Source organism: Canis lupus, chromosome 22 (assembly GCF_011100685.1).
Source record: "Canis lupus familiaris isolate Mischka breed German Shepherd chromosome 22, alternate assembly UU_Cfam_GSD_1.0, whole genome shotgun sequence".
Classification (NCBI taxonomy): Eukaryota; Metazoa; Chordata; class Mammalia; order Carnivora; family Canidae; genus Canis; species Canis lupus.
The window spans coordinates 11,777,539-12,020,457 of record NC_049243.1 but is presented as its reverse complement, the minus strand read 5'-3'; the positions used below and the strand labels follow the sequence as shown (position 1 = coordinate 12,020,457).

General features: G+C 34.3%; 2 long non-coding RNA genes across 6 annotated transcripts; one reads left to right on the top strand and one right to left on the bottom strand.

Annotated features, from left to right (window-relative positions):
- Positions 1 to 13,102: 13,102 nt before the first annotated feature.
- LOC111091832 lies at positions 13,103 to 144,571 on the bottom strand. Of its 5 annotated transcripts, XR_005376307.1 has the most exons (6): positions 144,450 to 144,571; positions 128,697 to 128,872; positions 124,239 to 124,436; positions 96,882 to 96,985; positions 18,623 to 18,654; positions 13,103 to 14,291 (listed from the first exon to the last, which is right to left on the bottom strand). It is a non-coding gene; the product is annotated as an uncharacterized LOC111091832 (long non-coding RNA). The 5 variants fall into 5 exon arrangements; XR_005376306.1 differs by lacking the exon at positions 18,623 to 18,654; XR_005376305.1 differs by lacking the exon at positions 124,239 to 124,436.
- LOC111091833 lies at positions 76,487 to 124,562 on the top strand. The gene is made up of 4 exons (XR_005376309.1): positions 76,487 to 76,618; positions 79,374 to 79,502; positions 115,075 to 115,202; positions 124,320 to 124,562. It is a non-coding gene; the product is annotated as an uncharacterized LOC111091833 (long non-coding RNA).
- Positions 144,572 to 242,919: the final 98,348 nt, after the last annotated feature.

Genomic DNA, 242,919 nt, shown 5'->3' with positions numbered 1-242,919 from the left:
AAAGAAACAATGTTCATGGAACACTTGCTTTTTTTTTTTTTAAGATTTTATTCCTTATTCATGAGAGACAAAGAGAGAGAGAGAGGCAGAGACATAGGCAGAGGGAGAAGCAGGCTCCCAGCAAGAAGCCCAATGTGGGACTCCATCCCAGATCCCTGGATCACGCCCTGGGGCAAAGGCAGATGCTCAACTGCTGAGCCACCCAGGCCTCCCAGAACATTTGTTTTAAACTTGAAAATCCTCAATGTCATTTACATGTAGTGATACAAAGACTATCCACAATAACTGTAAAAGGTAGAAACCATCATCATCTACCATTTACACATGAGTGCGACAAAACAATGTTAAATGACTTGTCCAAGGACATTAATCTAGGATAAAATAGACTGGGTTTCTTTCTTTCTTTTTAAAGATTTTATTTAGAGACAACTGGGTGGCCCAGCAGTTGAGTGCTTCCCTTTGGCCCAGGGCATGATCCTGGAGTCCCAGGATCGAGTCCCACATCAGGTTCCCTGCGGGTAGCCTGCTTCTCTTCATAGACCTCTCTATGTCTCTATGTCTCTCGTGAATATTTTATTTATTTATTCATGAGAGACAGAGAGAAAGAGGCAGAGATGGAGAAACAGGCTCCCCGCAGAGAGCCTGATGTGGGACTCAATCCTGGGACCCCAGGATCATGCCCTGGGCCAAAGTGAGGCGCTCAACCACTGAGCCACCCAGGGGTCATGTGTACCAGTTTTCATATCTGGAAAGCCTAACTCAAGGATAAGTTATTGTGTACTATACGCTTCTCATACCAGCCACTCTCTGTATGAATATATCCTGAGCCAACTGACTCCGAAATTTACATTTCCAATTGAGATATTGCACAAGAGCTCCAGATTCACATACCAAACTCCTTATAAAAAAAGTGCGTACTCATAAAAATAGTTGAAATTCAGCAGCTTGAACACTAAATTAATTTATTTCCCAACACCAAATGTCCCCTGTGATGTTCTCCATGTCAGAGAGACAAACCACTGACCTTCCAGTTGCCCTAGTCATAGATCTGACCTTGTTTCATTTATTGCTTCCAATTCAAAACCAAATCCTATCAATATGGTTTCCTAATTATACCTCAAATTATCCACATGTCTCTGTCTCCGTGGGCACCAACACTTTTTCAGAGATTTAAAATATCTTCATTTATCTATCTTAAGTCCATTCCATTTTCCATGATTTGACTAGAGAGATTTTTTTTTAAAACTCAAAACTGTGTCATTCCCTTGCTTAAAACCTTTCAACAGTCCCTCATTATTTATATAAGATCCCCAAGTCTTAACCTAGCATACAGCTTCTTCCTCAGATTTTCTCTTGTTAATCCCCAGCCCCTCAATGTCACAACACTGACCCATATTCTTGAGTTTCCTCTGCTGCACATTTTGTTTCCTCCTTTTGCTTTGCTTCCCTGTTCACTGAGCTGACTTGATAGTTCTTGGAAATTTAAACTATGCTTACTCTATGCTGTTCCATTTCTAGGTATGCACCTAAGAGAAAAGAAATATATGTCCATAAAAGACTTGTATAATAATCTTCCTAGCAGCTTGAACAGGAATAGGCAAAAACTGAAAACCCAAATATTCATCAACAATAGGGTGATGGGGTAGTTTGTTCCCAAAGATGACTGCCTAATTAAATACACTTCCTATTACTCATTCCCTTATGTTATCCTCTTCCTTGAATTTTGTGTTATTCTTGTAATTTGCTTTTGATTGATGGAATATATCAATGGAAGTTTCATGATTTCTAACGCTGGTTCATAAGAATACCTGAAGCTTCCTCTTGAGTCTCTTGGAACATTCTCTCTTGATCTGGCCTCTCATACAACCCAGTCATGATGCCATGAGAAATCCAAGCTACACGAAAAGCCATCTGTTGGCATGCTCACTAACAAGCCAGATAAAAACCTAGCCGATATCCAGCATCAACTTCCAAGCATGAGACTAAGCCATTCTGGGACATCCAGTCCCACTATCAATCTGACCATGAATTTAGGAAAAACCCTGAATTGATTATTGCTCAGTTAATCCCAGCCAATCATCAGAACTGTTAAAGGTAATAATTATTGTTTTGTGACAATTATATAGAAATAGACAACCATAACAAAATCATAAACAAAATATTGTATATTCCCCACATCTTCTTTATCCATTCATCAGTCGATGGACACCTGGGCTCTATCCATAGTTTGACTATTGTTGATAATGTTTCTAAAAACATTGGGGTGCATGTTCCCCTTTGAGTCTGTATTTTTGTATCCTTTGTACAATAGCTGGATCATAGGGATGCTCTATTTTTAACTTTTTAAGGAATCCCCACACTGCTATCTGGAGTGGCTCTACAGTTTGCATTCCCACCAACAGTGTAAAGGGTTCCCCTTTTTCCACATCCTCACAAACATCTGTTGTTTCCTGAGTTGTTGATTTTAGCCATTCTGACAGGTGTGAGGTGGTATTTCATTGTGGTTTTGATTTGTATTTCTCCTATGATGAGTGATGTTGAGCATCTTTTCATGCATGTTAACCATCTGGATGTCTTCTTTGGAAAGTGTCTATTCATACCTTCTGTCCATTTCTTAACTGGATTATTTGTTTTTTGGGTGTTGAGTTTGGTAAATTCTTTACAGATTGTGGATACTAACTAACCCTTTATCAGATATCTTTTGCAAGTATCTTCTCCCATTCTGTAGGCTTTTTAATGCTTCTTTCCCTCATTGTGCAGTAGCTTTTTTATCTTGATGAAGTCCCAGTAGTTCATTTCATTTTTGTTTCCCTTGCCTCTGGCAATGTGTAAGAAGTTGCTGGGACCAAGGTCAAAGAGGTTTCTGCCTGTGTTTTCCTCTAGGATATTTATGGTTCCTTGTCTCACATTTAGGTCTTTTATCCATTTTGAATTTATTTTTGAATATGGTGTAAGAAAGTGGCCCAGTTTCATTCTTCTGCATGTTGCTGCCCAGTTTTCTCAATACAATTTGTTGGAGATGGCCTTTTTTTTATTGGATCTTCTTTCTTGTCTTGTCAAAGATTAGTTGATCGTATGATAGTTTTAATGAAAACAACAACAACAACAACAACAACAACAACAAACTCCTCTATGGTGACAGAATCAGAGCAGTAGTTGTTATGGTAGGTAGGGATGGACTGAAAGTGGTCATGAAGTAATTTTCTGACACAATGAAAGTATTCTCTATCTTAACAAATGTGTTTGTTACCTGAGGTCTTATATTTGTCAAAACTCAAGTTGTGCATTAAAAGAATATGTGTTTCACACTCTGCAAATTGTACCTAAAAAACTTTCATTAAGCCAAAAGCAATCTTTCTATAACAATAGCCACTAGATGGTCCTAGGTAAGTTTTTAATAGCTACACATTTTTCCTATATCAATAAAAAAGCTATTTTAAAAAAACAGCTTTTGTAATGTATATTCTCAAACTTTGAGAATTTAGCATACCTTATTTCTTTAATTATTTCTCATATGAAATATTTTCAAGTCTTTTCAATACCTACATATTTTCCTCCATTTAAGCTGTCAATTGTCAATAAATATTACTTACTGTCCAAAGGCTCAATATACAATTCCAAAAGAAAGAACCATTGTGGAGAATCAAAGGATTATTATCTTATGTGTAGCTTGCTACATTATGTGTAGCAAAATGATTATACTGGTACAAACTATGGTTTGTTTCCATTTTGGCAAATTCGTAGTACCCATAATAAATTTTTTAAAAAATTGAGGGTCTTTGTCTATCTATATTAATTGTTCTCTCTGATAATTTTTTTAAAGATTTTATTTATTTATTCATGAGAGATACAGAAAGAGAGAGAGAGAGAGAGACACAGGAAGAGGGAGAAGCAGGTTCCATGCAGGGAGCCTGACGTGGGACTCGATCCTAGGTCTCCAGGATCAGGCCCTGGGCTGAAGGTGGCACTAAACCATTGAGTCATCCGGGCTTAATCTCATTCTTGAAATAAGTGACTCCTTCTACATAGCAGTTCTGAAATAATTTTTTTTCATGCCCACATTTTCTGAACTACAAAGCAGGTTTACAATATTTTTTTCATGCTCATATTTGCTTACCCAAACCATGTTACATGCTCTCGGGCCTGTACGTATCTCTGTGATTGAGCTTAACATGTTGTTATGAATTAATTCAGCAAAGGAGTACTGCATTGGCCATATTTTATCTCCAGCGTTCAACACCATCTTAAAATTCCCTTGTGACAAAAAATTGTTATTGTAATTTTAAATATTCACCTATGTTATTATGATCAAAATTATGCCAGAATGCATACTGACAGATTCTGTCCAATAAGTCAATATCAGATACATTAAATAATAACTATAAGCAACAACCACAGGCTGTGGAACATTTTAGGTTTTAGTTTTTAGAAATGTGTGATCTAAAAAACATGAAACATATGTACACTGGGATACTGGAATAATAAAAATATCATAACAACACAATTCAAATTTCTCCCAGTTCCTTAGGGGGATTTATTGGCATTATCTTCAAAAAGCCTTCAGATAACCATGAAGTCAGTGAAAGCCTTGTATTAAAAACATTGAAGAAAAATGCTTCCAGGAATTAAAACACATTTATCAGATTTAGATATTGCCTATTTACATTTCTATGAAATTTCATGGTAAATGACAGTTTACTGGTAAATACTTTTCTCTACATCTGATACGAATCAGGCACCATTTGGTTCATAGCAGAAGTTTTGAATAACCACTTTTACATCTGTAAATATTTGTTTTCTTTTTGTCTCAAGAAGCATTATTCACTTCATTGTTTTTAGGTAAATATCCACCTCTTACCTCCAACTGCATCATTTAAAATATTAATAAGAAGTAATATGATTGAAATATTTAGATAAAATAGGTTGAGAATATAAATTTTTTTTTTTTTTTTTTTTTTTTATGATAGGCACACAGTGAGAGAGAGAGAGGCAGAGACACAGGCAGAGGGAGAAGCAGGCTCCATGCACCGGGAGCCTGATGTGGGATTCGATCCCGGATCTCCAGGATCGCGCCCTGGGCCAAAGGCAGGCGCTAAACCACTGCGCCACCCAGGGATCCCGAGAATATAAATTTTTAACTAAGAATGAGAGAATCATAATTATCTCTCAAGATACCATTTGAAAGCACATAAATTTTTAAAATCCAGAAAATGAAGGAAATATGTATAATAAAAACAATAAAATTGCAAGATCTCTCAATCATCACAATTTGTATCACATCATAATATGTATGTTATGCCTAAGTAAATACAAGTTTAACCTATAAAAGACTTCCAAACAAAGAACTTGAAAAAATCACTTATTTTGGCAATATTTCCTTTTCCATGAAGTTCACTCAAAGCATTAGGGATCCACAGCTTCCAGAATCATGTCGCATAACAAAGTTTCGATGACATAATTTTTTTAAAGCTTTCTTAATTCTGATTCTGACATATAGAAAAAAGAAGAAAAGAGAAAGTAGAGAAAAGGAAGGAAAGAAGGAATAGAGGAAAAAAGCAAAGAAAAAGAAAGGACAGCCTGATGTCAATCTACACAGACATTTATTAAAGTCTCTACATATGTAAATAACATCTTAATAACAAATTATAAACTAGGCTAGTCTGCAATTGGGTTAATTATTTCTTCTGCTAAATTATGAGTATTTCTTGTAATCTTATATTAATTTTCTTTTGAAGCCAATTACATTTCCTCTTCAAATTACTAAGCCAGATGATTCAAAACCAGGATTTTTTAAGCTTTAGATTAACACATGCTCAAAAGCTCTTTTGAAATGAAATGTCAAATTAACTTCTTTCCAGGACCTTCCAAACCTATTTCTCTCATTGAATTGCCCATCCTATTTAATGGCATACAATATGGCATTCACCCCAGAAGAAAGCCTATAAATGTTCTTGACATCTTTTCTACTTTTTTCTTTATCCAATTTACAACAAATTACTCTGTATTTAATCTCCTAAATATCATTCAGCATCAATGGTTATAACTGAGACACTGCTTCTAATCTAATAATTTCATACATACAAATGTCTTCTGAAATTTATCCTCTAAAATGAAAATCAGACCTTTCCAAATGCCTGATGCCTCTATATTGTATTCATGACAAAAATGTAAGTTATTTTGTAGGATATAAAGTTTCCTTGAATTGCATCTTCTGCTTCTTTAGTCCACCTTGCAAACAAGTTATCACTGATCTAATTTGGTATCTCATCTTATAATTTCCTCTTAGATGAACTCCCATACATGAATTCTCCCTCACTTTATCTGACTAGCTCCTATTCATTCAACTATCAAGTCTAATTAACTCCTTAGGGAAGCATTCCTTAGCAGCCCCAGCTGATTTAGAATACTTTCCTAATTCTTCTTTAGTCCTCAGTGCCTTCATTTGCATAACACTTATCAAAATATATGGTAACTTTCTGTATAATTACTGTCTATGATAATAAACTCTAAAATTCTTGAGAAAGATGCTGCATTTTATTTCTGAATTCCTAGCATCTGTGTCAATGCTACATAAACACTAATACATGGAGAGATATTCTTGATTTAACAAAGAAATCCTCAAGTAAAAAGGAATTGCATAAGTAGAATTGTGCATTAAAAATAGATTAAGGAGGAATTCCATTTAGGAAAATGACAAATTGTATAAATTGGACCACCTCTCTGCTGAAGATTTACTAAAACAAGATAAAAGAAAGACAAACACTGACACTGTTAAGCCTGACATTTATAGCTACCAATATCTGAGACTGCCAATTCAAGTTGGGTAACCTAGATTCATGAAGGCTAAAAGAAACTTCTGACAGTCTTTGGGGGCTAGGGTGACAGAACTGGAATTTGAAAGCAAATAGGAGACTGTGAAGGACTATACCTTTGAAGTAATGAAAAAACAGATATATTTCAGATATTCATAAGGGATTATAGCTCATTTTTAATTCATACCAATCTCTAAAATTAGATACTAACAAATAAAAAAATAATACAATCCAAAAGAAGAAATCAGTAAATGTTTCTAATTACCTATTAGACAGAACGGAAAAGAGAATTAGTAGAGTGGAAGATGGGTTACAACAAAAATATCAAAATCAATCACAGAAAACCAACACAAAGGTAAACACATACAAGTATAAAAGGTTTAAGGAGACAAAAAGAAGGTCCAATATACATGCAACTCAGGCTCCAAGAGGAAAGGAGAACAAGTTAGCAAAAGTAATTGTTGAAGACACACCTGAGACTATTCCAAATGTGAGGAGATAGTTTCTTCAAGGAAGCAACAAGTAGATGGACAGTCATCTTTTCACAAGTAACAACAGAAGACAGAAAACCATGTTTAAAGAAAATATTTGCAAACTTAGAATTCAATACACAACAAAATATTCTTCAGGATCAAAAATAACATATACAATATCTTCTAAGAAACAATAACTGAGATAATTTGTCCAAAGTAGTCCTGAACAACAACAAAACTATAAAAGTAGTGCTTGTGCTTTAAGTGATGGGAATATAACAGTATATGGAAATAAAGAAATAAAGGGAAAATGAGAACCTTGAAAGATATATTTGGTAATGATGAACTTGGTTGTTCAGTCTAACTTTTCCATTGAAAACAACTAGAAAATCTTTATAAAGGGGCACTTGAGTGGCAGATGGTTAAGTGTGTGACTCTTGGTTTCTGCTCAGGTCATGATCTCAGAGTCCCAAGATTGAGCCCTGCATCAGGCTCTACACTCAGTGCAGAGTCTGCTTGAGATTCTCTCTCCCTCTCCCTTTGCTGCTCCCACTCATGCTCCCTCTCTATCAAATAAATCTTTAAAAAGAATAAAATATTTATAAAAATATAAATATATTGAAAGCTTCAGTGAGCCAACCAAGGAGTGAGGGTTGGTGGGGTTAAGATATGTAAAAAGAACAAAGCTTGAAAAAGTAGGCCTCACAAGAGGGACTGCTTTTCCATTAGCAGTATCTGACAGTTCCTGTCTATTTAGAGTACACTGAAAGAATCATAAATCTAGGGTAAAATTCTTGTGTCAGACCCCATGATTAGGTTCCTATAGCAATACATTGTGAGAATACAGGTGAACTAGAGGGGAGAAACTTTAAAATTATTCATATAGATTAAAGTTCAGGTTTGTTTCATTATTTTATTAAATTTCCAATTAAATTAAAATAATCTTCAACATCACTAGCCCACTGTCAAGCAAAAGCAAAGGTAAATCGTCTATAGGGGATTATAACAAAATATCCCACAGTTTCAAAATACTTATACAAATCACTAAAATAAAATGTATGGCTTTCAAAAACAATGCACCAAACAAAAAGAATCATACATATAATGGCAAAAGGAGTGACTAAAAATAAAAAAATAAATATCATTTGACACAAACATACAGGAGAGCCAATAGAATTATCAGACAAAGAAAGTGATTCTCAAATAAATTTTTTTAAAGATTTTATTTATTCATGAGAGACAGAGAGAGAAAGGTAAAGACATAGGCAGGGGAAGAAGCAGGCTCCCTGTGGGGAGCCTAATGTATGACTTGATCCCAGGACCCAGAGATCATGACCTGAGCCAAAGGCAGATGCCCAAACACTGAGCCACCCAGGTGCTTTTCAAAAAATATGACGACTTAAATGCATATATACAGGAAATTTGGAGGCAATATAAATTAATTAAATATCTATCCCATCCCAAGGATTCAGGGGAAAAAAAGAGAATACCAGATTTAATAAAAGTAGAAATAAGTAATAAAAATTACCTAAATTAATAAAAATAATTAATTATTTTTATCCATAAATTAATTAAAAGTAAAAATATAACAAAGTGATCATACTAAAAGTCTATTCTTTAAAATGATTAATAAATTTTATAGTCTCTTGCAGTAAGATCAATAATAAAGAGAACATATAAACAATATCAATATAAAAAAAAGAGGGCATCGCTACAGAGCCTACATACACGAAAAATACCAGAAGAGGCTTTATGAGCAACTTCCTTTCAAATAGATTTGAAAATTCAAATTTTTTTTTAAATTTATTTTTTTTAATTTCTTTAAAAAATCTGTAACAGCTGGAACTTACAAGGAAAAAAATAGAACACCTAGATATTAAAAAAGAACCCTACTAAATAAAATTGAATTTATAACTAAACTCCTCTTTATAATTGTTACAATTCCTACATGACTCTTCTATTCCAGGGATTGGGCATACCACTATAAGAGTCTCAGAGGAGGAGAGTGAAAAAGAAATGTCAAGAGTAAATACATATTCAATTTTTAATTTCAGTTTCAAAATGGGGATTTCAAAACTTGTGGCAAGAGGTAAGAGTTTGAGAAAAATGTTTTTGCATTTCCAAAGGCTGGAGTTTCAAAAGCCTAAATCTGAAGGTCCCAGGGCCTAATATATATATATATATATATATATATATATATATATACACTCTTATACGTATATATATACACATATATATACATATATATATTTAAGTTTATATATATATATAAACTTAAAAGGGGACAAGCTATAAGTTAAAAAAAAAACAGTTAAACAGTTTCACTGCAACAGGCAAAATAATATTAATTAAATTGGAATGATGAAGAAACCCAGAAGACCACAGACGTTAAGACAAATTTAAGGAGATCAAACCAATTTCCTAATATCCAGCCAAGAGTAGAACACTATAATTCTCCTGTGTGCTAACTTGCAAAGGCTGTCTCTCACTCCAGGAACTCTAGGCTATTTACTGCTCCTTTTTACAAAACCCTGGAATTTAGATCTAAAAATGGGAAGAAGGAAGATGGGAAACATTGCCAGAAGGAATACAAAATGACTTGGTTTCTCTTGACTACCTGGAAATGTAGGAAGTGAGCACACTGACACTTGAAATAGAAAGTAATAACCACTGGACAAAGTTACCTTTCAGGAACAGATGAATTTATAGTCTGTGAAACTTCTACTCTGTTAATAGCTAAAGAGATCTGATAACTACATTCAAAGAAATACACTGGGTAATGGAATGGAGAGTACTAGACAGATCTATGTTAACTGATTGGTTAGGCAGATTGTTACCTCAGGATTCTTAGGTGTAAGCAACAGAAGCTGACTTTGACTGAATAAATAGAAAAAGGATAGCTCAGAATTCTTGGTAGACTAAAGAACAAAGTTGAGGCTAAACTTCCAGAACCAGAACAAAACATCACAACAAAACAGGGGAAAAAATAAATAAATAAAAATAAAAAAGAGCTAAAGAAGAAACTGGTATTGCCAAGCAGTTCTAAGCCAGGAATGACACTTGACGGTTTCAACCGTGAGCAACAAAGCTATTGTGTTCAACGAGCAATACTAGAGCAACCTGCTATCTTAAGAAAATGAATACCTCACCTACAGGTTATGAAAAGCAAACAAGCAAAGAGTAAAACAAAACAATAAACAAATAATACCTAAGGAAATAAAAATTAAAAGATTCTAAGCAGCAGCTTTTCCATTCTCATATTCTCGTATCTGAACTCAAAAATATTAATTAGGGAACATGTATGAGCTGGCACAACAAAGATGTAAATATGAAAGTGGTTCATAAAAGAATGAAGTTTCTCTCAGGCATAGAAGTCTGAGTGCAAGTAGGCTTGAGCTGAAATGATAACTTCATTTCAAGAGACCAAATTCCTTTATCTTGCACTCTGGTCTTCTCAATATAGTGCTCCATTCTCATGTCTTGGGTTTAGAGAGACACAAAAGACAGGAAGGGGGGGGGTACATTCCTTTCCTTTAAATGCCACTTCTGCTCACATGCCATTTGCCAGAACCTAGTTACTCAATGTTACCACACAAGAGCTTGGACAACATGGACAGATAAGCTGTGCCATGTGCCCAGGTAACATCTGCTACTATAGAAGAAGAAGTGAGGATAATTGAGGGGAAAGCCTTAGCAATCTCAGGCATACGGAATCTCATGTAAACATTTTTTAACTGGCAGGATTGAATCATAGGTCTGTGACCCATCCTCAAGACAGCTAAGGAAAGTCTGTTTTCTGAATTCCATATTAGGGAAGTGGAAATCATGGTAAGAAATTCTAACAGGAAATGTGTTCAAATGGTGCTAAGCAGCCAGAAAGGATGGTAAATATTTGCTAGATGGGAGAAGACCTTAAGTAGGTGACATTTACAACGAGGCCTGGAGGAACAAAATGAAGCAGCTTTGAAGACTTGTAGGAAGATTATTCTAAGAAGAAAGTGCATCAAGAGCAAAAGAGGTAAGTCTTAGAAAAGGCTTGATATTTATAAGGAACATCATGTAAATCATGGTTGATAGAGGATAATTTCTAGAGTGATAGAAAACTAAGTTGAAGAAATAGGAGCCATTAGGCTGGGGCAAGAAATACAAATTTATTATGGATGAATTGCAAACCACTGAAGGTTTTTATAGATAGTAACAGAAGTATAATTTGTTCTTTAAACTAATCCCCTTCAAAAAGAAAGAAAATAATCCCTCTCATTTTGGGATAGAAATGGATTATTGACCAGCAAGAGAAGGGGACAGGGCACCTAGGTGGCTTAGTTAGGGTGAGTGTTGGACTCTTGATTTTGACTTGGGTCATGGTCTCAGGGATGTGGGATTGAGTCCCACAACAGACTCAGCGCATAGTCTGCTTCAGATTTTCTCTCCCTCTCCTCACCATCCCCCCTTTCAAATAAATAAACAAATAAAGCAACAGATAGATGATAGATGATAGATAGATAGATAGATGATAGATAGATGATAGATAGATAGATAGATAGATAGATGATAGATAGAAAAAAATAGAAGAAAAGAAGAAGAAAAGAAAGCAGAAGAAAGAAAGGAAAGAAAGAACGAAAGACAAAAGAAAGAAGAAGAAAGACGAAAAGAAGAAAAAAGAAGAAAAAAGACGACCCCGCCCGCCTCCTCCGCAAAGACAAAGCAAAAGCAGCCGAAAGAAGCAAGACAGAAAGAACCGACAGAAGAAAGAAAGAAAGAAAGAAAGAAACCAATCAGGTGGGAAAGTATTGCTGGAATCTTGGTGAGATGTGATAGTTTGGCAGATAGATTCGGGGTACATATTCTCTACAACTGCGCAGAGAACCTGTTTTTAAAATATAATACAAGTTCCCTTGTAATTTGTATTTATATTCTCATGTTAATGAAAATAGTCTTTGGGTTTTTTTTGTGTTTTTTTAATTTTTATTTATTTTTTTATTGGAGTTCAATTTGCCAACATATAGCATAACACCCAGTGTGAAAATAGTCTTTGATTCACAATGTTCAGGTCAAATGATTTTATTCTAAGCTCCTCACAAAACAAACAAAACCATATACTGAGTGTTTCCACTGAGTCAGAAGCTATAGCTCAAATGTTTAGGGAGAAGGAAGCAAAAAAATAAAAACTAATTATTCAAGGTCATTTAGCAAGACTATGGTTAATCAGCAGTTGACTGGTATGCAAGAGAGAGTTTAATATCAAACCAACTGTCTTCAAGTTCAAGATTTTTTCCAGGGAAACAAGCATATATCAATAAATTGTTATTTATCTATGTTGAAAGTATTTTTAGAAGTTAGTATCTCAATTCCCTCCCTGCCTATATTAGCAATAGTTTTATGATGAAGAAGATATACAAAATACATTATTATAATATAGAAACTATGAATGCATTTTAACTTTTCGTTTTTAATACATTTAAAAGTTTAATGTTAGATTAGCATACAATATACAATATAGGAATCCTTTTACTAAACAGCAGACAGACCAAAGGGTATGCACATAAAAGTCTAAAAGACATAGTTCAGGGAAGCCTGGGTGGCTCAGCGGTTTGGCGTCTTTTGCTCAGGGCCTGATCCCAGAGTCCCTGGATTGGGTCCCGTGTCGGGCTTCCTGCATGGAGCCTGCTTCTCCCTCTGCCTGTGTCTGCCCACCCCCCCCCCACTCTCATGAATAAATAAATAAAATCTTAAAAAAAAAAAGTTCAGAATCTGTCTCTTTTTCCTAAAACAAAATAATAAAATAAGTAAAACATATGGTTCATTCGTAGTATTCGATTAGAGTTCCTTTATTATATTAGAGTAGCATAATTAGGGGAAAAAAAGGCAAATATTTACCAGTTTTTGTAAAATGTCACATAATATACCATTATTCATTGTGTATCAATTCAATAAATATTTATTGGTTGTCCTATCCACTAAGAAAAATGGGAAAACAAATCCGTCAACTTCAGGGCTTGCAGAGGGCTAGATCACAGTGGGAGTCAAAGGAAGAGAAGAGCTTGAAGAATTAAGAGAACTAAGACCATACTGAAGAAAACATTTGAACTGTGTTTCTGTTTTATCAGAAATCCTTTGGCAAATCCTAAGCAGAAGAGTGACTGATGTATGTTTTTACATGCACACTTTGGTTGCTATATGGAGTGTGGAAGCAGAGCAACAATTTAGGAGGCTCTCCAGAATTGTCCCAGATTAAAGATGACAGCCAGAGGCTGGGACAATTATGGTAACTTCAAATGATTTAGGAAAGACTGGACAGGAATAGGTTTGGTCCTGAAGGGGGTCATAAGTGTGAGAAAAGTGAAGATGCAGTTCAAATTATCTATGGAAGCTGTTAAGGCTGAAAATCTTAATTAAATTATATGATTAACTATCATAAAATGACTGAAATAAAGTAACTTGTTTATGCCATTTTAAACACAAATTAGACACATATGTGTAGAACAAATTATATTAACATTTGAACTACAGTTTCAGTACAAACTATTTACAATAAATGAGCATTCACATTTTGCTCTTTGCACACATTACTCGAACTAAATGCAAAAAAGTGACAAAAATATAATCTGTAAAGGACTCTAATCCTTTGCCCCCTGTTATGTGAGGTATTAGCCTATTATCCTTGAGATCGAATTTTCATCAGTGCCAAAAGGCTGGCAGGTATATTCAGCATATCAATTCCACATAACTAAAAAAGGTCAGAGAAGGTGTTATTTTTTTAAGTATAATACAAATTCCCTTGTGTTTGTATTTATATTCTCTATGTTAATGTAAAATATATTTTGATTCACAATGTTCAGTTCAAATGAATTTATTCTGAGCCACTAAATTCAGAGTTGAGATTAAACCTAGGACTTGTCATCTACTGAAAACTACATATTTAATCTGTTATACAAAGAGAATTTACTCAGCCATCTTGATCTTAAAGGCTTTTGGCTTCACCATCATGTTTCTCCTCTTGAAATTACTGTAAATAGAATGGCACATAAAAAACATTAAGATCATTTTATTTTTTGAAATAGAAAAATTATTACTGTACACAAATGCAAAAGCAAATCTAAATCTATCTTAATATTTTTAACCCTTCTAATACTTCACAGATGTTTTAAATCATAGTATTTAAGCAAAACTATATTCTATTTTGTTTCTTGATTTCTGTACTTGGTAAATATTCCTGCTTTTACATTTTAGATAAAATTAAAGCCTCATTTGACTTCACACTTGAATTAATAAAAACCAACATTTAAGATCCCAAATATTCTTTCTTTTTTTAAAAGATTTTATTTATTTTTTGGAGACAGAGAAAGAGCACAAAAGCAGGGGGAGGGGAGAGAGAGAGAGAGAAGCAGATTCTGTGTGGAGTATGGAACCAATGGGAATTTGATCTCACAACCCCAAGATCATGACTTGAGCCAAAACCAAGAGTCTGAAGCATAACCGAATGAGCCGCCAAGCACCCCCCAAAATTTTTAAATTATATTGTGACCATTTGAGATAGTCTTACTGACACCAGTATAATAAATTCTATAATCTGCTGTTGGCATATGGGAGAATTTTTAAAAAGTAACGTAAGATAAATAACCCTTCAAACTGATCAAAATTTTTCAAGGTGATTATTAAAATGGTAGTTATTTTTCACTCAGAAATGTACATCTTCAGGTGTGAAATTTTACCAAATTCTTTGTTCCTTGTGTCTCCAATATCATTGATAATAGTTCTTCTGTTTATCATTCATTATATTTTACTTTTCAGGAATAACTTCACCTATCAATTTCTTATGAAATCTTTACTTCCTTGAGGTAAATTTGTCTACTTTCTCCCTTGTACTTCTATAGTAGCAAAAACAATTTCTATTTTAAAATCTGTAACATTGGGGGGAATCCCTGTGTGGCTCAGCAGTTTAGCTCCTGCCTTCAGCCTGGGGCGTGGTCCTGGAGAAGCGGGATCAAGTCCTGCGTCAGGGTCCCTGCATGGAACCTGCTTCTCCCTCTGCCTGTGTCTCTGCCTCTCTCTCTCTCTGTCTCTCATGAATAAATAAATAAAATCTTAAAAAAAAATTCATGATACCCCAAAAAATAAAATAATAAAATCTGTAACATCTAGCTAAATTTAAGAATTATGTAGTTATCTTTCCAATCAGACTGTAAACTCCTGGAGCGTGAGGCATCTAATTTATGTATCTCTCTACCTCTAAAAATAAACACCATTTCTGGCAAATGACCATTGAATTAACAAAAAATCTTATGTACCTTAGTCACTGTGTCTAGGCATAGAATATATATCAGAATGGTGGAAATTTTTTCAATTTGATAAGAAAAGTGTCAGTAAAAGACAAAAAACCTTGAGAAAATTTTTATGTGTGTGTTATTTAATATTTTTTAATTTTTCCTATCCATAACTACAACTATGCATTAAGGACAGAAGCTTTTGTTTTTTAGGAATTCAAGAAAAAAAAGCAATTCTTTGCTTGTCCAATGTGATCATGAATTCCCACTGTGATTCCTTGAGAGAACTGTAACCACTGTCATTAACATCTAGTACTACTGCATTTAAAAAACATTTGTATATTCAAGGATGTCGTGGAATATATGTACATTTTTGCTGATTTAACTGGGTTTTGCTTGTTTGTTTGCTTTGGGAACCACGATCATCAAACCATTGATCAGTTAAACAGACTAAGTGCAATATACAGTGGTTATATATGTATAGGGTGTATTGGGCACACAATTAAGCTATTAAAATAATTAGGTCTTTAAAATATTTAGTTCTTTAACACACTGGCCTTCATTCTGAAAATGCAACTTATTTCAATGCTACTGTTTAAATTTGACTAGAAATCACTGTCATTTCCTTAGCAATCACAGGCAGCTGTAGCTCAGGGCATCTTATTTACTAAATTAAATCCCTTAAGTACCAGGAAAACTCAATAGCATCATAGTGCTTATGATCATAATGAAATAACAGCTGTGGGAGGCACAGGGACTTCCAGAGAAAGTGGTCGTGTGTAGTATACAAACTGCCTCGTTTACTTTGTTCTAAGCTTTTAAAATTTTCTTTCTCTTTTATCTTCTTAATAGCAGAATGTTTTGACATTATGACTAATTGAACTATATGCTTCAAAAATTAATTTTATAAGCTGCATCATAATAATGCATTAATGAATTATTTTGATAAATTTTAAATTACCACCACAAAACAATTTTCACCAAATATTTATGTTCTATAATTATGGAAAGACGTTGCCTTTAAGAGGAAATAATATTTGGATTAGACAGTTTCATAAATAGCTTACTGTTGATTTAAGACTCTCATTAACGAAAAGCTTCATTCATTTTATTATTAATAATTAACATTTCCTAAGAACTTATCTTCTCAGTGGTTAAGCATCTGCCTTTGGCTCAGGTCATGATCCTGGGGTCCTGGAATCAAGTTCTGCAACAGGTTCCTCACAGGGTGCCTACTTCTCCCTCTGCCTGTCTCTCTGCCTCTCTCTCTGTGTCTCTCATGTATAAATAAATAAAATCTTAAAAAAAAAAAAAAAAAAACTTACCTTCTGCCAGAATCTCTTTTAGGTACTTTTACATACATCATTTCATTTAGACTCATTAGCCAAAAACAAAATCAAAACACCTATGAGCTGGGCCCTATTATTATCCCAATTTCACAAATAAAGAAATAGAAGTATAGAGAGGTTCAGTTCCTCTCTAATATTACAGAGGTACCTTATGTCACAGGATTTTAAGTGGGACAGTTTGACTTCAGAGACAACATTCTTAGTCACTATGTTGGAATACTCATGTCATGAATATCAAATTGCTTCTCAGTGGACTTCTGTATAAATTTGAACAATTGTGTCAGATATTTAAATAATTATAAAAGGAATGGTGGATCATTAATCCATTATTCAAATTTCTGACTGGCTGAAAAATATTTTTTCATATTTATATAAGAGATTCCAGATTGTCAAGTATTATACATTTATACACCTGGAAGCAGTCAACTTCTATGTTTCAACTACAAATATTCCTCTGTAGACCTTGCCTCTCTAGGATCATCCAAATGCAACATGAAAACAACAAACATCTACAGACTATCACCTTTAACAATTTAGCAGACCACACTTGATGGGATGAGCACTAGGTGTTATACTATATGTTGGCAAACTGAATTTAAATAAAACATTAAAATAACAGTTTAGCAGACCACATATGAACTTATATGAGGAAAGGCCACCAAATATTGCCAAATCATGTCAGTAGGGAGGGAACTCTGCTGTCTCCAGTTGACATGGCAGGAAGTACATGTGTCAAAGTGAGAGGCATCTCTCACTTTGGAGTACCACAGGTCCCCAAGACCATCTTCAGGATTGATAATTCATTAGAAGCATTCTTATAACTCCAAATAGCCAAGGTAAAAGACATATGGAATATAGTTAAGGAGTGAACAGGCACAAAGCTTCCATTCATACTCTCCCATTGGAGTGTATGAACTGTACTCAATTCTTCCAAAACTGATGTGTAATGACATTGCCTAGCAGGCAAGCCAAATGAGACTTGATGGTCAGGTTTTTCATTGAGATTTGGTCTCATAAGCATGAAGTGTCTTAGTGACTAACTTTAGTTACTCAGTCACCAGCCTCCTGCCCCTCGAGAGATAAAAATGGTACAGTGTGACCCAGGGCTCCTACCATAAATCACACTGCTATGATAAGGCCACAGGTATGCTAAGACACTCTTATTGGGCAGGTTATTTTAAGGATATTATAAATTCTTAGAAGTTATCTCCTAGGAATGGGTCAAGGAGCTATTTTCTCTTTGGATGGCATGTACAGGGTTTGGATATTTCTAGTTTTGAGTTAATAATTTACTGCACAGGAAAAAAAACACAATAATCTCTATTTTTGCAGAAGTTAAAATTTGGAGATTATAGGAAGCATTTTGATACCTATTTCTGACATAATAAAGGCCGGAGGAGGCTTGGCTAAACTAAGACAAATCTAGCAGATATAGTTACAGAAAATTCAGGCTGGAGAGGTGTTGAGGTAGAGGAGATACTGTGCATGAAGAAAAGTCAAATGTTGATGTCTGACAGTTTAAGAGAAGTGTATGAGGTGATATACGTAAACACACAGAAGTACATGAAAACATAAACCTGTCTGATATAAGATTTTTCTGCATGTCATAGTAAAGCCATATATAGCTAGAATACAGTTATACTCCTAGGATAGATTGTTGATAAGAAATGTTCCATAGAATTCTGCATAAAACTCAATTTAGAACTATTTAAGATTTCTGTTACCTTCAATCACTCTCCCAGGTCCTTCCTCATATCTAAAATATTCAAGAAGAAAAATTTAAAAATTTAAAAAATAAATAAAAAAATAAAATATTCAAGAAGATTTCCCTTTATTTAAAATAAACAAACAAAAAAGTAATATAACCATATACAATATTTAAAAAGGATAAGCAGGGGCATCTTGATCGCTCAATCAGTTAAGCCTCTGATTCTTAATTTTGGGTCAGGTCATGATCTCATAAATCTTGAGACTGAGCCCAAGCTGGGCCCCATGCTCAGTGACAAGTGTGCCTAAAGATACTTTCCCTCTGTCCCTCCCCCACTCTCCCTCTTTCAAATTAATAATATTTTTCTAAAAAAAGGGTAAGCAAGAAGGAAAAATTAAGCAATTGAAATGACACAAAAACAAAACACATTTATGCATGCACATGTGCAAGCACACACACATATACACCAGAAAGATTATGGCAGAAAGGAAGTAAAAACATAAAAATATTATTATAGAAAATTAAATATATTAACATAAAGATATCTTTGATATTATAAAACTGTAGAAATAAAAAAAATTTTTCTTTCTAAAAAATGATAACTCAGGGAAAGGAGGTAACAACTGAGCAGGCACAGACAAAGTAAGGAACAGAAATTAAGTTCATATTAGAAGAATGTGAAAGAAAAATAGACACAGATTTAACAAAAAAAATTGTTACATACTGAACAAACATGAAGAAACAGCAAATTATTAAAAAGAACAGGTTTCTGAAAACATCAGCAAGAAATTTACAGATACAAAAATAACACAAAATATTAATTTTAACATCTCTCCAAAAAAGAGAATAAATAAACAAAGCAGGCAAATACACAATTCAATATGATGTACCTAAAATGGAGAAAAACAAATCTTTTTTTTTTTTTTTTTTTTTTTTGAGAAAAACAAATCTTTGGATTAAAAGTTCAAGAGGAAAAAAAAAATGATGCAGTTAAAATGATGCAGTTAAAGCAATACTGACATACTGCCTGGGCAGTTAATTGACTTGAAAGATAAAGAATCCCAAACGTGGCCAGGTGAATCTTTCAGTCAGCTACAAGTAGGATAAACTAGGTTTAGTTCTAACTTGTTAATAACAACAATGTTGTTCATAACAACATTCTCCACAAGAGGACAACTAGAGCAAATATCAACAGGATTTTCAGAGAACAAAATGTGACTGAAATTTTAAAACTTGGTTTAATTGCTATTCAAGTATAAAGGCAATGGATAGATAATTTCAAAGAACATCAGACCCCAAACTCATAACATTTTTATAAGTAAATGATATCTTGAGAATATGGAATAATTAGATAAAATTCCACAAATGCAAAGCCTTCCTGATGTTTGCAGCAATGCAGCACAGGAGTAGCAACTGAAACTCTACTTGGATGAATATGACTTTAAAGTTACCTAAAAAGTTATAAAAACATCTTGCCTAACTCAAAAAGTTAATCAGGTACTACTGATAACTCAGCCATGAAACTCTTCATTCCTATGTATTACTCAAATTTGAATCCAGGATACCAGGCTAATAACAAGGATGACATCAGAAATTTGGTTTTCATTAAGATCCCATCTATTCCAAAACTGTCATGCTACAGTGAGGTATGTTGAGTATTTTTCTATGAACCATAAACTATGTTGAGTATTTTTCTTTAAATGAAGCAAAATTGCTATATACCATTATATAAGTTTCAGGTGTATGACATTATAATTCAACATCTGTATGCAGTTCAATGTGATCACCACCAAAAAGGTAGTTGCCATCTATCACCATACAATTGACCTTCATCTATTTTGCCCATCTTCCAAACCCTTCTCCTCTGGTAACCATCAATTTGTTCTCTGTTTTTGTATTGTTTTGCTTTTTATATTTCACATATGAGTGAAGTCATATGGTATTTGTCTTTCTCCCTCTGACTTACTTCTCTTAATGTAACACCCTCCTCAAGGTCCAAAATTGTCACAAGTAGCAAGATTTCATTCCTATTTTATGGCTGAATAGTATTCTATCATGTATATATATTCCATATCCTCTTTATTCCTTCATCTACTGATAGAAACTTAGGCTGTTTCTGTATCTTGGTTATTGTAGATAATGCTTCAATAAACACAGGAGGGCATATATCTTCTCAAATTACTGTTTTCATATTTGGATATTCAGAAATGGAATAGCTGGATAATATGGTAGATCTATTCTTAATTTTTTGAGGAATTTCCATATTATTATCCATATTGGTTGCACCAATTTACATTCCAGGCAACAGAGTATAAGCATTCCTTTTTCTCCACATCCTCTCCAACACTTGTTATTTCTTATCTTTTTAATAATAGCCATATTAAAAGGTATAAGGTGATATATCTCATTATGGTTTTGATTTGAATCTCCCTAATAATTCGTGATGTTGACCATCTTTTCAGATGTTGGCCATCTGTTGTTTCTTTTGGAAAATGCTCAGATCCTCTGCTCATTTTTTATTGGATTATTTTTTAATTACTGGATTACAGGAATTCTTTATATATTTTGAATATTAACCCCTTATTAGGTACATTTACAAATAACTTCTCCCATTTAGTAAGTTGTCTCTTCATTTGAATGCAAATCCTTTACTGTGCAGGTTTTTAGTTTGATATAGTCCCATTTGTTTATTTTTTGCCTTGTTATCCTTGCCTTTGGGGTCAGAGACACAAATACAACACTAAAACTAACAAGGATTTAATTTATTGTTCTCAAATCATAAAAACATAATAAAAAAGAAATAATAAAAACAAAACCTCCCTTTGGTCTGAATTATTTAAATGAATGATGCTTTGTGTCAATATCATTATCTTTTCTTTTTCACAAATATGACCCATGTCCAGAGAAACAAACATTTAAAGATGAAAATGAATTATTTTATAGCCAAGCAAATGCAATGAATAATTGCTCACAGAAATGTTCCAGTTATTTAAAAGTGATTAATATTCAAAAAAATAATAATATATTTTGGTAGTATAATTTATTGTCCAAATAACATTTTGAGAGTGAGTTAATATTTAGGTGTTATCTCAGATTTTCCAAAGAAAACTGGGACATATAGTTAGCCAGCTATAAACCAAGTTAGACGGTTTGAATTAATTCTCACAACAACCTTATGAATCTATTATTATCCCCATTAGTTACATAAAAATATTAAACCCTAGAGATGAAAGATTCACACAAGGTCTAAGACAGGAATTCCAATCAAGCATTTACTCTTATCTATGGGTCTTTTAGGCATTTACTCTTATTCTAGGGTCTCAGTCTTCAAAATAGTGTTATGCAGGTCAATAATTCATTCAAGATAATAGACGTATGTTTTAAATAAATATTTTAAATATCACAGTGATGACATATTTTTCATGCTTATTTTTAATTTCTCTCTAAGCCATAAACAGAAATGTGTATTTAAAAAAATCACCAAAAAAAACCTCACTTTTCAAAAGCAATGCAATAGATCAAAATAAATGTACAGACAGTCCCTGACTTATAATGCATAAATTTACATTTTTTAATTTATAATGGTGCAAAAGTGATACATATTCAGTAGAAACCATATTTTGAATTTTGAACTTTTCCCAGACTAACGCCTTTGGGGTCAGAGATGGTGGTAGCGACAGTGAGCCACAGCTCCCAGTCAGTCATGCAATCACATACACTTGACAATCATCTTCTATCCAATCATTGTTTTTTACTTTTAGTATGGTATTCAATAAATTGCATGACATATTCAATACTTTATTACAAAATAGGCTTTAGATGACTTTTAGATGCTTTTGCCCAACAGTAGGCTAATATAATAATATAAGTGTAGCACATTTAAAGTAGGTGCTACACTATGATGTTTGGCAGGTTAGGTGTATTTTTTTTTTTTTAATTTTTATTTATTTATGATAGTCACAGAGAGAGAGAGAGGCAGAGACATAGGCAGAGGGAGAAGCAGGCTCCATGCACCGGGAGCCTGACGTGGGATTCGATCCCGGGTCTCCAGGATCGCGCCCTGGGCCAAAGGCAGGCGCCAAACCGCTGCGCCACCCAGGGATCCCAGGTTAGGTGTATTAAATGAATTTTTTACTTACGAAATTTTCAACTTACCATGGGTTTATTGGTACATAACCCCATCATAAGTCTATAAATATCTGTATAGATGTATGTATCAGAGTCGCTGAAGTATCTATAGTTGTGTGGAGTATTGTCAGGGGAAAAAGTTAACAAGAAAACTTTCATGAAATATAAGCTATTTAGGTTTGTAGCATGATTACTTTAGGGGAAAGTCTATTACAACACAGGTTCTTGTTTGATTTGGCGACTATTTGTTTTATCATTTAAGTTTAAACAAGTCAAATCCCTGGTTGCTCCTAGAGTGGGGAAAGCTGCTCTATTTATTTAGCAGGTATTTCCCCTGCTTAATAGAACTCTCAAGGCCTGTCCTATAAAGGAAAAAAAAATAAAATTAAGTTCAATTTGGTTGAGAAGGAAAGTGGTACTTCATTAACGTGACTGACAATGAAATTCAAAATCAGTCAGAAATTACTGGCCTGTTTTTTTTTTTCAAGAAGATATAATTACGACTTTTGTTTTTTTGAGTGTCTTATTCATTTCAAGGATGTCCTTCAATTTCTGCAGTCTTTCTCTATTATTATCAGATCAACATCTCAGCTTATAATGCTATTTTAAATAACAATATCCATAAACGTCATCAGATCTACAAAATGTCTTAGAAAAGAATGGATGTAGTACTGGAAGTCCTAGCCTCAGCAATCAGACAACAAAAAGACATTAAAGGCATTCAAATTGGCAAAGAAGAAGTCAAACTCTCCCTCATATTTGCAAATGACATATCAGATAAAGGGCTAGTTTCCAAGATCTATAAAGAACTTATTAAACTCAACAGCAAAGAAACAAACAAGCCAATCATGAAATGGGCAAAAGACATGAACAGAAATCTCACAGAGGAAGACATAGACATGGCCAACATGCATATGAGAAAATGCTCTGCATCACTTGCCATCAGGGAAATACAAATCAAAACCACAATGAGATACCACCTCACACCAGTGAGAATGGGGAAAATTAACAAGGCAGGAAACAACAAATGTTGGAGAGGATGTGGAGAAAAGGGAACCCTCATACACTGTTGGTGGGAATGTGAACTGGTGCAGCCACTCTGGAAAACTGTGTGGAGGTTCCTCAAACAGTTAAAAATATACCTGCCCTACGACCCAGCAATTGCACTGCTGGGGATTTACCCCAAAGATACAGATGCAGTGAAACGCCGGGACACCTGCACCCCGATGTTTATAGCAGCAATGGCCATGATAGCCAAACTGTGGAAGGAGCCTCGGTGTCCAACGAAAGATGAATGGATAAAGAAGATGTGGTTTATGTATACAATGGAATATTACTCAGCTATTAGAAATGACAAATACCCACCATTTGCTTCAACGTGGATGGAACTGGAGGGTATTATGCTGAGTGAAGTAAGCCAGTCGGAGAAGGACAAACATTATATGTTCTCATTCCTTTGGGGAATATAAATAATAGTGTAAGGGAATATAAGGGAAGGGGGAAGAAATGTGTGGGAAATATCAGAAAGGGAGACAGAACGCAAAGACTGCTAACTCTGGGAAACGAACTAGGGGTGTTGGAAGGGGAGGAGGGCGGGGGGTGGGAGTGAATGGGTGACGGGCACTGGGGGTTATTCTGTATGTTAGTAAATTGAACTCCAATAAAAAAATATATATATATATATATATATATAAAAATAAAATAAAAAATGAAAAAAAAAAAAGAAAAGAATGGATGACATCAGCTTTATTTCTTGTTCAGATTATTCACAGAACTAGGTACCAGCTTGGAAAGTTATTGTACAGTAGCCTTTCTAGACAACCCCCCTCCCAATTTTCCTTCAAAAAATCAGAAAAGCACCAAGTAAGATTTCAAAGAGCTATGAAACCAAGGGGGTTGGGAGGGTGGGACAGAAAAGAGCTAGTATCAATGGCTTGCCTTGCATTAAAATATTTTTATCTCAAATCTAGCTCTTTGGACTATAACTGTATACTAAGTTCACATCTCCATACATACAAATTCTCTGCTCTGAACAAAGCACCAACAGACAAAACATAGAGATAACAAAAAAAAAAATCCATAAATTTCCTTTATAAGTTTCTCTCCTAGAAGGTTCACAGAAACACAAACAGTGAGTTTTTCTCACTGTGGGACTGCTGAGCTCTCAGTCCACAGAAAAATAAATGGTGAACGGAGTGCAAATATATTAATAGGTAGTAAATTTTCTCTAAGTCACCTGGGACACCAACTTCACTTCTTGAAGCCAGTATTTGGGAATCATGAAAGAACCTGGAGTATATCACTGACAACCCGCTGCCAGACTCACTGGTTCTTGGAGAGGTAAAGGTGAGGAGACAGAAGGAAACGGAGAGGCACGCAGCCAGTGTTTCTTCCAGTGGTAACTATACCTGGGGTAAGGGTTCAATAAAAACTCATAGAATCTGGAACCCACTGTATAAGTTTTTGAAAACTAAGAAAACAGAACATGAAAAAAATGGCTGCCATGGGAGAGAGAAAAAGGAAAACTGATACAAAACAAAAATTACCCCTCAAAACTGTCCTGCTTACAAAATGAGAAAACATATTTCTAAAAAGCTAATGTTAAGAAAGTTAACTAAGTGAGCAATCAGACCTATGAATGAAGTTGTCTTTATAAATTTAACAAGAACTTTGAAAATCATATGTTTAGTATGCTCAAAGAGATGAATATATAAATAAGGCTGTGCAATATAGTTGATTTACTACTTTGGGAATCCTATTCTCCTGTGAGATACCTTCCAATATTTCAGAGAAAGCAAAGATTTAAATATGACCTAGATCACTTTGTGGTTAAAGTTACAGATAAAAAAGTAGGTTTTGTTAATCAGATGCACTGGCACAGACTTGAGTCAGTTGTTGAAAGGAAGTGTCCCTCTCGATAATGTGGATCGTAGCAGGTACAGTATGGCCCTGGACTGTTCAGGCAGCAGTTACCTCATCCTTTAATTTAAAAAACCCATGGTGTTTATTCCTAGAGTTGAAGTTAGTTCTATTTCTTGATCCTTATCGTGGCTCAGTTGACATGCTAATGCCAACAGTTGGGAACGGTCTTCCTAATTTCCTGAATATTGTCCAAGTTGTAACTCTGTGAATCACTTTCTTCAGTCATTCATATTCTAAAATTTGTATAAAAGCAATCAAACACACATACCAGAAACATGTAATAGTAACAAAATAAAGTTTAAAAACATAAGAAAAAGAGGGGATAATCATTCTTGTAATTATAAGAGGTACAATTAAAAACCAAGAGGTATTAAAACATATAGAAATGGTTCATAAATATATAGATAAATCAACAGCATGGAACATAAGGACAGAAATAAATCCAAATAACTTAAATAACTTTAACACACATTGGCTTTTCAAAGTACGAGAGGTAATTACGGACTAATACATAAGAAAAGACTATATACCAGCTATCTGATAAAAAGAACAATAGAAAAAGGCAAGGGGTGGCTGAGTAGCTCATTCGGTTGAGTGACTGACTTGATATCAGCTCAGGTCATGATTTCTGGTTCCTGAGATCAAGCCCTGCATTGGGCTCCACACTCTAAAAGTAGCAAGGAGTCTACTTTTTCTTCTCCCTCCCTCTTTGACACTCCCTCATCTGATGATCCTCCTGTGCACAGGCATGTGCACTATTTCTCTAAAATAAATAAATAAAATTTTTTAAATTTTTAAAAAATAAACATTAAAAAAGGCAAATTAGGATAATTTCTCATACCATCGACCAGGATGTTATGAGAAACTGCAAAACATTATCAAACTAAAAGTATAAAATGAGCAATACATGTACTAGAAGAAACCATGAATCAACTCCCTTAAAACAGAAAAGAGAGATGCATTCTAATTATGAATAAAAATCGAGAAGCAATTAAAGGAAAATATGGTGTTTGTGTAAAAATAACACAAGAAAAATAATTCTGCTTATAAAGTATACTATGGTAATTCAAAAAAATAGAAAATTGACAAAAATATTTGCAACATCACAAATATATGGCTAATGTCCTTTTTTACATAAATATATCCCTAAACATGGAAGAAAGTAACAAACTTTATCAAAGACAAAACACATATAAACATGGTTCACATAGGGATAGAGGGTACATTCCTCAACATCTTAAAAGCCATCTATGAAAAGCCCACAGCAAATATCATTCTCAATGGGGAAGCATTGGGAGCCTTTCCCCTAAGATCACGAACAAGACAGGGATGTCCACTCTCACCATTGATATTCAACATAGTACTGGAAGTCCTAGCCTCAGCAATCAGACAACAAAAAGACATTAAAGGCATTCGAATTGGCAAAGAAGAAGTCAAACTCTCCCTCTTTGCCGATGACATGATACTCTACATAGAAAACCCAAAAGTCTCCACCCCAAGATTGCTACAACTCATACAGCAATTTGGTAGCGTGGCATGATACAAAATCAATGCCCAGAAGTCAGTGGCATTTCTATACACTAACAATGAGACTGAAGAAAGAGAAATTAAGGAGTCAATCCCATTTACAATTGCACCCAAAAGCGTAAGATACCTAGGAATAAACCTAACCAAAGAGGTAAAGGATCTATACCCTAAAAACTATAGAACACTTCTGAAAGAAATTGAGGAAGACACAAAGAGATGGAAAAATATTCCATGCTCATGGATTGGCAGAATTAATATTGTGAAAATGTCAATGTTACCCAGGACAATTTACACGTTTAATGCAATCCCTATCAAAATACCATGGACTTTCTTCAGAGAGTTAGAACAAATTATTTTAAGATTTGTGTGGAATCAGAAAAGACCCCGAATAGCCAGGAGAATTTTTAAAAAGACAACCATAGCTGAGGGCATCACAATGCCAGATTTCAGGTTGTACTACAAAGCTGTGGTCATCAAGACAGGGTGGTACTGGCACAAAAACAGACACATAGATCAATGGAACAGAGTAGAGAATCCAGAAGTGGACCCTCAACTTTATGGTCAACTAATATTCAATAAAGGAGGAAAGACTACCCATTGGAAGAAAGACAGTCTCTTCAATAAATGGTGCTGGGAAAATTGGACATCCACATGCAGAAGAATGAAACTAGACCACTCTCTTTCACCATACACAAAGATAAACTCAAAATGGATAAAAGATCTAAATGTGAGACAAGATTCCATCAAAATCCTAGAGGAGAACACAGGCAACACCCTTTTTGAACTCGGCCACAGTAACTTCTTGCAAGATACATCCACAAAGGCAAAGGAAACAAAAGCAAAAATGAACTATTGGGACTTCATCAAGATAAGAAGCTTCTGCACAGCAAAGGATACAGTCAACGAAACTAAATGACAACCTACAGAATGGGAGAAGATATTTGCAAATGACGTATCAGATAAAGCGCTAGTTTCCAAGATCTATAAAGAACTTATTAAACTCAACAGCAAAGAAACAAACAAGCCAATCATGAAATGGGCAAAAGACATGAACAGAAATCTCACAGAGGAAGACATAGACATGGCCAACAAGCACATGAGAAAATGCTCTGCATCACTTGCCATCAGGGAAATACAAATCAAAACCACAATGAGATACCACCTCACACCAGTGAGAATGGGGAAAATTAACAAGGCAGGAAACCACAAATGTTGGAGAGGATGCGGAGAAAAGGGAACCCTCTTACACTGTTGGTGGGAATGTGAACTGGTGCAGCCACTCTGGAAAACTGTGTGGAGGTTCCTCAAAGAGTTATAAATAGATCTGCCCTACGACCCAGCAATTGCACTGTTGGGGATTTACCCCAAAGATACAGATGCAATGAAACGTTGGGACACCTGCACCCTGATGTTTCTAGCAGCAATATCCACAATAGCCAAACTGTGGAAGGAGCCTCGGTGGCCATCGAAAGATGAATGGATAAAGAGGATGTGGTTTATGTATACAATGGAATATTACTCAGCTATTAGAAATGACAAATACCCACCATTTGCTTCAACGTGGATGGAACTGGAGGGTATTATGCTGAGTGAAATGAGTCAATTGGAGAAGGACAAACATTATATGTTCTAATTCATTTGGGGAATATAAATAATATTGAAAGGGAATAGAGGGGAAGGGAGAAGAAATGGGTAGGAAATAGCAGAAAGGGAGACAGAACATAAAGACTCCTAACTCTGGGAAATGAACTAGGGGTGGTGGAAGGAGAGGAGGGCGGGAGGTGGGGGGCGACTGGGTGAGGGGCACTGAGGGGGGCACTTGACGGGATGAGCACTGGGTGTTATTCTGTGTGTTGGCAAATTGAACACCAATAAAAAATAAATTTATTATTAAAAAAAAAACATGGTTCACAGAGAAATAAAATAAATGTGGTCCTTGATAGAAGATGCGTAACTTCTGTACAGTTTTACAATAAGGTACAATCTCCCTCTCCCTGCTAAGTATATGAACCTTTATACCTTTTTAAAACACGAAATTAGTCATGGAAAAAAAAAAAAACCTAGATAAATCGCTTACAATGGTAAAGCCATAGGGGCACTCTCATCTGTCATGGGAGAAATACAAAATACAATGGGGAAATGTGATCTGGTCATATTTACTAATACTGCAGAGTCTTTTACATTTTGCCTTAGCACTTACACTCATGAAATAAATCCTACATGTACTCCTGCCCATGACTAAGATACAATAAATAATAGTAATAATAATAATAATTTTCAAGTTTTGTTATAGCAATAGATTGGAAACAATCATATTACCATCAAATAAACTGCAATTATCTACACAATGGGATATTAATGCAACTTTACAGGAAAAAATAGATATATCTCTGTATCAGGAAACAATATATCCTAGGATATGTTTTTAAGTGAAAAAGCAAGGAGTAAAATAGTAGATATAAAACATTACCTTCTGTGTAAGTAAGAGGCAATTAAAAATATATTTCCAAAAATGTGTATGAAGAAATAATGGGAAAATATGCACAAAAATAATAAAAACAATAGATGGCAAGAAGATGAGGTAGATGGGGTAAAGTAAGATTTTTTTTGTATATACATTTTACGTACTTTTACATTTTAAAAGACATCATATACTGCTTTCCAAAAAAATGTCTTAAAGTTTAGTGAAAAAGAAAGTACTAAATTATATATATGTTTTCTTTCATATACAAAGAATAGTTTGAATGAACTGCAAATAAGTCCCATATCTCAAAATATTCTAAAACTGATAATACATTTCAAAGTAGCATTAACTTAGAGTAGTCAGGGATCCCTGGGTGGCGGCGGTTTGGCGCCTGCCTTTGGCCCAGGGTGCGATCCTGGAGACCCGGGATCGAATCCCACATCGGGCTCCCGGTGCATGGAGCCTGCTTCTCCCTCTGCCTGTGTCTCTGCCTCTCTCTCTCTCTCTCTCTCTCTCTCTCTCTGTGTGACTGTCATAAATAAATTAAAAAATTTAAAAAAAAGAAAAAAAATAAGTCAGGAAACCTCTATGCAAAAACGGTGACATGTGACCACCTAGAGGGAATAAAACCATAAAGATGTTTGGAGAAAAAAAAAAGATATCTGGAGAAGATTGTTTCAGGCAAGAGAAAATGCATATACCATGGCTCTGAAGCAGTAGTGTGCATGACTTTGATGTAGTAGGGCAGAGTTAGCGAAAGAATGAATGATGGGTATACTCAGGGTATGGATTATGCAAGATCTTGTACATTTTGGTGAATATCTGCATTTTATTCTAAATGAGATAGAAAATAATTGAAGGAGATTTAGCAGAAGACTGACCTAGACTTACTTGTTAAAAAAAAGAAATTACTATGGCTGCTACTGGAAAAAAGACAAAGAAATAGAATGACAAATTAGGAAGTCTTTGGATTAGTGCAGGAAACATAATGGTAACTTGGACTACAATGGTAGCAATAACTGTAAAGAAAAGTCGTAAGAAACAATTAACTGTAAGCTATGACTCAAAGTTAATTCATGGTGGGAAAATGATGGTAATGTGGAGAGCTAAATAAAGACTAGAATCAAGAATCACTCTTAGAGTTATTATTTTAAAAGTTGGGTGGATATAAAACCAGGAGTGGAAAGTGTTAGTGACAGGGTGAAAATTAAGCTTTCTGTTTTGATCATATTATGCTTGAGATTTTGAGATGGCTATTAGACTGCCAAAAGAAAAGTCATCTGAAGTATATTTACTTTTCAAATGATGACTTTCTGTTGCTAAGCATGAAGGTACTTAATAGATATAATATTCCATTCTGGCACTTAGTTAAAATGTCCAGGAAAAAAGCTACAATTTTGGGTTCATTGGCATATAGGTGATATTTATATCCACGAGACTGAATGAGGACACCGAATATGAAAAACTAGACAGAAAAAAAAAGGACCAGGTCTAAGCTCAATGTTTAGCTGATTTAGAAAAGATGAAATAAAGTGATGCTATATAATGGTGATGATGGTAATAATACAAACATTAGAAATAATATACATATTGCAGCAGAATGTTCTTCTTCCCTTTGTTTCCTTGACTCTCAGATTATCATACCTATATCAAAATTACATATTGAGAAGAAAGCAAAGTATCAGAACAAATGATTCTTTATATATATATATATATATTTCACTACAGAGCATCTGAAAAAACCCTAGAAGGAATCCTCAGCTATTAGGCTGTAATAATAGGTGTAGATTCAGAGAAAGACTGGACTGATAGATGACCTCATGTGAAAAGTTGTGTGTGTGTGTGTATGTGTGTGTACATTATTTAGTACCATTTTCTAGACTGTTTATGTGTTTTTTCACTAAGAATTTACTATATTTTATGACCCTCTACAAATGTCAGGACATAACATATTTAACAATAATATCAATAATAATAGCAGCTAACATTTATTGAGTCCTGAATGATGCTGCACTATTTGCTAAAAAGCTTTAAATGAATAAGCATATTTAATCTTCACAAAAATTTAGTTATAGTAATTTTTAACATTTTCAGTTAAAGAAAGTGAGATAAAAAGTAACAGAGATCAATCTGATTCCATAATTTTGTGCCCTGCTTTCATTATCTGTCAAAATAGAGGAAAACAGTATAGTTTTTAAATGCAATAACATTATGAGACAGGAAAATGGAATAGCAAAACCCTACATTTTTTGCAGTCAAGTTTACACCAGAAGCTTCAGTTGATTTTAACGATAACATTGATTCCATACCTTAAATCGAGTGCTTATTATATGCAGTAGGAGGTATCCTAAGTGTTTTACAATCATTGACTCTTTTAATCCTCATAATTACTTCACCTAGAAATGCGGGCTTTGAAATGATAGTACATTAGCCAAGATTATGTAATTTATGGACAGCAGGGTGGGGGAAGTAAAATCCAGACTTTGGTTTGAGTTCCTATGCCCTTAAACACTACCTCATATGGCCTAAGTAAGTCTGTTCTTTGTTTTGTTTTGCTTTATTTTATTTTAATAGGTAAGATAGCTCAAGTACAAAGATCCTAAGTAACTTGATCACACAAGTCTCATGTGCTAGTGTCCAATGCCTGACAGTGATTGCAGTGGATTTAGGTCTCCAGATTGCAAAAGAACACTAAATATCATCAGCACTCTCTGACTCTTCCATCTCAGCAGATAAACACAACAAAACAGTTGCTTCTTACACTGAATTGGTTAGACCAAGATATTAAAATGTGTAGAAAATAAATTTTACAATGCAAAGTTTCTAAATAAAATATTGAGCTTCCTTGAGAAGACCTTTGGCAAGAATAGAATTAGGACTATAAAATAGCAATTATTTCAGCTCCTGTTTTATCCATTAGGGACCATCCGTCTCTAATTAAAATCTACATTTTATCAAAATTCTTTGAACTATTTTACATTTGACAAAACTGCTGATAATATTCTGTGATTTTTTTTAAGATAGATACTGTGAAAGAAGAGATGGGAAAGTGTATGTCATCAGATATCACATCATCTGTTGGTTGTCCGTTGCCTAAGGCAACAGGCAAACTGTAATCCTGCTTCTGATTTTAGTTTATTTTATTTAACTTGACTTGTATTTTGGGGTTACTAATTAAGTTATGTGTTGTTATTAAATTAAAAAAATATCGTTATTTTATACTCTAGAAGGAAGGTAGAGGAGGATTTGAGCGATAGATCATTTGACTTACAATTTGTCACCTGAATATTGGTATTTCTTATGTAGAAATCAGAAAACAGTTCTAAAAATAATCTATGCTTACGTGGCTGTAAACTTTAATTTCTAGGGTAATCTCTTTTAATCAATGTTGTGCTGCTAAACTGAGCCCTTTTCCAGTACACTGTGATATGTAATGCCCACCCGTAATTACTGATTAAATAATGGGATTCAAAGTCAGTAGAGTGTTATATCAAAAACAACTAATTTGTTGCCCTTTACTAGCAAGTGTCTTGAATTCAACTTTTAATTTACGAATTTGTCTGTATATACATAAAACATTTGTGTCTTCTCAACATTTTATTTTTACTAAGTATACATAGCATATTAAAGGCAGCTATTACTCAAAGAGATAATCCACTGACTGATTAGAATATAACTTTTCTGTTCCTTAACACTTTCCTAAAAATTGGGATTCTATACATTAGAAACATTTATACAATATATCTTGCAGGAATTTTCCTCCCCTTTTTCCATTGGTAAGAGTTTGTTTTCATTTTTTTTTTTTTTTTTTTTTTTTTTTTTAGGATTTTACACGTTAAATGAGCAGGTGTTATGCTATTTTACACGTCATGAAGTAGTAACATTTTGATAAATGAGGTTAATAGATAATAATTGTTTTAAATTTTATTACGGTAAAATCTTCTTAGGTGTACTGTTCTGGAACATTTACAAACCAGTTCCATAAAAAAAAGAAGGAAGGTTATGCTTGCATTAAGAAGTGTCATATTAATTATGACACATGCTGGATGGAGAGACATAAAGATTCAGCTGAAACTCATATCTTTTCTGTGCACGTGTGTGTGTGTGTATGCATGTAAGTATGAGCATTTTTGTGTATGTGAACCAATCTTGTTTCTGAGTTCCTAAATTCTTCTAGAGCAAATGGTGTGTCTTAAATCCATCTACTTCAATCAGGCAGAGTGAGTAGCTCCAAATCAGAGTATTTTCCCAGGTACTGCACAGCATCTGTAGAACCCTTGTTTCTTGAACTTCTCATTTAGTTTGAAAGCCAGAAACTCAATGGAAGCAATCAGAAGGAGCATTTGTAAAGGTTAAATACTATAAACATTATGATGATTCTGTTGCAAATGACACAAAAACAAGGCTCCTGCATAAAAACAAACAAAAAAGCAAAGCGAAAATCCTACAATACATTAGATCATATAAATTAAAAGTACAAGGATAAGGCTTTCTTCTAGCACAGGTGAATTTTAGAACTCACTGATACCATTAGAATTTCATGTGTTTCAATTTTCAGCTTTTTTCTTCGAAGGTAACACAATTATTTCTAGGTCCTAAAACTACTCAGTCTTCACATGCAGAACAAAAGAACCAGAATTCATTTTTCTAATAGCCCAGGAAAAGTCTGCATTGTGTCTCCTTAGGATTAGGTCTCCTGATGTTCCCTCAACAAATCACTGTAGCCAGAAGAATAAAATACTTTGAAATACCAAGACTGACATACACATTTATCCCTGAGCCAAAAGGAACCAAAGTAATGATGTTGTTTATGCCCCAATTATAAAAATTATCTAGGAGCAATTTTTAAAGATATAGAAACCATATTTTCTAACCAATTGAGTACAATTAAACCAATATTAACTGAGAATCAATAATGCACCTAGCACTATGTCTGGTACTGCACTAGATACAAAGAAATAATTCATAAATTCCTCATTTAGTTTAGGAGACAATCACAGGACAGACCAGATGGACTATATTACAAAAATGGTACAAAATATGATGGGAGTTTAAGAAAGAGATAATTTATCCTATTAAAATTCATTATCAAATGGTGCATATTACTTTACACATAAGTACTTATGAGCACATAAGTACTCAAATATTTTACTTACAATATTGAGATTCTTTATTCCTCACACAAATGAGATCAAACCAAAAAAAAAAAAAAAAAAAAGACAATGTTTAGTGCAATGTCCAGATAAACATGAGTATTTAAATACCATTTGGTAAAACAATATTTTGTTAGGGTAATGAGCAAGCACCTACCTCACATGCACTACTGAATAGAAATTTTGCAAGTTAGGGAAGTGAATTCAATTCTTCAACTGTACCAATGTACTATTTCAACCATAGCCTTCTCTGAACACTTAACTTTAAACAAGTAAATTTAATAGCATGAAAAATAAAACCTCATGACTGAAAATACAGATGTCATGGAAAATGTAAGTGCCAGTCTAGCCAAAGGCAATCGAAGGACCCATTGTGGATAATGAAAAAAAGAAAAAAAAAATGAGGCAAATGGAAAAAATATAGTTACCACTGAAATGAGGGAGAGTTGCTTTCAAACACTATTACCTATCACCTCCCAAAGGATTATAGGTTACAGGAACTCAGAGTCAGAAATAAGTACCCCAATCCTGGCTCTACCAATACATAGCTATGGGACTTTAGAGCATTTATCTCTCTGATCTGCTTACCTATCATAAATAGGTATCAAAGGAATCCACATGAACCTTATGGTCACTATGCTGATTATCTAAAACTCAGGGCTTGTGAGAAAGTAGATAGGCCTGGTATTGACAGAAATATAGAAATGGTTGAGAAGAATGATTACCTGAAGAGGAAAATACTTTCTAATGAATCGAGTTAAAGTCCGAGAGACACAACTAAATGAAGTTCATACAAACCTACCTGTATTCCTTTTCTAAAAATGCCATTACACGTATCTTGTTTTGTATGCAATATCTCACAGCTTCTGTAATAGTCTCATTTCTATAAATGTTTTAAGAGTAACTGATAAGTGATATCATTTAGCTGGGAAAGCAACTTGAAAATCTAGGGTAAATGTAATGTGCAATCCTGAAGCATTCTAAATAGGAATGTAATTATATTTTGCTATTCTCTCTAACAGGACTATACTTGAGGACAATTCCAAAATTTCTTTAGGTGAATTTTTATTCAGAAGGGATAGAGGTGTATAAAAACCAAACCACACACTCTAAATTTAATTACTGGTGAATGTTAATTATTTTTTGTTTATTTGTTTTGTTTTTGGAGAAATCAATAGGATTTCTCAGAGGAATTTGTGAATTCATTCATTCAAACAGATCTTTAAAGGGCATACATAGTAAGCATAATATGCTTAAGAAGGTCAAAGATAGACTACAGAATAAGCTCAAATCATTGACTGTATTGGAAATATTTTTTCAAAAGCATTCCCTGCATTTATTTTTCCTAAGAAAAGAGTTGATCAAATTTGGAACAGGTTGCCAGATTCTTATGTCACCCAGATCAATATGAGCAATTTAAATCTCATCATAGTTATCATTCTCAAATATTAATTAAGCAGGAACTGAAAGCCTGAGCTTTATTTTCTTTTTGACATTTAACAATCAGTTTCAGGTATACAACACAATGATTCAGGAAATGCATAAACTGTGAAATCACCACATAGTTACACATTTTTTCTTGGGATGAGAACTTTTAAGATTTACTCTGTTAGTGATTTTTGAATATATAATACAGTATCATTAATATAGTTGCCATGTTGTAACTTAGATCCCCAGGACTTATTTGACTCATAACTGGCAATTTGTACATTTTGACCACTTTCACCCATTTCACCCATTCCCTAACCCCATCTGTGGTAACCACCAATTTTGTTTGTTTGTTTTTGTATCTGAGAACCTGAGCTTTGTATGTGTTACAATATTATTTTTGGCTTTCATTATTTTTATATATTTTGATTATATCATCTGTAATGATGTAGGATAATTCTGACTATCCCTCAGATAAAAGTCATGGTCCTGATTCAAGGCTCTCTTCCTACAAGAGCCATATAGCATTTCCATTTGTAAAGAGCATAGGCTTATAACCTACTGAAATGTTGCTTACTGGGATTTGAAGTAAGCTATAGGAATGTGTCTAATGGCTGGCAATCTTTATGTTGTTTTGATGCAAAATTTCATTGTTACTCAGAGAGCATCATTTTGACACACCAGGAATCCAGACTCTATTTACTGAAGAAAACAATTTGACTGTAATCTTTAAAACATACAACTCATAGTTTCTGTGTTGACAGAAAATCATATTAGATGTAGCTAGCACTTGCTAAAATATCATTTCTATTTTTCCACCTGTGTGGTTTAGCATTAGAGGAGAAAACATTTTTTCTTAAGCCTGAAAAAGAAAGTATTTTTTTCTTTCAGCTTTGGAAAAACACAATTAAATAACGGAAATACACATTAATCTAAGTGAATCTGCTTTTACATTCAAACATGCCACATTTTGAAAAAGATATATACTATCAAATAAAGAGCAAATTATCTAATACCATCAGCTATTAAAACATACTATTAATTAGATATTTTCCCTAGCTAGAATATATATTACACATTGGTAATTCCATTATAAAGAGTTTCAAGGCATTTACAGTACATAAGAGAAGTTATGGTTTTATAAACCAATCAAGGGGTGCCTGGGTGGCTCAGCTGGTTAGGCATCTGCCTTGGGCTCCAATCCTGGGGTCCTGGGATGGAGGCTCTACATCCATCACATACCCACTCAGTGGGGAGTCTGCTTCTTCCTCTCCCTCTGATCCTCCCCCCTGGTCATGCTCTCTCTCTCAAATGAATAAATTAAAAAAAAATTTATAAGTCAATCAAAACTTCAAGTTGATTATCTCAGAAAAATGGGAGATAGAAAAGTCAAAATGAAGAATGAAAATACCATAAAACATTAACATAATGTTGAATGTTTATGGTATAGTTCTGAACTTTTTGAGCTCTTAAAATAATTTCATAAAGTGTATGAAGATGTATTCTTTCCGATGAAGATGTATCCTGGGTACTATCTGCAGTGTGCCATATTCCTTTTATTCCCAATTACCAATGAATATGGAAACTATAAAAATCTCAAAATGGAAGCTACACTGTTTTAAAACCGTTAGAAAAATTCACAAACATAATTTTCCATGGCAGGAAGGTACAAAGATACACTAAAGGAGTTTAAAGAATGATTTTCCTTATTAGTTACAATCATATGGGCTGAAATTAGCCTTCTTGTTTTCCACTATAGGTGAAACTGCTCCCCCAAAATCAACAAGTTCTCAACCCACAATGGATCCACTTTTCCCAGGACAGGTATTTCCAGGCTATAAGCGGAGAAGACAAGCATGTTTAGGCATAATGAAGCCCTAGGCCATTGGGAACTACATTAGGTTTAGTGTAATGCAGAGCACCATTGAACAAAATATTTATATTCTGTATTCTGAAATTGAGAAGCTACTTTTGGAATTCAGAGAATTCAGTCTTTCTCTATGCAGAGTATTTTATTAAATAAAAATTAATTATTGTGTACCTGTTTGTAAAGACTGACAAAAATGATACAAAATACATTATTATGGTAATTGTCATCTTTCAACTATGAACTGCATATTATATTATTATTATTTAATATTTTATTTATTTATTAATGGAAGACACAGAGAGAGAGGCAGAGACATAGGCAGAGGGAGAAGCAGGCTCCATGCAGAGAGCTAGATGTGGGACTCGATCCCTGGACCATGCCCTGGGCCGAAGGCAGATGCTCACTGAGCCACCCAGGTGTCCCTGAAATGCATATTTAATAATAGCATTATATCAATGTTGAAATTCTTCATGAATCCTATAAGACACAGAAGTACAGGATTGTAGTATCTGCAATTTCCTTAGAATTGTTGAGCAAACAACAGATATTATAAGATGCATGTGGTGTGTGTATGTGTCTGTACTGGAGAAAGAAAACGTGTCAAAATATGAATGTTAATAAGTGACATATACCAAAAATTCTAAGAAAAAAGTGAAAAGAAAAAAGTTATTTCACCTTTGAGAAAAAGTATTTTTGTGAAGTTCTTATTCTTAGTAGGCTAGTGAAGTCCAATTCATGTTTGTGAAGAGTAGACATTATTCAAAACTTTGTTCAACTTTTGAACAGAAAAAAATAACAATTTCATAGAAATACCTAGTTATGTTTTTCTGTTGTATTTTAGTTTGAAATACTAATAGAATTACTTCTTAAACTGACAAGATATTTGGAACCAAGGATTTTCTTTTATTGTCCTAGTAGCAAAAAAAAAAAATCCCACTTGTGTCTTTTAAAGGTGTGGGTAAATAGACTTCTCTCGGCATAGCCATCATCTGTTGATTGCAAACACGGTAGGTTATTATCTGTCTTGTCATATGAAAATAGTGACATCATTTAGAAGGATGTGATTTGACTTGAACAATCAGCCATATTCAATTAAGTTGAAAGTCAGTTATTCTCATTTGTAATGTGAAAGATACTAACTTTTCAGTAAATTAAAACCAACATTTCCTGCTTAATCCCATTGTAAACCTAATTGCCTTTCTAAATCTAATACTAGTGCAATAGTAAATGAATTCAAAATACACTTGATATGATTAAGTTTTTTCTCTAACCTACTTTATTTCAAATTCTGATTTTATTGAAAGAAAAAATATTAATAACATAGAGATTAAGTTCTTTTACTTATTTCTTCATTATTTTTAAATGCATATTAAATGTCTACAATTTGCTAAGTCTGTGCAGGTCTCTGTAGACACAAACATGAATTAGATTTACTTACTGATCTTAAGTGGTTCATGGACATAAATGAAATACAACTGTCAATGTGACTTTACTTTTATTGATTACTAGTTTATCTGTTTATTCATTTCTTTATTTGCATTATTCACTATGAGGTACACATAATGAATGTTGTGGGGCTCAAGAATAGTGCATATGGTGTGGAAAAAGAATATTCTTATTAAAATCCATCAAATAAAGTATTAACTTTACTTATCAGAAGTATACATTTTTGGAGGAGGGAGCAAGATGGCGGAAGAGTAGGGTCCCCAAGTCACCTGTTCCCACCAAACTACCTAGATAACTTTCAAATCATCCTGAAAACCTACAAATTCGGCCTGAGATTTAAAGAGAGAACAGCTGGAATGCTACAGTGAGAAGAGTTTGCGCTTATATCAAGTTTTTGGCCACTCTGCACTGAGAAAAATGACTAGAAGGAAAAACTCACCTCAAAAGAAAGAATCAGTAACAGTCTTCTTTCCCACAGAGTTATAAAATTTGGATTACAATTCAATGTCAGAAAGCCAATTCAGAAGCACAATTATAAAGCTACTGGTGGCTCTGGAAAAAAGCATAAAGGATTCAAGAGACTTCATGACTGCAGAATTTAGATCTAATGAGGCCGAAATTAAAAATCAATTAAATTAGATGCAATCCAAACTAGAGGTCCTAACAATGAGGGTTAATGAGGTAGAAGAATGAGTGAGTGACATAGAAGACAAGTTGATGGCAAGGAGGGAAACTGAGGAAAAAAGATAAAAACAATTAAAAGATCATGAGGATAGGTTAAGGGAAATAAATGACAGCCTCAGAAGGAAAAATCTACATTTAATTGGGGTTCCTGAGGGCGCCAAAAGGGACAGAGGTCCAGAATATGTATTTGAACAAATCATAGCTGAGAACTTTCCTAACCTGGGAAGGGAAACATATCCAGGAAATAGAGAGATCCCCCCCCCCCCAAAATCAATAAAAACCACTCAACACCTCAACATTCAATAGTGAAACTTGCAAGTTCCAAAGATAAACAGAAGTATACATTTTTGGTGTTTTATGTAAAACAATGAGAATATAAATATGCATGCTTTCATTTTCTATAAAAAAACTTAAATAATTATAACGTTCCTATAGCTTAAACAAATTGTAGTTAATATTTTAAGACAGAAAAATTCACTAATATTAAAATGTTCTATGAGAGCAAGGTACAAAGATACTTCAAAGAAGTTTAAAGAATTATTTTCTTTATTGGTCAAAGAGGTATTGCAAAATATATCTAGTTTTCTTGGTGTTAGGATACTCACCCACAGTCTCATTAAATATTTGAATTTCTGTCTAGATTGTTTTACTACACTGTATTATGTGTGCTTATAGAGTTCAGTTTTCTTAAAAATAAACATACCTTCCCCCAAACATATTTTTCCTTTAAAATATCTACTAAGCAAAAATATCTACTCAACATCGCAATATGGGAACATTTCTGAAATACGTATCAGTAAGGTTTAACACTTAAAGCTGCATTCTTTCTGATGTATCAGATTTGAAGTGCATTTAAAAAACCAATAGCATCACGTTTTCCTTGGATGCAATAAACTTTTACATTGTCTTGTCTTGCTATTAAATATGCAGATTATTTAATATAATCAAGATTTCAGTTTTTATTATTTTGGTGAACATAATTGCTTTTCATTCAACATACCAGCTCAATTTTGTTTAATAAAATTTGTCAATGTAACTTTCTGTTGAATTGCCTGATACATAATATATTTCTGTTAACAAATTTAAATTACTCACTTTAATATCCATATAATTATCGACTCTCTAAATATAACACAGATTAGAAATTCAATGAAGTTCTATAAAACAGTTAAAAGACTCGGTTAACAAAATGGAGTTTTAGACCTATATTTTACAATGAATAAAAGTCTCCACGTTTCAATCTTGTTCAGTATTTATTTTGGTTTAAGTCAATATTTATCTCAGAATTAAATGGTACACATTTACTGGAGACATTATAAAAATTAACTCCATTAAATAATCCTCCACATGAAGTACTTAGGGAATTTCAGATGGTATTTGAATCATCAATGTTGTTATTAAAAGATCTCTAGAGTATAAAGATACTGAAGAAGTACCTGGAATCTCACCAACATTTTCTTGGATTATCCATTCCATAACAACATCAATAAATATGAACAATATTTTAAAAATTTGAGAGACTTTCTCTAAAATAGGTATCAGGAAGCCCAGGATGTCTATCAACTACATTGTACCTTTTAGGTGAATCTGCTGTATGAGGCTTCAAATAAACATATATATATATATATATATATATATATATATATAGTTATGTATGTAGCCCCCGTATGAGGCTTAAAGTATATATATATACTTTAATATATATTAGTATATATATTATGTGAGTTAATCACACTTTTCCCCAATGATGGAAAAAAGACATTCATCTGATGCAAAGGTAAACCGTTGGCTGGAGTAGAGCTTTCTAAAGTGGTCAGATGCCAGTCCTTGAATTAATAAAGATGCTCTAAAGTAACAAAAATATCCAATCCATTTTTCACTCTTGGGGAGTTTCAGTGTGAGACACACAAGCAACAACAAAGCCAGTAGGAAGAGCATAAACCGATATACACAGTATAGAAACTGCTCCAAGCAGAAAGCCTACCTTAAGTATGAAGCAACAGAAGAAATAAACAGAGGGGCAGAGATAAAAGAAGCTGAATCAGAAGAGCAAACAACTAGAACTGTTGTTGGATAGTTAGGATTTTTACTGCAGCCTAAACAAAAGTGATTTTACTCTATTCTGATTTTGCAACTGACTGTGCCAATTTCCGGCGCTTTCTTGCTTTTCTGGGCATCTTTACAGTAACACCCTATCACCTGAAGAAACCTGACTGTTTCCCTATTTCTTTCAAACTTAGAGCCAAAAGAACACACATTCACCTCAAAAGCTATTTGAGAAAAGCAGTCCGTACTAAATAAAATATGTAGCTAGTCCAAACTAACCAGTACAGCAACAGAAAACAGCATACAGATAGATTTTTTTAAAAAAATATAACAATGCTATAAGTTGGAGGGAAAAAACAAAAGCAAAAAAAGCACTAGGATAGGAAATAATATAATCTGCTAAGATGTAAATACCATAGAAGTCTTTTTTAAGTTTATTAAGTTTATTATTACGAATTTTCTATGGCTAGAATATGGGGAGTTGAGAGTGGTTTCTGGAGGCCATTTCACAGAATTCGGTACATCTGAAAAATCAATGTAAACTGGTTTTCGACCCAGTGAGTTTCTTTTAGATTAGTACATTTTCAATGCAGTTACAGTGCAGAGCACAGGGTATCACTTATTTATAAAGATGGTCTCTCTCCTATAAAATGAACCATTACAATATATCTCATCCAGAACCTAGAGATTTGGGGCCAAACTCATCTTTTATGGACAGCTATTTTTAGTCATTTCAAAAAAATGTAAGTCATTTGAGGAATGTGGTAATACTAGAAATGAGAGGAACAAAAAGATAATTAAATGCTTAGCTCTAATTAGGCTTTCTATTAGTGTTTCTAACCATTAGTGACCTGACTCTGACATTTGATTTCCTTTCGGATTCAGCCATTCCAGAATTCTATCTCAAAAGAATAGAACTATGGAGAGCAAAGGTGATTGGACCATAAAGACTATAAAAAGATGTATGTATTGTGTTCAGGACTGTGCTATCTTTGTGTTTTCTTTGAAAATTCTTCAGGGGAACACTATTTTCAGTCCATGTGCTTTGTTTGAGTTAAGCTCTATCTCCAGTTCTTAGATGTACTGAAGGTATAAATTGTGTTTCTAGATGATGAAAAAACACATTTGGATAATAATAATTATTATTAAGAGTATATATATTTCATTACACATTAAACACTTTTTCAAGGGGGGCTTTATACTTTAAAAACTTTAAAAACATCATTGTAGTGTATAAAGATTCTCAGATGTGTTTTTTCTTTGAAAATATCTAAAATGGTTCTACTTACATTTTATTATAATTGTGACTTCTTATGTTAATGCTGGGATTGTATTTTGATGACTAGTTTATGTCAGTCACATAGCCATACATAGACACAAGTACATTTCAGATTATTACCTGGGGCTGATTTAATTAACAAATTTAAAATTTTTCTACTTATAAAAACATAAACACCAACACATACCTCTTCCTATAATGCTGAGAATCATTATTATTCCTTACAAAGGAGATACGAGTTTGCATACTTTATAACAGGAGGTTGATGCAAGAGATAGAGCGTTTTTTCTCCACTTTCTGCCTCTATTACCCTGTAAGCTTTCTGAACAAAAGAATCATTCTTGATTTTCCTGATAGTCACAAGACAAAGGACAGTTACTGTGAATTTAATGAACATTTATGGCATGAATGAACATTTTCTACATAGGGAAAGTTATTTTGCATGAGAGCAAGATAACTTATGTATTAGCAAAACTCTTTACTGTATGAGGTTAGATTTATCTTTAAATACCAAAAAAATCTAAGAGGAAATAAATATAAAGTTGTTGCTACTCTATTTTTTAAGACAGTTTTTGATATATTGTGTTTGATGTCCTTCAGGGGAAAAGAAAATAGTCCCTTGTTTTTAGGGGTCTTGATAGAAGTGCCCTGGAATCTTGATGTCAGGATCTGCAATAGTACTTACTGTATAATCCCATAACTCTTCCTTCCACTAGTCTCAGCACACTAGTCAACAAAGTGGGTACTCAGTTCAACTTTTACTGATGATTATTATCCAGAGTATAATTGGGAAGTGATTAGTCACCTTTTTAGATATTAGCAGAGTCAGGGCATTATCCAATGCTTACACTGGACTTAGGCTTCATAAATGTCGAAGTTAGAACACATATTTACAGAACCACCACTATAGCTGATTGGTCAAGTAGAGATTTATTATTTCCCACAAAATATGAAGCGTAAGTAGGTAGTCTAGGACTAATACAATGGTTCCATGGTAACACAGAGGATGTAGTTTCTCTCTGCCTTTTCACTCTGCCATCTCCAGTCTGTGGCTTTTACCTTCATGCTCACATATGGTTTTTGTACCACAGGCATAAGATGCATGTCCCAGGCAGAAAGGGAAAAGAATAAATATCAAAAAGCCAATGCCTATTAAGAACTTTGAATTAGGAAAACAATAGTTTTCCTCTAATCTCCACCTAGTAACTTTTTGTAGATTTCACTGTCCAGAACAGACAATGCCATTAAATAGTTACAATATAACACCCTCATCCAAAGTTTGGTCCAGGTAGAATCACTCAAAGCAAACAGCACCAGGTGAAATATCTGGGATTTGAGAAGCCACGGTTTAAACATTGTTCCTAGAAAGAACCAACATTGGCAAAATGTCCATATTACCCAAAGCAATCTACAGACTTAAAGCAATCTCTATCAAAATACTTACAAAATTTTTCATAGAACTAGTACAGATAATCCTAAAATTTGTATGGAATCGCAAAAGACCTGAAATAGTCAAAGCAACCTGAAAAAGAAGAGCAAAGCTGGAGGTACCACAGTCCCAAATTTCAAAATTTACTACAAAGCTACAGTAATAAAAACAGTATGGTTCTGGCACAAAAACAGACACATAGAGCAACGGAACAGAACAGAGAATCCAGAAATAAGTCCATCCTTTTATGGTAAATTAATCTATAACAAAGGAAGCAAGAAAATACAATGGGAAAAGGAAAATCTGTTAAACAAATGATGTTTAGAAAACTGGGCATGCAGAAGAATGAAACTAACATTTCTTACACCTACACAAAAATAAACTCAAAATGGATTAAAGACAATATGAGACCTAAAACCATGAAATTCCTAGAAGGAAACACAGGCATTAATTTCTTTGATATTGGCTGCTGAAGTATCTGTCTAAATAGGTCTTCTCTGGCAAAGGAAACAAACACAAAGTTAAACTATTGGGACTGTGTCAAAATAAAGAGCTTCTTCACAGTGAAGGAAACCATTAACAAGGCCACCTACGGAATGGGAGAAGATATTTATAAATGATATATTTAATAAGAGGCTAATATCCAAAATATGTAAACAATTTATACAATTCAACACCAAACAAACCCAAATAATCCAATTAAAAACGGACAGGGAAATTGAATAGGCATTTTCCCAAAGAAAACATACAGTTAGCCAACAGACACATGAAAAGATGGTCAATATCACTAGTCATCAAGGAAATGAAAATCAAAACCATAATTAGATATCACTTTACACTTGTCAGAATGGTTAAAATCGAAAACACAAAAATTAAGTGTTGGCAATGATGTGGAGAAAAAGAAACCTTCACAGACTGTTGGTAGAAATACTGGTATAGTTACTGTGGAAAACAGTAAGGAGGCTCCTCAAAAAAATTAAAAATAAAATTACCATATAATCTAGTAATTCCCCGAATGAATATTTACCCAAAGAAAATGAAAACACTAATTTGAAAAGATACATGCACCCCTATATTTATTGCATCATTTCTTTTACATTAGCCAAGATACTGAAAATAACCCAAGTGTCCCAATAAATAAATAGGTAAAGAAGATGGACTATTACTCAGCCATAAACAAAGAATGAGATCTTACTGTTTGGGACAACATGGATGGATCTAGAGGGTATAATGGCAAGTAAAATAAGTCAGAGAAAGAAAAACACCATATTATTTCAATCATATGTAGAATTTAAGAAGCAAAACAAAGTAAACAAAAAGATGAACAAAAACAGACTCTTAAATATAGAGAACAAACTGGCATTTTTATCAGAGCAGAGGTTGGAGGGGATGGGTGATATAGATAAAGGGGATTAAGAGTACACTTATCTTGATGAGAACTGAGAAATGTATAGGATTGTTGAAACATTATATTGTATACCAGAAACTGTTAATTACACTTGAATTTTTTTAAAAAGTAAACAGCAACAACACTGCTGTTCCTGGAGATCAGAAACGTCCATATCAATAGGGTGTTTAGTATTGAAGTGGCAAAAGCATGACACCCAAAGATGTGAACCAGGAATAAATCAGACATGGCCAGAGATAAAGCAGTGGCCAAAGCAGGCAAAGGAGAAAGGAGTGTGGGAGAGAAAGGGATAGATAGATGGAACAAGGGTATCCAAGGCAGCAATATGTACAATGAAAAAACATTCTTTTAAAATATAACTGGAATAAATGTTTCTATATTCGTTTCTGCCAACCACAAACTGTATGACTATGGATGAAAGTGCCTACTCTTTTTTGAGTCGCAGGAAATTTTTTTTATCACTGCGATTATTATTGTCCTATGCTAAAATAATATAGTAACCTGAATTTGGTGACTATTAATTAAGAAAGCATATATAAAGTTTCCTATAATTTAATAAACAGTAACAGGAATTCAATTTTATTTTTGAGAACTGAGATCTTGTGATGAATTCTTGAGATATTTACAAAATCAAAACATACTTTGCATATAGCAGACGTCTAGTATATTGGGACTTTTATTTTTCATGAACTCACACCTGACTCAAATTCTGGAGGAATGCCAGGAAACATAATAAAACATTTAATACAAGTCTCATCTTCTTTTCATATATAAGCAAGTATACTTTTCAACAGCAGTATAAAATAGTTTAATGACTTGAATGATTTTTAATTTGGTAACTACCTTCACAAACCAAAAGGTTTATTTATTCTTTTTTTTTTTAATTTTTATTTATTTATGATAGTCACAGAGAGAGAGAGGCAGAGACACAGGCAGAGGGAGAAGCAGGCTCCATGCACTGGGAGCCCGACGTGGGATTCGATCCCGGGTCTCCAGGATCGCGCCCTGGGCCAAAGGCAGGCACCAAACCGCTGCGCCACCCAGGGATCCTGGTTTATTTATTCTTATTGAAGCATATGTTCTTTATATTTGCCTATCTTCTCTATTTCATGGGAAGAGTTGCTATCTCCATCCATCAAAATTTCTATTCTGTATATGGTTTATAACATCTATTCAAATTATTTTCTAACACTGTTAAGGACATTTTACTATTAAACAGAACTGAATAGAAAGTTAAATATCTGGGGCACCTGGGTGGCTCAGTCAGTTGGGGGGTCTGCCTTTGACTTGGGTCATGATCCCGGAGTCCCAGGATCGAGCCCTACTTTGGGCTACCTGCTCAGCAAGGAGTCGGCTTCTCTCTCTGCCTCTTTGCCCCCTGCCACTTGTGTTCGCTCTCTTCACTCACTCACTTTCTCAAATAAATAAATAAATCTTTTTAAAAAATGAGGTATCTGACCACATCTTACCTGAAACACCAACTAAATGAACTGCTTATATTTTAAACCACTGGTGGCAATAGAGAAGAAAGAGAAAGAAGAAAGAAGAAAGAAGAAAAAAGAAAGGAAAGAAAGAAAGAAAGAAAGAAAGAAAGAAAGAAAGAAAGAAAGAAAAGAAAACAGAAAGAAAGAGAAAGAAAGAAAGAAAGAAAGAAAGAAAGAAAGAAAGAAGAGAAAGAAAGGAGAGAAAGAAAGAAGAAGAATGAAAGAAAGAAAGAAAGAAAGAAAGAAAGAAAGAAAGAAAGAAAGAAGAAAGAAAGAAAGAAAGAGAAGGAAGGAGGGAAGAAGAAAGAAAGAAGAAAGAAAGAAGAAAGAAAGAAAAAGAAAAAAAGAAAAATAAACATACAGAAAATAAAGAAAGACTAAAAAAAATAAAGCAATAACGACATAACTACATGCAGACCTGCATTAATTATAAAAGGCAAGTTAATTGATTTTTGGAGGGAGGGAGGGAGGGAAAGAGGGATGCCTGGGGGGTTCAGCGGTTAAGCATCTGCTTTCGGCACAGGGAGTGATCCTGGAGTCCTGAGATCGAGTCCCATATTAGGCTCCCTGCATGGAGCCTGCTTCTCCCTCTGCCTATGTCCCTGCCTCTCTCTGTGTGTGTCTCATAAATAAATAAATAAATAAATAAATAAATAAATAAATAAATAAATAAAATCTTAAAAAAGAGAAAGAGAGAGAAGGGAGGGAGGGAAAGAAAGAGAAAAAGAAAGAGAAAGAAAGAAAGAAACCCAGTAGAGGTAAGAGAAACTTCATTCAAATGCATTCTATTTCAATAACATGTTGGGATTCCTGGCTGAAAATCCTTAATTGACTATCTGATTGGATTGTGGTCATGTCATCAAGTTAAAGATCCAGCGAGGAATAATTAGGTTTCTTTTGCTAGATATGCCTATTTCTGCCATCACAAGTAACCTTATCTAGCAATATCAAAGCATTTCTTTCTTTTTCCATTTCCCCCCCTTCCTTGGGAATTCTAATTTGTCTAGACTGTGGTAAATACTATTAGTAAAGTCATATATAATTTTAAGAGTGGAAAGTAACTTGCCACATCTCATCTAGCTCATGCCCTGTTATGTGCTCAGTGGATGACTGCATGTTTATCCATTATCAAGACTTGTCAGTAACTTAGGATGAAGGTTAGTGGTAAAATAAGATGTGGATTTTTAATAATGTTGCATCGCTGTGTTTATATATTTATCAGTAGCAGAAGAAAATATGCAAATTTCATTTTCAGTAAAACAAATCAGTTCAGAAAATCAAATATCTTTGTGATAAATAGCAATACAGAAATGTTGACAAAATATATATAGTCAGTCAGCGAATTATACACTTTTTGAAAATACAGTAGATTTTATGCCTTAAGTGCATGCAGTTCCCATAACCTCAAAAGCCACAAGTCCCATAACCCCAAAGTACTTCAGAATTTTAGAATGAGATCAGGAAATGCCATCCTCTGTTAAAAAAATTGATATATTTTACCATACAATATGATTGACTGACCATCAATATATCCTAGCCTTTCCTAGAAGGATGAATGGCATTGCACATACTGCTGAAGAGGGCAACAGCTACTTGAAATGAAATTGAGATATGCTGCCATCAGATATGATAGGAAGTGTGAATGATGCAAAGTAACAACAACAAAAAAATTACAGCCTATTCAGTTGCATAATTACATCAAATATCAACTGATATACTTTAGTAACTTAATACTAAGAGTTTCAGAAAGTACGAATTTAACCAGATTAAAGTATAGATTTAACCAATTTAACCAGAGGAGAGTGTTTATACATATAAAATGTCCAATATCAATGATCTAGTCTTAAATTTCTTTATTTGTGGAGAAAGGAAATTCATACAAGAAAACTAGTTTCATTTTGATCATCTAACTCTCCTCTCCCCAATTCACCTGCAAAGAAGTCAGTTGGTCTTCAAGTATGCTTATTAGGTTATTTACTAAGATATAATAATTTACTAGGATAGTGTTTCAGATAAACATGTTTGCATTTGGTTGATACATTAATATGTTTTGGCTTGGGTATTTCATCTTTCTACAAAAGAAACATTTCAATAGCAAGAGAATTCATGCTGCTGGCTTGGGTTTTGCTCCCTAAAGCCACCTTGGCTAGCCATTGCTCTTCTTACCTTTTCACACTTTATTATAAACTGCTCACATGGAATTAAACTACGCAGGAAGTTTTGATAATTCTTCCATTAGCAAGCTTTTCTCCACACACTCTGGAGTGTACATTTTGGTTCCTCCCAGGCAAAAGCCAAATTTCTTCTTCATCCTTTTCCATTGGCTGTTGGTTTGCCTTTTGAATTTCCTCACAAAGAACAACTATACTTCTCTTATGAATCCTCCAACAACCCCTGAATGAAGTCCACATATTTGAACTCAATTTTTTATATATCTTCCTGGTTTTACAGTATACAATTTAGTTACACACACACACACACACACACACACACACAAACACACACACACACACAAATAAAAAACATGCTGCTATCAAGACCAACACCACTATAATACCAATACAAAGCATGGCAAAAATAAGGCCCAGTGCCAACAAATGATGTAACAACTAAGACTATGGTGCCAAAAGAAGAACATAATCAATATGATCTGGAATAGAAAGCTGAGGTTTATGGAGGTGAAACTTTAGCATTGAAAAAAAATCAGCAACATGAAAAAGTGGGAAAGGAGAAAATAGGGTAGTCTTGGAGAGAAGAATATAAGCAGTTTGGCTAATTGATTATTTTGAACTAGCCTATGTGTTTAAATAATTATATTCAGATACACTTTGCATGGTAAATGGACTAGTCTGAATGAATCAGACTCTGCATGACACATAATTGAATGGTTAGGTTGGAAATTTAGAATAGTGACAGTCTATAAAGTAATTAAATGCCAATATGAGAATTTGCTGACTATTACATGTCAGGTATTGGAGAAACAAGATGAAAGAGGCATGCCCTTGAATATTTTCAGTTTAATGGAAAAGAGAAGCATATGCAAAAATAAAAGTAAAGCGCCATAGGAAAAGGAGGGTATTAGGGAGGGGCATGGAAGGTAGAGGAGACATGGAAGGACATTCTAGGCAAAGAGAAATTCTTCTTTGTGGGTAATAAGACTAGCTGTAGGTAAATTAAGTTGGAAAGAATTAGTAAAATCCTAAAATCCTGAAGAAGAAAGTTATGGAAAGGGAGAATGATACCTGATGGAAGGCCCTTTCCTCCTTCAATTTTTTTTTTTTAAAGTTCACACTTATAGAACCCATTTCTTCCATAAGATTCTTTAAAATATTCATTTGGCAATCTTCCACTTGAATTAGTAAACAATGGTCTTCATTCCTCAAATGAACATACATATACAAAGAAAATTTAAGTCAATGCCAAAAAAAAAAAAAGGTTAAATAATCCATTAATAGAGTTTCTAAGCTACTGAAGACTCTAGAAGTAGGAAAGGGACAAAGTAATTACTTCATTGCAGGATCTGTCTGAACATGGATGTGAATGTTTCAGTTATTTCCTCCACTTTCCATTATTTCCATGTTTACTGGAAAGGTAAGAATGTGTCCTCTCAAGATGACTCCTTATGTTCTAGTTTCCGCTCTAACTAGTGCTCAAATAAAATAAGTCACACCACAAAGAGTAATTGAAAGGACAATTCAGGCCTTTATATATCCATATCCTCCAGACTGTGACTCACTATACTTTACCTTTGCTCATTCTGTGCCTTAGCTCTTTCTTACATAAAACCAGTGTAGTGTCTGGCTCCTCTGTTTGTTTTTGCCCTCATCCACTCTTATTTCAGTAATCAAATATGTGTTATTGAGAAGCAGATGGAAAATGATACTCATAATTTAATCATTTTTCCTTTTCACTTAAAAAGCAAAGAAACTTTGTGTTGGATTAAATCCATTTTAATTTTCCAAAACATATAGCATACAATAATTTAGGATATTAAATATGTAGTCATATATTCTTTGCCTTGGAAACATACACATTATTCACACTATCACTGAGTCTAAAATATTTTGATCTATTATAATGGAGATAGCCACATCTGTATCTTGTGAATTTATAAAGGTTTAGATGAAAATGTGTAAAAATATAGATATATGTCTTTATACACAACTGTGTACATATTTAGTAATGATACAAATACTACCTTATAGTTATAGTTAGTCTACACTACAGGCTTGAGTCTCTAGGAAGCAGAAGCTAAGAATGAACTGGAAGTGGAAAATACTCAGTGAAAGACAAATGAGAGAAAGCAGGCATTAGGCACGGAAAGCCTAAGGACCACTATTCAAGGTTGACACATGTAAAAGGAGAGGCAGAAGGAAGGTACATTGGGTAGAAAGGGCCTCAGACTGTAGTTCAGCTCGAAGAATGTCTCAGAGAACAGAAGCAGGAGCCTCAATGCGAACATTCCCCATTAGAAGAGTCCACATTGGACAGAAGTGGCCAGGCTAAGAAGAACTACATGCACAGTCTTTGGCTGATGCTGCCGTGAAAGAGCACGACCTCAGCTGCAGTGCTGCAGTGGATTCTAAAGGCATTTCAGCTAGGGTTTCTCAGCTAACCATACCCGCTGCAGAAACTTCTCTCTCGAAGTGAGATGCACCTCCATGGTTGTCACTTATGTACAGAAAAAAGCCAAAAATTACAAGTGGTATTCCTGTCATTATTACTCAATGGTCCTACCCATACTATTATTGACAGACAACATTCTGAAACTTTCAGTTTTAATGAACACTCCTAAAGCATGGTAGAATTTTTAAAAATGTTCTTAAATGTCCTTCTCTAGCTCAAAATCTACGGAGAGACTGTCAGAACTATGCAAACACTCATCTGCTTAGGTTTCTTCTTTCAACTGTATAATATCCTTCAGGTATGGATTCTGTGATCAGGTCACAATTCAGTTGAGATCTATTCTAAATTCCCTTTTAATAAAACATTACACATTTCAGTATGATAAAAATGGTGTATTCAAAAAGGACCTGTGTCCTCCATATGCTGCAATTTTGTTTAATGTGTGCACACATGCACACACACACGCACACATAGAGGTATAAAGTTATGCTTCCTTGTAAATTATTCCACTGCATTGCAATCCATCAGTAGTATGTCAAATACAGTGGGCAACAAGTTCCTTGTCAGCTACAAAAGGTATACACCAATTGGCAAGTAAAGTAAGCCTATAGGGATAGTAAAACCCTTTTGACCTTGCAGAGAAGAAAGGAGGGTGGAAAGAATTGCTGATTCATGAAGGAAAACCTTCCTGAAGAGTTGAGTGCTCAGGTTAAACTTCCCTTCCAGGCAGCACTAATTTGGCTGACAGATACCAAGCCATAGTTAATCTAAACTGACACTGACCTTGCTGCCATTACCTGCAAAATCCCCTCATACAAATTTTCCTCAAATAATTATTCCAATGCCTTATACATAGAAAAGCTGTCTGTCAACAAAGCCAGAGATATTTAACTTTTCTCCAGCGAAAATTCACCAATAATTTGCTATTGAGGAGAGAAAATTTCAGCTAGACTTTGAAAGTTTTGTGGCTTTGATTTTGTAGGGAAGAATAGGTGGCTAAATGGAAAAACCATACATTAATAGTATGGGAGCTGTAATTCTGGAAGTTGTAGATGACAGAGATGCAAAATTATGGTATTCAAATATGCAAGTGAATTCTGTCTTGTGGAGGAATAACCATCCCTCCTTGTGGAAAAAAATGGTATTGCCTGCATTTATATATTCATTTCAATATTCCTGGTTTATAAATATGTCTGTTCTTTGGATTTGCTTTTGAAATGGTTTTAATATCTGCATGGTTCCATCACTGGATAAATGAGCTAAACAAAATCTTGGTAATTTTTATATCTGTATGAGAGTCTTAATAAATAAACAAAATGCATGTTTTAAATGTCACATACTGATGAATATCCATTGTTTTTTGTTTTTTTTTTGTTTTTTTTTCCATTGTTTTTTGAATAGCTTATTTATATAAATCCAATTTTAAGTCATAGAGTTGTATATATATGTTTAATTCACTTTCACTTATTCACCTATTCATTTTTTAATTGAACATCTAATAGAATTCTAGACACAGTGCTAGTATACTGGAAATTCACTGATAATTATACTGTGTGACACTATTCCTGCTATGATGCTGACAGCTAGGATTTTTTACACGGGAATTATGTCTTATAACAAGATAAATTACAATGCAACACAGTTAAGTGTTAAAGAATAAAGAACAAAGTACTTTCGAAGGAGAAGAAAATAAGGTAAAATAGTTCACTTTCGAGCCTTTGGAAAACTTATAAAATATGAGGTGAGATTTAAAATGGGTTTTTGGAAATAGTACTTGATTGGGAAGGTGAGAGCATTGTAGACAGGTGCACCTATTTTATATTTGTCCTTAGACCAAGGACTTCATCATGAACTTTAACATCACTAAGCAAATGTCATAAAAATACATCAGTAATGAAAGAGATGGATCCAGCATTGTCTTTCTCATTTGACAGACTGGGATTTTAAAGCACCAGAGAGGTTAAGTAAATTACAAAAGGTCACACAGATGGTAAGAGAGTGAGACCTAAAGTTTACCATTTCTATTCTTCCTCAAGAGAATCTTGACATTCACAGTGCGTAAGAAATCAGAGCAGACATCAGAACACTCAAAGTGTAAAAACAAGCATAGTTGTAGAGCTAGGCAAATTACTTGATGTGCTAATTTACTAAGGCTACCACAACAGAATACCACAGACTAGATGGCTTCAACAACAGATACTAATTTTCTCAAAGCTATTGAAGCCAGAAGTCTGAGACCAAGGAAGGTATTGGTGGTGTAGATTTCATTCTAAGGTCTCTCTCCTTGGCTGGTAGATGGCCTTCTACCTCTTACCCCGGTGTCTTCACATGGTTTTTCCTGTGTGCTCATGCATCCCTAGGGTTTCTTTTGTATGGCTTAAATTTTTCTTCTGATAAGGACCCTAGTCAGATTGGATTAGAGGCACCCTAATGGCCAAGTTTTAATTTAAGCTCTTTAAAGATCCATCCTATCTGCAAATACAGTCACACTCTGAATAGGGGCTAGTCCTTTAACGTAAGAATTTGGGGGACTCAGTTCAGTACTTGACACTTGGTTTATGTAACACAGTGTGAAAAAAAGAGAGAGAGAGAGTTAAATCAATTAAGTAGAGGGATCCCTGGGTGGCGCAGCGGTTTGGCGCCTGCCTTTGGCCCAGGGCGGAATCCTGGAGACCCGGGATCGAATCCCACGTCGGGCTCCCGGTGCATGGAGCCTGCTTCTCCCTCTGCCTATGTCTCTGCCTCTCTCTCTCTCTCTCTGTGTGACTATCATAAATAAATTTAAAAAAGTAAAAAAAAAAATTAAGTAGGGATCCCTGGGTGGCACAGCGGTTTGGTGCCTGCCTTTGGCCCAGGGCGGGATCCTGGAGACCCGGGATCGAATCCCACGTCAGGCTCCCGGTGCATGGAGCCTGCTTCTCCCTCTGCCTGTGTCTCTGCCTCTCTCTCTCTCTCTCTATCATAAATAAATAAATAAATAAATAAATAAATAAATAAAGTAGATAAATGGTGGAAATATCCTATAACAGATCTCTTCTTAAAAGTCTAGACTCTTAACAGTTCCTGGGGAACAGGCTACAATAACAGTGGTATTAGCTCTGGATGGAGGGCTAATAAATGCCAGAAGATTCAAATATTTCCAGGTAGGCCATGAAGGGAAATGATCCACACTATAAGCTCCCACAAAGCTATGGGGAATTATGTCAGCCATTATTTACAGCCAGTGAGGGTAATAAATGGAAGCTTCATTTATTTTACAATTTGCCTAAGGTCTAGTCCTATAAAAGGAAAATATTTAATGTTGATAACAGGAAAAATATATTTGTTTCATTTATATGAAGAACAGTCTACACATGGCATTTTGTTGTTAAAATACTTCTCTTAAAACTGTTCAAACTTTACAAACTTTGGGTCTATAAACAAAATTTGTTTCTTTAAAAAAAATGTCTAGGGCACCTAGTTGGCTTAGTCAGTAGAGCATACAACTCTTGATCTCAGAGTTGTTAGTTCGAGCCCCATACAGGGTGCAGAGATTACTTTAAAAAAAAATACAATCTTTAAAAAAAAAGTTTAACTACTGTTCTTTAAAGTCATGAGAGGGGCAGCCTGGGAGGCTCAGCAGTTTAGCGCTGCCTTTGGCCTAGAGTGTGATCCTGGAGACCCAGGATCAAGTCCCATGTCTCGATCCTTGGTTCCCTTCATGGAGCCTGCTTTCTCCCTCTGCCTGTGTCTGTGCCTCTCTCTCTCTGTGTGTCTCTCGTGAATAAATAAATAAAATCTTAAAAAAAAAAAAAGTCATTATGAGAAAAGAACCACTTGTTTGTAAGCATTGTAAGTCAGTCATTCAATTAAACTTTATTCCTAGCTTTACTGAGGTATAACAGACAAGTAAAAATTGCATATATTTAAGATGTACAAGTAAGGCTTTGATATACACTGTGAAATAATTACAATCAAGCTAATTAACATACCCAGCACCTCACAGTTACTTTTTGTGTGGGAATAATTAAGATCTACTCTTTTAGTAAATTTCAAGTATACGACACGGCATTATTTACTATAGTTACTGTGCTGTACATGAGATCCCTGGAATTTATTCATTTTGCACAACTGAAACTTTGTACCCTTTATCTCATATTTCTTCAGTTCTCTCATCTCACAGCCCCGGTAACCACCATTGTATTCTCTGCTTCCACATATAAATGAGATGAGAGAATCTGTCTTTATATGTCTGGCTTATTTCACTTAACATCTTCTAGGTTCATCAATGATGTTTCAAAGAGCAGAATCACCTTCTTTTTTCAGGCTAACCAATACTCTATTGGATAGATAGATACATATCACATCTTATTTATCCATTTATCTATCCATGTACTTGTAGGCCATTTACATATCTTAACCATTATGAATACTGCAATGAATATGGGAATGCAAATATCTGAGACGCCAATTTCCTTTCTTTTGAATAGATACCTAGAAGTGAGATTGCTGGATCATTCAGTTTTATTTTTAATTTTTTGAGAAACCACCATATATCACTTTGCATAATGGTTGTACCAATTTACATTCCCATGAAGAGTATACAAGAATTCCCTTTTTATCCACATCTGCACCAATATCTGTTTTGTCTTCTGATACTATTCATTTTAACGGATGTTAAAGTGATAACTTAATGTGATTTTGATTTGCATTTCCCTAAAGCTTAGTTGAGCAACTTATCATATGCCTATTGGCTATTTGTATATCTTCTAAGGAAAAATTTCTATGTCAGTTCTTTGCCCATTTTTAATATTATGTATTTTTTTGCTATTGAGTTAAATTCCTTATATATTATGGATATTAACCCCTTACAGATGTATGGTTGCAAATATTTTCACCCATTTCATAAATTGTCTCTTCACTTGGTTAATTATTTCTTTTGCTATGCAGAAGCTTTTATTTTGAGGCAATCCTATTTGTCTATATTTACTTTTGTTCCCTGTGTTTTGGGGGTAATATCCAAACAATCATTTCTAGACCAGTGTCAAGATTTTTTCCCCCATGTTTTCTTCCAGTAATCTTAGTGTTTTAGGTCTCATGTTTAAGACTAATTCATTTGAGTTCATTTTTGTATATGGTGTGGGACAAGGTTCCAATTTCACTCTTCTGCAAGGGGATATACAATTTTTTTTTGAGTACCATTTATTCAAGAGACTATCCTTTCCCTATTGCATATTCTTGGCACCTCTACTGATCAATTGATTGTAAATAGGTGGGATTATGTTAGGGCACTCTATTTCATCCAACTGCTCCATGTGTCTACTTTTGTGCCATTATTATATTGTTTGGGTAACTATAGGTTTGTGGTATATTTTGGTGCTTCCAACTCAGTTCTTGCCCAAGATTGCTTTGATTATTTAGGATCTTTTATAGTTCCATATGAACTTGAGGATTTTTTTTTCTATTTCTATGAAAAATGTCATTGGAATTTTGACAGAGATTGCATTGAATCTGTAGATCACTTTGGGTGGCATTGATATTTTAACAATATTTATTACTCCAATTCATAAACACAGAATATTTTCCCCTTTGTGTTTCAATTTCTTTCATTATTTTTGATAGTTTCCATTGTATAAATCTACCATATCCTTGGTTAAATTTATTCTTAAGGATATAATTGTTTTTGGTGCTATTGTAAATGAACTTTTAAAAAAAGTTTTTATTTAAATTCCAGTTATTTAACACACAGTGTATTAGTTTTAGGTGTACAATTTAGTGATTCAGTGCTTACATACATATATATTCAATGCTCATCACAAGTGCACTCCTTAATCCCCATCACCTATTTAACTCCTCCATCACTGCCTCCCCTCTGGTAATCCCCAGTTTGTTTTCTCTAAGTTAAGAGTCTTTCTTGGTTTGCCTCTATTTTTTCCCTTTGCTCATTTGTTTAGTTTCTTAAATTCTACAGATGAGTGAAATCATAGGGTATTTGTTCTTCTCTGACAGACTTATTTTCTCAGCATAATACTGTGTAGCACCATCCATATCATTGCAAATGGTAAGCTTTCATTCTTTTTTATGACTAATATTTCATGATCTATCTATCCATCCATCCATCCCACATCCCACATCTTCTTTAGTCATTCATCAATGGACAATGTTTCCATAATTTTGCTACTGTGGATAAAACTGCTATAAACATCAAGATCCATATATTCCCTTTAAATTAGTATGTTGTTTTCTTCAGATAAACACTTTTTTTATGCAATTGCTAGATTGTAGGGTAGTTCCATTTTTAACTTCTTGAGGAAACTCCATACGTTTTTCCAGAGTGGCTGCACAAGTTTGCATTCCCACCAATAGGGCAGGAGGACTCCCCTTTCTTCATTTCCTCCTAGCCAACATCTGTTTTTTCTTGTGTTGTTGATTTTAGCCATTCTGACAGGTGTGAGGTGATGTATCTCCCTGCAGTACTGATTTACATTTCCCTGATGATGAGTCATGCTGAGCATTTTTTCACTTATCTGTTGACCATCTATATGTCTTCTTTGGAATTCAAATTTATCAAATCTGTTTATTAGTTTTAACAGCTTTGGATGGAGTCTCTTGAGTTCTCTCTATATAATAATATATTGTCAATATTAGATAATTTTACATCTTCCTTTTCAATTAGAATGTCTCTTATTTGTTTTTCCTGCCATATTACTCCAGCTAGCACATCCAATACTATGTTTAATAGAAATGGTGACAACAGGCATCTTTTTGTCTTGTTCCTGATGGTAAAGGAAAAAGTTCAGGTTTTCACCACTATGTTGTTAGCTATGAGTTTATCATATATGGCCCTTTATTATGTTGAGGTACATACTTTTTATATTTAATTTGTTGAGCACCTTTATCATGAAAAGATATTGATTTTTTTCAAATGCTTTTCTGCCTTTATTGAGATAATCCTACCATTTTTAGCCTTCATTCTGTTAATTTGCTATATCACATTCATTGATTTGCATTTTTGGACCATCCTTGCACCCAGGGATAAATCCCCCTAGATTATAATATATAGTTCTTCTAATATGATACTAAATTCCATTTACTAATATTTTGTCATTTTTACATTTATGTTCATCACAGATATTGGCCTGTAATTTCTTGTTGTGTCCTAACCTAGCCTGATATCACAGTAATGGTGGCCTCAAAAAATGAGTTTGGAATTCTCCCCTCCTATTTTTTTGGAAGAGTTTTAGAAGGATTGATATTAATCCTCTCTTAAATGTTTGGTAGAATTCACCCATCCTAGTGTTTACTTTGTTGTTTTTGGTTGCCATTGTTATATGTTATTCTTGTTGTTGGGTGGCTTTTATTACTAATTCAATCTCCTTACTCATAGTTGATCTGTTTGGACTTTCTTTTCCTCATGATTCAGTACTTGTAGGTTGTAGGTTTCCAGAAATTTATGGAATTTATGGATAATCTACTAGGTTATCCAATTTGTTGGCATAATTGTACCATTGTATCCCATTACTATCCTTTCTATTACTGCACTATTGGTTATAATGTTCTCCTCTTTCATTTATAATTTTATTTGTATATTCTTTTTTTTTCTTAGACTATAGCTGAGTTTTGTTAATCCTTTTTCAAAAAAGCTAGCTCTTAGTTTTGTTGCTCTTTTCTGTTGTTTTTCTATTCTTTATTTCACGTATTTCTTCAGTAATCTTTATTATTTCCTATCTGCTGCTAACTTTGAATTTCAATCATTCTTTTTCTAGTTTCTTGTAAAGTTAGGTTGTTTATTTAAGATATTTTTCTGGATTTGCCACTTAGTACTATAAACTTCCCTCTTACAACTGCTTTTGCTCCTTTCAAACACAACCCACTACATCACATGATGTGTTATGTTCCCATTTCTATTTGTCTCAATTTTTTTTAAATTTTTTCTTTTCTCTCTTTTTATGTATTTTGTTTGTCAATGGCCATCACACTCTGAACATTCTTGATCTCATCTAATTTTTCTTTTGATTCCTTCTTTGATCCATTGGTTGTTCATGAGTGTGTTGTTGCATCCCAGACCAATGGCAGAGCTGGGAGCTCATTACACTTTCACTTTCTCAATGGCGAAATTGGGGACTGAGGAGTTTTTATTGGCACTGAGCTTTGTTGCTCTGGGGAAAGAATAATGCAGGTAAAGTGATATTGTCCTTACCCTTTCCAATGTGTCTATTCTTGGTGTTTTTAATTACAGTAGGGTATTCATACCTCTCTACTGGATTTTTGGGCTCCCACACGGGTACTTTTTTTTTTTTTTTTTTAAGATTATTTACCAATTTATAAAGGTTAGGACTTCCAGTTATACAACCAACTAAATATTTATGGAACTCAAAAAGGTCAATACTCAGGTCCCAAACAAACTTCATTTTTCTTTCTTGAAATTCAGTCATACCACCTGTTACTATCCCCAGAGAATTTAAGGCTGAACCATTTTACTTTCTGGTATATCTTGTTCCAGTCTAAAACACAGGAAATGCCTTGCTGCTTCCATCTCTGGAGTAGGGTTATCTAGGACGTGTCTACACCACTGAAAAGGGCTCAGGGATTTCTCTAATGATGTGAATGTCTTTGAAGAGCCAACATATAACCAGCTGTAGTCACCCTCGTCCCATCAGGATGACCCATCCATGGCTGTCAAAACTTTTTTTTTTTTCTGTGGGAAGAATGAAGGTTCAAAACTTCACTATCTTGCTGACAGCTCTTTAGAAACTAAAATTCACCCTCAAAGTTGTTTTCAGCATGATAAAAACAATACTGGCTACAAATCATCACTTGAGAAAGGAAAATTAGGGGGAATATTAGATCCACACAACATAATAAAAAATGATGTATATCTTGTTTCATAAAGTTTTTAACTCATTTCTAGGTTCCTATTACTTGTATATATGTTTTTACTGTAGCCAAATTTACTGATTTTATAAGTAATTATAATTTATAACTCTCAAGACTTACAAAAAAGAATAGATGAGTTTAATATAATTCATAAAGTAAATTTTCCAATTGTGTTCTTGTATCTATTGAGCAAATATATAATAACGTAGTTTAAGTGATATAATATCAATTCAACATCAATTTTAACCTTTCAATAATTATTCATTGAATGCCTTCAATATAGAAAACATATTGTTGGCTACCAGATGCAGAGCAAGAAATAATATTCCATCCTCCAGGAATTTGTAGTCTATATAAAGAGAGACAATACATAAGTTCACAAATAAGTATGTGAAGTATAGATTTTGAATAGTGGAACAAGAACATTTTTCTTCATCCTTTCTTTCAAAGTCATCAAAAGAATAAAAAAAGAGAGAAAATTTATCTTTTGGAATAAAGCCCCACTCATAGCCTCAAAGGAAATACTAAGAAGCTTGTTTGGCAAATGTTCTGAATTTGGGAACAAAGAATTGATCTTGAGAGCTAATACATATCTCTCAAACATTAGGGAGACTCTGTTTTTCCCTGGAAGTAAACTACATAGGGCTGAATAGGCTATTCAGTGATCCTATGATTAAAGTAACTAAATCTAGTACCATGGGTAAGCTGTGGTAATAGAGAGAATGTCCCTATAGATACATTATTTGATCACACTAAATGGAAAAGAGAGTGAAACAGATGAAGATAACTTATTTTCAATATCTATGGTGCAATGCCTCTGACAGACAAAAGTGACAAAAATAAGTAGAATGAAGACAAGAAAGCAGCAAACACCAGATAATAATAGTACTAAGAGCCTCTGCTATAACGGGATTAGAGTAAACCACTGCAATCTCCTAAGTGCTAAAAACTAGGTGAAAAATATTCCAGTGCATTTCACTGATTGATGAAAAAATGTTTAAAATATCAAAATTATAGACTGTCTTCCCTTTCTCTGTGATTCTTTATCATATAACAATAATTACACAATGGTTGTAACAATTAAAAGCAAACTTCCATGGTACCTATGTACATGGAAGTTAGGCTTGACCTAACTCAACGTAGCATCAACACAAAAATCTACGCACAAAGGGAAAAATTAAGCTGGCTTTATTGGCTTCCATTTAATGCTTCTAAGCATGATACAGTATCTAAAATGTTCTTTAAAAATGTGAATTAAGTCAAATTGTCATCTTTATAAAGACAAAAGATATCTCAAAAGTATCAGGGAATGCAACGTTATCTTGACAAATCTGTATAACAAATTCAAATAACCTCCAATAGCCACAGTAAGAAGATATCTTTGATGGACTATGCATTAGTGATTGTAGTGTCAAGACATAATGTGAAATGTCCTATTTCTATGACAAATTCTTTAGTTCTATAAGGTTATCATAGCAGATCAGATATTAATGTGAATCAGATATTGGCACAGGGTATTATGCTGTCATTATAGTATTTGGGTATGTACTTATCTGGATCAAGATCTGAAGTTATTGGAACTATGATAAAGTTCCTTCTGCTTACTCCTTCACTCATGATCACTATTCTAGAGATAAGTCTTTGATTTATCTGATTTTATTCAGTGCTGATATGTTTAGACATCTCCCTGTAGTTTATGTTATTTGGCCTGTCTTATCTACCTCTACCTGTGACTAGCTAGCTGAAAATGTCTTACTCAAATAATTTTTCAAGGGAGTGGAGGTCAATCTCTGTTGCCCCCTAAGGAGCCTTTTTTTTTTTTTTTTTGAGACAGAATATTTGTGGCTTTAATCATGCAGCATGTAACAGCTAGTTAAGTACAAATTCTCATATACAGGTACCCTAACTTCCCTGGGACATGTTACATGTTTCCATGTTTGCTTTAAGTGTTCTAGACTTAAGTCTTTGAACTGTACTGTTGTAATTTGCTAGAACTGGGTGCCCCACTCGGTTGGGCATCTGCCTTCAGCTAGGGTCATGATCCAGGGCCCTACGATCGAGTGCCGCATCAGGTTCCCTGCTCAGCGTGGAGTCGTCTTCTCCCTCTGCCTCTCCTCCCTGCTCATGCTGTCTCTCTCTCTCTCTCTCTCTCTCTCTCTGTCATAAATAAATAAATAAATAAATAAATAAATAAATAAATAAAATATTTTTTAAAAAAAACTACTGCAGTAAAGAGAATATATTAAAATGTAGGGCCCAGGTCTGCCCAACTAGGAAAGGTCATTTGTAAAAGTGGTAAGGTCTATATGATCATGATCCAATAAGCAAACTGAGTTTCTCTTCAAATCTGGTAGGGTCATGAAAATCCCAAGGTAGATACTGGCTATCATCACTGGAAATCTTCCTGACTGCCTTGTGTTTTATGCATCTCTTTTGCTTCTCTATTTCTTCTTTATCTTGCCTCCTAGCCCTGGAAAAACACAGTTGCCTCTATATTCATGCTTTTTTTCTATATTCCAAAATTTACCTAAGTCACTTCTAGTTGTTAAGAACTATTTTGAGTATTTACTCCACTATGACTTCAACATCTATGTCCTACTCCCTTTTATGCACTGTCGATATGAAATGCTTCAAGGGTTCTTTGTTCTAGCCCTTCAAGACCAACTGTCTAAACCTGTTTCCTGATACCTTAAACATCTTAGGCTTTTTAAAGTTTAAAAAAAAAAAAATTTTAAATTCTGAACATTTTTCAATTTGTTAGGAGAATGTACATAGCTTTTGGACACAAGTTCAACTATCTTAACTACTTGAATTTATTTAATTGTGTATTTCCCTTAAGATAATTCCCTTAAGACGTTGCTTAACAAATTGATGTAGCTAATTCTTACATTCTTTTAATAGTGAAGCATAAAGCTATTATTTCTCTTTTTTCTTTATTCATTACAAATCATGTTATTTGAAGTGACTGGTTATTTGAAGCTGCTATCAGAAAGAATAGCTAATTTTTTCTTGTGCCTGTGATCACAAGTACCTTTCATTGACCATATTTCATAGCCAATTATTCATTGTTTCTGTTTCCTAAGGTTGTAACTAATTGACTCAAATATTCTCATGATCACGTTTTTCTCTCTTTCATTTTTTGTGTCTGACATATATCCTAAATGACTTTGTGTTCTTTTGGTTTAGTATCTTTATATACTTATACTTTTTATTAAGTTTATGGATGTGTCTGACTTATGAAGAGCAAATATGTGGATAATTTGACATATGTATTTAGAGACTAAACAAAATTTCATTACTGTATGTACCTTTATCTGTAAAACGACCTTTTCCACATGTATGTAATGTGTTTTATGTGTGAGTTTAGATAAATTTTATCATTTTTTTAGGAATTTCTCCAATCTTCATTGATTGGTTTAAATATTTTTCTATGTATACTTCCCTTAGAAATATAAAAGATGTCTTGCTTTTTACTCCCTCATTAATAGTTTTGTTTCTTTCTTTTGAGGATATCATAAAATATTAACTTTTCCAAAATTGTTAGGTACCTTAAATCCAGCCATTGATCTTCAGTGTGCATTTTTGTTTTTGCATCTGCTATTAAGTTATGTTGTCTTAGGTTTGCAGGCATAGGATAATATATTTATTTTATTATTTTATCTTTAAAAAATTCTAGTGTAATATTTGATGTGCCAGCAAATCCCACAGTTAGTTGAAAATAAAACGAACAACCACATCTCTAAATTCTGACTTTCCAGTGGAATATAGTACATGCTGCTTGCTCCCAGTTGGACATTGTAATGTACCAACAATATTAATTTGGAAGCTTTCCAAAGGTAGAATTATTCGAGCTCTTTCTTTGGTTTTGGGCTGCCAGATTCCATCTACCCCACACTGTAGTTCGATTATGTGCACAGATCATTATTGCCATTTTACCATCTGATTGTGTAAAGCATTTCATTCTCTCCGCTGTTTTAACTAATCCATCCATGCTTTGTAGCACCAGATGGTAGGCATCCACAGCCAGTCCTGGTTAATCTGCAAACGTTCTCCATGAATACTCTATTTTTATTAGCATTTGGAAGACACTAGATCAAGAAATCAACACTGCAGAACCTCACACATAGCTACCTTCAGTTAACACCAAGTATGCTGATCAAGAGATTATACTGATGATCAGAAATTCATTTCGACTTGTTATCCTAAATTTTAAACATTTGAAATCTAGTCTGCCAGATTCCAGAGGATACGTTTCTGGACACCTACACAAAATTTTATATAAAAATAAACTGTGGTACTGGGAAGAATCCCTGTTCATACCACATGTGGCCCTATTGGCTCTCTGAAACACTAGAAGTGTCTCCCCTATTAACCATTAATGCTAGCCTGCTTCTCCCTCTGCCTCTCTCTCTCTCTCTCTCTCTCTCTCTATCTCTCGCCTGCTTCTCCCTCTGCCTGTCTCTCTCTCTCTCTCTCTGTCTCTCATGAATAAATAAAATCTTTAAAAAAAAATCAGTGCTGGGATCCCTGGGTGGCGCAGCGGTTTAGCACCTGCCTTTGGCCCAGGGCGCGATCCTGGAGACCCGGGATGGAGTCCCACATCGGGCTCCCGGTCCACATCGGGCTCCCGGTGCATGGAGCCTGCTTCTCCCTCTGCCTGTGTTTCTGCCTCTCTCTCTCTCTCTGACTCATTAATTAATTAATTAATTAATTAATTAAAAATTAAAAAAAAATCAGTGCTTGCTCTAGATGCCACTTGCTTTCCTATTTACCTCTTTGGCTACTTCAGGTCTTTTAATTATATCCTGATGTTGATGATCTTGAAACCTACACAATTCTGTTGAGGTTTTCTAAAGGTTCTGCTACTACTGCTGCTAATTCAAAAGACATAGTAATAGAATAACTGTAGTAGATACTAGTATAAATCCATGATCTCTGTGGTAGTCCATTAGCAAGGTTATTTTTAGTATATCACGTGCCCAAAAAGATGTAATATCTGTATGTGTAACAAAAAATGTAAGTACGTAACAGTGAAGCAGTAAGAAATTCTCTCCTGTGGTGTCAGATAGATCCTTTTTGTTCTTGCCTCCACCAAAGAGAGTACTCCTAGAAAATGGAGAGTATCAAAGCACAAAGCTCTGTCAGGAGAAAGGTGCAGGGGTGTATCAAAAAACTGAAAATGAGACCAGTAAGTAGAAGGAAAGTAGGAGAGCATGATGCCCTTCGAATGAAGTGAAGAATGCTTTTCAAGAACAAGAAATAATTATTACATTTAGTAATTTAGTAAAGAGATGATTATTAATGATTTGTCAAGAGCATTTTTGATAAAATAGTAAAGAAAAAACAGCTTTACTTTATTGGGTTCCAAAAGAGAATTTTAAAAAGGAATTGGAAAAAAAAAGGAACTGGAAATAATTACTATAGTCAAATGTAGAAATTTTTTACTTAAATAAGAAAAGAAGTAATAACTGGTGAGGGATGTGAAATCAAAAGGTAGTTTTCTTAAAATGAGTATATAAGATCATATTTGTTTTAATGAGGCTGTGATACAAGAAGAAAAGAATTGAGAGGAGAGGAATAGTTTGTCAAAATAATGACTCTGTGGAGATGAGAGGAGCTAAGATCTAGGACACAAATGGAGAAATGGAAAGTTGGCCTCATAGGGTACTAGAGAGTTCTTCCATAGTAATAGAAAAGAAGGCAGGGTAAATGGTCAGAGTGGCAGACAGACAGACAGATCTGGTGAAAGGCAGTCATGGAAATTTTCTGATTTTTGTTTCTATTTTCTCAAGCTAATAATATGAAACAACATTATAGACTGAGGTTGAGGATAGGTGTGAGAAATTGGAAGTTTCAGGAGAGGAGAAAGTATGACATAATCATGTATATGTGTGGGACAGTGAGTGGACTAGAGAAATGTAGTATGAAAGCTGGCCGTTGAGGCTGGTGTTTTCCTCAATCTGGAGTTTTTCCCTCAAGTATTGCAAGTTTTGGTGGGATTGGAGGACTGCTGAAGTCAGGAAAAAGTATAACGAGTGAGCAAGCTGGAAAGATGGCTGGTGATGTTTGCAGAGTAAGATCCTTGAAAATGAAAATTTGGAGACTTTGCGATTACTGGTCATGGCAGGACTGTGGCTATGACTAAAGAAGACAGAATTCAGGACATTACCTTTTAGAAAAGCCAAAGAACTGAGAATCAGGTTTCAATGGATCATCAACAGGGAATCTGTTCCTTTGATTTTATTCTAGTCCAGGTAATAAACATCAAGTTCTGCATACACTATTTAAAAGTGTTTCTTATTTTCTTGGATACAGTTTTTTTTCTTCTCAAGATATTTATTTCCTATAATACATCCGGTAATTATAAATTTAGCAAGTCTCCAGTGAGATCTAGAGACACAACTACAGCATCATGTATCAAACTTGGAAGAAGGAAGGGCCAAATTTTTTTCCTGAGCTCCTGCCATTAATGATCTGTTTCCTGTTCCTTATTTAGACTCTATTTTCTAGATTCTGGAGAGACAGCATCTTTATGATAGAGAGTCATACCTGTTCTGCCATAACTGGCTTTGAGTTCTACTTTTTCTTAAAAGCAAGAGAAGTAAGGATGACTCTGGCTCTTTCTTTTCCTTCCTGATTCAGTGTTTCCCTATCCCGCCTTAGGCCTCAGACTGAGCACAAAATTGTCTCTATTTATGTTCAACAAGGAAGAAGAGACTTTAAAGGACAGGGAGTTGCTTAGCTTTGTCTGCATTCCTTTAACCTTAACCAGAGCCTGGAACTGGTAACCCAAGCTTGAGGATTCTGGCCAAGAATTAAAGCCCTTCCAACTTCTTAAACTTCTTTATTAAAGATTTTCAAGTTTCAAAAAACAAACAGCAAATTATTTTCATCCAATACTCAAAACCCTTTGGTGATTCCTTTGCTTTACTTATAAAAGAATACAGGAGCTCATCTCTGGAAGCTTCCAAGATCCCTTCTAAACATTCTCCCTTCATCCCCATCTTTATGGGTATGCACATGTTTCCCTCTCCAGGGGTGAGCTATGCCCAATGTGCATCCCCTTTCTCACTGCCTAGCAAAATGCACCTCATCTGGAAGGTGTCAGTTCATGCTTCATCACTGCAGAAAGGTTTCCAAGCCAGGTGAGCTTTTCTTGCTCTACAGTGTCATAATCTCTCCACTCTCTTAACTCTCATCATCCTATTGTAATTTATTGTAAAATGTCATTTCTGCCACTGAACTCTTAAGTGTTCCTGACAGCAACACTTGACAGCAACAGGAGTCTCTGTCTTCTTGACTAAAGTATTTCCTATACTAAGCACACAGTTCCTAGTGCATATAGGGCTCACTTCAAAAAATGTTAAATAAAAAAAAATTAAATAAATGAGTTAAATGGATCAATAAATAACTGATTTTGCTTGTTTACTTCATGACAAGGTTGTTAACTTCTTACAATTGAATTGCTAAATTTAGTGTCCAGTTTTTCTTGCTTTACTTCTACTGAAACTGCTGGCATGACTGTTGCTAAAAGCCTTGCAACTCCTCATAGAGACATGTAGTGAAACAATTATTTTATAGTTTATATTTTATATCTAATCCATTCCATTTATACTATATCTCAAACATAAGCTCTTGGAAGATAAGTAATTTTGGGCATAGATTATTTCATTCTCTACTTCTTGTTAACTTTTATTTCTAATTGCCAAATCAAATTTTCTATAATTTCTATAATTTACAAGTCTAATCATAGTATCTTTTTAACATCTGGGTATGACATTTAAAACTCTAACATTTAGCTATAAATTTATATATAGATAAATGTCTAACTTTTTAATCAGTTCAGTCAAAATTTCCATCTATCTCTTTCTCAACCTATGGAAATCTTATCCTCCCTTTGATGCTACTCTTTTCTTCTTGAGACATTTTCTGATCCCCATACTGCAGCTGTTTTCTACCTTCCATGTTCTACCCCACTCTGTAGCTATTGCCCAATTTACAAGTAATTTCAGTGCTTCAGTGATTGGCACACTTTACTGGAACTTCTGTACTTTGAGAGTAGCAGCCATATGGTTTCCATTTAATGTCCTATCTTTGGTATAATATCATGCATGTTGTTTATTTATGACGTTTTTGTTAAATGGCTGAATGTTCTTAACTATTATAAACCTAGATAATACTCAACTGATAAATTAAAATATAGGAAAGTTAATTTATATACCAAATAAGGAAAAGAGAGGAAGTAAGTTTCATCATATATTTTTCCAGAGTCAAGGTTTAAAATATCATCTTAATTCACGTAAGTAACAATGAACCAGAATTGAGTATGCTATACCTAAAACAATACAATCTTCCTACAGTCCAGTCATTTCAATATTAAGGTCTCAAGTTATCTCTGTACAAACTCATTTCATATAAAACTTATTTCATGTAAATAATCATTTCATGTAAAATTTGTCTTTATGCGAACTCCCCTTTTTAAAAACATTTTACTGGAGAAGTAACATTCTATAAAAGCTAGAAAGAGGGATACCTGGGTGGCGCAGCGGTTTGGCGCCTGCCTTTGGCCCAGGGCGCGATCCTGGAGACCCGGGATCGAATCCCACATCGGGCTCCCGGTGCATGGAGCCTGTTTCTCCCTCTGCCTATATCTCTGCCTCTCTCTCTCTCTCTCTGTATGACTATCATAAATAAATTTTAAAAAATAATAATAATAATAAATAAATAAATAAATAAATAAATAAATGCAAGCTAGAAAGAAAAAAATTACAATATATCTTCTTAGCTGCTACCCACCTTCCAAAAAAATTAATGAAGTTCAGTTAGAACAACTAATATAAATAATGAGTAAAGTACATAGTTTTAAAAACAGGAATCAAGCTGCAGGTCTCATCTTTTGAAAACTGGCCATGTAGGGAAATTAATGATAGATGGTTCTTTTGAGCAGTGTTTGCCAAGCATATGGACATTTAGGTTAACAGAGTATCTAGCTTAAATTTTGGTATAGTGAAAATACTCGTATTTTACAATGTTTGAAATTATATATATTCTTTTTAAATTTGAAGACCACTTTCCTGAAATAATATTAAGAAATTTATAAATGTGCTATGTTTATTATTTGCTTTATTATGAAGATTAGCATATGATAATGAAATCATAAAACATTTTAATTATTCTTTTTATATACACGAAAACTTTCACAGGAAGTTTTTTTAACTGTTAATAGCTTTAGCCATTGGAACCCCGTCATTGCCTTCAGATATTTATCTCAAACCAGAAATGCAACCTAAACCTAAAGCCTCAGTAACTGATGTTTTACTAAACTATATCACCAGTTGTAGGATACCAAAACTGGAAATGCTTAGCAATTCTAGAAGTATCATTATCATTGAAAATAACTGAAAGGAAAGAAATATTCTCCTTTTCCTTATTTTCCTAAAAAAGCTTTTCCAAAAATCATTTTCCAAACAATGTGTTCTACATACAACTGTGTATCAAACACAATATTAAGTGTACTAATGAGTTGGAGAAACAAATATGTAGCAAGTTTAATGTATATGCTGTGAAAAGAATTCCAGAAATGTTTCATATAACAAAGCATACAGGAACTCCATTGTCTTTCAAATAATCTATGCATTTTCCTCAATAAAGATACCATTATTTCAAACATTTTGGGAACTTGTCTTAAAATTATACTCCAAGCTAAGTTAAAAAGTCATATAAAGAATCTCTCCCATTACTTTTTAGAAACATCTTTTGGGATTAATACTCATGTTACTTGCCTGGAAAGCTAACTTAGTCTCAGACTTTGGATTTATGTAATTTCCACTGTATATTTTTTAATAAAATAGGACCTTATGGATAAAAATTATTCACTATCAAAGCCTTAACAATAAAATATGATGGAGGCTTCATCTCCATTTTCAAAGCAAGCATTCCAAAGTTAGTTGCTTCAGAAATAAGAGCATAATTTAAATAAATATTTAGAATCAATGCTCTCTAACCTTATTGGGAATAATACATTTTTTGATATTTGGCACATTCTATATATCAAAATAATATTAGTTTTTTTTAGAAATTCTATACTTAGAAGTTGACTGTTCGATAAAATATTAAAAGCACTAGGTTGAAAATCATGAAAAGAGTATCAAGGAGCTTTTAAACTTATATTGCTTATTTCTCTTTTCAGAAAACTCAAATTGGCAATAAAATTTGTAGTCCAAAATCAAAAAATGAAAGAATTAAGGAAAAATTCTTAAGATAAAACACACATCATCCAAAAATATTCCAGGATGCAAAGGCTAGTTGTAAATGTCCTACTTTACAAATTTAGTTAAGGTAAATTTAGTAGTATTTCTCCCATCATCAATTTATTAGCTTCTATTTCTTCTGTTAAATACATCATACAGGTAAAAGTGTTCTTTATGAATACATATTTTGATGCATTAAATAAGTATTGACTGTCTTTGTATGAGTAATTATATATAATTCAGGGGCACAGAAATTTTAAAGAAATTTGGGCTTACTTAACTATGAATTAATAATAATATGAGATAAATTAACGAAATGTTATAAGGAAAAAACAAAACAAAATTGTGAATATCAAAGGAAAATGTGAATTGTGGTAAGATATAAAAAATTAGAGGAATGTACACAAATGCGGCATTTGAGCTGACCTTCTGAATGATGAGTAATTTGAAAGGAAGCAACAGAAGAGCACTGGAGCACAAAGAATGACACAAGTAAAAAAATGAGAGGATATTGTGGTTAAGTAATATGAAGAGGTGTAAAATGACACAATATGTTTGTACCTCATTTCAAGTATTTTTTCTATCATGCTTTTAGAGAAAGAGATGAATAAATCTGTTTTAATTAGAATTCCTATTAATATGAAAGGTTTGTGGGTAAAATATTAGAATGAGGAAAATCAACCATGGCTTTATCAGTTTATCTACTAAATTTTAGAGAGCACAGCCTGCTTCTCTTTGACATACTTATAATTCCACTTTAGAAGATATCACACACATATGCACACACACATTTGGAAGGAAATAGTTCTTTGGAGCATAAATTTTATATATATATTTTTATATTTATTTATATTTTTGGTATATATTTATTTAGTGATTCAGTCAAAGGATATACTACTTGGATTTTTAAAACTAATTTTACAAACTACTAACTTGGGTTGTAGAAGCTGGTCACTCTCAATGACATCTGCTTTAGTTTTTTTTAATTTCTTTATCATTTCTCTGGTGAAATAAAGATGCAAATCAGGAAGAAAAGTATTTAATTTGGTAGCAGCTGTATTTCCTCACATTGTTCACAGATGGGATAGAAACAGCAACAGGAAAGCTAATCTGTAGTTTGGTGAGGAAGTCATATACATTTTGAAATTCTCTCAGTGTTTTCTTAAATTGGCATCAGAACTTCTTTTTGAATATTTATGGCTACAAAATCATCTTGATTTTCAAAAACCCAAATTTAATGATCTATTTCACTTTTTAGGTCAAAATTAGCAATCTGAATGGTTACTTTGTGTAATTTCAATGTCTAATTTTAAAGCAAATAATGTTCCTTGATGTTACATTAATGGACATAAAACATTGGGCTTATTTTATTGCCACCGAAACATTTTATTAATTCCAAGTTGGGATAATGGTAATCGTAGATTGTTCACCCTATCTTTAATATGGTAATCTCATCAGACTAACTGGGTTGTAGTTGGGTCAGCCATTCTTATTCCTTCATGCATGCCAATTTCCATATGGGTTATTAATTATTTCAGAAGGATGAGGAGTATCTTAGCAATGGGAAATACATGACAAATTGTGACAGTAATAGCAATACTGTATCTTGGGAATTTCCCTTCACTCCCCTCCCCTCCCATTTCTTTTAATATTTTCTTCATATAACTAGCTAGTTGTACATGTTATGCAGTGCTACTTTCTCTCCAGAATTTCAAGTTTTCTTGACAACTCCTCTTTCTTTATTTATGCAATTGCTTTTCTCTTTCACCAACTTACACAGGTGCACACACACAAACACACACACAATTGTGGAAGTTAAAAGGATTTTATTAAAAACAATGAAATTATGTAGAGGATGATCCATATATAGTAGTTTGAGATTATCTTGTTTTGTGTGAATTTTGAAGGACTTCACAAATGTATGCTAATTTGGAAAAAATAATGTGTTTTCCAAAAGTTATAATACACTAAAACCTGATATGTGTCGAATAAAATTTAATCATTAATTCAATATTTAATATAAATATCAAAATGTATTGATTTCAAAAGAAACATCAATAAAGTGAGCAGATCTAAAACACAAAGTGATTTTGGTAACAATGTGTAATGGCATCATTCCATGGAAAACCTAAGTAAATAAATATTTAAACATGTTTAGAGTAATAGAGCATTTGAATCCTTGAATAGATTAAAACTTTCTAATATTTGACATCTACTAAAATCTTGGGGGAAGATAACTGCTTCTTCTTCATGGAAAAGAAAAATAGAATTTCTCAGGAAAATCTCATTCTCCAATCAGCAGGCTACCAATTCACTGGTATTCGTATCTACATGCTTTACTTATCCTCTACAGAAAATGGGTGAGTTCTCTCTTCTATTATAAGGTTCCTGTAGGTTAAAATTAACTGCACATCCTTTGCTATACCTCCCTTTAGCAGGTGAACTCTTATTTCCCTTCACTTTAATCTCACTGAGTGTAGGAACTTGCTTGACTAATAAATTCCAAAAGAGTGAAGTTCTATGCATTTTGACCTAGGTCACAAGATGTTACGTAGCTTCTGCTGAGACTCACTTGGCCCTACTTCTTTCAGGTTATTAAGCCTCATGTAAGATCTTTGACTACTGTAAGACTGCTCTGTTGGGTTGGCTATGTGAAGGCTTTAGTCAACAGTTCCAGCTAAAGTCTTCTAGTTATCCCTGCCAAGGCATCATATCTGAGAGAGAAATCATTTTAGTCCTCCAGATGAGTTTGTCTGCCAGACAATTAACACCAAGTGATCTAGTTAACATCTCCTAAAGTAAGAGACCCATCCATCTCGGATCTGATCCAATTTCCAATTCACAAACTTGTGCAATATAATAAACTGTTTCCTGTTTTAAGCCAGTAAATTTGGAGTGAATTTCTATGTAGCAATAGATGACAAGAAGAAAAACCAGCAAGTGTGCACTTGATTTCATCTCCTTTATCATTTTCAGGTGTTCTGTTCCCTCATCACACCTTCACTTGTCAGCATTATCATGTTTTTTTTTTTTTTCATTGCCACTGGTCACCCATTCTCATCTAAAATGCTGTGATAATTTTCTTCTTAAAAAAATAATTTTTCTTGGGGTGCCAAGATGATGCATTGGTTGAGCATCTGACTCTTGATTTCAGTTCAGGACATGATCTCAAGATCATGAGATCAAGCCCTGTGTTGGGCTCCATGCTTAATGGAGAGTCTGCTTGAGATTTTCTCTAAAATAAATAATAAATCTTTTAAAAATTAAAACATAATAATTCTTCTTATACACTATGTCTCCTTCCATCTAGTTTCCATTTTGTTATTCCTTCCTCATTTCCATTAAAGTTTATACCAAAGATTTCTTAAAAATCCATATAATTGTATTTATTTCCCCACTTTCTTTTTAAAAAATATTTTATTGATTTATTCATGAGAGACACACAGAGAGAAGCAGTGACATAGGCAGAGGGAGAAGCAGGCTCCATGCAGGCAGCCCAATCTGGGACTCAATCCCAGATCCCGGGATCATGACTTAAGCCGAAGGCAGATGCTCAACCACTGAGCCATCCAGGCATCCCTATTTCCCCACTTTCTATCCCTGTTTTAATCCACTCCAATTAACCACCACATTGTCTTATCAGAGATACCCAATATTTTCAAATTTAATATTGACTTTCTGTTACTAATTCAAACTCTCAAGACTATTTTATCCTATCTATATAAATATTTGTGTACTTAGAGAAATTCTTTCTTCACTGTGTTTCTGAGGAGATAGAGATACACTCTTCTCTTATTCCTCCTACTTCACTGGCCACCCCTTTTCCACCTTCTTCTTCCAATTTTTTCTCCTCTCTTTCCAAAAACAAAATGTTGGAATGTCCCCAGACTCTTATGCATGTCAAGGGACTGCATTTGAATATGGATATTTTCTTAATTGTTATTTATTTATGATAGTCACACAGAGAGAGAGAGAGAGAGAGAGAGAGGCAGAGACACAGGCAGAGGGAGAAACAGGCTCCATGCACCGGGAGCCCGATGTGGGATTCGATCCCAGGTCTCCAGGATCGCGCCCTGGGCCAAAAGCAGGTGCCAAACCGCTGCGCCACCCAGGGATCCCCGGGACTGCATTTGATTGGAACGCACATTTCCACAGAAAGAGCAGGAAGCAGGCTATATAAGATAGCCTTGACAGAATAATCAGTACAAGCTTTTTCCTGAAGTAGGATGCAAATTTAACTAAGAGTGACAATAGGGAGGACACGGGGAAGAGTAAGAGAGTAGAGTGTGGAATCATTTTCTAGGAAAACAGAGACTGGAAGGAAATGAGAATTAAAATATGATTATTGGGAAGAATTGAAGCCCCATTTGAGGTCAATATTCATAATTAAAGTTGGGTCAGTCAGCATGTTGTAAAACAAGTTTCACTTATACCCCTATCTGTGCATACATACAGAGAAATTGAGATAAAGCTTCTATATTTTTCTCTAACAATACTTATTCTTTCTCTAGCTTCTTTATGCTGCACAAAACTGAATTCAGTCAAAAAAAGCACAAAAGGAGATAGGAGGTAGCATTAAAAAAAAGTCTATAAATATGGCATGGTATCTATTCTTTAGCTATGCATTTCTTTTCCTCCATACCACTCTTGTTGGCACCAATGTCTTCATTTCCTCATGAAGCAATTGGGAAATTAGATTTGGTATATAAGCTTAAACTAATAATACAGTTGAAACAATGGCAGTGGAATACATGTAAAGACTGAACTATATTATGTGCTGTGCATTATAAATAAATGTCATCAATCATTTCCTGGAACTTATAAGTAAATAAAAAGAGGTTTAAAAATCCTCACATTTTTTTCCCTCGTTTCAGATTCAACATACCATTTCAAGGCAAAGACTGAGACATGCATAGAATAATACGGATAACTTCCAAGAAAAGTTACTCTAATACACATAACACATCTAAGAGTTGAAATACTGGATCCTGTCCCAAAGTCCTAGAGACATGGTAAAAAAGATTCAATACTGAATTTATTGGAAAAGCATATGTAGTAGTTATCAAATTTTATGAATCTCCTTGCTAAAATCAATTTCATCTTTACTTTGTCGATTGAGCTCTTCTGTATGAGATATATAATAGCATAATGCATGCCTAGTTTTCCTTTCAGTTCCCTTCCCCTGTCACACACCAATGTAGCAGGTCAGAGTGACCTGCAATACTAATGTCCTAAATTACTAGGTATTATGAGATATATGCAAAGTTTCTTTCAGAAAATACTATAAGAAATGTTATCTACGATAATGTAATATACATAGTGACTCTATGTTCTAAGCTAAGCAGAATCTATGAAATAATAATGATTATATATCAATCCAAGGGAATAACTGCTATATAGTAGGACCATAGATTGATTCCTGGACTTTAAATGGCACCTTATCATGTTGGTTAATGATAGCAAATAGCAATGCAAAGAAAGGCTGACTGCCAGAGAAAAGTATTTTCAAAGTTACACATCATGAACATTTTATCAGGACCCATTAGAACAAGTAAGAGGAATTTCAATAAATTGTCTAATTTAAAAATTTTAAGTAGCAAGGCAGAAAGCCACAGCCATTTCTTTGGGTATAGGCATAAAAAGCATAAAGTCACTTGCTGATTATGAGGTAACATATGCAGGAGTAACAGCAATGCATATAGTAAAAATTTCTATTTTAAATTATCTCTTTAAGTTGATAGAGAAGCATTAGATGTAAACAGACATACTAGAAAAAAAATTTCCTAATTGGTTGAATATTAATAAGATTTAGAACCAGTTATATCTTTATGATCTTCCCAAAATATAAACTTATTTTAGTAAGTGAGGTGTATTAATCACATACAGTTTGCATGGCAGCCTAGACCTGTTGCAGAATTTTGTTGTTGTTGTTGTTGTTGTTGTTGTTGGCCCCTGTACAATAGCAGCTTTTGAGATCACTTAAAATAAGTTAGAGTAGCACACCCAGATGATTGCTGTGTTGCCTCCAAAATCCAAAGAGGTCCACTAGGTGTGCTTCTTTTCTAGTTTCAGGAGAGACAACATGCAATGACGTACCCTTCACCTTAGAAGAGATATCCAATAAGCCTCTGACTACTGGACTGCTAGAAATTTTGGGTGAAATGGAAAGCCCTTGAAATGGAGTAGTGGGATTATTCCCTACCCTTTGACAAACAAATGTCTCACCCATACATCTAAACTAATTGCTACTTAGCACTCACCAGGTCCAATTAGTATAACAGTATCAATGTAATGTACCACCATGACATCTTGTGAAAAGGAAACACTATCAAGGTCCCGATGGACTAAATTATGACAGAGAGCCAGACAGTTGATAAAGGACAGTGTAGGTCCTACTGCTGAAAGCAAACCATTTCTGGTGGCTTACTAACAGGATTTTTTTTTTTTTTTAACGCCACATCAGTAGCTGCCTCTCAGGTACCAAGGGTGTGTTGATTTGTTCAGGCAATAGAACTATTTGGAATGGCAACTGCAATCTGAGTCACCACATGATTACATTTACCATACTCTTCTGTCATTTTTCATATTCATCTGCTTTCTGTGAAAAGCCAAATAAGCTAGCTGAACTGGGATGGATGTGATAGAAATAACCATCCCTGCATCTCTCAAGTCCTTGATGGTGGCACTCCTTTCTGAAATCCCTCCAGGATTGTAGCATTGCTTTTGGTTTTTTGGTAGGTAAATGTGATTCTAGTAGTTTCCATTTGGTCTTTCTAACCAAAATAAATCTCATTCCATAGGTCAGAGAACTGATAGGGATCCTACCAGTTGCTGAATATTTTTATTCCAATTATAAGTTACAAAATGCAGAAATAATCACTGGATGTGTTTGGAAAGCCACCAGAACCACTATGAGATATATCTGACCTAAAACCTCATTGATCACGTGACCTCTTTAAGCCCCTTCTCTGACTGGTGACTCCAGAGATATTTTGAGATTTCAGAAATTAGAGTCAGTTCAGAGCTAGTTGTCCAGCATATCCCCAAAAGTCTGATTATTTCCCTCTAATGATGCACTATCACCCTGGTACCTGGCTCTCAGTACTTTTGGGTAAGGCTGAGGGAAAGACTAACAGTATAAATTTCTAGCAGTGCAATAGTGTTCTCAATTAAGGACATCCAGCTTGCCTTAAATTCAAAATGGTCTGAGTCTATAAACTGGCTCAAATCTGGGGAAGTTATTGAGCGGCTGTGACTCTATTTTACTTATTCAAATTAAACTAATGTTCACTAGACTTAGAACATCGTACCCATGCAGGTCAAGTAAGAATTTAATAGGACTGCCTACCTATTCCTATTTTATAGATACCATAATCATCTAGTCAACCCCATAGATCTCAGTGAGTCAGACTATTCTAAGAACTGCTTGCCTCTGCTGTCCATTATGGTAAACACAATCCCCTTGTCTTTGCTATTAAGTGAAGCCACTTGGCCTCTGCTAACCTGGGCCCTTATTATTCCCATTATACATTAGGGATCCAGCCAGTTTTGACGATAGCAGTCCCCAGTCTAAGGGACATAAGGAGCCAAACAACCACAGAACACTTCAATAATTCTAGAGCTCCTTTCACAAAATTATTTCTCAGAGTCAGGTTAAAAAAATGGTGTCCTCTGGAATCTTAAAGGTGAGTGAACTTGCAATATAAATCCACTCTAACATTCCAATATCCCTAAGTTTCTTCATACCTTCTTTTGTTGTATAATAAGGTAATCTGGAATTTCAAACTCATTGAAGTGGATCCATGTTTCTGGCAACCAACTAAACTGCTGGAGCTCTTTTTAACTCTTCAAGGTACAGCAATGAATGCAGAATCTCTGCGGAGTGAACCTGTATCAGTAAGTTTGGCCCAATACAATTTTATATTCTTTTGACTATAAGCCAATGTTCTTAAGATCTCTTTCTACATATGTTCCCCAGATTTCTGTTTATATAAATGGGAAAAGTGCAGTTCTTTTGATGTATAGTCTTTCCCCTCATGGAACATAATTTGTACATTATGATTTGGAGTCTTCTGGGACTTGTGTCATTGGTAAATTCATCAAAATGTTTACTAAATAAATACCATTAGACCAATATAAGGCATTTTGTCCCATCCCCTTTAGTAGGCCGTCATCTTTGTAATAAAACACAATTTTATTTTATTTATTTTATTTTTTTTAATTTTTATTTATTTATGATAGTCACACAGAGGGAGAGAGAAGAGAAAGAGAGAGAGAGAGAGGCAGAGACACAGGCAGAGGGAGAAGCAGGCTCCATGCACCGGGAGCCCGATGTGGGATTCGATCCCGGATCTCCAGGATCGCGCCCTGGGCCAAAGGCAGGCGCCAAACTGCTGCGCCACACAGGGATCCCAAAACACAATTTTAAATTGGAAATTTTGATCAAGGTGCCAAGAAGCAAAACGCAAAATTCCAGAGAAGATATTTGAAATTAGTCAAAGTACTTTTAATCTCCATAGCTATATTTAAGGTATAAAAAGTGTGACTATGTGGAGATAACAAAAATTAGGATCCACATTTTCTATAATAATGCTCAACAGTTACAAATCAGTTTATATGTGACGACCAAATACGTACTTTATGAAAGTAATGATAGTGAAAACATAACAGACTACTCAGGTAATAGAGAGTATTTGGTACAAACATCCACTTAATAATAACTAAAGGCCACTCATACCAGAGAAAAAAAATTAAAAATAATCTGGAAACTTGATCTACTGTGATAAAACCAATTAGACAGGCTTATGACTCATATTTTCACTTTCTTTTCCCATTTTCATTTAGTCAGAAATATCTAAAAAATGTGTTTAGAGACAAGTGAAGAAATTTCAGATTTTGGTAATGTGAAATTTAAAAGAGCTCTGCATTGGGGCATCTAGGTGGCTCAGTTAGGTAAATGTCTATATCTTAATTTCAGCTCAGGTCATGATGTCAAGCCCCATGTCAGGCTCCATGCTTAGCATGGAGCTTAAGATACTCTCTCTCCTCCACCCTGCCCCTCCCCACCACTCACTCTCTGTCAAAAAAAAAAAAAAAAAAAGCTCCGCATTTCCTTTATCTATTTCATTAAAAAGTAGACACTGCCAAATAAATAGTACTAATCTATGTCCAAAATCTTTTTTTTTGTAAAATAGAATATTAAGTCACTGGTTCAGTTTTATGGTGTTATTACAAAACTGTTCTTGTTCTTTTGGGAACAAATTTGTTAATATTTATTAATCATTTAAAAGATGAGTATCACTGTGGTAATTATATATCATTAAAGCAGAACCCTTTAAAAACTCGGTGATATTAAGTGCCAAATAACAAATTCAATATACGATTTGTGGGCAACTTACCAAATCACTGTCTGCTTTCTAACAAAAAATGCCATTTTAAGACATAGCTTTTGAACTTTCCCCTTCACAAAATTTATGTTATTAATAGTTCATGGGTAATTATGATTTTCAGGTTTTTCATAGATTTTATAAAATAATTTTAAAGATTACCATATTACCAAGATAATAGTACAAAACAGTCTATATTTGTATTTCCCTAATATTCAATAGGCTGGCTTTTTTTACAGATATTTAAATCAATTTGCCTTATGTATATATATGTTATATAATTATGCAGATCCTCTGAGTATTTAATAATGAACTAGCATATATAAAGTCAATGTATATGGTTGTTAAATAAATACAAATACTTCCTCAATTATTACAAGTTGTTTCAACTATTTTATTAATTAATTAAGGTAAAGCTATGCTATTGTAAAAAAATAAAAAGAGAGAGAGAGAGAGAGAGACCCAATAAAACAGGAGGTTAAAAAAGAAAAAAGGTTTTCTTACTGTTGTTTCTCTTTCAAACAATAGTCCTGAAATGTACATTTTAAATACAAAAAGCAGATCCATTTCCCTGGTTACAGGATTGACTCTTATAAATACTTGTTGCATTATCCCCCAAAAGATTTAGGTCCTTTGTTAGGTTCTTTGTGCTGGGGGGATGAGACTGTCCAGGGCAAAGTAGTTCCTTTTTAGGAAGCAGATATGAGGGGTGTCTGTGTGGGGCTAGTCAGTTAAGTAACTGGTGCTTGACTTCAGCTCAGGTCATGATCTGAGGGTTGTAAGATTGAGCCCTGAATCAAGCACTCTTTCTCTCTCCCTCTCCTTCTATCCCTCCCTACCCCATTCACTCTCCCTTTGAAAAAAAATAAATAAAATACAAGTAGATATGAAATACCCACAGCAATTTTGCTTAAACTTTATTGGCAGTAAGCCAGTCACATGGGAAAATGGAAAATGTAGTCTACACATGAACAGTCAGTCATACGCTCACAACGAAAACAGCAGTCACTCTTTCAAAATTACACAGGTGGGCAGCCCGGGTGGCTCAGTGGTTTAGCGCCACCTTCAGTCCAGGGTGTGATCCTGGAGACCCGGGCTCGAGTCCCATGTCGGGCCCCTGCATGGAGCCTGCTTCTCCATCTGCCTGTGTCTCTGCCAGTTTCTCTCTCTGTGTCTCTCATGAATAAATAAATAAAATCTTAAAAAAAGCAAAATTACACTGGTCATCTATTATATGTTGACCTCTGTGCTGGGCACTTTATTAGGTACTGCATTATAGTGGGATATAAAAATATTCAAGAATTGGTTTCTGGCCTACAAAAAGGGAGGATCAGATTGAATTCAAGAGAGGAATGATAGGGGGCACTTGTAAAGTATACACATTTATTTCAAAGAAAGTCATATAGAACCTGAAGGATCCAGTCGGTTTTTGCAGAAGAGCCTTTATGAGTCCTACAGGAAGACAAGGAGTTCTATAGATGGAAACAGGACTGTGAGAGGTTGAAAGCCATTCTTCTAATAAGTATGAGTAGAATGTAGAAAAATACAAAATTTCCCTTCTAAAACTGTATGTAATACAGTTATATTCCAGAAAGGGTTCAGTCAAAAATTTAGAAAGTAAACTATATAAAAGAAATAGAGTACTAAAAGCCAGAATGTAATTTCGGGATATTCTGTAATAGCTAGTACTAATAAAGATAAAAAGAAATAATCAAAATGCCACACATTTAACATACGGCCTTTCCAAAAACCATGTATATTTTAACAAATAGAGCAAACAAACAAAACCCAATGAAATAAAACCTGCAAAAATAGAGAAAATGTTTGTGGCCCAAAGTAATTCCATAATCAAAAAGAAATAAAAGCAGTTCCCAAGAACATATGTTTTCTGGTATCTAATTCAAATAACAAGCTATTAGAGCAGATACCCATGTTCCCTGTGAAATTCTATATATCTAAGTGCTAAAATATGGCCATAGATTAAATCTGTCATATCATGCTACAGAATAGCAGCAGGATCCCTAAAATTTATTAGACATACTAACTTGCTGCTATAGTAACCTAATGTGTCCCAGTTGTGAAAATCTCTTGATGAATTTGAAATTAACCCATGTCACTAAATAAAATGTCAGAAAATCACCAGTGACTTCAAATAAAATGGAAATAGCTGGTTACTTAAGTACAGAGCATCAAAATGTGGTTAATCATAGCTCTGCGGGAATAAAAAATAAAATCATTTAAGAACTCCCCTGTAATTGAAATGCAGCAACATGCTTCTATTCAACCTAATGATGGCCAACTGCAGGAACTGTTGACCTGGGCAAAACATGGATATTATTTCATCTTAAACCTCCTGAATCCTCTCCTAAAATGCTATGCTTCTTTAAGATGAACCTGACAGAATGACACTCACACAAAAGCCCTGTATGGTAAGCTTGTACCAAGCATCACTGTGACATTCAGAGATATTCTGGTTTTGGCAACTGTTTGAGATTTGTGGCTCTCCTTTGACATTTACAAAGACTCTAAGACTATTTCCGAAAAGGGCTGGAGCTTTTCACTAGATATGTGGTTTCTTCAAAGGCCACGTTCAGATTAAAGTTTCTACGAAACTCTGGACGGAAGTAACGTGGGATTGGACTGGAAAAGTATTTATTTTATTTGAAATAAGAAAGGCAAAAGTAAACAGATGGCTGGTTCTACAAAAATCTAAATGACAGCAAAAAATAAAAACTCAACATTTCTTTGGTTGTTTCATCTTTCTGATTGCTAAAGTTCCAACACACTCTTGTTGGTCTTTGTAGAATAGCACTCATCATATACAATAAATCTCATCACTCTCTGAGTATACTCATACTAATTAGTACATTTTTTCAGGACACAGTTTTTGGTACTATAACCAGTTTAAATTATAGAAATGTATTTTGCTTTAACGGATGCTGAGGTTAAGTTAGAAATCTATGAACCTCCTTGTTGGATGAATCGAGTTTAGGAAGTTTATGTGAGTAATGAGATACAGAAATACAATAAAAATCCTGAGAGGATATGAAATGCAGTGAGGGCAGCAGGTTAGACTTTACACTTTTACTTCCTTCAGCCTTAATTTTTTCATCTGTGAGAGTATGTTTTTGGTAACTAATAACTACCATGGAGCACCTGCAAAGAAATTTGTATCTTTCATGTCAGAATTTGGTAGGAAAGACAGCTTTTAGTAGTACTTAGAATTAGTTTTGACAATTAGAAAAATATATATTATGTATATATACATAACATAAAGGATCAATTAAGTTTTTGCAGAAGAAAATATAGATAGATATGTGTGTATTTATATTTACATTGTGTGTATGTGTGTGAGTCTGTACTTCAATGAAAGGTAGAGAAGTATACATTTATGAAGATGCTAATTTGAGTAGCTGTTGTTCTTATAAAATTCACTGTCTTCTCTCTAGGAGAGACTGAGCTATGGATGCCTGGTACTTAGCAAGGATGTGGAGCCCTACCAGATATCAGTTCTGACTCCCTCCACACCAAGGTCACCCTCAAATAGATCTTATGTTGGGCTGGAGTTACCCCAGGTCCACTTGATAACACATTTAATCTATACTAGGGCTTTCAAAGGTTGGTAACGCACTCTAGTAAGGGTAAGAGCCACACTATATTTGAGAGGTGAGAGTTTCTCACAATAGGATGCTGAGTTTTCTGTTATCCTAATATCTACATTAACAAATCATTGATGTCAGGTGAAGGCTAGTTTCTTAGCTCAGATACACTATGAGAGCATATGATTTGTGCATCTGAATGAGATGTATATTCCTCCTCTCTTAAAATTTTCCACATGTCCTTGAAAATGTTCCTTCCCCTTGGCATCTGTTTGCTGTCAACACTGACCAGCTTTAGGATTTTAATGACTTTACAAGCTTCTAACTGAAGTCTCTCCCATGATGAGGCCCATGAGACTTTCCAATGATGAGAATAGAGTACCTAGTGCTCTTATGTGTCATATAAACAAAAATGTGAAAAGGGCAGCATTTTTAATTTTCAATCACCCAGATGCAGATTTTAAAGCAAGGTATAAGAATGCAAGAAATATGTTTAGGAAGAGATTCAGAGAGCAGCAGTTGAGGAGCGGAACAGTAAAACAGGAAAGGATAACCTATCAATAAAAGATGCTTTATCAAGTGCACTGCCACTATGGATAGCTGAAATTTAGTCCTGCTACTTGTCAATGACAAGAATGCAGCACAGGAAGAGAATTGTGGCCACAGCTAGAGTAGTAAAATTATCTCCATTCATTAATGCCTAACTAGATGGAGATGGAACAGAATGTGGGGTAGGGGATATATAGATTGAGATAGATTTCTTCTATATCTATATCTATATCTATATCTATATCGCTACCTCCAAATGTATCTATAGATATCTACACACAGATATCTATAGATATAGGTCACACCTTTATTGTCAAAATATTGAAAAAGCTTCTAGGATCAAGGGCAATGTAGTCTCTTCTTGAAGAGGTATATTTCAAACTTGTGAAAGAAAAGCTGAAAGAAAATTCTCTGCAATACCTAGAAAATCCTCCAAACATTTCATCAAAGTGAAGAAGATATGGCTTCTCCTTTAAAACTCCGATTCTGTCATCACTGGAATAAATCACAAAACTGTAACATCATCATAATGACCAGAACATGGAGATGAAATAAGGAAAAGAAAGAGATTCCATCCTTTCATCTAAATTTACAAATACATTACGTAAATTTAAAAAGTTAAGAATAAAAGATAGGTCAATAATACCACTTTGAAAAATTATATCTAATGATATTTGAAAGAGACAGAGATGACAAGCTTTTGAGGATAACTGTTTGATACAACTATTAAAGAAAAGTGAATACAATATCAGTTTGGTAGAATAAGATATTATCTAAAGAACTGTATTCACCACTGTTACCACACCTAGAGGATTGGGCGTAAGAATGCATGCTCTTTTCCTTGTTTGCAGCCAACCTATTTGCCTTGGCCTTATCTCTCTCACAAACCATGCCTCAGTAAAAACAAAAATATCTGCCTTTTTAATCTGTTTTTTAGTATCTGTTCCCAGCATCTTGGTTTTGACAAATCATCTGGTCTTCTTTTTTATGAACCCTGGTTTTCCACCACATTGAAATTTGTACCCTTGATCAATTTTAGAGTCTTTCATATCTCGAGATGAAAGATCTCTACTATTTGCTCTAGCAAATAAGAAAGAACACTGTCTCTTGAGTCCACTTCATCCCAACTTTTAAACAGATGACAGCACATGGAGATATCTGACTTAGAATCCAAGACGACCAGGACGTTACCACCCAAGAAACAATGGGAAAAAATAAAAGCCATGAAGTATTATAGGATCACAACATCCTATGTGGTGATGCAATCATATGACAGCACTTCTACAGGAATCATGAATTACTACTACAGGTTTCCCTTTTTCCTACAAATTTGTTTTTATATAAAATCCTTTACTTTAGGGCAGGCCATATGATGAAGGGTGGCTCTTTAACAAACGAAGTGTCTTAGCAGAGAATGGCAAACGGGATATTTTGTACTAAAGAAAGTGGGTATTTTATCCTAGATTTTAGAGATTATATCCTTGCCTTGGGGAGCCACACAAATTGTCCATGACTCCATGCCTACATTAAAAAAAAATCAAGGCAGACTAATGGATTTTAATGCAATATAGTATGAAAAGTTCAGTTCAATGGTTTTTGATTCCATAATGCAACTAACCTTACCTTACCATTTGTCAAGTTTTGGTGTAGTATCAAAGTCATAGTTATCTAGAAAGCTAATTAAAAATTCTATTTTCCATTTCTGCAACTGAAAGCAGAAGCAGTTGTGACATGTTAAGGTTTCGAAAAATATAACAATGCCGCTCTTCTCACCACATTTGTTTTAATTTTTAAAAACATATTCATTTTAAAATGTTATTTTATCATGTAATGGTTATGTTTTTATATTTAAAGAAATAAATGTATGAATTCCTTTTAAATTCTGTTAAAGTTTTATTCTCTAATGCAATACCGTGGAGGGTGGCTTTGTTACCACTGGTGATAGCAAAAGTCCTCCAGTCCTCTCTAGTGTTACCCTGGCAGAAATAGGGACAGTTGACCAGTTACAACTGGTGAAGTAAAAATTCCAGTCTCCCCATGTGGTCTGACATTCTGTACTGCCAAAATCTTGGTTCCCAACTTGGACTTCTTGAACATCATTTTTGAGGGTAGGTTGGTATGCCTGAGTAGGGTAGAAGTCTATCTAGATTTCCTTTCAATCTTTGCTAAATGAGCTGTAATTTGTTCTCTGTTGTTTGGCAGTTATTGTCCAAAAGTCTTGTGTGTTGCTAAGTTGCCTATTCTTGGTTCTTTGGACAGAGAAAATATACTTATCATGGGTCTTTTTTTTTTTTTCCCACTCTACCCATTCAATGTTTCTATACTGCTGGCTTTTCTAGCACCCAGTCTAGGATATGTGAAAACAAAAAGAAAACCCAGAGAACTTGCCCCTGTGTCCTTCCACATGTCCCAAGGTCCCTAGCTGCCCTGCCTTCTCTCTACATTTCAGAACCTTCTTTTTTTTTTTTTCAGAACCTTCTTATATTTGTTTTATATATCATTTCCAGGGTTTTCTGTTACACTTTGCAAGAAGACTAGGGAAAATTGTGTCTATTCTATCTTCCCAGGAGCAGAAGTCTTACAATTATTTTTTTTGAATTACCAATATATCAAAGCACATATTTCTTTTGGAGTCATAACTGCCAATAAAACATCATGTCATTGAGAATTATTGCTAATGGGGTGATGTAATAAGTTTACAATGCCTAATTGTTGAGACACCCAGGAACCTTTGGTGGATCTATTTTAAGTAACATATATTACAATAATCTAAATAGCACAGATCACAAAGAAACCTTTGATTAGGAGACTTCATAGATATTAGTAATGGGAGAGAAAGATGTGGATTTAGAACAGGGATTTGTCACAAATTGTATTTAGCCAGATCCTGAGCTGTAGAATGTCCTGAAAAAAAGGCACCAGTTTTTGCTAAAAATTTTGAGTAAACCCACAGAAATTCATAGAAAAAATTAGCACAATGAAAATACTACTTTTACAAGCTAATTTCTACAATATTTATGGGGAGAAAACAATTACCAGAAGGAATCAATCAGGTTTTAAAAGTTCAGGGATATGAAGATGACTATTTAAATAGAGTAAGCATTACATTGAAAACTTTAAAATATTTAAAATATTTGGTAGGTAACTGAAATATATATTTAATTGTAAATTCTTTAAGAATATTCAAATATTTAAAAAAGAATATTTGAATATTAAGTAGTAATAAATATTTAATTTCTTAATCTAAGAAAACATTGGTATCTTATTTGTGATTTTTTTTTTCAGATTCAAGTATTAGATGAATTCCCATCAACTAAAAAATAAGTATTAGGACTCTGAATACATCCAGTTCTATCTTGATTTCTTCACAAGTAAATTTTTTAAAAGATTCTTCTTAAAAACATTTTAATACAATTATATAAATTATTTTGTTTGAAAAAGTACCATTAACTTTAGAGCAAAAACAAGACTTTTTTTGATGCTATGGGAAGTATACTATAGAAAAATTAATAGATGTTTTCTATAATGTAAAATAACTTATAAAATAAATTTAGAGAGAAATCTGCAAAACAAAAAATTTCTCTCATTATAGTGGCTTTCTGTCACATTGACATTTCATGTTAATAGTTCCATCAGTCAATAAGAAAATATTCATTTTGATTTGTATTAGGTTTTGAATACAGATTATTTTTTTTAAAGGTTCACTTTTTTTTAAGATTTTATTTATTTATTCATGAGAGACACATAGAGAAAGAGAGGCAGAGACACAGGCAGAGGGAGAAGCAGGCTCCATGCAGGGAGCCTGACGTGGGACTTGATCCTGGGTCTCCAGGATCACGCCCTGGGCTGCAGGCAGCACTAAACCACTTAGCCACCCGGGCTGCCCCAGATTATGTTTATGACAAACATACACATTGCTGCTAGAAAAGAAAATGGTCAAATTCTCTAAGTCTTATAAATATTTTGAGTGCAGATAATAAATTAACATTGATCATTTTGTATACATTTACATATCTAGATATTTCTATCCATATTTGTTCTTATGTTGCACTAATTATAGTTGAATTTTGCTTTTAACATTTCCAGAAGAGTGTAGTAAATCTTTGAACATGTACAGATATAACTATTTTCCTGAAATGAGTGTTTGTAAAAAAAAATTTGGTATATAGAACAGACATGGAAAATCAATAGTATTAGTCATGTGGGATACAAACAATAATGCCCATTGGCTGTGCTTTCAAGGGGACTTTCCATGATACATTGAGATGTTAAGGGACAGTGAACAGTTTGAAATTATTATGCCAAACAAAAAGACTCATTTTATTCAAGATACTTAAAAACTCACCTCCTATTGCCATTGAGCCGTCAAAATCTATTGTAGTCAGAAAACACACAGCAGTGAAAATAAAGGGCTTGAATAAAAGGCTTAATTAGAACTGGCCCTGGAAATAGGAGAGTTGTGTAGGCAGTTTTGCATTTGTTTGGTTTGATTTTAATCTAACGTGCATTATTTTTCTGAATATACATACATTATGGAGAAAACCTATACATATAAACTGTATAAAAATTGGAAATCACCCTTAATTCCTACAGTGATAAATAGCCACAACTAATAGTGCACTTACCTATTTGTTGCTTGTCTATCCAGCTATTTAACATGTCTCTAAGTCCACTCATTTCACATTTCACTAAATTTATAGTTTTGAATTGGTTTTTCTTGCTTTCTAATATTTAAGCATTGTTCTTTTTTTTAAAATATTGAACCATATTTTCCTAACTATGAAATACTGCCTGTTAGATAAGTACAGTCTTAAATAAGTATAACCTTACTTTTGAGCAATAGCCTAATTTCTAATATTGTATTATTTAAAATAATACTACAATATACTAATGTACATAAGTGTTTTATTTCAACTTGATTATGTAGTATGTATTCTTGGAGTATATGACTGAGAGATTATTAAAACCTTCTAGTTTTCTCATACATTATAAAAAATTCAATCCTAAAATCTTTACACCAAACTATGTTCCCATTAAAACGGGATAAGAGAATTTTTCTTTTGCATCCTGTTTGCTACTATGATGACAAAAAAATTGTATATATTTTTATATTTACCTAATGTCTGAAATATATGCATTGAGAATAAGTAATTTTTCTATTCTTATAATATCTTTTATATAGTCAAAAGGCATTTATAATTTCTACACATTATATGTGCATCATATTTTGTAAGTTGTACAATATAATATGCTTTACTGACTTTAGTGAACTACAGATATGTTAATACATTAAGGATCTTGAAAATTCAAAGTATTTGCCAGACAGTGTCTAGTTTTGGAATTACTATGATTTTTGGCTTAGGAATAGTTTGAAATGATCTTGACACTCAATGTGGGCCAACCTATCTTTAAGAATTATGATTAAGTCTAAGGCAAACATTCAAAACCAAAAAGAAATAGCAGTTATAAAGAGAATATCCCTAGTCTAAGGAACCTTTACCAGCCACAGATCTTATAAAAATATATTAAAATTTAACAAGAGTAACATATCAGATGCTTGATCGACATCTGTGCCAAACATCAATTTGTGTATTCCCTTAATACACACAATACTAAAGCAGAGAGAAAAAAATGCCATCAAATAATACTAATGCTTTTTAAGCTAGTTTTAAAGATGGATTTAAATCTCATTAACAGCTCTGACAAGAGGTGCACTGAACCACGTTAATTGCAGATGTAACGTAAGAGACAAAAGGTCAGAAATGTAGAGCTAAGTCCACAGTCTGGTTAAGAGATGAAACAGTGGCAGGTTACTAACTTTGGCTTATTCCACTTCTTCAAAACCTGCATTCTAAGATAAGCAGAATTAAGTCCAATTTGGGTTAACCTTATCCTGGAAATAATTAAATATCTAGAATACTGAACTGCATTTACATTTACAAAAATACTGTGGTTGTGTTTGTGGCAGTAATGTGTGTATTAAGTGATGTGTGTATATGTTTGTGTGTATGTGTGGCTATCTCCATGTGTAAAATCTGCCTTTATGGTTATTATACTGTATAAATTTTATCTAGTCTATAGAATTAAGTTATTTCAAAAACCTTCTGTTTCATACAGAGAGCTAAAATGTTGGCTATTAAATGAACCATGTGAGAATGTGAAATTTCCCCTCTTCTAACTATAATGCCTTTCAATTGCGTGTCTGAAATAAAGGGGAAAAAAATAAAGAAAGCCAAGAGAAAAGGTTAGTGTCTTTGATTCAAACAGTCGAGAGTGGGTACGCCTACATTTAACTAGTGAGAAAATAACAAACAAGTATATGTGAGCAATAGAAGTATAATAATTGATTTTAAAATGACAACTGCTTTATCTGAAGTTTGGAAGCTTAGAAATGCAAATATATCCAGTTTAAAACTTCTTAAACATTACAAATGGAAAGCAAAGGAAGCAAGTGAAATATCATCAAACAATTTAATACTTTTAAAAGGAAAAGAGAAAATCTTTATTTTACTACTGAATTGTATTTATTTCAATTGTTTTTTTGGTTGAGAAAAATAATTGATTTTTCCAGAAAATCTTGTTAAAAACTATAAGGTTAAAGGAACAAATCACTTGATGCCATTGTTCTTTCAACAATATACTATCATTATTTATTGTGGTCAATTTGTGGACCCTGAGATATATTTAGATGTTTTTACCTAATTTTACTAATATACTTTGTTTAAAAAAGACATTTTAAAACTCTATCATACTGCATTCATATCCAAATATGTTAATACAATTTTAGGACTTTTTTTTTTTTTTTAAGATTTTATTTATTTATTCATGATGGTCACACAGAGAGAGAGAGAGAGGCAGAGACACAGGCAGAGGGAGAAGCAGGCTCCATGCAGGGAGCCCGATGTGGGATTCGATCCCGGGTCTCCAGGATCGCGCCCTGGGCCAAAGGCAGGCGCCAAACCGCTGCGCCACCCAGGGATCCCAATTTTAGGACTTTTAATTGGAGTTTACATTGCTATATATCTGATAAATCAATGTAAGTCTGTAATAAAAGCAGTAAATGCGTGTAAATGATATATTTGAAGTATGGTATTTTCAGGACAAAATACCTGGAATTAACTAAAAGAGATGCTGAGTCCTTTACACTAAAACCACAAATATTGCTGAGAAATATACTGAAGGTCTAATAAATGGAAGGGCATACCATATTTAACAAATTGGACACTCAATGTGGTTAAGACATCGATTCTCCTCAAATTATCTACAAATTCAATTTAATCACAATAAAAATTCTAGTAGACACTTTTCAATGTAGAAATAGACAAAATAATTATAAATTTCCATTGAAATGTAAATAGCCTAGAATAGAAAAAAAAGTATGAAGAAGAATGAGATAGAAAGGATATAATTTGATTTCAAGAGTTATTAGAGAGCTACACTAATCAAGACAACATGGTATTAGAGCAAAAGGACAAACACTGGCAAAAGGAACAGGGTCCAGGAAAAGACCCAATTATATATTTTAAGATGATTTTCAAGTAAATTACTAAAGAAATTAAGTTGAAAAAGGGCAATCATTTCAAGAAATTCTACTGGAACATTCAGGTATTTGCATGAGAGAGGGAGGGAACATTAACTTTTCCTTCACATCATTATATAAATACTAACTGTAAGTCTCTAAATGTATCTGAATTTAAGGGCTAAAACTGTACAACTTCTAGAGAAAACATAGGAGAAAATTGCTGTTACTCCAGAGTAGACTCAAATCATCTTAACAACCAAGTGCGTTGAAAATAAGATTTCTAAATGATGATACAAAAATTATTATCAAACCCATTACTATTCATATTACAATGATATATACAATAGCTAACAGCATGGAGGAGTAAGAGACCAAATAACAACTGATGTCATGCTCATCTTCCCTTTAGTTAAGCCTGGTGTCCAATAAATAGACTTTTATTTATTTTTAATGCCTGATATTTAAAATCCTGTATTTAGTTGAGTTGTACCATTAGCTTGTGTTGTAAAATATATATAAAGTAATCTCTATTTAGTCATCTAGTTGAGACAAAATATTTTAGGTTTCTTTGAATCTCATTTTAAGAATCTATTATGGCAAGTGTTTATTGAATTTCCTCCTCTCTTTCTTACCTCAACACATCAAATAGAATTGGTATCTCTCTCCTGAGTCTAAGAGCATCCTGAGTATTCCTCATTAGAAAGCTGAGTTCATTTATTAGGTTGTTATCTTAAGTGTCTGTCTCCTCCACCTTCAATTAAAAGACCATATTTTATACATATTGAACCCAATGCCTGAACACAGTGACTAATAGATTATCTATGCTCAATAAATATTTTTATTAGAGAAACATTTATATTCCTAGCAATATATTATATTATATTCCTATTCCAAAATTATTTACTTATGTGTAATTTATAAATATTTTTCATTCTTTACTCTCAAATGGAAAATATGTCTATAGAAGTACATTTACTTTCCTAAGATCCCTAGTTACTTTTTTGGTCCTCTTAATTCTCTTTTCCTTTATTTATTTTACCACTCGTACATATTTTTCATTTTTTTTTAGTAACCAGAAATTTCTAGAGGAAATAACTTTGTTGTCTCATATTAGCAAGAAGACTATGAGATTTTAAAGGTAAATTTCAGAAAACAACAAATGTGAAAGATATTTCGGTTCCAAGCTTTTATTGTGAATCATACTCTAAAGTGCTAAGCCAAAAGGCAATGACCTAGTTCTAAGATTTTGATCTATGAGAAGACCAATTGATAAGCTATGAATAAGATTTAAGATAACTTCCACAGCTTAGAGAGGAATAAGAATTGATCAGAAAAAATAAATAAATAAATAAATAAATAAATAAATAATAAATTAAAAAAAAAGAATTGATCAGAAAAATAGAAGATATTTTTCCTTCAAACCTGCAATATAGCTCCATATGCAAAAACTGAAGAATTTTACATACACAACCAAAAAAATGTAAAAAATATATATTTTTAAAAATCTAACAAATCTAGTAAACCTTTAAAATCTAGTAAACACACAAGACATTTGAGCACCACAAATGTAATAAAATTGGCTAAAGTGAATGTAGAGAGATTAGCTAATTATGATAAATAAAAAAGAAAGTGAATTTCAAACCAAAGAGGATTGCATTTAATGAAATTGTTATAGTAAAAAGCCAAACCATAAGAAGGAAATAGGATAAACACATTTACATAGTCAGAAATTTTAAAAACTCAGCAATTCTTATTTTCTTCTAAGAATTTGAGTATAGAATTGTTGAGGTTTATTTTATATACATAACTTAAAGTACATTCTAAACAAAATATTAAGAAGAAAACACTTCACTCTTGACATTTCAAGAGGAAGAACATGAGTTGACATGAGGCCTCTGGTTTTCTCTTATCCTTCAGTTTTCCACAACAGAAGTGGAGAAAGTTGTCCAAATGCTGTATATGAGAAAGTGAATTTCCAATCATCTAAGGCTTTACCCCGATTCCATTTTTTTTCCCCTTAGAAACTGAGCCTTGAAAAAAGAAGACTCATTTTTCATTGTTCCTCCATGATATAAATAATATAAGGTGCAGATTCTGCTTCTGAAAATGTGGAATGGCTGGTTCAATTCAATGTGGTTACTGGTGGGTAAATCTATCTTAGGGTGTTCACTTGGGTCTATTTTCCCACAAGTATAAACCACATTTTCCAATAAAAACTTCACACATAATAAATATGACTTGTTCTTTATTTATTTACTTAGTTGAACTGGTTCAGAACTTAAATAAGGAAATGTGCCACTATTTTGGATGCCCTCACACCCACTACCTGTAGAGTCCCAGCCACACGGAATAATTTTAGAGATAGCTGGAATTAGAACTAATGTTTAAACCAATCTTATTATTTTACAAGTCCAGGAATCCACGGCCTAAGGAGGTTCATTAACATATTTAAGGGCTTACAGTTAATTCATGGCAGAACTATAAACTGAACTCCGATTTACTGACCAACAATGTCATATATTTTAAGGACTCCTTCCAACATGCTATATTTGAATATCCATGACCTACAAAGCCAAAGGTCTCAATTCTACATCTAGTTCCTTTTCTTATTACTTATGCCATTCAGTTTTCTTCTCCACAAAAATGATGCTCAAGTTCACAAGGTTATTTGGGAGTAGAAAGGCATATATATGTGAAGAGTACCCTATAAACTGTGCCATGAAGTAAATACCAAGTTCCTTATGTTATCTCACTAAAGCTACTTTTTAAATTGGAATCAAAATAAGTAAAACAGAACTTCTTAATGAATGAATATTTCAAAGCTTAACAAAAACACAACAAATTCTCATTCATGCTGCTGTTACCAAACCAGTTGCAATGACTCTTGATTCCACCTTTCTCAGATACCATTTATTGTTTTTTATCCCTTTTCTTACCTTTCCAAAGCAGATTCATATACACTGACCCAGTAGTAACATCTATTTTTATTACTATATTTGACAATGAGTTTACTAATGAACACAAATCACAGAAAATATTTCTCCTTAAACAGAAATGTCCTAAAATGTTTTATCTTACTCAATGAATATTTTGAGAAAACTAGACAAATTCAAATGCAAAAGTGCCATTTATTCACCCTTCTTTCCAGCTGTCAATCTTACCTGTGAGATGATTATACTGATGGTGTCTCTGCATACATGATGATATCCCTAATCCCAATTTCCTTTTTTAAAAATCTCGCACCAAACTAAAATGATGTGATTTCAGAGAAAGGTCACAAAAGAAACCCAAGCTGAATATACTTAACTTTAAATAACTCTTTGCTTTAAAAATGGCCTACTATTAAAAATATTTTTTAAAAAAATTCTGAAGGGCAAATTACTAAACTTTATGGATTATTTTATAAACTACCTCTTTTAATTTTGATAATTTGTTGTAATTTTTAGAGTAGTCTCAACAGTATTCTTTATTTATTTATTTTTATTTTTTTTAAGAATTTTTATTTATTTATTCATAGAGACAGACAGAGAGAGAGAGAGAGAGGCAGAGACACAGGCAGAAGGAGAAGCAGGCTCCACGCAACAAGCCTGATGTGGGACTCGATCCCAGATCTCCAGGATCTCCAGGCTGCAGGCGGCGCTAAACCGCTACGCCACCGGGGCTGCCCAACAGTATTCTTTATTTAATGGTGAATCCCAAAGCAACCCATGATAATTCTGTCTAGGACATTAAAAAATAACCAACAAAATCCAAAACTGGGTCTCACTCTGTGACATACAGTTAAATACAATTTATATTTCACATGCTAACCCTAATTTTATAATCAACCAAATTTACAGTACTTATTTCAAGAGTGGCAACTGATTTTCATTAATTCATCTGTTTATTCATTTCAACAAATATTTATTGGATGCTTGCTACATCAGAAATTGACCTCTCCTGAAAGGGACTAAAGTGCATTCTCACTGCTGCCATCACTATTCTTGTACCAAATGCAGGGAGTAATAGAAGAAAACTTCTATTACAAGATCTATCAAAGCAGCATATTATGCTGTAACATACACAGAGTTTATTAAAACTCTAATATCCAATAATTTCTCTTTTTACCCTCTGTCATCTAAGCTTGTTTCCTAAGTGACTCTTCATACCATTACAGAGGGTCAGAAATGGCTGCTACATGCAGTCAGTTGTTCCTTCACACAACTACCAGGGAACTCACCCTGTATTTCTTCTCCCTCTCTTGTGGCCTGAGATAAAGTCAGAGAGGCAGGCAAAGTCCAATTAGCATAATCTTCTAGGTCATTCATTGTAAGCGACATGGATCTGAATTTAAGCATAAGAAGAAGTCATGTTATTGACAACTTTATACAAGATTGTGGACATAATTCTTACATATATGCTTTAAATTATCAATATTAAAGTTTAAAAGTGTGTGATGTTTTCTCCATGAATTTGTTAATGTCAATGAGCATTAACAGAGTTATGTGTTGAAAACACGCAAATAATTTTTAATCTATTTAATTTCAACAGGTAAGCCTTATAACATGCACTTTTTATTTAATATTTGATACATAAATTAATTTCTGAGGCAACAATGGATTCCAGAGACCTCACTTACCTTCTACTATTTATTTGACTTTGGACAAACTGGTTATCATATCAGAGCTCCTTTTTCTTATTTGTGAAGGCTTTAGCTTCCTGACATGTTGGTCAGTAGAGACCACAGTCAGTGGTTTGATGAGTGAATGAGTAATGTGAAAGATAGGAGACAGTGTAGTCGGCAATAAAAAGAACAGGAGGTAGGCATGAAAGGAGAGAGGTGCCAAAGTATCTGAATAAGAACTTGAATCTGAGTTACTTTTGTGTGTATGTATGTTTTAGGAAAGAAGACACTTAACTACGTTTTAGGGCTGATATGAGGAAATTAGTGTTTAGTCAAGGTTTAAAATCATGAGGGAAAGAACATATAATATAGGGAGGGAATCCATGAATAAACTTATGAAATCTCTATCATATTAGCTGGAGGATCACATAAAATTAATAATATTCCCAGAAATAGGTTAAGTTCTCTCTCCATCCATACTCTTATAACAAAATCATGACATTTACTAAGTTGTATTATATTTGTATATCTAATATATAACTCTCAGGTTAAATTGTTAACTTTGAAATTTGGGAATTTATTTTAACCTCTACAACTTAATATATTTTATTACACTTATTAATGATGTGAAAGTGCTATGTGAAACTATACATATATAATATTTACAGTTATTACCGTTCAAATCATTAAATGATAAAATGTACATAAAGTGCTTAATGAATCACTTGTTTTGACAGCTTTAGGACTACATGTTTACATTCAATAGTTATAGAAATCATCTTTGACTAGATAATAGAAAGGAAAACCACTTCTGAAAGATGCTTCAAAACTTTTAGCATTTAACAGTTTTCTCTTAATTCTGTTCTCACGTACTTCTTTAAAATAAATTTTAAGGTAAAATATTCTAGCTTCTTATTGAGATTCTACAGTAGTGACAACCAGAATCTTCAACCAGTTGTGTTCCTAGCCCAATAAAATTCCTAGTTAAATATCAAATGGGAGAGAAAAGGATTGGAAGCATTCATGATTTTGTTTAACCTGGTGTTCCCATCAGAGATTGAAGAATAGGTTCCCCACTCCAATCAGTTAAGCTTAAAATTTGTGTGTGGGCACTCAGTTTTAGGCACAATCACTGCTCTTTCCATAAATGCTCTAATAATGACATTATCAGCAAATAAGCACCAAGCATTCCATTTCTGACAACAGATTATAACATATCACTTTCAAACTCCAAAATTTTCAAAATTAACTAGTTCCAGGGTGCCTGGATGGCTGAGTCAGTTGAGTGTCTGACTTGATTTCGGTTCAGATCATGATCTCATGAGTCCTGAGATAGATCCCTGTGTCAGGTTCTGCGCTCAGTGGGGTGTCTGCTTGAGATTCTCTCTCTCCATCTCCCTCTGCTCCTTTTCCTCTCTCTCTCAAATAAATAAATAAATCTTTAAAAATTATTTTAAGGGGATCCCTGGGTGGCACAGCGGTTTAGCGCCTGCCTTTGGCCCAGGGCGCGATCCTGGAAACCTGGGATCGAATCCCACGTCGGGCTCCCGGTGCATGGAGCCTGCTTCTCCCTCTGCCTATGTCTCTGCCTCTCTCTCTCTCTCTCTCTCCCATCCTCTCTCTGTGTGACTATCATAAATAAATAAAAATTAAAAAAAATAGTTTAAAAAAATTATTTTAAAAAATTAACTAGTTCCCCCTTGGCTTAATAATTATCTGTTTTCCAATATTCTAAAAGTTCTAAAAGTTATAGGTTTCAGGTTCTAAAAGTTCTAAGCGTTATAGGTTTTCACTTAAATAGAACTAAAAACAGTCCTTACACAGCAACAAAATATTTTTTCAATTAAAAATACCGTTTTATCCATACATATATGTTTCCTAGTATAGATAATTGTTAGTTTTCATAATTAGAACTTTTCCAGCAGCATCTAAGGCAAATCATAAATAGAAGACTTTAAATTTTGTTCACCTTGTCAAATGCTGAAAAAAACATTTGTGATGATTACATCAACCAAGAAGTCAGGAATTCAGCGAGAAACTGGGTTTTAAGGTTTAGATCTTGTAAGACAAAAAGGAAAAGAAGGGTTTTTTTGTTTTTTTTTTTCCTTATAGAGAGGTCTGACTTAATATGATTCTCACTAAGCTTGGAGGAGCTTTATTCATATTCAAAAGTGGATCAAATCATATGAATTTCTTTGAACTGACAAAATTAAAAGGAAATGGCCTGTGGGAGAGAACAAGGTACCCACAACTTCTCATCAGTGGTCTAATCAGGAAGGGGACCTGACGGCAGATCTAAGAAGCCCACACAATTACTTCTGGAATTTGCTACCAGTAAAATATCTATCTGGAATTCAAGTTTGTAATTGTCACTAAGAATGTTCAAAGCAGGATACCAAGTACAAAACATTTCATTAAATGTTTCTTCGTGTATGCTTTGGTATCACCCTCCCACTTTGTTTATGTTTTCACGCTAACCATCTTATATACACCCTCAGGCAAATGTGCATATATCCCAGAATAATAATTCATAAAGTGATATAGTACACAAAATTATTACACCACAGCTTAAGTTTATATTTTTAGAGTGTGTAAGAACATGTGAAAAACTCCTCTCCCACAGATGATATGTTCTTTTATATTCAGTTTTGAAAAGGTTATTAACTCTAATAAAAACTTTAAAGCTAGGGAAACTTCTATAGACTATTCCGTCTATATAATGTTTGGCAAACACATACAGGAATAGATTCTAGAAATACCAGGAAAGGAGGAAACCCTCACAACATGGAAATGTACCACACTGATGAGATGGGGCTTAACCTGGAGACTATATCCAAACATACACCACCATCGTAGAACTATCAGCAGGATTTTGTGTTCACATAGAGGATAGGACAAATAATATTCCCAGCAAAGGAATTCAAATCTCATTCAGAACCTCTAACAGAGAGAAAGAAAAATGGCAACACACATCCTACCACTTCTCTCTTATTTCCTCTCTCCCTCCCTCTCAAGGAGGTGGATACACAAATTAAATGACAAATTGAAAAAAATATATATCTATTTCCAACTAAGTTGAGATGAGATTCTTTCAACAATAAACAAATATCTACTGAGCCCTTTTGGCTTCAAGGCTCTTGTCTGGATATCAAAATGTAAGGGATACAAGAAAGAAAAAAAATGACAGAAACTGTTCTTCCTATGATCAATTTTTCTAGAATGCAGATATATAAATACTACCTCTGAATTTTGGGGTACTATATGAGCACGTTGCTTGTGAACCAGGGCATTATTTTAAAACATTACCTAATATATTTTCCTCCTCAATAATTTTAGACGCATTCTCACCATTAAAATTGAACTAATTTATCCAACTATAAGCATATAATTTTTTGCAATTCATTGCACAGAAATCATAGATGAGTTAAAAGAACAAGCTGAGGGGTCATTACCCTAGAGAGGAGTATAGAGAAACTGGAAAGAACCAAGACTCAAACTTATGGTACTGAGTCCCAAAAGGAGTTTGAGAAACTGATTAAATGAAGCTAAAGAAATAATATGTAATAAATGATAAGGAGTATAATTTTTAAATAAATCATTTCTATTATATATTGATTTACTATTGATAAGTTTTCATTTACTATTACATAGAATCATAACATCTGAACTCTTCAAAGGGTACATGTGTGTATATGCATGTGTGTGTGTTTCATTTGGGAAATTTTGTACACACTTTAGCACTATAATTATTTATTAAAAATGAAATTTTATTAAAAGAAAAAATAATTTTATCAGCATTCTAAAGAAAACTCAATTGTTTATGTACTTCATCACTTCACTTATATGAATTACAATGACACATAACTCTAGTAGCCCATTTTGTTGTCATTGTATTATTTCAGTGGTTGCATACATTGCAAGTACACATAAAGTCCTAAAAAAAAGCTTACCAAAATGCATGCTGATAAGCTCCTTTACCCAAACTCAGAATCAGCATGTTTATTTGGGAGTCTAGAAATCTGAATTCAACAAGTACCAAACAGGATTCTGATGTATGTAATCCAAATATCACATTTGTGAAATATGGAATAGTCAATAGCCCCTTGACAAAGAAAGAGAAAGCCAAACTTACAGATCTTTCTTTAACTTTACTACACATGTGACACCAGAAAATCCTTTATTGGTTTATTTTTACTATATTCTCTTTGCTTGTAATATTAAAGGCATTTAAATTTGAATTTTCATTGAGGAATTAAATTCTGTTTAAACTTTAAATTAATAAATAAATAAACTTTAAATTTTAATATCTGTAACAATCTCTAGTCTATAATATCACATTGTTTATTAAATCCAAAATTAAACATACAAACTTTTCTTCTCTCATCATCCTCTGTATGATAAAGACTGATTATATTTAATTTACAAAAAATAGGTGTCTGGATTTCAACATTGAAACTATGAGGTTTATGCATTCATGGTCTTATAATTTGAGGAGATTAAAGTAATGATAAAAGAACCCTTTTGAATTATTATTAAACACAAATATTTCTTTCAAAAGTTCTAAATCATATAGTACAGAAAACTACTTCTGACTAGCCCAGATTCCACTTAGCAAAATACAATTACATATACTTACCCCACCCCCTTTATTTTACAGGGGAGATAGAAAACATAAAACAGTACCTAAGCTAAAAGAGGTAAGGCTTTCTAGTCTTCCTTAACTCATCCTAGGGTAGTGTTCGTTCAAAGCCAACTCCTACACTTCCATCTACAAAATCACTCTAAGACAGTATTATAAAAAAAAAACAATAATCCAAAGACATTTTAAGACCTTATTTATTAAAGACTGACTTTGACCATAACACTCTATGATGCAGGAAAGGATACTGATACTTGTAAAAAAATATCCAAGTCATAAAAGCAAAAACAAAAGATGGTCATATCAACTTCTAGTTTACCTGAAAAATAAAAGTCAGTGAATAGGATTCTGGTAGTTTAAGTATTACTAATAATATTAAACTTTGTGTGTTCTATAATTTTAAAAATATTCTTATAGTATGTCAATTCCATAATTAGAGAAGCTGTCAGTCAATATGACAGTATTTATGTCCTTGCAGAGGTCTCATAACTAATAAATATCACATCCATCACTGGAATCCAGAGCCTTCTTTTACCAAACCATGCTCCCAAATTAAGTCTCTGAGTTAATAAAGGATTTTTTAAATCACTGTCTAAGGAAGCCCTAACTTAATCACATTTCCTCCAATAATCTCCATTTTCTTCATGGTACATACCATTACCTGTAATTTTTTTAATGTATACCTAAGAACTGTACTCCATAAATGTGGCACCATGCCCACTCTGTTCTCTATTATCTTGAAGAGTCCATAATATGAAGTATACCCTTCTTAGATTTGATTAAATAACAAATGAGAAGTCATTTTTTTCTTTTTTCTGTTCTTGCATTTTCTTTTTTCTTTTTCTCTTCATTATTATTTTGTAAAAGAACAATCTAGTATATTTCTATTCACAACTTAGTTTCCTTTCACTTCTAGAAAATGAAATAATGAGAAGATATATTTTGGTGTAGTACAAGGGCTTCTGGGAATTTATCTGTTTATAGTTGTCAGGCACTATGAAGGGTCTGAGATTTTACCCTACTCACATGCTGACAACTTAGCCTGCCACTGTTTCATAGATGTTGACAGAAGCCATAAGACTCCCAGGTCAGAGGCAAAGGAATTTATTACACATGGCACAGCAGGCACCATGAGCTTCAAATTCCCACCTCAGTTCCCCATACTGTTCAAGACCCAGAAAATGATGCATAGATGTCTAAATAATTCTGCACACACAGTGATGTGTATCATAGCAGAGGAACCACAAACCTAGGAAATGCCAATCTTCTAAGAGGCAAAATGGTAGACGTTACCTTTAGTTTCTCCTTTAGAAAATAAATTCACTATCTTCCCTGGAAGGAGATTCTATTTCTATCACTTGAGGCTGTTTGCTGCAAACATCCTTCAAAAGACAGTCCTGAACAAAGTTAATAGTGCCATGCATAAATCAAAGAGATGCAAGTATTACTATGTCCTAACAATAGCCTGAGTCAGATAAAATATTGCAGATTTATATGTTCTTTTATTTTACTCAGGATTCTTTTCCTTTCGATTAGTGTGGCTTGGTATGCATTTAAATTATAAAAGGTATGACCCAATTTGCTATAGCTTTTTTAAAAAAAGTATTTATTTATTTGAGAGAGTGAGTGAGTGAGTGAGTGAGTGAGAGATAGAGCACAAACAGGGAAGGGTAGAGGGAGAATGAGAAGCAGGCTCTCAACTTAGCAGAAAGCCTGAGGAAGGGCTCAATCCCAAGACTCTGGGATCATGACCTGAGCCCAAGGCAGATGCTCAACCGATTAAGCTGATCAGGTATTCATAATAAAGCTCTTGTAATAATCTTAGACACTACAAAATGAACAATGTTTCAAAATGCTTATGTCTCCAGGGCACCTGGATGCCTCAATGAGTTGAGCATCTGACTCTTGATTCTGCTCGGGTCATGGTCTTGGGGTCATGAATTGGAGCCCACCCACAAGCTCCACGCTCTAGGCAGAGTCTGCCTGAAATTCTCTCTCTCCTTCTTCCTTTGTCCCTCCCCCTGATCTCTCTTTCTCTCAAATAAATAAATGAAATATTTTTTAAAAAGTTTATGTCTCCTTATTTACATATTTTCTATTCTCCACTGTGTGGATCTAATCTTTACAGCTTTTCAAACCTAGTGAGTAGTCTCTTGTAATTTTCCAACAGAAACTATATCATTTCTATGTTTTAGACTCAAATAATTATGAATGAATAACCTTAGTAAGACACACTTCCAAAGTCAGAGTTGGTAAAATGCTTTGTAGATGAAAAACTGTTGACAGTCACTGTGCCAAATGTTCAATGTGCCTCACCCCTGTTGTGATGATCTAACCAAATAAATGAAACAAGAGAGGAGCTTCAAACAAATTTCATTTGATCAGAGTAAGTGAGAATGGGAATAGAGGTAGGGAATAAACTGACCACTTATGAGTGGAAAGGATTATTTAAAATATTAGTAATATATATTCAATAGAGTCAACAATAAAAATATTCCCAGTATCATATTTCTCAAACTACCAGTTAGAATACAATAAAAAGAACAGCATTTAAAAGTCAAAGAACTTAAACAATTTGTGATGCAGATACTTATGTACATATATGAAATCAAAGAGAACATGACATACAACACTTTGAAATTACTGTGTCAAAGGGTCTGTGAATACTTTTTAGGATATTACAGCTTTCCTACATTGGAGAATCCATTTAATCAAGAGAGGAAGTAGTTTAACTGATTCAGTAAGAAGAATACGAACATATGATAATGAATGAATTAAAAAAAGTTTTTAAAAAGTAAGTGATGAGGGATGCCTGGGTGGCTCAGCAGTTGAGCACTGTCTTCAGCTCAGGGCGTGATCCTGGCCCAGGGATCAAATCCCACATCAGGTTCCCTGCAGGGAGCCTGCTTCTCCTCCTGTCTATGTCTCTGCCTCTCTTTCTGTTTCTCTCATGAATAAATAAATAAAATCTTAAAAAAAAGAAAAAAAGTAAGCAATGATTGCTCTAAAGTAAATGGAATTGAAATGAGGAAAAGTCTAAAGAGTTTTCACCTAAAGCCTACCTGAAACCTTATGATCAAATTAAGCTGTCACAATAATCAGCAGAAGCAGCGGAAGGTCTTAATATATGATTGTAAGTAATTATACTATGAAGAAGGAAAAATATGCTTTAAAAGAGGGAAATATATTAGTAAGTGGAAGTGATCCTACTTTGTATATTTTTTAAAAGATTTATTTATTTATTCATGACAGACAGAGAGGGAGAGAGAGAGGCAGAGACACAGGCAGAGGGAGAAGCAGGCCCTTTGCAGGAGCCCGTTACAGGACTCGATCCGGGATCCTGGGATCACGGCCTGAGCCAAAGGCAGCCACCCAACTGCTGAGATATCCAGGCACCCTACTTTGTATGCTAATAAGGAAAAAAGAAACAAAGTTCACAAACCAAAACTTAGTCACCTGATACAGTAAGCCCATAACATCAGGCAACGAAGATTAAATGGGAATTTAAGGAATTAGGAGATCTATATAATAATCGGTTAGTTACCAAGGTGCCTTTTAGATAGAAAGTTTTGAATGGAGACTCTTCAGAGTACAAACAAGATTCAGTTACAGCAGCACCATGAGCTGTTTTTGTAGTTGTTTTATTTTATTTTCCCTTGGTAAGTGACAGGAATGCAGCTATTAACTAGTAAAACAGAATTGCCGTTTCACTATGTAACCTCAGCAATTGCTACAGTCAACTTCGCAGTGAATAACTGACTCCTTTTCAAGGATAAATTTACATTAAAACATTCCCATTGCCAAGGAAATGACTATCACTATGCTTTCAGAATATGAAACCTATGAAAATAATCGATTCTCCTATTCACATCACCGCCACGGTTGAATATCAGCCTAGAACTCTGCCAGGGAACAGAGTCGAGAGATATAAAAGTTTTTCAAAACTTAACTTAGAAAAGTTAGGTTAGGTGATCTCTAACTTTACTTCCTACTAAAATATAAATCCAGAATGTGACAATTCATAGTTAGACCAGTAGTTATAACTAATATCAAGATATGAACAAGATATAGTAATAATTGGCAAAAAGAAAATGAAGCCATTCTACAGCTAGGAAAAAGTAGGGTAGACCCAAGCTTTTATATGGTCATAGTATCCTTTACTTCTCCTTTAAAAAATGGATAATACTTTGAACTATTGTTAAATGATTCCCTTCATAAGTTCAATAAAGGCAGGGACTATTTCCATTCTTTCCATTGCCAGAAAACAAGTAACTATAACCATTTCATAGAATTTTAGGGATTTTTTTCATTTGTTCACTTTGGTTTTGGCCAACAATGAGATGCATATATGCAAAGCTCAATGAGTTTTGACCAATGTGTTCAACCATGCAGTCTACACCTCTAATAAGATATGAAAAATTTGTAGAGTTCCTTCATTTACCTTTCCAATCAATACTTCTCCTTTTTGCTTACTTTTCTAAATTGTCATTATACAGTTTTTGTGGTTTTTAGACTTCATATTTGAAAATGGGTGCAAGAGTTAGTACTTTTTTTCTTTTTTTCCCATTTCTTATATATAGCAATACATATCTACTAAGCCTGGTAGTGGCTGGTTAAGAGGTTGATGAATGAATATTGAAATACCTATCTAATGGAATAGTAGTGAAGAATAAAGAGAAATGCACTTGTGATGCATGTTTTTTCAGCTCAGCATAATGTCTCAGCAACTGAACTGTGATTTTGCATGCATCACAATGCATGTTTTTTCAGCTCAGCATGTCTCAGCAACTGAACTGTGATTCTGCATGCATCACAAGTGCATTTCTCTTTATTCTTCACTAGTATTCTATTAGATAGGTATTTCAACATTCATTCATCAACCTCTTAACCAGCCTCTACCAGGCTTAGTAGATATGTATTGCTATATATAAGAAAGGGGAAAAAATGAAATGAAAAATACTGAAGAAATTAATAATAGCCAGTAGACTCATCTTTCAAAAAATATTAAAATAAGTTCTCAGGTACAAGGCATAATATGGATCAGAATTTAAATCTATGTAGAAACATGAACATCCGAGGAGAAAAAAAATAAAAGTAATAAGATATTTTTTCTTATTCTTAACTGATCTAAAAGAAATATTTAAAGTAACAATAATAATATCATTACAGCAAACAGGTAAGTAAAATGAAAGACAATCATGTCAAAAGTGACAGGAAGAAGGAATTGGGAATATTCTGTTGAAAGGTATCTGTACTACATGTGAAATAACATAGTGGTATTTGAAGTGGGCTAGATTAGTTAAAAATGTATATTGCAAACTCAAGGGTAACTATTAAAATTTTTAAATATATTTTAAGAGAGGAGATAAAAGATAACCATACAAACTGCTGTTAAAACACAAAAATCTGGGCAGCCTGGGTGGCTCAGCAATTTAGCACCACCTTCAGCCCAGGGCATGGTCCTGGAGACCCAGGATCGAGTCCCATGTTGGGCTCCCTGGAGCCTGCTTCTCCCTCTGCCTGTGTCTGCCTCTCTCTCTGTCTCTGTGTCTCTCATTAATAAATAAATAAAATCTTAAAAAAAAAAAAGAACAACCTTATTTAAAAAACCACAAAACTCAAAACTGGGGAAAAAAGAAAAAGAAAAAATGAAACAAATAGAAAACAAAAACAAAAATGGTGGATATTAATAAGCCAACAATATGGATAATTCCTTTAAATGTAAATAGTTTAAATATACCAATTAAAAACAAACTGTCAGAGTAGGTTAACACATAAAGACGAATGTCATCTAAAAGAAACTCATTTTAAATATAAAGACTCAATAGGTTAAAAGGAAAAGGATGAAAAAAAAAAAAGAAAAGGATGAAGAAATATATATCACATTAATATTGATCAAAAGAAAGATAGAACAGCTATGTTAATTTAAAACAAAGGAGAGGGCACCCCCAGTGGCACAGCGGTTTGGTGCCACCTGCAGCCTGGGGTGTGATCCTGGAGATCCCGGATCGAGTACCACGTCGGGTTCCCTGCGTGGAGCCTGCTTCTCCCTCTGCCTGTGTCTCTGCCTCTCTCTCTCTCTCTCTCTCTGTCTCAATAAATAAATAAAATCTTCAAAAATAAATAATAAATAAATAAATAAATAAATAAATAAATAAATAACAAAGGAGACTTCAGAAGAAGAAAAATTGTCAGAGCTAAAGAGTAGAACTACAAAATGATAAAGGGATCAATTCTCACAGAATACCTAACAGTTTCAAACATGCATGTAGCAGTTAAAATAGAGCATCAAAATCTATGAGGTAGAAACTGACAGAACTGAGAGGAAAAAGTAGACAAAATCACTATTATAACTGGAGACTTTAATGCCTACTATCTGCCAGTAATTGACAGAATAAGAATGTAAAAAATGAACAAAGGTTAGTGTGATCAGCACTAGTAAGCATAATCTAATTAATATTTATAGATACTCATCCAACAACTGAATACATATTCAAGACTGAAAGAACATTCACCAAGATATACCAAATTCCTAGGCATAAAGCATATCTAAAGAAACTGAAAATAAATCTTACAAAGTGTGTTCTCAGATCACAATAAATTAAATTTAGACATAGTAACAGAAACATAGTGTGAGCTGCAAATAGCAGTTTTCTCCAAAGTATACAGTATGCAAAGGGGGGAAAACAAACATCTGACAAACACAAGGATCAAGGTTAACATCACTAATGATAAATCATGTTCATAGCATGTACCTTTGGTATTATGTAATGAAAATGGAACTTTACCTTTGTATCCTTCCTCCCAAAAAAACATAGCCCTAGTCTAACCATAAGAAAACTACAGAGAAATACCAATTGACTGACATTCTACAAAATACCTGACCACTGCTCATAAAATCTCTCAAGTCATCAAAAACAAGGAAAGTCTGGAAAATGGTCATAGCTCAGAGCTCAGGGAGATATGGCAACTAAGGATAATGTGTTATCCTGGATAGGATCCTGGAACAGGGAAAAAGACATTAGGGAAAAAGATGAGGAAATTTAGAGATGACTTACTTAATTGCAAGGTATTGACATTGGTTCATTTATTGTAACAAATTTATCATATAAATTGAAGATGTTAATAATGGAAGAAATGAGTATGAGGAATATGAAAACTCTTTGCCTTATCTTTACAATTTTTTTTCTGTAAATCTAAAACTCTCCAGGAATTAAGTTTGTTTAAAATATATTCTCATAAAATATTTAAAAGTTTTGAGTCAAAGTAATGAACACATTGATTACCCTTCAAATATTTTCATTGTGTCACTTTATCAATTCCTATACTTCCCCCTCAATTTTCAGTCACTTACTAATATGCTTCTATTATGGAGTAATTTGAATTTTCTGGTTGCATATAAATTAAATGCTATAGAATATGCTCTTTTTAGTTTGGTTTCTTTCATTCAGCATAATTACTTTGGGATCCAGTCATTTAGTCACATGTATCAACAATGTGGTTCATTCCTTAGTGTTTCTGAATTACATTACTTAAATAGATGTGCCACAATTTTTCTATCCAGTAGAATATCCACCTATTAATGGACATTTGGAGTTTGGGGCTATTACATATAAAGCTGCTAGAAACATCACTGTACATGTTTCTATATGTGTATATGTACTTTATTTTCCTTTGATGAATACTTAGAAGTAGAGTGACTGCAGTATATGGCAGCTGCAATTTTATATTTTAAAGAAACTACCAAATGACAAATTTGTAATATTTTGCATTTCAACTAATACTATGAGATTTACATTGCTCCATATCTTCTTCAGCACTTAAATTTGTCAGTCTTTTTTATTTTAGCAATCTAATGGATGTATACTGCTATCTCATTGTTTGAATTTGCATTTTTCAAATGACTAATGACATCACGTGTCCTTTTATGTGTAACTTGCTCTCCATATATCTTCTTGAGCCAGGTATCTATTCAAATCTTTTGCCTATTTTTTTAAAAATTGGGCTATATCTTCTTGTTACTCATTTTGGTAAGGTGTAAGTGACATATTATGTTAGTTTTAAGTGTACAACATCATTCAATATATGTATATACTGTGAAATGATTACCACAGTAAGTCCAGTTAAGATCCATCACCATATATAGGTACAAAAACTTATTTCTTATGAGAACTTTTAAGATTTACTCTCGTAGAAACTTATTTTAAATATACATTATAGTATTAATAACCATAGTCACCACACTGTACATCACATCTCCAACACTTAATTATTTTATAACTGGAAAGTTGTAAATTGTGACTACTGTCACCTACTTTTGTCCACCCACCACTCCCTGCCTCTGGCAACCATCAATCTGTTCTGTGTATCCAAGAGATTTTTTTTTTCCTCATCACTGGAACACTGGAAATTATAATGGCTAATAGTTTCTTGACTTAAATCTCTATTGTTATTTCATGATGCTATTGGAGTATAGAAAACTTTCTCATCAAATCCACCTCATATTAAATAACAAATATGATTGGAACTCATCAGAAACTATTTTTATTCAAAAGAGTCATAAGCAGAGTAAGCAGACCTTACCAGTTTGAAACAGGTTCTGGATCAAGTGACAAATTCTTTGAATCTACTCTCTGAAACTTCAGATTTTCTGTTTTATTTGAACATATAGAGAAAAACAGCATAAAACTGAAATAACAATCAGATAGTTAAAACCACCAGAGTACTGTCTAAATCTAATTTATTTTTTTTACATAGAAAAAAAGATAAGCCTCTGCTAACATTTGTTGGTGCCCTAAAATTTTTAGTCTTTTTTTGTTTTAAAATTAAAAAAAAAAATTAGGCTTTGCTAGTGAAGAACATGCCTTATGACTATGGCAGTAACCCATTATTAATATACTTAATCAGAAACAAAATAATTCTAAGATCTTCCAGATATTATATGAAATCACAGATAAATGGGCAAAGAAATAATCCATCAGATTTCATTATTATGAATGAATATGATATTAAAAGCTATGTGAATCCTCCAAATCAAAAACTTCCTTAATGATTCAGCCAAGTTTCTTCTTATAGACATAAGACTTCCAGTGTCAAATTGGTTGGCCAATCTTCAATGTGACAATTATGATAAAAAAAACAATTGTTTCATTGAGATGGAGACCTATAATTATATTTTTTATATCTGAACTTCAAGGATATCATTTATTGAATCTCAGCACAAAGCCACAGAGGAAAAATCAGTTTAATTGTTTTGAAATTACTAAAAAACAAACTCAAATGACTTTTACCAAAAAATGTCATTATATAACATTACATTATTCTTCTAAATTAGATATATAGCATTTTCTTTTTCTTGAGTGTAATTAACATAGCAAGTAACTTTCTTTGTAATTAAACTTTTGTTTTTTATTAAAATGTTGATAGGTGTGGTACATTGTGCCTTCTCTTTTAACTTCTCCCTTTCGTTTTTTGGTAGTAGGCAAGGTGTCTTGCTGTCTCTGTAATATTAATGGTCGAACATTTCTTGCAAAGAATGGAATAGAGTGTGCTATAGGAATTGCATACACAATCTTCAATGAATAGAAAAAAAGACTGGGACCTTGGATGTCAGTTCCAGGAGAGACAAATTTATAGGTATAACAATCTGTCTTTTAAAACTGATGTCTGAAGACCTAGAGGCCTTTCCCCTATCACTAAAGATTTTTCATGCATTTCCTACAATATGAAAAATCTGTAGTGTAACATTTAGACATTTTTTGCTGCACATAAAAGGGACCTGTCAGGTCTGTTCTAGGTCCATATGCAAAATCAATTTTAGTATTAGATTAAAACTTTATTTAAAAAAACTTTAATAAGAAAAACAGACTTTTACACTTTTACAATAAGGAAATCTTAAAAGCTTACTCAGAAATTTCATATTTCACCAGGAACTAATAATAAAATAGCCATCTGCCCTTGTAGCTTAGCAGGCACCAAGTGAGGTATGTTCTCTTTAGGGGTTGCTTGAAGAGGAGTGGTTATCACTCAGAGAACTGCAGCAGAAATACAAATGACTTGCACTAGTGGTCTCAAGGGCTAAGTGAGCTCTTCAAAATGGCATTTGCCATGAAGTGTCTAGGGTACTGACAAAAAATTATAACTGTGGTTCAAGGCTAAAATGTTGGACAACACAGTACTAGGAGAATTATGCTAAAACTGGGTGAGATGATATTAAAGTATTGATCAATCAATAGGACTATGTAGGGATGCCTGGGTGGCTCAGCAGTTGAGCAGCTGCCTTTGGCTCAGGATATGATCTTGGAATCAAGTCCCGCATTGGGCTCCCCACAGGGAGTCTGCTTCTCCCTCTTCCTATGTCTCTGCCTCTGTCTCTTGTAAATAAATAAATAAAATCTTAAAAAAAAAAATAGGGCTATGTAGGCACGAGGGCCAATTCCACCTACAAAGTAATAATTTCTTTTCAAAGATTCATTTCTGCTTATTACCAAAATGACATTATTTTGTCAGTTTCACGCAAAAGAGTGTAACAATTTGGATTCCACCAATCCATGAGCATGGTATATATCACTTAATTTACTTAATCTTACTTTGCTTCTTTGAGCAATATTTTGTAATTTCTAGTCTACAGATCTTGTACATATTTAATTGTACTCATCATCAAATATTCCATGTTTTGGATACTGTTGTGTATAGTACATTTAAATTTTAACTTTATGTTTTATTGCTAGTAATGTATCTTAACAGTGGTGCTGTTTTATGCATTCTTTTCATAACTCAGTGACGTATACACTTAAAAATAGAAAATTTTATTATATGTAAATTATGTCTATAAAGTTAGTTCAAGAATATTTCTGATAAGGTGTACTTCTTTATAGGATTTTCCAGACATGTATGATGATTCCTATAACATGCTTATTACATTTCCAAACAAAAAATATGTGCTTGACAAAAATTATGTTATCATTTTTGAGTTCTGTATTGATACTTAATATTTTTACCAGAAGTTAAATTTTCATTTTAATATTTATACTTGGGAATTCATACAGAATATTATCTGCATATAAAACATGATATATTATTGGGCATTTAAAAATATTTTAACTTTATCGACATATTGACATATTGACCCTATAAAGAAATGTCATTCCTTGATTTAAATCTTCCAGTCTCAGGCCTTTAAAATTATTCTTGGTTGTATGCTTTTAATAGTCCTCCTCACACCTCAGTCTTGCTTGCCCAGAATTCAACACTGTTTCATTTCTGACTTTATAACAGTTATGCTCAGAAACATTTCATTTGTGTGCTTTACTTATATTTTTCTTCAGTTATTTACTGACACAAAATACCTCCTACTCTAATCTTAGAAGAGGGTGTGAATAGGCACCTGGGTGGCTCAGTCAGTTAAGCGTCTGCCTTCGGCTCAGATTGTGATCCCAGGGTCCTGGGATCAAGTCCCACATCTGGCTCCCTGCTCAGTGGGGAGTCTGCTTTCCCCTCTATCCTTCCCCACTGCTTGTGCTCTAATAAATAAAATCTTAAAAAAAAAAAAAAAAACAGAATAGGGTGTGACTATGTAGTATTAGATACCAAATTTTGTTGGGTTCATGTGCTTCACACCATTTGTTATTACATCAACTGTTTATTCTTCCATCTACAACATTCTTAGCAGTAAATACTCAAATCCCCCTGGGATGGACTTACATATGTGCAACATTAATCATGGTAATAAAATAGAGGAGTAATAGCAATAATTAGATATATTAGGTACTGCATGGCAGGCAGTTCTAAGTGTTTTCTATATGTAGACCACTTAATCCACAAAACAGGAGTACTAATATACTCCTATTCACAGAATTTGTAAGACAAAGTGATTAAGTGGCTTCCTAATTTTTCATAATCTTTAAACAGCTTCAAACCAACAGTCTTGAGTCCAGTAGCCAATATCTCAAACATTATATTATTTTACCTACTACTCTCATTCTCTTTTTAAATAAGATGAGAACTTTAGTTACAATGAATTATGGGACTTAAATGATCCATGGTTAAATCAGTGCATTTTATACCCTCAAGCTAAAACATAATGATGGGCACCGATCTTATATTTTTAATATTTAAGTTCAAGGTGACTCTGAATTCAAAACTCATTTTCAAACTTATATGATGTAGCTTCACAGTCTACCTTTAAAATGTTAGTCCTCCTTGGGCAATTAACTTGGTTTCCAAGTAAGAGTACATGACATTATGTTTTCATAAAACAGGATATGTCCCTGTGCTTCAATTAACTACTATCTTAAAGATATGCATTAGCTGTAGTTTCTTAGAAGCCTTCAAGAAGTTTGGAACACATAAATCTTGAAGGTATTTCTGAATGAGTTGCCTAAATATAATGAATATACAATGAACAATATTTTATAATTTGAAAGGATGATGACAGTATTTTTGCCTGTATTATCCATGGTTCTTCAAATAATGGCTCTGATATTGCATTTAATTAGCCTTGAACTCAGTCAAACTCAGTTATATATACATATCTATAAACCTTCTTAGCTTATAATACTGAAACATGACTATGGCACAAAGATCACAGTTGCTCAGATCAATCTTCATTTTGGATGAATACTTTGATCCAAGTAAAATCCTGTTAAGAAGCTCATGTGTAATTTCTACTTATGGTGGTGAAATGAAATCAAGTTTGACTCAAAATATTTTACATCTGATTCTTTGAAAAGATAACTGGTATTTGATTAGTGGCCTACTTGTGCTTAGTTTTATGACCTGTTTATTTACAAAATGAGTTTTTATACTGCTTTTAAAAAGTCAGTGGTGGTTCAGATCTGTCTCACCATCACATCCTAGGCTATGCAATATGTGTCTTCTATAGTTTGATGCTGCTCTGTTATAGGTGTTTCTGAAAATAAGGCCACTGGGAACAGCTTCCAGCAAAGAAAGTGTGGTGTAATAAACACCTAGTTTACATTCATTCTTCATTCTAATTTTGTTGCTGAGGACTACTAAAAACTGACAAAGAAAGTTTTTTTTTTCTCAATATTTTAAAAAATTCACTGCCCCTTGTGATTAGTACATAATAGAAAATATATGTAATGCTTGGAGTAAATTTACAAAAACAGTAAAATTGAGATAAATGGATTCTGTTATTTGGATTTCTAGCTTCTTGGAGTGAATCACATTTCATAAGGATGATGACAATGATGATATAACAATAGCAGCAGCCACAATAAACCACTGAAAGTATGATTGAAAAATAAAAAATAAAAAGACTTAAGAAGGCTAGTTTGGTAAGTAGATCTGAAAATGTCAGTACTAAAAATCAAAATTGGTAAATATCATTTTCCATATAATAAAACAAGACAAAGGGAAAACAGAAAATAGTTACTTTTAAAATGTTTAAGCAAGAATACAAATAAACATGATCCCATTGTGGTTCTACTTGAATTAGTTAAATTTCTTCAGTATTTTCATTCCTGTAACCTGAAAGGAAGCTCTTGAGGTATTAGCAGCCATTCTGAGATGGCTCCTAACCCCTTTCTTCAGTCTCAGTTCAAATATTAGGAACCATACAGTCTTAGCCTTTAATTGGGACCTTAATTGGGCCTTTGGTGCCCTAATTATGAATAAGGTAATTATAGTAATTATAGGTGAATTAGAGTAATAATTAGTAATTATAAAAAAGTCAACCTAAAGTACGTTTGATATATACTTTCAAAATAGATGTTTAAAGTGACAGCACTCACCTCAAACATGATGATGTATTCTACTCTATATCTTTCATTATACATGGATTAGAATTTCAGGAAATCAAAAAATTATATGTAAATATATAAATATATATAATACAAATATAATTAAATACATACATGTATTTCTTGGAATGAGTTTAATTCTTAGCCTATCCTCAATGCCTTAAGGAAAGCATGTTTGCTATTTGTGGAACAGAAAATAACTTTTTTCCTAAATTATGTGCATAATTCCCCAAAATTAATAAAGATCAGTATATTTACCTACTCAGAAGTATTAAAAGGTATGCACAGGTCTGACAACTTATTTTGGAGATAATTTCAATTTATTTTAAAATATAAAATCTATGTTCATAAAAACTTTTACAAGTCCACTATACAGTTTCTCTTAAGCCATAAAGGCTATTACAATTGACTAAGAAGAAACAAGTCTGAATTAGGTGATTTACATGCATCTAATATCCCATTTAACCTTACAACAAACCTATAGGAGTTGGGATGAGGCTGATATTATGCCCTTAAAAAAAAAAGAAAAGTTTTTGAGTACAGTCAACACTCAATGTTACATTAGTTTCAGGTACAAAATGGGAATTCACAGGCTGGCTGATATTATGCCCTTAAAAAAAAAAGAAAAGTTTTTGAGTACAGTCAACACTCAATGTTACATTAGTTTCAGGTACAAAATGGGAATTCAACATCTCTACATGTTATGCTATGCTCACCACAAGTACAACTACTACTATCTGTTTTCATAAATTATGACATTATTATTGACCATAGTTCCTATGCTGTGCCTTTATTCCTATGACTTGTTCATTCCATAACTGGAAGCCTGTACCTCCCACTCCCCTTCACCCATTGTGCCCATCCCTCTAGCCCGTCCCCCTCTGGCAACCATCACTTTGTTCTTTGTATTTATACTTCTGATTCTGCATTTTTGTCTCTTCATTTGCTTTGTTTTTAGATTCCACAGAAGAGTGGGATCATATTTTTGTCTTTCTTAGTGCAATTTCACTTAACATAATACCCTCTAGGGCTGCCTCAGTGGTTCAGCAGTTGAGCATCTGCCTTCGGCTCAGGGTGTAATCCTGGGGGTACAGGACTGAGGCCCTTATCAGGCTCCCTGTAAGGAGCCTGCTTCTCCCACTACCTATGTCTCTGCCCCTCTCCCTGTGTCTCTCATGAATAATAATAATAATAATAATAATAATAATAATCTTAAAAAAGAAAACAACATAATACCCTCTAAGATTATCCATTTACCCATCCATGAACACTTAAGTTGCTTCCAAAACTTGGCTATTGTAAATAATGCTGCAATAATCACAGGCAGGAGTACATATATCTTTTTTAATTGGTGTTTTTGTTTTCTTTGGCTAAGTACCCAGTAGTGAGATTGCTGGATCATAGGGTGCTTCTATTTTCAATTTATTGAGGAAACTCCATACTGTTTTCCACAGTGTCTATACCAATTTACATTCCCAACAGTGCCTGAAGGTTCCTCTTTAGCCAAATCCTCACCAACACTTGCTATTTCTTGTCTTTTTAATTCTAGCCATTCTGACAGATGTAAAGTGACAGATATCTCATTGGGGTTTTGATTTGCATTTCCCTGAAAATTAGTAATGTTGAACATCTTTTCATGTGTCTGTTGGCCATCTGTGTGTCTTCATTGGGAAAATGTCTTTTCAGGTTCTCTGCTGAATTGTAATCTGATTGTTGGTTTGTTGGTGTGGAGTTGTATAGTTTTTTATATACTTTGGATATTAACCTTTTATCAAATTTATAATTTACAAATATGTTCTTCCATTCAGTAGGTTGCCTTTTTGTTTTGTTGATAGTCTCCTTCACTCTGCAAAAGCTTTTTATTTCAACGTAGTCCCAACAGTTTAGTTTTGCTTTCGTTTTCTTTGCCTTAGGATATTACGTCTACTTTTATTTTTTTTTATAGATTTTATTTATTTTATTTATTTATTCATGAGAGACACACAGAGAGAGAAAGAGAGGCAGAGATATAGGCAGAGGGAGAAGCAGGCTCAAGGCAGGGAGTCTGATGCAGGAATCGATCCTGGGACCCCAGGATCACGCCCCAGGCCAAAGGCAGGTGCTAAACCTCTCAGCCACCCAGGGATCCCTACATCCATTTTTAAAATGTTTAAATAACTAGCCTAATATCATACAGCTAAAACAATAAATGACAGTATGGGGATTTGAGTATAGATTCAATTCCAAAACCCACACTCTTTTCAAAATGTCAGACCATCATTTTTTGTAGGTGAATTACTAAAAATATTTTTAAATGCCTACTGTATTCAGCTTAAATTTCTAATATTTTAGAAAATTTAAAAAAATTCCTGCAGTTTATGGTAATAAAATGCTGCAATTTATTGCATCAGTAAAATGACTACTATTATTTGAATTGCTTTCTTTAGATATGTCTCACTTATTTTCCAATTTTGTAACTATCAATGTCTGTTGCTCACTTTTTTAAAAATTTTCCCTCATAATCCCTTTCCCATAATGATATGTTCTTCTCTAATGAAAAAGAATACAATTAACTCTCCAATTTTAACCAAATCTGTGTGTCCTGATTAAACATAACAGATACACAGCCAATTCATTTATTACAATTGTCTTGACTAGAACTTTGACAAAAATAGTAAAATTAACTAACATAATGTAGTTCGTTACTTAAACCACTTTCATTTTGTTACTGTCCTGACAGGATTGTTAGGAAAATAATTATCAAAATTTCAAAAAAAAAAAAAAATTTTCAGACAACTAACGAATCCTGACCTGGCTACTTGTAGCTGGCTGATATTGAGCTGCAGTGCTCTTCTCAAAAATAAAGATATAAAATCTATTTTTTTTTCTATTTGTTGAGAGTTAAGATGCTCAGGAACATAATTTAAATGGATGGTAATAAATTTTAGCCATAATTATGAAAAGACCCTAATGAAGTTTTGATGAAAATGCATCCTAATGATTATTTATAATCATGAAACATACAGTAAGGTTAAGCTAGATATTCCTCTGTATATTACCAAGCTTAACAATACCGCTGATTTAATTGAGCTTCAGGGAAACCACCTTTTTCAAAAGTGTTTCAGCTCATATCTTGGGGGAAATTGTTAAGGAAGCACTTAACATAATAAAATAATAAAAAAAGGAAATTGTACCTCATTTAAAATAATAAATAAAAAATTCAAGAAAATATGTTTATGATTTATTAGAATCACTGACATTATTACTGAAGATATTAAAGAGATCTAAAAATGCCAAAAACGTACGTCATTTTATCTGAGTTTTAAATGTAAAAGTTGTAATTTTTATTTTTTGTTGACCTATCTTGAAAACCACTTATAATTTTGACAGATTTGTCCACAGTACAGATAAGCATATCAAAGGCATTCTTTATCTCTCTTACTGTCTTTCTGGTTTCCATCATTTTAAAACTATTTTTTGTTAATTTCCATTTCTCTCTGAAATGATCTGATTTTGCATTCTGTCTACTTTTTCCATTAGAACCCCTAATACACTAATCAGAAATACTTCAAATTTCTGGTCTGATCTTTCCAACATCAGTATCATATCTGAGTCTAACTCTTTGACTTGCTTTGTCTCTTCAGACTTTTTCTCTTATCCTTCTGCATATCTTGTAATTTTTGGTTGAATGCTAGAAAAATTGCTTAGAATAGATGATTAAGGGTAGGTTGGTTGGTTATTCATTTATTTATTTATTTATTTATTTATTTATTTATTTATTTATTTTAATGCTTACATAGTTGTAGCATGGACACAAATAACATTAATTACTTGAAATTTGTTAAGCTCATTTTTATGGCTTAGCATAGGTCAATTTTTATAAATATCCTATGTGTACTCGAAAATATATGTTTTAGCAGACACATGTCTAGATATGTTTACAAATATAAAAGCTTATAAATAATATTCCTTAAACATTATATACAGCAATCATTTTTTGTTGTTTTGGTTTTGAGCATATATCAATACCTTATGAAGGTACTTTTAAGTCTCTTGCTATATGTTGGTATATTTATCAATTTCTCATATGAAAGAGCTATAAAATATGCTTTATATCTTTGAGTGTTATTCTTACATATATACTTAGAGTTATTATAGCTTCCTCGTACATTGAGCAGCTTTTCATATTACACAGTTACATTTTTTAAACTCAAAATGTTTTTCCCTTAAAAATCTACCTAACTGAAATTATATAATTACTTCAGTTTTATTCTCTTGTATTTGCTGGGTAATTCTAATTTGTATTTTATAATTTAAGCATAAATCAGTCTTAAACTTAGGTGTGTGACTTAGAAGCAGAATAAAACTATTTTGTGTTTTGTTCAGACTCATCATAGGTCATTTTTCCCTCTAATTTTAATGTTTTCTTATTTTCTTCATATTAGTTTACAATGATTATCTATGTATTAACTATTATTTATCCTGTTAGAATTTGGTGAAATTCTTTCAATAATCCTATAAAATTGTTATTCATTATATCTTCAAATATTCTAGCTTCTCCATTCTCATTTTTACTTTTTATATAACATCAGTAAGTTTTCTGTTGTATCTTATCATTCTATTTTCTATTTTGTGATCTCTTTTTCATACTAGCATTCAGTGGAAACTCTTCTTTCTCTCTCTGAGTTGGAATATTGATTTAAGTTCTTCAGATTTCCCTGCCCTCCACCCTACCTTTGGTCCACCAGTTCTCTATACATTTTGTTCAATCTGTTATGTATACTATAATCTATTCATTGTGTGCTTTTATTTTAACTGTGTAGTATTTAATTGCATGATTTAACTTTAACTCTAATCCACCAATTGTATAGTCAACTATTGTATTTTATTTCTAGATTTTTCCATTTTTTTTCTATTTATTTGATCCTTTACATGTAATTTTCTCATCCTTACTTGAAATTTTAAAAACCTATTTTTTGGTGTTACCTTTATTAAAATACAAGTTTTATTTTCTAAAGCATAAAGCTTTTGTAAGTTCTCATCTATTACCTTTTTTTTCCCTCTCTACTTTAAGTTCATTATAATGTACATGCATATGATTTTTTAAATTTCAAGTCATTTTTTCTTGGAACTTTGTAGAAGTACTATGACACTGAGCTTAAGTTACATTCTTTCAGAAAGGATTTGTCTTTATATCTTTTTTTTTTTTTTTTTTTTTTTTTTTTTTGAGATTTGTCTTTATATCTGTTGATTACTCAAGAATAGCACTGACTGGGAAAACTACAATTAGATTCTCACCTTGAGATGGACTATTTTTTAAATTTTCTTTGGTTTGTTTAGTTTTTCTTTGTATATTTTTGCTACAAAGTAGGGTAATTCTGAACTACAAAAATCATATGAGGTCCATTAGGTGTTACATATTTTCCAAGGAAACTTCTTTCTTCCCTCTCCTAAGTACTAAAACATCAAGATAGTCATGTCACTCTGACTCTTGACCACATTGTTCTCCAGATACAGCTCCTCCACTCCCTCCTCCTTGAATCCACAGCCTATTCTTACACTTTTTGAAGTAAACATGTTTTTCTCTGCTTCCCTAAAGCATTAATCATTCCTATAGCCAACCTGTTGGCTTTTTTTTTTTTTTAAGATTTATTTATTTATTTATTTATTTATTTATTTATTTATTCAGAGAGAGAGAGAGAGAGAGAGGCAGAGGCACAGGCAGAGGGAGAAGCGGGCTCCATGCAGGAAGCCCGACACGGGACTCCATCCCAAGTTTCCAGGATCACACCCCGGGCTGCAGGCAGCGCTAAACCGCTGTCCCACCGGGGCTGCCCAACCTGTTGGCTTTTAATGAAAACTGGAGGAGACAAAGCCTCAGAGTCCAAACCCGAGTGCGGTTTGAGTCTGAGTCTGAGCCATGGTCCTCCTGCCCTCCAGATTAAGATTCATTGAGACTCCAAGTCTTTCTTCGTATCATCACTTCCAACTATCCTGGATCCGCGGCACACACGTGTTGTGGGAGCAGGAGGATCTTTTGTTAGATTCCATCTTGGAGAGAACCCAGGCTTTATCCTGGTTCATCATACCCCCAAACACCCATTGTATCAGAAGCTCAAGTTCTCTGAGGATTCCTCCTTTAATGTCCTTTTTTTGGATGTTATCGGATTTTTACTTTTGAGACTTCTCAGTAATTAACATAAGGAACTTCAGTCTTTCCAAATGGCACTTATTCCAAGATACCTAGTTTTATATACTATTATCAACAGAAGTTACGAATGACTTTTTAAAATTATAAGCATTTAAAATTGCAAATCTTTACACTAGAGTTACTCTTAAAAGAGCAAGATTACTTTAGTAGCTCAGACTAAATTCAAAGTGCAAATCAGCTTAGAAACTAATTTGTAAGAGTAAAATATCCAACTCTAACTTCCTCATTTACACCCTATTTTTAAAAAATCTGATCACCTAGTGAAAAAAACTTGAAAATATGAGTTCTCTACTTTTAAAAGCTTTAATTGCTGAGGGTAATGATTCTGAAAAGAAATTATATTTTTATTGCCTGGGACGTTTCTTCCGCAGCAAAATCTGTTCATCATAGCAGTGCAAGTCTTAGGAGATTCTGTTAATGGACCATGCTGTCACCAATAAACACCTTGAACTGGTAGTTATTTCAGAGAAAAAGGAAGTCACTCTTTTATAGACTGGGTCTTTTAAATGCACTGTGAAATAAAGGGCACACAAGCTTAAGAGTAATTATTCCCATTATGCATACTTTTATGACTCAAGATACTGAGATAACAAGGAAAATAAATGTAAAATAAGCATGTATGGCAAGTTCATCTAGAATTAGATTCTCAAAGAGTGTATTAGATTAAGAAAGGTGGATAGATAATATATTCACAAAAATTTTTAAAAATCAATCATGTCCGGATAAAAACATAGACGTATTTATTAATTGATACTTAATTTCAATAAGTGACTAAACTGCTTCTTATAACAGATTATATATCATGGTGCGGGGGGCCTGGGGGGGCATTAGTCTTTTATATCCAGTGTGTAAGTCCTATTATTCAGGATACTTCAAGGAAATAAGAATTTTAATATTAACAGTAAATCTCTACCACCTAAAGGAAAAATAACAAGTTATCAAGACTTTATACTAAAGTAAAGCCTCCACAGAAACCTTTCTGGATAATTTCATCTTCCCCTATATCACCTCCTCAAAAGAACTTATTATATAAAAGGTGATAAATATTGCCACCATGTTCTGTTACATGGGATGCTTTGGAACACATAAAAATCAAGAATTTTCTTGTCCTTCAATTTTATGCTTTTGAATATACTGTAAATTGAAATCTGGGTGGAGAGATTTTTCACGAATTTTCATGTCATCCTTGTAAATGTTAATCTTCCCTGTATCATTCTAAATTTAGTATATGTGCTGCCAAAGTGAGCCTGGATAGGGATTTTTTTTTTTCAACATAAAATTATTTAATATTGAAGGGAAGTGAGGAAAAATCTTTAGTTTATTTTAATAAAGTTCACTGACAACCTAAGTATTTCAAAACTATCATGTTTAAATCATCAAATAGATGAGCAAACCATCGTATTAGATACCTTACTTAATTTCTGGCAATTCTGGCCATTTTTCAGGGGTTTTCTTTTAGTGAGTACTTAACCCTGAAGGAAACATCCTATCTTGTGAGTTTCTGGACTACTTAGCCTTTACTTATAACTACAGTTAGTTGTCAATTTATTAGTTATCACTGGGGTAGTAAAACTGCATGTTTTGGAACCAGTGAAGAGAGACCCTTAATTTAGATTTCCTTGGGGAATAGGGACAGTTAAAGATCACCACATTGCAAATAAGCTTAGTCTTAAAGGAGCAATTAGAGAAACATCAGTGAAAACACTGGAGAAACATCAGTGAAAACACTGGAGAAAGCATTCCAGAAAGAACAATTAGAATGTGTGTCAAGAAGACATAGAAATGCGTAATTTTTTAAAACATGATTTTAGGAGTGAGTGATATGTCCTCCTGAATTGGGTGAGTTTCTGATGATGTGGCAAGAATATGAGGCTAGAGAGCAAATCTGGGACCAAATTATTGATGGCTTTATGGGGTGGAGTGTTCTTTGTAAACAGAGAAGTGACAACTGAAGTTTTATATTTTACAAACATCTTAGGGTGGGGTGCAATGATGGTATCATATAGGAAGATGATGCAATGATACAGGTGAAAAAAATGAATTAAAGGAGGTCACCATCAGTTAAGGAGAGGGCGGATTTGGAAGCTATTAAAGAGATAAGATATTAATACCTGATCTATGTATTTTGCAAATAAAACAAAATTTGTCTCAAACTACAGTCCAAAAACATGTCCTCTAGCCACATGTGGCTATACACATTTAAATTTATATTAGCTAATCTTAAGAAAATTAGCTAATCTTAAGAAAAAGTTCAGTTCCCCAGTATCATTAGTCACATTTCAAGTGCTCTGTAGTCATATGTGGTTAGCAGCTGTTTTAGAAAGCACTCATATTAGACAGTGCCAGTGTAGACTGAATCCTAGGTACTTAATGTGGGTTACCTGTGATTAAGAGTGGGTCCTTGATATTTGCAGGTATTCTGAGTGGAGGATGGGGATATAATGTTGCAATTATACTTTCAGGTACTGCACTTTCAGGAAGGACCAGAATATCTTGCAGACCCAGATGTAAACCAGGCTCCAGTGTTTCATTTTCAGTCAACTGGTTGTATGGAATTCTCATGAGTCAAAAGATGGGGACTGAAGGAAAGGAGGCCATGAAGAAAAAAATCAGTTTCAAAAAAAAAACAACTGAAACATTTGCTTATGCAACTTACCTGTATATCCTGGTCTTGCTCAAACACACTTTTTATCTATTACTTCTACTTGATGATACTTGCTGCACACACCCAACTTTATGAATAAATGGGTTAAAGAGGGAAAACTCAGGCTGCATAATTATCTGATGTCCCAGGCAGGACCAGCCTCCCTTTCAATCAAGGTGCTCTATATTGGTAGCCTGGCTTTAATTTAGTCTAAAAACTGGGTACAAGGCCATGATTTTTCATTGTACTGATTCAAGTCAGATTTTTGGCCAGATCTAGAAGGCTTTTTTCTCTCTTTTATATAAGTCATGAAGTATTCTAGTAAGCTCTCATCTATTTGATTTCTTGGGAGGTCAAGATTAATGAGGTGCTACCAGAAATTCCTGTGGGCCAAGAGTGTCCTTGCTGTTCTTCATAATGAATTGTTGAAAGATACTCTCCTTGAATATTTTCATGCTTTTACATAATCCAGGCTTTCTAAGTAAAGAGGAGATATAAATAGCAAAGGCTTTGGAAGCTAGAGATAATGTATCACTCTGAAGATTTACAGGATTGTCTCCCTGGAGCCATTTATTTACTTTCATGTTGAGATCTGACTCTATTACTGGGTCAAGTAGCAAGAAGAATTAGTAGAATTAGTACCCGCCCCCCCTTGCAAGTGTCTGCTCCCCAACCCCCACCCAGAGAGATTATCAGAGTTTTTCAGCACAATTTTTTGGCTTATTTCTTCAGGCACAGGTGGCCAGGCTGCTTAAATGGCACAGGGAGACTTAGAGTTATTATAGGTTCAAGTTGTCAGTTTCTTGTAAGTCCAACCTATTCACAGGGTTAAGCTCCAGTTTAATGAAACAGGAAATGAAATGAGAGGCAGTAAATTGATAACTCACTGCCACAAAATAGGATTAACTTTTTGAAAAAGGAGAAATCGCCAACAATTACCACAGATATAAAGGTGTGAATAAGATTGTGCCAGTAAAACAAGTTGGTTATTTGATTATTTGGCTCAGAAATAGCCAATATATTACTCTACACCTCACTGCTGGTGAAACACAATTTATCAATACATTCTCCATCCTTGAACCCTATTGAGATACAAACACAATCTTTCTCAACGAAACATTACAGGCACAATGGTCACTCCATGCCTAAAACAAAAATTCCATTTTGAGATAATTTAATATAAAAATATTTTAATAGAGATTGATAGCGTTTGCTTGCATTTAATAAAAGCTCTCATTAAAATTAGTACCCATAATAAGGTATGAATTGGATAGTATACCTAATACTGTTTACTTTTTGTGGAAATTGAGGAACACCAAAAATTAAATGACCCCAAAGCACTGAATGATTTAAGGATTAAATTTTCATCTGTCATTTCACTATTGACCAACATATATTACTTCTGTTATGACAACAGCTATTTTCATGAATTATTTTCTCTTTTTTCATGCAGGGCAATGGACACTAATCATCACATTATTGTGTTATATATGATGGTAATCTCAATCTCAAAGTCCAAGAGAAAATATATATATATTCCACTGTGTAAGAGAAAGCAGATAGATGTTTTCTAGGTAATGGGGCTTGCCAAAGTTAAGAGCAAATGAAATAATGAGTAATTTTAAGTCAATTGAAAATAAAAGATAAAAACTTCCCAATTCATCCTTTTATTCCATCTGCCATTTTCACGCTTTATTACATTAAATGTTCCATTCTCAGCCATTTTTACTTACTAAAAATTATCCATATTCTTCTATATTAACCTAAGAACTCCTGGCATATGCACTAGTGCTTACCTAGTAGGGTAAAAATTTACCTTAAATTTTGTTTGTAGGATGTTCCTCTGCTTTCCCATTCACATATGACACCCATTTGTTATGCTGATAAATACTCTGAGCCTTCCGTGCTGTGGGTACTACTTCCCTGCCTTGAGGTTATAATCCAAAGTAACCTAGCTGTTTTGTATCCATGTTCCTTTCATGTCTGTCACTCCATAAATATTCCAACATCAGAGTATCATAACAAGTTAAAATATGATTAAAATACTTTTTATTGTATTGTTGATGAACTACTTATAAACCATTGTGACTAGTCCCAGTCATGACAATAACTGGTGAAAGGAAAAAAAGAAAAAAGAAAAAGGATGGTTTTCTTAGACTTAAAGCTTTTGCTATTAGCTATGGTCACATGCCGGTCACAATGGGTATTTCCCTGAGAGTAACAGGAAGATAAATGAGAGAAAACTATAGCCCATGGTGAGGATTTTTTTTTTAATTTTATTCATTTATTCATGTGAGACACAGAGAGGGGGAGAGAGAGAGAGGCAGAGACACAAACAGAGGGAGAAGCAGGCTCCACGCAGGGAGCCCGACATGGGACTCCATCCCAGGTCTCCAGGATCAGGCCCTGGGCTGAAGGCGGCGCTAAACTGCTGAGCCACCCAGGCTGCCCAGTGGTAAGGATTTTTTAACACCTACAGAAATACACTTGTCTTTCTATCTATCTTCTGGGATTTATAGGTAGGGGAAATAAGAGCCCGACTGTATAAAGGTTCTTCACCTCAACTTCTTGATTTATTATCCAGAAACCAATAACATTCTTAATCAAAATTGTGTTAGAATATAATTTTTCATATTAATATAACCATTGGAGGGCAATTCTCTAATTTCAGTTAAACTTAAATATAAGGAAAATAACTGATAATAATAATAGTATTAAGTACAAACAGGTAATAAACCAAGCTCTATGCCAAGTGATTTCCATAAATTATTTCACTAATACTCATTACCATGTTACTTATCAAGAAAGTGAGAATTACATGTATGAAATAATTTTTTCAAGAAGACACCAAGAAGTTAAAGAGGCCAACTGTGCATCAAGTTCACCACCATGAGTCCTCACATAAAGAAAAGCCCTAATAGACCTCAAATCCTGTGCCTTTATAGAGAAAACAAATCAGATTACTTTCCCTAACTTGCTAAATTCAATTAAGTGTCTCTACACTGGGACAAGAATTTGCAGAAAAAAACTACTCCCCCATTCTACTAATATGCTGTATCTTTTATATACAAGCATATTAATAAACTTCAACTGATACAAGGTTCTTAGAGTGTGGATCATGGTAATCTCAGGACCTATTAGTAAACAATCTTGTGTTTTTTATTCACTGCTTTAGAAATAATAATAGCTATGTGTCAAACACTGCACTAAGAGCTTTACATATATTTACATATATTTTCATATTCAGTTCTCAGAACAAACCACAAAAGGTAAGTTTCACTATCCCCATTTGGAGATAAGGAAATTTATGTTCTGTGAAGTTAAATAACTTGTCCAAGATCTTACAGTTGATATGTACCAACTCAGGATTTTAACCAAATCATGTCTGTGAAAGTCTTCAATCTTAATAACCACTGTATAACATTTCCTTTTCTAACTGCTTTGAAGCAAATTATTGTTATTCTGACAAACATATATCTATGTCAAATTATGTACCATATTCTCTACACACCAATAGTCACATGCATAAATATAATTAATAATATAGATTATTATAGAAACTTAGGTCCTTTTAAAAGCAAAACTTATACTGTATTGACAGTCCCTGCAGTTCCTAGATTAGCACGGACTCTATAAATATCAAATCACAACAACAGATCATTTAAAACAGTGAGTATCATGCAGCTAAAAACCAAAACAATAGAGTTCACTTTAATGTTGTTATATGCAAACATGCTTTCTCTAGTGTGGTTTTGATCCACACATGTTGCTCTACAAACAGAAGGACAGATGCTGCAAGATAATTCACCTTTATAGGTAGATTTAATTTACATCATGTTGGAGTGAAAATGTCTGACAGAGCTCTTTAATTTTTCTGCTATAGAAGAATATTATAATAATCACAAAAAAATCCTGTCTTTAAATGACAGGGCTTTGCATAGTCTAATCTAGAATACCTGCAGTGGGTGGGAGTGCAATGACCTGTTTTATAATATTATAGTGATGTGTGATGCAGGTTCAAAAAAAAAAAAAGACTTTACATGTGAGGTTCCCCAGTCAGTAAAGACAAAGCTTGTTTCAGGTATAAAAACACTTGGTCTCTGTGTCAAGAGAAAGAACTCCACATTGCTTTGAAGCACCCCTGGCAGTTGATAATGGAGAGCTGTTGGCAATGATTATGGAGGCAGATGCTTACCTGTTCTCCTACAGTGTACAATCTTGGCTTGATGACAAGGTGAGGAGAAGGAGAAGCTGTCACAGAATGGGGGCAACTGGCAGCTGGAACCCTAGCGGGGAAGGGTAAACTGGTCACCCAGGGCTGCTTGCTTGACTGTAGCAGATCTCATCAATCATGCCAACATATGCAGCTGCCTGAAAATAAACAGGCTTCTCAGACAGGAGACAAAATGAGGCAAATTAAAAGACCAATAATTTAAACAAATCTGTTTCCAGTTTCACAGCAAAGATGGATGGATGAATTCTGCTGATAGACCCAGATTTCTGGTTAATTGATAAAAGTCACTGATACATACTAATGCAGTAAGTTTAAACATGCGATTCTGAAACGCAATCCTTTCATAAATTCCTCAAAAGCACTTTTTTTAAAATATAGGTATGACCTTTTTAAAAAATCTATTGATCATTATCTTCTGCCTAATTTTTCTAAAATTATTACTGAAAGAAACACTGCAGCTCTAAGAACCTTACTGAAGCATACGTCTTCTTGTTCTATCCAAAGCCCTGAATAAAACCAGTAGGACTTTAACAGTGACTGCATAATTATGCTCCTAGTGTAAGATAATCCTTTTTATTTTCATTTCATTTTCCTTTATCTTATTAGTCTATTACCTATCTTGAAAAACATCAATTACTTCCTCATTACACCCTCTCATTTACTTCTTTTATTCTAAGCAAGTTAACATTATTTTTACTCTTTCTTACATATGTATATACATTATCTATTTTCTGAACATTCTTTTCAAATTCCTCATAGTCCTGCAGCAACCTTCTATTTCACATCAAGAAAACAAATTACTTGCAGTCCTTCCTTTTCTGGCTCCTCACAGACCTCTACTGGGAACTCTTGACTAATAACTGTAGATTCCCTAAGGTTAAATGATGATGAACTCCACCATTAGATACTTAGTAGTTTTTACTCCCTGTTATCACATTTCTTCCTTGAGTCTATCCTTTATCCATCTGATTTAGATTAAAAGGACCAAAGAGCTCATGTCCTTTTCAGTGATGTGTTCTGCATTTATATGCTTATGATTGCTACCCAGTGCCCTACAGAGAGCACTGAGGGGTCTGATGAGACAATATCACAAGGTGGTGATTTTCTTTTTCAAATCTGACAGTAGTGCAGAAATTAGAGAAAGACAAAACTAGCCTGAGGTCAATGTAATTCTCTCGTCTCTCAGGCTCATCTCCTTACACAGGTGGTGCTACAGCTGCTGTTGTGTCTGCAGGGGAATAACAGTCGCTGGCAGCCCCATACACAGCTGGCAGCCGAATGCAGGAACATGAGAATCAGGTTCGACATTGCTAAATGGGAAGCATCCACCTTGCCTTCCAAATGTCTGCTTTTCTTTAATCCACACTACAAGACGGGTTGTTGTTGTTGTTCTTGTTTCTATCAGGGCTGAGAGTTCAAATTTCTCCTCTCCTGGTAGATTGCTTAGTTATCTGCCTTGGCAGCTGTCTCCACCTGAGACATCTCTCAGAAATAAATTAGCTCAATATTTCTAACAATCACTTTAAGCTAGTAGTTCTTTTTAACTTCTCTTTAGAATTTGTAATAATGTGGGATATCCCATAACAACATACCCCCAAAGAAAATAAGTTCGATTTTAGCACAGTGGTGTTTTGCAGTAGCAATTACTGTAAACAAACAAAAAACTATGGAAAACATGGCATTTGGGAAGAGAAAATAGAAACTATGAATTCAGTAACTAAAGCACTAACAATGACATTTTATATATCCACAGTAATATTCAGACATCTGGGTACCTAATTTTATTTTATTTATAGTTTTGGGTATCTTCCTACTGCATATACATCACAGATTCTTTACTGCTTACTTTGGATTTCATTTCTGTCAGATGGTTACTATAGTCATTTTAGTATCCCTAGGACTAATTTCCATAACTGTACTGACAGCCATGACTCTTTTCAGCCCTCTAAATCGGTGCTAGTGATAACCTGGGTTCCACAAATCTGTGCTTTATCACAATTTTCCTTTGACTTCAAAGAGTGTCCATGGTACATGTACACTCTAAGCTTCATTAGCTCTGATGGCCATGCCATATGTTTACCAAAAAAAAAAAAAAAAAAACAGGATCATATACAGGACAGTCCAAGCACAGGTTAAAATAGTCACAACTGCCTTGCACATCACCTCACATCTCAACACACTTCTACATAAGCATGTCTGCCACATTTTCTGTGACATATAAGAGCATCATGAATTGGGTCTAAGCTACTGTGCATGAAGTCCCATTATAATTAATTAGTGTTGTTATAGCAACACCTTTTATTATATTGCTTGTCACCCACAGGAGGCAGTGGCATGGGGTAAACTGTCTGAAAAATAATTTTATCAATCTCATCCTCAACCACTCTCATGTACTATCTTTTTTCCCTTTTTATTTTTTTTAAGATTTTATTTATTTATTCATTCATGAGAGACACACACACAGAGAGAGAGAGAGGCAGAGACACAGGCAGAGGGAGAAGCAGGCTTCACACAGGGAGCCCGATGTGGCACTTGATCCCAGGACCCCAGGACCACGCCCCAGGCTGAAGGCAGGTGCTAAACTGCTGAGCCACCCAGGGATCTCCTCCCTTTTTATTTTAATATTGTTTGCCCTCAACTTGAATCTCTCTCTCTCTCTCTCTCTCTCTTTTTTTTTTTTTTTTTTTTTTTTTTTCCAGAAACTACCTAAGCACAGGATCAGGTCTTTTTTTTTTTTTTTTTTTTTTTTTTTTTTTTTAAGATTTATTTATTTATTCATGAGAGACACACAGAGAGAGGCAGAGACATAGACAAAGGGAGAGGCAGGCTCCCTCAGGGAGCTGAATGTGGGACCTGATCCCATGACCAGGATCATGCCCTGAGCCAAAGGCAGATGCTCAATCGCTGAGCCACCCAGGCATCCCAGGATCAGGTCTTAATATCATTTTGCCTGCAGTGAATATTGAGAAGCTAGCATTAGTTTCCTGTCATGCAAAACACAGTATTTATTTTAGTTAAAATTATTATTTTTTTATTTAGCATGATTGCCTACAACATGGAAACAGCATGCCACATTTGAATACTAGTAATCACTTCCCTGCATCTACAGTATACCATCACAGGAAAAAAAAATGTATTTTTTTCTTACAACAAAATCTATGAGGCCAGCTATGCTTGTTAGCATATTTATTTAAAAAAAAATCTGACTGGGAAAGGAATTTACAGTCCATTTAGTACAGCCCCTCCAATTTATAGGTTCAGAGAGAGGGAAAAGAAATATCCAGAGGTCTCATGAGTAGTTAACCAGAACTGGGACATGAACCAAGGTCTCCATGTTCCCTAATTGGTATACTTTATACCAAATGACAAGCTGCCTCCTGTTACACAATTGTAACACACACAGCATCGTTATTGAAGATATAAAGTAAATTTAAGGAAAGCTGTGTGCAAAGGCTAGCTTCAATGCATGACAGTCTTGATTTGTTGGTGGTAGAAAGGCCACGCTAGTGAGTCAATGCACCAGATTCTGTTTATATACCAACTTAGGATTAATTTCAAATAAAACTGAGTATGAGAAAAAAGAAAGTCTGAATAGGCAGGAAAATTTCAGCATTGGGAGAGTATGGCTGTAGGTGAAGAGTAGAAATTTGGGGATTTCAGGAGTATAGTGCAACTGCAGCAAAAGGTAACAAGTAGGTGCTAGCTGAAGCTCCAAGGAAGCTGGGAAGATGCACCACACTGATTTAGTCAAGAGTCAACAGAACCAACACAATCCTGGAAAGTGGGATTTAGAAAGGCAAGCAATAAAAGCAAAACCGCAACAATTGTCCTTGCAATATTAGCACGGGATAAAATGTCAGAGCTCTATACAGGGCTGACAGAACCAGCTACATAATTTTGCGGGCTCAATGCAAAACGAAAATATGAGCTCCTTGTTAAGAATTTCAAGATGGCAACAGTAGAGCATTAAACCAAATGCGGGGTCCTTCTAACCGTAGGGAGGTTTGGAATCTGAAATATGCATTTTTTTTTAAATATGCATTTTATACAAGTTCTTGAAGCTAGAATTCTGGAGACGACTGGTTTTGCCAACTGGATGTATTCATAATTGATTAAAATGGCAGAAGTAGGCCAAGGTTTTTGGCCATGGCTACTAGGAAGCTATTTGATGTAAATTCTTTTTTTTTTTTTTTTAAGATTTTATTTATTTATTTATTTATGAGAGACACAGAGAGAGAGGCAGAAACACAGGCAGAGGGAGAGGCAGGCTCCATGGAGGGAGTCCGATGTGGGACTCCATCCCGTGACTCCGGGATCAGGCCCTGAGCCAAAAGCACTCAACCGATGAGCCACCCAGGTGTCCCTGATGTAAGTTCTTTGAATCAAAGGTATGGGTCTCCTACCTCCAGCTTCCTTGATATTGAGAGGCAAATGTTACAGTGAAGCTTCTGCTTCAATCATAACCCAAGAGGTTGCCTTAGGGTATTAGCTCCCCCAGCAGATTATTGTTGAATTAATACTAGGAGTTATTCAAGGAGATTCAGACTAGAACTTGCTGCCTTAACCTTCCTATTTTATGAGCATCTAATTCCCTGTATAGATCTTGTCCTCTTTAAAATATCTAATATGGTTTCTGTTTTCCACTGAACCTTATCTGATTCAATGAAATTCACTCAATTCTAAAGGTGGAAGTTAAGAATCCAGAGCAGTAATTTTGTAACAGATATTCTGGTAAGCTTTTCTAATGCACAAGTGACATGACTTCAACTTACATCCAAAGAAAGGTACTTGTGGTCAATGAAAGATGGTCAGAGAAATTTTAAAAAGAAGTACACTGATCTATCATTCATGAATAGTGTCTTAAATTTCCTAGGGCTGTAGTAATACACTACCACAAACTCAGTAGCTTAAAACAACAGAAATGTATTCTCTTACAGTTCTGGAGGGCAGAAGTCGGCCCAAAGTGTCACTAGGGTTGGTTCCTTCTGGAGGTTCTGGACAATCTATTCCATGCCTCTCTCCTAGTATCGAATGGCTATTGTCAATCATTGGCATTCCTTCATTTGTAGATGCACTATTCCATTTGCTTCCTTCATTTTCACATGAACTTCTGCTCTGTATCTGTCTTCTTTTTTTTTTCCTTTTAAAATCTTATTTATTTCAGAGAGAAAGCATGAATGGGGGCCGGAGTGAGGTGGAGGGTGTTGGTGAGCAGAGGGAGAGGGACAAGCAGACTCCTGGCTGAGCAGGAAGGGCAATGCAGGGCTGGAACCCAGGACCCAGGGATCATGACCTGAACCAAAGGCAGATGCTTAACTGACGAAGCCAGCCAGGTTCCCTTCATTTTCTGTCTCGCAAAAGGACACTCATCATTTTATTCAGGGACCACTCAAATTCAGCATGATTTCTTCTTAAGGTCCTTACCTTAATTATACCTGTAAAGACTCTTATGGCAAGTAAGGTCACATTCTAAGCTCCTGGATTGACATGTATGTTGAAGGGACATCACTCAACTTGTGAAGGTAATGAAAAAATTAAGCTTATTAAATTTAGTTTGTTTTTTTGGTTCTTACAGTTTCCTTTGTAATAGAAAATAATGTATAGTTAATACATGAAAATTGGCCTTTTGAAAAGAAGACTTAAACAAAAGGGATTTAGAAAAGGGCAAGTCCAGGTTTAAAAAGGACTGGTTCTTGAAATAGAAAAACACAATGTTTTTAAGTTACAAAATTATCAAGATTTTCAATTTTCACGATAGAAAACCAGCAATCTTTTCACTGTTTATCTTCAAATATCAGTACTGCAAAAAGTCAGGAATAACACTGTTTTGCTAGGGTTCAATAACTTGTGGAAAATGCTCAAGATTTCAATAATTTTTAACCAGAATTAGAGGTAATAAGAATCCCCCCTTCACACACTTGCACACTCATCTTTGGCATGTTTATGCAATGATAAGAGGACATTAATGTTTCAAAAACTTACTGATTTTCAACATTTAGTTTTATTCTAAATGTTAAAAAGTCATTTAAAAAAATCTTGGGGTGCCTGGGTGGCTCAGGTTGTGATCACAGAGTCCTGAGATCAAGCCCCACATCAGGCTCTCTGCTCAGCAAGGAGTCTACCTCTAACTCTCCCTCTGTGCGCTCTCTCTCTCAAATAAATAAATACAATATTTTAAAAATAAAAATGTTTTTTGTGTGCAATATTTTATTTTTACTGCATTCTTTTGAGACAGAGACAAAATTCCCCAACAGTGGTCAAAATTTGAAATAATTAGAGCTTATTTTCAGTTGTGAGGAAAAATAAGTATGGTAATGAAGGGAAGACCCTAGGGATCACAGTGAGAGAATGCGTAGTAAGACTTAACTCTTGACAATCCTAAAATCTAGAGCAAACAAATTGATCTTGCCATGCCTTTCTTTTCTTATTTGACAAAGCAAAATTATAGAATCATCTTTTAAGAGATGTAAAAGTCTATTATTTGAAATTATGTGGGATGCCTGGGTGGCTCAGTGGTTAAGCATTTGCCTTCCGCTCAGGGTGTGATCTCAGAGTCCCAGGATGGAGTCCACATCAGCTCCCTGCAGGGAGCCTGCTTCTCCCTCTGCCTGTGTCTCTGCCTCTTTCTCTGTGTCTCTCATGAATAAATTTTAAAAATCTTAAAAAAAAGAAACTATGTAAATTGAAGTGATTCATAAGTACTTGTGAAACATAAAAATACCCCAACCGACTGTAATTGATTATATTACTATTCTTATGTCGACAAACACGCTTTCAGGACTAAATAATCAGTAATCATAGTTTATTTTCCAAATCAAATATGTAAAAATAATCTAAGCCTGAGGCAGAGCAGGAGCAGGAGATGAAGTGTATCAAGTCAGGGACAGGGCCTTATCTGAAGCCTACTTAGCAAGCCTCTTCACAAGCTTTTACTCAAGTATAGCTTTCTCTTCTGTCTCTAACAACCAGTCCCACAGTGTTCTCAAAATACCTGGTACAGGGCAGCTCGGGTGGCTCAGCAGTTTAGCACCGCCTTTGGCCCAGAGCCTGATCCTGGGGACCTGGGATCGAGTCCCACGTCAGGCTCCCTGCATGGACCCTGATTCTCCCTCTGCCTGTCTCTCTCTCTCTCTCATGAATAAATGAATAAAATCTTTAAAAAAAAAAAAAAAAAGAAAAGAAAAGAAAAACCACCTGGTACATGTCTTTCTTGAAGCCTATTTACATGTTTTGCCAATCGAGCACTCTCTTCTAGACTGTGAATAAGTTGCAAGTAGGAATACTACTTTATCTGTCCATGCATCTTTCATTCTTTCTTCCCCTTCTCTTCCCTTCCTTTCTCTCCTATCTTTCATTGGGTATACTCAGTACCTAATACAATGCTTAGCTCTAGGGCAGTTCTAAAACTTTGATGTCTGTAAGAATCATCTGGATGCGATTTTAACAAGAACAGAATGCTGGGCCCATTCTCAGAGTTTCCCATTCAACAGGTCTAGAGTTGCATACCCATGGTTTTATCAGTTCTAATAAGTTTCCAGCTGATAATGATGCTGCCTTTACAGAAACTACATCTAGAGAACACAGCTCTAACATTTAGAAAATGATCAATGATCAATAAGTATTTGCTAAATAAAAATTAGAATCCTATACAAGAGTGTCTGTCACTGCAATTTCTTCCATTGCTCATGAAGGTTTTGATCAGTTTGATGGTCAACTCCAATAACTGCTCTTAATAATTTATTGTGATAGGACATTGAATTAAATACTCTGTCCTCTCTGTGGACTTCACAGAACCTAGTAAGATAATATCACACATAAGTTAGAGAAACAGATTTAGGTACAGGATTGATGGTGATTTATAAAATTATCCTCAAAAAATATGAATTTCTTGAAAAATAGCAACAAAAGATAATAAATTTAAACTTACAGTTTCCACACAATTGCTTTCACTAATGTGTTTTTAAATTGTTCGCCTATGAAACTTGAATATCAGGCTGGCAACACCTGCTCTAAGTCTGTTGATTCTTGTTTACTAAGCAAAACTCTTGATCTCTGCCTTTTGAACAGCTCATTCAGTAAGCAGAGAAGGGAAATGTGAATTTTATTAGAGCAGGGCTAATATATTCACTGCTAACAAAGCCAAGAAAATAAATCACATTTCAAATTCTTCATTCAGAAGCCAGTTGCTAAATATTCATTTCCATGATTTTTAAATCTTATACATTTACATATGAATACTAAAACTGGCCATTGATAATTATGTGTAACCTGACCCAATGATTGAAGTCATGGTATTCAATAAGCATAGAATATCATATGAAATCCAAAATTCAAATTCCCATCATGAATTTCATTACAATTATTAATTCATTCTAAAGACTTCAGAAAAAAAAATTTTTGGAATTTCTAAAGGAATTTTCATGAAAAATAATGAACTCACCTTTTTTCACTGTTTTTCTTTTTAAAGAACATCTTTTTATTTATTTATGATAGTCACACACAGAGAGAGAGAGAGAGAGAGGCAGAGGCAGAGACACAGGCAGAGGGAGAAGCAGGCTCCATGCACCGGGAGCCCGACGTTGGACTTGATCCCAAGTCCCCAGGATCGCGCCCTGGGCCAAAGGCAGGCGCCAAACCGCTGCGCCACCCAGGGATCCCCACTGTTTTTCTTTTAATTTGTTTTCTCTAAACCCAAATAGCTCTAAATGAGCTATCCATTGGTTCTTACTTACTCTCTGAGAATAGCTAATTTTTGTCATTAAAACTGGTTTACTATGGTTCTCAAATTATACTGCATCAGAATCACCTGGAAGACTTGTTTAAACACAGCACTAGGCCCCAGTACCAGATTCTAATTAAAAAGGTCTGGGATCATCCCCCCAGAAAATTTGCATTCTAATGAGTTCCCCACATGATGCTGACTATGCTGGTATAGGGGCTCTGCTTTGAGAAACATTCACTGGTTAAGTATAAATGAGGGCACTTCTTATTTTCTCATCTTTGTACAAATCTACCTTTAAAACAGGATGAAACACAACATAAAATATAATTTGCTCCTTTCCAATTATTTGTAAGTTAATAATTGATGCCAAACTACAATTTTTCATTGAAATTACAAGTGTGAGTTTCAAATTTATTAGTCATGATCCCATATGTGTTCATCTCTGATGAAGGGGAAAAAGTATCTACAAAAATAACCCCATATTCTAATAATAGTATTGACAAATGCTAATGTATTTATATAAACATAGGTTACTTTTAGATTTGACTGAATGGATAAGTCTACATTTAAAAAAACTTTTAAATTATATTTTTAATCCATCTAATGTCAGGTTAGCCATAAAAAGGAGAATAAACTTTAAAAATAACACTAATTAAAATACACTATTCAAAATTATATGGCACATTTTATAACAAATATTTTATTGCTCAATCCCATTTAAGTTTACTACCATCTTAAGAGTTCCACCACTGTGTATAGATTATGGAATTCCTCACACAGAAATATTTTAAATACAAACTAGAAGTTGTAACCTTAGGGGTAGCCAAAGAAAGAGAATGTGAATTGAATCCTCAACAAATTGGCTAGAATGATTCAGAGAATCAGTCCTAGAGATATGGAAAGAACATAGTTATAGGGAGGCATTTATTAGTCCTGGAGAGCCAAAGGGGAATTGGTTTTAAAATCAAGGAAAATTTTCAATACTAAAAATGGTCCCAAAACCAAAGTTTTACAGTATAAGAAAATATGCCTATTTGTGGTTCCCGCTTTTTTTTTTTTTTTTTTTAATCTCTACAATCAGTATTGGCCTTAAAAATTGGGCCTGAGTTAGATCTTCAAGGTAAAAGCTAAATGAATCCAACTGTTACAAGATGGGGACTTCAAGGTCTGAAAACCAACTGGAACCTATACAGCAGTATTTTAATGTTTTTTAACTATTTACTCTTTCACTATTAGACAATTTCTAGAACTAATTTTTTGAGTCAAGAAGCCTAAGATCAAGATTTTTCTAAGCAAAAAAGGGAAACTGTGAAAATAAATGTAAGACAAAACATTTGTGCTATTTCAGAGAAATTACCTTTGACTTTCTGGCTTACAAAGGAAGAAATAGATAAAATTATAAGAAAAATAGTTTAGAGCACCTTGTGCAAATACTGGCAACCTACTATTATTCATGTTGGATTTTGAGATACCACTCAAGAGTGAAAAGATAGTTCCCATTATCTCACGGGACTACTGGAGAAATAATATCAAAATCTAAATAAAGTATTTTTTCTATTTAAACAATGACTGTTTAATAGTACAGATAGGAAAGTTTTAAGTACCTATATTATAAAATGATTCTGGCTATTAATACACACATTTATGGACAAGTTATGTATAGTTAACTAGAAAATTCTCTAAGAGAACACCTGATTTTTTTTTCCCTTGCTTTTTACTAACTTACTACTTAAACCTACTTCAAATTACTTAAACAATTTCTGAATCTCAGTTTCTTCATCTTTAAACACAGACACATTCAAGGCTATTTGAGTTCTTAAAGCATTTGGTCTTTTTTAGTATATTAGTTACTAATAAATAATCCATCAACTAATGTAGATACTACTTTCTATAACGTAAAACATGTTCGGAAATGCTGAGTTCAAACCTAACATGAATAACACCAGAAGTGAAGCAGAAGAATTTCAGCTTAATTTCTCATCTGCAGAAGAATCAATAATCTAAAGCTCTGAGAGGCCAGCTACAGAAAGACAGCATGAGAGCACAGCAGAGTCTGCATGAGTCCTAATAAAAAGGAGTTTAAAGCAAAAGGGAGTTAGGAGCTGAGTGGGTAAACAGGGGTAGTGACTAGCAGAGGCGGCAGTTTGAAAGAGAGGGAAAAACAGATCAATCAAAAGTTAGCTTAACAATCAGGGAGCAACTATGGTAAAGGAGGTTCTGACGGAGTTCAAAGACATTCAAGTAGTTTATGTCCTTGACATTTTTAAGATCTCATGTATGAGGCAGCTTACTTACAGGAAGATACAAAGAAACAAAAGCAGGAAGGTAGAAAAGGGGCTCAAAAGAACCATTCCTATAGAAAAAGAGCATGCAAAATGTTTATTTTTGTTTGTTTAATACAAGACAACTGAGAAGGGAGAAAACAGCAAGATCATGTCCATTCTGGAGAGCAAAACTGAAGATGAATCTACTTTTAATATCAATAACTTGAGAAGAAACTGTGGGAGGAAAAAAAATGGCAAAGGTGTTTGCATTTGGATGCGGACTATTCTTTGGGACAAGCCTGTGAATAGTTCCTCCATATTATTCCATTTGTTAAACCTCTCAAGAGTGATTTCCTTCCTGGAGAACATATTGCTAATTAGTGTAAGATCAATGATTTCCTTCATCAGAACAATTTGTATTCACAGTTTAGATTTCTTGGTGTGCAACCATGTGCTTTGATGAAAAAATGTTTCCTACGGTCCCATGCTTTGGAGAAGTTTGTGCTTATGGAATGAGCACAATGTATATACCAGTTCATTCTGCTCCTGTTTGTGTAGGAAAATACCTTCCTAATTAAATACGAATATTAAAAATTAATATTAAGTAATGGTTTCTTATAAAATGAATCTATAGAAGACTGAAGTGTCATTTACTCCTCTAAGAGGGTTTTAAATGATTATCAGTGGACATACATATATATAGAGCTCCCTAGCCAATGAGGGGAACAATAATTTTACTCATCTATGGAAACACCTCATAATACATAACACTTGGAAGCTAAAGTGGCACAACTGCATGGAAGAAGTATCCATCCTTTTTTCAATTCAACAGATGTTTACCAACATCTTAAGATTAATAATACATATTTGTTAAAGCAACAGGTAGGTACTATAAGAGGGGAAAAAGGGGATGAATAAATTATAGCTGATAACTTTTAGCATTGGCAGTTTTGCTAAGTATAAGCTGCCGACATGACGACCAGGTAGAAAAGTCCAAAAATATAAATGGAAACTGAGAGTTAAAATTCAGTATAACTGAAGCACTGACATATATGACTGCTTCCAGTTTCTTTGTTTTAAATTAGATTTAGAGAATTTCTTTTTAAAAAAATGATAGTAAATGAAAGGACAAACATTTAAGAGAATTAGTCACTCTTTCTTCAACGATCAAAATATTTTATTGATGGTGGTTTGATATGATATTTGGGCAGCAAAATACAACTAGAATATAATTAGAATATAACTGCCAAAGTTTTTAATATCCATCCCCCCACCAAATGTGTGTGTATGCGTGTGATGTGGGTTTTAAACTTTATTTTACAGGCAATGGAGAATTACAAAAACGTCTTCAGCACTTAGCATCAAGATGACTATTTATACAAGGAAGTTAAAGTAGTGATTCTCAAAATGTGGTTCCTGGACAGGCAATATCAGCATCACCAAGGAACTTTTCAGAAATGCCTATTCTTAGGCATTGTTACTAACTTACTGAATCAGAACCCTAAAGGTGGAGCCCAGCACTCACACAATTCTGATGCTCACTCAAGTCTGAAAGTCATGGGATTAATCAAAAAAGAGGAGTTGAGGATAATTTTAAATTGAACTGTTTGAGAAGATACAGATTTTATTAATTTTACATAGAAGAGTGGATGCTGTGTAGCTCAGTGGTTGAGCATCTGCCTTTGGCTCAGGTCATTATCCCAGGGTTTTGGAATCAAGTCCCACATCAGGCTCCCCGTAGGGAGCCTGCTTCTCCTTCTGTATGTGTTTCTGTCTCTCTCTCTGTGTCTATCATGAATAAATAAAATCTTTTAAGAAAAAAATTTGACATAGAAGATATGGTAGACAGATCAAGTTTGGGGAAGAAAAATTAAAAACTTAGTATTATACACTGTTTAGTTTTAGGTAATAGCAGAATATCCACCTGGAGATGGCCAGGAGCAGGTTGGAAAAGAGAATTTGGAAGTCAAGATAGGGTCAAATTTTAAAATTTAGGAGTCTACACATATATTTAGAGGTGAATAGCTACTCATCAGTTTGTATAAATTAGATACAGAATATTATTTTAAAAACCAGGAAAGCTAAGTGGAGACTAAGGAATATCTATATATCATGGCTTGGCAGAGGAGGTAAATCTAATAGAAAGAATTTTTCACTCTAAGTCCCTTTATCAGATTTAAAAATGGCTTAGCTACGCAAAGTCTGCATGGACAAGATATGTGTGAATCAAAGTTAAAATGATCAATTTTGTGCTGTATTTTAAAAATTACTTTGCATTTTTTGCACAATATAAATCGGAAGGAGCAATAAGTATTGGCCTAAGGTTTCTAAACATGATTTAACAATATGAAATCACACAAAGATATGGCTTTTCCTAAAGCTGATTTCATTTTTTAAAATTTTTGATAAACAGTAAGATATAGTCTCTTCAAAAACAGATAAAATTATTATACGCAAAAATAGAGGGGATCCATGGGTGGCGCAGCGGTTTGGTGCCTGCCTTTGGCCCAGGGCGCGATCCTGGAGACCCAGGATCGAATCCCACGTCGGGCTCCCGGTGCATGGAGCCTGCTTCTCCCTCTGCCGGTGTCTCTGCCTCTCTCTCTCTCTCTCTCTGTGACTATCATAAATAAATTAAAAAATTTAAAAAAAAAAGAATCAAAAATAGATGTAACAGGATAAAAAAAAATGACTACTCTTAGGTAACTACTCCTATATTAGAGAAGAAAAGGAAAATCAGAATTAAAACATTTGTGTATAGCTAAAGCCCAAGTAGGGGACTCTGATAAATAGGATTTCAAATAGATTAATTTATTGCACCTGGCAGTGATGAAAACATTAGATGTGTCGGAAGAAATCTCTCCACTATATATCAAAAGCCATAGAAACATAACAATTCAAACACAGCTAGCTACTTAGATAGCTGCTTTTCCAGAATAATGAAAGCATTTAAAGTAAAAAACATAAAATAATGTAAGTCAAAATAATTTGCAGTGAAAATTGGCTACAAACTTAACAAAGGCAGATAGAATGGAAGCATTCTACAAGACCTGCTGGAATTAACAGATCTCTGATTTTTTTCTTCATGATTCAGAAATACAGTCAACGCAGAATTTCTTAAGCTTTTAAAATAATTTTGTTTTGTTAATTTTGCTGTCACTTTAGATCAAATTTCCCTGATGTCCATTTTGCCTTGCTTCTCAACATTTTTCTTGTCCAAAGTGAGAATATTCATAAGGTCAAATACGCCACAGAAAACTAGAATGACTGATCCACAAAACAGTAAAACCTTGAATCTGAACACAGTCTTAAGGATCATCAAGTTCAGGCATATCAGTTTAAAAGAGGCTAGAGAGGGCAGCCCCGGTGATAGCGGTTTAGCGCTGCCTGCAGCCTGGGGTGTGATCCTGGGGTCCTAGGATCAGTCCCATGTTGGGCTCCCTGGATGAAGCCTGCTTCTCCCTCTGCCTGTATCTCTGCCTCTATGTGGCTCTTATGAATAAATAAATAAAATCTTTAAAAAAAAGTATCTCTCCCTCGAAACAAAACAAAAAAGGAAGAAATGTTGCATACCATCTAAAACAGTTTTGAAAGTATATAGCGGAAATATATTCTGACCTATCAAGTTGTTCAATAATCTATAAAAACGGACAAAAATTTATCTGATATTGTTTCTTCATTTGATATTCAATTTTGAAGTGCAGGAATCCCATCAGTTTAAACAACAGTAAATACAAAATCGCTAAGTCAAAAACACAGTCAAGAAATGGGAAAAAATGTTTCAGCTCAGTGCATCACGAAGTAATTCATCAAATGGGGCATAACTGGAAAAAAAAAAAAAAGATCAAAGTAATAATAACAACAACGTGTTCCACTTCAAGGATGGTGAGTAGGTCTATTTTCTACTACTCCTCTTACTAAGTACAACTACAAACAACAGTGATTATACTAAAACAAAACAACTTCTGGAAAAAAATAAAGCAGACCAGCAGAGCAGCTACGTGACCGTGGGCTTTGCAGGATTTGGTTCTGTCTCCTGCACACACCGCTGGGAGCTGAAGAAGCCAGCAACCCAGAAGCGACAACCCAGGACAGACAGACACACAGCAACAGAGAGAGGCCTGCGCTCGCTCTCTCTCTCTCTCCCCCTCTCTCTCTAGGTGAAAAAACAAGGGGCAGCCTAACAAAGTAGAAAACTAAACACATAAAAAAAAAAAAATCCTGAAAAGCATCCAGCGATAGTCATCACCTCACTTATAGGAGGGAAAAACCATTAGAAAGAGGGAGACGGAGCAGCCCGGGTGGCTCAGGCGGTTCGGCGCCGCCTGTGACCCAGGGCGTGACCTTGGTGACCCCGGATCGAGTCCCGCGTCGGGCTCCCTCATGGAGCCTGCTTCTCCCTCTGCCTGTGTCCCTCTGCCTCTCTCTGTGTCTCAAATAAATAAATGAAATCAAGAAAGAAAGAAAAGAAAAGAAAGAAAAGAAAGAAAAGAAAAGAAAAGAAAAGAAAAGAAAAGAAAAGAAAAGAAAAAGAAATAAAGAAATGCGGTGTCTATTATTCATAACAAACAACAGAGGTCAAGGAAGTGGCCCAAGAATTTTCAAGCGTGCAAAGAAAACATCAAGCCAGAATCCTACACCCGGTGAAAATATCCCTCAAGATGCTTGAGGAGCAGAAGCATAGCTTTCAAATGACTAGGCACAATTTTATCTCAAAAACAGCACTACCTGGGTCACTGGTGGCGTTAATTTCCTCCTATAGAGCGCGACGACCCCTTATTGGGCCTGAGCTGCGGCCGCAGGCACGTGACACGGCCCCACCCCGGGCGGCTTCCCAGGGACCACTCGGGGCATGCGCAGTGTGGAGCTCGGGGGAGGCCAGGCGGCTCCTCACGTCACTGCCGTGCCAGTGGCTCCCGCGAAGGTGCCCGGCCAATCCTCATCGGTTTACGGCAGCCAGGGGTGGGCGGAAGAGCGGAGGCAGAGTCGGGCTTCCGGTAGAGGGCGCCACGCCCACGCGCCCCCATTGGTCCTGCGTGTCCCCGCCCTTCCCATCGTCCCACGGCCCCGCTGCATGTCGGGAGGATGTGCAGCCCCGCAGGAGGACCCGGGCCTCGGGTAGCTGCTCCTGTCGCCCCTGCTGATGCCCGGACCCAGGAACTGTCCTCAGCCCCCCGGCGTTCAGCACTCGCGCTGTACCTGCCCTTGGCACCCCCGCAGGCCTTGCGTGAGCCAGCTTCTGTTCACGGGCTGGGTCCCACCGGAATGGAGGGGAGCGGGCCTTCCGCCGCCGCAGCTCCCCGGCCTGGGGCCGGAGTTCCGGACTGCAAGGAGCGGCTGTGGGCAGCCCGCACCCCCGCTGGCTGCGGAAGAGCTCCTGGGAACGTCGGGGAAGTGAGGGAACACGTCTGCGCCAGCCTCGGTGGCACTCGGCGTTCCGGGCCGTGGCGAGGAAGAGCCTCCGCGCAATCCCCGTGGATGTCCCTGTGCCCGGCAGCTTCCTGCCACCACCCCAACGCTGCATGCCGGGCCCAGCCCGCCCCCGCACCAGCCTCCTCCGTGTGCAGGTGCCCTTGTGACCCCTGGAAAAGCAGAGAAAGCAGGTGCACGTGCACGCACACACACACACACCCCAGCCCCCTGACATCGTATCTGCAAACAGGGCTGGGGGGTGGAATGACCCAGAGTATTCATTTACTGTGTGTCCTCCATTAGATTGTAAGTTTCACATTTGGTCTTGTGCGTGTGGTCTGTATCACCAAAGCCTGGCGTCGGACCTGTCCCGTGCTAGAAGCTCGGTGAACAACAGCTGAATGAGAACCTATTTAGCCACATGCCTTTGTCTCCACAGAACTTCTTCCACTTTTTTTTTTTTTAAAGATTGATTGATTGATTGATGATAGTCACAGAGAGAGAGAGGCAGAGACAAAGGCAGAGGGAGAAGCAGGCTCCATGCAGGGAGCCCGACTCGGACCCGATTCCAGGACTCCAGGATCGCGCCCTGGGCCAAAGGCAGGTGCCAAATCGCTGAGCCACCCAGGGATTCCCCCTTCTTCCACTTTTAAACCACAGGCCTAAAACACAGGTATCTTTATTGCCACTGGGACTGACACTTTGAACTCCCTGCCATCCAAGAGAGCTGCCCAAGAGGGTTTGTTGTGCCCAAGATTGCAAATCTGAGAAACCACCGAGGAGCCTACACCGATGCAAACACACGACGGTTTATTTACAAGCTGGAGCTTGGGTCCAAGTATACCCGACACAGCATAGCAGGGACTTGGGACCCCGAGGTGGGTTTCAGCTTAGTTTTAAGGGCTGGTCTAGGGGACCTCCAGAAGGGCTGGAGGAATTCCTCAAGTTCTGTTTACATTCTGATAGGGGGCTTTCAAGGGCATTGAGCTCTGTTCTCATTCTAATATGAGGCTTCCTGCCCTTGGCTTGGGCTCTGTTCTTATTTTAATATGGGGCTTCCTGTCCCTGGCTTGGGCTCTGTTCTTATTCTAATATGGGGCTTTCTAGGACCCATGCAGACCCCATGCAGGGAGGCCAACGCAGGACCCTTCCCGGGACCCCAGGATCAGGCAGGTGCCAAACCGCTGAGCCACCCAGGAATCCCTGAGCCGATGACCTTTGGATGGGGACGGAATAAATCAGTTTCACAAGCAATGAAACATGGGTGCTCTCAGACTTCTCCTGTCTTTTGCATTATTGTATTGAATGCATTATCTCTTTTAGTATTCTACCTTAAAGGAGAAACAACTATACATGAAATTTGATTTTCATTGTATTATCATATAGAGCTTATGAAATTTGGTTTATATTGTGTTTTCATTGTGTAGAGTTTAGGATGCCTTGCATCTTCTGTGCTCACTATCGTTCATCCTCCCTTACTGTATGACTAGCGCTTGCTCAGTATGGTGTCTTTGAAATTTTACAGAAGCACTGACAAGTACAAAAGACTTGGCAAAGCATTTACCCATCATTCCTAAACTGCTTTTCAGGGTAGTGATTTCTATGTATATTTAAATACCAAAAAATCATAGTCTAACCCTTTATCCTGAAATTATCAGTACAGGTTTTTTTTTTTTTTTCAAGATTTTATGTATTTATTCATGAGAGACAGGCAGAGACACAGGCAGAGGGAGAAGCAGGCTCCCTGTGGGGAGCTGGATGGGGCACTGGATCTTGGGACCCCAGGACTGCCACCTGAGCCGAAGGCAGCCGCTCAACTGCTGAGCCACCCAGGCGTCCCCAGGATCAGGTTTTAAATGGTGAACTACTGACTCGAGTATACATTGATTAAAGGAAAAAAATCTCTTCAAAAACATATATACCTTTAATGATCGTGTAGACTAACCTATTTTACATTTTTTAAAAAATCAGTCTGTTTGCCTGGCCGCAGGCAGCTTCATCATGTTAGCAAGATAATTACAAATCTTTGGAGTTTCTCCAATTCTACTTTGCCTTTATTGTTACCTACAGTACTCTGTGTGGAGACATCATGTTTGTATAAGGGTGGGTCTGAGAGAATTAAATTAACCTAGATTCAGATTCAGGCTACATGGTTTACTAATTTGCAAAAATTACTTGGAAAAAAACGTAGCTTCCCTTTCTGTAATCCATTATTTTCCTTCTTTATAAAGATAGTAGTAGTTAATTATAATTTGTCTAATCTGAAACACCATTTATTGTAAGGGATGGTTTATCTGCCCTCAAGAAAGAATAAATGGTAATAAATATATGTGACAAATGAACAGTTAGTATAATAAGTATGTAATTTAACATATGTAACATATAACATGTATCCTGAGAGCTTTTCAATATTAGTTTCTTTTCTGATTCACCTTCAGTCAGGCTGTTATTACAGTGGTTTTGATGATCAGATTAAATGCAGTTTATAAGCATAAGATCTACAAATCCATTGCCAATTCTCTTGCTTACTGTTGCATTATATGATCAGAATCTATGAATATTTACTCAAGCACTGCTATTAATTTGTCTTGTGATTTTAGAGAAGTAACTTAATTTTCTTGACTCTATTAATTAGTAAAATGGCAATACAAGCTTACAAACATATTATTGAGTTTAAAATATACAGAAGATTTTAAAATAATTTCTGAATATAATATGTTAAGTAGTAGTGGAAAGAATGCCTAAAGCAAATGAAATCTATGTAGCATTGTTAATTCAAAAAACATTTCGCCTGTGTAAGTGCCACTGAATGAGGAATCCTCTCAAGAGAAAGACAAAGGCAAAGAGCTTGAAAATTCCTCTCATCCTTTATAGGTAAAATCTCCAGAGCAGTGGTTTGGGCAGATGGGAAATTTTTACTCCCTGTGCTGTATCTGTTGAGTTGATAAAAAGAGGACTTTGATCTCTGAGACTGTCAATCCAGCTCTTTTTATGAAAAATTTGCTTAAAGTAAACAGTAAAAGTAGCAAAGCAGTTATTAAAATTCCACCCCAATTGGCTATGCTCCCAGTTCCAAAACCCAAAACATAATGCCCACTGATTATTCAGATTATGTTTAAACCTTTTTGTGTGTGTTTTTAAAAAACAGTACTATAAATAACTGATCTAGTTGAGAAAATTACAAATCTTCTCTTTCAAATTCTAATCATATTAGATGAGTTAAAGTAAGATCCAGCAAAAATCCTTTCAGTGACATTTCTATTGATAGAAGCTCCAAGTACTCAATTCTGAGCTGCGTTCAGCCACTAGAGTTTTATGCATAAAACTATGAAATGTTACACTTGAGCTTAAGACAACTGGCTGTCAATCACCTGAAAAGCACACTGATCTGTATAATTCTCTTATATTATATATATATGTGTGTGTGTGTGTGTGTATTTTTTAAAGCTTGTTATGTTAAGCTATTCACTGAAGCTGCCTTTTCTCACTTTTAGTCTCCTTCAGACCTATTTCATTTTTTTGCTGTTGCTGAATTTGTTTTGAGAGCTGCCCACTGGGATTTTCAAAAAAACTACCAATATATAGTGATATAAAACCTCCACCTAAGACATCTGTTTGACAACCTTGTTATATATAACTATGTAGTAGATACATTAAGTCTTATCATCCCATTTTTTGATATTTAGAGAAGATAGGGAGGATAAAAAAACTATGTTTCTTAATCTCTACTGCAGCAAAGGTTCTCGAATGAATTCATGTTTTGGACTTACGGAAGGCAGAAGTGTAGCAGAAGCCACCTTGCTGCTGTTACAGCTAGAACAAGGCCATGAGAAGTGAGCATTAAAAAGTATCCAGATTTAGCATTGCAGGCTCTTTGGACATCTGGAGACAGAGCTACCATTGTGAATATGGCAGCAGAAGTAGCATCCTCACCACTGAAGCATGTTCCTCAGTCTATACTTCTAATACTTTTCAGTCCCCTGTATTGAATTCCTTTTGTGGGAAATACATAAAGTGATTTCTATTTCTTTCACTAAATCCTGACCACAAACCTGTTATAAGAGAGTAATTTTTATTTTTAAACCATTTTCCTAACCTAAAGGGGAAATTAAAGATTGCTGATAAATGTTTTTGCATCAAGATTGAAACAGTAATAAACCTAGGGAATCACTTATATGTTCAAAGGAATTAATATTGTGGAGTATCTCAGAATTCTGTTCAGAGGAAGTTTTCTATGGAGTCACTTCTAAAAGATATCTTCATATTTTTTGTCATGATCACTTTCCTCATGCAGATTAATTTAATCTTCATTGAATTCCTGGGCCTGTAGATCTAGTCTCCAGAGTGATAGTATCAATATTCCCATTGTCAGTAATTTCTCTTAGAATAATTCCATTTATATTCATTCAATTCAGATGTCACTTTTAGCATTTATCATTTTCCATGTTTTTGCTACACTTCTATGTAGACAATTAGACCCTTGTCTAATTGTCTGTTTTGTAAAATATCATTTGGGTTTATCACTGGGAGCCAAGAAGGCAACACAACTACATGCTTTGCCGTCTGTTTGAGAAATGAATAAATGTACAGTTACCAATCACTGACACACTTGGGAAAAAAAAGCGATGATTGATTACCAATAATAATATTCATCTGTTATGTAGTGATACATAAATTGAAGCACGAGCAGCAAACAATTACTTAAAGTTAATATACCAAAACTGGAATTTGAACTATGTGAACTGCTGTTATATAATTAAACCCTGGTAAATAAAATTTGTGCCTATAAGTAGAATGCAACATGAGGATTTCCCATATAAATCAATCTGAAAATTTGGACAAAAATAAAAAAAAATGTATAAACCAATAGGTATTAAAGATTTAAAACTGTATTCAAAGCTCTAACACCCACATGCTTTTACAATTGTATAAGACACCTGCTTTCATGTAGTAAACAAAAATACAACAAAACAAAAATCATAGTTTTCTATGGAACTAGGAAAGAACATTGGACCTAAGAAAATCTTGCTGAACTGAATTACAAAAAGAACCAAAGCAAACTGTACTTAAGCAAGCAGAGAATGGCAGTGCTCTTCTACTTGCTTATGCACCTGGTCTGGATATAGGCTGGTCTTAAAGATATGCAGACATTACAGGTTATAAGAGAAAAGGGATTTTTTTTTTCAGAATTTACTGAAGAAAAATAAAATCATTTGTCAAATCATCACTAATAGTTGAATGAATGAACTGTGGTATATCCATCCAATTGAATATTAGTAGCAATGGAAGGAATGAGTTACAGATGCATACGATAATATGTGTGCAAAATAATTGTGGTGAATGAAAGTAGTCCGAAAAAAAATGAGTCCATACTGTGTGATTACGTTTAAAAAATTTTCCAGAAAATTAAAACAAATCCACTGTGACAGAAAGCCTAGGAATGGGAGAATGGAATAAGGAGTAAGGAATTACAGTGGCATACAAGGATTTTGGGGGATAATAGACATGTTTATTCAATTGTATAGTTTAAATATATGCAGTGTCATACATCAATAATACCTCAAAAATCTGTCTAAAATATAAACTGAGTTTGTAAACAGAGAAGGTAAAATGAGTCCTATATTAGCATACTATCCATGGAATTTCAAAAGAATAATACACAATTTGCAGTAACACAAATAATACTGAGACACAAAGAACATTAAAATAATTGTTTATAAGGAGAATAGTGTGAAAAGTTTAATTAATGAAGTAACAAATATACACAAATTTACCTATGCAAGAGGTTATTTTACAGACCAATATTACAGGTGTTATGAAGTTAAAAATATAGTTCACTCAACTCAAGGTCCAAAATTAAAAACAATGGCACTTACATAAGTAAATCTTCCTAATTCTCAAAATGTTAATTCTTCCCAGTTGTTAAAGGAAATAGGGTGATGAGCTTTAAAGTATTTAATAATTTATTTAAAGTTCAATCGGCAAATATTTATTAAATGCCCCTTGGGTAATGGGCACCATGCTGGGGTCAGTGCATGGAACCCTTGTGGTTCTTGCTCACATTGAGATTTTATTTGCATGTGAAAAAACATAGATGCATTCTTTCCTGTTTCAGGACCTTCTACTCCTGCTATTTCTTCTGCCTGGAGTTGCATTTCTTTTGCATTTTGCATAGACTGATGACTGTGATCTTTCTGGTTTTGCTTTAAACATCTCAAAGAGAGTGATCCTGATGACTCAGTCTAAGTTACACAGCCTGCTTCTGCTTCTTGCTTTTTGTCTGTCTCCAGCACTGTACCTTAATTGCTTTCTTACCTGCTTTCTTCCTAACTTTTTTGCAAACTCCACAAGAGACTTACATATTTGTTAATGTACAATGTCCAGTGCCTTAAACATTGGCACCAACATGTATACAATGGATTTTTTTTAAAAGATTTTATTTATTTGAGAAAGTGTACGAGAGAGAAAGAGAACACAAGCAGGTGGGAAGGCGAGAGGGAGAGGAAGAAGCAGACTCCCCACTGAGCAGGGAGCCAGATGTGGGACTTGATCAATCCCAGAACCCTGGGATCATGACCTGAGTGGAAAGCAGACACTTAAGCAACTGAACCACCAAGGTGCCCTGGATTTTTTAAAAAGATGTTTGACATATATCTAAACACATAAATTTGGTGGTAATAAACTAATCAAAAAGGAAAAAAGCATATTGTGATGTTGAACAATGGTGGAGAAAATAGTACAGTGGTCAAGGAACTATTTTTGGAGGCATCCATTTATTTTCAAGATGGGATAATCCTGACCAAATATACATTTTCCAAGTTCAAGGTTAACTTGAAGGGGAAAAAAATATTATAAAAGTTTAAAGGGCACAGCATAGAGAAATTGCAATAAATGCTATCATAGATAAACTTTTTTTCTCATCAGATCATATAATAGACCAAAATGCACTTCTGACTGGTAAGGATAAAACTCCTAAATGGGGAAATGCTTAGATACAGAACCAAGAAACTCTCCCACACAGATATTTTGATATTCTTGTAACTTTGAGATTCCTAGAATTTTAAAAGTACAACCACATGCCAAGTACTTTACAGATTAAATATGCATTAGGTTAGAGATATTTATGATTAAATTCTGTAACATGAATCTGTAGACTGAAATAAAATATGCCTCTGTGGACACATTCCCAATCAAGTGTCTCTAAATGCAGTTCCTGCACAAATAAAATTGCCAAAAATTCTAATTTTACATACAGTGATTGTGACCACTAAAGTTGTAAATTTTATCTTAATGTATTTTTATTGTCAAATAGCAACTGAGTTTCTAAATGTGGCAGTCAGATTTGATTTTCAAAAAGAGCATAACCAATTCTTATGTAAATTGTAGTGTTAGAAAGCTCCATTATACTCATTTTATATGCAACTATTAAGGATGCATGCACATGCTTCCATGTACACATACTAAAACCAAATAGATCTATTTGTAAACTAGATATACTGAAAACACATAAAAAATGAATGTGCACATACATATACACCCACATTCACACTTATACCAGTCAGCATGTCAGTTTTTGTTTACCAGAAAATTCTGTTTCTTTAGGGAAAAAACAAGAATAAAGATTTAACAGTGTTGGAAAGATAGGTGATTTTTAAAAATCCAAAAATCAGTGAAAAAATACATTTGCTGCTCATGGCAACTGCTTTGCTCCTTAAAACAATTAAACTCTAAGAACTACCAGATAATTATCACATATAATTTCTGTTTGATTAATATTTGACATTAGTAGAATGAGTCAGAATTATAATTTAACTTCATTCCAACATACAGAATTTTTTTTAAATTTTTATTTATTTATGATAGTCACAGAGAGAGAGAGAGAGAGGCAGAGACATAGGCAGAGGGAGAAGCAGGCTCCATGCACCGGGAGCCCGATGTGGGACTCGATCCCGGGTCTCCAGGATCGCGCCCTGGGCCAAAGGCAGGTGCCAAACCGCTGCGCCACCCAGGGATCCCCATACAGAATTTTTAAAAATCACTAGGAACAATTGACAAAAGAGTCTTGAATTGGTTTTACTTCAGGAAGGTAAATGAAATAATCATGAAAATTTTGGAAAAATAAAATGTATAGATACATATTTTTCATAAAGAGTTAGATTTTTTAAATTATTCATTTGACAGCAAAATCTTAGAGTTTCATATGGCTTAAAGGCATACATGTTTATCATGTGTAGCTGCCACATTTTAATTGAGACATATGGGAAGTTTCTGATTGGGCTTAATAGTTTTAACAGCTTGCTATTCTCGAGAAATTCAATTGCAGTAAACATAGCAGTGTTAGTAGTCTAGCACTGATACTACCTGAATGACTGGCAGAAAGACACTGCATTTTACCAAATGAATACTTAATGATTTTCATTTCATAAAGATGAAAAGATGTATCTCAACAGTAGCAATTTGCATTATAATAAATGCTGGCCTTAGAGGTGGGTGAGTTGGAGTAGAAACTAGATAATTTTATACTTATTTCAATATAAACAAATAACTGATGGATTTGAAAGTAAATATTGCCTACATTTTGTCTTATTTCCAAAATGTACTTTGAAAGATTTGGCCTAATAACAAGGGCTAAGAGTAAAAAAAAAAAACAAAAACAAAAAACCTAGATTCAAGTATTCATAACAACACTCTACTTTTTTATATTTAGAGAAACTGGACATAAGTAGACAGAAATCACTGTTATGGTCAACATAGAGTAAGGATTTTCATTCCTTTACATAGGGAAATTACTTGGCAGTGAAAATAGCCCTTGGTGGGAGATTACATGTTATGTGTTAGTTATGTGCAGTCCCCCTTTTAAAAAATAAAGATACCAATAAATAAAGAATAAATATAATTCAATGATGTGGGGTTTCTTGCTATTAGATGTGGTACAGAAAGTTAATATGAAAAGAAATCACAATGTCAGACCTCAAAGACACTGCTGTTTGGCATTAGCTTTTACACAGTTTGAGATATACACACACAGTTTGTTTTTTTAATCTGTTTCCTTAGATTGAGAATTCCTTAAATATAAGAATTGTGCCTTACTTACTTTTATGACTCCAGAATTCTATGATACTTTGTATAAAGACATTAAGAGGTATTGAAAGTATCTTTGATCATGTTAAATTATCTATGCGATAGCATGGGTATTATGATTTTGAATGTGATAAACTGTCTATTTACTATGAAATATTCATCTACATAAGTACTGAGGTATTTGGCTGGGGGTATTGACTAGCATTTGTTGAACATCCATCATCTATCACTTGATGCATTATTGATTCACTCATGTAACCAACTCATAGGGTGGGCATTGATCTAGGGGAAGCAGAAGTTTACTAAACAAGTGGAAAATTTTTTAGCTAATATTTTAGTGAAGGAATAGACATTTAATAAATTTTATCTTGGTGATGATGAGGAAAGCAAGATGACTGATAATGAATGATACATTGAGGGATGCTTGTTCAAGAAAGATTGTTGGCCAAGATTTCACTGATGAGATAATACTTAAGTAGAGGGCTGAGTGAAGTGAGAAAGCAAGCTATGTGAACATTTTGTTCAAATCACTCCAAACAGAGATGACACTAAGAACAAATGCTGCAGAGTGAGAGTGAGTTTGGCACATTTTTTGTGAAATCAAAAAGACAATAGTGGTTAGAACCAACTGAACAATATATAACTCTAGTCTAATTTGAGCTGAGCACCAAAATTGTATTTTTCTCTGATATTGAACATATCACAGAGTCAAATAAAAGCAAGAATGCTTCAGTCAAAGCAACCTGTCGTCTCTATTTCAGAATGCCATAGGGAACAAACTACTACAGAAAAAATTAGTCTTTATAAGCTTAATTTCCCAAGATGGACAGGAGTTTTGCACAATCACCTGTTGAAGGTCACAAATAGAAATACTGGACTGAGCTGGAGAAGGAAAGATATTTATTAACAGGAAAAATTTCTGATGATAAAATGTAGCCAAATAACGTACAAGTAAATCAAGGTAAATGGACAGGTGAGGAGAAAGGAAAAATTTTAAACATATTGCTTAATCAAAAACATGTGAATTTTAGTGAGAAAACATACTCTATGCTATAATATTTATTAAACAATGGTTTTTGAGGACATGAGAAAACTGTTCTTTCATGAAACTTGCAGTCTAGTGCGAGAGACACAGGATAAGAAAGAAAAAATGATAAATATGATGATCTCAAACCACCAAGAAATAAGCTTATAACATGTTAAGCCATACCTTTTGCTAAATTTGTTATAATAGTTTAGTCTACTCTAATTAATTCAGGAAACAATATAGTGTAATAGAGAAAATAAAAAAGAAACCATCAAAAAGAGAGCATACTGCAAAGGGAAGTGTCAGACCTCAGACTATTGAATGTCATTTCAATAAATGAAAGTGGAGTAAAGGTATCTATTGCTAGAAAAAAAAATCTATTTTGTAGTATATGTTTTTCAGAAATGATATAATAAAATAATGAAAATATAGGCAAAGATTGCAAAATGCAAACCGAAAGAAAGCATGGCCCATAATACTAATATTAGAAGGAGGATAAAATTAACTCTATTTATGAATTATGAAAATCATATAATGTAAAAGTATAGAGGTCAGCACTAAGAGAAGCAATGATAGGAATAGAAAGTCATTCTGTCTGGGGAGCGGGAATCAGTCAAGAGTTTCTTATTTTTCTTTGTAAAACTTTCATATTATTTGATTTTTTAAAAAAATATTTTATTTATTTATTTGAGAGGGAGAGAGCAAGCACAGAAAGAAAGGGAGAGGGAAAAGCAGACTCCCCGCTGAGCAGAGAGCCTGACACAGGGCTCAATCCCAGGACCTGGGATCATGACCTGAGCCAAAGGCAAATGCTTAACTAACTGAGCCACCCAGGTGCCCCTTATTTGATATTTTTTAACAAAGTTCATGTCTTAGAAAAAAGAAAATGAAAACAAAGTTCCATTACAAAACAAACTGAAAAACAGTTCCATTGCAAAAACTCCTACTAAACACTGTCAATATACTGTGACAAATGAAAAATTTTTAAACCAATCCAAGAAAGATATTTTATTCATGTTTAAATTTTTTCATTCGATAAAAATTTGTGACCTTTCCATATTCTTTTACCACAATGCAATGAAATTACAAAAGAAAATTTTAAATGTAGAATTATAATAAAAACTCAAAGCTAGCAGCACATTGGAAAGATAAATACAAAATTCATTTAATGCTTAAGAAATGCTTACAAATATGTAAAGCAATCAACACTGCACTAGAAAATGTGCACATGGCAGTAATAGGCTGTTTATAGGAAATATATGACTAGCTTGTAATGGCTTGTAAAATTATTGCTACATTCATAATAAATAAACACAAAGTTAAATAACAATGATTTATCTGTTCTACCTGTTGGATTGAGGTTACAAACTTTTAATATAGAGAAATGGTAAGGCAATTCTCATACGAATATAAATTGGTCTATGCTCTTTTTGAGGAAAATTTGGTGTTATTTCTGAAAACAACCTCAGTAATTCTATTTCTAAATATTTATATCAACTACTACGTTAATACAAGCATTAAATTGCTAGCTAACTAGTCTGTTCATTTCATAATAAATTATACTATAAATAAAAAAGATTCTTAAAAATCATAGTATTTTCATACAATAAAATTTTCTTTAGCAACTGAAAATAATGTGATTAATGTTTATAGTCAGAGAAAGAAGGTTTTCCAAGAAATATCTCAAAGTAAATAAACCAAATGTTCAGTACTCATTTGTCTTCAGTACATACATAAATAATATGAGACACATAACTGCAATGGAATACAATTTTTCTTTGAGAATAGGGAAGAAATTACAGATGGTAATAAAAGGTAAGGAATGGAAGCAGAGATCTAGTGGGAAGGATGTTTACCTTTTATTAAAACATTTTTGTACTTAACTTTTTTAGTCTGTAAATGACTTGCTTTTTCCTAATATTTTTAAGAGGCAAATATGCAAGACTCAGTGATTCCAAAAAAAGTGAAATTCTCAAAATGACTAGTGCTTCTCATATATTCGTGGTAGAGATGACAAGGTTAGAGGTCAGGTCTTTGATAGAGAAAATAATGTATACAGATGCTCATAGAAAAGAAATTTGAAAAGGGATATGATTAATTTATTAATACATATTTTCAAATTCTTTATATTAAAAATGAAAATTTCTACTTTTTAATTTTTTTTCCTAACACCTTATATGACTTGTCTCTACACTTCAGGTATATTGGAAAAATGTCAAAATTATTTGTTTAATCTACAATACCCACTTATTTATTCCTTCACCAAAGATTTATTGAGTACCTAAATGTGGCAGAGCAGGCATTCTTCTAGGCACTAAGGTACAGTGATAAAAAAAAAAAAAACATAAAACCTTTGTCTTCAAGGAACTTTGGGAAGAAAAGAAATAAGCACATTTATGATATTGTCAGGTATCAATATGGACAATGGAAAAATTTTACAGCATAAAAGTATAAATTGTGAAAAGAAAGAAAAGGGCAGAGTGGTCAGAGAAAACCTCTGATGTTTCAACATTCACGTGGAGACTTGAAAGAATTGAGGGAGGAGGGTTCCAAGTAGATAGAAAACCAATACAACAGCCATGAGGCAGAGAGTGTGTTTTGCGTCATGCTCTAGGGAAAGCGAGGAAGACATTGAGGATGAACACAACCGACAAGAGGGAGAGAAGTGAAAAATGAAGCTTAATAGATTTGGGGCCAGATTACAGTTACTTTTAAACATCTTAATAAAGACATAACAAAAGTAATATAAAATGCTTATGCAATGATTTCTTAGGAATACTTAACACATGGTACAAACATACAAGAAAAGATGGGTTTCTTTTTTTAAAAAAAGATTTTATTTATTTATTCACAAGAGACAGAGGCAGAGACACAGGCAGAGGGAGAAGCAGGCTCCCCACCGGGGGCCTGATGCTGGCCTCCATCCCAGGCCCCCAGGATCACGCCCTGAGCCAAAGGCAGACAGTCAACCACTGAGCCACCCAGGTGCCCAAAATGATGGGTTTCTTAATGGTTAAAGGAGAGAACTTCTTCCTTTCACATTTCTTTCCTTTCTACTTCTTCCTTCCTCCTTCTCCCCCTGCCCCAAACCTTCCCTTTGCCCTCTTCCCTTCTTCTCCTCTTCCTTCTTCTCCTCCTTCTCTTCCTCCTACTCATTCTCCCTCTCTTCCTACCTCTTGTCCTCCTCTCCTCCCCACTCCTTCTCCACCTCCTCCTCCTTTTCTCTCTTCAACTGGCAAAAAGAATATAGCTAAGCTCCGATTTTTTTAAATGCCATCAAGCTTTAATATCAATTTAATTCCCTTTATTTTGCTTTATAATGCATACTCTTACATTGGACCATTGAAAGACATTAGATAGGTCATCATTTGTTGACGTCAACAGAATTTCTTTTATAAAGTTCAAGTTGCTTATTCAAGTTGTGGGTCAATATAAGTAAAATATACAGTATTTTCTCTTTCCTAAGATTTATTTATTTATTTGAGAGTGAGAGAGAGAGTGTGAGCAAGCAGGGGGAGGGGCAGAGAGAGAGAGAGGACGAGACACTCCTCAAGTAGACTACATGCCCAGTGTAGAGACGGACATGGGGCTCTCTCTTACAACCCTCAGATGACCTGAGCCAAAATCAAGAATCAGACATTCAAACCACTGAACCACCCAGGTGCTCCTACAGTATTTTCTTGACAAAAAACCATGAAGAAAATTCCAATCATGTCTTGCTGCCAAAAATAATATTTTTCTCCTGAGAAACTTTTGTTGTTGGTGTTGTTTTTAATCTCATATCATTTTGAATTATTTGACTGATAAGTTTTTTTTTTCTTTTTGAGTTGTCCATCAAAGGATAAATCTGTTAATTGAAATTTAGTATCCATAAAAACATTATGTTTAATAATTTTAGCCTTACTCATTCCTTTACTTTTACCTGCTGTTATTTTCATTTTCCCCTTTTCCCCACTTTCAACTCACTTTATAATGAATTAATGAAAGTCAACTTTCTGAAACAAATCTGGGGATAAGTAAAATATCTTAATTAAATACCCAAAAGTTAGGGACCTGAGTGGCTCAGCGGTTGAGCAACTGCCTTCGGCTCAGGGTGTGATCCTGGTCCAGGGATTGAGTTCCACATCGGGCTCCCTGCATGGAGCCTGCTTCTCCCTCTGCATATGCCTCTGCCTCTCACTCTCTGCATCTCTCATGAATAAATAAATAAAAATTTTAAAATATATATATATATGTTAAATAACAATAACAATTTAATAAATTAAATATATATAGGGTTATCTAACAAATTAATATAATTACGATGGCATTCACTACTTAGGATTTCCAATACTTAAAGCAAAAGCATTTTCTGTCAGAACGTTTCATTACCTTTGCGAATGCATGCTGATGTTTAAAACACAACGTTACTCTTCAGTATTTTTCCATAAGACTATGGAAACCAAGGGCTCATATTACATTATCATGTTTCTGTTCTATGAGAATATTAATAAAAATATATATAATAATTAAGTTTGGACAAATAATTTTAGTAGAAATCAAAATAATAAGCTCTTCTCAGTAGTTAGAGCAGTGCCCTTAGCTGTGGATACATGATGGAAAATCAAACTGATATTTATTTTATATCTATCAATTGCTTATTAAATGAAATGAGAAAATTTTTGCTGATAAGAATCATCTAACGAATTCTAAGATACAATGTGTCAAGGAAAATAATGAACACATCTCTCTCCTTATTTACTTCATATTCAGTAGCCTTTACAATTATATCTGAATTTTCTCTGAAGATTATATCTTGGGGCACCTGGGTGTCTCAGTGGTTGAGCATCTGCCTTTGGCTCAGGTTGTGATCTCAGGGTCCTGGGATCGAGTCCCACATGTCTCTGCCTCTACCTATGTGTCTGCCTCTCTCTACGTCTACGTCTGTCATGAATAAATAAATAAAATATTTAAAACTTATATATTTTTAATCGTTTAAATGCCTTTTAATATGCCTTACCGTTACTAAAACGTCAGCCCTTTCTGGCTTCTTGATCTTTCCTGAACCGTTTCTTCATTCTCTGCTCCTTCTTGTTCCCCAGGTCTTCCTTTTCCTGAGTCGTGTAATCCCTCATCTACTGGGTAAAATTCTACCCATCCCTCAAACTCAAAGGTCCAATGCAAAGGTCCCTTTTCTGAGGTCCTGGGAAATAACTTTCCACTTTCTAACTCCATCCACAGAAAATGACTCCTAAGCTACACACGAGAGTATACATTTAATAATGTACTGTCTATATTACTGTTTTTTCCTTTGATCAAAATATCTTTGTGCCTCTAAATGCATCTAATATCTCTTGTTATATGTGTTGTTTTTCAAGGAAAAGCTCTGTCATCCCATCCCAAGCACTACTTGAAGGCATATTTAGGTGTTAAAAGTTACCAGCAGTTCCTGGCCTGGTGTCTGGTACAGGGAAATATTTAATGCATATTGTATTGAATTGAATTAAATCCCCAAAGTGTGAAAAACTGAAAGTAGAGTGGGTAGTGATCCATTTGTATTAAGAAACAATATATTTAACCTTAGGCTTGTAAAATTAGTAATTTTCTCCTATAAATTAGAGAATTCCAGCATATGAGGACAAGCAAATATACAGAAAATCTCCTTTCATTAACCTCTCCTGTTCATTTATTTAAAAAGCAAATTAATTTGCTATTATAGAAATTAATAAAGTCTCAAAATCTCAATTTGACTTGGAATTAATAAATACTGTGCTCATAAAAAATTAAAAAAATAAAATATCAGTTTGAGCTACAAAATAACTGATGCCTTTGTATATAGGAGCCACTGTCAACTCAGAGAAATAAGAAATTTAGTTTTGTCTTCAGAGGTATCAGTATTGAATCAAGACAGAAAGAGCTTACTAATCAATTCAAAATTATTATCAGAAAGTTCAAAGACACTTATCTACCATGGAATCATACAGGAAGTCTCTATATTCCCCATTCCTTTACACTTAATGTACTAAAAAATAACGTGTTTTTTCTTTCTTTATCATTTTCCTATGTTGTATCAAAAATCCTTAACAACATCACTGTGTGTGTGTGTGTGTGTGTGTTTTTTAAGATTTTGTTTATTTATTTATGAGAGACACAGAGAGAGAGAGAGAGAGAGGCAGAGACACAGGCAGAGGGAGAAGCAGGCTCCATGCAAGGAGCCTGCCGTGGGACTTGATCACACATCTCCAGGATCACGCCCGCAGCTAGCGCTAAACTGCTGACCTACCCTGGCTGCCCAACATCACTGTTTTAAGCAAGCTTTCCCAATATAGAAATATTGACTTTGGTGGTTATTTTGTTTTGTTTTTTTAATGGTTATCAACATGACTACATTAACATACTACCTCCTCCTTGCTATTCCATGAGGAGTGACATTAGTTGTTCCAGCTAAGAGCTTGTTAAAGCCAGATGAGAATCTGCATTTTAATATGATCCTCAGGTGATCTGCACCATAACATATGAGAAATACTGATCTAATATTAAGTCAGAACCTTTGTTTATATTAAATAAATGCTACTTTGCTTCTTTATATGCTCTTCCATGGCCTTTGTAACCGCCATGTTCATAGAAAGAAAAGAGCTTGCATCCCACTCCTATAGTCATAAATCTGATTGTTTGATATAATGAATATAAACCTAAGGGCAAATTTTGCCATGTAAATAAACCTTTTCAGAGGTCAAAGAAAAAAAAATCATTATTTGTACTACATGATTTGGCTACATCTCTAGTTAATCAGGTATTCATCCTAGTGGTAGGATACAGGATTGAATGGGGTTCTTGGTCTCGGGAACCATTGCAGTGTGTTAAACAGCTGGTTTACAATATTTCTAGTAAACCTCTACATAGTAATACCTATTAGTATCATCAATGATGAATTATTTGTGGCATTTTATTAATGCTTATGACCATAAACTCCAGCTTAGTCCCTCAAATGTTAACAACTATACCTGGAGCATATGTTGCTAATTATTTGTAAGAAGTATTACCTGAGTAGAGATCCAGTGTGTTAAAACTAAGGCAAAAAAAAAAAAAAAATATATATATATATATATATATTGCACTCTGTAAAACAAAGCAATTTTAAATAATCTATAGTACTCTAAATCTCTGATAAACTTCCTTGAGGAATGTGTATCTTAAAAGTGAAAATATGTCTTCATCTCTTTATGCCAAGTTTTCAGTATAAAATTGAGGTAGGTTCAGTAAGTTTGCTTATAGAGCAGTTTCACTGGATTAGGTCTGAACCATGATTGTTTTTAACTATAGACAGGAAACTGCAGATAACGGACTGCCATGGATGATTTGCAAAGGTTTTCTGCTTTACTGGAGCACTGGAGCTTTAGTAGGTTTTCAAAAAAATAAATAATGGGAATCTCCTGAAGAGCAAACATCTTCCTTTGGTTGTATTAACCTGTGGAAGAACTTCAGTGCCTTCAGGGATTAAGAAGAGAACTTACTGGCAAAATGGCTGACTCCAGAATTATTCCAGGAATAAGACAAGCAAGGAGAGAAAGGAACCCTCATGAGTCTGAACACCAAGCAATTTTCTGGGAGAAGAAATGACTGAAATATATTGTCAGGACTTTATGGAAGTTTAATTCAGATTAATTGTGATATTCCTTTCCAAATGCTATGTGTGTGAAAATTGATTGCACCTTGCATTAGTTTCCATGGATGGAAGCTAAAGTTTCTTGATGAACAGAGATATGTATTTTATGTTGCTTGCAGGGTACCACAGATGCCTGGATATGAACATTTGAGTGGAAAAAGAACAGGAGAGGGCTTTTATTCTATGTAGTTAGTGCTGCAAAATGTCCGTGCTATATTGTCTAAGGAGGCCAAAACATATTATTAACCAAAATATTAAACTCAGTTAATACTATTGAGTAGAATTTTAAAGAATGACTTTCACTGATTAAATCTCACTAAACACTAAGTATGTAATGCAGAGAGGCAAATAATTAATTTACAGTGAGAAATAATACAGGAGGTAGGTCCGACTTCTGTGTTTGCCTAACCACTAATTTGTTTTCCCCATAGACATCTACAGGGGAAGAAAAATTATCACTTTTCTGATAATAACACCATTCAGATAACTGAATGGACATGAATGTAAGGCAAAAGGATCCAGTTAAGTGGATTTAGATATTTAGTAACATGAAAGTCTGGTAGCTTTATGAGTTCATCTCAAGACATTTTAACACTATCCACTCACATGCTCTGACTTAAAACTTTAGTATGATCTATCATCCTTTTATTTCTTTTTACAGCCCACAATAATTGCATGACCATGTGTTTGCAATTCTACCTCTAAAATAATTCATCTCCTTGATTACTTCTCACAACTGCATTATTTAACCCTAGTCAAAGCCAGCTTCATTTCTAAAGTGGACCATTACTATACAATAGTAACTAGCCTCTCACTTACCACTGTTAGTCTCCATTCTTATCTCTAGAACAATTTATATAAAAAATAACACAGCTGAAAATATTTTATATAGACTGTATTTGTGTATATAGACTTCAGATGCCTCTCCTTCTCTTTATGATAAAATTCAGAAATTTTTGGAAGAAACTCTAAATTCAACTCCTACCACTCACCCCCTAGGTCAATATGCTCAGATACCTACCCTTGCTACTCTACTGTTCCTATGTTTTGTTGGACGTGACACCTGAAAAATGCATTGATTATCAGAGGTTAACAGTATCCGCAGTGTTCATTGAGAGACAAGTGTGCAAGACAATGTGGTCAAGAGTCCTCTGAGCCAAGAGGAGGATCATATCCTGTATGGTTAGAATCTACATCATAATTTGTATCAACTTGATGGCTTTATTGTATGCTCCAGGTCATAGTTATGCAGACTTGTTTTTTATTATCAGTGTCCAGCTTTGAACATCTAGAGAAAAAAATTCCTTTTCCTTTCTTCCTATACTTAGAAAGAAAAAATTCTGTGGGGCACCTGGGTGGCTCAGTGGTTGTGCATCTGTCTTTGATTAAGGTCATGATCCAGGGGTCCAGGGATGGAGTCCTGCATCAAGCTCCCCACAGGGAGCCTGCTTTTCTTTCCACCTGTATCTCTGTCTCTCTGTGTCTCTCATGAATAAATAAATATAATCTTAAAAAAGGTCACATTCCTCAAATTAAATATTTGCCTTCAAATACTTAAAATTACTATATGCAATGAAAAGTCTAAGAAAAGCACTAATTAAAGATGAACACCCAACTATTGACTTGTAAAAGGTTGTATCTTTACAAATTCAGATGGAATAAATGGTATATAGTCATTGGTTGAGAAGATGTGGGGTAATTATGAATATTTGGTGGGGGCGGTGGGGAAAGATCAGAAATATTATCACTTTGTTGCTTCATTAACTTCCAAGGTGTTAAATATCTTCAGTAGACAATATGAGAATATAGAGAAATATGTGCTTATACTGGTTTTTGAAGCTTATATAAAGCTGCAAGTGATATGCATTACCTAGGAAGTAGAGGGCAAATATGCAAAAACCATAGCAGATTATTAGTTTTTTAATCACATGTATTGTGAACCAAGTAGTACAAGCAAAATAATTCTAAACATAAAATAGAATGGGATAACCAACAGTCATTAAAGCCTATGAAATAATAGTGTTATTTTAGTATCTAAGAAAGTAAGTATTCATTTAATTTGGAAATTTTGGTGTTGGTCAAATTTTCAGGGTTGTATGCAAAAGTAGTTGTGTTATGCAGAATACAAAAGCCTATGAATTTATCTCTGTAAGAACATCCAGATTTGTACGCTAACTGCAATTTGCTTTTTGTATGATATTTCTAATTTTACCTAGATGAATTGCCAGAGCAAATATATATATATATAATCAAATCCAACTTACACTTTTTTTCCCAAACTTTGTTCTTACTCTTATAATTCCATGTTCCATTAACACTATAATTATTTGCAACCTCTGGTTGAACCTTTGGACCCTTGTCAATTTCCCCCTGATTTTTGTTACTCTATCAGTCCTCAAACCTATCTACTCACCCTGAGAATATATCTCTCTCTGTCTCTCTCTCTCTTTCTCTCTTTCTATCTCTATTCTCTTTCTCCCATGAAATGTACTATCTCTGGAGTCAAATTGTCTATGTTTGAAATCAGGCTCAACCATTTATTAGCTATTCGTCCTTAATTTAGGATGATACTTAAACTGACTTATTTTTTTACAGTTTCCTTCTGTATAATGTGAATAGTTAACAATAGCATTGATTTCTTGTCATTATTATGGAACTCAAATGAAATCATCTCTGTAAAATGCTTAGTATCTAGTAACCTCATATGAATTTTTTTTGCTATAATTATTATTTAGGCATACATTTTTTTTGGAGTCGACTTTCTTTTCCTGCCCCCTGATAATACAAAGTACCTCATTACCTTTCATTTGAACTACTGCAATACATCATTTGCTATGTGTCCATTTCTAGTTTCCTTATGGTTCCCATTCATTGACTTCTCTGTTAACAATCATGTAAATGCCATGTTAAAAAAGTATCCTGGAAATAAGCTGTGAAGAACTTAAAATAGCATTCAAGGGTCTCAGTGATGTAGTAAAAAAAAAAAAAAAAAAAATCCCTCTTTTAACTATTTGTTTACTTTGCTTATTTTTAGGTTCCAGCCCAACCAATAAACCAGTTTGCATTTTCCTAAATGTGTGCTTTTGTATATCAATGACATTACATGTACTGAAATTGCATTTCCTACTATTTCTGGTTGTTGGAGAATTCTGTATTGTTCTTATGATATTTGCCACATTCTTTTTTATATTCAATATGAATTATATATATAATTTTAAGAGTAACAGTAAAAAAAGGTAAGTCTATCCTTATATCTTCCACAGTTGCTAGATCAGTTTATGTGTTACTACTTTTTAAAATTTATTTTTGAAGTTGAAGGCTTTCAAACCATCACCAAACTCTGTATTCTTAAGGAATATTTTCGAATCATGCATAATGCAAAAAATATATAAGAATATTATATTTGCATGTATATGTGCATATAACATATACATGTTAAGTGTTTTGTAAAACAAGTGGACTACAAATAAATGTGTAAGAAGTTATTCATAACACATTTGTTCTATTCAGAAAAATTAGAAATAGATTCATTTTCTGAGCTTAAATTTAAATACCAGGTAACAGATGAAATTCCCACCTTCATACCTGATTAGGTCTAAAACTACAAAGGAATTCTGGAACACATTAGACTGGCATATTCAACATATATAAACAGCAATTTTTTCACTAGATGAAAAATTCCTGGATCTTTAACTACTTCTATATCAATTTCTTTGACATAAATTTCACAAATTTTGGGGACACTCTTCTGAGTTGGCACGTTATCATTTTGCTCTTTATGCTGTCATTAGATTTTGTTTATTTTTTTATTTTATTTATTTTATTTATTTTTAGATTTTGTTTATATCTTTATTTTAGTAGGTAAAAGATAACTGTTACATTGAATCAATTTTCCTCCACTGACATAGAAATTGCCTTAGGTCAGGAAGTAAATATTTTTCCTCTGTTCTATCCCAAATTATATTCGAATATTGAAGTTTTGTCTTTTGTTAGAGTTCTAAAAATATAGATATTAGAAATATAAAAAGTTGACTATGTCTGTCTATAATTTCTAATTAATTAATTTGTTTTTCTTTCCCATAATCTGTTTAAAAATAATTTAAGCATTTTTTTAAAATGTTAACTGGATTACCTCTTACTCAACTGACCCACAAGATACAACAAAATGTAACAAAATCATTTTTTTTATTCAGTCAATATATTCCTCCTTCTCAAACATACAATTTTTAAGAAAAATTAAGTCAATGTTGACATATATCACAATTTTAAAATATGCCAACTGCAGGGAGGAATTTTAAAATACACCTTTTAATGTATAGAAAAAGTTTCAACCACCTAAATGTTGCTTGAGGAAGTGTAACTAAGTATGTATTATTCGGTTGATTTAAACTTTTTATATAAATGACAGGAAGAACCTTGAGGAAATATGTATATTATTTCTAGGATAGCAAAGATGTTGTGAAAAGCAGAAGTAAGCTGTATTGACAAACTAAACAATAGACAAGAGAGAACAAGTCAAAAAAATAATTTGAATTTACCCTGAGGAAGAAAAGCCTAGAGGCAAATTTTAAGACAGGACTAAGTATGGAACAATTTTTCTATTATTTTAGGATTATCATAAAAATTCTAGATGTCTGCTTCTCTATTCCATACAATAAATATGTAAGAGCCTACATTAATGTGAACACCTCCCCAATAAGACACACTAAATATTACCAAAGTACAATTTAAAGAAAAGAAAGAACGAGAGGGAGTGAGGGTTATTTCCCTACCAGATATCAAGGCTTATAAAACTTATACAAATTAAGGCAATTAACTGGTTATGGGTACAGGAATAGCTCAGTGAAACAGAACACGGTATCAGGGATAGGGAGGAGAGGGGAAATAAATATACATGCTTAACTCAGCTCAGAGTGATTTGTAGATTTGTAAGGACATTGACTGGGCTACTAAAAATAATGGAATTTTTAATCATATGGAAAAAATAAGTCTCCTACTTCATACCATATACAAAAGTAATAATTTAAGGTAAATTAAAGATCAAAGTGAGAAGAATAAAAAGACCAAACATTTAGAAAATATTACAAAGGAATAACTTCATAAGCTAGTTTTAGGGAATAACTTTAGACCTAATCTAAAACCTAAGTCTTAGTTTTTTAATAAGATGTCCCCCACAAAACAATAAAATTTTGACAAGTTTTATTAAATTAAAATTTAATAACTTCTTTTTTTATAAAATAGATTATATAGAAGAATAAAATAGCAATCCATAAATGGAAGTTACTTACCACAGGTATACATGACAAAGAATTGATAGTTTTTCTTTATTTTTTAAAAATCACCTAAGGTAGAGAAGAAAAGATGTTTCAAGAGAAAAATGGGTAAACAACCTTAATAGGCACTTCAAAAAAGAAGAAAAAAAAAAGATCTATAACAATCAACATGACATGAATTTTAAAGTTGTACAATGTCAAGGGATGACAAGAACGTGAAACAATGTTTACATTCTTCAACTGAAGGGCAAATTAATAAAGCCAATTTATTAAACAACTCAGTATTGCCTAAGAAAATCAACTATATACACAAACTATGACCTTAAAGTTCTGCTTTTAGACGCACCTTCTAAAGAAATTCTTATGAACATGCGCCATGATTCATGCCTAAGAATATTTTTAGCACTACGGGTCTCCATGACAACAACAACAACAAAATAATAACTGGAAATTAAACAAATGCCCATTAACAGTAGAACGGATACAATAATGGTGGTATATTCTAAAATGGATCACTGTAGAGCCCCCTCAATAAATGAACTAGAGGTAGTTGTGATAACATAGGTAAATATCAAAAATATAGTGTAGCTTAAAGAAGCATGACACAAAGATTACTTACAATATTATTCAATTTCAAAAAAATTGTAAACATGAAACAAAAATTTATTATTTAGGTATATAAACATCATACAACAATAAAAAGCAGTGAAATTATAAAAAAGAAAAGAAAGTAAGGCAATAGTAAATAAAATATTCAAATTAAGAATCACCTCTGGGGATGGTGAAGAGTTGTATGTCATTAGGGTGGAGCACACAGAATTTCTGGGGCATTGATAAGGTTCAACTTATTGTCCAAGTCTGTAATAATAACTATAAAAATAAAACTAGCACACATATAGCACTCATTATGTGCAAAAAAAAAAAAAAAAACTAAGAGACACGTATCATGATTCTCCTATTCCAGATTAGGACACTGTGACACAGAGCGACTCATAGGCTTTTTCAGCTTCACATTGATAGCAAGCCCCACAGGCATGATTCAAACCCAGGTACCTTGGTCTAGATATCTTGCTCTAATCTAGGTCTAATGCTCAATCCTGGCTGTACATAGCAATTGCCAGTGAAGCTATAAAGATATAGATGCTTGAGTCTCGCCCTCAGAGACACTGGTTGACTGATCTGGCAGGCATTTGGGGTGTTCAGCTCCTTAGGAGACTCTATTATACAACCAAGCTAAAGAATCACAGCTTAGTCAGTTCTTCATAGTAGATTCCCAGGAGTGGATTGTGTTTTATTTCTTAAACCTTTCCTCAGATGCATCAGAGAATTGAGGTAACAGGGCAAGCCACCACCCTAAAACCTGGAGAGACAGGTGAATAAAGAAGATTACATAATTACCTTACCTGAAGCCTAAGCCACAGGAGCCAATAGGAATATTTAAATGATAACTTCACAGAACTGCTAAAAGCTGAGTGTAGACTACCTTGAGAGTTAGAAAGTACTGAAGAGGGGCACCTGGGTAATTCAGTTGGTTTGGGTGTCTGACTCTTGATTTCAGCTCAGGTCATGATCTGAGGGTCATGGGATCGAGGCCCATGTCAGGCTCCAAGTTCAGTGGGAAGTCTGCTTGAGATTCTCTCTCTCCCTCACCTTTTGCCCCTCCCCCTGCTTGTGTGTTCTCTCTTTCTCTTTCTGAGAATAAATAAATAAAATATTTTTAAAAATCTACTGGAAAGATGTCTAGTTCCACATGTAAACTTTATAGAAGTTGTACTCTGCTTAATAACAGAAAGCTGAACACACTGAAAAACAACTCGTCTGGGATTCAGAAGAGTGGAGGGCAGAGGGCAAACTGCTGCCTGCAAGACTGGAGATACAGACAAACATACACAGGAATCATGGCTTACCATGACTCAGAGACTCATGGTGGGAAACTGCCATAGGACCAAGTGCCAGGGAAGGAAATCTTGAACTGTAATCCGCAAATTTCTGGAGCCTTGGTGCAAACAACTCCGAGAATTAAAAACTCAAAGAGATCCAGTCATAAAGAGGCATCCCACAGTATTGTGAGATTTATCACCAGGACATTGAACAGGTTTCCACACCAAATATCATAGAAAAATCCCCTTGTGCTTCTCACGTGGCAAAAGGAAAAAGAACCACTTTGAAACGTGTCAGAGAACTCTGTTCTTCACAAGGCCTGCTTTCGGGGAAATCTTGTTAACCAGAGCCTAACATGTTGGGATATTATCAGATCCAAAGTGACCTGGGAGAAGGGAAATACTCAACATTTGTTTCATCTAAGGAAGGATAAAAAACAAACAAGCAAACAAAAACAGAAACTCTTGTGAAGATCACAATCCACAGGCATAGGCTCAGTAAAATCTAAAGCTCTTAGATGTAATCAATCATAGGACTATAGAGTACTCCTTTTCCCCTCATGCCTTACCATCATATTACTAAAGTTCTTTTTACAGCAGTTCTTTTTTCCTGGAACATCATATCTTGCTACAAAGAAAATCACAAGACATATTTGAAAGCAAAAACACAATTTGAAGAGACAGAGCAAGCATCCGAATTGGACATGGCAGGATGTTGGAATTATCAGACCAGGAATGAACGATGAACAAGTAGATTTTGAAATTAAAAACACAGTTTACATTCACATTGACAAAAATGAAATACTCAGGTATAAATATAACAAAAAATTTTAGATCAAGATCTAAGTGAGGAAAACTACAAAACTCTGAGGATTGACATTTAAAAAAGAGAGAACTAAATTAATTCTTTGACAAAGGAACAAAGATAATACAGTGGGAAAAAAAGATAGTCTTCTCAAACAAATGGTGTTAGAACTAGACATAAAAATACAAAAAAAAAAAAAAAAAAGAATCTAGATGCAGACCTTAAACCTTTCACAAAAATTAACTCCAAATGTATCATAAACCTAAATGTACTATGTGAGATCATAAACCTCCTTGAAGATAGTATAGAAGAAAACCTAGATACTTTGGACATGGCAATAATTTTTAGATAAAATACCAAAGGCATGATCTATGAAAGAAACATTTGACAAGCTGGATTTCATTAAAATTAAAAACTTATGCACTGAAAATGTCAAGTCAAGAAAACGAAAAGACAAGTCACAGACTAGGAGAAAATATTTGCAGAGACACATCTGATTGTGGGCTGTAATCCAAAATCTGTAAATAATTCTCAAAACCCACAATAAGAGACAATCTGATTTAAAAATGGGCCAAAGACCTTCAATATCTCACTAGAGAAGATCTGCAGATGGAAAATAAGCATATGAAAATATATTCCAAATCATGTCATGAAGGAAATGCAAATTAGAACAATAGGAGATACCATTGCACACCTATTAAAATGGCCAAGATCTAAAGCACTGACAATATCAAATGCTGGTAAGGAAGTAGAGCCAGAAGAATTCTCATTCATTTCATTACTGGCAGGAGTACAAAGTGGCAAAGCCACTTTGGAAGACAGCTTAGGATCTCTTACAAAACTATTCAAGATCTGGCAATTGTCCTCCTTGGTATTACCATAGAAGTCAAAAATTATGTCCACCAAAAACCTACACATGAATGTGCATAGCAACTAATTCATAATCACCAAAACTGGAAGGACCCAAGATGCTTATCAACAGGTGAATATATAAACACATTGTGGTACATATATATAATGGAATATTATTTAACCATAAACAATGAGCTATTAAGCCATGAAAAAGAGACAACTTAAATACATTTTGCTAAATGAAATAAATCAGTCTGACAATGCCACATATTGTATAATTCTAACTATATGGCATTCTGGAAAAGACAAAACTATAGAAACAGCAAAAATATCACTGGTTACCAAAGTTTTGCAGGAGGTGGGGGAGATGAATAAACAAATTTTTAGAAGGGTAAAACCATTCTGTAGGACACTGTCATGGTGGATACAAGACATTATGTACTTGTCAAGATATAAATTTATAATGTAATATAAACTATGGGCTTTAGTTAATGGTAATGTACCTATATTCACTCATTAATTGTAACAAACATGAAATATTAATGCAAGATGTTAATAATGGGGGAAGCAGTGGAGGTATGGGAAGTGGGAAATAAAGTGTTTGGAAATTTTGTGTACTGTCTCTTCAATTTTTTCTTGAAATTCAAAACCATTTTTTTTAAAAAAAGTATATAAAATAAACTAAAACAAATGGCAGATCATGCTTGTCATCTAGAAGGCAAATGATCAATGGGCATATTCAAGAATATTTTTAAAAATAAATTCAAAAAGACTTATTATTAAAGTGACCAAATAATATATTTTATCAACAAATTAAAAATGCAATTATAAAGCTTATTTTTGCCATGAATCCTTACCTGACTTCTAATAATTTTTTTTCTCTTCCTAATGTTGGACCCAGGTGTCTGTGTTCTTCTCTATAGTCTTGTTACATCAGTCATTAATCTGTATACTTGCATTTGTTTTACTTTTTTCCTTTACATTTGAATATATGTATTCTTTGCTTCTAATTCACCCTCCACAAAACTGACACTGCTAGTTAGTAACACTCATGTTTGCTCCAATCTCAGTGATATCAACCACTACGTGATAATTTCCCTGATCAGTTAGCTATTTCCTCATTGATAACTTTCATGATTGGCTCCCCTTTCCCTCTCTATTAGGAAATTATGACTTATAGATGCCTGCCCTTCATTTGACCAAGAAGACCTTGTCTTTCTATGAAGGAGTGATATATATATATATATACATATATATATATATATCAAGGCGAGGCCATCAGGTAAAGTGGTTAGAAGTCCAGGCTCTGTAATCAGAATATCTTCTGACCTCTGTTTCTTCAGATACTCATTATGTGATTTTGGCCAAGGAACTAAAAATCCTGCAAGCATCTGTTTACATCATCTGAGAATAATGAGTCAGTGGTAGGTAGGACAATATTATTGCATATTGAAGTTCTTCATAAAATCATATCCTGCTACTTCTTCAGTCCCTTTGGGTCACATTTCTTCAAGAAAGACAATGTTACATTACAACAGTGAAAGCATAGTGGATACTTTTTAAATTAGGCATACCCATAGATGAAGCATGAATTATTCTTTTTGAATTTTTAAATTATCTTGTTGATACTTATTTGTGAAAGTTCTCTGAAGTTCATATTTTCCTTTAAAGTAAAATCTATTTGTTGATATTAATTCCCATATCCTCTGTCAAGAAGAATTAAGATTCAAATTGCCTTTCTTTGTTTTTTATTTAGAAATTATAAAATATCAAGGCTTGTTTAAAGCTCTCACATAATAAATAAAAATATAAAGTTCAATTATAAAAATAGTAACTCCTAATTGCTATTATATTCTAATAATAAACTCATGAAAGCCTATTGTTTCTATGACTGTGTATGTATTATAATCATTTTTTTAGAAATTATATTTACAGAATCTTCAGTTTGTTTTATACAAATAATATTCAAATATTTTATTCATAGTAGTCAAAAGAATGAAAAAGAAAATCAATTACAAGTGTTGAAAGAAATAAATAATGAAGCATTATTTTAAAATAAATTGATCATAAAATGTGTCTTTATAAAAATATATTGCTTTTCAATAATGATAATATATAATATTTTCAGAATAAGAGTTAATGATTTTGAGCTACAGACTGAGCATGTTTAAAATGCAATGAAAAGGGGGTACCTGGGTGACTCAGTTAAGTATCCAACTCTTAATTTCTGTTCAGGTCATGATCTCAGGGTTGTGAGATCAATTCCCACAGTCTCAGCAGAGAGAATGCTTTTATCTCTGTCTACCCCTCCTTCTGCTCCTCTCTTTGTTCGTGTACTCTTTTTCTCTAAAATAAGTAAATAAATTTAAAAAAATAAACAGAGTGAAGGGCTTCTTAATATATAAATATAATTTTAATATTTTTACTATTTTTAAATATTTGAATCTTGACATATATAGGTTTTAAATTTTAGTTATTTTAAGAAAAGAAGTTCACATTTAATATGAGATGTTCAATCCTTTCCAAGTGACACATATTCATAAGAGAAATACAAATATAAATTAAGTAGCTACTATATACCAGCATTCTAAATCCAAACACAGCATATCCAAAAGCACAAAGAAAATATAACTTATATTTTCTACTATCCACTTTGTAGTCCTTTTGAATCCTCAACCTACTTAGTAACATAGGAATAAAAAATAAATGGAGATTGCTCCAGTAATTGCAGTTCAATTAAATAACCTCAATATTCTCTTTTCATAATTCACTTCTTTTGTTTAAGTATCTAGGCTTTACAATGTCCTCCTCTTTCTCTCTGTTCCTGACACGTTGACATATGCGAAAGAAGGGCTTGTACAACCTATAGCAAGTGGTAAAAAGTTGACCTCCCACTGAAGATCCATATTACAAGCTAGTATCTTTCTTCATGTCTTCTGGTCTCCAAGCAGTGGTCCTTTTCCACATGCTACTGCTTATCTTCCTGAGACTTGATATTTACTTATTTATATTTTACAACAGGATGGCTGGTTCCCATAGGTTTATTATCTCAGGGGAGCCCAATAATTTCCCAGAGACTCTACACCAGCTATAGTTGGAGTTTCACAGACCTTGGATATAAGTCATATTTTCGTATGTCCCATTGGCCTGCACTGAATTCTGTGATCACTAAGCCATTTTGACACTCTCTGGAAAAATCCTCATTCAGGTTAAGCCAACTGTCATACAAAGTCCTTGAAGGCATTTGGGAGTTCTGGACTCCCAACTGTTTGCTACATCCCTCACTGGCTTGCTTACCAACCTGGCTGAGATGAGCTCTGGTATCCATGCCAAAACACATTTGGGTCTTGAGATTTCATAGAGCATTTGTTGTTATAAAACCTAACCTAACTTGTTTTCTCATACTAAGAAATGTAAATCTACTCTGCTCTGGTGTAGTAATTTTGGTGCTGTATAAGGAATTTAGGTTTTTTTAGGGAATAAATTTGCTTTGGGTGCAAAAGAACAGGAATCATTTTACGACTGACTTAAGGATTCAGGGAAGGCTTCATGGAAGAGATGATGCTTGAGTTTTCTGAAGGATAAAAGGAAATTAGCCAGACAAAGAGGAAGGGGAACGCTATTCTAGAAGGAGGTAATAAGATTAGCAAAGTTGAAACATAGAAGCATAGGCTGATAGGGGTATAAAGTTAGCAGACTTCAATGTTTGCAACTATTAAGGGAAAAACCCGTGCTAGGAAGTGGTGGGAGGTGAGTAGACAGAGTATCAGTATGAGCCTCAGATCCAGGAAAAGGGAGTTGAACTCTATCTAAAAGCTAATGAGAAGCCACTGATGAGTTTTAGGCAACAAAGTGACAAAGTCAGATTTCTGAGTTTTGCAAAATGAGCATGGTGAATTGTTAAAAGGACAATTTATCATATTAGCACTCCCTGTGCCTGCTCCCACATCAGAAAAGAGCAATAAAGAAGATGAAGTGTTGTGCCCCCAATATTGTGCACTAAAACTCATACCTACAATGGAAAGCCAATTTTTGTTGCTGTGAACCCAGAAACCAAGAGTTAATGGCTAGAGGTAAATTCAAGCCCTAAAACATTCTCTTCTACTACAGTTATTATAATTCCAGGTTGATTTTTATGCATTTCTAGTATCTTAAACATTTTTCCTAGAATTACCCTCAATTTTGTGACCTTCTTCCCAGCAAATACGCAGAATGAGAAGATTGTGGGATATATGTATATATATATACATATATCCCATTTACATATATATATATATATATATACATATGTCCCATTTTTGTCTTTCTGATGCATTCCATTGAAGCTGAATCAATAAGGGTAGGTTTCTCACATACACTGTGGTATGAACGTTCACTAAATGATTTTGTCCATTTCTACTGAACTACATTTACAACCTGGGCTTTCAGTGATGGAGAAATTGGCAACCCTATAACAAATAAAATGCTATGCCACAAAGACAGTTAAAATTAAACTAACAAGGCAGTACATAGAAATATTAAAATTGTCTGTTATTAAACTCCATATCTTGTGTCTATTTTCCCATAACAATTTAGGAAAAGATAATCTTGATGACATTAAAAAAAAAAAAAAGACCAAGTACACCAGACTTAATTACTACGTTTTTACTGACATTTAAAGAATTATAAAATTTAGGAAATAATTTCTTTCTCAGGAAAACCTGGTTTTAAAACTATGGTTTCAAAATAAAATTGAATTTGCCATCAAAATATAAATACTACATTTCACTTCTGCTATGCCAATCTCATGTAAAATTCCTATTTCCCATATCCCAACATAGCGGACAGATGCCTTGGGATGTCCAGAAAGGGAAACCATGCTTTAAAAAAAATGCAAAAAATAAAAATAAAAAGAGAGAAGAAAAATCATATTCACCTATTTTAATTTTTTTTCACTTATTTTTAAAACATTTTTTGAGAGTTTCAAAGTGGTTTTTAAAATTAAATCACCTATATACTGAAATTCCTCTACATTTTAAAGATAAAAGTGACAAATGGAGTTAGCATAATGGAAAAATAAAACAATTTGTCATCATTAAAATCATGTAAAGTTTTAATTTTACAATTATATTTCATTTTATGCATCTAACGCTTCAGAGTAAGAATCAAACTAAATCAAAGTATTCATTACTGAACATTTTTTTCATAATTAAGTTGAAAATATTGCTGTTCATAATGGAGGCAGTCTTCAAAGGGAAGTAAAATGAAAGGATTTCTGCATATATCTCTTTACTATTCTATAAATATCTACTACTGAGTTCTTACTGATTCTGTGTAACATAATTTCCATTTAACATACATTTAGGTTCATTATATGTAGAGCTTTCTGTTTAGGCAGAAGAGATAATTTCCAACCTCTAGAGAGAGACAGTAAAGAAGAGATTTGTATTCAAACTCTACAATAAAATACAATGTTTCATGTGGCATGTTCACAAGCAGGAATCACAGGGTCAGGAATAGAAAATTTACTTTTCTTTAATTTTAATTATTAATTTGAGTTAATAAGTCAACATATGCTTTCACAAATGTATAAGATCATGTACAGACACACCTACATCTACACAACCACAAAAATTGAAAACTCTTATTCTGTGATTTTTTTATCCATATAATTTTTAAAACTTAAAATATTCTTCCCTTTAACCTGTCTGTACACATTTCCCTTTCCTTCAAATCTATAAGGTATTTAGTACATCATCTTTTTACTGATTTTATGCACATAACACCAAAGTACCTAAAATACTGTCTTGTGTGTATATATTTTCAATAAAGATTAATATTAAAAATAACACAAGTAAGTAAACTTAACATGAAAATAATGTAATGTAATGTAATATAATACAAGTAGAACTTTTGGGTCAGAAACCAAGATCTTGGAGTTAATCTGTCTGCTTTGGGCAATCTTGCATAATTTTACATTTATTTTCACATGCTAAATTCATGGTTAGTTATCATAATCTTTATTTTCAAGTTCTTAGAGGATATGATATTGTCCATGTAGTAGTAACATTTTTTTAATCATAATATTTGAAAATTCTTTGAGTATCAGAAATTATAATATGGGAGGGGCAGAAAAGAAAGGCCCAATAGAAGGAAGAAGTATTGACAAAAAGTTAAAGTATACAGAATAGAGGGCTTTTTTTTATATGAAAGAAAAGTAATACAAATTACATTCATAGAAATAGAAGAGCAAATATTTAGAAACAATGTGAGTTTACAAATATCTAAAGTATATTCAGTTGAAGATGTCCAATAGCAGTTAAAAATACATGTCTAATTCAGTGTTTCTCAAAGCAAGACTAACACCTGTCACCATGAAACCTGTTAAAAATGAACATTTCTGGTCTTAGCCCAGAACAATCGGCGGGAATCCCTTCGTGGGGCTTGAAAATATGCATCTTAAGTAAACATCTTATATGCATTAAAGATTTTTTTAGAGTTGACACAGTTTTACATTAGTTTCAGGTGTCCCATGCAGTGATTCAACAAGTTTATACACTATCCCATGTTCACCACAAGAGTGGCTACCATCTGTTACTATACAGCACTATTACAATATCATTAACTGTATTCCTTATGCTGCACCTTGTGTTCCCATGATTTATTCATTCCTTAACTGGAAACCTGTACCTCCCACTCCCCTTCACTCATTGCGCCCATCTCTCCATCCCCTTTGAGATTCATTGGGAGTATACATTTGGAAGTAATCCAGTGGACAATTATGTATTGAATACCTGTTATATCTGTGCCAGACACTGTTCTTGGGACATGTAAGTGGTGAAAAAATTAGAAAAATATCTGCACCCTAGTGAAGCTTATATTTTAGAAGAAAAGAATCACAAGCAGAAAAAAAGATAGATGAGGCCATAAGGTGGTTGAAATCCCCAAGACAGAATAGGCAAAATGGGGACAAGGAAAGTTATACAAATAATTTATGGGTACTGAGGTATAATAAAAATTACTGGACAAAAACAGATGGAGAAGAGTTAGCAGGAAGAAAGCAAAAAAAAAAAATACAATTCATAAAACTCAAAGGAGAAAAAAATTAAGAAAGAAAAGAGAGATTCTTGATCAATCTTACCAAAAACTGTAGATAAGTCAAAATGGATACACATTGAAAAAGGTCATTAGTAAGAACAGGATGGGGGAGATAGAGAATGTTAATGAAGCTGATTAAGATGTGAATATAGCCATAATCCCTGATAGCCAGTCTTGTCTTTTCTCCATGAGAGAGTAGCAAATTATATTTCAATGATTGTGTGCACAGGCATACTATGAAAATTGGGTAGTGGCATGGTAAGAATAAATGAGTGAGTAAAATAATACCTCAAAGACTATTCTCTTTTTTATGGAAGCTTTGCATAAATAATAAGACAGGAAATAAACCATGTAAAGATTACACACTGAGACTGATCCATCCACCAGATTCTTGCTATTGATAGCCTTATCACTGTTAGCATAAAGGTAAAAATTTGGTATGAAAGTATGATTTGGATTTTAATAGCACGCATAAGAATAATGTGAAACACAGGCGGAAAAAGGATGTTGACAAATGTCATGTCTAAATTGATGTAATATCATGCAACTCTACTTTTTTTTAAAGAAAAATGGTAGATGTCATGCCTTCTCAGTGTAATTAAAAAATAACAAACTATAATGTACATACAAATGAATTGAGATGAGAAGACACTGCATACAGACTTCTATCTGTTTCTGAAGATTACTGAACTCATCCCTTTCGAGAGGTCATTGCAGTTAACAATAAGTATGATATTAGATGTGAGATTTTTGTAAATGCTCTTTATCAAGTATAGAAAGTTCCTCTTCATTCCTCATTTGTTGAGAGTTTTTTTTTTATCATAAATGGGTGCTAGATTTTACCAAATTCTTTTTCTGCCTCAAATGCTATCTGTTCTTGCACATTGTCCACTTTTTACAGTAGAGCCCTTAACATTTTAATCCATTATTTTAAATTCCTTTCTTGCTGAATCCAAAATCGGTATCATAGCTAGGTCTGGTTGTGATGTTTGCCTTGTCTCTTGATTCTATGTTTCCTAATCTTGCCTGTTAACATGTCTTACAATTTTTTTGTTGTAGTTGAAAAGTCAGATATGATACACTGGATAACAGCAAAGGAAAAATGGGCCTGTCTTGTGAAGTTTTAGGTTATTTTGACTGAGAGTTCAGCTGTGATTAAGGTTTGCTATAGCTATAGGAGCCAGAAGCATCAAATTCAACAAGAGGCACTCTTCCTTTTACCTTCCCTGATGTCTTTGCATTTACCTAAGAACTTCTACTTTGATTGCACCTGCTTCTTGCCCCTCTTTGAGCTGTAATCCACTGTGGTTATACTGGAGCTCTACTGGGGTGGTGGTAAGGTACAGGGCAAGTGAGGCATTAAATAATCTTATGATTTAATATTAGGCTTTTAGAGGACCTATGTCACTCGACTATGACTTGTACAATTTTTTTCGTTGCTTTCCCTCCCTAATCCCCTTACATGAGACATGAAGTCTAACATGGGCTGAAACAACGAAGTGCCTTTCCCTCAAGTTCGAGGGGCCTGGTAAAGCCTTTTTCTCAGGAGAGTAGGTTTCGTTATGAAATCCTCCCTAAGCATATTTCATAGTATTTACTTTTTCCATTCCCTTGCCAGAACTATGAAGGAATATTTCTCTGATTTTCACTGTGGAACTTAGTGGGGTTCCTGGAAATTAAATCCTTAAAAATGTGGGACTCCCTTAACTGTGTCTCCAACTCTATTCCCAGTAGTTTCTCCCTCTTAATGGTAGTCCACAACCAGCTTCCAACAATTTGTCAGCAGTATCCTTTATATGTTCCTATCAATTACTGGCTCCAGTAGCAACTGCTTCAGGTACTGGAAGCTCTGAATTTGCCAATCTCCAAATTTTGGAGTGGCAGTTTTATCAAATTTATCAAACTGAAAGTTCAGTTTTCCTATTGATCTAAACAAATAACTGATTTTCAGTTTACTCAACTTCTAGTTGAAAGAATGGAGTGATGACTTCCAAGCTCTACACATTGAAGCAAAACTGGGAGTTCGGAGTTACTTTTTAAGTAGCATTGAAATATTGCCAGGAAGTGTTTTGTTAAGAATCAGGTTTTTTAAGAGCAGTCTTAAGTTCACGGCAAAATTGAGAAGACAGTTCAGAAATTTCCCATAAACCCCTTGCCTCCCCCCATGCATTGCTTCCCCCATTATCAGCAGCCTCTGCCAGAGTGGTACATTTGTTACAATTGATGCACCTACATTGATATATCATGATCACCAAAATCCATAGTTTATACTAGGGCCCACTCTTGGTGTTGTATATCCTATGGGTTTTGACAAATGTGTAATGACATATATCCATCATTATGGTATCCTAAGGAGCATTTTCACTGCCTTAAGAATCCTCCATGCTATGCCTATTCATTCTCCTGTCCCCCACAAGCTGCAAGTATTTTATAAAATACATTTTTATATTCATGGTCATATAATTCAGGTTTCTTTATAAAAACAAGAACTAGAATAATTATTCCATTTCTGTAATGCTTGATATTATGCATTGATTTACTTGCTGATTTACACCTTATTATTTAAATCCATTCTATTTAAAAATTATGTTCCAATGATTTATTTTTCTGATAAATATTTTCACAAAGCCTTGGTCCATTCTCATTATACAGTCATAAGAAAAGTATATTTGACATCCTGAGGCAATTTTATCATTTTTTTAAGAAGAGTAAATTTGACAAAAAAGAAAAACCTCAGTCACATAAATATGCTCCTAGCAAGGATTGCATATTTTTTTTCTTGTTCTGATATTTTCCAAATAAAATGAAACAATTGAGGAAAACAAGTTTGGGTAACAGCTGCTCTCTTCAACTTATATGGTATGAAACAAAGGGTGTGCTAGAGTATTTCCCATTAATTGTTTCCATTGTGTGTAAATTACCCTGAATATCCAATACATTTTATTCCACAGTCTGATTAAAACCAAAGCAGCTAAAGTTTGTGGGCCATCATTTTCTATGCTACATTTAATATGCAAACTAATTTTGAAAGGCATGAGGCACCTGCACCACAGATTTCAAAGGAATTTGCATAATAAATACAGTACAGACTTAAAGCTTGCCTTGTAGAGGACAATGACAGATGTGTAAGCAGTTTTGTGTGAGAGTCCTGCATAGCAAAATTTGCTTTAGAGTTGAATTTCAGGGTCAGGGTAGGACAAGCAATCTATTATAGGATAAACATTTTATGTAAGCAAACATCCTATATTGGAGTACCCAAGGCTTATTCCCCATGCGAACTGGGGAGTGCTTTTCTTCTATCAACAAATCTTGAATTCTGTATTGGAACTTATGAATGGCTCAAATCTGAAGACAAGAACCTGTAACCTCTTTTCAACATTGCAAGAGAAAGATTATTACATTCTGATTTTGTCCTTTTTCCCATTTAGTTTGTTTACTGTTTTGTGCTATTTAATCTCCCAGGAAATTATATTGAATCTTTTTTTGTGTATGGGTTGTGATGGCCCTAAATATTCATAAACAAATAATAAAATATTACGAATCAATAGGACAATAATCCTGTTTATAAATGTATTATATTTACCAATTCTTCTCCCCCTACCCCGCTCAAACTATGATAATGCATAAAACTAATTGACTAACAAAGTTAACTTTCTGGGATAGCTCAGAGGAAAATTTTCTCTCAAAAGTGATTTGTCAAGTGATTGATTTGTGACGCAGAGATTTATTACACCCATTTTTATGGGCATCAAATACCTTGAAATAAAGAATAAACAATGCCCTACATCTGCCTACTGGTAGCTCCAGGTAAATAATAAATTATAGTCAGAGGAACTGTGGAGAAAACACTTGCTTTTCTGGAATAATGTCCATGCATATTGTAATTTAGTGACGTTTTGCAAGAGAATTTTCATCATAATGCAGAAGGTTCTTTCTACATATCCATCTCCTAGAAACCTACAAGTGGGAGAAGATAAATGAAAGTGTACAGTTTTAAGAGTCCCATATTATGTGAGGGGTGGCATAACAACACTTACAGGTAGAGTGTGATGAGTTAAAGATCTGTACTACAAATCTAAAAGCAATTATTAAGATAAAAAAGCAAAAGTTATATGTAAGCCCCCCACAAATAAAATGAAATTATTAAAAATACTCAAGCAAAGAGAGAGCGTAAAAAGAATTAAGAGGAAACAAAAGAGATGGAACAAATAAAAAAAATGTCAAACTGAAAGTTTTAAATCTAAACATATCAATAATCACATTATATGAAAATTATATAAATTCTATAGGAAGTTCAGGCTATCTTTATACATGGGACAGCAGACACTGAGTTTTGGCTTGGCTCCTTAAGGCAATACACAGTATCTTATAAATTTCACAATAACAAGTCTCTTAGGTTCAGGATATACTGGTTAGGCTAACTCTTTGATTAATATGTCTTTTCCTCTCTTTTTCCTTTCCCCACATGGATAAAAATGCTTTTAAGCAATGACCTAGCCAAACAACAAGTAAACAAACAATTTAATTAAATGATCTAAATCATTAGCCCATAGCAAATTCTGAATAATGAGATGATGCCTGTACAAGAACATTTCAAGACTGTCATTAATTTCTACTCACCTTAGAATCTTTTTTTTTTGTGCATCGGTCACCAAGCTAGGATATGAACACCATCTGTAAGATCATAACACTTAATATTGGAGGGACTTCAGATTTACCTTCATAATTATACAATTTTGTAAAGGATTATGCTAAGTAACGTAAAAGAAAATGGACTGACACCATAAATAAAGTACTCATTTTTAAGTAAATAAAAAGATACCATTTTTAAAAAGTAACAATATTGGATAGGAAGTGTGATATGGAAATACACTTATTTTCATAAATATTTGTATGTACTGAGCAACTATAATAAAATGTCAAGTGATTCCAGTGTTGTTTTGGCACTGAATCTGATGGTTGGAGTGTTTGGGTTAGGTGAATAGTAATTTTCATGACTGAGTTGGATCGCGTAATGACTAAGCCACTGTCTATGACATCTCATGACTTTTTGCATAAAATTCAAACCCATGGCATGTCGCACAAGGAAGAGCTTGTGCACATTGTTCATATTTTCCCCACAGCATCCCATAACACTACTCTTTCTCATGTACCCTGAACACTGGCCTTTCTTCAGCATCTCATTGTTTGTTTAGCACCTGAAACTTGATGTAATGTCTACTTGAATGCCCATCTCTGAGATTTCCTCATTTTTAGCTCTCTCTCCTCCTTCTACTCCTGGCTAAAACATTCCTTTTCATAGGGACCCTCCCTGAGCTGCCTATGTAAGTTTCATCTCCATTGTCCTTCTTATGTTCTTATGTTACTCTGTCCTATATACTTACCTCTATTTGAATGGTATTTTTATTTTAGAGAGATATTTTTACTAAAAAGAAAGCACTAGTAGAATAAGGTCTTGCACACCTTTACCAAGCAATTGAAACACTGCTTGGCTTTAAGTCAATACCCAATAAATGTTCAGTGAATGAGTCATTAACTATCATCTCTAGCATTTTATGGTTTGGGAAATTTATAAGAAATCATTGTAAATTTATAAGAAATTGTTAAATTTTGGGATATTTTTTAAATCCTGGAAAGGCATGTAAAAGTTCAAGAAATATGTTCATTCATAGATGGATCACTATGCTTGAAATACTCTGATATCCTTCCAGAGAAGTAATTAGCATACATTAATGTATTCATTATAGTTTAAAGTGGACAGAAAGGATCGTCTACTTTGAAGCATCTCCAAAGCCACTTAGCATATGTTATTTAAGCCTACAATATATAATTTTACAAGAATCAGCTGAAAACCAGTTGGCCTTTAGAGTTTGACAGAAAATAAAGTGTCTCAAATCTGTGAAAATCAATATATTGGTGATTATCACTGAAATTCCTGGGGATAATTGTTAGCTAGAAAACCCTGGAAAATAAAACACAACAAAAATATACCCTAAAATTTCAGTTAAAGAATATCAGGTAATAAGAAATGTGGAAGAAATTCACATTTAAGAATTTTGAATCCAAATATTTCAGGTAAAATATGCATACATAAAACATAAATATGTGTGCTTTTATGCCCAGTCCCTAAAAACTCCCGGTATAATACATAGGGCTTTAGGTTTAAGAAACAATGAGAAGATTTCTTAAATTAGCAATCATGCTCTTCTACAGGCTATAGGTTTATGTCATTTTAATACAGGTCAAGTGAATTCTTTTTTTTTTAATATTTTATTTATTTATTCATGAGAGACTCAGAGAGAGAGAGGCAGAGACACAGGCAGAGGGAGAAGCAGGCTCCATGCAGGGAGCCTGACATGGGATTTGATCCTGGGTCTCCAGGATCAGGCCCTGGGCTGAAGGCAGCATTAAACCGCTAAACCACTGAGCCACCCGGGCTGCCCCAGTCAAGTAAATTCTAAATGCATTACAATGCAATAATTGATTGAGCTTGAAAATACATTCACATCACAAATCATGGAATTTTATGCAAAAATCAGAAGGCCCAAATAAACTGAATATAATCTAGATCTAGATTTAATTTCAATTTTGCAAGTATTGGTGATTCAAATTTTAAAAAGGTAAAATCTTGGTACATTACTATTAATATTACTTTCATACGTGCATGTGTGTATGTGCCTACGTGTGTGACTTATTTTATTTCTTATTGAACACCCTTGAAAGTTATTGCATGGGTTGAACGGTAAAGTGAAATACTTAAATATTTGTGCCATGGTATATTCATTACAGGTCATTTTTACCACCAAAAATATTTGAATGATACAATTCTACAAAGTAAGCAATAGTATGATTCTTCAACAACATTAAATATTTGATTTTTTCAGGAGGAGAAAGCATAGTAAAATGTTTGGACATAAAAATGAAACAAAGTATTGTCAATACAAGCAGCTCTTAATTGAAATTGAATTAAATTAAAAGCACACTAAAACAGTTACCATGTTTTTAGTTCAATCTGGAGATTTTAAACATAATCAAAGGAAAAGGAGAGAGAAAATTAAAGATGCCTTTACTTAAGTATAAAAGTTATATCCCAGGCATGCAGACTGAGCTTTATCATTTGGGTTACATTTGAATAAATAATTATTTCTAAAATTAACTGCTTCAATTCTTGGTGTTCCTATCATTCAAGGTAGAAGTTCTGATTATTTTTGACTCAGTACAACCTAATGATTTACCAGATTAAACTGAAATATTACAATAGAGTCACTGAAGCAAAGCTTCTAGTATCTTATTTGAGAGAATGCAGATGGTAATGATTAAAAAAAATTCCGTTGTATTGAGCTATAAAGCAAAATAATTGAGATGTATATCTGACTGAAAACCTTGAACTTCTGGGGGTCAGGGTGGAGTCTTTGGTTATTTGCACAAGAAAAAATAAAGAATTTAAACTTCAGTGAATAACTATAATTGGTATTTCCAGTTTTATGAAAACCTAATTTATTATGTAGAGAAGAAGGACTCACCTCTAAAATATTTATCTAAAATGTTTGTCCTTTTTGTTGAGTGTTAAGATATTTTGAATAAATAAGTTTCAATTGTTCAAACACAATTCTGTTTTTTTAGAAAATACGAATAGAGTATAGAATGGTGTAAGATTAAAGGCAAAGAATAATAGATGACTGGACAAATAAAAATGGCAGTAAAAATTCCAGAACATAAAGAATTAATAGTGAAATGTAAAAAAAAGGTTTTAACTAGGAACTAGTGAAGGATGTAACTTATTCTAATACTAGAATAATGTAATAGCAAGCAGTTTTTTAGATTTATGAAAATAACTGATTCCAAAACGATAGAAACAAATTTCTTACAATTGTGTAATCTGTTCTATGGGCAACACTTAAATACATGAATGACTAATGTCAGAGAAATACATGAAAAGCAATTGTTCATGACAGATATTTAAAAACTAATGAAAATAATAATGGTGAAATGTAAGAATTTCCAATATTCTTTTTTAAGATTTGTTTATTTATATTAGAAAGAGAGAAAGACCATGGGTCAGTGGGGAGAGGGACAGAGGGAAAGAATCTTCAGGCAGACTCCCTGCTGAGCATGGAGCCTCACAACCCATGAGATATGACCCAAGCAGAAACCAAAAGTCAGACGCTTAACTGACTAACTCATTCATATGCCCTTCCAATATATTTTTAAGAAAAAAAAATGGCATGCAAAAATGCAGTTTCTATTTTTTACTGTTTTTTCCCATTTGATTCAGAAAATCTAAGAGTGCCTGTCTGATAGATAAATAGAGATTATTCTAATTTAGACAAGGATATTTGGTAATTTATAGAAAGCAAAATAGTTTCTGTTGAAGTTATTGTTGAGAACCTAAAACAAATTGAGTACTTCATCAAACACAAAGATGACATACAAGCTTTCATTTTGAACAACCACTGTTGTCTCATTAGTATACTTTGAGACTAGCTAAGGGAGTATGGGTAAGATTTCTTATAAAAACGATTGTAACTAATCTTGACATCCTTGCAAGATTTTCAGCGCTGATACTTAAACGTGTCTGTGCATTGAAGAAGTTAAAAGTATTTTTATGTTTTTCAATTATTCCATTTCTAACACACACACATATGCTTTCTTTTATTTCCACTGAGAATGACCCAACAAAGATGAAAAGGAAAAGAATAAGAAGGAAGTAAACATGTTGGGGTGAGAATTTTAATATGTAATATATCATTTTATGTTGAAAGTATTTCATAATACTAATTTTTTTCCTCCCAAGGAGGAATTTATAGATTTGGAAGTTGGAGAAGTTTCCCAGGAAGGGATTCACCTATGAACGTCTACAAATTTATCCATAGTCTTCCCATACAGATTGCCTCACAGTTAGCATCACTTTAAAAGAATAATTCGATTTTTTTTTGTTTTAACAATACTAACTGGTCTTTTTATTATTATTATTACTTTTATTTATTCATAAGAGACACAGAGAGAGAGGCAGAGACAGAGACACAGGCAGAGGGAGAAGCAGGCTCCATGCAGCGAGCCCAACATGGGACTCGATCCTGGGTCTCCAGGATCATGCCCTGGGCTGAAGGCAGCGCTAAACTGCAGAGCCACCAAGGCTGCCCACTCACTGGTTTTTTAAAAACAATTCTTGAAACTATTTTTAAATACACCCATTATAAAAACCCAAATCCACACATTAATGAATTATGTGAAATAAAAAGTGAAAAGCTCTATCTTCCCATCATCAAGAAATACATTTTGGAGAAAATTTTTGACATGTTTTCTACATAGATATGATTATATGTTTGCATATTCACAAAACTCCTATTTTTGAAACACAAATTATAGTCTATTGTGTCTTGTTTTCTTACTGTAACAACATATAAAACATATATTTCTAAGACACTGCATGTAGGGACAACTCATTCCTTCTCATCTTTAGAGATTTCATTATAAAACTCAGAAATAATTGGTTCATCTGTCACTTTCTGTTGTGTGTATTTTGGGGTAATTTTATTTATCAAATCTATCAACTGTAAGTGCAAAATAGATTGATTTTAACAAATAGATACTATCCTAATACTACTATCAAACTCATAAGGTATAATGTTTTCAACACTCCAAAAAGTTCCCTCTTGCTTTTTTGAGGTCAGCCCTTACACTACTTGGGCCTGTGATAATGGGCTACCATCTATCCTTCTAATTTTGTCTTTCCTAGAAAGTCTGATAAATGTTATTATGTACCATATGGTTTTTGTAACTGGATTCTTTCACATAGTAGAATACTTTTGAGATGGACCCATGTTTTTGGTAAACCTGTAATTTATTCCTTTAATTTCTGAATGATATCCATTTTATGGATACTGTATACTTTGGTTATAGGTTCAGCAATTAATAGACATTTGGATTCTCTCCACTTTTGAATAATATTGCTATGAACAGTTGAGTACAAGTCTTTGTATGGACATATGTTTTTATTTCTCTTAGCATATATTCAGGAGTAAATTACTGGCTACATGGTAAGTATATACTTCACTTTATAAATAAATGCCCAAATGTTTTTACAACACAGTCGTAATATTTTGCATTTGTACCAGCAATGTATAAGAATGCCAGTTGCCTCACAACCTTTACCTTAACAAAACTTAGTACTGTTAGGTTTTTAATTTTAGCCATTTAACAAGTATGTAGTGGTTTTAGTTTTTATTTTCCCAAAGAGTAATGATATTGAACAACTTTTTAGTGATCATACCTTCTGCATATCTTCCTTGGTAGAATGGTCAAAGTTTCACCTATTTTTACTTATTGAATTTTTTTCTTCCTCTTCTTAATTTTTTATATAGGCACTCCAAGTTTATTGCAGCATTATTTTTGTTCACTTGTTTCAAGTTTTTATTGAATTTCTTGTTAGTTAACATATAGCCTAATACCAGTCTCAGGAGTAGAATTTAGTGATTCATCATTTACATATATTATTCAGTGCTCATCACAAGTGCACTCCTTAATACCCATCACCCATCTAGCTCATCCCTCAGTTTATTCTCTATAGGTAAGTCGCTTATAGTGTGCTTCCCTATCTTTTTTCCCCTTCTCCTCTGTTCATCTATTTTGTTTCTCAAATTTCATGTTTGAGTGAAATCATATAGTTGTCTTTCTCTGGCTGACTTATTTTGCTTTATGTAATACACTCTGGATCTATCCACATCATTAAAAATGGCAAGATTTCATTCTTTTGATGGCTGAGCAAAATTTCATTGTATATGATCTTCTTTGTCCATTCATCAGTTCAAGGACATTTGGGCTTTTTCCATAATCTGGCTATAGTTGATAAGTCCTTTATATATTCTTGATACAACTCTTTATGAACTATGAGTATTTCTTTTTTTTAATATTTTATTTATTTATTCATGAGAAACACAGAGAGAGAGAGAGAGAGAGAGAGAGAGAGGCAGAGACACAGGCAGAGGGAGAAGCAGGCTCCATGTAGGGAGCCCTAAGCGGGACTCGATCCCAGTTCTCCAGGATCAGGCCCTGGGCTAAAGGCGGCACTAAACCGCTGAGCCACCCAGGCTGCCCAAACTATGAGTATTTCAAATATAATCTTCCAGTAAAAGGCTGGGCTACTTATGTTCAAAACATTGTCTTTTGAGGAAAAAAATAGGTTTTTTTTCATCATCATTTAATGGCTGTATAATATAATGGAGCATATTATCACAAAACATTTGACTGCCCCCCCAAAGATGAATATTTGGATTGTTTTTGCTAGTTTTTTTATATTATATAATTTCTTGTATTGTAAATTGAAAGATATAAGATGGTTGGGTAAATTGTTATGCATTTTATATTTTGGGTTTTTTGTGGTTTTATTTTTTTAATAAATTTTTTTTTATTGGAATTCAATTTGCCAACATATAGCTTATCACCCAGTGCTCATCCCATCAAGTGCCCCCCTCAGTGTCTGTCACCCAGTCACCCCAACCCCCCGCCCACCTCCCTTTCCACCACCCCTTGTTCCTTTCCCAGAGTTAGGAGTCTCTCATTTCTCTCACCCTCTCTGATATTTTCACTCATTTTCTCTCCTTTCCCCTTTATTCCCTTTCACTATTTTTTATATTCCCCAAATTAATGAGACCATATAATGTTTGTCCTTCTCCAATTCACTTACTTCACTCAGCATAATACCCTCCAGTTCCATCCACGTTGAAGCACATTGTGGGTATTCATCGTTTCTAATGGCTAAGTAATGTTTCCTTGCATACATAAACCACAGCTTCTTTATCCATTCATCTTTCGATGGACACTGAGACTCCTTCCACAGTTTGGCTATTGTGGACATTGCTGCTAGAAACATCGTGGTGCAGGTATCCTGCCATTTCACTGCATCTGTATCTTTGGGGTAAATCCCCAAGAGTACAATTTCTGGGTTGTTGGGCAGTTCTATTTTTAACTCTTTGAGGAACCTCCACACAGTTTTCCAAAGTGGCTACACCAGTTCACATTCCCACCAACAGTGCAAGAGGGTTCCCCTTTCTCCACATCGTCTCCAACATTTGTGGTTTCCTGCCTGCCTTAATTTTCCCCATTCTCACTAGTGTGAGGTGGTATCTCATGTGGTTTTGATTAGTATCTCCCTGATGGCCAGTGATTCAGAGCATTTTCTCTTGTGCTTGTTGGCCATGTCTATGTCTTCCTCTGTGAGATTTCTGTTCATGTCTTTTGCCCATTTCATGATCGGATTGTTTGCCTCTTTGCTGTTGAGTTTAATAAGTTCTATATAGATCTTGGATACTAGCCCTTTATCTGATATGTCATTTGCAAATATCCTCTACCATTCTGTAGGTTGTCTTTTAGTTTTGTTGACTGTTTCTTTTGCTGTGCAGAAGCTTTTCATCTTGATGAAGTCCCAATAGTTCATTTTTGCTTTTGTTTCCCTTGCCTTCCGAGATGTATCTTGCAAGAGGTTGCTATGACCAAGTTCAAAAAGGGTGTTGCCTGTGTTCTTCTCTAGGATTTTGATGGATTCTTGTCACACATTTAGATCTTTCATCCATTTTAAGTTTATCTTTGTGTATGGTGTTAGAGAATGGTCTAGTTTCATTCTTCTGCATGTGGCTGTCCAATTTTCCCAGCACTATTTATTGAAGAGCCTGTCCTTTTTCCAGTGGATAGTCTTTCCGGCTTTGTCGAATATTAGTTGACCATAGAGATGAGGGCGCATTTCTGGATTCTCTATTCTGTTCCATTGAGCTATGTGTCTGTTTTTGTGCCAGTACCACACTGTCTTGATGATCACAGCTTTGCAGTACAACCTGAAATATGGCATTGTGATGCCCCCAGATATGGTTTTCTTTTTTAATATTCCCCTGGCTATTTGGGGTCTTCTCTGATTCCACATAAATCTTAAGATGATTTGTCCCAACTTTCTGAAGAAAGTCCATGGTATTTTGATAGGGATTGCATTAAACGTGTAAATTGCCCTGGGTAGCATTGACATTTTCACAATATTAATTCTTCCAATCCATGAGCATGGAATATTTTTCCATCTCTTTGTGTCTTCCTCAATTTCTTCAGAAGTGTTCTGTAGTTTTTAGGGTATAGATCCTTTACCTCTTTGGTTAGGCTTATTCCTAGGTATCTTATGCTTTTGGGTGCAATTGTAAATGGGATTGATTCCGTAATTTCTTTTTCTTCAGTTTCATTGTTAGTCTATAGAAATGCCACTGACTTCTGGTCATTGATTTTGTATACTGCCACACTGCCGAATTGCTATATGAGTTCTAGCAATCTTGGGGTGGAGTCCTTTGGGTTTTCGATGTACAGTATCATGTCATCTGCAAAGAGGGAGCGTTTGATTTCTTCTTTGCCAATTTGAATACCTTTTATTTCTTTTTGTTGCCTGCTTGCTGAGGCTAGGAGTTCTAGTACTTTGTTGAATAGCAGTGGTGAGAGTGGACATCCTTGTCGTGTTCCTTATCTTAGGGGAAAGGCTCCCAGTGTTTCTCCATTGAGAATGATATTTGCTGGGGATATTTGTAAATGGCTTTTTTGTAGATGCTGAGGAATGTTCCCTCTATCCCTATACTCTGAAGAGTTTTGATCAGAAATGGATGCTGTATTTTGTCAAATGTTTTCTCTGAATCTATTGAGAGGATCATATGGTTCTTGTTTTTTCTCTTGCTGATATGATCAATCACATTGATTGCTTTATGAGTGTTGAACCAGCCTTGCATCCCAGGGATAAATCTCACTTGGTCATGGTGAATAATCTTCTTAATGTACTGTTGGATCCTATTGGCTAGTATCTTGTTGAGAATTTTTGCATCTGTGTTCATCAGGGATATTGGTCTATAATTCTCCTTTTTGGTGGGGTCTTTGTCTGGTTTTGGAATTAAGGTGATGCTGGCCTCATAAAAAAAATGTTTGGAAGTACTCCATCCCTTTCTATCTTTCCGAACAGCTTTAGTAGAATAGGTATGGTTTCTTCTTTAAACGTTTGATAGAATTCCCCTGGGAAGCCATCTGGCCCTGGACTTTTGTGTCTGTGGAGGTTTTTGATGACTGCTTCAATTTCCTCCCTGGTTACTGGCCTGTTCAGGTTTTCTATTTCTTCCTATTCCAGTTTTGGTAGTTTGTGGCTTTCCAGAATGCATCCATTTCTTCTAGATTGCCTAATTTATTGGCGTAGAGCTGCTCATAATACGTTTTTAAAATTGTTAGTATTTCCTAGGTATTGGTGGTGATCTCTCCTTTTTCATTCAGGATTTTATTAATTAGAGTCTTTTTCTTTTGTTTATAATGAGGCAGGCCAATGGTTTATCTATCTTATTAATTCGTTCAAAGAACCAACTCCTGGTTTTGTTGATCTGTTCCACAGTTCTTCTGGTCTCTATTTCATTGATTTCTGCTCAGATCTTTATTAACTCTCTTCTTCTGCTGGGTGCTAAGTTTTATTTGCTGTTCTTTCTCCAATTCCTTTAGGTGGAAGGTTAGCTTTTGTATTTGAGTTTTTTTCCAGTTTTTTGAGGGATGTTTGTATTGCAATGTATTTCCCTCTCAGGACTGCTTTTGCTGTATCCCAAAGATTTTGAACAGTTGTATCTTCATTCTCATTAGTTTCCACGAATCTTTTTAATTATTCTCTAATTTCCTGGTTGAGCCTTTCATCTTTTGGCAGGATGGTCCTTAACCTCCATGTGTTTGAATTTCTTCCAAATTTCTTCTTGTGATTGAGTTCATAGCATTATGAATTATAGCTTCAAAGCATTATGGTCCATAAATATGCAGGGGAGAATCCCAGTCTTTTGGTATTGGATGAGACCTGATTTGTGACCCAGTATGTGGTCTATTCTAGACAAAGTTTGATGTGCACTTCAGAAGAATGTGTATTCAGTTGCGTTTGGATGTAAAGTTCTTAAATATCTGTGAAGTCCATCTGGTCCAGTGTATCATTTAAAGGTCTTGTTTCTTTGGAGATGTTGTGCTTAGAATATCTGTCATTTACAGAAAGTGCTTTGTTGAAGCTCCCAGTAAGTGTATTATTATCTAAATATGTCTTAACTTTGGTTATTATTTGATTGATATACTCAGCATCTCCCACATTAGGGGCATACATATTCATGATTGTTAGGTCCTCTTGTTAGATAGATCCTTTAAATATGATATAGTGTCCCTCTTCATCTCTTACTACAGTCTTTGGGATAAACTTTAATTTATCTGACATGAGAATGGTTACCCCTGCTTTCTTTTGAGGACCATTTGAATGGTAAATTGCTCTCCACCTTTCATTTTTAGGCTGTACGTGTCCTTAGGTCCTCCTTTACAGAGTCCCCCTTAATATTTCTTGCAGAGCTGGCTTGGTGGTCACATATTCTTTCAGTTTCTGCCTATCTTGGAAGCTCTTTATCTCTCCTATTCTGAATGAGAGCCTTGCTGAATAAAGTATTCTTGGCTACATGTTCTTCTCATTTAAGACCCTGAATATATCCTGCCAGCCCTTTCTGGCCTGCCAGGTCTCTGTGGAGAAGTCTGCTGTTAATCTAATACTTTTCCCCATATAAGTTAGGGATCTCTTGTCTCTTGCTGCTTTAAGGATTTTCTCTTTATCTTTGAAATTTGCAAGTTTCACTATTAAATGTTGAGGTGTTGAAAGGTTTTTATTGATTTTAGGGGGGATCTCTCTATCTCCTGGATCTGAATGCCTGTTTCCCTCCCCACGTTAGGGAACTTCTCAGCTATGATTTATTCAAATATGCTTTCTGGGCCTCTGTCCCTTTCAGCACCCTCTGGAACCCCAATTTAACGTAGGTTTTTCCTTTTGAGGCTGTCATTTATTTCCCTTAACCTTTCCTCATGATCTTTTGTTTTCCTCTTTTTTTCTCAGCTTCCTTCCTTGTCATCAACTTGTCTTCTATGTCACTCACTCTTTCTTCTATCTCATTGACCCTCATTGTTAGGACCTCCAATTTGGATTGCATCTCATTTAATTGATTTTTAATTTTGGCCTGATTAGATCTAAATTCTGCAGTCACGAAGTCATTTGAATCCTTTATGCTTTTTTCCAGAGCCACCAGTAGCTTTATAATTGTGCTTCTGAATTGGCTTTCTGACATCGAATTGTAATACAAATTCTGTAACTCTGTGGGAGAGAGGACTGTTTCTGATTCTTTCTTTTGTGATGAGTTCTTCCTTGCCATTTTGCTCAGTGCAGAGTAGCTAAAAACAAGTACTGGAAAAAGGAGGAAAAAAAGAAAAAGGGAAAAAACAAAGAAAGAACAAAAAACAAAACAAAAACCAAATAAACAAGGAGGGGTATCCTCTGGTTCTATATACTGTAAATCCCTTGGCTTCCCCTGGAGCTTTCCAGCGCTGCTGGTAAAGAACTTGCTCTTCCTCTGTCCTTCAGCTGGTCTTCTGGGGGAGGGGCCTGCTGTGCTGATTCTCAGGTGTGTGCACCTGGGGGAGCTGCCCCTCCCCCTGCCAGGTGCACAGCTCAGTGGGAGCTGTTTATCCTGTGAGGCCCCTATTCCCTGCAGCCCCACTGTGTCCCAGGCACAGGGTGACACCAGGAGGAAGAACCCCACTGTTGGGAGCCAGCTCCCCAGCCCTGGAGTCAGCTCCCACAGGAGCTACTGCAGCTCCCAGTCGGCAGGGGCCTGGATGCTCCGGGGCTGGGGGGCACTGATCTGCAGATCTCAGGGCCACTCGACAGCAGGAACATCCTCGCTGTCCTGGGCCCTTTCTGGCCTCCACCTGTCCGGGGGGGAGCGCAGGTTCCTGGGCTGTGCCCCTGCACCCTGGGATCCGGGGCCTGCGCTGCTGGAATGGTGCTCCCGGGGGCCTCTCAGCCCCCTCTGTGCGGAGCCACTGCCTGAGCTGCTCCGAGACCCCATCGGGCAGGCCTCCAGCCCTTTACCGCACTCTGGGGATGGTGTGGGCACGCTCTCCCCCAGGGAACTCTTCCTCTGTTAATGACCTCGGGAACCTGGGGACTCCACTGCCCCTCCTGGGATCCTGCCCGGGTTCCCAGTGAGCGCCTTTCCATCAGGGAAGATTGTTAAAGTTCTTGCTTCTCTGGGGCTGGGCTTTCCTGTCCTGGATGCTCTTGTTCCCCGGCCTTAGCCCGGCTCCTCAAGGGGGTCCCTCCCCCACTGGATTCTATTTATGTATTGATGTATTGATGTATTTATGTATTTATGTATGTATTTATTTATTTTCCATCTTCCTACTTTGTTAGAAGCACAAACTCTTTTCTCCGTAGCATTCCAGCTGTTTTCTCTTTAAATCCCAGGCCAAATTCATAGGTATTCAGGATGATTTGAAAGTTATCTAGGTCAGTTGGTGGGGACAGGTGGCTTCGGGGACCCTACTCTTCCACCATCTTGCCCCGCCTCCCAAAAAATGGTTTTTAATTTTACTGAATCTTTAAGTACATATTTATTAGTCATCTAATTGCACTGCCTAGGATAAGAAGTATTACACGTGTCTCTCCTTGCCCTCTTTCCAATCTTTAGGAGAAAGCATACAGTTTTTCGCTGTTAAGAATGATCTTAATCACAAGTTTTTGTAGATGTTCTTTATTTGATTGAGAAATTTCCTTTCTGTGTTTAGATAGCTGAAAGTTTTTATATAAATGGATGGCATTTTTTCAAATGCTCTTTCTGCATTGTTGATGATTGTTTTTTAAGTTTCCAGGTTTTTTGTGTGGTTTCATAACAGAGTAGCAGAGTGATGCTAGATAGCTTCCTGGATGGAATTAAGTATTGTCCTCTCATCTTTGATATTTTGAAAGATTTTGTGTGAAATTGGGATGGTTTCTGCCAAAATCTTGTATAATTCACAAGTCAAGCTCTCTAGACATGAGAGTATTTAAGATAGGACATTCACTTCTTGAGTAAGCTTTGATAATTTGTGTGTTTTAAGGAATTCACCATTTTCTCTAATTTGTTGCATGTATTGACATAAGTTTTTTGTAATATCCCATTATTATACTTTTAATACCTGTAGGATCTATAATGAAGTAATTTCTCTCATCCCTTCATGGTAATTTGTTTTTTGTCTGCCTGCTTGCCATCCTCTTTTTCTCCCCTCCTTCCTTCTTGTTTCAACTCTCTGGCCAGAGTTTCATCAATTTAATTATCATTTCGGAAAAAAAATTAGCTTTAGAATTCATTGATTCCTATTTTCCTCTTTTCTGTTTCTGATTTCTGCTATTCTCTATATTATTTACTGCCTCCTTGTTTTGGATTTAATTTTCCCTTCTGTTTCAAGTTCATTAAGATAGAAGCTTAGATCAGATGACACCTTTCTTCTTCACTAAATATAATCTTTCCTAAGTTCAGCTTTTGTTGCTTTTCATATTTAATTAATTCATATATTATAGTTTTTAGTATAATTGCAGAGTTCACAGAGCTGTGCAATCATTCCATAATCCATGTTTAGAACATTTCATCACACCAGAGAGAAACACCATGCCCATTTGCAATGACTTTACATTATCCATCTACTCTAGCAGTAAGTAACAGCTAATCTACTTTCTATAGATTTGCCTATTTTAGAAATTTTACCTAAATGTAATCATACAGTGTATCTTTTTTGTGCATGGCTTCTTTAACTTTGCACAATGTTTTCAAGGTTCATCCTCATTTTAGCAACAACATGTAACAACACCTCACTCCATTTTATTGCCAAATAATATTCCACTGTATGGCATACTCCAAAACTCCTTGCAGTTGCTCTTTCTGCTCAGGCACCAGTAGTCAGTTATGGCAGCCAGGGGACCCTGGGCAATTTTCTGACCCATACCTGGCCAAAAAAGTTGGTTCTTAACCATGAGATATCAGGCTATATTTGGAGCTGGGTAGCAGAGTCAGAAAGGAAGTTATAATCAGGTGAAAACTCTCTTCATGCTTTTCATCTGTAATGATGGGTCTATTGTATTTTAATTTATATATCATCTGTATGAATAAGAATGGATAAATTAGAGCTGTGCCTATCTTTCATTGTGTTAAGAAATTTTAAAATGATGACAAACCTAACCGATCGTGATTTGTTTTTATTTGTAGTTTTCTGCTTATTAGATTAATATATGAGCATTAAAATATGTACAGATTCATGTATGTGTATATTTTAAATCAAAATTCACAGGTTTTTAATTTTTTATTTATTTTTAATGATTTTATTTATTCATTTATGAGAAACACAGAGACACAGGCAGAAGCAGGCTTCCTGTGCGGAGCCTGATGTGGGACTTGATCCCAGGATTCCAGGATCACACCCTGAGCCCAAGGCTTATGCTCAACCACTGAGCCACCCAGGCATCCCCAAATTCACAGTTTTATTAAGGGTTACCTCAACTTGTGTTTGCTAACTAGAGTAGTCGTATTTTTTTATTTGTCCAGATGCCATGGAAACTGCTAAGTTCTCTTGAATTGCATACAGCACTGTCTTATCTAAAAAGTTAAAAATATTAAGTATGACATTTGTGATAAACTTCTCATAATATGTATCTCTAAACAATTAATAAATAATTATAACATCTGTATATTCCACTGAGTGAATCCAAAACTCAGAATTATTTTCACAATTATCATGAGTCACGGTAACAATTTATTCTAGAAGATATAAGCTACCAGGGGTCTATGTGGACTTAAAAGACATAATATGTAGTTGCAATATATACACTGATTTGGGTCCTAAGTCACACATACAATTATCAAAACAAAGAAACAAATAAATGAGCAGCTAAAAATGTTTATGAGATACTCAAATACATATAAGTGCTTACTGAATAGTTGATAATATTAAGAAATTATTATTGATTTTCAGATGTGATAATAGTGTTTTAGTCATGTTGTATTTTATAAAGTGTCCACGGTTTTAGGAATGCATGTAAGAACTTTTATAGGTAAAATGCTATGATGTCTAGTATTGCTTCAAATACTTTGTGATGGGGCAGCCCGGGTGGCTCGGTGGTTTAGCGCTACCTTCGGCCCAGGTTGTGGTCCTGAAGGCCTGGGATCGAGTCCCATGTCCGTCTCCCTGCGTGGAGCCTGCTTCTCCCTCTGCCTGTGTCTCTGCCCCTCTCTCTCTTGCTCTGTGTCTCTCATGAATAAATCAATAAAATCTTAAAAAAAAAAAAAAAAAAAACTTTGCGATGGAAGTAGGTCAGGTTATAGATAAAACAATTTCACCACATATCAATTATAGAAAGTAGATGATGGGTATGTCCAGTTAGTCCTTTTATCTTCTCTACTTTTTTTGTATATTAAAAATATCCTAAATAAACACATTTTTAAACATTTTATACATTTCTAAGAGTGTGAGGGTTCAAAGGAATGTAGCATCAGCATTTACCTACTAAGAGTTGAAATTACTAATCCCTGATGAAAAATACGTTCTAGTTATATATGCACTATACAATCATATAAGCTATTCCTGATATGTGTACCATGAATAAATATCCTATAATGAATACATATGTTTACTGAATCTGATCTGAATTCTACTCTTTAACTTCATTTGTAGTAGATCCTTTCATTTATAATATATTGTTGACCCTTGAATAACATAAGTTTGAACTGTGTGGGCCCACTTACAGGTGGATTTTTTTCAGTAAGTACTGTACAGTGGGGCACCTGGGTGGCTCAGCGGTTGAGCATCTGCCTTCAGCTCAGTTGGTAATCCTGGGGTCCTGGGATCGAGTCCCACATCAGGCTCCCTGCAGGGAGTCTGCTTCTTCCTCTGCCTATGTCTTGCCTCTCTGTGTGTGTCTTTCATGAAAAAATAAATAAAATCTTTATAAATAAATAATAAATAAATATTGTACAGTATTGTCAATATATTTTGTCTCCTTTTTCATTTTCTTAGTAAAATTTTCTTTTCTTTAGTCTACTTCATTGTAAGAATATAGTACTAATATGTATAACATACAGAACCTGTGTTAATGGACTATTTATGTTATTGGTAAGGCTTCCATTCAACTATGAGCTAATAGTAGTTAAATGTTAGGGAGTCAAAAGTTGTAGATGGATTTTCGATTGTGTTGTGGGGGTTGGTGCCCTAACGCCTGTGTTGTTTAAGGTCAGCAATAACAGCAAGTGTTCTACAATGAGAATAAAGTGAGGTTAAATAATTGTGCTAATACGCTTAATTCTGACTAGCACAAGAAACACATTGTCCTTTGGGTGTTTCTGAAGATTTCAGTGGTCCAAAATGATGAGTAAAACTATCATGCTTTTTAGCTTTGTAGTTTTCTATGTTATCTGAAAACTTTCAAAAATATAGGATTGTTTATTGAGTCTATCAAGTGCAAACATTGGCTCGTGAATCAGGTATATTTTCATCCTCAGAACATAGATATGTAAAGGAAAGCCTAGACTCCTCTACTTTCAAGTCTGAGAAATGCACAGCATTTCAGGGGAAACTCTTAGTTTGCTCTTAGCAGTGTGGGCAGGAGCACTCTTCCTGACAAACTTAATGTCATGAGGTACATAACTCTTAATTACAAAAAATCATCATGGAGTTAAAAACCTACAGGGAAATTAAAAGACCTGCAGCAGAAAACCCTGATAGGGACCTACTTTACACAAATTAAATTGACTTATGTTACCCAAACAGTCCTGATGATTTGGATAGTCTATCTTTTTAGTATAGCAGACTAGCTGTAACTATATAGTTCATTAGCTTAGGAGATATAGGCATGTTCAAATTGAAAAAAGTGCAAAGAGTAGCTGATTAAGAGATTTAAAAAATAATGGTGGATTGACATAAGTTTAATTAGACTGTGAATTTCTTGAAAAAAAATTTTATAAATGTACACTCTTTCTCTCCCCATTTTTTTTCAAGTTTTTTTTTTAACCTAGTGTTAAATATTTAGAAATAAATTTTCCCCCCAACTCAATGAACGAAGCTTCCATTTGGCATCAAAAGGGTACAAATGATAATGCAATACAATAATACAAATACAAATACAAATAATATTTTGTATTAAAGTCACAAAAGAAAGTGAAAAGTTAGTGGCCTTTTGACACGCATTTTGTTCACATTATCAAATTAATCTTGTGGATTTGGATACAATTAGAATGCAATTCCTGATCACTTGGCATGCTGAGAGGGATATATAAATCTAAGTAATAGTCTATTCATTAAGAAAACAGCACATATGTACCACATTTATGCATCATAGGAAAATTGAACTATTAGGGGAAAGAGAGAAAAAATAATATTCACCATAGGACTTAGGACAAGGAAGGATGTGAATTTTAGTACTAAAATTTTATCAGGGTAACATGAACAAAATAAATGTGACTCAAGGTTGATGGATAGAAGACCTAGGTATTTATGGGACTCTATGAATTTTGAGAATATGTCTCTTACCAATTATTTTGACCATTAAAGGACCATTAAGCAACTGTACCCACCTAATATTAATAAGTGATAAAATATATTTTAAAAATATAAAGGATTGAAGAGAAGAATGCGGGTCTTGTATATTTTTAAGATTTATTTATTTATTTTAGAGAGAGAGAGTGTACTAGCATGTGAGTGGTGGGGAGAGGCAGAGGGAGAGAACCTTTAACCTGCTCTTCAGTGCAGAGCCTAAAAGTGGGGGTGAGGGAGAGAGAGCTCAATCTAGACCCTGAGATCACTACTTGAGCCAAATTCAAGATTCAGTCACCAAACCAATGGAGCCACCCAGGCGCCCCAACTGTGAGTTAACTTTAAAAAGGTGGATTCAAGTCCTGGAAAGTTGTAGGTATTGGTCTTAAGGGAGAGTCAATTCCACCAAGCTGCTTATAGAAACTTAGTGACAAAATTCATTATTAAAGAAAGAATATATGAATGAGAAGCATAGAATGGTTGAGAATCAAGTTGTTTGTGACAAATTGTAGAGATGGGCTAGAAATTTCCTGAAATGCCTGAAATGTTTTTCTTCATAATGTCCACTCAGTGTCATAATCATTCTTAAAGGCCAGGTGATAGATATCACTACATCTATGAAGCATTTGCTTTATTCTCCAAAGGCTTATTTTATGCTCCCCCTGTAGTATTTACATTATTGTTCTTCCCCCTTTGGGTTACTATTTGTTCATACCTTTTCCTTGCCCCAGACTATGAGCTTTTCAAGTTTGGAAACATCCATTTAAACCCTCCCTACCACAAAAACACATACACAATAGCATTATATCTAGGAAAGCATAATCCCTAGTAACATAGATACTTGCTGAATACATTTTAAAATTAAATGATGGTATATTTGAAAATTTAATTTTAAGAGATAAGGACAAGATAACAAAGTTTTACTTGATTTTTGTACCCAAAATAATTACTGATTTTGGAAGCCTCTGAATATTTTCCCCAAAACATTATGCCTGAATGTTACTGGACAGATTATTGCTTCCCCATCAATAATTACAAATAGCTAAAATAGTGTATCCTATCCTTATCCACACTTTAAATTAAGGCTATTCACCTGCAACTGAACAACGTAAATAAAAATTAGAGTTACATAATTTCTGAGATTTTGTTTAGATACCTACATAGTGAGAGCCACATTATTAATTATGAGATGATAAATATCTAACTTCTTTTTTTAATTTTCTAATTTTTAAATTTTTTATTATTGTTTTTTTTATTGATTTTTTTATTGGAGTTCAATTAGCCAACACATAGCATATCACCCAGTGCTCATCCCATCAAATTCTCCCCTCAGTGCCTGTCACCCATTCACCCCAACCCCCACCCACCTCCCTTTCTACCACCCCTTGTTCATTTCCCAGAGTTAGGAGTCTCTCATGTTCTCTCACCCTCACTGATATTTTCACTCATTTTCTCTCCTTTCCCCTTTATTCCCTTTCACTATTTTTTATATTCCCCAAATGAATGAGACCATATAATGTTTGCCCTTCTCACATGGTGGGTATTCATCATTTCTAATGTCTGAATAATACTCCATTGTATACATAGACCACATCTTCTTTATCCATTCATCTTTCGATAGACACCGAGGCTCCTTCCACAGTTTGGCTATTGTGGACATTGCTGCTATAAACATCGGGGTGCAAGTGTCCCGACGTTTCACTGCATCTGTATCTTTGGGGTAAATCCCCAGCAGTGCAATTGCTGGGTCGTAGGGCAGATCTATTTTTAACTCTTTGAGGACCCGCCACACAGTTTTCCAGAGTGGCTGTACCAGTTCACATTCCCACCAACAGTGCAAGAGGGTTCCCTTTCTCCACATCCTCTCCAACATTTGTGGTTTCCTGTCTTGTTCATGTTCACCATTCTCACTGGTATGAGGTGGTATCTCATGGTGGTTTAGATTTGTATTTCCCTGATGGCCAGTGATGCTGAGCATTTGTCATGTGCTTGTTGGCCATGTCTATGTCCTGAGATTTCTGTTCATGTCTTTTGCCCATTTCATGATTGGATTGTTTGTTTCTTTGCTGTTGAGTTTAATAAGTTCTATATAGATCTTGGATACTAGCCCTTTATCTGATAGGTCATTTGCAAATATCTTCTCCCATTCTGTAGATTGTCTTTTAGTTTTGTTGACTGTTTCTTTTGCTGTGCAGAAGCTTTTTATTTTGATTAAGTCCCAATAATTCATGTTTGATTTTGTTTCCCTTGCCTTCCTAGATGTATCTTGCAAGAAGTTGCTGTAGCCAAGTTCAAAAAGGGTGTTGTCTATGTTCTCCTCTAGGATTTTGATGGAATCTTGTCTCACATTTAGATCTTTCATCCATTTTGAGTTTATCTTTGTGTATGGTGTAAGAGAATGGTCTAGTTTCATTCTTCTGCATGTGGCTGTCCAATTTTCCCAGCACCATTTATTGAAGAGACTGTCCTTGTTCCAGTGGATAGTCTTTCCTACTTTGTCGAATATTAATTAACCATAGAGTTGAGGGCGCATTTCTGGATTCTCTACTCTGTCCCATTGATCTGTGTGTCTGTTTTTGTGCCAGTACCACACTGTCTTGATGATCACAGCTTTGTAGTACAACCTGAAATCTGGCATTGTGATATCCCAACTCTGGTTTTCTTTTTTAATATTCCCCTGGACTATTCAGGGTCTTTTCTGAATCTAACTTCTTTTGTATACAAAACCTTTAGGACAACACACAAGTATTCCTTTAGTTAAAAGAAGCGTCTTATAACTTATCAGTATGATGTCTGTACTAAGTGCACTTTTGTAATTATGTTATCTAAGTAATAGTCTTTTTTCTCATGATATTGCAAATTCCTCAACAGTAAGAGATGTGATTAATATGTACAACCACCACCTACTCTAGTAGTATATACCCTAAAGTGTCTCATATTTCTTCATCTTTGCCACTACTTTCTCTTGATTTCTAGTTGATTTGAAGCAAGGTTTATATATTCAAAGGTATCTTTAGAGTCAAATCATACTCTTGATTTTTCTAGGCATAGCAAGACCAACATTTTTTTTTTTAAATTTTATTTATTCGTGAGAGACACAGAGAGAGAGAGAGAGGCAGAGACACAGGCAGAGGGAGATGCAGGGAGCCTGATGTGGGACTTGATCCCTGTACTTCAAGATTACTCCCTGAGCAGTTGCTTAACCGCTGAGTCACCCAGGTATCCCGTCAAGACCAATATTTAATCATGTTTCTCTCATTTTTAATGACCCCACCTACAAGTATGCCCATTTTGCCCATCACCTAGTTCCACTTCCACTTTCTTTTTGAAGTCTTTCTCATTGATTTTCCTTGCATTAAAATTCTATATGTTTTATTACTTTCATTATTAAAAGTAGAACATAAGTTTTGTGATATGTTCAGTTATTTCCCCTCTTTATTGACCATATGAAAAATGTCATTCCTCCCCATAAAAAGCAGATACAAAGTAAGAGTAGTACCCTTAGCACTTAGATTGTCTATGACAGCTGACAAACAAGCTCTAGGAAAGTTTCACAGAGGAGGTCATAGCACATTACCATGGTAGACTCACTGGATGAGAAAGCTAATGCTAAAAATTATCTGTTAAGTCCTGTCTTCTTTCACTAGATCATAAGTACTTAGGGGACAAGGAGAACAAGGACTCTGTCTTTTTCATTTCCAGTCATCCATGAGTCATATAGTGCTTGGGCTACAAAAGGTATAGAAGACAAATTTGTCAAATAAAACTGTTGAACTAAGAAGAGGCAGGAGGTTGGAACAGGAAGGGGTTTGTCTGACATAAAAGGAGTATGACTGAGCACGTACTGCAAGCCAGTAAAGGACAGAGACTCATGAAAAAAGTGACGGCATTACACAATGCTACAGAAAATTAAAGTAAAATGAAAATAGAAAAAGAACTGGATTTTTGTGATTGTAGTTTGGATGCATTTTTACATGTTAATTGGCCATGTGTGTTTCTAAGTCTTTAAAATACATGTTTATGTTGCTCATCCATTTTCCTTCTCAGTTCTTGATTCTGTTTTTATTGATTTGTGGAAATCCTTTATATATTCTTGATATGAGTTCTTTGTTAATTGTGTCTATTTAAATATCCTTCCCAGTTCATAATCTTTAACTTTCCTGTCTTTAAGTGTGTTTCATTTTAATATGGTCAAATTTATGGAGCTTTTCTTTTACATCTTACTTATGAATTCCTTTCTCCATCAGGTCCAAAAATTATTCACCTACATTTTCTATGAGTTTTAAAGTATTATTTTTGCCAAACAAAACTTGATTCCATCTGGATTTGAATATATATATTTCTGTATCTCTATTTATGTATCTGTATATCTTGGGAATAAAATGATAAGAGTAAAACTGAAGAAATATATTAGTATTTAATTCAAATAATGTTTTAGAAATAAACTTCATCTGAGGTAAGTGAAGCTTGCACAATAAAGCAAATTCAAAATAAAAATAGTGAAGGTCAGATTAACACCAACTGGTGTTTATAAGACATAACAGAAAGTAAACATTTGGTTCTTTGTGTAATTTTGATCACAGAAACATATTTCCTGCACACTTGGAAGAAAATCAACTAACTTGTGAGTTGTTACTTAGAAAGAAGTACACAGTTTCTAAGGATGGGTTGTGCAGGCTAACGTGTTAAACTCAAGGATTAACGCCATTAATGACATGGAAATAAATGGTGGAAGAATAAAACTAATTTGAGAATGACTGTAGGCAGTTCTCTGACACAGATAGCCCCCAAAAGGCTAGTTAAAAATGTAAGTGGAGGCAAAAGATGGATTTGGATTTTGCATAGCTATGTATTTCTAAACATGAGTGTTTTTGAAATTCTGGGGCAGATTCTGTAGAGTAATTGGTTTTCCTGTTGACTCCAGATAGAGCAGTGACATTAACAAATCCAAAAGATGTATATCTAATTTGTTTTACTTGTTTACCAATTAGCCAGTTTGGATGTGTGAAGGAAAACATGATGAGGAAAAAAGCAAAGTCCATTCTCCGTCCTGATTTTTTTTAGGTGGCTTGCCTGGCTGGGAGAGAAAGAGCCCACTTTGATGGCATATGTCTTAGTTTCTTCTCCTGGCCATTCCGTTGGAGTCATGCTTGCTAGAAGTCAAGGATTATTGCAAAGAGACACATTTTTCCTCTTTCTCAATCGACTCCAAATTATTACAACACGATGTCATACTCAGGTGAGGATGAAGGTAAAAGACAGCACCTACTAAAAAGAAAAGTGCCATAAAGATCTGGTCTTTTATTTTATGCCCCTAATATTTATATTTTAATATAATATTGAATATAATTTCAAATATGTTTCTTTTTATTTTAAGATTTTATTTATATATTCATGAGAGCCATAGAGAGAGAGGCAGAGACACAGGCAGAGGGAGAAGCAGGCTACCTGCAGGGAGCCTGATGAGAGACTCAATCCCAGGGCTCTGGGATCATGATGTGAGCCAAAGGCAGATGCTCAACCACTGAGCCACCCAGGTGCCCCTCAAATGTTTCTTAATATAAGGGTAGCCCCTAGCATAACGGAAGGAAGCTTTCAAATTTAAAGGCAATGTAGAGGGGAACCTTTGGCTCAGGTCATGATCCTGGGGCACTGGGATTGAGTCCTTCTGCCTATGTCTTTGCCTCTCTCTGTATGTTCCTCATGAATAAATAAATAATATTAAAAAAATAGAGGCAATGTAGAATAATGATTAATATTGTGGTGTCTGGAGGCTCTCTCTCTGATCAACTAAGTGAATTGGACATGTTGCTTCAATGTCTTGTGCCTTAGGTTTCCAATCTGTATAAAGGGGGTAATGATGGCAGTTACTTCCTAGGGTTATTGTGAACATCAAATGACTTAATATATGTAAAGAACTCAGAGCAGCATCTGGCATTAATTAATAACTCTTAGGATATCCAGACACACAAGGGAATAACAAAAAGGAAAGATTTGATCAATTAAACCAAAATCAGGAGAGGGAAAAGAAGAAAGATGATCATACTAATCTTAGATAACCAGTCAGAATGCAAACAAAGTATTTTAATAACCACAATAAATACAAATAGATTACATGTTCCTAACATTTATTCATCTTTTCATTTATTATTTTCATATATATTTTGTGTATTTGCTATTGTTAAATATGAACATTCCAAGTATCATATTGTAAAGGTGACCACTTTTCACAGAAATATTTCTCATCATGGTGGAATTTTGGGTTTAATGAAGGATGAAGAGCTGTGCCATCCAATATGGAAACCACCAGTTATATGTGGCTATTTAATTTTAAATTCAAATGAGTTAAAATGAAATAAAATTAATGATTAGTTCCACAGTCCCACTGGCTACATTCAAAGGCTCAAAAGACACATGTGGTTAGTGGCTATTGTATTGGACAGTGCAGATATAGATCATTTCAATTATTGTAAAACATTCTATTGGTGAGGGCTGATATAAAAATAAACTGTGACAAAGAGGAAACTTCAGATACTGATATGGGCCTTGAAAGAAATAAGAAAGTGTGATATGATAGAGAATGACTGGAAATTACGAAAACAGGGCCTGGCAGCATGATAGAGGGCAAGATCACATAATGCTTTTGTGAAGAGAAGATGTACCAACTAAAACCTTAATGATTAAACCAAGCCAACAAAGTCACCAGCATGTGGAATTCCATTGTGGCAAGAGGTTACAGTATGCACAAATTCTAGGCATATAACTTGGATAAATCAAGAATAAAAAGGTCCTTGCTAACATGGCTGTGATGAATGAGCATAAGTGTTGAGCAGTGAAGTTAGTTAGACAGGGAGGGAGAGGCTAGGTAGCCCAGGGTAAGGGGCCAGGTGAGGCTAGGCAATCTAGGGTAATATATTTCAATTTAACTCTAAGCACAATGATTAGCCATTAAAAGTTTTTAAGTGATGGAAGTAAAACAAACAAATGAAAAAATAAGCTTTACAATTGAGCTAAAAAAAAAAAAACCTTAAATATTCTATTGTTAAAATAAAGAATAATGACACAGCACCATTGAATATCATGTAATAGAGTACAAACAAGTGAGTACAAACAAGTGAATATAAAACTAAGAAGACACTGGTAGCAATAATATTAATATGAACTAAAAACCAAAACAATAGAAAAAGATAAAAGGCAATCTTTTATGGTTGATATACAATGCACAAACCATGAAGTTTATCTTAAAATGTTCCACATAAAGCATTACTGAGTATTGCAAAGGTAATTCTTTTAATTATAAAAATGCGACATACTCCCAGTCATGGTGGGACACTTACTATGGGAGGAACTGTGTCCCTTCCAAATTCATATGTTGAAGTTCAATTCCCAGTACCTCAGAATGTGACTGTATTTAGAGATATGGTCTTTAATCTTTTTTTTTTTTTTTAAAGATTTTACTTATTTATTCATGAGGAGAGAGAGAGAAAGAGAGAGAGAGAAGCAGAGACACAGACAGAGGGAGAAGCAGGCTCCATGCAGGGAGCCTGATGTGGGACTCCATCCCGGGTCACCAGGATCACGCCCTGGGCTGAAGGCAGGAGCTAAACCACTTGAGCCACCCGGCCGCCCTAGATACGGTCTTTAAATAGATAATTAAGTCATATGAAGTCATAACGCTGGTCCCTAATCTAATCTGACTGGTGTCATAAAAAGGAGAGATTAGGAGACAGCCAGAGGGAAGATCACATAAAGACACAGAGAAGATGACCATCTACAAGCCAAGGAGAGTGGCTTCAAAAGAAATCAAGCCTGCTGTAACCTTGATCTTGGGCTTCTAACTTCCAGAATTGTGATAAAATAAATTTCTGTTGTTTTAAAGCACTCAGTCCATAGTACTTTGCTCTGACTGCCCAAGCAAACTAATACAGTGCTTGAACACACTTGAATTTTAAAGAAAATCAGGTCCTACCTTCCCCTAGATGTCCTCCCCCAAATCGTAGAGGCTATACATTGTAAACATATTTTTTAAAAATAAACGTTGTCAAAAAATATATGCCTTTTCAAGTCAACAATGACAAAAATCTTGACATCTGTTTTTTAATTAGTAGTGGAAATTATTTTTTTAAAATAAACTAAATACATATTTTGAGTTGGTCTTTCTGTGTTTTCTTTGAATATCCACATACTCAGAATAAAGATTGAGTATTGCTACTTAACTTTGGGTTTTTTGGTTTAACCCCTACAAGTATTCTCTCATTCCCACCCACATCGCTTAGTTCTTAAGCTGCCACAAATCCTTTTTTTTTTTTTTTTTTTAAGAGAGGGAGGAGAGTGGGAGAGGGGCAGAGAGAGAGAGAGTGTGTGTTGAGCAGGTTCCACGCCCAGCACCAAGCCTAACACGGGGCTTGATCTCACAACCCTGAGATCATAACCTGAGCTAAAATTAAGAGTTCCATGCTTAAGTGATGGAGCCATCCAGGCACCCCAACCATGAATCTATTTTAGACAAGAGGAACATGATATATTTCCTTTCCCCACAAAAGTCATGACAGACTTAATTTTGAACCTATATTCATTAATATCATGAATATTTGCATAACCCTCATTTTTACAAATTAAACTTGGAAATAATTAGATATCTTAAGAAACCACCATTTGTTATTGCTAAGTTTTAAGTAAAAACAAAGCATGCACTATTCCAAAGCTCTTGTGCTTATTTTATTTTATTTATGTCCTTACTTATTTAAAAAAATATTTATTTGTTTTAGAGAGAAAGAGAGAGAAAGTGTGACTATGTGGTGGGGAGATGGGCAGAGAGAGATGGAGATAGAAATCCAAGAAGATTTCGCTCTGAGCTCAGAGCCAATGCAGGCCTCTATCCCAGGACCCTGAGATCATCACCTGAGCTGAAACCAAGATTTCAATGCTTAACCAACTGTACCACCCAGGTGCGCTGGAGAGCTCTTGTTTTTTTATTGAATTGTGATGCTGCCCCTGTTTTGGGTGGAAATAAATAATAGTCAAATGGTATTATTTAATTTTCTTTCTTGGCATATCTTCAGTTTAGAAGTCCACATGTAGATAGAGCCGATGTCAAATGCCATATCAGACAGACATCCTTCAGTCTGGAGAGGAGTCTGTAAAAACCAATTCTACAGGGATTCAGTATGAGAGAGTAGTGCCACCTTGTAAAGAGATAACATGCACTGATTCCATCCATTTATCTCTGTAAAAACATGCATGAAAATAGTGTCTTTTCATCACAGAATCAAGTCATCCCAGACTGAATCTGAAATAACATTAATTTGACCTTTTATCCACACTTTAAACAAAGTACATAAATGAATTAGCAAAAAGTGAAATAGAAAGTATCTCTACAGCAGTTCAGAACTAAAAAAAAAAAAAAAAAAAAAAAAAAAAAAAAAAAAAAAGTCATTGGGAGGTCTATCTTTACTATTCACTGAAATTTTAATTAAGATATGCATCCTAACTTGAATGATGCTCATTCATAGCTCAGGTGTCACTCTCACCATTCTTAATTTACTCTTACTTGCAGTTCATGTGATAAAAAGCATTATCACTATAAAGGAAACGAGGAAAGAAAAAAAGCATACAAGATGAGTTCACCTTTTGGTTTTCATGTGAGAAAAGCAAATTACTGAATCTGTAGTTGCCAAAATGTGCACATATTTGTTACAGGAGCAGCTGGTAATGTTCTATACAAGCTGCTCTCCAGAAATTAATTGTGAATATTAAGAATAATCCTGACCTGGGTCACAGCTGAGCTGATTTATTTTTTCTCCTAGACATTTATCAGGCCTGTCTTTTTTTCCATCTAACTGAAAAGCAGGATGTCTCCGAGTTCATGATGAAAAAGCTACCAATGTATTATGGACCTATACAAGTAGACATCTGTTTAAACTCCATGCTTTGGTCTTTTCTTGATTGTAGTATGCCAAATTATGAACACCATATGAAGCATAAAATTGTTCTGGCTCACCTTCCCTTTGCAGTTAATTTATAAAAAAGACTCATTTAAATATCATATTAAACAAAATTTAGTACCATACATTCAAGTGGTAGGAATAGGTCTAGTGATTTACTGTTTGAACAAAAAAATCTATATGAAGAATATTGTCTGATGGTGGCAATCAATCCAAGAAAATTATTTCTGAGGGATTTTGCCCAATTTTCTATTTCTGATAATATGTTTTTTAATCTTCATTTATAATGAAGCAAGCCCTAGTACTATTTTTTCTAAATAATAGATTGTTAAAGGAATAATTTTACTTTTGCTATTTCCTGATGCATAATAAAATATGACATTTTTCTTTCAAATCATGAAATTCAGTAATACAGTCTTAATTTCATGTGTAAAATGGGGATAATAATGCCCTGCTGATAGTATCTTTGTGAGACCCAGTAATAATACATGTAATACATTTTGCATATAAAAACCCTATACATTTCAGATATTGGTATTAGGAGGTATTAGAGAATATTGGTTAAGAGCATCGTCATTGATTTCTTTACATACCTAAATCCTGCCCCATGATACCTTTTTCTCCTATTGGGTTGCTTTTCAACTTCCCACAATATCACTTGATATTCGTTGTCAACCTTACCCTTTCTCTGTTTACTCTCAATTTCTAAGCCCACAAACAAGTCCTCAGTTCAACTTAAAATGATATCACTACCTGATTTTAAAAATGGCATAAAATGGGCTCTCCTTCAAATCTTTCAACATGTCTGCAAAATTGCCCATATTCTTACTTCTTGCTATAGTATTTGGGAGATCTGTCCCTGATCTTACTGAAAACCAACACTTCTACTTGAGTTATAACTGTTTCTTCTCTCTGTTGACCCCCTATATGTTTGCATTTAAAATTTTAAAATTCAGCTCTAAGCCATAGTTAAATAACTGGTTGTACCTAGTAAACCTATTAAATGTGGAACCATGGTTAATCAACCATGAAAACCATGAGAAGAAAAGCTAAATATTATGACACTGACAATTAAGTATAATAATATAGTAAACACAAATTGATAATAAAAGTAAGATGACATGTTAGTGCATATTTTCCACGCTTTTCTTGCTAAGATTTCTTGCTAAGGCCCTAAAAAGGACTCAAAGTTAAATAAGTTAATAGCAAGAAGTAGTCTTGGAATAATTTTGTAAAGGGAACATGAAAGCACTAAAAATAGTAACAATAATGAATACTAATTATGAATTGTTAATTAATAAATATCGGTAAAAGGGAATTTGAGGCAGAGATACAAGGAAGTATTAGTGAGCTAATTTTCTCATCTTTCATACTGGAAAATAAAGATGGCCAATATATTAAGTTAAAAATGAACCAAGAAAAAAAAAATTAGAATATGGGCCTTAGGAAAAGGCTATAAGGAAAGAGTTACATAAAAACAAAATAGCACATTGAAAAGGCAATTCCTAGAGCAAAATGGGAAAACAGTCATAAAAAAATAGGACAATTTTTCATTCACAAATGAAAGAATACATATACACATTTCACTCTGTCATCCATGGGGAAACCACACTACAATTAAAGTATAGAAATTCAGAAAGGAATAAACTCAAACAATGACAGGATTGTAGAAGAAAGAGGCTGGGAGGGGGAAGATTTTAATAAGCTCATGGAGGGATGCCTGGGTGGCTCAGTGGTTTGGCGCCTGCTCTGGCCCAGGGCATGATCCGGTGGTCCCAGATGGAGTCCCACGTCGGGCTCCCTGCATGGAGCCTGCTTCTCCCTCTGCCTGTGTCTCTGTCTCTCTCTCTCTGTGTGTGTCTCTCATGAATAAATAAATAAAATCTTAAAAAAAATAAAAATAAAAAAATAAACATAAAAAATAATAAGCTTACGGAAGATGGAAGGTGGTGACTATGATAAGGTTGATGCATTAATATGCGGGGAGTGATGCGCTCCTGCAGTCTGTGGAAAGCAATGTGATCAAACCTCCAACTTAGCAGATACTAGGGGGCAAATTAACAGGTGGAAAATAGAAAGACTAAGTTGAAGTTTGGTCCCAGTCAAATTCCATAGACACACTCAGGTTCTGGCTTTCTTGTCTGTGCTGCGTCTTACGTAGTGTGTTGAATAATGTCCCCTCCCAAATTTATGTCCACCTGGAATCTAAGAATATGACTTATTTGTAAATAACATCTTTGCAGATATAGTTAGTTACAGATCTGGAGATAAAATCACCCTGGAGTTAGAGAGACCCTAACCTGAAAGACTGGAATCTTCGTTAAGAGAAAGGAGAGGGAGATTTTGACAGATACACAGGAAGAGGGGTGCCCAGTGAAGGAGACAGATTTACATCAGGATGCTACAAACCTGGGAGCATCCGGGGCCACCTGACTCTGGAAAGATTCTTCCCTAGAGCCCTCAGAGGCCACATGGCCTGGCTGATACCTTGATTTCATACTGCTGGCCTACAGATCTGCGAGAAAACATTTCTCCTGTTTTAATCTCCCCAGTTTGTGGTAATTTGTTATGGCAAGCCTAGGAAACTAATATACCCCTGGTCTGTAAACTCCCTTTCGGAAAAAGAAAAGAAACCCTTTCAGGTTTCTCTTCCCTCTCTCCCCCTCCTATCTCCCGGGTGGAAGTGAGGAGGTAGGGGCTGAGCACTAGTGGGAAAAATGACCTACTGGCTGATGGGATCCATTTCAATTCGTGTTCTACAAAATCAGACCAACTTTTTGGCTCAACAATTTACTCCACTTCCTTGGTAAGCTGTAAACTCACGCTCACATTTCCCAAGGGAATGCTTCGTATCAATTCTCTTCTCAAATCTTTGATTCCCTTTTCACCCACTACACCTTAAGCTCATGAGTTTTCATCACACTGCATCAAACAAGCAGAAGCCAACTGTCTTCTCCCTCTCGTTGCCGTCTCTCATTTGAATGAGGAGATTTGTCCTTGTTCCATCAAAAATTAGTGGCTACCCATGCATCCTGGATGTCAGGCCCTTTAATTTTGCAAGGATTTTCCCTCTCCAGTTGACCTATGACGGTGTGGCATCACCAGACTCACTGCTCCCATTGTATCATTACCTGCAGCTTAGAAAGTGCTTTTGTGCCTCTCATCCTTCAAACAAAGCAAAATATAAAACGTCAAAAATATGTCTTCTCCCCACATCATTCTTCAAGGATAGACCATTTTTTCTATTTCTCTTCATAGGCAGTTTCCTCAAAACCATTTTCTCTTATTCCCGAATTCTCCTTCACTCTAATGACTCAGTTATCCTTCAGCTTTCTCTTCTCAACTTTTCTAAGTTGAGAAAGAGAAACTTCTTCTTATAAAAGGGAATTTGGTAAAAGGGAATTTTAACCTCTTCTTATTTAACCTTCTTATTTAACCTCTAGCAACGCTGAACAGAATGAAATCCTCTCTCCTACTAGAAAGATATTTCTCTTTTGAATGGATGTTGACAATATATATTCCTGATTGTTGTCCAATTACTTGATGCTCCATCTCAGACGCGTTTGAATTATTCCTCCTTCTCTACCCAAATGTGAAAGTTGCTTTGGGAAACTTTTACCTTTTTCTATCTCCATTTTCTTTATGACTAATTGGGCCCACATGTAAACATCTCATCCAAATTCCTCACACCCTTACTCTAGCAACCCCCTTTGTCACCCCCACTGGAAAATCTTACCATATCAAATTTAAATTTCTCAGAATATTTTCTGTGGAAAGGTTTCTGTCTGATTTCCTTACCATGAATTTCTAACATTTCAGAGTAAAACTAGTGTAGTCACTCAGGAAAATTACTTGCATGAAAAAGTGGTTTCTTTAGTAAATATTAAAAATGGCCAGTAGATTGAGATTATATTTAGTAAGATCATTGAGCAGGTTTCAATAATTATTAATATGAGTTTTTTTAAGACTTTATTTATTTATTCATGAAAGACGGAGAGAGAGGCAGAGACACAGGCAGAGGGAGAAGTAGGCTCGCTGCAGGGAGCCCTGTTGGAAATGGATCCCAGGACCCCGGGATCACGCCCTGAGCAGAAGGCAGATGCCCAACCACAAAGCCACCCAGGCATTCCTATTAATATGAAATTTTATGTAATGCTCACATTTTTGTTCTGACAAATTCTAGGTACTTATAAAATGACCACTAAACGTATTATTTATTGTCTCATAAAATTGTTGATATGGCCAGAACCACTGATTTCAGCTAACCAGTTTACCACTTCTTGCACTCTTTTTGATGAAGACCTCTAACATTAGCAGATAATCCCTCCATTATCCTCTCCTTTATCACTGGATATATTACTTGTTATTACTTATAGTCTGACCTCAACTATACCCAGAAAGCCCTGTATCTTGAATATTTCTGAAAATGATCTCTTTCCCTCTGCTATTAGTCATTCATGAGAGACCCTCTTAACCACCAGTCAAGAATTCAGGGCCAAGTCAAAGACAAATCTGCTTCTAACTCTCAAATATTACCAAAGCACCAATTCCAAAATAAATTTACCTTTTTCCATACATTTTATCCTCTTCAAAAGTCTTAAACACTCTTAATAAAGTTAAATACTATATTCCATGATAAAAAATAAAACTTAGATGTAACAATCACTAAATATTTCTTAAGTTTTGTTTTAGATAATTTTTTGCAACCTCTTCTCTGTCTAAATGGTTTCCACTTACATGTTTAAAAGTAGAGACATTAAATAATGACACAATATTGTAAAAATATTAAAATAGCCATATCATGTTAAATTTATCACTCCACATTTAGTATTGTCTCTTCCACATGGCAAGTATAACATAAAATAAATGTCATCAGAAGTATTTATTTTATCCATCATCAAAAACAGTATTTATATTAAATGCATGATTATGATTGGTCTACTATTATAATCAGCACTAATCTTTTCAAAATAGACATTTCTTTCCATGTAAATAAATAGTTAATGGGCTGATTTTAAGCAGTTGGCCCTAAAAAGGGTTGATAGTTCAACAGATCAAGAACCAGAGTCAGCATTTCATTGGCCTTATCAGGTTTCAATTTCTTTGTATAATTCAAAGTGACTAATAGTTTTATGTTGTGTATGGGGGAAAAAAATCAGGACTTGTATGGTATTACTAACATCTGTCTGGAGAACCATACATTAAGAACAGAAAGATAAATGTCTTTAATGAGCTAGGTTAGTTACAGAGGGACAAGCTAGATGAATAAAAAGAGCATAGGTGCTTATTTTTAGATATGTATAAATCATTTAAATGCTGCACACTAATTTTTAGTTTAAAGTAAATGTTACTGACTGTCTGACTGCCTGTATGACCTAAAAAAAGACTATGAAAATGAAGTATGTTTAGGTCCACAAATTTGCCCCCAAACAGAGCATGCAGTGTGCCCTATCACTGAAGCCTCAATGTCCCTGACTGAAGGGGGCAATCAGAGTGTTGGGGAAAAGAAGGCTGTCTCCTCATAGGCACACGCACTCTGGCACACCGCAGAGCAGTGAACATGGTGTCAACTCCTGAGAGATTGCCACATAAAATTACCATCATAATCCTTCCCTAGTACTAATGTGAATTAAACTCTCAACATAGTAGAACACATAGATAATAAGTAACTATGATACAATACCTAGCATAATTTATTAATCAGGTGAATAATGGCGTTTCTCATCATTTACCACTTGCACATGTCCTCCTAAGAGAGAATTGTTCAGTAGTACTGATGAGTTCACTCTGGCACTGGTACCAACAAGATGATTCAGGGACTAGGATTATAAACCAAATGATTCCAGATATCATCCTGGTGTTTTATTTTCATGCTATTATGCCATTCTATATGCTGGATCCTCAGTTGATAGTTCAGTTTGTTATTCAATAACCTCACAAGATGCATAAAAGTATGCAAATACAGGGGGGAAATGGTGGATGTCTGAAATACATTTCTTCCGCTGGTTTGTGATTGTCAATACACGCTTTTAGGAATTTTAGGAACTTGGAAGTGCCACAACTTTACTTGAAGAAGATTTGACATAATTGGTAGTTAGGCCATCTCTGCTTAAGCTAGCCTTGATTTAAAAAGCGTAGAGTTAAAAATAAATAAATAAATAAATAAATAAATAAATAAATAAATAAATGAAAAGCGTAGAGTTATTTTAGATGATATCATAGTAGTTTTGAGATGTTAGAATAAAAATTTTAGTAACTCCATCTTACCCTAGAAAAATGATTTCAAAACCAAAACCCAACCTCCTGGCAACTAGAAGGTTCCCTTGGAAATTCATAATCTTAAGAGTATGAAAGCAAATAATTTGAAAACAAACTGAAGCAGGACCAATGAAGCTTTAAAGTCAATGTAGGCATTAAAATGTTGGCTACTCATAGCCGTCTTAGTTATTGATATATCTGTCTTGGCCATCGTCAATTTCCTTTACACTTTTGATACATTGTTTATTTGATGTATGTCTAATTTATTTATTATACACAAGAGGCTGGCATGTTTAGTGCTTTTGTTCCTAAACAGCAACTACAAAAAAACAAAAAAGAAATTTGTTGAGAGTATCCTTGAAAACTAGGACAGATTTAATAATTGGGAGTTTCGGGTGAAGTCATAATTGGTTTATGTTTCATAATCCATAATCTTAATCTTCCTTAAAAAACAAAATCTATTTCTGTGGTAATGAAGAGTTTTATTTTTATGCTTATTAATGACATCTTATTTCATAAGAGACTGTAGGTGGTTAAATGCACTCAGTTGTAAACCAAAGTAAAAGCTGAAGAAAGCATAAAATGCTTTTTTTCATGTGAGCATGGAAAAGTCTTGCTTACATTTTTTAATCCATTCGATCCTAATAATACTCACCAACCTCCCCATGCTAAACTACAATCATTAATTATCATGTCCTTCTTTGTGGTTTTAAACGGAAAAATTGGTTATCGTCTTAAATATTTGTAAAACTATAAACAAAGTGGCTTAAACACAGAGTATTAAGGCTATTCTTTGGTTCCTGAGGGTAAATGGATTATGGACTCAGAACAGCTACCACATTGTAAGTCGCAAATCCTAAGTTTTGGCTGCAGTTAAAATGTCCATTTGTGCTATTCACTAATTTCCCATATGAATAATGCATACTAGACTTTAGAAAATGAAAACAACGTTAATAATGGCAAGGGAGTGTCTGAATCCTGTCAGTCATCAAAAATCTTAATTATATCAGAACAGTACTCCATTATTACTGAAAAATATATCTGCTTTATCTGTTTAGAATTTACAATCAATTAGTTTCTATTAATTAGTCATTATTTAGAAAATTATGTGTTCTACTCCAAACAGATAACACGAACTGAACTGCATTTACATTGGTAAAGTAGTCATTAAAATATTAAAGCAGTTCAATTCAATTAGTCAAATAGTTATCCTGAGTTTTCTATCATGGTGAATGAATGTGGTATGTATGTGTGGGTTTCAATATCAAATAGCTTGCTATTAACTAATATTATAGAGTTTTTTAATAAGATGCTGTGACTCACAACTAGAATTAGTTATCCTGTTTTTTGTTTGTTTGTTTTGTTTTGTTTTGTTTTTCCCCACATGGCCTGATTACAATCCTTACTTTGTTATGTGGGTAGAGGTGAATCAAAATAAATGTGTATGTATTAACCTAAACCTAATCATATTAACTACTGAACTGGGGTAGTTATGGACAAGGGGCAAATTAAATCCTCTGCTTAATTTAATCATTATAGCGATAAGATATTTTTTCACTGACATTATAACTTGGTATTTCTTTTTGTTATCTTCTGTAACATAATACTTCTATGCCGATATGTATGAGTTAAAGGGCTACAAGCAATAATTAAATAGCTAATCACTATTGCAAAAGTGAAAATGTCATATACATTCTAGTGTTCACTTCAGGTCTGTTTTAGATCTTATTTTCTGTGGTTCCTTTCATCTATACGCATTCTCTTTGATCTTGTTGTCTTCTTCAAGATTCATCCCTGTATCTCTCTGTCTTTTAACTCTGGATGTGTGTTTTTCTCTCTGTATCTCTATTGTTACCCCTTGATTATTCCCACAATCTATCTATACATTTCTCTGGCTCATTTTCTGTCAGCACTAGTTGTTCTTAAATTTTATGCAAGCAGCCAATGGATTAATGGAAAGAACTCTGTGGATATGACAATAACTAACTCCGTGGATTTTGAAGAAAAGGAGAGTAATCTAGCACAATCATCAATCAATGTATGGATAACCCTAACTTCTCCTGATGTCTTTTTTTTCCCTAATTATTTGCTACATCCTAATAGACTAATAGCTGGATATTCCAAAGACACTTGAACTCAATATATAAAAATTGAAACACTTTACTTCCCCATACCATTCTTTATTACTTGTCCTTTTCTCTGATACCATTATATATATATATATATATATATATATATATATATATATATATATATATACATACATATACATATACACACACACACACACACAGGTACACAACTTCAGAGCTTCAGAGACTTTGGACCATCTTTAACCATTTTCCTGGTTTACAATATTGGATGGTTGCCAAGATTTTAACTCATTTTCCTTTTTATATTCCAATGTCACTGTCTTAACCATACCATTTTCATCACTTGACTAAATTATCACACTTACCTTTTTAATATTAATTACCTCCAATGTCTACCACCATTTTCCAATTTACTCTTTACTCCAGCATGATCATTCTAAAGTGTAAATCTCATCCTGTGCCACATCCTCCCTCTAATAACAATAAGAAGAGTAGATGGTCTTTGATTTTTAGCAGATTTTGAGCTGTTCTACATGTTTTGCATTTATTTATAAGATTTAATCTTCAGTTCTATGAAGTAAGTTGTTATTATCATTTTACTTAACAAGTTACTTGACATAAAAGACCTTTCAAGTTAGGCCAAATAATTATTTTCAGTGACTCTTTTTTTTTTAATTATTGAGATATAATTGACAAATAACATTTTGCAAGTTTAAGGTGTATAATGTATTGATTTGATACACTTATATATTGCAATATGATTGCTACCATAGTGTTAGCTAACACCTCTATCACATTATATAATAATAATCTTAATTTTATGGTGAGAACATTTAAGGTCTAGTCTCATGACAACTTTTGAGTATATTATAACAGTAGTGTTAACTATATATACAATGCTGTACATTAGATCTCCAGAACTTTTCATCTTCTAACACAAGTGTGAACCCATTGAACATCTCCACAAACCCCACCCCCCACCAACCATAATCTGGTAACTACCATTCTATTCTCTATTTCTATGAGTCCCACATTTTTATATTTCCCATATAAGTGATGCCATACAGTGTCTTAACTCATTTAGTGAAATGCCATTGAGTTCCATTGACATGGTTGCAAATGATTTCCTTCTTTCTGATAGCTGAATAGTATCCCATTGTATTTATCTATATGACATCTACTTTATACATTCATCTATGACAAACACTTAGGTTGTTTTTATATTACAGCTATCGTGGAAAAATGCCATAACAAATATAAGAATAAAGATATCCTTGATGTCCTACTTTTATTTCTTTGGATATAAACCCAGATGTGGGATTGCTGAATTATATGGTAGGTAGTTCTATTTTTAACTTTTTGAGAACCTCCCTTACTGGCTGAACAAATTCACATCTTACCAACAGTTTACAATGGTTCCCTTTCTCCACATCCTTACCAACACTTGTTATCTCTTATCTTTTTTATTTTGCCTTCTTTTAAAAAGGATTGTTTGGGGTATAGTTTTGTTTTGTTTTTAAGTTGTTTGAGTTCTTTATACACCTTGGACATTAGTCCTTATCAGATATATAATTTGCAAATATTTTCTCCCATTTACAGATTGCCTTTGGCAGTACAGGGATTTTTAGCTTAATATAGTCCCCTTTGTTTATGTTGCTTCTCTTGCTTGTGCTTTTGTTGTCATATCAAAAAAAATTGTCAAGACCAATGCTTTGAACCTTTTTCCCTAGGAGTTTTATGGTTTCAGATCTTATGCTTACATCTCTTATCTATTTCAAGTTAATTTTTGTGAGTGGTATAAAATAGAGGTCCAATATCACTTTGCTGTATGTACTTATCTAGTTTTCTAAACATCATTTATTGAAGAGATTATCCTTTGTACGTTGTTATTCTTGACTTTCTTGTCAAATATTAGTTGATTATATATATCCATACTGTTTTATTAGAGTTTTATAGTAAAGTTTCAAATCAGGAAATGTGATGTCACTATCTTTGTTCCTTTTTCTCCAAATTGTTTTGGCCATCCAGGATCTCTTGTGGTTCCATACAAATTGTCTTTTTCTATTTCTGTGAAAAATGACATTTGAATTTTGATAGGTACTACACTGACCTGTAGTATGGACATTTTAACAATATTAATTTTTCCAATCTATGAACATGGGCTATCTTTCTATTTGTGTCTTCTTCAACTTTTTTTCAGCAAAATCTTCTGGTTTTCATTGTATAGATCTTTTACTCTCTTGGTTAAATTTATTCCTATGTATTCTATTGTCTTTCATGTCTTGTGAATGGGGCTTTTTCAAACTTATCTATCCAATTGTTTGTTGTTACTGTATAGAAATACAATAGCAAATAAGGAGGTTGGATCAGTAATCAAAAAATTCCTAACAAAGAAAAGCCCAGACCAGATAGTTTTACAGCTAAATTCTACCAAGCATTTAAAGAATTATGCCAACCTTTCTCAAGCTCTTTCAAATGTTCAAGAGTAGGGATTATTCCCAAACTCGTTTTAAGAGACCAGAATTACCCTGATACTAAAGTCCGATAAAGACACTGCAAGAAAAGAAAACTCAAACCAATATCTCTGATCAATATAGATGCAAAAATTCTTAACAAAGTATTAACAAACTAATTAAACAGTGTATTAAAAGCATCTGCATCATGATCAAGTAAGATTTGTCCTTGGGATGCAAGACTGGTTCAAGATATACAAGTCAATAAATGTGATATACTATGTTAAAAGGATAAAAGATAAAAATCATATTAACAGATGCAGAAAAAACATTTGACAAATGCAAAATTCTTTCAAAATAAAAATTTATAACAAATTTGTCATCAAAGAAACATATAAAGGCCATATATGAAAAACCCACAGCTAACATCACATTCACCGGTGAAATATTGAAAGCTTTTCCTCTAAGAAAAGGAACAAGACAAGGATACCCAGACTCATCGCTTTTGCTCAACATAGACTTAAAGTCCTAGCTAAAATGTTAGATAAGATAAAGAAATAAAATTCATCCAAATAAGAAAGGAAGAAGTAAAATTGTCTCTGTGTGCAGTTGATATGATCTTATATATAGAAAATCTTAAAGATTGAACCAAAAAACTGTTGGAATTAATCAACAAATGCAGTAATGTTGCAGGATATCAAATCAACATCCAATGTTCCTTAAATGCTCAATTTAGCATACAGCAAGCAGTTAATAAACTTATATTTAGGTGACAACCATTTTGGATTTATACTGATGACAATCCAGAAATCTGTGATATGATTTTGTTGCAGGACACTTTGCAGTATTTTATTTTGTCTACAGACTCAGAAGTCAAAAGAATTCAAACTATTAAATTTTATTACAATAAACTCTTAATTTTTGTAGGATAAAAGAATTATAAATTATGTTAATTTCAGAGGCTTTTAAAAATATTATATCTCATTGATTATTTCACCAGTTTATTTCAGACATAGAGACAACTAAGACTTCCATGACGTTATTTCATCCAAGGAAATGTTTCTGAAATTAGTCTTTCATATGAACATTCATGATTTTTGGCCTTTTTTTCTATGTGGATTTATATACTAATGTTTTTTGTTTTGAGAACATCAGTGAGCAGAGGGACAGAGGGAGAAGAGAGAGACTCTTAACCAGACTCCACACCAGCACAGAACATGATCTCATGACCATGAGATTATGACCTGAGCCAAAAACAAGAGCTAGATGCTTAACCAACTATGCCTCTAATGTTTTTAGAATCAGCACATACTTTGGCCAGATATATTTGTTTTAGGTGTATACCTGTGTCATTATCATAAATAACAAATAAGTATAATTTTCATTATAAAATATTTATATATGTAATATAAATAAACATTTCATATATATTTACATATAAACATTTGTATATATCCATATATACAATGCATAGGAATAGCTTGTTGTAAACACATTCTTTTACATTAACAATGATAAATTCTGGACAGAAATTTAAAAAAATAAAATAACCACTTGGAAACATTAAAAAGTAACAAAATGCATTTAGATACCATAGGAAATTTGGCCCATCAAATAGGACCCACAATAGATAAGATCAAGTTTTCTAGGACGATAATTCTTTGTTTATACAGACCTGGCTGGTTAGAATTAAAAAATTGGGCTGATAACTTGAATAGTTATCTATTCTTCCAAAAAAGACATGCAAATGGCCAACAGATATTTAAAAAGATGTTCAAAGTCACTAATCTTCAGAGAAATGTCAATCAAAACCACAGTGAGATATCATTTCACACATTTAGAATGGCTATTATGAAAAAAAAAGATGACAAATGTTGGCAAGCATGTGGAGAAATTAGAGCCTTTGCATACTGTTGGAGGAAATTCAAAATGATACAGTCATTGTGGAAAGCAGTCTGTAGTTTCTTCAATAAATTAAGAAATCAGTCTTTGAAAAGAAGGAAATGCTACAATATGCAACAACATAGGAGAAACTTGAGGACATTATGTAAGTCAAATAAGTCAGTCACAGAAAGACAAATATTGTATGTTTCTACCTCTATGAGTTTTCTAAAGCTCTCAAATTCTTAGAATCAAAGAATGGAATGGTGATTGCCAGGAGCTGAGGAAAGGAGAAATAGGGATTTACCCATCAACAGGCATAAAGTTTCACTTAAGAAAAATGAATAAATTCTAAAGATCTGTACAATATTGCATCTAAAGTCAACAATAATATATTGTACTTAACATTTTCTTAAGAGGGTAGATTTTATGTTAAGTGTTTTTGCTATAATAAAAGAAAACAAAAAAACCCTTAAAGCAAACTGCCAGTATGGATAAAAAGAAATGCAGCCCATCAATATGTAGTTTATTATTGAAGTACTTTATTTTTTTAAGCTGTGGAATACACAATTGTTTATTCCTATCACACCTCTATTTCATTGCTTTGGCAGTAAATATTATACTTTAGATTTGGTGATATTTCCTTTGCATATCTCTTCTTTGGAATATCTAGTGCTTTTTGAAGGAGTGCCTGAACATTTTTAAATTTTTATTTACTAATTTTATTTTAATTTCACTACAGTTAGCATACAGAGCTATATTAGTTTCTTGTGTAAAATATAGTGATTCAATACTTCTATTCATTACTCAGTGCTCATCAAAATAAGTGAAGTACAATATAAAGACATAGATAGGTTGAAAGAAACAGGATGGTAAAAGGGAAACCATGCAAATATAAAAGCTGAAGTAGCTATACTAATATCCATCCATGAAAACTAGGACAAGAATTACTATCAGAAATAATAATGGACACACCATAATGATCAATGGGATTAATTTACCAGTCTAAATATATAATCACATAATCAAGACACAATATTGAAGTCTGGATAGACAAACACATTAATAGAAAAGAAGAAAAGATCCAGATAGAGAAACACACCTATGAAGATAACACAAGGAGAAATTCCATAAGCAAAAGAAATATATCCAACATATGATGTGGGAACAACAGAATAAATATGTGGAAAACATGAATTTGGACTCCTATCTCAAACCACATAGCAAATTAATTCTAGATGGATCAGAGATGTAAAGGTAAAAGCTACAGCTATAGATTCTCTAGAAGAAATCATAAGGGAATATGTTTGAGAAATTGGAACATGCAGAGATTTCATAGGGAGGATATTAAAGTAACAAAAATGAATAAAACATCCCTTAGGAGAACTTTCACAACATTTTTATTCTGTTCATACAAGACATTGTTGAGAAATAAAAAGGCAAACAACATCAAGAGAATGCGAAGAAGAGCCACACACCTAGAAGAATTATTTGCAAAAGATACACCGATAAAAGACTATTATCCAAATATATAAAGAACTCTTAAAACTCAACAATGAGAAACCAGACAACCTAATTAAAAAATGGGTCAAAGATCTTAACAGACACCTCACCAATGAAGAGATGACAAATAAACATGTCAAAAGATGTTCTACATCATGTGTCATCTGAGAAATGCAAATTAAAACAATAAGACCTATTTAAATAGGTCTATTTAAATAGCCAAAATCCAGAACACTGACAATACCACATGCTGATGAGGATGTGAAGCAATAGGAACTCTCATTCACTGCTGGTTGGAATGTGAAATAGTACAGCCACTTTGGGAGACAGTTTATTGATTTCTTTCAAATCTGAACATACTCCTAAGACAGGATCCAACAATTACTCTCTTTGTTATTTACCCGAAGGAGTTGAAAACATATCCACACAAAACCTCAAACATGGATATTAATAGCAGCTTTTTTTCATAACTGCCAAAACTTAGATAAACAGCTAAGATATTATTTAGCAAATGAATGCATAAAATTAAGGTTGCCCATCCAGAAAATGAATATTAACTAGTGCAAAAACAAAAGCTATCAAGCCATGAAAAAATATATGGCACATCCTTAAATATATGTTACTAAGTGAGAAATCAACCTGAAAACGTATATACTGAATGATTCCAACTATATGACATTTTAGAAAAGACAAAACTATGGAGACAATAAAAGGATCAGTAGTTGCCAGGGGTGAAGGAAATAGGAAGGAATGAATAAGCAGAATCCACAGGTCTTTTAGAGTAATGAAACTATTCTGTATGATATTACAGTGGTGGATACATGTTATTCACTTATTGAAATCCATGTAATATATGTAAGAGTGAACTCTAATGTAAACTATGGACCCTGGGTGATTGCAATGTGTCAGTGTGCATTCATCAATGGTAACACATGTAGCAATCTGGTGAAAGATGTTGATAAGGACAGGGCTATGCATATATGGGGGCAGAAAGAATATGATAAATCACTGTATCTTTCTCCCAGTTTTCCTGTGAACCTCAAGGTGCTCTAAAAAATACAGCCAAAAATAAAAAGACTATGGACTTGGAGGAAAAATCCATAATACATTTGTGTGGCAAATGATATATATTCAAAATATTGATTCAATAAAATCCATAGCAAAAAGAAAAACACGGATTTTGCCAATAGGCAAAGCTTGGATAGACATTTTACAAAAAAAGATAAGTGAATAGCCACAAAACACATTTAAAAATACCCAATATCATTAGTCATCAGGAAAATGCAGGATAAAACTGCAATTAAATATCATTCCATTACTACTAAAAAGGCAAAACAAACAAACAAACAAAAAAACAGACAAATAATGATTGAATACTGTCAAAGCTATAGAACAAGTGAAATTCTCCTAAATTTCTAGTAGAGATTTACATGGTACAACCACTCTGTACAACATTTTGGTAATTTCTTTAAGCACTTAACTAGCGTCTATCTTATGAATTAGAAAATCTATTTCCCAAAAGAAATAAAATCAATAAAAAATGTACACAAGAATGTTCATCCAACTTAGATCACAATAACAAAAATGGGAAACAACCCAATTGTGTATCAACTGGAAAATGTATAAACAAAATGCTTTGTGCCTGTGTGTGTCATAATGAAATTATATTACTATTACCTTATTGGACACATGCCGACATCTCTTTAATTCCTTTTATATGAGAAGATCAGAAATAACTAAAACTAATCTCCAAGGACAGCAAATGGAAGGGTGTCCAAAAGGGAGTAGTGTTGGGGATTTAGTGGAACGTGGCAAGAGGAATCTTGTTGGGATGATGAAAATATCCTATATGTATGTAGAAGTGATAGATATACTTTTTTATAAATTCCACAAACTGTCCTAAGATCTGTACATTCATTCTCTGTAAATTTTGCCTCAGATAATTAATATCTGTCTGTATGTATATATTCATTTATTTTATATTTACATAACTATTTCTGTGTGTGTATATACAGATGTATATATATATACACAGATATATACATAATATATATGTTATATATATAATACATAGGTATAGATATAGATATAGGTGTAAATACAGATATATGTGAATATAAATACTATGAAAGGGCCCTTCGGGGCAGCCTGGGTGGCTCAGTGGTTTAGCACCACCTTCAGCCCAGGGTGTGATCCTGGAGACTCAGGATTGAGTCCGACGTCGGGCTCCCTGCATGAAGCCTGCTTCTCCCTCTGCCTGTGTCACTGCCTCTCTCTCTCTCTCTCTGTGTCTCTCATGAATAAATAAATAAAATCTTTAAAATAAAAAAAGGAAAGGGCCCTTTGTTAACCCTGTTCTTTGTGTGTATGTGTGTATGTATACATTGTTTTTTATGCAAATCTATATATGTGTACGTGCACATGTGTGTATGGTAGTGAAGTAGACTACAAGAGTATGATTATGACCGAGTCATTTATCCATAATTTTTAAGCTGTGTAAGAACTTGGGTAATGATACTACCAGACCACAAAGTTCTCATGATAAGGGCTGAATGTCTCTAGGGATTTGGGACTTGGAGCTGAGTGATTGAATAAGACTTTGAACTCTATTCCTTAGAAGAGGTAAGTAAGTTCTATGAATAATAGAAAGTAAAAAGTTACTTTTTTACTTGTCCAGAAGATGGACAGATGGTCAGAAGATAAGATTTTGACAGGGACACCTGTGTATGTCATTAGACAAGAGTTTCCAGAAATTTTATTTTTCATTAGTTAGTTGGGACCAAGTGGCTGAGATCTGACCAGTGGAATATGAATGGAAGTGTGACATCTCTTTAATGAAGGGCTCTAACATCTCCCTGTGATTGTCTATATTTCGTAGTTTATCTTGCTGGATGAAGATAATCTAGCACAGATTCTAAGGCTCAAGAAGCAGCAAAGCTATATGGTGGAAGAACCATGAGTCTGAATGGATGACTGAGCCAAGTGTTACCCCAGTGACTCCTAGGATCTGCAATGGACTATGAATTGAACAAGAAATAGACTTTTATCATTCATTTTGGAAATTTATATGCCAGGAACTATAAAAAAAAAGTGATTGGTTTTACATATCAGTTTTATCTTCTCCTTTTATTAGGATTCATGAGCCCCTTTTAGAAGATGGAATTCCTTGCTAAAATTTTTCTAGCCTTTAAGGCATGAGAGAAGAAAAATCATGATAAAAGGCATATACATACATATATATTTGACTATATTTATACCTAATAGTTGACTACATGTAGACATTATATCTGTAAACTCTATATAGTTATGTGATGATACATATTATGTAGCTTGTGTTTTGCTCATTAAAATGAACTGTCACAATTATTTATTTCTTATAGAGAATCAATACTCTTATTTCTTATATGAAATCAACATTTTACATAAATATCAATACTACATGAAAAACTAAATAATTTGTTTTATTTTTTAAATTTTTTGTTTTAAATTGTATAATAAATGGAGAGTCTATCAAAGTGAAGTTCCCATAGAAGACTGTGTCTTAGTGATTTTCTATGTATCACTAAATGTTATTTTTTTCCTCAGATTTAAATGTATAAACTCTCACCAGTTCTCCATATTCCAGCCTACTTCTGTTACAGAGAAAGGTCATCAAAAGTAGGTTTTACTACTGCTATCATCACCATATAATTTTTGAGACATTAGTTTTCTTACTGCCCTGATTTTTTACATCAAAATTAAGCTGAATTATTAATGCATGTAACTATCAAACACTTCTGAGTTTATGAAAACACTTAATGTCATCTCCATGGGAGCCCCTAGGAATGATGCCAAATCCAAAGAAATTATGGGAATCCTACTTAGTGTCCTATTTAGTGATAGATACTTTTTTAATTAGAGAAGGCTCCAAAACGCAACAACCTTACATTGCCACTCAATCAGAGATGTGTTCCCAGATAATATATGGAACCTCCTTTGGGGAAAAGCATCAACCACCAAATTGCCTCCATGTCATTTTATGACTACAGTCATGTGTGGAGTTATGGAATTTAGCATTATAGGACATGCAGGTATGATGAATATTTCTTTGGTCATGGGAAAGAAAATTATCTTGCGGTATGATAAAAGTCTTGGAAGAAATAGATGTTGTGCCAGAGGTTTGATAAAGATAGTAAAGTGGCAGGTTTGGTTCACCCTGTGAGGGAGCTCTAGGCATCCTGTGATTTGTACCAATGCATTTCAGTGAAAATTTCAGGGAACATGTCATACACCTACTTCTACCATATGTCAAGTAATGAAGTATGTGAATAGCGAAAATATCCATGTGCCTGAAAAGAAAATAAGCACAACTGATGCCAAAATTCCCATTTTAATTAGTTTTCTTGGATCATCCTGTTTGAAATATAGTGACCAAATTAACTGATTTTGTTGTTATATTCTAACATTTATAAGAGGTCAACGATTAGGAATATTTAAGATTAAAGAGGAAAAAATTTTATGTCCAGATATATATACAACAATTTATATTTGCTATTGCCATGCACTACAGCCAGTGAGATTCACTCTGTGGCTGATTCTGACATGGTTTATGCCCATAGAGTCTACATTCCATTTCAAGTAGGAATAAGCCAGTTCATTTAGACACTGGTCTCCAACAAAAATGCATAAGTGAAGCTCTAGACTAAAAGGAAATACAGTATGACAATAAAAAGAGAATATTTTCCATTGATCCATTTTGAAGGTGTTGGATAATCTCGGGAAAATAATAAAGAAAACATAAGCATAGACTCTCATCAGAGTATGTGACTCAGCATGGATAGCTAGAGTCAGTTCTTTTAAGGAGAAAAAGACATCATATAGTTAAAGAAAACAAAAGGAAAGACATTTCAAATTAATTTTAAAAATCCCCTTCAAACCCACAATTTCTGTAAGAGCAATAACATTTGTCTTCATCCTCCTCTTCCTCATTGATTTTAACAATTTTCCTATTAGAAAAGTAAAAAAAAAAAAAAAAAAAAATTAGTAAAATCTCTACCAAAAAAGTTTTGGGACAGTTACAGGAAAGAAATTGTGATTCACAATAAAAAATAGGCATCCTTTTTCCCTGAGTGATCTCTGTTTGAATATCACCATTTGAAATAAACCATAAGGTTTGTTAAAAATCACAGTACTTGGTTGTAATGCTCTATTCCTCCCCGTCATCTCTAATTCAGAAAACTTCTAATTATTGTTTTACACATTTTGAACTATAAAAGATTACCTTCCAAACATATATTCTTAAGAAAACAGCCTATGTGAAGAAATAAAATATGAAATATGACAAAATAACACGTTGGCACTGTCACTTATATAAATATTTCAAATGAGGGGGAAATTATACTGGGGTCCATCCTTCAACACAGTGGCATATACAGGACTTAAATCATTTTTCCAAACATTTCCCTATCATTCAGATTAAATCCAGAGTATGCCAAAACTACATCACAGTGTAGGCTAACAAAAGTAAAAACATGACTGACCTAGATAAGTGCAGCCCAGAAGGCTATTTATAATGAGAAAAAGTTAGATATTTGGTCTGTATTACACAAGGGACCGTGAGTATCAATCGATCCCACTAAAGAATTGCACTATTCTCCTGTTGTCTAGGAAAAGTTCTGAATGGTACAGCTGGACTGGGACTGGCTGCTTTTTTGGCTCAGAGCTGTTAGAAAGTTTGAATTTTTTCGCACAATGCCAACAAAGTGAATATGAAGTATGTGGCATAACTGCATAATATGCAAGAGAGGCAAAAAATAACTCACATACTCAAAAGCATTAGGTGATCCTCATTTCCATCACTTGATGGACATCAGGGGCCTAACTTGAATATGAATACGAAAGCGAACGTCAGACACAGCGAAGATTCTAAGTACAAAACACTTAGCACCACGCTTAGCACATGTTTCTCTTTCATTTTTTTCCCTCCCTCTCCTCTTCCTCTTCCTTTTTCTAATTTTGGTTTAAGTGAAGCTACTCTCAGAAAGGATGATCGTATAGAGGGTTTCAACTTAGGAAGCACATTAATAAAGTGAACAAATCTAAGTTAGAGGAAAATATCATGATTATTTTAATAGCTTATAAAATAACGTATGCAAAATTTCTCATGCAGTCTCACATTAAAAAATAAAGTAAATCTGAAGTAGGAGAAAAAAATGTGTGCGAGGCAAGGCAACATCAGATTTTCACAGCAACATGTACTTTTATATGAAATAGATAAATGCTGGTGGCATGCCTAGTATGCATAGTATATTTTGTCCCATTACATATTCATGATTTCAAAGTTAGCTGTTTGACAAGGTAATGAGTCCATAATAGGCAATCTCTTTCTTTTCTTGAAACCACTATTTCAAGTCTCCACTATTCTCCTTGAGATTACTTCTATTCAACATTTCCTACCCACTCTAAGCAGATGGCACTGCCTGTTTCTTTATAAAGGAAATAGGAGCTTCTATGTGGGAATTCTCTCCAGTTCTGTCCTAATCTGCATTTACACCCATAATCCCATTTTTTATCTTCTGTGAATCATCTCACAGCTGTATTCTTTCCAGGAACATTTTTCCACCTAGAGCCTTCTTTATATTGTAAACCTATTGCACTTTGCTCCTCTCTTCCCCCTACTTATAAGCATTCCATCATTCTCCTCTTCACACTAAATCTCTCGCCATCAATGTAACTTATTCCTTTCATTTATACTCAAGCTTCCCAAAAGAAGAGTTGATATATAGTTAATCATATTTTCCTGCCTTTTCCAAGCATTTAAGTTGCATTTCTAAATTTATAACTGAAATAGCTTCTATTATGATTGGCAATGACGTGGTAGTGTCAAATTAATTAGATAAGTTGGTTGATGCAACCAGACAGTCCCTTTCTCTTGCCTCCTGGGACATCACATTTTTGATTGCTCTATTTCAAATGTCTTTGCCTGATAAAGTGCTTGACATCTAAATATTTGCATTTTATTGCAGAAATTAGGAATGGAAGTGTCAGGGTAGACAACATCTTAAATCTCCAGACACTAAGCTCTTCCAGGCTTTCATGAAAGACAATGGTAAAAATATTTATTTCCAGGGCCACCTAGAAACCCTTCTGAGAACAATATTTCAGGACCCACCAATTACAAACCTGCATGTATATATCATCCCTGCTGAATCTCATCCATTCTTATTTTTTTTAATGACAATCTTCATCAATTATCACTCTCTGCTTCCTGACTCCAGATGTACCTATTGATTTGCCCACTCTATATCTCTCTGTACTCCAATGGGCACCTTCAAAATCAATATGTGAAACGAAGCCATAATATCCTCTCTTTTCCCTTTCCTAACCCCTAAAAATGTGATGATTGTGCTAATTTTCATCTCTCAATAAAAAATACCAGAATCCATCCATTCCTTCAAGTAATAAATGTGGAAGTGACTTTTGGTTACTTTTAGTGATTAAAAAAAAAAGATTTATGTATGTATGTATGTATTTGAGCAGTGGGGCAGAGGGAGAGGAAGAAGGAGAGAAGCAGCCACTCTGCTAAGTGTAGATCCCAATGCCGGCTTGATCCCAGGACCTGAGCCAAAATCAAGAGTCAGATGCTCAAACAACTGAACCATCTGCCCCCCCCCCCGCCCAGTTTTCATGATTTCTCTCCCCTATATCTAAATCCCCATTTTCAAATTGTTCAGCAAATTTAGTTGATATTATTTCTTCTATATTTTACTTATTCTTTTTACCATCACTACCATCGATCCCTCCACCCCTACTCAGGCTTTATATTTTTATACAAAAAGTCTTATTAGTACTATTAGTTACTAATATCCACTAATATTACTACCATCAAATACAATTTTCACATTGTTATCAGCAGAATATTCCTCAGTGTAAATCTTATGACATATGCCTGGTTAAAATCCTTGATGGCAGGGGACCTGGGTGGCTCAGTCAGTTAAGTGTCTGCCTTTGGCTCAGGTCATGATCTCAGGGTCCTGGGATCAAGTCTCATTTTGAGCTCTCTGCTCTGGCAGGGAATCTACTTCTCCCTTTCCTTCTGCCCCTACCCCTCTCCTGCTCAGGCTCTCTTTCTCGCTCTCTCTCAAATAAATAGATAATTTTAAAAAATGAATCCTTGATGGCTCCTTATTCCAAACTAGAAGTTATTTTGTACATATCGCACACCTATTTTAACGTATTTTTCCCTATAATATCCCTGAGCAATATCATCTAACTCTGTTCTATGTAAAAAAGAGAAATGTGCTGTGTTTTTCTTTTCCTCTCTGCTATCATCATATTTGGAAATGGTTTTTATATATGAACAGTGAATTAAATGCATAGGGAATTCTTGTTTACAACTGTGTATTTCTCCACAAAACCATGTTATTATCTTTCATTTAACATTGTACAGAAGAATATTGAGCACTAATTGATTTTTTATTATTTGTAACTTGTTTTATCTAGATGCTTACATTTTTAATTCCTCAAAATGAAAATTGATCTTCTTCATGGTATATGTGGCCTGGTTTTTTGGTTTTTGTTTTTGCTCAACTGTAGTAAGCAATTTGAGTCTATGTTGTCAAGGCATGTTTTTAACCCAATAAAACACTTTTTAATTATGTCTCTTTTTTAAAAGATTTCATTTATTTATCCATGAAAGTCTCCTAGACAGAAGCAGAGACATAGGCAGAGGGAGAAATAAGCAAGCTCCCTGCAGGGAACCCAATGCAGGACTTGACCCCAGGACTCTGGGACCACTACCTGAGCCAAAGGCAGATACTCAACCACTGAGCCACCCAGGCATCCCTAATTATGTCTTTCATAATTGTTTCCTTTGTACTTTTTGTTTCTTCTTGAAGTAAATTTCATTTTAATTTATTCTTCCATATATATTCTCTCTACTTATTTTCATCATTTTCATCCATGTTCTCTGTACTACAGCAGTCTATCTTGACTTCTTATTTACATCAGTGTTTAATTTCCTCTTTTTTACTTCTGTTCCCTACTTCCCCCATGTGATGTCAACTCTGCCACTGAATTTTTGGTTAATTTGCTCTCCTTTATTTAGTTCAACCTTTTAATCCAACATTTTATCTTTGAAATACATCTGTTCTGTGTTTGTTTTTCACTTGTTTTATATCTTCGTGGTCACTCCTGTCTTTATAGCTACTCTTTGAAACAGACACAATGCATGTCATCTTGCTTCTTTTCTTTTTTAAATATTTATTTATTTATTTGAAGAGAGAGCATGAGGGGAAGGAGCAGAAGGAGAGGGAGAGAGAATCTCAAGCCATCCCTGCACTGAGCATGGATCCTGATGTGGATCTTGACCTCATGACACCGAGATCATGATCTGAGCCAAAACCAAGAATCAGATGCTTAACTGACTGCAGCATCCAGGTTTTAATATATGAGACACTTTTATAATATCGTATTTTGCAACTTGCAGAGTATTATTTTTATAAATATCTAACACTTTATGTCATCAGCATATAAAAACTTTGTTTCTCCCTACTGCAGTATTTTTCTTTAATGTCATATTATTTTTTATCACTTCAATAATTCTTAGATGATGAAAACACCAATTGGGTGGCTTTTGCCAAAACAATCTGTATTTTTTGAACTAATGCTATTACTCTCACCTCCTCAATGATGAATGGTCAAATTGCCTTCAGTCTGCCCAATTGAGAGTGTGTAGTAGGAATTAAACCAATAATAGAAAAAAAATAAAAACCAATAATAGTAAAAGTTCAATATAAACTTCCCCTAATTATTCTTTGACATGCAGAACTAATTGACAACACGACAATTCAACCTTGGATTTTTTATAATATGATCTATTGGCTCTTTGTCTTTCAGGTCCAGTATTTTATTTTCCTTGAGCTTCTAAAATGGATGTGTATAGAGAATAATAAATAGAGATTTATTCAACATCAATGCCATCTATAGGAAAATATTTTTGGCACCATATTGTTTATATCTCTTTCTCCTTAAGTCACTATCTTACTAAGTAGAATTCACACAATATTTGAAAAAAAAAAAGTTATGTGTCTTTTATAGGATAAGGTGCATCTTTATAAAGCACATCTTTTTCTTTGTTTTCATAGGTATTGTGATAGGATATTGGGAAATACTATATCAAGAATGTTAATCAAATTAATTTTTTTCTTCACAAGTATTTGATAATAAAATGAATCAAAGAATCTCGGTGCCATATATGACACAGTTGACAAAGCTTTATAAAATTCCAATAGCTTGATTTGAAAACAAAAGCTGACATTCATCCATTCAGCAAATGTCATTTCATGTTTTTGGCAAAATATTCATGTTTTCCCTTTAATCACCGATTCATACATTTTGACACTGGTGGGATGGAAAAGGAACATGGTCTTTTCATAGAAGCATAGAGCAACACCTTTCTGAGTGAAATTAAAAATGTCTACTAAATTCTAAAGACCATTCAATTAAAGATGCTTAATGAGTAGACAATTCATTTTAAGATTATTTCAAATATCCAAACTTCGCTTAGGTATGGCTTCCATATAACCAGTATAATGAAATTATCGCCCTTTAAATATCTCCATATGAAAGAAAAATTCGATAACTTTTAAGTTCTAAAATTTGTAGAACACAATAGTTTCATAACATTAGTTTGCCACCTCCTGCCCAGGATCCTTTAAGCTAAAAGGATTCCCGTAAATTGAGATTAAAACAATAGCAGTCCTTATCGTGTCATGTTGTTTTCTGCTTTCTTTTCATTGGTACTGCGGAATAATTGTGTTCAATATGAATAATAAATCTGTCCTGCGTGTTTTTAAATGTTTGCCATGCATTCAGTTTTGATTTTTCAATACTGTTTTTAGTTGCACCATTATCCAAGCTTGACTAAATATAATGTCTCTTGACACTAAAACTACAGGTAAGGTGTTGATAATATAATTGTAATGCTAATACTTACACTACATGTATTGCTGTATTATAGTCAGTAATAAAAGCATGTTGAAGTGTTGTGAAAACTCCTCATGCCTGCATTATGTTATGATCTTTGATAACCTTTATTTCTAGATGAAAGTAGTTTACAATACTGTATCAGCTATAATGAGGACCAATAAACAAGCTGCTTTGCCAAGGGCGAATATAATTCCAAGCAATAAAATTGGATCTAGGACACTGTATCTTCTATTCTTCATTTCAGATTCATTAACTATTATGGAGATCAATCTCTTTGACACAGTACATTTCTAACCACATTTATGCCAGAATATGTACTCATTAGCATGTTTGCACTCCAAAGCTAAAATGACAGGGTTTCCCCCTTGCTTTGTCACATTATACATAATTTGAAAAGCAAGCCTTGAGCGTTCTGACAAACACGTTGTTTAGGATACATTTCTTCTCTCTGTATACATTCATAAATTCCTGTACATTTTATGATTTATGTTATACAAATGGAAAAAAATGACCTTATTTATAAAACTTTGAAAAATGTAGGTAAAAGCAATGCTCTAAGTATCTTTAAATAGTAGTACTTAGCAACATTAACATATTTTTTTATTTCCAAACCTAATTGTAAATTAACTTGTACAAATGTGGTTGGATAGATAGGTAGACATAGAATAAATTATTGGACTTATTGCCTAAAGTTGTTGCTATTGACAGCCTCTTGGAAAGGTCATTTATTAAAATTTATAAGTTTTCTTGTAAGTGCAGTCACCCAGCTATGATCTTTACAGCTCCAACATTATTTCCTTGACATAACATGTCACAATACATTTAATAATAAAGAACAAAGAAAAAATAAAATATCACCAAGGACACGTTGACATCGATCAAAAAATATATTCCCAGGCAATTAACACTACCAAATTTCCTTTTTTCACCCCCTATAAATTGTATTAGAGTTTTAAATATTTTATAAAAATATTGAATACTTAAACGGAAATAGTTCACATATCCTCCCAGCCCTTCATTATAATGGATGAAGCTAATGTTCAACACTTCCTTAGAAGAAAAATGAACGGCAGTTTTGAGGAGGAGTAGATAGATAGGCCAGTGTAACTTCAACACACGGGCAGTGGGAGAAAAGAGATGGAAGAAAGACTACCTGAGAAAAGCCTTGTTTTGCAAACCAAGAAGTTTATTTGTGTTTTCATTCCAACAGGAAAAAATCCATACAAGTGATTTGATCTGGGAAGGGACACGATAGTTTTATTAAGAAAAAAAAAAATCTGGCAACAGCATATAGGGGTGGTGGATATTGGCAAGGAGATTATTAAGGCAGCTGTTGCCTGATTTCTGAGACTGGCATTAAAGTGAAATGAAAGTTAGGAAAGGATGCCTAGTGCTAAATATTTTAAAAGAGGTGGGGAGAGAATTATCAAACGGTTTATATTTGATCATTTTGATACTTTCTGATACACATTGATTACCTTTTTATTGGAAAAGTAGCAGGAAGTTTAGACAAATTTAGTCTCAGATCTGTGACATATTAGCTGTATTAGTACATATTAGCTGTATTAATACATCAAGTTAGAATCTATCTATCTATCTATCTATCTATCTATCTATCTATCTATCTATCATCTATCTATCCTATCTATCAGAAAGGGAGACAGAACATGAAAGACTCCTAACTCTGGGAAATGAACTAGGGGTGTTGGAAGGGGAGGTGGGCGGGGGGTGGGGGTGACTGGGTGACGGGCATGAGGGGGGCACTTGACGGGATGAGCACTGGGTGTTATTCTGTATGTTGGCAAATTGAACACCAATAAAAAATAAATTTATATATAAAAAAAAGACACTGTCTTAACTTTTACTACTTAAGGTGGATTCTAATCACGCATTGTTTCTCTACTCTGGATCCAGCATTACACTAATCAAAATCTGGGCCCCTTGAGGGGCTGATGGGACTGTACTGACTTGATCAAGTACTATTGCTACTATTTGAAGAACCCTCCCACTACCTGGTAGGATTCAGATCAGGAGGTCAGTTAGTTATTGTTTCTCCATTGCACTGAATCTATTAAGCCAGATAGGAGTGACATTGCCAGTGCAGCATAATTGTTTACCTTGTATATCTACTCACTTGTATTATTTACCTTGTATGTCTACTCACTTGTATATCTATTCACATGATAATTCTTCAAGGCATGCCAGTCAGCTGTTCTCAATCCATTATGAAGTTATCCTTTATAATCACAGAGTCCAGGTTCCCTGTGAAGGGTAACCAAGTTGGTGAGCTGCTTCTCCCAAGAATAGGAGACCTATACATGGTCAAGAGTAAACATTTTACCATTAGGAGTGTCCGAAATAGAAGAGAAAATATGATTTAGTTCTATGTCAAAAACAATACCTTACCTTTATCTTGTTGCTGGCTCAAAGAAAGCAAGGCATGGTACTCTTTCATAAGTTTCAAAACCTTGGCTTAAAGATGATCAGGAGGGCAGAAGAACACAAGAATATTGAATAAAAAAAAAACTATTCTGTCAGAAACAAAAGTGAGAACAAAGTGACTTGTAAATATATGACACTAATTCCAGGCACATAATAAATAAATGCTATAAATACTTCTGATTGAAGAAAGTAGAAATTATGACTAAAACACTTATAATCTCAGTTACCAAGCCATATAATAGTGTACACTGAGCATCACCCCTGAAGTATGGAAGTATTTTCTTGGAATTAGAACAGTTTTTTACAACTAAATACTGCTCTGCAGGTACAAAATGATTTTATACGATCTTATTTTATTTGATCCCCCTGATTCTTTGAAAGAGATGATATCATTGATGATATTATTTTGAAAATAACAAAACTGCATATCAAAAAGTGTTAATGAATGTGACTTGGGTGTATGACTCGTAAACATATCCATTGCTTTAAATCCTGGAGCTTCCCTGCTGAAATGACCTGCCTATTAGCGATATGTCCATAAGGGGTTGGAATTGGAACAGGCTGAGAAATCATTACAGTTGGACAAAAATGGAGCTCAGGGAAATTAAGCAATTTGTCCAAATTTATATGTCAAGTTATTATCAACCTCAGATTAGGATTTAATTTAACTGATTTCTACTTTCAGGGTAGCTTTAGGGCAAATAAAATAAAATGTTGCTTTATGAGTCAGTAACAAAATTAGAATTCATTTAACTAAAAGCTATAGATACAGATAATTATCTATCTATCTATCTATCTATCTATCTATCTATCTATCTACCTATCTATCTTATATATGAATGATAAAGCCAGTAAGTATAACAAGGGAAATAAGAAGTATCCTAGTACCACCCTAATTTAAAGTCGACCTCTAAAAAGGCAAAATGTGCATTTTGTAACTGTTAGAAAGTACTTGGTTAGATAGGTTAGCAGGTGGCATTTATTGTATTAGATAATTAGCATAAAACTTAACAAAGAGTATTAGTTGGATATAAAATACTTAATTGCAAAATTAAAACCTATACCTGCCAAAATTTCAAAAATAAATCTTGAAACCTGGCTTTGTTAAGAAGTCTTACAGTTGACTAATAGGCTCATATAAGAAACATCCACAGATACTGGAAACCAAACATAATCTGCTTACAAAGTCTCTGGTGAATTTTTGTCAGCAGGAATACCAATCATGTACAAGGTCATTATACTCTTTCCATTAGGTTACATGCACCAATTAGCATTTTCTTTCAAATTGACCTAGAGAGAAATAGAAATAGAAACTTCTAGCATGTTGGAGGTTGATAAGATTGTGTTAAGTGTCAAGTGTCTTTTCTACCTCCTCTCCCCCACTGTCCATACTCAGCTTCCCTTTATCTCCCCTGTTTTTGGCTTTGTTTAATTTTCTAGCAAATGAAATATCATTTCTGTTGAGGGGGTAATTTTTGCATCCCAAACGCAATGTGTGTTTTACATCTGGTGTTAGTATGAAGAGCACTTTGTTAATCAGACATTTCTGCCTTCTCTAAGTCGCATGCAATTTCTCCCTGCAGGTGGAAGTTAACGGGTGGAAAGGCAAAGTGCCAGAATGGTGGCTTTGGAAAGAGAAACCATACATGTGCCGCGTGGCCCCTCACTCTTTCTTTCCTTGATGAGTTTGCTGACCACAAAAAGCAAAAGATCTAATCCTGGAGCTCAGTCCTGTGAAATTTTCTTACACAGAAAAAGCCATATTCTCAATACCAACTTTATCGAAGATAAAAGTAATATCCTTGTCCTCAGCAGCTTTAATTACTTATCAGATTTCTCAATTGGATGAGCACGCATATTAAAAAAAAAAAAAAACAAAACACCACAAACAGGACAGTGTTTATTGGGCTCTTTAAACACATATTTGCTACATTGATCTGTGTGCCTCTGGAGATAGACATAAAAGGTAAATTTTATGGAACAAAATATAAATGAAGTGGCTTAGGTTTCTCATGTAACTAAGGCCTTGAACATGGGTATGTTATCAGTGAGCTTTGCTCTTAATAGTTTATGTAGACCTATATTGGGTCTTATGAAAGCCTCTCATTCACTATTCTGTTTAGGAAAATGGCTTGTAAAACTTAGATCACCTGTGATATTGACCTTGTCAGTTCACTGCTGCTTATGCCAGCCTTTTCACTGGATAGTAACTGAATTCATAGAAAAGAGTGGTGTACCTACTGGTCCTAGCACAAAGTTCTAGGGATCAACAAATGTATAAAACCACTCATGGCTTGGGTAAAGGTGCAGCTTCCTTATGGACATTAGCACACTTGATAACCAAGGGATCCTCTAACAAATTCTGGCCAAGTAAGGTGTAGGAGCTAGACCACTTATCCCTGATTAACAAACCCTGGACATCCACATGGATGGTCTTAGCTACATTATTAGAGATTTTAGCTGCAATTTCAACTTTATAAGACTGGTCTTGCTAAACCAGACACAAACCTTACTACACGAATGAGGACAGTGACTTACTCTAGCAGATAGTGGGCCAGAAAAAGCTTTGTATATAGTAGTAGCTGAAGCCAGGGGAGACGGTTTTCATTAGACGTGTCTTTGGGAGGCACTTAGGTGTCTCAACTGGTTAAGCATCTGACTCTTGATTTTGGCTCAAGTCATGATCTCAGGGCTGTGCTGGATCTCAGGGCTGTGCTGGAGAGTCTCCTTAAGACTCTCTCTCTCCCAGCTTGAGTGCTCTCTCTTTTTTCAAGGAAGGAAGGAAGGAAGGAAGGAAGGAAGGAAGGAAGGAAGGAAGGAAGGAAGAAAGACATGTCTTTTGGACATTACAGTGTAGAACACTATTTCTTCATTTAAATATCTTTTCATAGGGATCCCTGGGTGGCGCAGCGGTTTAGCGCCTGCCTTTGGCCCAGGGAGCGATCCTGGAGACCCAGGATCAAATCCCACGTCAGGCTCCCGGTGCATGGAGCCTGCTTCTCCCTCTGCCTGTGTCTCTGCCTCTCTCTCTCTCACTGTGTGCCTATCATAAATAAATAAAAATTAAAAAAAATTAAAAAAAAATATCTTTTCATATATCTGTGGCACCTGTGAAGAGAGTGGGCTTAGGTTGGCTCTGCATTTGTTTATAGAAGAAAACAATGATCTTAGAAGGTGGGTTTCTTAGGCACAATATGTGACACACATAAAGGTGCTGGTTACAATCAGCACCATATTTATGGTGCAGGATTTCCTTCTCCATCAGTGCCCACGGTTCTTGGTCACACCACTTTGAAGAATGAAGAGGTAGACCAGATGAAGTGTGGTGGGCAGCAAAGTTCAATCAGTGATAGCAAAGTGATAGTACAAAGCTTCCAAGGAGGGAGGGGATAGGAGAAGGTTGCCCTTGTAGTTTCTAAATTTAGGGGGTTTTATGGCCTCGTTGGCTGGACTGTTTTAACCTGATTAACCCTCCCTGTACCTGTCACTCAATCAAGTTTTTGTCATCTATCCTGTAGGAAAAGGTGGAGGGCTTCTACAGGGTGGTGTAAAATTTTTTAAGGGTGGTTTCCTCTTAGGGTGAGGGCCCCTCTTGTCCTTACCTGTCTTTCTTCTAACTATCCTTCATCATTTAGACCCAAGAAATAGGTCATTCTGCCACAGTCCTCACTCTGGCCCTTCATGAGCTACACACAAAGCATATGCAGAATTTTGAAAGCTCTTGCCCAAATGGTCTTGTACCTATTTTCAAGGATTTCATAGAACTGTCCCCTGGTTCTCTCTTCCTGAGAGTACAGGGTGACAGGTGCACATACTCTACATCTAAGGCATAGCCAAGGGTGGCTGTTTTTTGGTATTGGAATAAAAGGCAAGTGGGTGGAGGAATAGAGGACAATTCCAAGGGTCAAAGGCTGGCTTTGCCCTCACATCCATATTTTGGTTTATATTCCTTGAATTCTGAGAATTTTAAATTTGTGCCTCAGTTTCCCTTATGGAACTTGAGATATGATGAGGTGGGGCATGTCAGAACACTTTTTCAGAGAAAGCTGACAAGTTTAGACTTGTGGAGTAAGAAGAAACCTTATACAAATGGTATGTGGGATTGTTGTTGTACTCTTCTCCTGGGCCCCATGGATATTAAAAATGGGTCTGAAAACAACCTTCATTAGGCATAAAACTATACATGCCTATGCATAAGAGTTTATC